We start from the raw sequence: 229,626 nt of genomic DNA, 5'->3' as shown, positions 1-229,626 counted from the left end.
TTCACACAAACCAGTCTTTCTTGAGAGGAGCAGGTTTTACCAATAACCACCCTGTATGCATTTATTTATAGGGATGGGTACCTCTTCAGCCCACACTTCCAGTCTCATCTCATTGATTGGAGCACCTCAAGAGGTAGTTTTTAGACCACAGAGGTTCACATAGGTTTACTTCCAGCCTAGACTGTGAAAGTTTAATCAAAGTGTTCAATGAAAGGCATAGAAAGTACAATTTATTTCTCCATTATTAGTTTAGTGAGACTGTGTCTGACTGTCATTGTGATTCAGATGACGCTCACTAGTTTCACCTCACTACTGTGACAATACTGCAAATTGCAAATGGATCTGAACACCAGACAGAATGATCTTGATCAACTCCGTTTCGATTCCCATTTCCTCCTGATTCAGCTGCTGATTACAGTTTCAGCAGTTTCATTTTTAAGACGTTTAAATGGCGCAGCAGACAGAGGAATTACAAACCGAAGGTGTGAGAATAAGACATAGTAAGCCAAGGCAGAAGAGTCCATTTTTCCCCCCGACTTCTCACATTTTGTAATAACTCTCAGACGATATAATATCTTATTTCAATATACTGCTACTTGTCAAACCTGAGGAGCTCTTGGTGAAGATATACAAGATCATTAATAACAGCATGTGAAGACCAGTGTGAGAAATCCTGAATATAAAAGTTCAGCAAAAGGGTAATGATGTCTTTACTCAAGACAAATAGGGCGGATTCACTGATCCCCAAAATATATGGTCTTCATTAAAAGGGTCTAAAATTCAGATTAGATAATTGTCTGCCTCTTGTCATTGTCTACAGCTCTCTGAGCCTGCATGGAGAGGCTGGAAGTGCTCCCCGAGATCATGAAAACCATTAATAAATAATAATGGTGAGATCAGGGAGACATCACTGGAGGGCTAAATCTATTCCTTAGAGCAAATTTAACCTTGACCTTATCCCAGTGACCAAGCTTCCCTTCCTTAAGCCAAAGGTCAAGAATCATATTTTCAGCCTAATGTGTCCCTTCAAAGCAGACTCGGATCTAAAATATTGAAATGCTACCATTTCTACTGTTATAGGCAGGGAAAGGCCTTATTGTCAGACTCTTTTTGTGCTCCTTCAGAAATAATATTATCTACTCCAACAACGCACCGCAGACACATGCAAGGAACACAGACACTCCTTGATGTTTATCATGTGTGCCAGTAAAGGCATCTAGTTTTCAGTATTTATACCATATTATATCTCACATGGCTTTGGGGAGGGCACAGATGCTCTGAGAGCATCGTGAGAAACCACATCATCCTTTGGACAACTACAGGAAGACTGGGAGCTTGTATATGCCGTGCGTGCCTGTGTGCACATGTGTGCCTGCACAGGTGTGCAGAGGGAGTGAAGCAGGCAGGCGAGCGGACAGGCGCACTGGGTGCCTGTGAGGTCAGGGGCTAGGTGGAGTGTTAGCGGGAACGACACCTGACAGCAACTCGGTGGATGTGCCCTGGCAGTTCTGTACATTCATGTCACTACTGATAAAAGTCAGCACCTGCTGAGCAGGAGAAACTACAGTGGTGGTGCCACCGGGTCCTCCATACAGGACAAGGAGAGGAGGATGAGAACACTTCCTTCCGCCTGTCCTTCCCTGTCCCTCCAGCGCTCACTGAGCAGACGAGTTGCGACAGCTGTGATAGGTATTGGTTGGGCAGGGGTGAAGATGCCAACCTTGTCAGTGCCAGAGGTTGGGAGCAAAGCTACATGCACCACCTGATTCGGACTGGGAAAATGAAACCTGGATGCTTCTCTTGTTGTTGTGTAACAGCCAAGGGCAAAAGGAAGTCTACAGAACTTTCTCTGTTACTAGAAATGTTGCTGGATGGCTGCGTGTGTGTTACCGCCTAAAGTACAGTTATCAACTTAATGAGCTCGTTTTTTTTAAGGGTCTGTGAGAAGAAGTTCAAATAAAAACGGGCCCAAAAAAGTCAAAGCAGTGAAGGTGGTAAACGTAAGTGGGATATAATGATGTTAATTGTTTTCCTGGAGTCAGGGGATTTTTTTAAGGTTCTCTGGAATCCTCTCACTGTCCAAAATTGCTCACATAGAAGGTTCCAAATTGCCCATATTTAGCAATATAAATATCAGCTAAAACTTTATAATACCCACTGTAAATAACCAGGTAGGTGAATAGTTGATTACATTTTAATCTTTCTTATTTAACAGTGCAATAGTAATTATTCTGTAATGCACATGTGATGACCACAGTGAGACCGACTCTCAAATGGTCATATTTATGATGCCTAAACCTAACTGCTAGAAAAAGCAATCAAAGTAAACAAAGGGAACAGGGCACAAACCACAGTCTCTAGGTTCACAGTCTTTAGTGACACCTGCCAGCAATCAGAACTTTATAGGAGCCTGCTACATCTAATATCCAAAGAATGTTTACAGATGCACTACCCAGCATTAAGCAGCATTATGCAGTCATACAGCACTTTCGTTCCACTTTGGGTGGAAAAAAGTAGTTAATTTAACAAAAAGTGCATGTCTTTGGGAGGAATTAGGGTAGGTGGAGGAAACTGCCACAGACGCGGCGAGCATTCACACACTCCAACAACAGACAGGCCTTAGCTGACCAACCAGGTGTTTTGAATCAGGAACCTTTTCGCTGTGAGGTGACAGTGCTAACCGCTGCACCACTGTGCTCTCAGTCGGTTATTTAGTGCTTGTTAACAGTGCTGGGAAAACTCACAGTTTAATGCAAAGTCAGTTAAACTTCAAGGGATACCAGTGGGCCAAGTTAGGATAATCTACACCTATGACAATCCTGCCTTAGTGCAAATCAAATCGACAACAGGTGCACAAAAGAGGTGACAAGAAGACCATCCTCAACAGGGAATGGTTTTGCCCATGGTGGCCACTGCGCTCTCCTTATCACTCCACTACTGATTTTTCTCTACTTTTGCTTTTTTGTCAGTGTCCTTGTCACTGCTGGTAGCTTGAGATGGTACATTAAGCCTATTGAGGTTTCAGAGGTAAACGAGTTTCTCCACAATGGCACATCTGTGCGTGCTGTCACAGGAATGTTTGCTGTATCTTCCAGCAGTATCACAACTATGGAAGAAAACACCAGGAGATGAGCCATTATATAGGAGAGACTACTTAAGTTTACCTAGTTCTCCATTAATTAATGGTTATTACCATTCCAGTTTTAACATGACAACCTGCAACATAGATGCAATATAACAAATGCTAACCTTAACCTTTGAAGGAAATAATGGTTGCTGCAACAGAGCAGTAAGTGAGTGGCTCAAGAGTGCGTAAGTAGAGATATTGCTTACCTCTTTAAACTTGAATGAAACAAGTAAGCAAGTTTAAAAGAAACATAACTTTTTCTCTCATTATTTCAGTATGTAGAATATATACACACCTATATAAAACCAGGCAAATGGGCATTTGGGCATCGTGCGTAGAAATGTGCAGCTCTTCTGAAATCGTAGGAAATGAAATGCAGTTTTAGCAAATGTTTGACTTTTGGTTCAAATGCATGGCCATTCCTGAGCCCTGTGTTTGTAGTTCAATTCAACTGAATGTTATAGCACCAAATCACAACAGTCAGATCGAGATGCTTTATATCGTAAAGATCCTACAATAATATGCTGTGCCCAGGGCTAAGTTTTTAATGTTTGTTCATGTTTGTAACATTAAATGCTGGTTTGCACTGTATTGTTCATTATTTAATTCAAACACTCTGCAGTTGATAAAAAGCCACATTCTGCCACCTAGTGTTCACATTCAGGGGGACAGGGGGAAAGACCCCTTTACATTCATCTGCTGCCACATTTGTCATATTCACATTACAACGTTTAAATTCACAATTTTAGAACTTGGCAGCAGTGAATAAACAAGTCGTTTTCTCTCTATATGACTTTTGTGCGTGCGTGCTGACCGCAGAGCAGCCCCCACGCACTCCTCCTTACTTCAGAAAGAGCTGATCTGCAACTTCTCTGTAACCCAGAACAAAACGGAAGCAATTGTCCAGTGGGCGGGTTGTTTTCTACATTTTTCTTCTCCAAATGACTGAAAATGAGGGGCCGGCTATAGAGCAATTGGTGCCGTAAGCAAAAACAAACTTTGCAAGTCAAAGTAGTAATAGCTTGTGGAAAAATATCACCTTCAGCAGAGGGGTGTTGAAGAGAGGAGGTTAGGTTGCAGAGTGTGTGTGTGTGTGTGTGTGTGTGAGTGAGTGTGAGGGGGTTGGTGAGGCACTGGAGGAAGAGTGGGGGAGGCTAACTTGGATGCATGTGCTGCAAATTAGGCAGGCAGCCCCTCATGTTGGTAGCAGCGGAGGAGGCAAGAGCGCGGGAGTTTCTGCATGGCTGCAGACTGCTGCTTGCACCTTGGGGGATGACTGACCCGGGTGCGAAAAGAGGGAAGCCAACACAGAAGGCTATGACGAACACTTGCTTGCCAGTGGCCCCCCCACCCCCTCTCTCTTTAGCCCTATACGCAGCCCCTGGGGAACCCTTGCACGCAGTTAAGCAGCCTCTGCATATCCACTCCCCATGTGAGTCTTCAGTCGCTCTTTTCTTTAAACAAGACCTCCTTTCCCCTCTACATGTGTTTGAGGCCTGCCGTCCCCTCCTCCCCTCCCTCGGCCACCGGGAAAAGACTGTGCTTCATTTCGTTCTGGATGGGAGTCTACATTTGTTCTGAAAATAAGCAGGCAGCCTCATTTTGCAGGAATATGCACAAACGTCTTCAAGGTTTCACGCCTGATAAACACAGAAGCAGAGTTCTATTTCACTGCAACACTTGAATACACACTTCCACAAGAAGTACAAACAATACTATCCAGGTAATCTCTCTCCAGTCACACTCACACGCAGATAAATAAAATTTCTGCACCACGGTTTGACACAGATTTGGAGTTTATTCACACATAACATACTACAGTGGGTAATGTATTCAAGAAACATTGAACAGCGCTGTCATATGACACAGGAAAAACAAAAAACAAAAACAACGAAAAAGACACCGAACCCTTTCTTTGCCATTATATAAAAATAGTGTTGCTACAAAAGTATAAATTAGGTTTACTAATAAGACAACTCAGATCTGACTCTACACAGGAAAATGCTGCCAAAGTGCGATAAAAAGACAAAATGAAGAGAATCAAAACATACTTTTTTTTGCGTTTTAGCAGAGTATAAAAAGGAAGAAATACCTGTAAAATAGGATGAAAGCAACACTAATTTCTTAACCTGAATTGATAATACAGACTATAATCCATAGTTAAAACAGAACAGATCTCCATGTTAGCATTCTTATACCACATTTTAACAACCAAACTTTTATTATCTGAATAAGTTAAAATCCTGAAACAAAATAAAACTTACAGCTGATTTCAGTTTTCTAGTAACAGTATCTAAGTTGAGTTTTCTATTATATCAAAACCTTCTGAAATGCTACTGTAGAAAAAGAGGTATAATGTTATTGGTGCTCCCTACTTTATCTCTGAAATGAAGGTGCCCCCTTGTGGCATAAAAACAGCAGTTCTCTTGTATTTACATACTACATCCTCTGAAAATGGATGATGTCAACCCATTAACACCAGTCCACAATCAGCACAGCTACTCCCACCTTGAAAGGTTAGAATTCAGTCCGGGGTGTCTTAAACATCAACTGAGAGCCAATATGATTCATTTCCATCTGATGACAGACACTGGCTTATAATGTTATATATCAGAACTCTTATTAAAAGCATGCATATCTTAGATATACTCGTTTAATCAACAAAAGAACGCTATTTCTACAGAAAATTAAGTTGACATCATTACGTCAACAATGGCATTTTGTCCCAGAGCATATCCTATTGAAAATACTTATTTAAAAACTCTAAGAAAAAAATCCCTTCATCATTCAGTTGAGGATAACTTGAAACCACAAATCATTGTACAGTATTTTGACTATGTCTTTGACGAGCCTAAATTTTTGTATGAACATCTGATTCCCAATCTTTAAATTACAACACTACCTTCTGAGTACTGAGGTAAAACATTGGATTGGTAATTAAAAAATTAAATACAATTTACAGCAATTTTTCTTCTTCTTCCTCTTCTTTTTTTGATTTTTTTTTTACCAAAATATATAAATATATATATTTAAAAAAACACATTAGATATATTAAGAAAACCATTATGGGGAAAAAAAGCATTTATGAAATACTAAATCAAAGCTTGGAGGTAAGGAGGGCTACAGTCTATTAAAAAACATCTTGTGTAGTTATGAACAGTTTGTAATGCAGAGCCTTTGACCTTTAATTGACATAAGGGTTTTAAAGTTTTAATGCCACTAAAACAAAGATGACAAATGTTATGACATAAGTAAAAAGGGCATTCTGGTGTAATAAAAGAATCTGATGTCCAACCATAATCTGATAATTGCTCCCTCTCTTTTCTTGCGTGTCGTTTTCTGTCATTCTTCACAAACTAAAAGGTTACAGTCACATTAACCTTATATTTAACTGTAAACTGTCCTTCACCAACCCTCGAAAAAAGGACGTGATCTTTAGGTTCAAATGCGGATGATTAGCATCGATCGCTACGAGGATGACGGGGCAGCCTTTCAGTCAATAAGCACGATATGCAGAAGCATCAGAGTAGTGACATCAGTTCCAAATACAGTGTGTCAGTGTTTCTATTGGCCGGAAAAATGAACCGATTCAAGGTCAAAAGTGACACTGAAACAGGAAATGAATGTTTGAATGGACCTGTCGTACACAAGCAGCAGCTGAAATGAACGAGACAATACTGAGAGGGAACACATGTATGTCTGTACCTGAAGTTGCCCGAGGGCTTAAAGTTGGGCAAAGTTTGTTTTTTACTCTTAATCGTGTAATAAAGTGATATTTAGGTTGGCTGTTAGCATTTAAGGGGCAGGTGATGTAGCCCGAGGCCCTAAAACAATATAAAAACAGCCAAATGACAATTTTCAAAACGAGTCTCTGATATCTACCACTGAGTCATTGCAGTGTACGTTTATACAGTGGATACTTGTTACATGTGGATACTGTGCTACTGTAAAGATTATTACTGACCTCGTGGGAATGAAAAAGATGAAAGCATACATGCTCAGTTAATCTGACATTTTGACAACAAGCACTTTAAAAGTACAGTGGTTGTCCATGAGTCGTCTGAGCACTGGGACACTGCTTTGTTTCCCTTTCTATGCAAATAAAAGAAAAAGTAAATACAATGTCTACAAGCCATTGAAAGGATGAGTGAAAAGAAGGCCATTAAACAGTAATATAAAGGCATGATGTTGGCTCTGACTGTAGGGTTTAAGGTGATTGCATGAAAGAGACTTAAGGCCCAAAAAACAGAGATAACAAACCAGTACTCGACTAATTAGTACCAGAAGCAACAAACAAGATTTACAGTATAGCTTCCATTCATCCAAGTCATTTTAGGAGGTAAAAGCTCAAGTGTATGTATACTAGGATCCATAAAAAAATAAATAACTTGACATATGCATGCGTTGACTTTAGTAAATGCACAAGCAGAATGTGTCCTGTAAAAAATAAACCCTCAGTGTTTCTTCTCTTGTTTGTTGCGATTGGCACTAACTGTATTTGGGGTGGAACGTTTCACAAAAGTCACGGTTCAGTACATACCTCGGCATTGAGGTCACAGTTTGGTTTCTTTTCGGTACAGTGAGGAAAAGTGGCGGTGCCTTCTTGGATATGGTCATTCCTGAGAAAATCCCATTGATTTTACAAACAAATAACTGAAAGAGTTTATCCTTGATAATTAACTGTAGGAGTGTGATGAGAACAGTCGGAAAAACTATGGCCTGTGGATAAAGCTTATTGCCTTAAAACGGGAAACGTGTAGCTCACAAAAGGAAGACAGCATGTATATACGAAATTATAAATGCGAAGCGCATAAGTCCCTACTGACAAGTCTTTTCAGACTGAGCTTAAAAAAAAAATAGATTTATAGGCGCAAACAAAGATTTATGCAAGTATCAATTAGCATTTTGCCTCCAAGCGACAGCCTTTCATCTGAGGGAAATGCAAAGGTAAAATGTCTTCAGTGTAAAAACAACTTACGCAATTCTTAATCGGCTACAGAGCTGAGTGATGTAGCCGTACTGGAAACTAACAATGAGATAGTCAAAAGGGTCACATAATGCTGTCACTGCTCGATATAATGTACGGATTAATCACGTTTTTGTAACTGCCTGTTAGGATATGGTACAGCTGATTGAAATCGAACCACAAACAGATTCTAATGTGATGTTTTCCTCTGTGTAGATGTATGAAAATCACTTGTAAAGAAATGTCCACCAAAGATAACGTTTATCATTTCGTCTCTTCTGTGCAAGTCAGTGAGTTTGACTTTTATATCTAGCAGCATAAGACTTGTATCTAGAATGAAAACGTTGGATCACTTTTCTTTACCATTGGTAACATAAAAAAAGAAAAGCATCACACTTGTTTTGTCTGTGTTTTTCTGCTACTTTTTACTTTTTTAAATGAAAAAGTTGCATGCACTGCATGCGAATCATCTGCAGCTACATTTTAGGACACTGATGCAACCATCAAAGTCAACTGCAATGATTAAGCTCTCAGTTACCTGCCCGTGGCTGAATGTGCTGAAAAATAAACATTTCTATGACTTGTGATAATAAATGATAAACCTAGTACACCTATTTGTCAGAGGTGCAATGGCAGTGAAGATCCACCGCTTGATTTTTTTTGTCATACACCAATGAATATTACTTTAGAGATTGTAAATACCTGGTCAACTTTGACAGTCAATTTTCAGAGGTCTATGACAGGAGCTTCAAGCAATGAATTCTTTACCTGAAAATGTTGTCATCCAGTGAGAATAACAGCATTGTAGCCTTGTAGTAGTTTAGTTAATAGGCTGGAGTAAATCAAATCACTGGCTGTGACAAGACTAAACTCATCCTGCTTATGTGTGCATCCCAAACCGAGGGCAGAGTACCAAACAGGACAATCTTTTGAGAGTTACTGTTCCACCCCTACATTTTGGCCACAGTACTTAACAACTCCATAAAAAATATGTAATACACCGTATTGTTTTATGGGTGTTTGCAACCTTAACAATGTGACTTTATCTTTAAATATTTGTCTCGAGAAGTATTTAATGTCCATACACATTTATGTTTACAGTTAGGCTAAACCTAAAATATATAAATAATAGTCTTGAGTCATTGGTTGGAGGTGAAGGTTTGGTTGATTAGGTTAGTTAGGTTTTCTTCTAGCCCATGTTAGAGTGAAGGAAAATTAGTTTGTTCATTTCCTCAGCAGTTACCTGCTGCCTCCTCTTCATAGCCAAGCTCTGCTCACACACAGTCACGCACTCTCTGCGTATGCCCACAGCAGGCACTGCAAGTAGCCACAGTGCCAGGCGAGCGAGCCTGGGGAACTTCTCGCCCACTGTTGAGCTCCAATACTGGAAGAGATCAGGTGCACCTTGGAGGAGAGGCTCAGCCAGGTATTGAAAAATCTCTTGTCTAACTTGGCTTTGGCTGTCATCATTACCAGACACGGTGCAAGATGAGGAGGACCCGCGTGAGGGGCCACCATTGTTTCCACTTCCCTCTACTCGGCTTATTTTAGGAGTGGGGGGGCCATCGGCGTCCCGCTCGTCACCACCTGAACCTCCACCACCAGTGATACCACCATCCCTAGTTTCAGCAGCCATTTCGCACGCACGAGAGATTATGTCTTCATGCTGGTAGGCTGGCACTGAACGCAGCTTGAGCTGTGGGTCCAGGACCATAGCAACCTGGTGAGCTCGTTCAACCTGGCAAAAAGGTAAAATGATACTGTCAGTACTTACTCATAGAAAATACTCCCTTTATCTTATTGTTGTTAAACACTGTGTATTGTACAACCGTGGTCCCCAACCCCCGGGCCTCGGACCAGTACCGGTCCGTGAGAGTTGAGGTTGTGGCGCAAAAAAGGTTGGGGACCGCTGTTGTACAATCGAGATGCAAATATCAGGTGAAATGAATTTTATAAAATAAAAACTTGAATTGCTACACAGAACAAGCCAGTTCTAATGTAACTTATTTAAATTAAGATAAAAGAAACATTCATTTAGCAATACAGAAGTTATTAAGTGTAAGGAATACCAGTTTAATACCTTGAAGTTTTCCTTGAGTGCTTCTAGGAAATAGTGGCAGAGTTTGCTAGCTGTGCCGGTTCCAGCCTCTCCAGCTTTGGATGTGAAGAACTTCTCCAAGCGCAGGTAGACGGGCAGCACCTGCTGTAAAGTTGGTCTCCTCTGGCTGCTCAGCTCCAGAGCTGCCAGGCGCAGAGGTGCCAGCAGACAAGCCAGGGTGCCTAGCAGATGCTTGTTGAGACCTTGGAGGAGCGGGGCTGTGGCCTTACTGCGGCCATAAGCCTCACAAATCTGTTCAAAGTGGGCATGGACCTGCAGGAGAGCTTCGGCCATACGATCCCAACAAGGAGGGGTGGGGCATTGTGCAGGGTTGCCCTGTGGACCTTCCTCAGTTGTGCTTGTGGATGTGTTGGTACACTGTTCATCACGGAGAATGAGTGTGGTAGAGGAGGAGATATCTCTGCATGTGGAGAGAAGCTCAGCCAGCTCATGAAGCCCTCGAGCCTGGAGGCTTCGCTTCCCAAGAACGGCCTGAACAACCGCACCGAGTGAGCATCCTGCGCAGCGCAAACATATCCGCCCCCGGCCCCCGCCTCCCAGTGGTGACCCTCCAAATCCTGCCGCCCACACTCTGGGCTCAGAGACATACACAGTGCGGATGTCTGACATCACAAACTCAGAAAGCACGTTCTGCACCCAGTGATGAACCTGTTCTGGCCCTTCCCTCAGCTCAGCCTCCCTTACACCAAGCACGTAACGCTTTAGTCTCGAGCCCTCCACCTGGTAGGCTGTTAGAACGTAGCAAGCGTCTGGGCCAGATGTCTGGGAGTGGCAGGTGACGGCGATGCCAAGCGAAGCATTTGAGCCTAGAGCACACGTGACCTTGACTTTTACTTGGTTGTACATGCGGGGCAGCTGCCGCAGTGCCAAGGCACTCATGTTGCCAAGAGCATCACGGGTTGAGTAGGCACCATGACGAGCACCCGTATCCACTAGGGTCTGTGCCAACTTCAGGAAGTCCTTGCTGTTGAGCACATTTAGCATGCTCAGATCTGAACACATTACCCGTAATAGGCGTTCAGCCACCTGCTGGCGCTCCTTCTCAGGTAGTCCATTATTCTCTGCCAGGACAGACAGCAGATGGATGGTTAGGAAAGCAGAACAAATGATAAGAAAGACAATTAGTGTTTATGTTTCTTTGGATATTCTGGCAGAAACATTAAAATAAGAAAAAGGATATAAAAACAATCAGAGAGGGATTATGACATAGTGTGAAGTCATTGCAATCAAAGGGGAAAGCTACACAGAGCAGACACCACTGCTGCCTTTATTAATCAGAGACATAGATGGCTTCTATGTTAATGTTCCTAGTAGGCTTATTTAATAAACCAATGACATGATGAGAGCTACAGCACGAATGCAACATTACTGTACTTTCAAAGAGCTGTTGGCATAGTGCTTTAGTGCTACACAGAAAACAATCCAAATGTCCAAAATGTTTTATTTCTGTTTATTTTTACTTATTCAGTAGCGATAAAGGCAGAAAATGTTGTGAAAGAGACAGGTATGCAAGAAAATTGCCCAGTGGGATATTACATATGGGAAGCCTCTTAACCACCAGGCTTAATGAAGGTGCGGTACTTACGGGTGAGAGCATGGTTTCTCTGGGAGATACTTTGAGGCTGGATTTGTAGTTTAACTGAGGAATGGGCCTGAGCCTGAGAGCCTCTCCACAGCTGCTCCTGAGGACCCGATACTGAAGAGGTTTTGGGAGAGTCCCCTTTGGTGTGGTTCTCATTATCAGCTGTTGACAGAGAGATGGAAGAGCTGGCTGAGTTGTTAATGGAAAAAAGCACAAGTTAATTGTATTGAGTGGAAGAAAATGTAAAGATTAAAACCATGACACAAAACAACTGTCTTTAAAAGAACCAATAACTTGGCCTCCCTGTGGTTGACAAATTGCACCTTAAAAATAAATACCACAAGTTAAAGAATTATTTTCCTAGTTGTTTCTCATTATAAGATCACACAGCGTTCCATCTATGGTAATTAATTTGCCAAAGTCAATCTCGGCAATATTAAAAAAAAAACCTCAAATCCAACTGATATATAATTTGTTTCACAGCTGAATCTGACTAATAATCATACAATTCCAGCTGAAGACAGGGAACATGATTCATACTTAACAGGATAACTACTTACAGTTGAACACTTTCAACATTAAATATTAAATAAAAAGGCTCAAAGACAGATACTTTCTTGCTTTCCTGGTTTGCATCTTTATTTATTTTTGTGTTAGTAAGTTTTGCAAGAATATTTGGCTTAATTGCTTAAAAACTGATTTTCTTCAGAACTGTAAAAAAAAAATCAGCATTGACATTTTATGATTAACTGACAACATAAAAGCAGAGCAGAGAATGCAACTTTATTCTGTGCAGTCCTGGGACACGAAGCACACCCCATGATTCAGTAGCTTACAGAACCACTTTTAGCAGAAAGAACTTGAAGTCATCCTTTTCTGCATGACTTTATGTCTCTCACATCGCTGTGAAGAACCTCTGGCCCACTCTTTTTTGCAATATTGCTTTACTTCATTGAGGTTTGCAGGCATTTATCTTAAGGTCCCCCTACAACATTTCAGTTGGGTTAAGGTCTGGACTTTTTTTCAGCCGATCTGTTGCTGCTCTGATTGGTCTGTCAGTATACTGTTCTGCTGCATCATGTTGCAGTTCACAGTTAACTTTATCACACCACAAGCACACGCACAAGTCCTGTAGCTGCAAAACAAGCCAAAATGATACAGGTATATCTGTATCTACCACAGTGTTCGATTGAGGTGTTTGTGCAGATAAGGCGTGTCTGTTTTTTTTGCCAAATGTGGTTCACTTGTGCATTACGGCCAAACATCTCTTTCTTCTCATCTGTCCCAAGGACATTGTGTTTTTGTGGCTTGTTTAGATGCAAATGTCTCGACCTAAGCTGTGCTGTCATGCTCTTCTTAGAGAGAAGAGGCTGTTTTCTGGCAAACCTTCCAAACAAGCCCTACTTATTCAGTCCTTTTCGAATTGTCCTGTCATAAACTTTAACATTTAACATGATAACTGAGGCCTTTATGTAAAGTCTGAGATGTAGCTTTTGGGTTAAACCTTTTCGGATTTACCCCTGGAAAGTTTGTAGATGCAGTAAAGGTGTTTCTTGCAGGACTGCACAGAGTCTAGAGAAAACTCTCTTTTCACATGGACAGACAGACAGACACACACACACACACACACACAGTGACAAATGATGCATCAAATCTTTGCAACACTATTTCCAGCAAACTCAGATCCAGATCTGCAACAACCCTCATTATTGGCAGATATAGAAATATTATGTACAGTAACACGGAATACTAATTAAACAGTGGTGATATGTGATGAATGGCAGTTTTGAATGTATTGCAGCCACTGACACTGCGTTCACGTTACGTACTTTTTCTGCTGTCGTGCTTTACATGCATTTGTAGTCGTGGACTCACCAGCATGGGACTGCATGTGCTCCAGCAGGTTGTTGTAGAACTGGAACTGGATGCCACAGGCACCACAAGTGTACGGTTCTAAAAAAATCACAAGGCCCAGAAGAGTGTTGACTCTTTGTCAGAGGCAAAAATTAAAATATGGTCTGTCCCTGACGTGCACTGGATTTCTGCAAAATACAGCAGCTCCGAAACTCAGGCACGCCAGTATGTGGTAAAAGTGACTCCTTTTGAAAAAGCATTTATGAAATCTATGATTTTTTTATAGAGATATTTAATACTTAACAATAACAGTGAGCCTAATACGGTAAAATGTTGCTGCCCATAGGAGGCAATGCTAAGTTGTCAGATGTCAGTAAGACTAACAATGGGCATCTTGGTCAGACACTTTCTTGTTATAGTCAAGCCAAAAAGAAGAAAAATATATCACCACAATTACATAAAGAAAAATTTTCACTAAATAACAACAGATTTTTAAAAAAAATCAAGGAAAACAGAGAAAATGGCAAAATAAGCAAGGTGCGTGCTTACATGCATATATTTGTTTAAGGCAGAGAGGTGTGGTTAGACTTACTCTGTGCTGTAGAGAAAGAGGTGGCCACCAGAGGGCTTGGCGTTCCTGTTAACAGGAGGACAGGAGGGGGAGGAATTTAAAACTACAGAGACAGTGGACCACCATCACTCATTTCCCTTCCTCATTTTATCACCGCATTAATATAACTTCATTTATTGTTTATTTTATTTTTATGCATTCATATTGTGTTTACTTTGAATATAATGGAACACAACAGAAAAATAAAGCAATTTACTAAACCTTGGAAAGATAGATAATATTGTATTGATTCTTTAAAAAGCAACTAAAGTGCTCCATGTCCACACCTAAACATTAAAAACATACCAGATTTACATATAGCCCTTATGTTCTTTGACATAATCTTCTTGTTTATGGATATACCACTCAAAATGCTCCTCCCACACTTATGGTACATGTCAATTGAGTGTTTTTATAAGTGAGGAATTGCTTTGCAAGCCACCAGACTGAGACAAAATAGAATAGACTGACAGGTGCCGTCCCTCTTTTCCAGCCTCGTCCAGCTGTGCAAACACTGAGCAAATGCCTGATTGGATGAAACTAACATGGCAGCTTGTTTGCCATGAAGTATTCTCTTCATAAATAAAAAAAGTCCAACATATAGGAAAAAGATGTAAGGTGAGAAAGAAACTGATTGCTTAAACTGATTTTAGATTGACAATGGCTACTTTAATGCTTCTCAAGAGTTTTTAGAGCTGCTGTCTCTCACTGGAACGCTTGTATTTGCATAAAGTAGCTTAATTTAACTTAAGCAAATCATGAGTAAGCAACTCAATTTCCTGTCACTCAACACGCAACTCTGCACTGTCAGACAGCACTGCTTTCCTGTGGACATTAAGAGCATCAAGCACCACTTTTGATAACCACTGAAACTCATCCACAGTATCAAAATAACAGCCCTTCTTTTTATCTTAGAGAAGAAAAAGAAGTTTAAGGGTCCCAAATCTGAAACAGGATCAGTGAAGGATAACAATTACATTGGTAAATAATGAAAAATGTCTGCATTTTCACTGAGTTGGTACATGTTGACATGTGCCACGGTTCAGGTCATTTGTGCTTTATGTTCTTCTGACTTCTCAAGATTTTACAGGGTTATTCCATCTCAAATTAAGGTGGGCCTACTGCTCAACCATCCCCAATTTGCAGTGATTGCTGTGAAATTTTAGCTATACTTTTCAAGATCCATCTGCCTACCTATCTATCTTTTCTATCTGTCAACCACTTTCAGGCGATTTTTTCACAAATTGAAATCTGAGGCAATGTTTGAACATGATTAACTCAAAAACTATTACAGATAAAAGCCCAAAATCTGTCCCAAATTATAAATCTTGATTCATTTCTTTGGTGAGAAGTACCAGGGAAAATTTCTCCTTTTATCTTCAAGAGTTTTTGACGTGTACATATTCAAGCATTGCCTCAGATTTCAACGTGTGAAAAAAAAAAAAAAAAAAAAAAAAAAAAAAAAAGTCTAAAAATATGTTGAGGGACCATTTTGCAAAAAGAAGAAGAAAAAAAATCTTGGGAGATTATTTGTTATATGAATCTATATGTGTTTATGTGTTACATAAAATATGTGTTTCCAAACTTTGGACCATAAAGTTTGTAGGAAAACAGAAGGTCGAGCAGAAAATGTTTTAAAACTTAGCTGCTCTGAGTTGGAACGACCCTTCAGTCTGCCCCTGGGGGATGAATTCACAGTGCACAATTCAGTGAATGTTGTAGGAAACAACAGGCTGTTTCTTGGAGGCACAGTTGACGTGATGCATCTTATTTGTGCTTGAATCATAAAGGCTCATTCACTAAAGATTTCTGTTACGGCTCTAATCCAAATATAAAGTTAACACAGTTTAACACAAAAACCTGTATTTCTTTTTCTTCACAAGACCTTGATGTGGTCACCAATATAAGTGTAATCCAGGACCCAAAAATATTTATCATGATATTTTTGAAAATTTGCAATAACGATGTAACCGACAATATAATTGACAAAATACTTTACAACTCCACAACTTTATTAGTGCAAAAAACCCCATCAATGTATTTTCACTTAAACAAGCAGCTTTTTTTAAGTGCATTAAAGTTATATAAAAATTTAACAGTGTAAATACAAATTCCTTGCTGACAGTTTAACTAAAAAGGCATTTCCAGTGGAAATTGGCCGACATATCCTCAGCATAACCATGTATAATATCCACAAAACTTAAAAAGAGGTTATACATACGCATACGCTAATATTACGTTGAAGCACAGTACGTATCACTCCGCGAAGCTCCTGACTACGGTAGCTAAAATGCTCCGACACTCCATCAAGTGGTGCGGCTTCGTAGCTTAGCAAAGTCGTACTAAAACATTTTTGAGCGGTTTGGTAATAACAACGGCTCGCTTGCATGCTCTACCAAAAAATGTGCTTTGGTGTGTATCTGATGGACGAAAGCCAAACCAGTTCCACACCACTGATGTTGCAGCATTTTTACAAACCAGTTCTGGTTCATCTGTTTCATTCAACGACCCGCCTTCTCATTCTCCGTCGCCACCGTGCTTTTTCCGCCAAGTGCGTATGTAAACAAAGGCACTACGCATGCGCGTTTTACCCATATTCTATCGTGATATTTCATTTTCTTATCATTGCCTAACATTATAACGGTATTACCGTGAAGGGTATGATATGGCCCAGCCCTAGTTGATAAACATGACATCACATGGAATTTTGTGTCAGGAATGTGACCACTTGTACTTTTTGTATTCGCATTACCATGCATTGCTCCTTTTGTGCACAACAAAACAGTGTAAGAACATTTTGATAACACCTCATATGAACCCAAACACAACAGGATGAAGTTAATGCTCTACAATTTAAGCTAGTATATGCAGTTAGATGAAACAAACCTCTCCATCTACATCTTCAGCCCAGGCATGGGTAGCAAAGCAATGTTTGCAGAAATGGTTTCTATTCTTCCATTAATTCATATACCTGAACTGTAGCATTACTAAAAATATTGTTTTTATTGTTTGAACAAAAATAATACATTTCCACCCCCCAAAAAAACCCACCAACAACAACAAAAAAAACCCAGTGACTTGTGCTCACCGCTCGAGTTCTGTGAACTGTTTGTGTCAACCAGACTGGACTGAATTGCACTTTCCAATTTCCGCCTGAATGGGCTGTCTGTATGTGAGAAAACAGGAAAAACGATGAGTGACATGGTCAGGCCAACGACTGTGGATAACATTTTTAATTTAAACTGAATCCGCACAACAGTTAGAGAGGGGAAGCAAAGTTAATGACGTGCAATTTACACTTGATTTTAGTTTGCAGCATGCAAATCAATCACGCTAACAGCCTTGAAAATGATCCAAACGTTCAAATGATATTTAAATATGGGTTTAATTCCTCCTCTTCATTCCATCTTTTTGACCCACTTTTAAGCTCTGTGTGTGTGTGTGTGTGCCATGCTTTAAATAGTTCTTTATGGCACACTGCTTCTTAGCAGAATTACTTTTTTTTTTGTTAGGGGAGGAGATTTGGGGGGGCCTTTAGAAAATAAAAATTAATGTGTAATTTCTTGTGTTCAGCAGCTAATATTTAGGTGCTTTAGGCAATTAAAAAAAAAAGATGACATCAAATTTATCATTTAAATTGTTCACCCAACCATTCAGCAAAGATTCATTTCCTGCAAAGATATCACATATGCAACAGTAACCTTACACACAATTAGCAGAAACTAACAATTCCAACAATAGTGCAGTTTTTTTTTTAAAATCCTCAGCCAATCACAGAGCACTTAGGTTCTACATTGCCAAATCTAGAAATTATGTGTAAATGTGAATGTCCACTGGTGAACAAAAACATTATTACTTCCCAGCCTAATATGCTCCTTGTGTTTTTTGTGCAGTCAACATAGCATCAAGCACCCAGAGCATGACCTCCTCAAGCTCTGAAGGTTCCCTGTGGTATCTGGCACTGATTTGTCAGCAGCAGTCTTGAAAGTTGTAAACCAGAGATGCCAAGCATCACACCCAAACAGCCTCTTCATGGTTTCTTCCTCCTCAGTGATCAGTGACTAGGTTCTTATCACTGCTGACATGAGACGTATTTTTTCAGAGGCAATTTAGACGAGTCTTTGGGTCATCAAAATTATGGAGGACCACAAGAGCCACACGCATCAAAATAAAGAATTCTGTGCTTAAATAATGAATTGTAGAATAAATTCAGCATTTGTAAATTCATTTTTGCATTCCACATTAAAAAACCTGTTTTTCAAAATGTTTTTTAAAAACCTCATTTCAAAATAATTTTTTAAAATTCCACATTAAATTAGCATGAGTACTGCAAAGTTTTGTAGTACTAAAAAATAAATAAATTAATTAAAAAAAAAAAAAAAAAAAAAAAAATCACACAAGCATCACACATCTGACATATTCCAGTTCCATTTTGTGCAGTACACTGTTGAAATTATAAACTATACATTCTAGTTATTCACTTATCAGTGATTCTTGAGTAAATGGATGTCACTGATAAATCTGTGGTGATTCACCTGCAAGTGTTTTTAACAAACTTTGTTTTTTGTAGAATTCATCAGCAGCTGTGGAGAGATGCATTCAAATATCTTCTGGTTCCACTTTTCCTAACCTGGAAGCTGAGGATGGCTTAATCCTGACAAGGACACAAACCTCAGCGCTTATCATAGATGTTCCTCCGTGCAGCCATTCCGGAGAGAGAGCAACGACCACTGATTAAGATCAGCAAGAAATCTGTTCCTTTCTGGCAACTTGGGAAACTTCTAATAAGAAAGTTTGCATTCTTAGAACAATGCTGGGTCATGTGTGATGTGTTATCATATGAGGACATTACATTTGTCTTAATTCTGCTCTATTAAGTGTTTTGATCATTGATCAAATATGGCAGCTTTGTGTTGTGCTGCAAGTTAAAACCGACTGTCCTCATGAGCACAGCATCTAACAACTCTCCTTAAAGTCAATTGAATTCAACTGGGCACAATGGTTTTCAGTGGGTGAAACATTCATCACTCATCTGTTACACCGGAGAAGTCACTTGGATGAGTGATAAAACAATTTTCCACAGAAACATCCAGAGCAAGTAACCTTTTGGGCATATGCTTGCCTGTAATTCATTCATCAAGAGATTTTTTTTTAAATGTATACATTTGTTTTCAGTTGTTGTTTCTCTTGGCTTAATTTCAGCCTTAGAAGCATCTCTCAGAAGAAACCCACTGTAAACTTTTTGCCAATAATTTGACAAAAAGATTGTTGAGCCAGGTGGTGGTTTAAGACCAAAACTGAACTCAAACAGTAAATTCACACAGTGAAGTAAAGTTACTAAAGTTTTGTACCCCCCCCCTCCATTTTATTTCTTGCAGATTTTTATTTTATTTATTAATTTTTTTTTATATTCATACAAATGTGTACAAGTTACAGACTTCCTCAGTAAATTTGCACTCTTTCAGAGTCATTTGAATTGTGTGTTAAAGGAGAAAGAGATTAGCAGGTAAAGTAGAGGATGCAGAGTCCATTTTAATTACCGTTTCAAATTATGTTTTAAAAAACATTTTGAAAATCAGCTTTTTAATGTGGAATTCGAAAATTAATTTACAAATGCAGAATTAATTCTACAATTCATTATTTAAGCACAAAAATGTTCAACATATGACAGTTATTATGAACATTATCAGCTTCAAATGTTACAGTGTGGCCCACTAGTGTATGTGATCTGTAAATAGTACTTCGACAAAAAAGGCAGATTTGATGGTCAAATTTCAGTATGTGTGTTTGTGTCCAAGGTAAAAAAAAAAGGTTCAAGGGTTATAAGGCATGCGACTTTTCCTATATAAATGAAAAAAGTAAAAAAAAAAAACAAATTTATGCTTACTTTTTATCTTTCCAGTTTGGCTGTGGCCAAATTTACTCATATCCATGCTACCACATTCCTGTATCCGTGATGTCTTCAAATCAAATGAACCTACATGAAAAAGGAGCATCTTGGATTGCATTCATTGCACAACTTTAGAAACAAAATACATGACACTGTCCATACAACAAGGTTTAGAGCTGCATATGAGATTTCATACTGTACAAAAATAAAATGAAGAAATGACTCATTATCATAATAAATAAAGCACAGAAAACAAATGAACTCACCCATTGGCGTGTGAAGAGCAACATGTTCCTGGTACGGGTTGAAATACTTGTACTGCTTCCCACAGAATTCACAAACATAGCTCCCAGTTTCTGGAAACAAGAAAACACATAAACAAACCTTTGTCCTCTTCTGTATCCACGATGGTTATAATAAGAAGGAGTAAAGATTAAATCTGTTGGATTAGTTGTCTTCAGTTAAGATGAAGAATAGCGTTTTTGCACATGCCTTACTTCACTAGAGAGAAGCAGAAAACAAGAAGTCGATATCGAGTGGAAAGAGGAAGAAGCAGTGACTCTGACTGGATGTTGTTTGTTTTGTTTTTTTTACAGTTTACATTTAGCAGTACATAATAGTGATTAGAAACACAGGGGTTTCCCTGTTTTGTGCATGGAGGTTCACACTATCACCCATAAAAGTCATTAATGCAGTGATAAGTGCAGGATTCCCACCTGCAAACACTGCCAATAGTGTTTTAAGGGGCACGTGCTGCTGTCTGCTGAACCCGCTGTCTCTGTAGAGGTGGGTGAGTGCTTTTTCCCCTGCGAAAAAGGACTTATGGACTTATGTTTGGAAACCTTACCAGTCTTTACTTAACGTATATCCTTGGTGTTATTTACACTGAGTATCACAATGTCTTAACGCCTTTTCACTATACGGTGTTCAATACTTTTAACTGGACAGAAGACTGAAACTGTAAGGCCCTAAAACATCACCGAATTTTAACTTAAAGAAAACTTTCTGGAAAATCTTTCTATATACTTCTTCTGCAGGGAAACACAAAAGCCAAGCTACCTTAAAATGAATTTTGTAATCTCATTCTGCTGTGGTATGTCTTCATTTTGAAATCATACTCTGTACAGACATCTGCAGCGATATTATTGCATTTGTCCTGATGGTTCAGTACACAACCCTCAGCTCAGTATTAAAATTCCCTGGTTTAATGCGATTCCTCCGTGTTGAAGTAATCAAAGAAATAAAATATTTTTCAAAATTTTCAGATTTTGAAAAGTTAACTGTGCACAACTTCCACTTATTTTAAAATATAATTTTTATTTACTTTATGCTTGTGAACAAGGAGTTTAAAGCCTTTTTTTGACTGACTGCAGCATTTTATTATCCCAACTCTAACAATAAGAATAACTGCCTATCAGGCACTTTTTTGTCTGCTAAACTTAAATCAAACTAAACCAATCAATGAATATACCAAACTGTGAATTTTGTGTACAGATATCTGTGTACCTCAAGTACACCAAACAGTCTTACTTGGTCCAATTTTCTGATAGGGTTCAACTGGCTCCTCTTCTTTAAGGCCATCCACAGGTAGCACCACCTGTTCGTATGGATCTGAGAGAAGAAAAGGAAGATGACCAAGCCGATTATCTTCTCACAATACTCGTCACAAAACTTGAGCTCTTTCAGATATGTAATACTACAATAATCACATGAGTTCAATTCCTGCCTGCATCTCATCTTTTACCCAGTATATCCACTATCCCTCCTCGGTACATGGTCGAACCATCTCAGCCTCACCTCTCTAACTTTGTTTCAACTGCTCAACCTAAACCGTTCTTAAACTCTGCTATTTCTTGGCCTCCTCTCTTCTTGTCAGGTTCACAGTATCCGAACCATACATCATAACAGGTCTCACTACCATCTTGTAAATCATTCCTTTCACTCTTGCTGCTATCCTTCTGTCACAAATCTGACACACTGACACTCGTCTCTCACTCAGGTCCCTGAGGTCATGTGATCAGGGCTTGCTGGTTGTCCATCCAGGCTGAAAACGAAAGGTGACAGAGCTTTTGTAACTTTGGCCCCCAGACTCTGGAATTCTCCCTTTGAGCTTGAGATCCGTGGACTCCGTGGTCTCTTTTGAAAAAAACTAAAAAGTCATATTTTTAAACTTGCTTTTGGTTAATTTTTGTTTTTATGATTTAGCTTCTGTGAAGATCTTTGTGATTTTTATCTTGAAAGGTGCTATACAAGTAAAATTTTACTTAGGTAACTCTTTCCACAGAGTTCACCCAGCCTGCACTCTCCTCTTCACCTCTGCTCCTTGTATCCTCACCTTTCCTCCTGCCTTGCGCTCATTTACACACATGTATTCTGCCATGCCTCTGCTGACTTTCATTCTTCTAAAAGTTTAAGGGCCCTTAATTCCCTTGACTTGCAGACCACATTTAGACACTGGCCATCCCTTCTGTTTTTTGGAGTCCTTGAATAAAATGCTTAATTTTATTTTATTTTTTTCCTCCATATAAACAATCTAGCCCCCTTTGTTTAGATTTTGCAGTTGCTGCAGAAAGTACAGATTTTTCCACGAGGAATGATTGAAAATTGTGCAAAACTTACCATCAACTGCATGCAGATCACGATGCTCCTGAAAGCAGCTATAGTATTTATACTTCTTTCCACAGATGTCACAGGAGTAACGGAAGCTACCTGTAGATAAAAGGAACAAGCCAACAATGAACAACACTGACAGTACAAACAGTGTTTAATTTATTACCAAATTCAGGTAACGCTAGCTAGACAAAAAAAAAAAAAAAAAAAAAAAAAAAAACGCTCGGGAAAACTAAATAATATCAACACACGTATGGACTGTGTAAAGTTCTGAGATCAAGAGAGAGAAATGGCTTAAACTGAACATTGGACCAAGCACGTACACGGCATATATTTTAGCCAACTGAAATGCACCGCACAGCGATTTAACACACATGTAATTCCAAAGTGTGTTGTTGCTTTCAACTGAAGGTCAGGGGTCCTATTTTTCTGTTTTCTTTCTTTTTTTTTGTCTATTTGCACCACAAACAAGGTTAAATTAACAAAAATGTTTAAAGTACAAAGGATAAGATAGGACTCCAGTGCATCCAAACAGGGAGGGAAGAATTCCAGGTATAAAGCTCTGAGAAAAGGGGTCATCCCATGCCCACAACAATTCACAAGTTTTCTCAGTTCATGTCATTGATAACCTTAGAAAAATGTTATTTCATTGAGGCTTTAAAAAACAAACAAACACACAAAAAAAAAACAACCTTGACCTTTAAGTGGAACGATCAGAGGTTAATAATGAGCTTAATATTTTTATGACAACATTAATATCAAAAGCTAAAAATAAAAGCAAAATAACCCCACAAAGAAAATAGAAAGCTGCATTTAAATTAAAGTAACATATATATTGTTAGTTAACAGCAAGTTCACACAATTAAAAGAAGATCTCTTTTTAATCGAAATGTACGCGTCTGTGACTATGTACATACTATTATGTATTGTTCAAAAGTGTTTAAATGTGCAATATAATGTTACTTTAGTCTTACTTTGTTATTTTTACTTTTGTTGATGTAGGATTCACTGACATTTCTTTCCAAGTGTATAAAGGGCGTGAAAGGGCATCAGAGATGAAGATTGCTTCTTCTGCTCTTGTTAATTTTGTTGTGGGGTAAAACATTGTTCAGCCAGGTGGCTGTTGACAAGTGAGAACTGAAGTGCCTCTACACACTGCAGTCAACTGCTGTCTGAAGGCAATCTGTTGCATAAAAAGCACAGCACAAAGACTTGTAAGACAAAAATCAATTTTCCAGTTCTTTCAGGTTTAGTCTCTCTCTGTAATAACATGTCTGACGTTGTCCCTGCAAAAGGCCCCTCATCACACACCCATGTGAAATGTTTTATTATTTAGCAGCAGAGTGACAACTTCTAAATTTTCTCCAGCCTGTTCTCAAGGGGCACTTAATCCAATCAGCTGCATTCTTAGCTGAATTCCTGAGGCACTTCAAGGATGTAATAGACAGAAGGGCTGTTAATAAATTCTGAATTTCACTATATAATCAAGTTTAAAAAGAAAAAAAGGGGGGGGAACCACATTCAAATGTGGAAAAAAATAAAGCTGCAGTACTGGCAGGTGTCTCACAAACTACATAAAACACAAAGTTGAATTTCCGAAAAGGTGTGCAGCGTCTGCGACTCTTAATATAGCACTATGGCACATAGTGAGTGTTTGTGGGGGTACAAAATGAGAAAAGTAGACCGGTGTAGGACCTTCTGCTTCCGATTTCAGACACATAGCTGGCAGTGCAAGTAGAGAGAAGATTTAACCTACATAAATTAGTGAATATACATGGATGAATAATCGGCTGAACTGAAGGTAAACCGCAAGGCGTACCATTTACCTTTTGCATTTTGCTTGTTCTTTTCTTTAAGCTAAAGTAAGTAAGCTAAATAAAAGCAGGCTGATTCATGTTTGATGTCACACCTACACCTTAAAAAAAAAAAAAAAAATTCCAAAGGTTGAGGCTCAGCACGCACTATACCCTGAAGGAAACCCTGAAAGCATCACGGATCAATTTTCATTGATTAAATTCAATTAAAACTACTACTAATACTAATGATAATAAGAATATTAGTGACAATAATAAAAACCACAGGCTCAAACCATTTTAAGTAAAACCTGAAAATGACTTTTGGCATTGTTTGACAGCTCAGGTACATACTGTGCAAAATATGTTAAAAGTAAGCGTTATGTAAGCAAAGCAAATGGCCATTTAAAAGTGGACAAAGAATAGCTAACAGGTGATTAAAAAGATTTTTTTATTTTACAGTAATAACAGTAATTATTAGCATGAGTAATTGCATTTATAATACTGCCTGGCTGCAGTGCTGTGTATATTACATCAATTCTCCCACTAATTAAAATAAATTTCCATAAATCAGTGAATTCCTGGTGTTTGTCAGTATAATCAAAGCTTCTGTTAAATCAGTGGTCCATGCACACTGGACTGAATCAACAACATTATGGACACAAGTCTAGTTAGAAAACAACCCCAAAATAAGACTAGACTTTACTAAAAATGTCAAACCAAATGTTTAGCTTTTTAAATCTACCAAAACTTTGCAGTGCAAGGCCCATTTTACATATCAAGCAAAAACAAACAAACAAGCATTCTAAATATACTGTAAAAAATAAAATTACAATTTTCACAGTGGTATAACATGGTTAGAAGTTTGTGTACTGCTTACTGTATTTTAGTCTTTTAGCTTTTGGACCAATTGAAATTGTGAATAGAATCTAAAATGTTTGAAAAACATGAATCTTAATGCACCAATTAATGTGCAAAATGTTTAATTCTATGTTATATTTCACAGGACCTTTGGTGATTTAGCTATGACCCTTCTTCGTGGATTAGCATACTCTTAAATAAACTACATCAGTCTGTTGATGCAGTGGTGATGCTTTAAAAATAATAATAATAATAATAATAATAATAATAATAATAATCTGGCTCAACTTTTTCCATATCCTAAATGAATTGTAAACTCTTAAGACACTGTACTGACAAAATAAATGCATACAAGCAAACATTTAGAGGTAATTAAGTGGAAATATTTACAAACAAACTGCTTTGCAAAAGTCTTGAGCCACCACTCACTCCTTAATATATTGCTTGGAAAATAATAGAAATAGGTGTAGCAGGTTACTGAAACATGTAAAAATACATGGAAATACAGGAGGGCAAAAATAGAGTTTGTACTCTATTCGTTTTCCTCTATAAACACGCTTGAAAGTCTCTATATGGTATTATTCCCCAACACAATCTGAACTTCACTTAGGGAAACCTTGTCATTTCTTTAAGTAGTCTCAAGGAATATATCTTCAGGCTTCGTGAAAGACATTGAAAGCTTTTCTTTGGACATTGGCTGCTTTTTGTTCCATTCTCTGTCAAGATGATCCCAAATTGCTTCAATAATGTTGTGTTCTGGGCACTGAGGAGGCCAATCTATGACTGATAGAGTTCTTCTGTGTGTTTTTCCATCTAGGTATGCTTTTATTGCACTGGCATTATTGTGAGGTGATGAATGAAACCACGGCCAATCAGATGCTTTCCAGATCGTATTGCATGGTGGATCAAAATCTGATGCTGTGTACAAAATCCTATTAATTGACAAGAGCCCAACACCACTGGCTGAAATGGCCCTCCTTTATATAATTAGCGGAGCATTTATAGCCTTTGTTTTTCATAGGACAGTACACCGTGACAGGAAGATAAGAGAGACTGAAGGGGAATGATAGGAAAGGGTATGGGCCAGACCTGAACCTGGACCCCTGCCACCGATTTTCAGTTCTGATTTCCAGTTCTTGTGTAATTTGGCAAACTTCAGCCTTTTCTTGCTATTTCCCATCCTTAGGACTGACCTCTTGATTTTTTGAACAAAGATTATAAGATTTTTAACATACATCATGGCCAAAAGAACCAAAAATCTCCTTTCTCAAATAATAAGTTTCTTGCAGAACGGCTTTATCTGGCAAAGGCAGAAGCAGGATAACGTCCACCATACTCTGCATGAGCACAACAAACTGCAAGCAGTACGAGAGAGCATTTAAGTGAACTGGAAATTTTTATAGAAAGCAATACAAAAATACCTTCACTAAAAAGTATCCATCTCTGCTAAACAATCCAAAGGCAAAATTAATAATAAATGGAGACATAACAAAAGTTTTCAGCTTTCAGTTTTCAGCCTGCAGAGGGACTAGACAAAGTTGTGCAATAGGCCCTTTACAGTCTGTCTGCTGGTTTTGAAATCACTTGGAAAGATTTCAGGAAACAACTTTGGGATCATTCACAAGTCTTTAACAACATCATATCCATTTAGGAACTAAGTCAGGGATTGACCCACGATAGTAATATTCGATCCTGTAATAATAAAATTAACAGAATAATAAAGTAATACTTCAATCAAGGACACTAACTTTCTTGATTTACAGATGACATCTTAATCTTTTTGCCAAATCCAGAAATATCAACTCCAAACTTGTTGGTGTTTTTGGATACCTTTAGTTCCATCTCAGGCTACAAGCTGAATACTCCAAAAACCTATAAAACTAGCTGGAGCATAAGTTGGAGTCCACTCAAGAAACTGAATTTCATACCTCGTGACATATTTATGAGTTAATATTAACTGTAAAAGAACAATTGGTATGCCATAATGTTGAGCCTCTTGAGCAAAACAATTGGGAATGACAATAGGAGGTGGAATTTAATCCCATTATTAAGTTTTAAATCCCAAGCTGAGGCAGGAACATGAACATCTTGACCAGGTTATTCTTCCTATCACAAACACTCAAACAAATTGAAATTCAATAAATGGGACAAATTAGGATCACAGTACATCTGGCAGGGGAGGAAAAGATTTTCAACCCTTATCCTGGCAAAGAACAAGGGATGCTTTACATTATCCTGCTTACGATACTATTACACTTTGATACAATTCAGGAATTTATTTTACTACAAAACGATGGAAGGAAAATGAAGAGCACGTTTCTGAGTATATTCTAATTCAATGATGACTGGATGATAAAAGATTCATCCAAAACCTAATGGACCTGGGTAATAAATGGACAAATTTATCTCTGAAAACAGCTAAATATTATCACCAAGTGTAGTTTGCTTGAAGGGATAAATATTGTGTTTAAACAATATTGATTTTGCCTATTAAGTTAGATGCACACTATTATCAGTGGGCTGTTAAGGCCCCCCTCTTCATATTACACCTTTAAAAAAATGAATTAAAAAGAGATTTGGCTCCTATAAAGCTCCTTAAAAGCAAAATATAAAGAAATGAGAGGTGATTCGAGACTTTGCACAGTATATTAGATTATAAAATCTATTTTGAAAATACAGGTGCGAGTGAACATTTGTTTGTTTGTTTTTACTGGAATTAATGGGTTGTGTCTATCTGAAAATTTGTCCCATGGCTCCAGTAAAGACAAGCAAAAAAAAGATGCAGGATGACTGATGCTCAAAACAAATCTGTGAAACCACAGTTCTAGCATTAAAAGGTACAGAATCAGTACAGTATCACTAATAATCAGAGCTGCAACAGCCTTCCTCTATGTTAAAGACCATGAAAAAATGAGAAGCACATTGCTAGTGATCAACCATGGGCTTTTTTTCTTAGACATTAACTGCTGAGGTCATTACTTTAAAAAGATTAATCTTGCTATTTTATGACAAAGAACATGAAAAAAAGCCTGAAGAATATTTAGAGCATACTTTTCAGCTGAAACCGAGATAAATTTGTTCAGCTCAGATGGGGTCCAGCACGTCTGCTGTGAAAACAGGAGAATGCAAAGTCTCAACAGTGAAGCACAGTGCTGGAAGTGTGAAGGTGTTGGGCACATGACATTTATAAATGGCAACATCAGTGCTTATAGACATATTAAAATACTGACTGACTAACTGACTCCTGGCCAGAGGTTACATCAGCGGAATATTTTCTATCACTGACCGTGACATTCGCCTTAGAAGCAAAAGATCACCGGTTCGATCTCATGAGGAGACACAAATTCCTTTGAGATTGCATCAGGAAAGGCAACCAGTGTAAATTGTTAAATGAAACATGCAGAGCTACCTGTTGTAGCAATCCCTTGCTACAACAGGTATAGCCATAGGGGATAACTGAAAGTAAACTTGTTAATTGGCACTATATTAATAAAACTGAACTGAGTTTTAATGATGACAAAGATGAAAATATCTGATGGCTGTATGTCCTTTTGATAAATTAGAACACTGATAGTGGATCCACCACAAAATAAGTAAGCAATGTTAAGAACTGGTCTATTTTTTTTCATAATATTGAATACACAGAATCCCCCATCAACATGTTGGACTGCATCTGCAACCATTAGAGAATTACAGCTGCTCCATGTTGCACAGTGTCCATGCTACTGGTTTTCCTCTCAATGAGGTGAGTGCTCATAGGACTTTTTATGACTTCTGGTCATTTCCCAAGAGAAAGGTTCCCCTAACTATCAAACCTTTGAGATAATAGTGGTTAATTCCAGTGTCCAGTGCAGCAGCAGAGTACAGTACAGAACACTTCTGGGGTGGGAAAAGTAGAACAGCACAAACCCTCAAGCAGCTGGATCCAAGGTCTCTGGTGGTATACCTCTCAAAAACTCTGTTCAACACTGGTATCCTTCATGCCAAGGAGGATAAAGTTTCATCAAAAATTAAAGGTTAATGAACACTCACTACTCCATTAGCTATACCTTTTCAACTGCTCATTAGCACAAAACTCTGTTCAGCTATTTAGATAGGTAAACATAGTCTGTTGAAGTTCAAACTATCAGAATGGGGAAGAAAGGTAATTTAAATCATTTTGATGTGGTACAGTTATTGGTGCTAGAATGGCTGATTTGACTTTTCAGAAACTGCTGATCTGTTAGGATTTTCCCGCTCAACCATCAAGAGTTTACAGAGGGAAACAATCCAGAAAGCAGCAGTTCTCTCAGTGAATTTGCGGGGGAAAGGTTAGAGGTCAAATGTCATGTTCATATAATATTTTCTATATGTTGACAATACACACCAAACTTGTAAGTATCATAGTTTCTAAGATAAGGCTTTTTGTCAATTTTCAATCAGTTGATGTAGAAGAACTTGGGTGAAGAAAGACAAATTTTAAAATTTAATGTTAACATGAGCCCACTCCACACTCAATTTTTATCAGAATCAATTCATGTTTACAGACAGAATCACACTCTCACTCTCACACACACACACGCTACCAATAACATATCTCATATTTCACATATCTCAAACTGGTTTCTTGAACATGAGTCCACTGTACTCAATGGCCTTCACAGTCACCAGATCTAAATCTAATAGAGGTCCTCTGATGTGGTGGAACGTTAGTTTCTTATCTTGGATCTGTAGCTCTAGAAATCTGCAGCAACTGTGTGATGCTATAATGACAATGTCGCTGAATCTGTGTCAAGAATTAAGGTACTTCTGTAAAAGGGTGTCCGAACCTGTACAAGCAATGTGTACCTAATGAAATGGCTGCGGAACGTATGAAGTATTGGGGGGAAGAAAATAACAGATGCAAATCTCGCTTGCTACTGTGGATTGCATATTTTTAATATAGTAAATCCCAGCGGTTTTTCTAACAGTAAATACATTTCTGTTGAAATTAGAAGTAATGCAGTTATGAAAAAGTGATATGGAATCATGTGGAATTTAAGACATGTTGTACAAGGAGAACTCGGTTATATTCAAGAGTATTCACACTTTGAATTTATTGCAAGCAATGTGTTGTGCAAGCAATGGCAACAAAAGATAGTTGTGTAACCATAACACGGTGAAGAATTTACTAGGAATTTATTGTTATTTGTTACATGACTGGGTATAGAAATAGCACCACACCAATATAAGCAGAAGACTCCCTTTCCTTATTTCTACTCTTTGAAATAGTGTTGTCAAACCAGCAAGTTAAGAAAGTCTCTTTATGTTAAATTGAAAATAATTTGGGAATTTCTCCAGTTATGGTACATAATGTCAATAAAATATTTAGAGAATCTTAAAAAAAAAAAAAAAAAAGGGAAAGAAATAGCAAAACACACATTCTGCAGTGCAATTTACTACATGGGTTCATGGGTTTGCACTCTAATCACTGTTGGTTTTTGCATTCACAAATCCACTGAGAAGGCAACAGTATTTCTGGATCTTGTTAATCCAGAAATACTGTTGCCTTCTCTTTTTTAGAAGTAGGCAATGCACACCAACAGCAAAAAGGCCACCCTATCATTATTTTTCACATAGTGCTTGAATCAAAATGACCCCATTTAAAAATAGAGTATATTATTATTTTTTGATTACGATGCTAAAGTTATAGTTATTATAGTCATGTACTTATATTCATGAGCAGAAAAAAAAATTGTGGTTGAGCGTTATGCTTGATTAATTCCTGACTTCTCAGAGAATTCCAGTGTGCCAGCTTAAATTTAGGGAGTAAAAACATGAATTCAGTTTGAAATTCCTCACTGCTGCTCAAAATAGTACAAACATCAAGAATTCACTGAAAAAGGAAAGAGTCCGCATTTAAGCACTGTGATGCTGGATGGTCTTTAAGACAAACAGGGCGAGACAAAGTGTTCTCACAGTGCAGTCAAGTATTCTTTGGAGTTGATTACAGAGACTGATACTTACAAAATGTTCCAAGGAAGAGGCAGAAAATGAAAGCTGACTGAAGCAGATCTCAGGGCTCTCTAGATTTAAAGTACTACAAACAGAAGGACGGACACTGATGATCTTTAGCCAGAGATAAATGCTTCTAGACCAGAGTCTGAGAAGGTCTCAAGAATGAACACTGGTAGAGTACTGAACGAATAAGTGTTAAAGCAGGGGTGTCAAACTCGTTATACATTGCAGGCCACATACAGCCCACTTTAATCTTAAGTGGGCCAGACCAGTGAAACTCTACTTTCTGTCAGTGTAAATAAGTTAAATATGTAACTGTTTTTCTACACAACGAAAAAAAAAGCTGCTGTGACAAAGAAAGAAACCTGTCAGCACAACTGTTCTACCTGTATTGTCCAGACTTTGTAGTTTTTTGTTTATTTGTTTGTTTGTTTTGTTTTGTTTTTTGGGGGGGGGGGGGGGGGGGTGAGAGGGGGTTTAAACTGTAGTCATAAAAAAAAAAAAAAAAAAAAAAAAAAAAAAAAAAAGAACAACAACAGAAAAATCTATTGAAAGTGAAAGATAGAAACTTCTGGGGGGGGGGTTTCTGTGTAATAAGTAAGTGAATAAGGCAGAAAATGTAGATTTTTGATGGGAAACTGGTTTCCAAGTACACAGAGCAAGAGAACTATACAGGAAGTGTGATTTCATCATGCAAGCAAGACAGTGAAGTTAATTCTAAATGTGTTTTTGTGCTGCTGGCTCGCTGAATTTTGGTCACAGTGACAAAAGTGACTGCAGTTTTGGAATCTGTGAGACACTGTCTCCGTGTTGTCGGATGAACAGAGGGATCCGTGCTTTGTGTTAACATCTTTTTGCAGAATCTGTTTACCTGCTCTTTAATCGTTTACCGTTTTATCTGTTGGACATTGTTGAAATGGTTTTGGAGGCTTCCAGCTGAGATTTCAACGTTTCTGTGGACACCACACGTGCCTACATTTAAATAACAGATCTGACAGTAGATCCTATAAAACCAGATGTTCTTGCTTGCCTCCAGTACCAGGGGCATTGGGGTTCAACAGGTTAATTGTTTATTTCTTAATTACTTTGTCTAGTATAAATGGCCATAGGGGAGGTTTCTATCAGTAGAATAAGCTGTTAAAGTTGTGAAAATACAGTTAAAAGTCCAAAAACTATGCTTGTGCTTGTTTGTGGTAAGCAGTGAATCAAACAAGTTAATGATTATAAATGGCTTCAAGCACACATTCAGGTATCAATGTGTATCAGTGAAATGAGGCCAGATGGTGCTCAGTTTACATTTTTGCTCATTTCTTCACCTTTTCTCCAACATGCTTGCATTTAAATCCAGCTCCCCCATCTCTCTGTGTACCTGGCCTGTACCAGTTTACTTGCTGTCTTCGGAACATCTGCCTCTCATTCTTCTTTCACATAATGGTATGATCTCAATCTGTGTTTGCACATGATTGGCTGCATGGTGTGCCCATTAAAATAAAGTCCCACCCCTCCCTGCCTGAAGACTCAGCTCACACATATCGACAGGCCATTAATTGACATATATAATGATCTTGCGGGCCAGATATAATTGTATCGTGGGCTGGATGTGGCTCGCAGGCCGTACATTTGACACCCCTGTCTTAAAGGGAAGAATACCTTCTAAGAAACCATTATGTGAAATCTGCAAATACTCAGAAACATCTGCCAGAGAGCACAAACACCGGACTCTAAATGACTGGAGGACAGAAGGTATTCTGGACCGGCGAGTCCAAATTTGACTCTCTACAGACTGTTAATGTCTGCACAGAGTCTGAGAACTTTATCATGCTAGATGCATAGCACCCGCAGTGAGATTCCATTATAATATGTGGCTCCATCTTGATATTTCTGGCAAATTACTGCAAGTCAGCAGCCATGAATTACAAGGTCTACACAAAATCTTGATGCATCATGGAATCCCATCTGGACTAAAAGTTATTTGTCATAGGTTCATTTCATTAACAAAAAAAACCTCCAGCATAGGTCAAAACTGTGCAAAGACTATCTGACCAATTAAAGGGAATTTGAAGTTCTCGACGACCAGACTAAAATCTATAGAACAGATTTGGAATTTAGTAAATTCTAAGAGATTTCACAAGCATTTCATCCAAAGCAAATATCTGGGAAAAGCTAGAAACTATTTGGAAGTCAATAAAATAAAATAAAAAAAGAGAATGAACATAAAAACAATACCAAGATGCAATGCAAGAATTCAACAAGGCCAAAGGAGGCATTATATTTTATATTAAGCATAATAAAGTTTTTTTCATTATGTGAACATGGACTGTTTAGTTGTTTTAATTTATTGTTTGTCTAATACATAAAAATATAATTTTTAGCTTAACACAATTTTTTTACACTGATTTCTAAAATATTTCCATTTCCTGTCTGTATGATTTTTTTTTGATCACTTATCGGTCCCCAATTTTGGAAATAAAGATAATATTTTAATTATTTCCAAATCATCATCAATCTTTTTTTTTTTTAATTTATTTACAAATTTTTGGAAATTGGATTTTATTTTTATGATTCATAGCACAAGCCTGCATTTTTGGGAATTAGAGTATTTAAAACCATCTTATTAAAACTAGACCTTGTAAGTTATTTTAGGGTCTCTTCAGTATCTGAGGCAACACCCCCCCCCCCCCCAACCACCAAACTCTGCATGTTGTTGTTTTTTAAGCACAGGGTGGCTTTTGGCTGAACACCATTTAATCAGAACTATGCAAAGTTTGTTCTAGCAATTTTCCTGAAATACTCTTAAACATCAACAACTCCTCCACAGTCCTACAGCCTGTGTTGTCTTTTGCTTATTAAAATACTCTTGTGCAAACATTTGTTCAATACAGGGCATTTTTGCAAAGTACACTTACAGGAAATCCAGACTTCTAAGCTGGCCTGGTTTTGTTTTCCACAAACTGCTGTGAATTTGTTGTTAAATAGACTTTAAGTCATATTCACATAATATGTGAATCTATTTTCCTATTCTAAGGGAACCACTCTGTATGTATCATTAAACATAATTTATTTTTACCATCGGCTCCTGCCAATTTCTTTTGGGGCCACCAACACTGCTCATAGAAAGAAATCTATATTTAAAAATACACTTTTAAATTGATATGCCAGTCATTATCAAGTATAAAAGTCTAAATCTGCGGCATCAACCAAAATGCTTTACAGCATGTTTCATCCTCTTAAGAATTTAATCTAATAGCAACTCCTTTGCCTAGCAGCCTCACTGGCCTACTTATTAACAGTGTCACAGACCTTGTAGTTCCACTGTGTTCATACTCTTCATACAGCTTTAAAAAAAAAAAAACTTATGATCTATGTGCATAAAGACTGTTCTCTTTTTTCCTCTCTGCCATATTTATACCTTACCTCTAAAGTGATGTGCACGTTCATGTAATGAATGCCGAGTGTGTGTAGGAAGATTTATAAATAACTCAAGTATTACTCTGAGGTATGAGTATTTTTAGCCCTAATCAAACTTTTTCTGTGATGTTGGAACGCCTAGTAAACGCAGGTCCCGGTGGCTGTTATATACCACCACTCGAAGAGTAAAACCATACTGCCTTCAGGCTAGTCCTCAGTTTTACATTTTCATGTTTCTCTGCTAAATGGAAGTGGTGGTGTCAGAAAATGAGGGTCAAAAACATCTTAGGCAGCCCTATCGAGAAAAAAAAAAGTGTGGCAAGCAGGTGGTGCAGAAGTATACTCACTGTTGGGTGTTTGGGGTAGACCATCGCCAACCATGGCCTCTGATTCTACAAACAGACAAACACATCAATTAAAATAAATAAATAAAATAAAATAAATAAATTAAAAAAATAAAATTGCAGCTCTATGAAAAAAATGCTGCTAATGTGTGCTCTGTGCTTCCAACCTGGGCTCCAATTTATATATCTACAGCCTCAAAGACATGGAAATCTCAAGACTGACGCCAATATTTGGTGATTGAAAAGCTGCATATATCAGAGTTTAAAAATAATCTTGTTTTATTGTCAGAACAAGTTGTGAATTACTTGCACACCCTCTGCCCAACTCTGCTCAGATTAGCCTGGTTGTTGTGCTGATTTGTGTGCCAACAGCGTAAAATACAGAATTTTTTGAAATCGATACCAAAACCAAAAAATTTAATATATTGGAGAATTTTTTAGACAAATTTTAGACCCTTAAATTTGTTATTTGCAGTTAGTTGAGTCCTTAATAACACAAAAATGGAGTTTAAAAAAAATAATTGTAATTTAGTATCTCGCGGCTTAGATGAGCTGACTGGAACATCAGAAACAAGAACAAACACGTTTTCCCAACAAGGAAGTTGAAGAGTACCTTCTGGTGGACAAACTATGCAACATCAACAGTCATATCATAGCTGAGGGACATTTCTTCCATCTTTTCTTTACTGACTTCATTTTCATTTATTGGGCAATATAATATATCACCATATTAGCCCCGCCAATATGCTGGTCAGGCTCTAAAAATAACTGACTTGCACAATCAGATTTAAAACAATTCCCAGTCAAAGCAGGGCATGCACGCCTCTTTGAATACTTTTCAGACTATATTCTTAAAAGCAAAAGTGCAGCAATCAGTTATTTGTTTTTACATAAAGGACCAAATACATTTTTTAATAAATAGCAGCTTCTTACCTCTGTGCGCCCTGACATGTGTCTGAAAGCAGTTGTAATACTTGTACTTTTTCCCACATACCCCACATACATATGAACCTGCAGGAAAATTCAGAACAGAGTGTCAGAAAAAAATAACATGATTCCTATCAGGGTCACATATATAGGCTTACAAGAAAAAAAGGTCAGAACCACATGGGATTTTCCCAGGATTTCTGAATTGAAATACAGTCTGGCCCTCATCCAAGTAATATTTATAGAATAACTAATAACACATTAACAATTGTAGTTTTCATGTCTGTATTAAAACACATTGAAAATGACCTACAGTCCAAGTAGGACAAAATTAATCCCCCTTTCCTGTACCAATAACCTCTGTAGAAGCTACTTACAATTGGGTTTTCTACAAATGGAGGGAGTGGAGTAGAAAGAGGTTTAAAAAAAAAAAAAAAGAAAAAGAAAAGAAAAATGAGGAAGACACCTAGAGATATAGCTACACGTTACTAAAATCTTTGTTCACATGTCACTGGACTTATGAATATTACTAGTGGAAGGACAACCTCAAAGGGAAACACTGCGTCACATCTCAACCTACCAAAAGGACTCAGAAAGTCCACAACACTTTTGAGACATGTGCTGTAAACAGATGAGCCAGAAGTTTCATTTGTGTGTTTCAAGGTTTGTGGCTGCTCCAAAACCTCTAGGTCTGGAAGCCCTGAAGTCATTAGGGGAACAATAAATTTAAGATTCAAGAAAGAGAAAAGTAGTTCATAATCCCCTGTTTGAAAAGGCTGAGCAACAAAACAAGACAACGAACAGGTAAATCTAGGAGTGAATAGCCAAAAAGGACAAAAATGACTTGGCTAGTCCAAAGTCCTGACCTTGATTTATGGGATGACCTATAGAGGACAGTTCAATTAGGGCACTTCAGAAATACCAATGTAGTGAAACCATTTTGCAAGGCAGACTGTCCAAAAACCCTCTGAACTCTGCAACTCTGATAAGCACCAGCAACTAAAGGGGGTTATACAGGGAGTGCAGAATTATTAGGCAAATGAGTATTTTGTCCACATCATCCTCTTCATGCATGTTGTCTTACTCCAAGCTGTATAGGCTCGAAAGCCTACTACCAATTAAGCATATTAGGTGATGTGCATCTCTGTAATGAGAAGGGGTGTGGTCTAATGACATCAACACCCTATATCAGGTGTGCATAATTATTAGGCAACTTCCTTTTCTTTGGCAAAATGGGTCAAAAGAAGGACTTGACAGGCTCAGAAAAGTCAAAAATAGTGAGATATCTTGCAGAGGGATGCAGCAGTCTCAAAATTGCAAAGCTTCTGAAGCGTGATCATCGAACAATCAAGCGTTTCATTCAAAATAGTCAACAGGGTCGCAAGAAGCGTGTGGAAAAACCAAGGCGCAAAATAACTGCCCATGAACTGAGAAAAGTCAAGCGTGCAGCTGCCAAGATGCCACTTGCCACCAGTTTGGCCATATTTCAGAGCTGCAACATCACTGGAGTGCCCAAAAGCACAAGGTGTGCAATACTCAGAGACATGGCCAAGGTAAGAAAGGCTGAAAGACGACCACCACTGAACAAGACACACAAGCTGAAACGTCAAGACTGGGCCAAGAAATATCTCAAGACTGGTTTTTCTAAGGTTTTATGGACTGATGAAATGAGAGTGAGTCTTGATGGGCCAGATGGATGGGCCCGTGGCTGGATTGGTAAAGGGCAGAGAGCTCCAGTCCGACTCAGACGCCAGCAAGGTGGAGGTAGAGTACTGGTTTGGGCTGGTATCATCAAAGATGAGCTTGTGGGGCCTTTTCAGGTTGAGGATGGAGTCAAGCTCAACTCCCAGTCCTACTGCCAGTTTCTGGAAGACACCTTCTTCAAGCAGTGGTACAGGAAGAAGTCTGCATCCTTCAAGAAAAACATGATTTTCATGCAGGACAATGCTCCATCACACGTGTCCAAGTACTCCACAGCGTGGCTGGCAAGAAAGGGTATAAAAGAAGAAAAACTAATGACATGGCCTCCTTGTTCACCTGATCTGAACCCCATTGAGAACCTGTGGTCCATCATCAAACGTGAGATTTACAAGGAGGGAAAACAGTACACCTCTCTGAACAGTGTCTGGGAGGCTGTGGTTGCTGCTGCATGCAATGTTGATGGTGAACAGATCAAAACACTGACAGAATCCATGGATGGCAGGCTTTTGAGTGTCCTTGCAAAGAAAGGTGGCTATATTGGTCGCTGATTTGTTTTTGTTTTGTTTTTGAATGTCAGAAATGTATATTTGTGAATGTGGAGATGTTATATTGGTTTCACTGGTAAAAATAAATAATTGAAATGGGTATATATTTGTTTTTTGTTAAGTTGCCTAATAATTATGCACAGTAATAGTCACCTGCACACACAGATATCCCCCTAAAATAGCTAAAAGTAAAAACAAACTAAAAACTACTTCCAGAAACATTCAGCTTTGATATTAATGAGTTTTTTGGGTTCATTGAGAACATGGTTGTTGTTCAATAATAACATTATTCCTCAAAAATACTACTTGCCTAATAATTCTGCACTCCCTGTATGAGTTACTAAATTCATTCATTTCCAGCTTGTGAATGATCACCAATGTGTTTAATAAACACATATGAAAATACAACTGTGTGTGTTACGTGTTTAGTCAGATTGTCTTGTCTAATAACTGATTTAAATAAAGATCGGATCAAATTTTATAAGTAATCAATGTGGAAATCTTTTTCTTGTAATTCTACGTGACCCTGTAGTTACACAAACACAGTGACTAGTTCGGGACCCCTCTGCCCACCACTGGTAGACCAATCAGCAAGTGGTTGCTGTCTTTTGATGTGAAATCAACTACATAAGCCTCTAGTTCCACTGGTCTAGAAACTGGTAGGTGGTTGGGAAGTCTTAAAACACCTGGCAAGTGGTTGCTAGAGTTTTGCGGGCAGTCTCTAGATAAAATTGGCCACAGAGTAGTACATGGTGCTGCACTGAAAACCTAACAATTGGTCGCTAGCAGATTATTGGGGTTGCATGGGAGTGGCCGTGGAAAGCAATGACTTACTTGCATAAACATGCCAACTACTCGTGGACTTGTTATGAAACTGTGAAAAGCATGACGCAAACCAGAAACAGAATGTCCACCTCTCAAGTACAAATTGTGCCTTATAACTGTAACAAACTGTAACAAATACATTTCAAAAAGTACAAATATACATTTTCCCTAGCAACCACAAGTTGCCAGGGAGTTCCTGATAGGATGGCCTGTGTGACTGAGGTCTAACGTATGGTAGTCTTCTCCACCACCTAATATTTTCTTTTGCCTCCTTTTTTCCTTCTTAAATATTACCCTAAAACTCCAAACTAATTTTAACATTCTCTGAATTTAGATTTATCATACATAACATTTAGTGTGGTCTTTTACCTCTTTCTGCTGCCTATATAGGAATACAAATTTCAGCAAAGACTGATATTAGGGCTAGCCATCTTTAATTTCTACCCATTTATTTGCTTTATCAAAAATTCTCCATCATGCTCAGGTGCACCCTGAAAGTGTGATTATGTTTCAATTAAATGTTTGACAGTCACAACATCTGTACATGCCAACCAACCATGCATTTTATCCCTCGGCTAAAGGTGGAGATTTATTTTCAGTGCCATTTGTCTGTTAGCAAGAATACACAAAAACATCAGGATGAAGAGAAAAAAAAAAAACTTTAACTCAAAAGTGAATTTATACATCTCTAGTTTGTTGTGTCACTGAATTCTAACGTCTTATTTTGAAATCCTTAATATTCTTCTAAAGAAGTTGCCAGTTGTTGTAATAATCACAACCATCATCATGTGATTATTTCCAGTTTACAAATGTTTACAAAAGAATGAAGGGCAAACCTAAACAAAACTCAGACTACCTCTTTTTGTTGTCTTGTAGAATTTCCCTTGTACATGTATAGCTGTTGTACTTCCCTTGTACAATAGGTATGCATTTAAAGTGGTGTTATCAGAGCAGTTATGGCACTTGCTACCTTTACCACCTCAATATATGGAGGTCAAAGAAATTTGACTTACTTATATGAACATCTACAACACCAGTCAATGTTTTCTTAGGGGCCATTCGTGAATAACCTTGACTAACCAGTAAAGGGTTTATAAAATGTCAGACAGATGTTGATTTTTTTTTTTTTTAAGAATGTCATTTTTTGCTGTTTTCAACAGCCACGAAGTAACGTCAGGGTCATGAGACACCAGATATGACTGCTGTCACCAAATGCACAGACATGTCCATATGTACATTCACACACCTATGCACGAGTCTGTGCTCTTCGTTGGAGGAGGAGTACCAAGGGCAAACATACCCTCGGACTGAGCTCGACGGGATCCACCGCCACTTGCTCCCCCATTTCCTCCAATGACAACACAGATCTCAGCAGGATTGGGATCACTGACTTTCCCGTTGCTCGTCTCTGACGTCCCAGGCTCCTTCTTTACGGTGACAGGTGGTGAACTAGTAGTCTTCTTCGCTGGGGCATCTGTGGCTGCGCTCCCACCCTCTGCCTGCTCCTTTCCAGGATTGGGTGACTCTTGTGCACTCATGACTCCACCTCCTCTGAGCCTGTTTTCCTGTATGAGGAACAGAAACAGAGAGACAAAGAATTTACTGCCCCAAAGGAATATACACGCCTTATTGTGGTATGACCTTAAGCCCAATATATAGTATCAAAGCGTGGCACCAGCTCAGCCAGGTTCAGCTTAAATGTGTTGTTTTCAAGAAACCATGGCAACATACTCAATATAAAACAAAAGCTGACTGGATGTCAGATTTTATTTGATTAAGCGTAGAAGAAAAATCTGCCCAAAATAAATCACATTTGGCAAATACACAACTCAAAAAAAGACCCGAACTATGAAAACCACTCATCTTCTAAAAACAGTCAAGAGCTGCATTAACTCCAGGGTATAGGAGACATTACAGATAATATTTCAGTGGCAGTGAAATTTTAAGAATGGAAAACACAGTCCATTTTAACACAAAGTGGCTTAACTGATCATAAGTGACCTTTGAAGGCATAAATTCTGCAGCCTTGTGGCACTGAAATGCTCTAATTTCAAAAATATCTAAATTGCACAACTTGCCACTTCAGCACATCGCCATAAAAGGCCTTGTCAAGAGAATGTGCTCCAAATGCAACCAAGCAAAACAGAGTTATGCCAGGATGAGTGATATTATGGAAAGAGGGAAAATTGGTCTTCTAATAATAGCACACCGATGCAGCAACAACAAGCCTTTTCATAGATGAAATACACCTTTCTTTGGAAATGACACACTACTGACAAGCTTCAGCAAACAGACCTATGAACTGGCAAGAAAACATCTGAGGTTTGCAGTTCAGATAGTAAACCATCAACCATCATTTAATTAATAAATGAGTAAATAATCAGTCCCATTATCAAACTATAAGATTACCCTTGAGCTTACTTGTTCTATCAATATCCTACAATCCTTTTATAAAACAAGCTGTATTTGTAAATATAGCTTTTTGGTTTAACTATTTAAAGGCTTGTTAGGGGCCGATAATACAGGTCAACAACAAAGAATTTTATTATATTATGGTTAGTTTTCATTTTTGTCAGCGGTGAGGTTCTGCAACTTTCAGGAATCGTAGTAAACCCATTTTACACATTTCTTTCAGATTTTTCCAAGTCTTACTATTAAACTGGGAAGATTGCTGTCACTCAGTTGGGAATAGTTCAGTTTCTTGTAAAGTGGGGCTCTATAGGGCTCTGATCTACAGTACAGTTAATATGTTACCTACAATAGACAGCAATAGGAACGCCCCCACGACGACAGGAGCACCCACTGACACAGAAAGTAAAGCCATGTAATGCCGTGGACAAAATCAGCAGCAAAACGCACATTAGCCAAGTGTAAGCCATATATAGAGCATTTGTAGACTAAATACTGGTTAATTTACCACTTCATTAATTTATTCTGTATGTTAAAATTCAAAAGTCTACACCAAAAATACATTAATTCACAATAAGCAAGAGTTTTAAAAAAATGATATATGCCTATCGGTACAGACTAGCAGCATTGAAAAGAACAATTTCTGTCTTTGCAAGTTGTTGCCTATACTGTACACAGACTGCATATAAAACAAGGACGTGATCTAACAAGCCAGGTCATTAGAGCTGGTGACTCACAGCAAATTATTAGAACCTCTATAGGAAGCCGAAAGGCTGACCTTATGGGATCTGGTGTTATCTTTGCTACTTAAGTGTGTCGTGTCATCCCATCAAAAAATTTAAGCTTTCAAAAAACAGCTGTGGACACACTATATGAAAGGAATTTATTTGTCAACACTCCCAACTGCTAAAGGGACTGTGGCAATAAACAACAAAAACCAAGAGCCACATGAAAGTCAATGTGTAGAGGAAGTCACAATGGGACCTTCCAAAGTCTGGTGGTCCTCTTTGTTAGTGAACCGTGTGGTGTGATGTCAAGAGCTACAGAACTTTCTAAGGCATTTATACAAAGCAAATTCGTGGGTGCATTCAAATCTGCCAAAGGATTTAATTTACTAATGCCTCTGTGAGAAACTTCAAACAACTCAAATTTTTCCAAGACTGGCCAGTAAAATGTATTCAGTCCACCAGCACATATATTAATGTCTATATTAATTCTACAAGCATAAGAAACTCAGAACATTCAGAAGAGCCAAGCTGTGTGTGAATTTCTAAAGTGGCTGACCACTGTAGTTTCATTCAAAATATGAGATACAACAGCAGAAGCTGCTAAAAATATTGTTCTGACTCAAAGGTTTCAGAAGGTGTTGCATATAGGACTGCATAGCTAAAGAGCAGTCGGGAGACATCATGTGAACCACAAAAAGCACCTATAAGAGGCATGCGATTCCAAGAACTGGTCCCCATGTGATTCCCAGAACTGATCCCCAGAGCATTGAAAGAAGGTGGCCGAATCAGACGAATTACATTTTCACCATTTAGACATTTTGGTGTTTGAGTGACATTAATCTGAGGAACTACAGGAAGAAGGTAAACCAGGAGAGGTAGTGTCATGTCAATGTTACTTTGACACATACCGTCTGAATTCAGAACAGCCTAATTGCTCAGGCCTCGCTTATCATGACTATGATCATTCTCACACAGCAAAACACGTCCAGGAACTATTCTAGGATGACAAAGAGTGGTGGTTTTTGACTTTGACCCAAAGTTCCCAGATCTCAAAGGGACTGACTCTCAAAGTGAAATGTGAGGTATGCTAATTTATGGAAAACCCAACTAACAAATAGAGGAAATAAGATCTGCTGTTCTACAGAACACCTTCAGAGGTCTGGGTAAAATCTATGCATCGAAAGCACAGAAATCAGAGCAGCTTAGGTGGGAAACCTACGGATTATTAGGAAGGATGATTTGTTTAGAAGTAATGTACAGACAGACGAATCAAACACAGTTTTACAATAACACGAAACATGTTTGGGACAGACAAAAAACAGCTGGTTCTGTACAGCGACTGTACAGCATAATAGTGAAAATATTATGGTTTGGAAATGCTTTCCTGTTTTGGGACAGGGCAACATGCAGTCATTAATTCAAGTATGGACTACACCTTAAAAGAAAAGTGAGGCCATCTGTGCAAGGGTTAAAGATGAAACAGAAGTGAACCTAACAAGAGGATAATGATCCATAGCATACTAGAAAAGCACAGAGGAAGAGGTCAGAAAGAAAAAAAAAAGGACATGCTATGGTATGACCAAATCAAAGCAATCGCTCTTTACATTGCATGGAAATTTGAAATGGGCAGTAACTAAAATATTTTTAGCAAGTGGATGTCAGGGACCAGTGGAAAGTCAGGACAATTACTTACATTGAGGGCACAATAGTAGCTTCTTAAGCCACAGAAGCATGACACTGACATCTATATTTTCGTTAACTATAAGTTTATTTCCCTGACATGATGTTTTGTCGGTGGGCAGATTGCAGGGATGCTAATGACAGGGCACTGGGTATTTAGCTGTCTTGTATCTTCCCTGCTGTACTGTTGGCATCACATTTGATACATGAGCTTTAGAACTTCCTACATCATCAGTACAGTGTCTTTCCCCCGGAAAAATCAAAATAAATTGCACAACGCATCTTTATGCAATAAATTGGAAAAACAAAATGCAAATATGACACTCATATATGCAAATTAATATTTAATTAATGTAACAAATATATGCCAGAAGGTTCAACAAACACTCCATTTTCAAAGAAATATAATTTTCTGGCAATTATTTAATGAATTTGTCTTTAAAGGGAAATAAGTTCTTTATTTTAAGTAATAAGAGAAAAATGTTTAGCCTTTCTTTGAAAAACTTCATTGGCTGGATAAAGTTAAAACCTACACAAATGGTGGTGACAGAATTTATTTTCTGTTCAGTTTATATTCTTCCAAGTCACAACATATGTATTTAACATCAACTGCCTTTCACCATGTGCTTGGCCACAGTGGAGAGGAAAAATACCCTTTTAACATGAAGGTCCCACATTTTACACTATCAGGACAAAAACCAAGCCTTCAAATCCACAAAGTCCAGAAAACAGTACAGTAGAGTTACAGTAGCATCTGAAATGGAAGATGTGGAGAATCACAAGGACTCCTCCTAAAGCTGAAGACCAGTCAAAGTGATAGCTAGAAAAGGTCATTTTTACACAGCTTCAAACATCATCTGCAGAGATGGGATAACCTTCAGGAAGGACGACCATGTCAGCAGCACATCAATCACAGCTATACGGTGAGGTAAAGCCACCCAGAAATAAAATGGTCTATGACAGCCCAGTTTGCCAAATGGCATTTAAAAGAAGCACGAGAGGAAGATACAATTACTGCCTGGTGGTTGTATCCCTCTGACAACAAGTCAAAGTGTGTTTTCCAACCATGTCCAGACTTGACAACTGACCTTTTAGATATAAAGATTTATCTCATTATTTTATCGCATTAGGCATTAATGTGAAATTTTGTCGGCACTAATGTATGAATTCTTCACTTCTGTTCTAAGATCAGTGATACTGATCTTTTTTGGCCATTAAATTGTAAATCAGTCATTCCTTGAGTCCAAGTAGGCATTTGGACCAGATGAAATGAAATTCCTTTTAGACATTATTTCTACTGTCTATTCACAAGAATGGAATGGATGTGACACGAAAGTAACCTTGACCTCTAGCTACCAAAATTTCATCAAGTCATCCTTTAGTTCAAGTGACTGTTTCTGCCCAGTTTGAAGAAACTGATCCTCAAGATTGTGTGTCCACAAGAATGAGACGGACAGAAAACCTAAAAACTAAATGATTCTGGTGAGCACAAAAATAAATGTTGGGAAAGAAATTCAAACTCTTGGATGAATTCAGAATAGGTCTCTTTCAAGTAACCCTATCAAAGGCCAGATTCACACAAACTTCTCTCCTCCGACTGTGTGAAAATGGAGAGACGCAGTGAAGAAAACTAAATGCTGCCAGACAGGCTACTGACATAACGCTATGATTTCTTCTCAGAAATATTTCAGTTTAGCTTCTATTAAATAAATCATTTTAACTTATTAAAATTCATTTTACAACACAATCAAATAGGCAACAGATGAAGAGGTTTGAAAACTACTAAATTCATTATATGAATGGAATTGTTGATTCGTCTATCCAAAGAGAGAGAGAGAAAAAACTCCCAAAATAGTCAAAATTAAGCACAAGTTAATGTACAAGTTCACATACTATCCAAACATTGGTTATGTATTTACAGCTGCAGGCCTTTCTAACAGTGGGTGGCCACATAAAATCATAGAGCTAATAGTTAACTGGCATTTAATAAAATCTCAATTGTTATTAGTTCAACCAGCTACTATTTCTGTTGCTTACTCGAGAGGGGAGCCATATTTATCATCTAGTAAACTAACTGGATACATCCCTAACTAATTACTTTTTAGATTGAGTTAGGCGGCTTTTAGGAACCCCATAACCCCTAAGCTTGATACCTACATGACTGTATCTAAAAACGAATGCCATTACAACCAGCTAAGAGGGCTGCATTTGTAGCTTTATTGTCAGGGACTTGTGGAAAACACACTTTCAAGGGAAGTCTGTTGGCACAGTTTGTTCAAAGTAAATAAACGGCTAACAACAACAAAAATCAAGTCTTGCTGATTGACATCATTTTTAATTTTATAACAAAAGTGTATTTTTTTTTCTTTATTGAGTTGAATACTGACTGATAATGACTGCCTCTTGACTGAGATTGGTTTACCTTGCTGTGGTGGAAATTAAGATGTGATCAGCTAAAATAAAGATTGTGAAATTAAATGTAACCGACTTTTGTCATCTGCAATTAAATGAATCGATGGCAAGTACACATCTATTATTAGATCAATCCCTCAGTCATGCATGTAATATTTATGTGCAGCATTTTTAATGCAAACCCTGAATATATAAAATGCCTGTTGTGGCATGTTTTCTTCTAATTAAAAGTCAATATGCAAAATTAGCCATCTGGCCTTATGTTTCTGAGTTTCATCGTCTGAGGCTTCTGATATACTGTAACCTACATGGGCAGGACAAAATCTAAACCAGATGCACATCTCGTTGATGTTTCACACAGACAAAGCACCAACTAAACCAACTGAACTGAAAGGCAAATAGATCAGTTGCAGAAATGATCAAAATGCCATCTGGATGTCAAAAAATATAAAATAAAACTAAAGCACTGGTCCAACAGACAGGTTAAGTAAAAATTGATGTACTGTTTTGTGATTCAGCTTTAGCATTATGATTTGCCTCAGATTTCTTTTTAAAATGTCAATGAATAGAGATTAACCATACTACATTCATCTAGGCTACAAAAAACAAGGTTAGGCACAGAAGGAAAACATCTCTAGGACATACCTCTGTTCAGAATTCACTACTTAGATGAGGTACTTAAAATAATTGGCCTATATTTGGGCAGTACAGTATCTGCCTCTGCACAGCAATGTAGCAAATCAATCACTGTGCTTGGTTAAAGCAAACAAATCTTGTGCTTCAAAACTGGGGAGATTTTCTTTGAAATATACCTTGCCTTTTTTTTGGCAAAAATCATTCTGCTCTGCATGTTAAGCAGACTGGAAGAGAGATTCCAAATATAAAATACAAATTTGTTTAAGGCCTATGAAAATGTTTCCACTCTGCAGGGATTAAAAATAGGAATCAGCTAAAATGGGGAATGGAGGGGGGGGGTCACTACAATCACTGCTTTGACTGCCATGTTTGCATTATCCAGAGTAGACTCAGTGACCAAGAGCAAGGGTTGACCAAAAACCTGTTTCACACTAAAGGCTTTGCTTCCCTCGATTCTTTAATCAAAAGCAGAGTTTTCTGTCCTCTGTAATAAATGTCTTCCAAGATGGTGTATGACCAATGTTTTGAAAAAGCAATAATGCAGAGAAATGGATAACTCCCCCCCCCCCCCCTTACACATACACACACAGGATGCTCTGGAAAAAGAAACTGTGTCGTCTAGTAAAATTCCATCAGCATACACTAAAGAAAGAAAAAAAACCCATAAAAACCTTTTCAATCTATATGTTAATGCCACGAATTAAAATTTAATAACATGAGATATTGAAAAGCAGACTTGAATTATACAAAAATAAATCCTGAAAGATCAGGCCCCTAAAATTAGAAATTCAGGGCTGCATCCGGACTGCTGCTAAACCCTTGTAGGCTGGCAGATTAAATTTTTGATGAAAATCAAAATTACACTGCACACTGACGCAGGCGCAGCAAACCTGGCACTATTGTGATTTATGGATTCATTAAACCCACCAGAGTTTCACCCCTCCCCTTTTCACTCAAAGAAATGAGATTTGCTGTGCTGAAAATTTGTATTTTGAGAAAAGCTACTCAGGCTCGGCTCTACCTTCAGAAATGGTCAAGGAAGGAAGAAAAAAAGAGAGCGAGAGAGAGAGAGAGAGCTTCTGTGTATATAACCACTGCACGTAAACAGGCCTAATTTTCATTGCTGCAGCAATTGAACATCCCTATGCATTATTCATGAAACCAATAAGGTTCATTTTTACAAAGGAAGAGGCAGGAAAAATATGTGCAGAATGCACAGAATTTTTTTAATGCAGCACTCCAACCCCTGAAAAGCCAATCCCTGGAGACTAATTTAACTGAAGCCATTTTCAGACATTTTCAACATGCCACTAAGAAAACAGGAGAACATAAGGTGTTCTTAAAAATAGACGTGTGGCTTTGTTTGGTTTTTTAGATGCATCTGCAAGGAAAGAAATGGACATCAAAGAGAGACTCAGAGTAGCACTGCTTGCCCTTTGAATGGATAGTGAAACCTCTGTACCAAGTTAATGACAATCAGAGCAGCAAGTATACTTCAAACCCTGTAACCCACAGGCTGCGATATGATCCCTCACCATCTTGTGTTCATCAGAGCCTGAAGAGACAAGTTTCACCCCTCCATCCAAACTATTCGGCCTCAATGAAACGAAGCTTTTGTTCATCAAAAGTACTGACAGACCTGCATTCCTCCTACCTTAAAATGAGAACACTCCTAGAATCCAATCCTCAAAACATTTTTTCCCCTTTTTTGCAACAGTGCACCATTATTCTTGAGTATTTTATAGCTTATTACTTGGTCCTTTAGGTATTCTGCAAATAAAACATTGGCATCACTGAAGAAAGACAGCGATCCAACCCTATTAAACTCATGACACTGGTTGCCCCTCTTCAATTCTGTGCCTTAACTGGAACTCCTGCATTTTGATTAGACTTTTGCAGCAAAAGGTCAGAATTTACACCCAGATTTTGCATACCACCCATACAATTTCCGCCAGCTCGCTGAATCGAATGAATGCAGATTTGAAGGTCAGCATTAAAATTACCCACAGCAAAATGGCCTCTGCAGTTTCCCTTACATTAAAAGGAAAAAAAAAAGCAAGCCACGCAGGATGGGAAACTGTTTGGCGTCTGCAGGATTAATATAAACAGTAGAGGCATTGGTTGTGATTGTTTTTCCTGCCCTCAAATTATGCTGACATGCTCTTTTCTTCTTCCAGTGCTGTTCAGTTCACTATGGATAGCTATTTTTCCCCTCACTCACACATTTCTAGTCTTTAGAAATAGTAGTACAAATTGTACCTCATTATTAAATCACACTTGCAAGGAACTAAAAAACACAAATAAAAATAAACCAAAGGAAATAGCAGAAGTAGAGTTGGTGGGTACTTGTGTGCAAAATTTCTTAAATGGCAACTTGAATGCAAGAAAAGACAGCACAGCAGGGAAAAAAAGTATTTAAAAAGGACTGTTTTGCAGAAATTAAACACTAAACGCGTTGCCCGTTTCATCTTAATGTGACTCAATCACACACTAATCCCTTCTGTTGATTTCAAGAGCGTGTAATCGCTCGCCTCCGTTTGGATAAACTAACACACAATTCAATAAACAACACTCACATCTAGTCTCGTTACAATTTCTAATTTCCCAAAATGACTGCCTACAGGTGGCGCCAACAGCACCCGGTTTCCAACCCCCCTCCTCCTCCCATCTTCCAAAAAAATAGGAATAAAAAAAAAAGTCGAAATGTATTTTGACATGACGACACTTTGGCGTTTTATCTTCATTATCTAACGGCGAACAGCGAGACGTCAAATGCGACACAAAAGTAGCGCCGGCGTTAAGCAGTGCCAGGGAAGCAACTCTGAAGCTCTGCTCAAATTTGCAGGAAAAAATTCACAAAACATGGCTGCAGGAGGTTTTTGTGTTTCAGATTGTTCCTCCCCTCATCGTCCTTCATGTTGCCACTATCGCCCGGTTCCCCCCCTTCGCTCTACCCGAATAAACTGTGTTTTAAACATGGGTGGCGTACACATATATGCGAGCGAACTGGGTGTACACACGGCTAAGCAGCAGTTCAACAGAAACTTCATTGCTAAAATTTAGTCCTCCCCCCCAAAAAGGGGGAAAAAAAGAAAAAAAAAACATCAACAGATTAGGTCTATTTCTGATGGCTTCACAGCTTGCACCCGGTTTAATGCCAGGCAGCTATCGTTTGCTAATGTGGAGGGAGCCGAAACTTAACACTCGCTACTGAAATTTCTAAAAAAAAAAAAAGAAAAAAAATTACATTTCTGAATTAACTGAGGATTTAAAAAAAATAGAAAACAGCGGTTTGACATACCTCCAAAAACGATGTAGCTCATGCGAAACAGGCTGGCGCTCCAGAAATCTTCCCTCCCCGACCAGAGGTGACTGCACAACTGCTTCCTCAAAAAAAAAATTGTGAATTAGTTATGAGAAATTCAAAATGATAAAAAAAAAATCACCTCCGCGTTTTTCTCCCCCCTCCGCGATTCGCTGCGTTACATTTTAGTAAAGTGTAATGGCGTAATGAGTCGTGAATTTGCCGAGCTTTGGTCGGTCCGTGCAAGCTCTCGGTTTCTGCCTTGCACAGGGGGGTTTGTGTTGCGGTTCCTCCTGTGGAAATTTTCGTCCGCCATATACAAGGGCAGATTCCGAAATTGCAGTACCGGCCTGTATATTAGCCCACATGAAAAAAAAGTGAAAAAAAAGAAAAGAAAAAAAAGTCTGGGAAGAAGACAGAAAAAAAATGTTGGTCGACTGTGAAGTTACACGGGGAAAAGCGACTGGAAATTACGCAGAGGAAAATATTCTCACTTCAGAATAAGTTTTATAACAGCAGACGCCTTGTGATGTTGAACTGTGTAATAATTGCTTTACTTGCAGAATTATCTTACAATTATTTATGTGTCTATAACCTAACTTAACTTAACTATAACTCACATAAATGATCCAATTTCCAGATGCTTGAATTAATATTAATCGATAGAAAAGTTGGAGCTATTCATTGCACGTCTTTCCCCCTCCCTTTTCTTAAAGCTATAAAGATGCTGATTGTTTAACGCACGCAGTTAAGCAAAAAAATAAATAAAAAATCAAAGTCAGTATTGACAAACAATCACAGCAAGGGTCAGTAATTTTCACCAAATCCTCCACGTTTGCTGCAGTGTCTCAGCAAGGTTTGTTTAGAGTATTTGTAAAGAGAAAGCTTTTGGTTGGCCAACATTTTTTTGTTCTCAAAACCTTGCTCTGAGAATTATTCTTTTTTTTTTCCTTTTTAAATTGTTTAGTTTTGTTTCCAGAAACAAAGTATTTGGCCCAAGAACCGGTCTATGCTGTCAACTCATGGTAGTTTAATACATTTGTCATGTAGATATGTGCTGTAAACGTGGGGTTGAGTTTTTAGAACTAGATAAGAATTCAAAATACACAGTACTAGCCTCGGTGTTATACTACTGCTACTACTACTACTACAACAACTAATAATAATAATAATAATAATAATAATAATAATAATAATAACACGTTCAAACCATTTTAAGGAATAACTGAATGTTTCTTTTTGGTCAAGTTTGACAGAAGATAAATACTATACAAAATATGTTATCTATTATTATCCATTATTAATGAATCTGCCTATGTGGGGTTGTTTGTTTTCTACAGTGATATAATTGATCAAGAAGGTGACTTATTATTTAAATGTAAACCCAAAAGTCAGATTCTAAAAGAGATAATTAAACATATGATGAAAAAAGTTGTTGTTGTTTTTTAAAGAAAATAAACCTGCTGATATTACAAATCCACTTGCAAAGAAGGAGATGAAAAACATCTCCCAGACAACAGTGAGGGATCAACCAGAAATATAAAGTTACTGCATTTATGTTATAAAAATCTGAAAATCTGTGTAAAAGGGGTGCAGAACTTTGCAGGAGGTTTGCAGGTGTCTGAACACCTGCCCAGGCATTCTCTTTTACAGCAATGTGGCAAACAAAAAGCAAGAGTGCTTCGGAAGTTCCAAAAGATTCATGATGGATGGATTGAAAGTGGGTTGCTGGGGCTGTGGGGGGGGTGGGGGGGGGGGGGGGGGGTGTTAAATTCTAACCATTTTGCATGTCAGCAGAAAAATCGTTTCCCTATGACTCTTGATGCAAGCGGCATCATGCTGATGCTTCTCTGCTGCAGCAGGATGCAGAAGATCAAGTGAATACACAACACAGAAAAATCCTGCAGGATGCTGGGGTCTGCAAAAGAGTTGCAACCTGAGAGAAGCTAACAGCCCTAAACATGGAGCTGCATGGTAACAGCTTCATTCAAACAAGAAATGGAGGGAAATAAATGTCAGCTTATGCCCCATGTGCAAGGTGGTGGAAGATGTGAAAAGCAGATATACAACAAAGGCTGTCAGCGCTCTCCAAAAGAGACGCCTTTCCTAAGCATCGACTTGAAGTATGTGAGTGATTATGCACCACTTACTTTGTGTTGTGTTACTGTGGTACATTTGTACTAAATCAATTTGTAGAGCCTTTTCCCTAATTACCCTAACTCTAATTATGTTCACTGATTTTATGATTTATTACTGTAAAACAACACAAGAAACTGTGAGAGTGGGTGGGGTGAGCGGGGTCCAATATGACAATTCATTTTCCTGTCCTCATGGGTGTATAGCATAATGTAATATCAATTAAAATCAGATTTGTTTTTTCAGCATGAAGATTAGACTATGTTTTCATTGCTCAACAGAGAAATTAATACCCCTTTGTATTCACAAAGTAATTACATGATGTAAGTTCATGAATCCTTCCCGGTATTTTGCTTTTCTGTCATTATTGAGATGCTGTTTTCATCATGTGCCGAGGTGTTTTGGATGCTTATTTTCTCCAGCATGTACATGGGAATGAGGGGTGTATGTGTGTGCGTGTTTTCACCAGTGATATTATTAATTATTTACAATCTACATTAAAAGCTTTGAATTTTGCCTTTCAAGAACGTTTCCCCGCTTTCTTGCAATTACTGCATTTATCATCTCTGTCCAGCAGAGGGCACCAGCATACCGACAATAGCCCCTTCCACTGCTACAATGCAGTGCCCTGTGAGTACAACATGTATGTGCACACAGTACCTGCTCACACTTTTTTTGCTCACTGTCTCCATCTGCTGATGACAGATGTTTGCTCTTTAGCATTCTGAGGATGGACATGTTTTTGTGGGCTTTCAGTCACATTTAAAGCTCATCCAAATGTAATGCATTCACATGTATATTGTGTTTTTCTTCTTAGACTACAAGCCACATTTTAAACATAAAATGCAGCGCTTTATTGTTCGAGCACAAATTTAAAATCACCACTTTAACTAACATGCTTGTCTTGCCACAGCAATGCAAAGCCTCCACAGAACAGTCTCAGAGAGGGTTTGAACTCAGTACTGTGTTACTGTGAGGCAACAGCAATAACCAAACAACCACAGTGCCACCCATAAATGTGGTGCCTAGTGCACTAATTCTTGTCTGTCATTGGTCTGAAGATATTTACACTCAGCGATGCTGAAACTTCAAATATAGCAAATATCAATTTTTGTGAGTTTTCAGTTTATTTAAGAAGAAAATCTCATACCAAAAAAAACCAAAACAACAATGTGCTTCACTTTTGAAAACAATTGTGCACTGTACAGTGAATCAAAAGCTACCTGATGTTGTCACAAGAGGTTTCTCTGTTTCTAATGCTACGATGACATCATGGGCACTTGGTGAGGTCAAATGTGCAAGTCTGCCAAGACCGAGTGGTGTTTCGAGAAATGGAAAACGAATGAGAGAGTTGTTCATGGAAGGAGAGGGGGGAAAAACTCTTCTATTTGCTGAAAAAACATTACAGCTCAGAAATGTGGGATAAAACCTACTATAGCAACCACTGTGTCCCAAATATTACAACACACGCTGCCATTTTTTGAGCACTCAAGGTTGGCCTGACCTCCTCCCAACCTAGTTTTTAAGGAAAAACATTCTTTGAAGTTACAGAGGAACCAACAGGTGAGAGGAGCCGACAACAACGATGCTATTTTTTCCCAGTGACCTACTTGGGTTTGAGAGCCACCAGACCTTTTGCTGCATGCTCAGGAGCTTTGCATAAATTAAGAGACAGTTCCCACAACTCTGGATACAACAATCTAGGCCTTACAAAAATTTGACAAAAATAACATGCACAGGGAGAACAACTTAGAGAAAATGTGCTTTGGTGCCACAGAAAGGACCGGAGAGATACGCAGAAGCTCAGAAAACTGCTGCTGTTTTGGTGCAGAACACAAACAGAATTTAAGAAAATACCTTTTAATTAACGGTTCCCTACCACAGTCATGGTCACTTTTCTCTTATGATTATATTTACATACACAATATACCAAACCTAAGAAGCAAACATTTAATTTGTAAAAATCAGTTGCCCAAACAACATCATCCATATATCTTCATGACTGCTTACCCATTCAGAGGTAAAGAGATGCTGGAGCCTCTCCCAGCTGTAACCAGGTGAAAGGTGTGGTATACCCTAGACATGTGTCTATTACAAACACATACCTGTCTAGACATTTAACTTTCCTATTCATTTCTCCAACTTGAACAGTCAGTAGCACCTTAAGTTGGACTGAAAAACGCCCAAATTGATGAAAAAACTGGAAAAACACACCTACCCATTTGGTTTTGGGGGGGTTTCAACCTCATGTTCTGAATTATTGACCTTTGAGATATGTTTGACATTTATTATTTTCTATCAATCACTGGTTTGTTTGTTGTTATGTGTTGTTATGTGTTGGCAGTTTCGTCCCATCTTATTTACCGTATATAGTTTAGTTTCAATTCCTGAGTTTCAGTTTAGTCTCTCGTTTGTGCTTCCGCCATGATTAATTCTTGGTCTCTGTGTCCGGTGTTGTCACGTTTTTGGTATTTCCTGTTTTATTTTGTTGCTCTCTTGTCTTGTGCGCTTGGTATTTAGTTTTCCTTCCCCTGTCTCATTGTCTTTGTTAATGTCAGGTATGTTTCCCAGGTGTCTCCTCTCTGCCCCAGTCACCTTCTCTGTCTATTTATAGTTGCTGTCTTCCCTTTAGTCTTCATCAGAGAGTCTCTGTGTGATTCTTTGGTCTGGTTGTTCTAGTTTGTGGCGCCATTTTGGACTCTGTGTGTAGTTTCTTCCTTTGGACTTATGCTTTGCCTTTTGGAGCAGCTAACCTCAGCCTGTGTTCTATATCAGTCTGCAAATTTAGATCAAACTGTAACACTTTTATATCAAAAATAAGTCACCCTTTGTAGTTCATGTCCCATTTCAGTGAAAGTTCAGGGTTTAAATTCCTTTCAAGTCAATGAAGCATTATTTTAAACAATAATAAAATACATGTTCTCATCATCAGTGGTTGATCATTCAGTGATCGGATTCTTACCTGCATTGTTTTCAGCTGCTAAAAGCACGTTAGGTACCGTTTTGATCTCGAACGCCTGTGTGCCTGTGTCATCATGGCGAAATTGGATCGCAGTGGCCTTTGTTATTATTTAGACGATTAAAAGGTGTTTCTATAGTATGTTTGTGTGTCTGTGGACAGATGTTGTCAGCTAGACAACGAACATGAAATTTTACAAGTGTAATTGGATTAATATAAAGGTTTCATTTTAAAAGGATGGAATCCGGTTGTTCAGTCTGACGTCACTAGCCGTGTCTGGACCTAAACTCTGCTGCAGGTCCATATATCAAACGATCACTATGGCGTTACTGAGAGTTGAAAAACTGTCTAAAGTCTTTCATCTTTAATAAAATGATCAGCGTTCTGCTCTACCAGGTGTAACAATTGAGTTTAACATCCAGGCATCCGTGAAAACGGAATTTATGACATTTAACGGAGTTAGAAGTTAGCAGGAAGTTAGCTCGCTAGCTTCTATCTAAATACAATATAGCATGTCCTGACTGCGGGGTTTTGGAAACAAATTCAAACGTACAGCTCTGCTATCACTTCCAGCATAAATGAAGACAGAAAACTAAAAAGCAGTGACGTTTGTAGGGTTACTGAAGTTTGGCTAGCTGGTATTTAACGATGTGCTACGTGACCGCTAGCGACACAGCTATGTTAGCATAACATAAACAAGCTAACTTTTTTTTCCACTCGATAAAAGTTAACGTGAGTGTTCTCGGTGGTCAGGAACAAATGTAATCGCATGGCAGGATGCTGTAAAAGGAACAAACTTCAGCCAGGAGAACAACTGAGATAATCCATCCACAATACGAGGTTAGTCATTCATATACTGCTGCATGGGCTGGGCTGTAGTTACATCCTAAGGTTTTAAAAACTGAGCTTAAATAAATGATTAGCGGTAATAAAAGCCGAGGGAGGTCAACAGTGATCACTGACTGTTTTAGGAGCTTTTTGAGATTAAATAGAAGAAAATACATAACATTAAACATGTTAACAACACAAAAGCCATATTAAACGCAGACTACTTTAGGCCCGGAAGTAGGATTCGTCACGTCATCACTGAACAACCAGATAGTCATAGCAACAGGTGTCAAGGGGCTGCCTGTGGACTATTAACTATTTCTTAATGAGGATATCATTATGTAGTTTATGAACAAATTAATATAATATTTTCCATAACTTGTGTGGTGTCACAACAAACCTGGTTTGGTCCATTTCACTGCTTTTTACAGTTTGAATTTTAAAAGCGCTGTTGGTTTGAGCATCATCAATGGACACACTTCATCATATCAAGAAAAGCGCAAGTGTCCGAATAACACTACTGACAGTCTCGCTAACAGCGTCATGGTTGCACCATGTGCAGTACCAGGGCCATGACAATGATGTAGTCAGACACCAATAACTTTATTCCTTAAAATATTATTTACACCTTTGTGTATTTGAAGATTGAAGGAATAGTTTCTTTTACAGCTGATGTACAAACTGTGCAAACAGACAAATAAAAGCACAAAAGGAGGCCGGAGTGTAGAGCAAGCGCAGTACTTAGCATAAGTGATGTACACAATGTGAAACTATTATTTTGTACATCACAATCATTTCTGTTTTGGAGCTATTTTCATCCATGAATAAATATAGGAGATGACCTTATTTAATGCAAACTACTGAATGACAATAGTATTCATTTAGACAACAGCTGTTATGCTGCAGCATGATCAGTAAACACAATGATGTAACCTCACCCCTATTGTCAATTAAAATATCAAATGCCTCAGTGCGAACACTTATTACGGTGTAAAAGTTCATGCTTCATATAATATGTATTGTCGGTTCAAGAAAACAGTAGTTGTTGGTTGACCACAGGCAAAAGCAGGTGGGAATCCTTACTGCAGTTCCTTACCTTGCCACAGGTAATTGTAGGTTTTTCTCAAGGGCACTCTGTGTCCAGCGTTGGTTATGATCATGCAGTCTGGTTGAGCCTAATGTGTGCCCATCATCAAAAATAGGATATTTTTGTTTGTCTTCAGGAGATGATAGAAAAACAAGCTTGTATGGGCTTTAGTCCCACACATTTAAAGAAGCACTCAGCTGTTTTTTGTTTTTGTTGTTTGGTCATTAATGCATTATTTGATCAAAATTAATTTATTATATAACTTTATGCAGTCAGCTGAGCTTGCTATTAAACAAAAAATATAAAAATATATAATATTTTTTTATAAAAAATAGAAAATACATATAATATAAATAAGAGAAAACACACACCTTCATTACTGTTTCATACTGCTGCTAATAAGTACAGTATGTCTACAAGCACCTGTTTTTTTCAGTCTGTTTAATTTCGCAGCCGTTTCAGTACTTCTAGATAATGAGACAAGTAAATAAGTAAATCTAGTAAATACGTCACTGCAATCAAGCCAGAGAAATAAATATGGAATGAAAAAATAACATGAAAGTAAATGTACATCATGCCCCTACAGACTCTTTTCATTGCCTTGCAAGCCTAGAAGAATCATGTGATTATTAACAATGACGTCTTAATATTTACTGACTTGTAGGTAAGCATACTTACGAAGAAATTAAAAATCTCTCATTTTTATGGTAATTTCATTTTATTGGAAAGGGAAACAATATCAGTCAATACATAAAAGTTATAAATTACATCTCACTGAATGAAATAAGTATTTGATCCCCAAGCAAAACATGAATTGGTACTTTTGTGAAGAAACAGCTGTTGTTACCCACAGTATTGCGATGTTTCAACTCTCAGATTATATCCTTTCTTTATGCCATATGCTCTAAATAATGCTGATTTCATGACTCAAGTCATATTTTGGATGGAAAAGCTATGCTTCAGCTGCATAGGTGCAACATTTAACTTATTATACTCTAACAAAATCATTACACAATAGCATAAGCACTGCTTTAAAGATATTTTGGTCACTTTCTATTCAGCGTCAGCCTGCAGATAATCAGAGGCTATTCATTGTTTTGCTTTTTACATGATTGCAAACTCTGAGGAGAACACAAAAGAAACACAAAAAAGCCCATTATAGCCTTAACTGGATCTCTTCACTTGCAGTGTAAGCACCTGATGAGGGAGGAGAAGTAAGTATTGTAATTATAGTTATGACAGGGTAGTCACTGACTGAAATCGCCTACGCGTTCATATCCAGGACAAGCCAAAAAAAAGGCTGAGGAAGAAACTAAAAATAAAACACAGAATCATTGTGCAGTAAACCTCTGTGGCCTAAAGTATATCTAATTACACTATTGCCCTTTCCAAAGATAATTACAGTAAATCTTGTATGTACTTCTATGATGTTTTTATGCTTGGTCATTACAGTGTAAAGGCCTCCACTTTAAATCATCAGGATCACTAGGAAATCAAAATATAGCTCTACTTTAGTGAATATCATCAAAAAGAACATTTTGAGCCAAGCATCCAAACCTAAATAATCAATAAATACATATATATAAAATGACAGCACAGTGGGCAGTGGTTAGCAGTTACAGCAAGAAAGCCCTGGGTTTGAATTCACCAGCTGGAGCCCTTCTTTTACTAAATAGCCCCCTGCTTAAGCTTTTTAATTGGAAACACTGGTTTCAATTTGAGTAAACTCAAATAGTTATATGATAAAGTTTGATTCTGAAAGTTGAAAAGTGCACAAAACACGACTCACTCTGCCAACAAAACTGATCTAATCTCTCCGAGTCTTCATCACTGGCATGAACTTCCTATTTGGCTGAAAAAGTCTCGTCCAAAAATAAAATGACCATGTGAATGAAAGAAAGCATTATAGCAAAGTTGCAGTTTCTGCATGGTTACTCTTACCATGTCCGGAGCTTAATTTAGTCTGTCAGTGTGCCAACATTTTCTAATTATCACTACACACCAAATATAGCTGAGTCTGATGGGAAATAATGGATCTTTAAAAAAAAATAAAGTATGCAGTATAACATTGCAAGACTTGACCACAGCAGTTACAATTCACCCTGTAGGCGACATGAATGTCTCCCAACCCATATAAAAGAGGTTGAGATATTTTTGCTACAAACCACTGTGATGTCATGTTTTGTCTTAGGTCATGTCTTTTTGTTCCACTTCCTGTTTTATTTTGTCTAGTAGACCACTAGTCTGACTTCTCACCCACCTCTTACTGTTGGTGTATTTAGTCTGAATCCTACCCTCTCTAGCTGCCAGATCATCTTACCACATGTGAAGCATTAAAGCCCTTTGTTTTTCCTTCTCCACATGAATCTGTATCTATTCTTGGTTTCCGCCTTACTTTTTGCTACTGAATTTATTTGCCCGAGTTGACCAATCTGCTGTGTGAGCAGTCAGTCTTTGCTCAGAAGAAAGACTGTCTTTTTGGACTTTGAATCTTGTGTTAGGGTAATTGAGTCCTTGAGGGCAGTGAATGTCATCAAAGGCAGCATTATACATTGAATGTCTGTGCAAAATGTGTTCCTTCTCAAAATTTTGGGATATTTCTTTATCCTCCCGAGATCTGAGCTCTTGTTTACATTGCATTTTTGTTTTTCTACTTTTTATATACGATTAGTTGGGCCTTATGCCGAAACTTCACATTTGAACAGGAAGTCATTACTGCATTACTTAATCTTGAACACTATTTTCATTTCTTCTTTATTAAAGTATGTCCTCATATGTGGGTGACACTGGGTTTATTTTACAGTATAACACAATATATTCAACATTGCTTAACAAAGCTGTCATGGTCCCTGTTTTGGACCCAGAGCTTTGAGTTTCTGGGATATTTGTATTATTGTGTTAGTAAACTTTATCCAGTTATGATTACTGGGATGATTTAGAACACTATTTCTACTTCAGTATATTTTAATATCAATTTTTATTACATGTTGCAACACTTAACCGAGCTGGAGCGTCCGATGCTAGGATCTACACATTCCAAATGGCCTTGCTAAATGTAAGATCATTAGCAAACAAGACGTTTGTATTAAACGACTTCATAAAGTCACAACAGTTGGACTTTCTATTTCTGACGGAAACATGGCTCCAACCCGGTGAGTCTGTAGCGTTTTCGGAACTGGTCCCTCCCAATTTCTCATTCTTCAGCCTCCCTCGGTCCTCTGGCAGGGGGGGAGGCCTAGCCACTGTGTTCAATCCTCGATTTCATTGCCATCAAATATTACAGCATGACTCATTTTCTAGTTTTGAACTCCAGCTGTTTGAGTTACACCTTAATCCTGCTGCGCCTCTGCTGTGTGCCCTTATATATCGCCCTCCCAAGTTTAATAAGGATTTTATCAAAGAGTTTTCTGATTTTATGGCTGGAATCGCTCTTAAATACGACAGCTTTTTGATCCTTGGCGATTTTAATATTCATGTCTGTTGTGATTCGAAATTTTTGGTCAAGGACTTTTTAAATATTATTGATTCCTTTAACTTGACCCAGTGGGTTTCTGGTCCCACGCACGAAAAAGGTCACACACTGGACTTGGTGCTTTCCCACGGGTTGGAAGTGTGCATCACGGATATATCCGAATTACGCATTTCCGATCATCTTCCTGTGTTGTTCACTCTAACACTGCGCTGCTCGATGGACAAGTCGAACGCCCCACTGCGCAAAAAGCGAGCGCTTAATGTACTAACAGCACCTGCCTTTTCTGCTGCCTTTATGGACTCTGGAATATTGAACTCCAATTGTAAAAATGTTGAGGACCTTTCGGCTATTCTTCATTCTACTTGCACTTATATCTTGGACTCTATTGCACCATTCAGAACTGTGCGCGCTAAGAATTCATCAGAACCGTGGTTGAACGATTACACCCGCTCCCTCAGACGCGACTACAGACGCGCTGAAAGGAGATGGAAAAAGGACAGATTGTATGTTTCCTTACAGATTTTAAGGACTTGTCTCTCTGCTTATCAAGAAGCTGTAAAAACTGCAAAAACACAATTTGTCTCAAACTTAGTATCAGCAAACGGTCATAGGCCTCAGGTACTTTTTAACATTCTTAATCGCTTTTTTAGTTTATGTGATAATCCTGGAGTTACTTCTTCACCAAGTATGTGCGATGATTTTTTAGCATTTTTCAATAACAAGATCTTATCGATTAGGGCCCTTGTTTCGTTGTCTGTTGTCTCAGTTCAAAGCCCTCCACCTGTGTGTTCAGCTGTCTTAGAGCAGTTTGATCCCGTCTCCCTTAAGGGCCTGACCGCGATAGTTAGTGGCCTAAGATCATCACACTGCCCCTCTGATTCTCTTCCCCCGAGTCTGCTCAAAAACACTTTTAATATTGTTGGCCCTTTTATTCTGAAATTGATTAATACGTCCCTTACTACAGGCTGCGTCCCACTATGCTTCAAACAAGCTGTAGTTCAGCCTCTTCTTAAAAAACAAAACCTGGACCCAACTGTTCTGTCTAATTACAGGCCCATCTCAAAGCTTCCTTTTCTATCTAAAGTTTTGGAGAAAGTGGTCTATCTACAGTTGCAGGCACACCTCGATTCTAATATGATCTCAGAAAAATTTCAATCTGGTTTTAAATCATTACATAGCACTGAGACAGCACTTTTAAGGATTTTTAACGATATTCTCTTAACTATGGATTCTGGCAGCCCTGCTGCCCTTTTACTGTTGGACTTGTCAGCAGCTTTCGACACGGTTGACCATGACATCCTGTTATCACGGCTAGAATCGCATGCTGGCCTAAAAGGATCTGCCCTTCAGTGGTTTCGCTCCTACTTGACAGAAAGGTTCTTTTATGTCAATATGGGCCCCCACAACTCCAAATTAGCTCCTCTTAAATACGGCGTTCCTCAAGGCTCTATTTTGGGTCCCGCCCTCTTCGCACTCTATTTGCTGCCATTGGGCTCCATCTTCTCGCGGTACAGCATTTCATTTCATTGCTTTGCGGATGATCTACAGATTTATCTACCTTTAAAATCAGGATCAGATCAACCGCAGCTCTTATTACGCTGCCTTGACGACGTTAAACAGTGGTTATCATTAAATTTTTTACAGCTAAACGAAAACAAAACTGAGGTTGTCATTTTTGGCAATTTCAATCATATCGACAGCACGTTGGGTACCCTCTCCTCGTATTGTAAAACACATGTAAAAAACCTTGGAGTTTACATTGATGGTTCTTTTAAATTGAATAAGCAGGTGAGTGCAGTAGTTCAGTTCTGTTTTTTTCAGCTAAGACAGCTAGCCAGGATAAAGCCATACCTTCCGGCTGACGTCTTCGAGCGTATCATCCACCTTTTTCTTACTTGCAGATTGGACTACTGCAATTCATTGTATTATGGCCTAGATCATGCCACCATCCATCGCCTTCAGATGGTTCAAAATGCTGCTGCTCGCCTGCTAACTGGTACCAAACGGAGAGAGCATATAACCCCAATTTTAGCCTCTTTACACTGGCTCCCTGTCCCCTACAGGATCCAATTTAAACTCTTACTTTTTGTTTTTAAGTCACTCAACGCCCGAGCCCCCCCCTACTTGTCAGAGCTCCTCTCTGCCTATGCTCCAGGAAAACCCACGAGATCTAGTTCAAAACTATTGTTGTCCATTCCACGGACTAACCTCAAATCTCGTGGTGATAGATCCTTCTCTGTGGCAGGTCCCAGACTTTGGAATAGTCTCCCCTTTAATATTAGATCTGCTCAAACTCTTGAGCAATTTAAATCTTTACTAAAGACACACTTTTACGCTCTGGCTTTTAACACATTATGACCCAAGCATTTTGGATTTATCTGAATTAGTTAGTATTGTTTCAATTCTTCTATTTTATTGTTTCTATTGTTATTATTGTATTACACTGTAGTTTTTAATTTTATTGTTATTGTTAAGCACTTTGTGCAGCATCGGCTGTTGGAAATGTGCTATATAAATAAATCTGACCTTGACCTTGACCTTGACTAGTATATTTTAACAGACATTGAAAATACAACGCATTTCATGCTACAGTCAAGGTTAATATCACATTTAATGCCTCCTTAAGTTAGCAATAATAAAATAATAAAACTTATTGTTTTATAATACTAATAAAATGTGTCATTTTCATAGATTTTTGATGTTTTATCTGTTCTGGTGTGTAACATTCTCATTTACTGAGAAGTCTTATTAGAAACTAAAATTATTAATGTTTTGTATTTAATAGTTTTCCTTAATGTTCCTTTATACCTGCGAGTGTTCTTTTCAGATTACTTTAAATGAGGACATGCATATTATGGAAAGTTGGAAGGATAGCTGACCTTTTTCGCACTTTTGAGGTATTTGGAGCCATAATTAACTTTTCCTACCACTGGATAAGTGAGCCTATACTGGAACACTTAACAGCGCCTTATCAGAATACATTTCTGTCAGAAAGAGCACGTCATCTTAAAATCAGACCCATTTTTGGTCCTATGGGAGAAAGACAAAAAGGGCAAATGAAAATTTCAAAATCAACATATGTGATCTCTAATAGTTGTTATTTTTAAAGATTAAACCGTTTGAGCCTGTGAGGGTTGTTTTTTTTAAATAAAGGGGTACATAGTTAATTTCCAAATAAAATGAAAGCCTGATAGATCAGTTGATTTTAGTGTTATTGAAAACAGTGACAGTGACCTAAATACACCATCTGTCATGACTTGTGGGAGAACAAAACCAGGAAAACAGCCAAGTTAGAATACCATATGATTACAATGCGCCCCAAGTATGAAGAAAAACAACATTTTTCCATCTGCACAGAGAGTACTATACTTGCCAGAAATTGCAGATGGTGACAAAGTTTCATAGAAAAAAACACATAGATGGCTTCTTTTCAACATGTGGAATGTATCTGCACAATGAATGACCCTCTGTTAAAGTGGTAACAAGTGAACATTACAGCAGATGATTCAAGTTGCAATATGTTTGTGCAAGTGTGTGAGTGCGTGCTTGTGTGCTTGTGTGAGTTTTACTGCAAATAGAATTATATATTTGTCAGTATAATATAATAAAAGATAATAGTGCTTATTTATACCTTCTTTATAGCTCCTACAAAGGTTAATGATTACAGCGTACTATTATCATGTCACGAAAAAATGTTTTAATTGGGTCTATGTAAGGGCCATGAAATGGTTTGTAAACAATTGCTGTACTATAGGTAAATGATTATTAGAATTATTTGTTAATGGTTTAACAGTGAAACATGTAAACTTGCTGTTCTGGTGGTTTTTTAATAACCTTAACAGCCAGTTGTTGTTAATAAAAGTCAAACTTTAAGATCTGAATACAGTAAAAAAGTAGCCAGGTAAATCTCTGAGTACTGATCTGGGCTGAAAAGAACCGCTCCCATAAACCACAAAAGGCTTGGAATAGCAAGTGGTTCTAAAAAGAAACAGCTGCAGGAACATTTTGCAGCTAATTAGGTTAACTGGCAACCGATTAGTAAGGTGGCCAGAATTTTTCAGAAGTAAAGAGCAGCAGAGGTTCACCAATCTGCAAACGAGTGTATCGACAAATTGTTGAAAAAAGAAAATTCAGAATCATGTTCATGAACATAAATTTGCAAAGACTGTAACAATTCTTAGAATATGAAGAAATATTTAAGTGTAAAATGAACATTGAATGCTCAGGATCTTCCAACGGCACTGCATTAAAAGCAGGCATGATTCATGGAAATCACTGCATGGGCTCAGGAACACTTCTAGGAACCATGGTCTGTGACCGCAACTCCCTAATCCATTGAATTTGAAATTGTATTGGAAAGCATGGACTCTGCATCCTCTGCACTAAAAAGTTAAGGGGACCATTTGGATTGTTATCAGTGCTCAGTTCAAAAGCCTGCATCTCTGACTAGTGCATTATTGCCTTATTAGCTTGCACATCTGGAAAGGCACTATCAATCCTGAGGTAAGGTATATGCAGATTTTAGAGCAACATATTCTCCTGTTCAAACGACATCTTTTTCAATAAGACAATGCTAAACCACATACTGCATCTTCTAAGGTAAAATGGCTTCATAGTAGAAGAGTCAGGCTGCTGAACTGGGCTTCCTGCAGTCCAGATTGTTCTCTAATGAAATCATTTAGACAAAACAGGACAATATTCCTCTCCCAGAAATCCAGCTGGTGGTTTCCTTGGTAGTTTGCTATAGTTAGCACACTGTTGTTAAAAGAAGAGGGGATCATCTGAATTGTAGACATGGTCCTGTCCCAACGTTTTTATTGCTGAGATCAAATTTAAAGTAATCAAATATATTTGTTAAAATGGTACTTTTTCACACTTCAAACACTTCAAACACTTCAATTGTTAATATGTTTTCATTGTTCTGTTGTGAAAAAGACATGATATTATAGGATTTGCAGATCATTGCATTATATTTTTATTTAATGCCAATGTTTTGGGGACTGTGGGTTGTAAATTAGAAAAGGACTTAAGGTATTCGTACATTTACCCACTAGGATGAGTTCCTCTGAGATACAGAAAAGTGTGTGTGTGTGTGTGTGTGTGTGTGTGTGTGCGCGTGTGTGTGTGTGTGTGTGTGTGTGTGTGTGTGTGTTGGCTTGACCTGAGCACTGACATCATATAAATTAACTGTCTATAAATGGAAACTCATTAGTGAGCTTTTATAATAGCGACTGAGCATCTCAAGAATCCAGCGAGGTTTCAATTCATAGAGTGATGCAACAGTTATGAGCCACCAGAGTTCATGTTAGACTTCTTACGTCCTGTCTGTCTGTCTTCTTGGTGAGCATGGATGTCCTTTAAAGCAGTCTTTTATCATCATATGATTTCTGATGCATTGCATCTTATGTGGGTAAAACTGGTTTGTCTACTTGTAACTTCTCCAATATTTCAGTGTAAATATATTTAAATGCTATTTGCAATTTTTTAATTATGATATAGTAGCAATTACAAAGTCCCTTCCTACCATTTCCACAGACTAGCTACACTGGTGATGGGCTAAAACAAGGCTTCCTTTCTTTCTTTTTTCTACAAATTCTAAAAAAGCTGGTTTTGTTTTCTGCTTGATCCACACAACCGACTCCTGCCACGCAGGACAAATGCACTCTTTGTGCTTAAGCTAGTGGACAGATTGTAAACACTGCAGGAGCTATTTTTGTGGGCAGTGTGAGAAACGGAAACGGAGAAAAGACATCTTATTCAATCCCGGGAAGCTAAAAGACAACCAAGTAATTTATGTGCCCTTGAGTCGACCAAACTTTTTCATTGTGTTAACTCAAACCAAATCAAATCAGTTCTGTTTGCTGTATGATTTAAATGAACCTGAAAGCATGACTCCACTTCACCTTATCGGTATTGTAAAGATTTCAGTAAAGCCTTGTATTTAAAACAATGCAAGTAATGTTTGATGTGCAATCTGATTTTTAAAATAGAAAGATTTTATATTTTGAGCATGTAAATGATTAAATGAGGAGAAAGGGAAAAGAAGAAGGGGAGAAATGATGCAACACCAGAAAATGAAAGGAAGAAGATAAAAGAGCAAAAGGCAGAAAGCCCAGGAGGCATGCTATAAAAGGACATGTAGACTACAAAGTCGAGAGACGCCATAAAACTCTTTAATTTGCTATTTTGTTAATAATATAAATCTCTTTGATCTTTACATACAGAAGCTAGCACTGTAATAGCCTTTCACTCTATTTATATTTGCAAGATTGGACACAGCAGCATCACATAATTCTGATTTAAATCTAATCAGAGTCTGTTATTTGTGGAGTTCAGACTAATGAACTCCACATCCATCACCTAGCTTGTTTCACTGGTGGCTAATTCCATCTCTTAGTTATCTCTTCCCTCCTGTTGATACACCACTCTGTACTTAATCATTATTTTTAATCTCTGGCTGTCTTCCACAGCGTGTCTTTGTCCTGTCTTTCTCCCCTCACCCCCAACCAGTAGCCGCAGATGGCCACCTCGCCCTGAGCCTGGTTCTGCCAGAGTATTCTTCCTGTTAAAAGGGAGTTTTTCCTTCCCACTGTCATCAAAGCACTAGCTCATAGGTGGGGTCATATGAATGTTGGAGTTTTCTCTGTTTTCTCTGTATTATTGTAGGGGCTTCACCTTACAACACAAAGTACCACGAGGCAACTGTTCTTGTGATCTGGCGCTGTATAAATAATTTGAATTTAATTGAACTAAATTATTCATATTCGTTGGTAACTTACTCTGTTTTCCAGAGTCCTGGTTATAAGTTACGTTGGAATCTATCCTCTACATTCCAGGGTGACATATTGCAATTTTTCTTTACCATGCCCATCCATCTATTGTCTTTCGCTTATCCAGTTCATGATTGCTGGGAGGTCACTGGAGCCTTTCCAAGCTGTCATAGGACGAGAGGTAGGATGCGCCCAGAACAGGTCACCAAGCTCTCAGAGGACTAAGAGAAAGAGATGGACTGCCATTCAAACCTATGGTCACTTTAGAATCATTAATTAACCATCTCCATCCATGTCTTTGGACTATGGGAAGGAGGAGTAGTACCCGGAGAGAACACGCACAGACACAGAGAGAGTGGTGATAATCACTGCACCACTCAGAGCCTGTGGTTTTTTCCACAGGTTATAAAATGCAGTTTCCCTCCTCATTGCTACCAAGTGTGTGTTCACAAACACGCATTAAGATTTTATTAAAATTGAAATAGCAGCTTTTTAAACCAATAGTGTTTTGTTTTTTAACACCATTAGTTCTGTGTTGTGTACATCACCTCATCTGTCCTTCCCTTTTTGTAACCCTCTAACATTGTGACAGATTGAATAACAACATGCTTGCTTGACCATTCACTGCTCAGAGGAGTATATTGCTCTTTGAAGCCGCTTCTATTATGCTTCATTTTCCATATTCATCAGCCTCTGTGTAACCAGCACTCATGATCCTCTTGTGCAGCTTGGTTTTGTCTTTTGTGTTTTGAATGGAAGATGACAAACAACTAAAGATATATGTGTCCAGAGGGAGCCCTAAAAAAAAGATGCTTAGCTGCTCGTGATTTGTAGGTGGACGCCATATTAGTTGCAGCGGTGACCTGTAAGAGAAAAACAGACTTTTTTTGTTGTTGTTATTTGTGTTGCTTTCTTGTGATTCCCGTTTAAGAATTGTTTAATGACTTTATTTGATACTCTCATCATCTGACCTATCTGCTGCTATTCTGGGCATGTTCTTCATCTTGCTCTCCTTTGTGAGTGGGTGACCTTTATGTTGTCCTCGGTCCTCTTCAGTCTCTCTCAGATCTTTTTTTGTCTCGTTTCCACTTTAATCATATCTCCCTCCCACTGTCAGTCTGTCTGGCTGTTTCTCTTGTGAATGGAGAGACAGAGATTGAGTCTTAGAATGGGAGTCAGCAGCCTACACAGTTATGTTACAAAACACTGCAGCATTCACGGCGCTGACCTGTTTTTGTCCTTATTTCAGTAGCTGCCTACATAGAATGGCTTGATTCACAAACAGTTTGTCGATGACTGTTCTAAATGAATGATTTACCAATGTAGAGTTTCTAACGCAACTCATTTGAGATCATTGTAATAAATACAACCACTGATGCATTGGGCTGTGACCCCCTTGAGCTGCGCTGATGTCTTCTGGGGCTCTTTTTCCTTTTTTTCCTTTTTTCCTTTATCTTCTGTCTGGTTTAGTTTTCTTCCTTTCCAAGAATGTCACAGCAACTGCCATCTGTTCTTTAGTGGAATTTGCGTCTAATTACTTGAATATTTTCTGTATTCTGGCTGAGGAAAGGAGGTTCTTGTCCAAGATTTTAGGGTACACAGTCCCAGTCATTGGCCAATTACAGTTTTTCTCAGTTGCTTTGATGCATTTCTCACAACAGAATTGATCTCTGCACCACTACTAAGGCTCTTCTCAAAACAATTAGTGCAAACTGCAAAACATGGTGGATAACTTGCAAAAGTGAGTCACTTCATCAAAAAGAAAAGTCAGTTGTTCAAAATAAGTAGTCAATGCTTCAAAAGCAAATCCCTTAATCAAAACAGATAATATATTCATCGAAAGCAAGTACTTATATCGATCAAAGTGTCAGGGCTGTCACAATTACAAGTCATTACACCAGCACCTTTGGTCACAAAATCAAATGGTTTGAACATGTTCTCATTGTGACGGATTTCTTTGTAGGTGCTTCCCATGACAGCATGCATGGCATGTTGAAAACCATAAATTGTAAAGGAAAATCAAGACACTTCATATGCACTCTTGATAATATTTAATTGAAACTGTTCACAGCATTGTGCAACTGGGGAAATACAGTAAATCAAACATTTTACAGCAAACATAAACTCACTTAGACAGTAAACCTTACTGCAGTAGTTATGAAACAAAACCCCCCCTGAAAAACAGACACTGCTGCATATCAATCATTGATATCTAGACGCTCCCGTCTGTCTGCCCACATATTTGCATCAACATCACAGCGAATGTCAGCTCTATCGATGCATCGGGGAAAGTATCTTCGTCCAAAGTCAATGAACGTGAAACCGCCACAAGGTTGTGCCAAAACGACTACATGTTGTGGAGGTTGAACTAACTATTGTGCAAAGTTGAATTCTGTTGTGAGAAATGCACCAAAGCAACTGAGAAAAACTGATAAATACAGACAGACAGACAGACAGACAGACAGACAGACAGACAGATAGATAGATAGATAGATAGATAGATAGATGACACAGTTTGCTTTCTTTGCTGCTTCTGCTTACACCATAAAAACAAAAACAATCCAGGACAAAGTATAAAATAAATGTACATTTGATCCTGAATTGGATTTGATGTTGGTAACTCCTCCACTCTGAGTACAGTCCTGTGCGTCATAAATTTATTTATGCGTGTAAAGTATGAGTGCTCCATTACTTAACTCTAGTTTTAGGTGTGTACTGTGCCCAGTGGTGGTGGCTTACTTGGAAAGCGTAGGCCACTGTGAAGATAGACATGAAGTAACTGGCCCATCTACAGCCCACATACTGCATGATACATAAGGTTAGAGTAATCAAGCCAGCTCCAGAGAGCTATCCTTCCTGATATCAGCCTTCAAAACGAGACTCTTGAAGCATACTTCACATTTGTCTGCATACCGTGTGTCTTGAAATACTTTTTTTTCAATTACTACCTCAGTAGTGACATTTCTGTCCTCTCACCTTCTCACTTGTCGCTTACAGGCAGGCTGTTGGCAGGTTACTCAAAACAATACACTAGTTTATTTAATTATTTATATATAACTTCTATTGCTAAATAATGTATGCTCTTACAAGCACACACGGGTGTGACTGACTGAACAGTCAGGCCGGTGCCTGTGCTGTCATTCAAGAGTGAGTCATGACACTGCCAAATCACACTTAGCATCAGCTAAAGTGTGAATGTCCCACAAAGGGTCTTCCTATGTTAATATATAAAATACAACTTTCATAATAAAGTCATGTTATCCAAGTACTGTAAGGAAAAAAAACTGCATAATGTGGGAAACGCTGCAGTTCCTGTATTTTCAGCATGTGCGTGAGCAGCAACAGGAGTGATATAATGTGGCAAAGCAACAGAACAGGTGCTCGGGCTGAGCATTCACGAGGCAGCCTTTTGTAAAATAAACAAAATCATTCTCCCTGAAAAGGCTCATTGATGGTTTTTATCTATTTGTGAAAGAGAAGTCTTTTTGTCATAAACACAAAGGGGAATTTTAAATGATGCTCATAGAAACATTTGGCATCTGGTGGATAAGAACGTGCAGAGAGCAGAGCAGAGGGAGGAAAAAGTGACACAAGATGGCAGTGGCAGAACTGACTCTAAGACACAGCAGATAAAGCCTTATTTAAATATACTTCACTTTTACTCATAGTGATAGAGTTTCAATAAAAGGCATTTAAGCAACCAGCAACAATTCACTTAACAGAAGCACAGTTTACATCTACATATCCAATCCACAAGTGCAAGGGGCTGGAGCCTATCCCACCTCTGAGAAACCAGGAGGAAGAGTGCCAGTCTGTCAGGACTAACACAGAAGGACAGTCGTCCATTAACCAATTTAGAATATCCAGTCAACCTAGCATGCATGTTAGTGTTTCCCACACTAGGCAACATGTGACAGGAAGCCCCAGGCAGGCACAAGGGCAACACATAAACTCCACCCATGCAAACTCCTTCAGGAGGTTTGAACCCCGGACCCTCTTGCTATGAGGTAACAACGCTAAGGTTTCAGTAAGAAAACATAAATTATGTGCAGTTTAGACAATTGGCATTCAACATTTAACAAGAGTTGTTTTATGTCTTGGTTCAGCAGTTGCACTAATTTTCAATATAGGTGCTGATGAAAGAGAGCACAAGATGTGAAACGCACCTACAGACTGCAACAAACAAGGCCAGAGATTTTGTGTTTGTGTGGGTGCAGTTGTCTAAATTTATTCCTCTTGAAAGCTATTTCAAAAACATGTGGTGTGCAAATGTTACACAATCCTGGTGGAGAAAATTATCTATCCCATGCACCGCCCTTTCTAATGTCCTTCCTTCCTTTTGGGGATTGTATCAGTCCCTTTTCTGTCATTACATCGTTTAGAAACGGAGCCACTCAAGCACATGTTCTAATTGTGCGAAATTACATAACTGACCTACAGGTATAACCGACTTGGAGAGCAGGGGAATAGACTGTTCTTTGCCTTTATTTTGTCATTGTACAGGAGATGGGTTTTCATGCACATTACAGCTCTCATGTATTTCATGTCCTTAAAAGCTCCACACTTTCACTACTAGAACTAGTGGTATAACATAGAGTACAGTGAGAAAATACAGATATTTCTTCTTTTTCCTATTTATTTGCTTCTTTAAATTTCAGCTATCAGAAAGTTTGAAATCAAACATTTAAAAGACCACGCGATGCTCATAATGTCACATCCTAATAACACAGGTGAGTTCCTCGACAGACCTTTCATTTCCTATAATAATAATAACCATCACAACATGAGCCACATGTTTATCACAGTGTACTTGGGAGTATTAACGTGATGTCATCCACCCATGTGTTTTGTTTTGGTGCACGTGGCTAAAAATAGACATCAAATAATCTTAATGGATGAATCCTCTTCATGTGATGTTGAGAGGTACAAATCCAGTTGTGTACACACGCTCGTGCAAATGTGAGCTTTCATTTGTGCATCGACCCTTATCATAGCGCTTGCTGATGATGCCAGAGTAGAGGATTTTGTGAAACCAAACGTGATCTCTAATCTGGATGACTTTCCAGCAGCTTCTATCTCTCTGTTTTTTTTAAGGTATGAATGACCTAGATGCTTTATTTCAGCCTACAAGTTGTGGCTTTGCTCATGAATGAATGAGGTCCAATTAGGACTATTTTTAGACAGCTCCCACCTTTTGTTTCATAAGCCAGTGACTTACAGTGCATTCATATGATCTGAACAAAAACAAAGTATTTATCTCCTTAACTACATACATTGGTGTACACAGTATTTCACTGTTTAGTTAAAATGAAATATCCCTTTTTACAGTTTTTAAGGGGATATTAATTATCGCATTCAGAATCGAGATGTGGTGCACCCCTCCTCCTATCCATCCTTCGCAGATCCTTGAGATGCTTGGGAGTGCCTAATTGAATTCAGCATTGCTGCAAGAATCAATATTGTCTGGAGACTAGATTGTATCAAGCACGTATCTAGGGAAGGATACAAAAGAACCTGTGGAGTATTCAAAGCACCCAACAGCATCGTAGCTTCAATCATTACCAAGTGAAAAAAAGCTTGTAAACTCCAGCAGTTTACCTTGATCTCTGTAATCAGGATGGAAAGGCCTTGCTCAAACAGGTAACAAAGAGGCAGGGGTTCTCAAATAAATAGAGAAAAGCCAATACTCACTAAAAGCCATATATAAAATACCCCTTTCATAATAATGTCATCCAAGTGCTATGAAAAACAAACTACATAGTGTCAGAAATGCTGCATCAATTTTACAATACTTTCAAGATGTGTTTGAGCAGTGATACAAAGAGCCAAAGCAACAGAACAGATCTTCAGTCACTGATGGTTTCATCTATTTGTCAAAGAGATAGCTTTTTATCATTTAGACAAAGGGGGCTTTTATATCAGTGTTTGCTCAAAAGAAAAAAAAAAGAAATGGAATCTGTTTGGATGAGAAGGGAAGGAGTAAATAAAGAAAAATGGGTAGGAAAGAAAAATTGTTGTGAGTTAAAAGGTTATTTTGGGAGCGGAACTGATTGTTAAACCTTGCAGCTGGAGCCGTATTTCACGCCGGCTGTCACGAGGACGTGGGCCGCCTCCATCTCTCGGTTAATCTACCGACACATTTTTGCATCACTTCAGCGCTTGTACACGATTTGAAAACTAAGCCGGAGAACGTAACGGCACCGAACAACAGGAGGTTAAGATCTGGCACATTTCATTTCACTTGGCACGAAGGAACATTGAAATAAAGAAATGGAGTATTGGGCTGATCATTACTGGGAGTGGTACGACCCTGCTTTTGGTTTTGTGAATGGAAAATTGTTTTGTTTTTTTAATAGAATTTGATCTTTCAGATTTTATTTAAGTATAGGGCTGTTATTTTCTTTTTTCCTACGAGATAAGAGTTGAGACATTTCAGTGACGCCAGGAAGTGGTGTAAAACACGAATTTCACTCTCAGCATGCTTAACCTTTGCAACTGCAACAATAATCTGTTGACATTTAGTTTCAGCGTGTTCTGTGGTGGAAATGAAAATTATATTAGCTGTTATTAGGCAAGAGCAGCATCATGACTTTTACATAAAAGATGATCTGGTCCTTTCTCAAACATGAGACCGAAATGTTGATTTACCATCGGAATAATTGAGACAAGCAATAAATGTTTTGGTAAATCGACTGGTGGTGATATAGTGTCTTCTACTCTACTGAAGTACTCAAAGCACCTATACCAATATACATATACTGATACTTTTAACCTTTAAAGGCAGCTTATGCAAGGGAGAGCAGTGTGTCATGATTTATGAGATGAATCGTAATCAATTTACAAATTCCGGATGCATTTTAATGACCACTAAATCCCTGTGATTTTCCATAATAATTAGTTAATAGAACAGCAAAAGACTCATTTGAGCTTTTTTGAAATATTTGCATTTGAAATAATGACTGAAACCAGTCATTATGCAAATGTACTGTTTATAAGATTGGGGAAACCTGCAGTCAGCTGAGACTGAAGAAGTCACTTGGATGAGTGACGAAACGTTTCTCCCACAAAACGCTACGTCCAGATGAACAGAATCAACTTTTGGAGAGCTACAGGAGGCTATTTATGGCCAGCGTCACTGTCCCTTCACCGCAAGTTTGTCAACTTACCTGTGTTGGTAACAGGCTTATTCTTCTCGCTCTGTGACCAAGTTTTATGTGCGATTACCTTGATCTCTTTTTGCTACAGTTTACTCGTCATGCCACAGCTCCACTCTACAGCTGAACTTGACTTTCCGATACTGGTCAAGCTCTCACTGGACTCACGCCACGCTCCAACCCCCTGGAAGGAAACCCTCACCACACTCACCTGCCTGCCCTTCTGCCATTGTTGTTCACAAGGAATTCTGGAATTCAGGTCAGCCCTTCATCTTTGCACCTGACTTGCCACTCGGACCTTCACCTCCCCCTCCAAGTCTAAATATTTTACCTGCCAAGTAAGCCACACGGTGTCTCTTCTCCCCAGACAAGTTTCCTGAACTTGCTAACTCCCTTCTGCTGTTCTCAGTGTGCCTCAACAGGTCACCGAACCACCAGCCATGCCCTGAACTCGCCACTCTTAGCCCACGCAACGTTAGGTGTAAAATGTAAAATTTGAGAATTTTACTCTGCTGTCTCCACACCTGGTTCTGCACTTGACTCCAGTTCTGTACGGGCATTTGACACTAACTGCCACCTTGAATGCTGAAATCTCCTCATACCTCATCATATTCCAGCTTACCGTGCTGCCACATTTTTCAGATCTTTAAAAAACCCCAAGCAATAAAAGATTTTTGCAGAAATAGTTCAATAATTTACAATATGAAAATCATATTGTTTTACTGGTTTTTGTTTTATGGGGGTACACTTTTTATTCAGCACATTATGATTTTACTTAAAATTACAAGGGCACTAGAATGCCAAAAAGCACCATACTAGCCTTTTTACAGGGAAATAAGCTTTTTAAATTGGTACTCTTGCCAGTAAATATGCAGAGTTATCTACCATAACAAAAACGATATGTATGTGTGTGCGTGTTCTTTTCCTGTGTCTCATTTCTCTTCCAACCAGCAAGAGTAGCGTCATTCTGATGTTTGGTTACACTCCCTTGAAGCATTTCCCGTAGGGGTAGAGGACGCAATAAACAGTTTAACATTTTACCTTCCCTCCAGAAGCATATCTTTTTTATTCCCAAAGCTTCATGCAAACACTTAAGCCTGTTAGTCACAATGTGATGTAAAGCATGCGTCATTAGTGAGTTGACAGCGTTATGGGCATTCACTTGGTATAAATACTGAAATGTGGCGCCTCTGTTTACGTGAGCACTGAACTCAACAAGACTAACTTCCTATGTTGATTCCATCATTTCCATGCTGACTGAATCTCTGCTTAATTTTATACTCCGGTGAATTATCTGTTTATTTATGCTCTGCTGATCTACTCATCCACACCACCCATCCAGTTGTCCAATGCTTGTAAGTGGGAGTTGATTCAAGTGTCACACTCGAAGTCAACGAGCAACACAGGGGAAAAAAAATCTCCAAAGATATGTGAAGTTTTTCATAGTAGTTTTTCTGTCCTGACAAACCCGTCTGGTATACTGTTTATAAAGAAAAAACAACACAAAGTGTGTGCGTATAAGATGTAAGTAGAATAACTTGGCTGCCTGTGACGTGAGTTTCTGTAGGAAGATTACGCACTTTAAGTCAATACATATTTTGCATTTTGGAAGTAAAAACACGAATGAGTAATGGGTGGATCAAAGTTACTGTGTTAAGAAATTACAGCCTTGTTCGAAGAATAATGGCCTTCCTGGTAAAAGATAAAAAACAAAAAACCTCCACTTTAATTTTGTTTGGTTTATTTTTGGTCTCAGAAAGTTCAGCAAAATGTGTTTTATCATCCAGCCCATCCTGAGGAGGAAAAGGAAGCAAGCCAGTTAAAATATTGTTGTTGTCATGATGAGGGGAGGAATAATAATTTATAGCTCTAACTGGAAAACTGGTTACGTTAAAAATCAGCATGTGGCATGTTACTGAAATGAAACTGATGATATTAGAACCATCCCACGTCCTAGGGTGCAGGCACTGACAAGCAGTGGCTTGTGTTTTTACTGCTTTAAAACTAGGATATTAGAGAAGGTATTTGATTTGAAAGGCATCTTGGATAGCAGATGTTTCTGTTCTTAAACATGTGGTTTCCATTAAAAATCTTTTGCCACTAAGAAGGTTTTGAAATTCCTCAGTCCTTGGATGTTTTTCCTCATTCCAGAAATGTCTCTGAACTTCCAATTATGATAACATCTTTTGCTTTAAGTCTATAAATGATGAATTAGATTCATTTTAAATAACTTGCCCTTTTTCCTCTTTTTAAATAGCATCACCATGTTGTCTCTTCGTTACCATTTGGCAGCTTTTATTTGCACAGTTTTACAATCTGTTGACACATGCTAGCTGTTGATTCAGTAGGGAAAACAATAAGGGTTTTTTTTTTCCTTTTCTTTCTCCAGGCTCTGGTTCCTGTTTGCTAATTTTACATCAGACAAAAAAAGAGATGAAGAATTTCCTGACTGCTTCCTGAGGGATCAATCCTTGGTTGCTAAGAGACTAATGGAAAGTCTCGGGCTTAAGGAATGGCAGGAGTGAGTCACCGACCAAGGAAACCTGAGGGTATGAGTTAATGAAAGAGCGAATAAAATAGAAGAAAGGATCGTTGGGGTGGAAAAAACAATAGCTGCAATCATTACTCCTTTGGTCTCATATTTTATCCAAACATTTTAGTGTCTCTGTGTGTATGGATGTAACACATTACTCCATTATTCCATTTATTTTGTCTGTTTTTGTTGAGTAACATTTGACATTTGACTGACCGCTATTCTGCCATAAAATAGCAAAATTCCACAAAATTAAAAAAAAAATAACTCCAGCTTGTGGACAACCATGAAACAAGGCGTTCCACCTATGAGCACCAGTTAAGGAGCCTTTTTTGAATTGCATTACGCAGTTCTTCCACCACATCTGTGCACCATATCTTCAGTCTAAGCACAATAATGTGATGTGGGATACACAGGTTAGCAGTGTTTGGCCCTCCCAGTGCTATTAATGACCTATCAATACCGCAAATTGATAGCATGAAGAAAGATAAAACAAAGATACTGCAGCGCTATGAGGTTTTAGTACTTATTTGGTTTAGTTTATTAGTAATCTCATGTTGGCATGCTAACGATGTCCTGCTGTAGTAGGCGTCATCCTCTGGGGACTGTCAATGTACCTTTATGGTTCAAACATGGTTCTTATCATGGTGCATCAGCTGACACACCGATACTGAAATCTGTGTAGCGAGGTGTCAGAGAAACCCCTGGTTTTACAAGATTTTCTGACGTGTTACCATTACTACTGGTGGAATAGTTTCAAATATACACTCTGCAGCCACTTAATTAGGTACCTTCCTAGGACTGGGTTTGACTCCCTTTTGCCTTCAGAACTGCCGTAATTCTTCATGGCATAGATTAAACAAGGTGCTGGAAACATTCCTCAGAGATTTCGGTCCATGTTGACATGACAGCATCACAGTCACACAATCTCCTGTTCCACCACATGCTAAAGGTGCTCCACTGGCCTGGGATCTGGTAACTATGGAGCTCATTTGAATACAGTGAACTCACTGTCATGTTCATCGACCCAGTTTAAAATGATCTGAGCTTTGTGACATGGTGTGCTATCCATGTTGTGTGGAAGCAGCCATCCAAAGGTGGGTACACTGTGGTTTTGGACATGGTCAGCAACAATACTCAGGTAGTCTCCAAAAGTTGATTCTGTTCATCTGGACGTAGCTTTGGTGGGAGAAACGTTTTGTCACTCATCCAAGTGACTTCTTCAGTCTCAGCTGACTGCAGGTTTCCCAGATCTAAAATACTCAGGTAGGCTTTGGCATTTAAACAACACTGAGCTGGTGTAAAAAAGCCATCAGTGTTCCAAGTTCCAAATATCCAACAGACCATTGCACCACCAACAGCCAGAAACACTGATATTCTGACTCTACCTCCCTAACGTCACAGCAGAAAGCAAGAGTCATCATACCAAGCAGCATTTTTCCAATCTTCTATTGTACAATTTTGGTGAGCCTATGCAAATGGTAGCCTTCTGGCTCTCCTCTCTCCTATCTTGTCTCTTTTTGTCTCTATCACCTTTTCTATCCCTTTGAAGAAGTGAGGCTCCTTAAATATTAAAGAGGTAAGTATTAATTCGCAGATCTCTAAACCTAACCAAGCAAGGTAAAAAGAAACTAAAAAATGGTAGAGTAGCTTGTGATAAAAGACCGAAACACCCTGTGAAGTTGAGGCAAACAACGATGTGTCCCACTGGTAACGATTCTAGGCTGCCTTTCCTCATAGCAGCAATTCCTCAAGACTTTCTCCATTTGAAGCAATGCATTACCAGGCATTGTAACATCTAGTCCTTTTACTCTACCATCCTAATGTCACAGCAGAAAGCAAGAGTCATCACACCAAGCAGCATTTTTTCCAATCTTCTATTGTGCAATTTTGGTGAGCTTATGCAAATTGTAGCCTCAGTTTCCTGTTAGCAGCTGACAGGAGTGGACCCAGTGTGGTCTTGCTGGTCTGTTGTTCCTGGCATGACACAAAAGTGTAAAGACTGTTCTTGTTACATGGTTGCTATGTGAAAAAAATAAGATAAATAATCATTTCACTTATTTGTGTCACAAATACTATATGTTACAACTTTATTCTTTACCTTACCTCAGTGCTGATTAACCTTTACTTATTGCTTTTATTTCCTTCCAGAGTTGCTCAGTTTGGGTGACAAATTTAAAACACAGCCAGTACACACTGACATTGTCCACTGTGTTACTGGATAACAAAGGCACGAAGAGGACGCGTTACTGTCACTGAGCGAGGTCTTTCCTTAACATTTTCATTGCAGGAGAATGAGGGAGATATTGTGTTATGGATGAACAGTTTGTGAAATAACAGTTTATGTAGCTGGCGCCTAATATATCAGTGCTGCAGATCAATAAAATATGTCTGTGCAGTGGCACAAAAAAAGACAAAGACAAAAGATGATGATATGATTACATACTGTTGAGGGGATTCAGTCAGCAAACAATGAAATGTATTAACTGCCAAAAGGTTTTGATAGAAGATATTTATAAACCTTTGTACGAGGTGGAGGAGCTGTGGCAGGCCGATTTATGTGTATGCTGTATATACACCAGCTTTTAATGAGGCGTTTCAGCAAACACGCCAGTACTGTGCTAGCTGCAGAACAGTTTCACTGTGCAGCTGCAACAGAAGCAAACCGTCCTTAAACATATGACATGTACGTGAATGGTTCAGCGAAATGTTTACATCATTCAAATTTTAACTCAATTTAAGATGATATTTTTCACACAAAAGCACATAGATACTCGTGCCCCCACCATATGTGGGACACAATGTCTTAGACAGGAATAGATCCAAAAGTAAGTGAAAGCAGTCACACGGTGGAAAATGCTAATTTGTCATCAGCAAGGTTGTTGCTAAGCCTTTGTGGTTACTACGGCAGACCCAAATCCAGTTATTCTATCCTTGTCTAACCGCCAGCCGAATAAACTATTTAAAGTCCTTTTAACAAGACTTACTTTTAAAGACAAGACAACCTCAGTGTGGAAAGAAAAACTGCACCACCATCCAAAATCACAGCACAGCCTCACCCTCCACATGTGTTTGCTTCCAGTAAATAAAATACAGCAAATACAGCATTATAGATTTCCCCCCGAAGGAGCCGTAATCAACCAAGAATACACAAACGGATCAAAAAAATAAACAATCAGAGATTTTCTGTGTATGCGCGAGTGAATAAGTATCAGGTGTGCTCTATAACAGATTAGATAATCCTCACATGAGTATGATAATGACTACCAAATTGAATGTCATTGGATGCAGGTGACTTGCAGGCCTTTGGATGTGCTGAGGGTAGTCCTGGAACCAAGGCATGGAAATACTTCCTTCTGGAAATTACTGCCTCTGACAGTTGTCTTCCTTCTTGCGTTAATTTCCTGTAACGATGATTTGCTTTGTTTACCGAGTTGCATTTTCCAAAACAACATAATAAGGAACTGCAGGGCAGGGATAACCCCACCACCCTCAGTATATTCCTGCACAGGCTAAGGCTTGTCTGCTTGTTTACATATAGCCAAAATGTGACACTTTCTTTGTTATTAGGCATGGAAGTGTTGGTACTAGGAAAAGCTCTTCCTCCTCTTTATTCACTTCCTTGTAAACGCAACATTTGGTTAAAATATCAGCGAATGGCATCTACTGTAACCAGCTGCTCCCACAAGGAAACGAGGCTGTTGTGTAAGTGTTGCGTTGATAGTCACCCACATGATCACACTGAACAGATGCAGAGTAATTGATTTATTAGAGTTTTGGTAGTGACAAGCAGAAAATTAAGATCTTTCACTGAGTTCTGAAATGTTGTCTTCATTGGCAATAAACTCCAGCACCATCACAACCATTTACAGGCATGAGAAAAAGAAGGTTTTCACATGGTTGTATGGAGTACTGAGTACACCTTTAAGCATCCATAGGAATTAGGCGCCAGGTGCTAATAAAATGCACTTGATTATTGATTATTAGTGACTGAGAGCACTTCTATAGCACCAGTTTTGGCACTTTACAGGTATGTGTGTTGCCACAATCTTAAGAGGAGAAAATTCATCCCAAGAAACAAGAGCTACCCGTATACTCTCAGTTAGATTGTGTTAAAGTTAACAACAAATTATAAAAAGACTAAACTACTGTGGCTTTGGAAGGGTTGCTAGGATAAAGTTTTTTAAATCTATGTCATGGCATGTCTCAGGTTTCCAAAGCTGAAAAACCTTGAGATGAGATCAAAATGGAGATGCTTTGACCTAATGCACAGTATCACATTTGGTGGAAACCCAACACAGCATATCAGGACAAAAATCTCATACTGATTGTTAAGCACGGTAGTGGAGGGGTGATGATTTGGGCCCCATTAAGTCATCGAGTCAACCATGAGCTTCTCTGTATACCAAAATATTCTAGAGTCAAATGTGAGGCCATTTGTCCAGGAGTTAAAACTTTGTTCAAACAGATCCCAAGCCGGGCAGCAAATCTACAACAGAATAGCTCAAATAGAAAAGAATTGAGGTGTTTAAGTGATTGAAATCCTGCGACAGGATTAAGAGGGCTGTGCATGAATGAATGTCCACAAACCTCAATGAACTGAATCATGTTATAAAGAAAAATGGGACAAAATTCCTCCACAACAGTCTCAGATGCTGATGAAGTCATACAGGAAATGATTACATCAAGTTACTGCTGCTAAAGGATCTACAAGCTACTGAATCATGGGGTCTACTCGCTTTTTCACAGGAGTCTATTCAGTCTTTTCACATGACTGCAGGGAAAAAGACAAGCAGCAACAGGCATCTCAGTGAGCACAGTAGGCCCAAGTTTAAAGTGTTTTAGCAGATCAGCCATAGGCACAGTGAAGCTCCGTAATACAGAACAGCAGATAATGCTGCTCATTATGTTGCACTAGCAACTTTACTTGCAAATCACCTCATTTTATTCTGATTTTTTTGTATTTAAAATGTTGAGTTTCACTCTTCGATGTGAGCCATTTGCTACTTGTGATGAATGGACTATTGCTACCATCAGGTTATTGCTATACGCATCATTTGGAATGGTAAACTGTAGATTATACAGTCCAACATGAGAGTTTATCATGAGAACAAGCTCATTAATGCAATATCATGTTTATGTTACTTCCTTGCACGCTGAACAGTTACATACGCTACACTGTGATTGTCCGACCCTCGACCTTGAGCTCTTATTTTCTATTTCATAATTTGCACCGTCCCTCCTTTCATGTCCCCAGCCCCTCCTCTGTTATATTTTTACCTCATGTTTACAATCCACTTTTATAGGGGGCTATAAATGTACAGCCATCAAAGAATTAATGGTCTACAATCACCGAATGCGGCCTGAAGCCAACAGAGAACAGCTGTTGACGTGTCAGCCTGTATGACAGTGCCACTCCCCAAAACTGACACCCCCTTTTACTTCACACTAAGTAATCAGACTTTGACAGACAGGAGAGGAAGCTAGTCACTCTAATGTCAGACAGTAACCTGCCCCAACAAATCCACACAGCAAATTCAAAAGTGTTAAATGTTTTGGTGTTAATAGTCTTCTTGCAAAAGTAGAGTTAATTTTACTCTAAGTAGAGTCACATTCTTTTAATGTAACTCTGAGGTGTAAAATGATAGTAGTTAAAATCGAGTGTTAAAAATGAGTGTTTCTCTGTCAAATCTGGAGGTGTTACAATGGAAACATTAACTCTTGACCTCTTAACTCTGAACTCCGACAGGGGCTATGACACCAACAGAGTAAATTCACAGACTCCGCCCCCAGCACGGCTCCAATCGAAGCTGAAGTGAAGCAGTTTCAGAACATTTTGCTCTACATATTTGAGTTGTTTGCCATGCTTGGTAAGTCATTTTTCAAAGATTGTTTCAATTGTTATTATTAGCTTTTACTTCTGTGGCTCTTTGGAGTTGAGACAAAGCTGTGTGAAAGGCATTAGCCATGTTGCTCGCTGATAGCATAATATTCTGTTTTAGCTAGCTGAAAGGTATTGTTTGCGGGCAAATACCACAGCCTTGAAAAAAAGCTTGCATGTGAATTTTCAGTCAAACTTTTGGTCAAATACACCTAAAACAATGTGTAGAATGTGAAATGTTGGTATAATGGTGCTACTTGAAGCCTGAAAACGATCGCCCATAAAAAAGCGAGCAAACAGCAGTAGCAGACGTCCTGACTGGGTTCTACGTTAGCATAGATCGCTCCAGAGTTTTGTGCACACGGTTTAGGTAAAAATGAAAAAGGTTGAGGTTTTACATTTAGTTCAGTATTACCTGTTGCCTGTGTCCTTGTCTTTTGGGAAAATACTTTACACAAGTAATGGCTCAAAGAGGATTCCTTTTTTTTTTTTTTTACTGTGCTGCAATTGTTTACTGGATTATTTGTGCCATTAATTAGTGTCAACTAATTTTTATTCAATCTCCGCACAGGATATGCTTGTGAAGATGGAATATGGGGGAGAGCAGAAGTCCGTTGAAGTTCCACAAAGGGATGAATGAAGGACATGCATATTGTATTGAAGAAATAAGTGATGAGATGCTGTTATTTGCATTTACCATGTCAGACCTTTTGATAAACAAAATTCTAATGAAAGTGAGAACATGTACACTGTTACATCTTTCAGAAAATGTTTTGAAATTGTGGTGCACAGTTCAGAATAAATGTTTTTCAAAAACCATTGCATCTTTTTAGTAAATGTTTATTTCCAAAAGAAATGTCTAGAAGTTCAGAACAGTAAAATTCCCGCTTTTTAGAATGAATTAGAAGATAACTCTTACGTAGTTAAACTAAAATACTCTTTGAGAGTTAATATATAAACTCTTAACACCAAGTGTTAAATTATCAACTCCAGACAGATTTGGTGTTTAACACTAAATCAGAGTTAACGTACCAACTCTCCAAAAAGAGTTAAATTAACACTCTCTGGTGTGGACCCATATAGACACTTTAATAGTGTTGAAATCAAATCCGACAGTGTTAATTTGGACATGCTGGATTTGCTGTGCAGGGCTGCTCTAAATGGATGTTATCACTCAGAGGTTTGACTTCTCCCTCTTGTTTTTGGCTCTTGAAGATATGGAGGCGTCTGATGGAAATACTTGCTAATACCTAAGCTGTTGTTGAGGGTTGCACAAACCTAAAACTGTGATCGACTATTTTTACTGTGATGGTTTTTTTTTTGATCCAATCTGTAAAAAATTACTTGGAGAGCATCGAGCTGTGGTTAAGCTCATAGTTAATGTTTTCCATTCTGCAGCCATACACACACACACACACACACACGGTATAATGACTTTTCAATAGATTTTTGTCCTTCTAGGAAATATGTAAGTGCATTCGACTGTGAGCACAGCATGAAATTTGTAAACAAGCATTTGCATCAATGCATAACAGTTAAATATGTGGATGTAGAAATGCAGAGAAACAGAACATTGTAAAGAGAACTTAATTAGAGGGGAAAGAGTTCATCGTCATTCAGATCCCTAATCCTCTTAATGCCTGTTTGCTTATTTATTCTTATCACCATGCCTTTTCTTACTTTTCTATTAATATAATTTTAAAAATACAATGTAAACTTTTATTCGTTATGTTTTTATTATCATAAATATTCTGATTTGTTCTGAAAACCCGGCAATCATATCTCTGTTCATCTGCCATTATGATTATACTTACTCATTCTGCCCTCTCTTTGTGGCTTTCCTGCATTAACTTGCACAGACTTGGCTGACATAAATCTCAAGGAGATCCAGTTTGCAGATGTATGACTCACAGCCAAGATGGAAACTACTGTAAACCCCCTTTAGCTCATCATTCTTGCTGATGGAGGACAAACTTTATACAACTGAGCTCAGAGTCATACGTGCTGCCAACATATTTCTATTTCTGCAAATGGGGCCTTATAAGTAGGGGAGATCTTTTCGAAATGTATCTTGGATGCTTGTTACTGTATGTTATAGCTGATTGCAATCAGGTATCCTCCATACAGGCAGTGGTCATGATTTTGTTTTGCTTCCCACATGCCCACCCAGGCCATTTTCTGTTATTTCTGAAATCTGTTATTTGTGTTGTTTCTATAAGGAGGAGCAAAAATGCTTCTTGGCTGCAGCTGAGATTTGCCTTAATACTGCATTGTATGAACAAACACAGCAAACTGGAAACATAAAATAAGGTAGGACAGAGAAGATAAGTCAAGAACTGGAAAGCAAGAAAAGCTGAAAGGCTGTCTGGTTAGTGTTAAATTGTTGCATAACCAAGGGTCTGTGACAGAGAAGTGGAAAGTGGATAAATCATTCAGCTGTGGCAACCACCTGCAGATACAGCTCAGTACACTTAATCCATGTGTAAACTTTGTATTGATTGGTACGTGTGGGCCAGGTTTATATGTGTGCCAAGGAGTTTCTAATGTGTGTCTTTGTGTTTTGGTTTGTTAGGCAGGAAATGTAGGGGATCAAATTTGTGTCATCACACACAATCGCCAAGGAAACAAACAAGAAAAAAACCCTGAAAATGAATAAGAAATCAATTTGAATAAAAGAAGGTTAAATGAAGTGCTATGATTGATAATGATATGTTTTCTTTTACTGATTTCATTTCTTTGTTTTTCTTAGGTTGCATTAAGACTTTTTTTCAAAGTTCCATAAAACATTTGAAAAAATAACAACTTTGAAGCTGGATTTAAACCTTTTGTGATCAATCTGAAGGTATAGTAGACACATCTCACTGGAAACCTTTCTTTTTTGGAACATCTTGCCAGTACCAGGTTGGGCATCCATGTGTTACTGCAGAGGCCATTTGAGTACACTGACATCATTGTCATGTCAACAAATTACTCTGAGATGATTTCAGCTTTGTGACATAGTGTGTTATCCTGTGAGAGGCAGTCATGAGAAGATGGGTGCACTGTGGTCATAAAGGGTTGGACAGCAACAATACTTGAGTAGACTGAGATGTTTAAACAACTCTTAGGTGGTACTAAGGGACCTAAAGTGTGCCGAGGAAATATCACCAATGGCATTATACCTGAACTGTCAATACAAGGAAGGATGGCTCCATGATTTCAAGTTGTTTAGACCAAATTCTCTCTCTGCCATCCTATCGTATCAGGCTAACGCTTGTCTGCTTGTTTACATATAGCCAAATTATAACACTTTCCTTCTTAGGTGTGGAAGTGTTGATACTAGGAAAAGCTCTTCTTCCTTGTTATACACTACACTGTAAACACAACATTTGGTTAAGAGATTAGTGGAGATGGGTCTTTGCTCAGTAGTCCTAGATGGCACCTACTGAAAGCAGCTGCTCTCATTTTCTCCTATCGTGTCATGGCAGAAGTCGAGACTCATCAGATCAGGCAACATTTTCTGATCTTTTCTGTGTTGCAGTTAGAGTGCAGTCGCTTTACCAGACAGTTTGATAAATACTAATAACCAGTCTAAATCGACATTCTGAAATTCATCAGTTAACTTTGTGAATGTTGTCTGTGATCAAATCAGATTACATGAGTTGTATTATGTGAGTGAATGCAGAATGTTAAATGGTTTGACTTCTGCTCGCTATAAATAGCAGCTACAAATCAAATAATATGATTTCCAAAATACCCCTCTAAAGTGAATCTGTCTATTCAGAGAAGTCAGCTGATGATCAGCTGATACAAGCTGGCTAAATGAATTTACATTATGCCTGAAAATGCACTTTGATCTCCATTTAAGGGGAACTATTTTACAGGGCTACTAAACGGACTTTTGTTACCCATAGTAACAGTGCAGTGTTAGTTTCCATGTCCTCAATTTCCACCTCTGTCGGATCATAAATTAAATCAGCAGTTAAATATACTCCACATTTAGAAAAATTACTGGAAACCCCATTCATTGAGTCTGTGTATTAGTGCACACTGCCACAGCCCCAATCCTTTTGCTTCCAGCTTCCCTCAATTCTGTCCCAGCTTCTCCTTATGTTCCAAGCCGTGGCCTTAAGATAATCCAAAACCACATGGCAGCAGCGGACAGATGAGTAGTTCGACCTTATCTGGCAAGGTCAGGAGGAGTGGAGGATCTGAGTGTACTATACAGTGGTAAACAAAGCTGGGTGAAAAGTACAGCACTAAAAGCGATGACAAGCGATTGAATTGTGTGTCTGGTGAAAAGAGAGGTACAGTTCGGATTGTTGCCCAAGACTGAGTTGTTATGGGTATTTCATCAATGCATGAAACGTGTTTTCGGTCATTTTCTGAGCTGAGGTCCTCAAATATGGAAGACAGATAGCAATCAGCTCAAAGAAAGTTTATGATCCCATGGTACCATTTCCCCATTATGGGTCATCATTCAGTTTTCGCTAGTTTTTCAGTTTTTTAAATGCCTGCTAAACTTCAAGTATCACGTTCTTTTCAGATTAAAAGTGAAGCTGTCTCAAAAGCTTTCAGTCCACTTTTTGTTTTTTTATGTATAGTATTTTCTTGTCACATGAATAGCACAAGTTTTGCAGCTACAGCAACTATGTAAATCCCCATTTTTATGAAGACCCGCGATTAAAACCTCGCTCCCTCTAGAAATCTGCTTCTTCTTAGAGTGTAGTCAAGTGGAGTCAATTTCTTTTATACAGCACATTTTAAAAACAACAGAAGTTGACCTACATTGCTTTACAGGTACAATCCAGATCTTCGAGAACCCACAGAACTCACATAAAAGACAGCGTGACAAAGCTAATAACCAAGATCTAATGACGGGGGAAAAATGCATCCCCCATGCAGATTTACTCCAACAGTAATTGGTGATGAAACATTTTAATCTACCCATGAGTCAAACTAGATTTAGGGGCAGTGAGTTCGGCGTGACGCGCCCCCGGTGATTTCACAAGCTTGATGCATTTCCCCTGTATCACATAACGACTTTGGATGACACACACAGACTAATGCCAGCTCCACACAGTAGGCTCATTAATCTGAATTAAGGTGCACAGGGGAAGGAAATAAGTTGTGTAACTGTTGGTGAGGTTGCCACCAGCAGTCTAGTAAGTAGGATATGCAGAGATGGGGGGGAATCAAAGAGGTGACCAGATTTGATAAGAATAAAAGAACACAAAAAAAGAATTTGAGGAGCTCTGATACACTGCTCAACACCAGTTGGCTTATAAAGATGCTTTAAAAGCAACTGTGATTGTGATTAGATTTTTTCTTAAATTGAATCTAGATTGGGCTTTTGTTTTATTTAAACATTAGGGGTGCAACAATACACAAAATTCACGGTTCGGTTCGGTTCGATACTTTGGTGTCACGGTTCGATATTTTTTCGATACAAAAAAATGTTCATGCCTTTTTAATTTGTCATTTATTAAAATTATAAATATATATTTTAACTCAAAAGTACAGTTTTTAAATTTAATGTTGCTGAAACAACAAAGTAATAAAAAAAATAAATATATTTGATCGAGAAATCACTCATCTTTGGAAAAGAGAGTTTATTACAGAGAAATGGCTCTTTCCAAAATAAAAGCTATACTATACGCTTCTTCTGGGCTATATTCTCAGCAGCATATTAAACATATCAGGTCCCCATAATGAGAATCATGTGCTAACGGCTGTCTAAATGACTCGGGTAAAGTTTGTAGCATGCGTGCTTGTTGTTTTTGACTGCTTCCACTTGTCTTTGCACTAGGATGATGTCCGGGTAAATGTGCAGTCATATTCATTGTGTTCACACTAGTGCTGTCAGCGTTCATCTGAAATGACGTTAACGCCACAACATGGTAAATCTCCGTTAACGAGCTACCGCGGATCGCCCCATGCGTGGGGCTGGACGGCCAACACGTTAACGAGCTAACTGCGCTAACGCACTAGTTCCCACCCATGTAATTGAGCATTGCATGGCACATCCAACATAGTGTTTTACTTTTGTCCATGACGCGCTTACCTTCAGGGTCATACGTCACATGAAGACCAAAATAGTTCCAAAGGCCAGATCTGAATGAGGGTGGGGGAGGTTCAATTTGCCATGTTGCAAGGAGAGCTTAACTTCTGTCTGACTAGCTTGCCCTGCGCTCAGTGAATCTGCGTTCGACTACTCCGCCTAGGCTGCACTGTCGAGCGCAGATCCACTGAGCGCTCAACACAGACAGCATCGTCAGAAGGAAAGTTGATAAAATAAATAAAAAATTTTGTATTGTTCAATACATATGCATACCGAACCGAAAGCACTGTATCGAACGGTTCAACGAATATCGTTGCACCCCTAATAAACATACACTTTTACTTTTCCTCCAATGACTCAACATTTTTGCTGGTGAAGGACCTGCGTATGGGATTTTTTGTTGTTGTTGCATTTCCTCGTGATCCACGCACTCACTGTGACCTTTATGAAGAACAGCATGCCCAAATAAGGCAGGCCCTTCTTTCCTTCTAACAGGTATCAGTCCATGGTGTTTGAAATGTGGGGAAACCTCTCTGATCCGTGCTTTGACCGCTGCGCATTCGTGCTATTCAACCACAACCCAAAGGTGTTACGTCAGACTCAGAGCTAGTGATTATGCCGCTCAAAGTATTCCAAGCATCAGCAATTTGAGAAATAGCCTGTTGACGTAATAGCTTATTTTTTTCTGATTTTTGGATGTGAACATTAACTGAAGCATCCACGGTACTTACAGTGCAGAGCTAAAGTCGTAAGCTACTCCTCATTTCTTTATCTTTTGCTTCCAAGGAGCCAGACTTCCTTGTAATTTTTTAAAAGGTGTTCTTGAACAGTGGTTCTCCAGAGTTTTTCTTTGGACCTCGGCTGCTTTTTCACTGATTGTCAGTCCAGTCTTTGTACCTAAACATTTTCAAAGAAATTATTTTTGTTTGTTAGGCCACTTGACACCGACCTATGAATCATTCAAGCATAAAAAAGGCACAAAGCTCAGCAGGGAAACAACTTAGCAAAGAACTAGCTTTAAATTGTATCTCTGGGAACTTTGTTATTAACAGACTGTTTGCAAAAAGTTCAAGAATTTTTGGACTTTGATTCCCAAAGGGTTCTCCAAAAATTTGCATATCCTCAGCAATGGTGTGGAGTTGTTCCTTACAAAGTTAAGGAAACTGGATAACTGGTAAGATGGTAAAGACTTGTTCATGGTTTGGTGTTGGAATTCAGCCAGCACTGTTGGGGATCTGGTCAAAACTGATGGAAATATGAATGCAGAAATATACCCTCTGAATCTGATTCACTATGCAATACCGTCAGAGAGAATCTAACTGTACCGAGCTTCATTTTTCAGCATGATATTGATCTCACGCTGCCAATGCAGAAATAATCATACCTGGATAGAAGAGCACATAGATCGTGCCGGCATAGTATACAGAAACATCTGTGCCGAATATGGCCTGGAAGTCCCGAGGTCAAAATGGGAGATGCCCCCTAGGGTGGTGGAAAATGACCGAGCTAAGATTCTGAGGGACTTTCAGATACAGATGGACAAAATCGTGGTGGCTAACCAACCGGACATAGTGGTGGTAGACAAACAGAAGAAGACGGCCGTAGTGATCGATGTAGTGGGTTCCCAATGACAGCAACATCAGAAAGAAGGAACATGAGAAGCTCGAGAAATAGCAAGGGCTCAGAGAAGAGCTTGGAGGACAGACCGCCCGCGGGGGCGAGCGGGGAATTTTTTTTAAATATATATGTGTATATATATATCAAAGAAAATTTGTATTTGCATAAATACAAGGTAATGTCACTACAGACTATCGCTACAGTGATGCTAAGCAGGTAGCAACCCTCTGCATGCTTGTAAAAGCCACAAACTTTAAATAGCAGCACACATTAGCTCCACTGCTATAGTTCTTATCTAAGATTCAAATACCCACACTGTTTTCATCCTGCTTCCACCAAACAAATATCGACATTAGAAAGTGCACTGCTAACTTTAGTTTGCCGGCTCTTTTGCCAATGACATAATCCACTGCATCACATTAACCAGATGCTAGTATGGTGTCTTCTCTCGTCAATAGAGCTTGCAAAGAAAAGCGTCTGGACTTCTTTAAGTTGCTTGAAGACGTTTCACCTCTCATCCGAGAAGCTTCTTCAGTTCTAAGGTCAAATGGTGGAGAGTCCCAGATATAAACCTAGTGGGAGTATCCCCCCACAGAGGGACAAAAGGACCCCTGATTATCCTCTAATCGCCTGAGCCAAGGTGTGAAACTGGGCGTGGGTTCCAATCAGCCTGTCACGAATCGCTGTGCGGCAGGCAGGAGTAGGACCCAAAATGCAGGACTCACAGGCACGAGGGAATAAACTCAAAAGGCAGCTTTATTGCGTAACAGAAGATGATAGGCGATACAAAACCAGACTGGGAAAAACTAACATAAAGCTCACCAGGAAACACGGGGGAATCACACACAGCATGAGGGTACGACGCGACACTGACACAGAGAAACACAGGGCTTAAATACACAGACGGCAGTAATCAAGGGATGAGAGACAGGAGGGGAACACACCTGGGAGAAATCACAGCTGACGAGACTGAGCACACTCACATATGACACAAACCTTCACAATAAAACAGGAAACTCAGACACATGGAACCAGACAAGACATTGAACTAAACAGACAGATTCACAAACAGATGGGGTGACACCATAGACAGAGACAGACTCAAAGGCAGACCAAATATAACACACAGAACTAAAACAATAATAATCATCATCATCATAAACTAGAAAATGATAACTAAAAGCGCTGGGTCACCGACCCAGGACCATGACAGTACCCCCCCCTCAAGGGCGGGCTCCAGACCGCCCAACAGAAGCACAAAAAACAGCCAAAAACAGAAAACAACCCCACCAGGGCGGGCGGCGGGGGACCAGGAAGGAGGGACAGAGCCCAGAAAGACCCAGAAGGTCAAGTTCAGGGGGCCGACCCGGAGGCCGACAGCGCAGGAGGCCAAAACGGTTCAGTTCCGGGGGCCGACCGTGTGGACGGCAACTGCGACAACGGGCAAACAGTTCTGGGGGCCGGCCGTGCGCAAGGCAACGGCGGCGGCGAAGGAGGCGACGTGGAAACAGTTCAGGAGGCCGGCCGTGCGCAAGGCAACGGCGGCGGCGACGGAGACGACGGAGCAGTTCAGGAGGCCGACCGCGCGGAAGGCAGCGGCGGCCCTCCAGTCCAGGCGTGCTGGCCATGGCCTGGTGGGCACAGGACCAGACGAGGCAGGACCAGACGAGGCCGGACCAGACGGGGATGACGAGGATGCAGAGGCCGGACCAGGCAAAGCAGCTGATGAGGATGCCGAAGCTGGACCAGGCAAAGCAGCTGATGAGGATGCCGAAGCTGGACCAGGCAAAGCAGCTGATGAGGATGCCGAAGCTGGACCAGGCAAAGCAGCTGATGAGGAAGCCGAAGCTGGACCAGGCAAAGCAGCTGATGAGGAAGCTGAAGAGGAGGCCACTGCAGGTGATGCGGAGGCTGGACCAGGCGAGGATAAAGACACGGAGGCTGGACCAGGTGAAGCGGATGAAGCCGAAGCATGCGCTGGACCAGGCGACGCTGAGGATGCTGAATCCGGACCAGGCGACGGCGTGGAGGATGCAGCAGAGGCCGGGCCAGGCAACGGCGTGGAGGATGCAGACGGAGGCGCTGCAGCAGGTGGCGGCATGGATGAAACCGCTGCTGCAAGCGCGGATGAGGCTGCTGGTGGAGCAGCTGGAGGCTGGACGGGCTCCTCGGGCCCCCCAGCAAAAACAGTCTCAGAACCAGTGGGCACTGGAGCCCCTGGCACACACAGAACAGAACCAGCAGGTGCGGAGACCTCTGGCAGGAACGCAACAGAACCAGCAGGCGCGGGGGCCTCTGGCAGGAACGCAACAGAACCAGCAGGCGCGGGGGCCTCTGGCAGGAACGCAACAGAACCAGCAGGCGCGGGGGCCTCTGGCAAACACATGGCAGACTGCAGCTGCACAGAGCATTGAGTCTGCTCAGGCAGCAGCGGCCGGGTGCGGTCCTCAGCTGGCTTCTTAACCGCCAGGGGTCCAGAGTCTGCTGGGGGCTGAAACCCAGCCTCTGGGGAGGCCCTGGAGTGAATCTCAGAGCTGGCCAGCTTTTGAGGACTGATAACAATATTGTTTGGTTTGTCTCTCTGATTAGAATTCAAGGTTGTGGAACAGTTCTGTAAGGGTTGGATAGACATAGCTTGCTGTACCGGAGGTGTAGGTGAAGATGATGGCTGTATAGGTGGCTGAGCTGAGGGCAACTGAGGAAAAGGTCGGGAAAATGATGGTTGTGAAGTTTGAAACCGAGCTGACGATAAGGCTGATGATTCCTCTACCAACTGAGCTATTGACTGGGCTAAGGATTGAAATAAGGTTTGTAGTAAGTCAGGCTGTGGATGTGACTGTGCTATGGGAAGCGAGGCTGAATGTGGTGGAGGTGGCGACTGAGCTTCGGGCCGGGCGGCTAACAGAGCTTCGGGCCGGGCGGCTAACAGAGCTTCGGGCCGGGCGGCTAACAGAGCTTGGGGCGAAAATGGTGGTGGTGGAGTTGGTGTCTGGACTACAGGCGGCTTCTGAGCAGGGAACACAGGACACTGAGCTACAGGTGGCTGCTGAGCAGGTCACACTGGAGACTGAGCTACAGACGGCTGCTGAGCAGGGGACTGAGCTGAAAGCGGACGGGCAGCTGACTGAATAAACATAGCTCCAGAATAAACAGTTCCAGATGAAACAGTCTTAACTCCTGGGTCCGAAGGAGCATCAGAAGCACAGTCTTTTGAACCAAAGTGGAAACGATCGCTCTCAAAATGAATACTGTCATTTTCTGGAACAGGAGGAATAGAGGATCTAGAGTTCATGAAGCTGACGTTAGCGGCCTTGGGGGAAACGGTACGTTTATCCCTCAACACAGAAGGCGAATGTAGGGGGACTTTGTCACTCACCCTAGGCGGTTGGTCGAGAAGAGTCCCAGGCTCCTGCCGGAGCCATGAGTGCTGGCGGCACGTTCGCCGCTTCCAAGTTGAGGAGGGAGAAGGGCTGGCTGAAGGTGATGTGGGAAAACTCGGCTGCAGTTGCTCCTGCTGCGGTGTGGAAATGTTGGGTGCACTGGGGGGAACAATGATAATCCCCAGCATTTTATAAAATGCCTGTGCTGGCGTGAGCTGATTGCTTGCAGGCTCGTAGTAATCCTCCCGGGGCCGGCTGGAGCGTTTTCTGCGAGACCTGGGCGTCCGCGGAGAGGAAGCAGGTGAGTGGACCGAAGGGTAAGCAGCTAGTGAGGAACGGCAGCACGGAGGCCCTCCAAGCGCTAGCCGAGTCCCGTCAAAACGGGAGCTGCGCTTCCACGGTGAGTCCGCTGGATCCATTACTGGTCGCGTCGTTCTGTCACGAATCGCTGTGCGGCAGGCAGGAGTAGGACCCAAAATGCAGGACTCACAGGCACGAGGGAATAAACTCAAAAGGCAGCTTTATTGCGTAACAGAAGATGATAGGCGATACAAAACCAGACTGGGAAAAACTAACATAAAGCTCACCAGGAAACACGGGGGAATCACACACAGCATGAGGGTACGACGCGACACTGACACAGAGAAACACAGGGCTTAAATACACAGACGGCAGTAATCAAGGGATGAGAGACAGGAGGGGAACACACCTGGGAGAAATCACAGCTGACGAGACTGAGCACACTCACATATGACACAAACCTTCACAATAAAACAGGAAACTCAGACACATGGAACCAGACAAGACATTGAACTAAACAGACAGATTCACAAACAGATGGGGTGACACCATAGACAGAGACAGACTCAAAGGCAGACCAAATATAACACACAGAACTAAAACAATAATAATCATCATCATCATAAACTAGAAAATGATAACTAAAAGCGCTGGGTCACCGACCCAGGACCATGACAGTACCCCCCCCTCAAGGGCGGGCTCCAGACCGCCCAACAGAAGCACAAAAAACAGCCAAAAACAGAAAACAACCCCACCAGGGCGGGCGGCGGGGGACCAGGAAGGAGGGACAGAGCCCAGAAAGACCCAGAAGGTCAAGTTCAGGGGGCCGACCCGGAGGCCGACAGCGCAGGAGGCCAAAACGGTTCAGTTCCGGGGGCCGACCGTGTGGACGGCAACTGCGACAACGGGCAAACAGTTCTGGGGGCCGGCCGTGCGCAAGGCAACGGCGGCGGCGAAGGAGGCGACGTGGAAACAGTTCAGGAGGCCGGCCGTGCGCAAGGCAACGGCGGCGGCGACGGAGACGACGGAGCAGTTCAGGAGGCCGACCGCGCGGAAGGCAGCGGCGGCCCTCCAGTCCAGGCGTGCTGGCCATGGCCTGGTGGGCACAGGACCAGACGAGGCAGGACCAGACGAGGCAGGACCAGACGAGGATGACGAGGATGCAGAGGCCGGACCAGACGGGGATGACGAGGATGCAGAGGCCGGACCAGGCAAAGCAGCTGATGAGGATGCCGAAGCTGGACCAGGCAAAGCAGCTGATGAGGATGCCGAAGCTGGACCAGGCAAAGCAGCTGATGAGGAAGCCGAAGCTGGACCAGGCAAAGCAGCTGATGAGGAAGCTGAAGAGGAGGCCACTGCAGGTGATGCGGAGGCTGGACCAGGCGAGGATAAAGACACGGAGGCTGGACCAGGTGAAGCGGATGAAGCCGAAGCATGCGCTGGACCAGGCGACGCTGAGGATGCTGAATCCGGACCAGGCGACGGCGTGGAGGATGCAGCAGAGGCCGGGCCAGGCAACGGCGTGGAGGATGCAGACGGAGGCGCTGCAGCAGGTGGCGGCATGGATGAAACCGCTGCTGCAAGCGCGGATGAGGCTGCTGGTGGAGCAGCTGGAGGCTGGACGGGCTCCTCGGGCCCCCCAGCAAAAACAGTCTCAGAACCAGTGGGCACTGGAGCCCCTGGCACACACAGAACAGAACCAGCAGGTGCGGAGACCTCTGGCAGGAACGCAACAGAACCAGCAGGCGCGGGGGCCTCTGGCAGGAACGCAACAGAACCAGCAGGCGCGGGGGCCTCTGGCAAACACATGGCAGACTGCAGCTGCACAGAGCATTGAGTCTGCTCAGGCAGCAGCGGCCGGGTGCGGTCCTCAGCTGGCTTCTTAACCGCCAGGGGTCCAGAGTCTGCTGGGGGCTGAAACCCAGCCTCTGGGGAGGCCCTGGAGTGAATCTCAGAGCTGGCCAGCTTTTGAGGACTGATAACAATATTGTTTGGTTTGTCTCTCTGATTAGAATTCAAGGTTGTGGAACAGTTCTGTAAGGGTTGGATAGACATAGCTTGCTGTACCGGAGGTGTAGGTGAAGATGATGGCTGTATAGGTGGCTGAGCTGAGGGCAACTGAGGAAAAGGTCGGGAAAATGATGGTTGTGAAGTTTGAAACCGAGCTGACGATAAGGCTGATGATTCCTCTACCAACTGAGCTATTGACTGGGCTAAGGATTGAAATAAGGTTTGTAGTAAGTCAGGCTGTGGATGTGACTGTGCTATGGGAAGCGAGGCTGAATGTGGTGGAGGTGGCGACTGAGCTTCGGGCCGGGCGGCTAACAGAGCTTCGGGCCGGGCGGCTAACAGAGCTTCGGGCCGGGCGGCTAACAGAGCTTGGGGCGAAAATGGTGGTGGTGGAGTTGGTGTCTGGACTACAGGCGGCTTCTGAGCAGGGAACACAGGACACTGAGCTACAGGTGGCTGCTGAGCAGGTGACACTGGAGACTGAGCTACAGACGGCTGCTGAGCAGGGGACTGAGCTGAAAGCGGACGGGCAGCTGACTGAATAAACATAGCTCCAGAATAAACAGTTCCAGATGAAACAGTCTTAACTCCTGGGTCCGAAGGAGCATCAGAAGCACAGTCTTTTGAACCAAAGTGGAAACGATCGCTCTCAAAATGAATACTGTCATTTTCTGGAACAGGAGGAATAGAGGATCTAGAGTTCATGAAGCTGACGTTAGCGGCCTTGGGGGAAACGGTACGTTTATCCCTCAACACAGAAGGCGAATGTAGGGGGACTTTGTCACTCACCCTAGGCGGTTGGTCGAGAAGAGTCCCAGGCTCCTGCCGGAGCCATGAGTGCTGGCGGCACGTTCGCCGCTTCCAAGTTGAGGAGGGAGAAGGGCTGGCTGAAGGTGATGTGGGAAAACTCGGCTGCAGTTGCTCCTGCTGCGGTGTGGAAATGTTGGGTGCACTGGGGGGAACAATGATAATCCCCAGCATTTTATAAAATGCCTGTGCTGGCGTGAGCTGATTGCTTGCAGGCTCGTAGTAATCCTCCCGGGGCCGGCTGGAGCGTTTTCTGCGAGACCTGGGCGTCCGCGGAGAGGAAGCAGGTGAGTGGACCGAAGGGTAAGCAGCTAGTGAGGAACGGCAGCACGGAGGCCCTCCAAGCGCTAGCCGAGTCCCGTCAAAACGGGAGCTGCGCTTCCACGGTGAGTCCGCTGGATCCATTACTGGTCGCGTCGTTCTGTCACGAATCGCTGTGCGGCAGGCAGGAGTAGGACCCAAAATGCAGGACTCACAGGCACGAGGGAATAAACTCAAAAGGCAGCTTTATTGCGTAACAGAAGATGATAGGCGATACAAAACCAGACTGGGAAAAACTAACATAAAGCTCACCAGGAAACACGGGGGAATCACACACAGCATGAGGGTACGACGCGACACTGACACAGAGAAACACAGGGCTTAAATACACAGACGGCAGTAATCAAGGGATGAGAGACAGGAGGGGAACACACCTGGGAGAAATCACAGCTGACGAGACTGAGCACACTCACATATGACACAAACCTTCACAATAAAACAGGAAACTCAGACACATGGAACCAGACAAGACATTGAACTAAACAGACAGATTCACAAACAGATGGGGTGACACCATAGACAGAGACAGACTCAAAGGCAGACCAAATATAACACACAGAACTCAAACAATAATAATCATCATCATCATAAACTAGAAAATGATAACTAAAAGCGCTGGGTCACCGACCCAGGACCATGACACAGCCAGAGTTTCGGGTGTGTTCATTGTGAAACCTGGCCCCACCTTATCATGCGAATTCCTGAGGTCAGATGGCCCAGGATGTGAGTGGGCGTTAAGGCGTCTGGGGAGGGATCTCAAAACTGGATTATAGATGGCAGAGAGTTGGTGTCGTAAACCCCCGCCTCTGTTCAAAGATGGTCGCTCACAGTGGACATAGATGGCTTCTTTCACTCCTCTTTCAAACCATCTGTCCTGTCTGTCCAAAATGTGAACATTGGCATCCTCGAAAGAGTGTCCTTTATCCTTAAGATGCAGATGGACTGCTGAGTCTTGTCCTGTGGAGGTGGCTCTTCTGTGTTGTGCCATGCGCTTGTGAAGTGGCTGTTTGGTCTCTCCAATGTAGAGGTCCCTCTGTCTCAATCTGTGTTTATGTAAAGGTCCCTTTGTGTTTCGTTGTTCTCTCTATTTTGCCAAATGGAAGTATTAAAATTAATTTTAGTTTGACTATCTCTGTTTGTTGCTCCTGTGTTTATTTTTATTTATTTATTTATATATATATTTTTTTGGAGGGGGGGGGGGGTTGTGTGTGTTTTTTGTTTTTAATTATTGTTATCTGTAAAGATTAAAGCCCCACCTTACTGAGAACAGCCCACACAGGCAGACACCAGCTGGCAGAATCAAATCTGGGACCAGAAACGTTTTTCTAAACGTAATTTTTTCCTCTTCCATTTATAAAAAAGGGACTTCATCAATATTTTAGTCATGATAATGCTGAGCAGGAAAAGAGGGGAATGGGAATTTTTTCCCTGTTGGTTTAAGCAGTTTTTGGGGAGACAGAAATCCATCCGTGTTTTTCCACTTAGTTCAACTTAGCAGGGGACAAGGAGCCTATCCCAGATGAGCAAATTAATAAAACCAACAGAACAAAGCATTTCATGGCACTGACGTAATTACGGATGTATCTAAATGTAGACATCTTATGTTCTATTCAAGAAGCAGGTTCAGGTAACAACACTGACTGTATGGTTTTCCTGGCTTGTAATCTGATGAAGTCAGTGGGTTTTCAGTTGATTACAATCCTATTAGTGAAGTGTATTTAGGATTAGCGTTACTTCACTCACAGCATTCATCATTTAAAGTGTTTTGTTGTGGAACACCTGCCTTTTCTCCTCTTTACCTCCAGGGGTTACCTTAAATCTTTGTTTTTGTCTGGTTCACTTGTGGACATCGCTGCTCTCCATCTCATTAGCTTTGTTAGGACAATGAATCGGGTTCACGTGAAAACAGCTCGATAAGGATAAAATCTCAGAAGATAATTGTATATCTTTCTGAGGAAATTAAATAAGACACAAGGGAAAATGCACTGACACTTTTTTTTATGTAGTTTAATGATATAAAAGACAAAAAGAAAGTTTATTCTCTTTCTACTCCCATCCACATGTGCAAAGGGGTTCCAGAGTCATTGACTCTCATGAATTTGGTCAGGAAATGCAGTGAATGTAGCAGGATGAATACCTCTTTTGTATCTGCATCATTGTTCTAAAATAACTGCTGGGACTTGGGCTAATAGTGTTAACATAACAGGCTTGTTTATTGAAGTATGCACACATTGGAGTAAGGAACAAATAAACGCATATTAAAGTCCCTCAACAGCATCCAGGATTGAGGGGTTTGCTGAGTCATCGAGTGCAGAAGGGAAGATATGATGTTTCTTTTGCAAACGTGCCAGAGCTGAAAGGATAGGCTGATCTGAGAATTAAGGATTAAGTGAGGCTTAAGCCCCTGTGACTGCTGCACAGATACATGGGATACAAGCAGGGAACCGCCGCTGAATCCAGCAAGACAGTGTGTCATGATTCTGTTTAGTTCACATGCTTTCTCTTCACTATGCAAAATATCCAACATATATTATATATATCACCCAGTGATTGCCCAGTGATGATGTTAAACATATGTTTTAATATTTCTGACATAAATTGTATGAACTTGAAACACTCTTGGAAATGCTGTTATGAATGGTGTATAAAGCTATTTGAAGCGGCATTGGCAATCCAAGTTTAAACCAAGTCACATAAACTTCCTTGAGTGGCTGAAGCAACCAAATTAAACAGAGATTCCCAACTTTTTCCAGCAGCAATATGCAGTACTGTGCAAAACTAGCTAGAATGTGTCATGCTTCTATGGAATAAGCAACAGAAAGCTAGCTGTGTGTCTTATCTGAACTAGCCTCACTCTAGATTAGCTTGACACAAATTTACTTGCTGGATAGCTAGAAAGTCATTTGGGTTGTCATTGCATAGGTAGTTAGAGCTTGCTATAGTCTTTTTCTGTGTGGAGGGTGAATTATACAGAGTGTCCTCCTCTTGCTCGCCTCTCAGTTGGTGTGAGATCCCCCTGTAGCTGCGAGGTCAGCCCCAGAAAAACCAAAAGTAGAACCTGTGAGTACTCAAATCATAAATGGATACGTCTGATGTGCTTCACGTCTTTTGTCACTTACTGTGTGATGCTGTGCTGTGAACAAGTATTGAGTCACCCCTCATTTCTTAGTATTTTGTTTACAAGAATACAGGCTAAAAATTTCATAAAGTAATCTTGAGCAATAATTCTCAAGGTTGTTTTTTTTTTAAGAAAGTCTTTCAAAACTTTTTCTTGGACAGTGGCTGCTTTTTCACTTAGTGTCAGTCTGGTCTTGTACTTGACTATTTTCAGGTTCAAGGACTGGACTGGTGGAGGCTCTGTCATGGTTTGGGATGTTGCCAAAACAGATGGAACTATGAAGGCAGGAAAGCACCATGTGATTTGGATCCACCATCCCAGCAATTGATTGGGAGTGGCTGCATCCATGGTAGCAATATAGTAAAAGCATATTTAGATAGAAAAACACACAATATAACACTATCAGCCTCCCAGGAGTCCAATCCATCATTCATTATCGACGCAGTGGGGGATCATCTGACAGAGAATGGAACAAATGGCAGCCAGCATCCAAAGAAGAGCTTTAAATAGCCATCAACAAATTCTTTGTTAGTTTTACACCAGATGTAACAAAAGTCTAATTGTTGTCTTGTCAGTCCACAGAATATTTTCCCCAAAGTCTTGTGGATCATTAAGATGTTTTTTGTTTATGCGAGACAAGCCTTTTGTGAGTCATGAACACTGACCTTAACTGAGGGAAGTGAGACCTGCAGTTCTTAAAATTAGTTTGATGATCTGAAACATGCAAGTATGACAAATATATGCAAAAAACTAAGAAATCAAGAAGCGGGAAAGTTAAAGTCAGAAACTGGAATTTTATATATCATTCTTTTTCTAGTTTTTTTTATGTGTGCCTGTGCATGCTGGTAAACTGAAAAACAAAGTACAGTAAAAAATGATATAAAAAAAATGAAACTAACTGTACTAGCTGTCATGCAATATCCTGGTAGCAAGTTATCACTTGACGGGAATGGTGCGATAAGAGGCTGTCGCAGAGGAGGAAAGACTGAGAGACATGGTTGCGGGACATGAGGGATCTGGGCAGGAAATGTGAGATGGATGTGTTTTGGAGTTGACAGCTGAATTTAAAAACAGTGACACAAATGACATTAAGGAAGGAAAAAGAATTGGCAAAGTAGCTCATGCGTATGAACTTTGTTTGGTAGAAAGGATGAGCAAAAAAAAAAGAAAATGAACAAAAGTATATGTTTTCAATACATAGAGACGGCCAAGGGGAAGCACTTCAGAGAGGAAGCACTTTTGGAAAAAAGAAGCTGTGTCTGTCAAAACAGATGGCAACTGGTAAAGAGGATTAGGTGCTGTTACTACTGTCTCCAACGCCTCTTCAGACTGATCAACCCCCCTCCAAAAAACACAGACAAACACACACACACGACTCTCATAGACCTCCAACTGTTTCTCTCATCCCAACCCAAAAACCCAGCCAGCCATCGACCCTGTGTCACATTTACACCGTCCTTTATTAAGAAAACAAGACAGCTGGGATCAGGGCAAGTCTCAATGTTCACAATCATTGTTCCAAGTTGTTTTCTAAAGCCACACTTTTTGAGCGTTTGCAAGGTTTGAAAACAACTGTCTATTTTAATTGTTTTATATTTGGCAGTTTAAATATTTATTATAAAACTAAAAAATTAATAAAAAGGATCTTTTTTTAAAGGCGTTAAACAAGGTGTGGGTCATTATGGCCACAGTGGCCGAGGAGTGAATTCTTTCCCACCCTGCCGTCATGTGAGTTATTAAGGTCACACGGGTCGAGGGGTGAGTGGGGGTTGAATCGCCTGAGAAGTCTGAGTTGTAGGTAGCTGACAGCTGGTGTCAAAAGCCACCACCTCTGTTCAACAATGGTCGTTCACAATGGACGTAGATGACCTCTTTCACTCCTCTCCAGATAGTTTGATCTTCTCAGTCCATAATGTTCACATCGGAAATTTCCCACCTCTTTTTTCACAGTTCAGTCACGTTTTTAATAGTGACTGAACCCTCAGGACCACCAAGTGGACAGCCCCACTCTGGGTTAAATACTTCCATCAGTAGCATCGCCTCTTGGATGAGCCTTCAGTTCAAACACTCAAGACTTGTTACATATCAAAAACTGAAGTTGCGACTTGATAGGTGTGTGGAACTCAAAAAACTGCCCAAAATTACAACTTCCTTTCAAAAGACGTCTGGTGTGTGCTTGGACTAAGCCAGACTAAATGTCATCCAGTTTTTATGCTCACCTAATATAATTATGTGCCGAGGCTAGCTTCAAAAAGGCAAATGAATGCATTTTCCAAAATGTCAACACTTCCTTCGAGAAACTTCAGGCTTAATGCATGTGTTTTGTTTCTCTGGGAGTGCGCGGGAGCTCACGGACCACCTGAAGAGCACATCACATTACATCTCAGCATGTTTGTGACCAGCACAGATAGGCATTAAAAACAAAATAACATAAAAAAGAAAAAGAATGCACAGACAAGAGACATCTTATGTCATCGGTTGGTTGGTTTATTTATCATTAGCAATGACACCACATGTACTCTACTGTTTTCACTTGCTATTACCGGAGATGCATTTTGAATTGTAAACAGTGATAATGATACTCCTTACAAGCAGTGTATGACCAGGGAAAAGAGCAGACTGTACCTGCTCTCGCTCACCTAATGTTTTATTTTTATTTTTTAAACAATACATGTCATCTTATAGTTTTGAGTCTCTCATATTTACATAGATACAGCCGGGTCCCACGTTCATCACCAGCAGGGACTTGTTTGGCTTTTTTGGGGTTTTTTTGTTTCGTTTTTTTTTTTTTAATGTGCTATCACATATTTTTCTTAAAGAATTATATTTACAACCATATTGCCCCCTTCCCCCAGCTGCCTGCTGCCGGGGGGGAGGGGAGAGTTAACACAGTTAGAATCACTTGCTTAAACTACTTATGCTTCTTGAAAGTTTACGCTGTAAGTCAACCTTATAGCTCTAAGTATTTTTTTTTCTCTTAACAAATAAAGTTAATACAGAGCTCAAACTGTTCCGTCTTCCCCATTAAAAAAAACGACCAAAGAAACAAACCAAATATCATATTAAAATAAAATAAAAAATAAAAAGAAACAATAAAATATTGCACTTAAAAGTTCAGGACAGCACTGGACCTGTTTGGTGGTTAAATTGAACAGTGAGAGCTTTCAGCTGAGTGCCTTGGAGGACGTGAGGAAGTCTGCAGAAGCATCCAGCAAGTTAATCTAAATAAATAGCAAACCTTTGTACATGTGAAGCTTTTTTTTTTTCTCTGTGAAACGAGCAACCTCTCGTGTATTGCTCAGTAAGAGCGGGGAGTGCATGTTGGAACCCTAAAGCATGTAAAAAAAACAACTGTGTATAAAAACAGAAACAGAAAAGCACATAAACTAAGCAGTAACCTGTCATAGCAATGTCCTGAGAATGGTTCCTTGATTAGTCCATGAGCTACAATGTTAAAGGAGATGTTTTTAATCTTCTTCCTCTTGGATTTTCCTTCCTTGTCGTAAACAGTCTATGGAGACGGGAAGCAAGTCGTCTTGGTTTTTTTTGTGTGTTTGTAGATTTTAATGTCTTTTAATGTGAGACACATATTTGCGTTTTGTCACAGCTCCAGTCCATCTACTACTTATACGTCTGTGTTCTTTGCCCGTCTTTGTCTTTGTGCTGAACACTCACGTCGTCTTTCCACAGTCTTATGAACAAACTAAGGTGAAAGCCATTTATAGAAGCTTCGAGCGGAAGCAGGGTTTAAACGGATGCGCGTGAAACCAGAGCCACGCCGGTGGCTTTTCATTCAGACATCAGCTTGATTTTTCCTCCTCTGTCACAGAGTCTGATGAGAGAACGTGAAGGAAGAGGACGTCGCGTCGTACCGACAGCTTTGAAGTTGCTTCGCAGAGAGAGACGTGATGGAGCAAAGCAGGGAATTCTCAAAAGAAATAAAGGAAGGGGGCGGAAAAGTGATAAAACAGTACCGGACTGTCTTCGTGTCGCAGGGATTTCTTTTTTTTTTATGATGCAACTCCTCCTTTACTCCAGTACAACTGGACAAAAACAAAAACAAATTGATATTTTTTTTGCTGACAATATGAATGAAAAAAGGAGAACAAAAATCAGTGATGAGACAAGCGTCCAGCTCCTGCTCCAGCCCTTGCTCATGGGCGTCTGCATCCATCCATCCATCCACTCATCAGTCGAGCCATTCACCCATAACTATGTAAACTACATTCCTTTGCAGTGCCATATGTTTGCCGTGACCTCTCACACCACAACAGAAAATAATGAACAGACTGAAAGACAAAAATAAAAAATAAAGGCAGACAAAGAAGCGCACATCCCACCCACTCTACGTATAACTTTTCAAGTCTGGCCTCTTTTTTACTCTCATCATCTTTCTCTTCTCTTCATCTTCTTTTTTTTCTAGTCTCTTATGACGAAGATGAAGTTGAAGTGGAGCTAGGCTTTTTTTGGTTGATTAAGTCCAAGTAGAGTTCAGAGCGCAGGAATCGGGGGTATGAGTCCTTCTCCATCAGCCCGTATATCCGCCTCTGAGCTAGGTCAAAGCAGGAGCGTGTCACATTCTGCAGGTTGTCCTTAGTGTGATCTCTAGTGTATGAATCCAGATTTACCTGCAGAACCAAAATAAGTGAGAATAAGTCCAGGAATAAATGCATATTTCCTTTACCATTTTCAAGCCCTTTTTTTACAGGCTGCGTTTATTCGCACTCACCTCTTTACAAGACTGGATAGCGATGTATTCTGCAAATATTTTCTTGGCTTTTGAGGCCATCTTGGACTGTGACTTGATCTTCTTGTATTCCTCGCATGCTAGCCAGAATTCCAGATTCTCCTCGCTGAACTCTGTGCGCAGGAAAGCTCTGAATGCTGCCAGACCATCTGAGGGGAAAGCAGAGGGGTGGGAGGGGAAGGAGGAGAATAAACAAGGAGAGAGTTGACTAAAGTGCCATGGCAACCTCAAAGCTGAAGCCCTCCTCAGAGTTTCAGTGTCTAAAAATAACTCGGTGACGGCCTTTTGAGTCATGTGGTTGGAATAAAGTGAATCGTGAAAAAAAAAAAAAAAGAGAACCTGAATACAGCAGCGCACATTCAACTGTTCAACAGCCTTTTAAGTGACATCACCCCTGTGACTCTGTAATTCCTTAATATTTGGGGCATGATGGCAATGCTGCTCCTGTGCACAAGCTGCGAATGAACAAAGAAGTGACTGTTTCAGTGTAAAGGGGGGGGGGGGCTATGAGGCACTTTGGTCTGATTTTTTTTTAAAGTTTTGGTCCTGTTAATGATTTAAGGAAGAAGGCATCCAGGAGAGAGAATAGCAGGAAACCTTGTCCTCCCACAGCTCCTGTCTGCACCTTTCCGTTCCCATGAATCACCCACGCTGATAAGCAGAGCCAATGCACGCAGTCATCTCTTACCTCATTCTGGTAAGCAGGAATGAGGTAAGGAAATTAAAAGAGAGCAAATAAAGAGGCCAGCAAAACCGAATGACTAGCAGATGTAGCGCTGGCGTCATGTCAGCTTTTGTAAAAGAATCGGGAGCAGATTGTGGGTGATGAATTGTGGAAAACCTCAGAATAGCAGCACAAGAGCGAGATGCCTGTGTTGGTCTCACTTTGTCATTCTGTCTCAATTATGAATAGTGTCTTTTAGGTTATGGAAACTTGCTGAAAGCTGCACATTTACATAAACAACGTGTATGTGTGTGCATGTATATGTCAGTAAGTGCATAGTTTCGGTGCTCATCTACTTCCTTCTCTACCTTAAGCATGCACTCTGAGTCTAAAACCATGCTGCACTAAACAGCAATGTAAAACACAAGAATGTAAAACACATGAGGCAAAAGTCGAGAGAAGAAAGGAAAAGAATCCAGCCACTTACATTTGTGAGACAGCAGCTTATCAAGCGAGTCCCCCCATTTGAGCGCTTCCTCTGGGGTGGGCCTGCAGATGAAAGCAGAGCGATTCTTTAACAAGCCCATTTCAGCCAGGTTTCTCATTGTGTGACCCATCCGCAGAACTTTGCTGGGCAGGTGAGAGGAAATGCAGATGCAGACACGTCCTCTATCTCTCTATCTCTCACTGCTTCCTTCCACTCTGTGTCTAGTCTCTCACATTCGGTTCTACCTTATGAATGGTCACAACAGCGAGAGCCATGAGTCTGCTCCACTGTAGTGGTGGGGGGAGGCTTTTATAGTTGCATTCAATGCAACTTGGAAGGCAGTGGAGAGGGGGAGTGGCTTCAGACAGCCAATGAGGATGCGCAGCCTGGTTTAAGACCTCCTACTCATATGGGTATCTGTCTGCCCCCTGCTGCCTCTTTTTTTGTATCCTGCAATGAAGTATGCCTTTTTAACGGCCAATCTTAGCCCGCTGCAATCCACGTGTCAGGCCTTATTTGGGACAATATTTTAGTTTCATAGTATATTCTATTACCTCACCTGACTCGCCAACAAACGTTGTTGCATATTACACTTTTTCCTTGTTCTTACATCTTCTAAGTAATGACATAAAGACAGATTAACTTCCTTTTTAAATCGAGCAGACCAGATAAGATGCACTGCCACAAAAACTATGATTATTATGGTTATATTAGCTATACCTTGAATACATTGGGGATGGATATTTACTCTGCCTACTTGATGCCAAATGATCCACACAAATAAATATGAATCTACTCAACCGATGAATATAGTTCACAGAGAAGTTAAAGGGCTGCATCCAAGCATTATGCCTTCCTTCCTTCTGGCATGCCAGCCTTACTCACACACTCTCCCATTCATTTAATTGATGCCAAACTGCAAGCACACTCCCATCTCTGCCCACATATCTGTCTTCCAAGAGCCAGGTCATCACCAGTTGTGGTGAGATCCAGAAAACCGTCTGACACGCACCCACAAGCACACGCTGTCAGGAAGTGGCCACTTACTTGACTGACTTCATAGATTTGTCTAACTTCCCGGCTGGGTTGCTTCCTGGGGACTCATTCCTCCTCCGCAGGAAAGCCAGCCGATTCTTCATGTCTTTGGCCCTGAGTGAAAGAAAGGTAGAAGAGAGGAGGAAGTGATGTGAAGGAAGGAAGGGTAAGAAAATGAAATAAAGTGGATAGAGAAGGAAGACAAAAAAAAGGAGACATGGGAAGAAAGTTTGTTGAGTTTCCAAGTCCAAAATCCATAACTGAAACAATCCAACGCATGGAATCAGCAATTAAGCTCCACGGTGCTGTAAATCCAATCCATACAAAAGCAAACCAATCAAAAGCCAGAAAAACAAGGAGATAAGCATTATGTACATTCTAGTTGTCAGCCGGATATGTTGGTGTGATGGCACAGAATTCTCCAGCAGCAGATGTCAATTTCCTTTTTTCGCCGCTTCTTGTCAGCGCCTCTCGTGTCAATCTAATTTCTCTAACAGCCTTTCCTGTAGATGTGTCCCTGGCAGGTTCCTCGGCAGGGACTAAACGAATGTGGCAGAGAAGGAGGAGAGAGACTCAGTCCTCACTCCTCTGTTTCATCACGCCATTCTCCGTGTGCCTTGAGGGGTTTCTGAGAGAAAACTGACCTAGGCCAAAGGCGCACGGTGACATCCCCAAGTGCTCTGCTGCTTTCATCCAGAAGCAGCACCCAACACCCTCCTGACCGCCCACCTCACCTGTTTCACCTTTCTCCAACCATCTTACACACAGAGACGCCCTGCTGCGCATGCGCCACATCGAGTCTCAGATAAGGTAGCACACCAGTCCTCTGTACCCATGGGCCCCCCCAGCAGGATTCTGCGTATTCCCATAATCCCATGGTGCGTGTCCTGGCTTTTCCTGACCTGGAGCACGTGCTGCCTCATTGGGATGTGACCTCACTCAACACCCATTTCCTGAGTCCCTGCTTTTGATTTCCACTGTGGATTGACTGGCCTGCTAATAATGCAGCACAACGTTGTGCGCTGGGCTGGCTCTAATCACTGCAAACTCTCCCCCTGCCAACTGACAACCCCCCCCAGGAGAGCATGCACACCCCAAATTAAGAAACAGGGCTTCCAGTTATAGACAGCTATCATTCAAACATGCACACACAGGAGGACGGAAGAGCCCGGCACTTGCGGATTAGCACAAATATAGCACGTGAATATTCATGGAGAGTAATAAAAGAACAGACATACAACCATTTCAAAGAACCCCTCTGCACCTGTGCCAGCTCGTGCCCACTTCACTGGAGCTTTCATGCCAGACAGGTGTTGGAAAACTCAAAGTCTCTACCAGTGTGTTTGCATATATTTTTGCAATTTTTGCAATGCTTAAAAGTAGCGTCGCAGCTACAGAGAACAAAGTTCGCTGCTGATTTGCGTTTTTCCAAAGGCTGCAGGACAGGTGAAGTAGAAACATGCCTGTACACATGTAACCACACAAGTGCACGAACGGTTGGCAAAATGCTAATCGCTCCTTTAAAATCAGGATCGTGTGACCACAAAAAAGGAGTATTTGCACTTTTCAGACTTATGGTTTCACATGGGGTGCTTGTGGGATAGTCCAGAAAGAAGGAAACTGTAAAGAGCTGTAACCTGAAAAAGAAAGTGCTGATGAGATCTTTTACCTATTTATGTTTTTCTTTCTTTCATTATCTTTCTGGAAGATGTTTAGAGATAGTAATATTCCTGTTTTAGATTTTTTTAAATTTTATTTTAGTTTGCAGCTGGGATGGTCTCTAGTCTCCCATGACCCAGGACTGGATCAGCAGAAGGAAATAAATGGATCACAAGCTGCTTCAAATCACACGGCATGCTGATTTCATGCAAACAAGCAGCAGCAGAGAATTTCTTGTGGAAAAACTGGCTTCCTTGTTAGAAAAACTAATAGCATTAGTATACCGGTACCCTATATTTTTTGAAAATATAAGCACCTGCCCTTCTTGTCTAAAATCAGATGCAAATTAAAATTCTGGCTGCTTTGTTACATTCCCTCCCATTAATTTAGAACTACACAATAAGTGCCCTGATGGAGAAATGCAGCCAGTCTTTGGTACAGTGAAATTAACAGGAACTAAAAGGGCCTGTGTTTATCACTCTTGTGCTCCTTTGTACTTCCTTTAATGCTAAAATGGTGAAAAATGCAAATGTTCTATGAAAAAAGCCCTGTAGCTGAGATATAGATCTAGAAAAATCCATGTAAGAGCCTTTTTTTCAGGCCAGGTAACCGGGGAAATGGAAATATCTTTAAGAGAAGATGACTCATCCATTGATTGCTATAGCACAAGCGCTCTGCGTGAAACAGACTCAAATCCAGATGTTTAACTGCTGTACAGGGCTCTTACACGGCATCCTCGTGAACCGCTCGAGTCTGAAGGATATTACTGCTGGGAAAGAAAAAGAAAAACCTTGTGCTGTTAAATAAACTCGTAACATCAGGGCTGGGTTTATTAGACGGTTCTATATTTAGTTTGTACCCGAGGCAATTTACGTTTAAGCTGGGCATGTGTTAACATAAAGGAAAGCTCTGTCTTGCAAGTGCATGTGAGTTTAAAAAAAAAAGAAAGGAGCGTTTTATAAGAGCTGAAAAGTTCACTCTTCCCATCACAAAGCTGCTTTATGTATTTCTGTCTGGTTTTATACAAGCTGAGCCCATGTGTCAATAATGTGACAATGATGTCACAACAGCTAAAGGAAATGTATGTTTCTCTTCTGCCACCAAGTGGATGCCACTGGATACTGCACACCCAAGCAGCTTACATCATCTTCTTAAATGATCTTTCCATCCATTTAAAAACAACAACAAACAAACTCAAACACAATGCCAGCTGTGGAATAAGTGACACATGTTACCATTCTCTATTTAAATCAACACAGCCTGGAGTGCATTAACGCTTTGTTTCTGTGTATGCCTTTCAGTAATTGCAGGAACTCTGCTGCTGCAGCCATGAAATAAATTGCCTGTGTGATTATTTGGTCAACGGAAGTAAACACCACTTCCACCAATTCAAGAAAGGCTTTCATAGTCCTGGTTTTCACTATCTTACAGAGCTAGATTAAGTGATTTGTGCGGACGACTCTTCACAATCACATTAATGTAAATAATCACCCAAACAAAGGAAGAACATCCTGGTTAAAGCCCCTTTGAACCATTAGCACACATATAAAAATAATAAAAGAGCAACATAAAAACATGAAGCAGTTGTAATACTGGCAAAGCCTGCTGCTTCTCACATAAAAAGGCAGAAGAAAGTGCAGTTACATAATTTTACGTATCATTTTGTTCAGTCCTGGAGATGGAAAGTCTTCTTGTACTTGACAAAAGTCACTTAACCATAATACTGTGCTGAACAGTTATCTATCCGGTGCTCTTTGTACCTCTGCTCTTTATGTGTTAATGGTACATACACAGTCGCAGTCCTCACAGCCTCTGACCTTGAGTACCTCTCTATTTAAAGTTCCTCTTTACTGCCTCTCTTGAGCTCTAAATCGGCCCCTAGTCCTTTTCCATATCTATGCTGCTGTTTTTGCTTTATTAAACACAGTGACCACTGCAAAAAGTGAGGCGCAGGTATAATGTGTACGCACGTTATGCGCCTGCTTGCTTCTCTGCGAGAGAGAACACTTTTACGTGCTTGAGTGAAGGAGCAAGAGGTCTTTTGCGCTGCAATTATCTGCAGGTTTCCATGCTCTTTATTCCCTCTTTGCTTGGCTCACATTAGTCGTACTAATAGCACCCCCCTGGCTATTCCTGGTGTTCTTGAAAGTAGGCCGCACTCTCTGGGAAAGGCTCTTGTAGCACATGGGGAGACAGCTGTAGACAGACATATTGCAGAGCACAGTGTACCATATAAGCACAAGACAAATCCAATCCTCCACTTCATTGCAGTATACCGCTCACTACATTTATCATAATAACTGTGCTTAAACTTTTGTTAAGCCCATATTTGCACAGTCTTGTGTCCAGCAGATCTTGTTTACTCAAGGCCGTTTGCCTGTGAACTAGATGCTGGACATGACACACAAATAACGCTGTGCTGGCACATGTGCCTGTTTGTGTATTTGTGTGTGTGTCGCTATAACGGGTCAAGGGTTGTGTCAAAATAACTGTGAGATTTATGTGGGGAAATTGTAAGCACTTGCATTGTAGATTCTTCACTCACGAAACAGTGGTGTCCAGAAACACAAGCCACATTCATCAAGATAATAATCATGGGAATCGTAACCAACAGGAAGTAGCCCTTGAATATTCCTGGAAGAACAATGAAAAAGGGAATTGTCCTAAATTTTGTCTATAAATATAACACCATCACGTCCACCATCTCCCTCAATCAAGGCTAAAAAAAGAGCTCTATTTCAGAGAAACTCACCTTCCTAGCCACAAAGACCACATGAGCAATCCTATTCCTGAAATCCAGGCTGCGTATATTAAGAAAAAGGGACAGCCTCAAGTTAGAAGTAAAAGCTGTTTCCTCCAAAATAGTCTCAGTCCTTCAGCCTCGTGGGGGACTCTTTTCCCTCATTGTGACTGTCAAATGAGATCCATGTAGAGGTCAGATAGCTTCCTACCAGCCTAAGAGCAATAATCCATGTGGGACTCAAACCAGCCCCTGCTCACACTTTTCTCAATCTCCCTGCTGATGTTTCTAATTCTCGTTAACAACATTCAAACCGCAGTTAAATCCACACACGCCCAACACAGTTGCTCTTACCTTTCCAGGTATTTCTCTGAGAAATCAACCATCGTGTGAAGCATGGGTGCCAGCATGAAGGCAGTATGTACTGCATGTGAGTGTGTGTCAAAAGTCCAGGGCTCTGTTTGGCAATCACATTCCTCTAACCCCTGAGAGGCTCTGGTGGAGCTTTATATAGCCCTGAGGGTCTGGAGAAGGCGGACCCTGGGCTCACTCAATCCACATGGACTGTTTAAAGGCAGATTCCCTCAATTGGGGTTTGAGAGGCTTGGACTACAATGGGAGAGGGTCTTCTGTCCAAGGTGACGAGCTGCATCAGAACAATTTGCTTAAAGACCTTTTTTCTCTTAGCATGGAGCTACAGTGGCCTCTGAGACTGTGTCGCTTGGACCTAAAAACCGTGATAGTAGAAAACAGTTGCACACTAGCTGTCCTGTGTACTGGCTAATATAGAATAAATGTGGACAAGAAAGAAGAATTTGTGTAATCCCACAATGCTGTATGGAGCGCTATAACAGTAGCAGGACTCATACAGCATAGCATTGACTGATCATGTAGAACTAACAAGTATTCAGCATTGCAGTAGAGCTATCACTGCATGAACCTATAAACTGTAAATAGTTTCAAGGGCAATGGAAAATTGAGGTTTCATCACTTTAATGTACGATGAAAGAGCCCCAGACATCTAAATGCCTTTTTTTGTGGTTTTTAGTGTGATTTATTAAGCTGAAATATATAGTTTAGTGTAATAATATATATCATCTGCATAACTTGGACTTTTCTTCAAAAATAGGAACTTTAAGTAGTTAATCTCAGCAGTAAATTTGCAAGCATTTCAGTGGACACTTGGCCAATTCTCACACCACAAAAAATGACTTAGTTCTTGTACCTTGGCACCAATTACAGGGATACTAATCATTTTGCAGGAAACCGCTTTATCTGTATTATATTTCAATGACGGCCAATCTCTATCCAGCAATACTAATGAGAACACTGCATATATTCAGTGTAAAATCTATACATGAGTCAGACAGAATGGCAGAAATGAACAGATGCTCATTTGCGTTGTGTTTCCAATAACAGTTGTTGAGTATCTTTCTTCATTTTTGTGCCTTTTCCATGTGTGTGCATTTAGCATCTCTTTGAAGTGAAGTTGGATTACCAATTTAACGCTTTAGTATTCTGATCCTGAACCTATCAACATGTATCAGATTTATGGATTTTATTGCTGCTGGTTTGAAAGTGCTGTCACCATGCAGTGATCCATTGTCTGTGGAATAAAGATGCTAGAAAGAATGCTTATTTGAAGAAAGACCATATTTGTGTCTTTTTTGCTATAAATGATGATCAAGATAAAGTTGTATAGATACATAAGCCATATGTAGACATAAGTATTAGGAACACCTTTACCTAATATGCTTTGGTATTGCTGCAAAAACAGCACTGACCAGCCAGGCATGGACTCTGTAAGACCTCTAAAGGTCCCCTGTGGTATCTGGCACCTAGATGTTAGTAGCAGAAGTCCTGTGAATTGCGAGGCAGAGTCGCTGCAAGACCTCTTGCTGCACATCACTCCCAACCGTCTCTCCTCTGGTTCCTTGCCCAAAGAGACCCTTCTTAAAGTTTTAAATGGCTAATTCTTGGCATGATTTGGCCATGTCAGATGTAATTTTTCCGCTTTACACTAATCTACATCTACTCGCTCAAGCGGCTCCCATGTTATTAATCAGTCTCCTACTTTCAAGCGAAGTAATTTGATATTTAATTTCTTTCGAGCATGCTTGTGCATCATATTTTAATCTATAGCACAGAGAATTTTGGTGAATTCTTCTTAATGAGTAGATATTTCCCTTGCTACTGGTCTGCAGTGTGGCATATTGGTAAATGACTGGAAGTGGGTGAAAACTGTATATTCAAAAAGAGTCATCCTTATTTTACTGACTGATGGTGACAGAAGAGAGTTTCATGACTGACTGACATACAGTTTAAGAACAAAAAACTCTTTTGTTTTCATGCAACCTTCAACAGTGTCAGAACCATGTAGTAGAAATGCTACTTGCTTAGCCTCTAACACACACAGCATGAACCCACTTAAGCTGAAGGCCATGGCACCCAAGAAGCACAACATCCTTTTATTAGAGCAAGGACAAAAGCAGAGACTGGTGCAAGATTAATCTCCGCATTTTGACAATTTGACTAATGTTGTTTACTTCATGTGGCCCTAACGTCCCACCTTACAGCTGAGAAAAATCAAGTACAAATCTTATGGTTCAATAGCAGCAGTTTGAGAATTAGTATTTTTTTTACCTGTAATCTTTTTTTCTTTTCTTTTTTTTTAACTTTCCTTATATACTTTCCTTGACGCTCTAATATGTCAGTGTGATTGTTGGCCAGTGTAGAAGAGTTCAAACTTAAGAGAAATGCTGCATGGATGTAGTCCTATGTGTCGTTGCAATATTGCAGTATAATATGAACTGCAAATAAATGAAGAGCGCTGCATTACATATTGATTAAAAAAAATTACAGTACTTTATCACTGGCCTGTAGACCATGCTTCAAACTTGCACTTGCCTTGGCTGTGCCAGAAGACAGCATGTGTAGTATTAGATGACAAAGGTTTTTTCTACCTACTGCAGTCAATCAAGCTGTCACATTTTTTTCTAACCAATCTATTTAGGCACACATTGCTCAGTATTATCAGTTTGCTCTGTGTTTGGGGTCTTGAATTGTAAAATAGGCACACCCGATATATTCACATTAAAAGTATATTGTATTCCATATTGTATTCTTTTTATGCCTGTTTTATTCAAACATTGAAGACAAGCTGAATAGGTTTGCAACAGCTGACAAACAGGCTACATACTCCAGACCACTGGGAAAAAAATAGCTGAGGAATTTTAATCACTTAATCTGCTCTTTAACTAAACACTGCAAAAAAGTAACAGGCTCAAGGACAGCTACTGTTTTATTGTATGCAATGTAAGAAATGTGCTTTCATCTTTTCAAAGAAGAGAACGAGCAGCCGATGAATTGCTGAGCCCATGTGCATCCCCAACATGTACACCTTACTTCTCACCTCAAAGAGAATATGAAACGCGCATATGGTTCCATACACCTCATTTACCGCTTCATTAAGCAGTTGATGAGCAGCATTACACTATGAGCTTTAACTTTCACATTTGTCTTTCAAAGTCTATAGCACATCTCTGCATTTGCAGGTCCGTGAACATGTAGATATTATGCGTGCAACATTAATTAGTCACATTTACACCCGAGAAGCACATCCACAGTTTTCCTATCTGCCTTAATTCATCTAAATTAAATTTTAAAATGACACTCGACATCTACTGGGTATTTGTCCTAACACTCTCAGTCGTCAATCCATCAATCCAGCCACACAAAGGGTGTGACTGGATTGATGGATTGTTTAATACATTCCACGCTACAGAGGGGTGTGAAATTGTACACTCTGTTGATTACATTAGCATTAAAAGGCTGGTGAATGAACAGGAGGGCTGCCATACTTGCTGTTTTTCTGCTGAGTTGGGAAACGTGTCGCCATGTGCTGATTTTTTTTTTTATTCTTGGCAAAAGAAAAACATACATGGAAGTACAATATATTAGGTAAAAACAGAGTTATACAGTTCTACTGAGCTTGAGCTCAATTATTCTTCAACGTAGCATAAACTCTTCTGCAAGCTTTCTTGTCATTTCTTTAAGCAGTCTTTAGGAAAAGTTCTCCAGGCTTCTTCAAAAACATTCAAAGCTCTTCTTTGTATGTTGGCTGCCTTTGGTTCAATTCTCTCACAAGATTATCCCACACTGCTTCAGTAATGTTGAAGTCTGGGCTCTGGGGAGACCAATCCATGACTCATATCTGTTTTTTCCAGGTACATTTTTACTCCATTAGCAATACGTTTGAGATGATTTCCATGCTGAAAAACTAAGCTGTTGGCATCCAAATTTTTTCCATAAGGTATTGCATGGCAGATAAAAATCTGACTTTCCTTTTGTGGATTCATTATTCCATCAGTTTTGACAAGATCTCCAGCACCACTGGGTGAAATGCAGCCCCAAACCAAACCATGACAGAGCTTCCACCGTGTTTCCCAGATGGCTTTAGACACCTACTCTCCTGACCTCCTTTGTATACAATGATGACAATTTGAATTAAAAATGATCAATGTGGGTTCATCATTCCATAAAACCTATTGTCACTGATTTTTCAGCCCAGTTCTTAAAAGTTGGCAGCCTTTTCTCCCTGTTTTGCTTCCTTAAGAATGGCTTCTTGATGGCCAACTTCTGATGAGTTCTGATGAGGCTTTAATGCTAAGATATGCCAAGATTTTGGCTAGTAGCTATTTGAAAATCACCTTGTTGCTGAAAAAATATGAATTTATGCCTGTCAGTCTTTGGCATTTTCTATAACTTCAACTAAAGAATTGGAAACAATTCAAGTGTCTTTGCAACAGGTTACTTTGGTTCTTTCTAAAGATGTCTTTTGTGAGTAGATGCAACACTGGTTCATCCCTTGAATTAGGTGCCTTGTTTATCCTGATCGTTCATAAGTCAACATTAGGTGGTTTAATAAACAGAAAAACATTCCTCTGAAAATATGTCACGTTATTGAAAGGACTGGACTGAAGGTGAGTGAAAATGCAGCCGACATCTAAGGAAAAACCTCAAAAGACCTTCAGAAAGCCTGAAGAACTAATGCTCAAGATTATTTTAAAAAATAACAAGAAGGTCTGGCTCCTTGGAAGAAAAATATAAAGAAATAAAGGTTGGCTCAAGCCTTTAATCTTGATTATGTACCAAAATGTCCACTGCATCCTACCAACTTTGAGTACTGGGTAAGCTTTAGAGCTACTATTGATTGGACATTTCTTTTGACACATCCAAGTGGAAACTCTGAATTTAATATAATTGTCAGATCTGTGTTGTCATGTCATTTAATTACCACTCAAATCGCTTCTCCTTCTCATACACAAATAAAGTCTGCATTTAAAATCTAAATAGCAATGCTCTGTTTTTCGTGTATTGTCTTAATGTTGCACCAGGGTAATTGATAAGAAAATCCTTACAAATTCCTAAATGAGCAAACACACAAAGGGACAAAATAAATGGAACACGATAGACATATCCATATATGATTTGAATACTCACAGGTTCTTGGATTTCTTCTTCTTGGTTCCTCCGGGGCCGACCTCGCAGCTACAGGGGGATCCGGCACTCAACTGAGGGAAGAGGAAGGAGAGGACACACTGCATCATCCACCCTCCACACAGAAAGAGGGCCCTGCAGGCTCCTGCAAAGACTGTAGCAAGCTCTGACTACCTCCAATTGGCTATGACTACCCAATTGGCTAGGAAGCAAGTAAGTCCGTGGAGTGTCCTTATCAAAAGCAAGGCTAGTCCAGGTAACACATACAGCCAGCCTCCAAAATGGTTATTCCATAGCAGCAGTCCACATTGTAAATCACACAGTGCTCTCTGAGGTGTGTGCCTGTATCTCACGGGTACACTTGGTGTTTGTCTGGGCATAACAAAGTAAGGAAATCTGTGAGAGTGGGAGAGTGTAAAAGACTACAGCTGTTGTTTCTGTTGGCCTCCAACTGTGCCCTAGGTTTGAAGTGTTGAGCCAAGACTCCGGGTTTCACATGACACATTCTGCCAACCCACCATTTTGATTGGTTAAGGGAAAAGGGAAGTTGCTTCAGGGTGGAGAAGGGGTCAATCTCCACTAATCTGATGGTCTGAAACTGCCCCCATTGTATGTGTGAGTGAGGCTCTAAATAATGAGCCATTGTATTACAGCAATACACATCCGAGCTAGATACTGGCCAGCTGGTAACAGATGGCGTGTGTTTTCTATCTTTGAAGACCCCCAGCTTGCGTTTCAACCTTGAGAGTGAGGGCTTTTTTCTCTTTTCCTTTGTTTTTTCTTTACAAATGTTGGCAGTGCCACAGTTCTTAAAGGTCTTGTGAAGCTTTTACTTTGGTGAAATAAAGAAATTCTTCTAGAAATGCAGCAACAAAACTAAAGACATACCATTTGTATTTTTTCTTTTCCTACCATGAATTCTTTTGAGCCCTTATAAGCTGTCAGACCTCAAGCCTACCACAGCAGCTGTTTCCTATCAATCGAGGAAGCTACACATTTTTTTGTCTCCTTCAAGCCTGTGCTAAATCAAAGTTGCAATTTAAACGAAATAGCTTTCCATATCCGTAGACACTTCTGTCAAGGTTACTTAAAGGTTAAAAATGTAATAAACCAGTTGGGTTCCTCGGTGGTATGACAGAAACATACTGGTGGTAGTGTTATTAAATGATTAGTTTCAAACTGTCTGTCCAGTTGCGTGCATACAGCTAGAATGGCTACATTGTGCTTGTACCGTTATTATTGTATTTAACAATAATGCATAGTCTCAAGGGCAAACACTTCCTGCTTTATGCATCCTTCCACACTGAACCACCCTACATATACCAGCTGCCAAACTATATCCTGTCGTGCTTTTGCATTATTGTTTCTGCTCAAAGTGGAATAATCTATTGATCTACTGAAGTGACTGACAACTCTAAACACTGCCAAAAAAAGGCGGAGAAATACGCTCAATTTAACTTAACTGCGTTTGTACATCATTTTTCTAGCTGGTAGCTTATTCTGACAACCTCAGCTTTCAGCAGGACAACGCAGAAACTGCTGAAGCTGATGTGAGTGAGCACAACGTGTCAGTGCCTCCTTCCCTCAGAGCAGATTTGATACTACAGATTGCATAGCTTTTTTTTAAATCACCTTTAGTACCTGTGAGTGGATTTGTCTCCTCAAAGTTCCAGTTACAGATGGAACATGTCTCCTACACTCTTTTAATAACTCCTTCCTTTAACAAAGATTAAGGTTGTCACTGTGTGCAGTGCAGAGTGATGCACTCCAAGCATTCAGATTAAAGTCATAGTCGAATGTGAAAGGTGAGTGAGAATATGTTGTAGGAGATATCTAAAAATAAGCACAATCCAAGAGCACAGACAAAATTGTGATGTGCGTCTGTTTAAGGCTTCATTTTATGGGCAAAATAAGAATATTGTATTTGGTTATGTAGACTGGGGCACTGATCGATTTCAACATCACGCAAACATGTTTTTACATATTAAACTGACACTTAGTCAGTGTCTGTCTTGATTGTTACTTCATGTCCATTTTGTTCAATGTCATTCAACATCTAATACCAGTAAACACCCGTGATGTTTACTCTGTGATAAGCAAAACTTACACAACAGAATCAAACTACAAACATAGTCCATGTATTATGTATTTATTTATTTAGTCTGGAAAGAGACTATGTCACTGAGGTTCATGGGAGAAACCAGAATCTAATCATTAATCTCAGAGTAAGAGAACAACAGGGCAGCCCCAGTCTCCACAGAGCCATCAATGATGCTTCCCCCTGAAAGTACAGGACACAACTGGAAAAAGACTTTGCCCTCTTCAAAGAAACTTGTCCTCATGCCAGGTGATGTTTAACTAGACTACTGTTTCACCTAAATGAGTGCAGAGGGGTGTATATGTGAGCTTTTGCTACAATCTGGATGTTTCATCCAAATACATGCCAACCCTTTAAATTAATTAGCACCTGCTGCTGAACATATCTGGAGAGGTAGTCTGCCTTAAACATTAATGTGGATGGCATCCAAGCTCAAACAGGGAAAAAAGGCCATGAGCACAGATAGATCATAAAATAAAATATATTCTGACACCTGAAAATGATAAGTATTTTTCACCTCTTACCTCCCCTCTACACACACACACACACAAACACACACACGGAGTGCCAAACCTCCTGTCTACACCCAACAGCAGCACTGCAAATCAAGAAATATGGCTCTGTGATGTCAGTGGAAAGTTAGTCAAAAGGGAGGAGTGTCTTCAGTTGCAACACCATAATTTCACAAAGGATAAAAATGCCCTTCTACCTTCCACTTAATTTCTATTCATGAGGGTGAGGGTGCAATCTACAGGAACACACTGATTAAACTCTACATAAGAGGAAGTCATTATGGGTTTCAACAAATTACCACTGGTCTACCTGAATATAAGCCTTTCATAGGAAACAGCGTCAGAGCAACAGGGACGTTTATGACACCTATGTTTTAAATAAATGAAACGGAAATATTTTTTATGAGGCCATGGTCCTGTCGTCCAGTGAAAAATATTATTACAGTTTGTTGATATAAGCTACTTGCAAACCTGTGGAATATTAGCACCAAACACCATCTGACTTTATGTGTAACTCCCAAAGAGCCTCAAAACTTGAGTTTCAGCAAACTGTATAGCACTGTTAATACAAAGAATTTAGTTTTGAGTAGTAAAAAATATAATATAAAAGCATTAAAAATGTATTCTTAGGTATTAGTTCTACTTTTCTTCTGTTTTGCTCCTTTTCCTCTTTGTTCCTTCTGATAGCCCAAGCCCAGCTTCACGCCCGCACACGGTACACACACACATGTACACACAACTGTGTGCCTGGCAATGGTCAGTAGAGGATAACAAAAGTATGAGGCTTTTCTAAAAATAGCCTTGGTGCACGAGTCTCTGTGAGAACAAACTTAACTGAAGACAGCAAGAAAACACAGCATTAGCCAAAGACCACATGGCGACATAGCCCCCTGACGCACGGGATGCACATGTTGGCACGCTGTTACGGATTGCGGGACAGCTGTGTAGATACAAAGTTTAACAGACTTCGTGACACATGTGCCTTTGGAGGCCATTGTGTGTACTTATATATGTATGCATGTGTGAATAACATAGGCAAACGTGTTCTGGAGAGTTCTACATAAAGTTTCAAATGTTTATAAAAAGACACCCATGCTCGTGGCATGTCTGTTCAGTAAACATCAAAGGAGAATATGTGTGTGCCACACTGGGATAGGACACAAACTATTTGCCTTCAGTTCAATAAATTGTTCATTCTTTAACTCCACACCACCGACAAACACACTGTAAGAACAATATTATGAACACAGCTCAGAAGGATTCCTGACCCAGACTCAGGTCAGACTCCAAATCCGCCCCCAACCTAAAACCGTAGAGGTGAATAAATGTATTTTGCTCTTTGTGTATTCAAACTACTTTTTGGCTTTTCATGCCCTGCTGCCTTTTCGTCATCAGGCCTCCTTCAGACTGCTTCCATCCATTTCAGCCCCCTGTTTCTTTGTCTGTTTGACCACAAACTCACAAGCCAGTGTCTGAGCAATCCACTCCAACTAGTAAAGCATTAGATTGGTGCTGCGTGTCAGAGCCCCGCTTCCTGGCATTGTGTGGCAGTGTTTATGTGGCATACCCCATTCACAGTGATCTAATGATGCTGTTAAAACCTTGCATCACTGCCCTGCTCTGAACCTGGTTTTCCAGAAGCTCTGATGCGAGCCAGCTTTGATAAGTAAACACAGTTTTACCGATACTAAAATATTAACGGTTTAGATAGCTGGGCTGGTGTAGGCTTTAGGCTATAACAGCAACAACAAAAAGATTCCCTGAAGATTAAAGTGTTATTTTTAAGCACACGAAAGCCACAGAATTCAGAAAAAAGAGGACTTTTTTTCACATGACTGCCTGCCTGATTTCAGACCAGTCTGCACAGTTTTCAATCTGGGTTGACTTTTATTGGTATAATCCTACTTGTGCATTCAAAAGTTGTTATCTGAACACCAAAATGCAATCATGCAATGAATATAACATAAAGCTCAGAATGTATTTCTATCTTCAAGCCCTCACCTAAAATCACTCTATAAGCTGTTTTTGATTTCACTGTGATAACGTAGCAATGAGCACAAAGCAGACAAAAGGAAAGGGTCAGACATCAATAGCGTGAGCTGCAAAATGCAAAATTACAGCATGCTTCTTTATATTACAAATTCATTCATTCATTAGCCTTCCTCATCTGGCAAGCAAAACGCTTGCTTCAGGGAACTGGAAAACTGGAAAAACGGTTTATGTAGTTCATGCAACTGGATAAAATTGCATATTAGGCATTTGGTTTTGTGGTTTTTGGTCTCCTGTTTCTTTGTTAAATGTGAGCTTTTGCCTTTTTCCCTTTGTATACTGTTGTATTTTCTGGCTGATATAAACAATCCATTGTTCCTTCAGTGGTCCTTGGAGAGAGCAGAGTTTGCTGTTTTTTGTCTCTAGTCACCTATGTTTTTTCCAAGTCTCTGGCATAAATCTGTGCAGATACTTTCAAGGGCAAGAAAAATGGCCAAGATAATCATCAAACAAGCAGCCTGTGTCTGGTGATTTTCCTGGGTTATGAAAGCCTGTTATGCAAATGGCCTATTATTACTTTTCAAAATAGAACGAGTGACGCACAGTTATATTCATGCAAGTATATAAAAAAAACATGTATTGAAGATAGTTTCACATAAAGGTCCCTACTTTGCGTAAAGATGTATTTTCTAACTCCAGGACCTCCACAGGAAAGTACTACTCGACAATTAGCTTTGCTTAATTTGAGGCAGATGACCGCATTTTATCACTCCGAATCGTAATTATTTTTTTTAATTATCTCTCGTAGGTTTTCTCAGTAATTGTAGTGTAATATCAACACACACTGAAAACAAATAATCTAAAACTAATCTAAATTCAATTAAAGAAATCATACTTGATAATTAGAGGTCAAAAATTATAATGAACACGCTTTGATTAAAATAATCATTTGGAATGTGCTCTGGCACTGCTGTTAGACTGTTTTTATCATTCCTTCATGTGCAACACAGGCTATTTGGCGAAAAGATATTATAAGGTAATCGTACGTGTTCAATTTTATTTTACTTTTTTTTTCATCTCTGGAAAGGAAATCAGTGATTAGACGCTGCATTAGACTTAAGGTATAATAAAAGACAACTGGTTATGCTCCAAAACAATTATCGCTGTTGAAGGTGTATTTTTGTTGTTTCTGCAAAAATTGTTGAAAAGTGTTTAAGTGGAAGAACTCAAAGTGACAACAGAGATGACATTGTATAGAGGGATGATTCAGATCGTGTTCCGTGTCAACGTTTCATTACGTGAACATCCACTGCCTTTTCAGAGTGAAAACTACCCTAAACTAAATAAAAGAGAAATGAACTGAATTCAGAGCATAAGGAAAATAGAGATCATTTCAGATTAAACACTAAAGTTAAATGTTACAACTGACAACATAGTGCTAAAAAAGATGGAGTCTTTAATTCTGGCATGTTAAACCATTTATATAGTTAAGTTTGATTGGGTGACCTGTGTCTGAAGAGAAAAACAAGATAGGGAGAATATTGTAAACAATTATTCATATTCATACACACGATGCTTTCAGTGCTTCTTTTGGTATGACATTTTCTTTCCACAGTTCTTTTATGGCTTTGTATTAAAAGCTCTGAGAAAACATTTTTAGATGCCTCTATAATTCTTTATGCGTTATTATATAACTGCTTCAGTTATTGTTTTTCCAGCTTCCTTTATAAATGATAGGAAATAATCTTGTGGTCTTCCCAGTGGCTGCATGATGTTTATCTGCATTCATCGGTCAGAATGTGTACAGTTGTTGGTGTAACCGAACGGTAACATACACTCTAACACACACGCACCCAAACAGTACAATGAGACAACTACAATTATCAGAAATATCTCTGAACAAACTCAGTGACCAGCAGCCAGGATACTGACTCATTCCTACTCTAACTACATTATGAAAGTGGTTACAATAGGTGCATTGTCTGAGTGTGTGCTTGTGCTTGTGTGTGTGTGTGAGGATGTCTGGGTATATTGAATGCTTGATCTGATTCTTCCCTGCCTCCTGTTATTCAGCACCTCTCCGGAGATGGCTGCTTTCCTGCATTAGTACTTCCCATGTCATGGTATGTTAATGAACAATGCTAGGACAACGTCACTCTTTTGAACCGCTCTGACAAGATGTCAGGTTACTAAGACATTTTCTGACCAGCAGATGACCTTTCTGCATGTAATTCTAAATGGCTGCAGCTACAGAGTTCTCCCCAAAACTGGCTGTTATACACAGACTGAAAAAGTAGGTCACTGATTCCTAATCAGAAGCAGCTACATTAGGAAGATGTCAAAAAAACAAACACATACTGAGCTAATTTTAAATAAGTATATAAGATATATATGTATATATACAGTAACCAAAGAGCTTCTCAGGTCAGAGTAATGGGATATTGTTCAACGCTAAAGTCAGTCAACAATTCAATTATTAATTACAAAATTGAATTGAGAATTCAGACCTACAAGCAAGCAGCAACTAAAGGGGGCTGCAGTAATGGCCTAGCAGTCATTGACTCGAAAGGCTTTTCATCCAAGTATTTAAAAAAATCCTTATATTTAAAATTATGTTAGTTTGTCCAAATAACTTTAACCCTCTGAATGTATGTTTAAAATGGTCTATAATTCCTAAATACTTAAAGCATTGTTTTTGTTAAGTCCATTGACGTAAAGTTGAAAGTCTTAAAAACCCACTGTGGTGGTATACAGAGGCAAAACTACAAAACTGTGTCTTTACTGAAGTGTATATTTTGTAAAATAATAAGCCTTTAGCCTTCAAGGCTACTGCAGCTGCAGATAAAATCCACATTCGTCCATCTAGATTTTTCAACATATTATTTCAGGATATCTAATGAACAACGTGTCTCATAAAATCTCAGCTTCTCTTGTAATTACTTTAATAGCCAAAGCAAGGAAAACTAAAAAGTCATCATGCTGACCTTGTTCAGTCTGATGACTTTTTTTCATGTTCCATGTTTGATGAACATCCTGACATCTTTATTACTACTGCTACTAAAGCTTCACAGCTAGGATTCAATATAGCAGTTACAGTCCTCAGCAATACAGACTGTTCAGATCATACTAAAGTGCGTTTGCACAGATAAGCTGCACTTTTTATAACTAGAACGTTACATCCCTGATAAAGGGAGGTTATTTAAATCCTAAATAATTACCACTGTCTTGGTGCAAATAAATTATTTGCCTTTAGTTTCAGTATAATGTTTCCACATCAATATGAGGGAGCCAGATAACACTGTCCTATTGGCTTTATGTTGCATCACCAGTCATCAACGAGTGGTCAGTCTCGTTGATCATTACAGTCCTGAGGTCAGAGTGGTAACACATAGAGCAAGAGTGTTAGTGCTGTGAGTAGCAGGTGCTGCCTTGAATCTGTTATTAGCATTTTGTATTTTTATCACAGCCAAGCAGAAGGGCTGGTTGCCACCAACTAAAGTGATTACTAGGAAAGTAGCAGGTCAGGAAGAGATGTATGGCATTCAAGAGGGAAGGAAGGAATGCTGCAAATGAGATTCCAAACACAGAAGCAGGGGAATGATGTGGGTCACACATCCATTTGTGTAAATGTCATGCTTCCTCCGTCCCAAGGGAAGTAAACAACACACAACAGTCATGGAATATCTGGCATTACCATTGGTCTCAATGTGTAGAGTGACTGAGAACTTAAAGCATCTGCTCCCAGTCATTTTTAAGTCGCCATGTCCAAACTCTTTTACTTTGATGTGTTCTGAAAATCAGCAGCTTTAAAAAAGTATGTTTTATTTTTATTTATTATTTATTATTATTTTCTGTGCAAATAGTCCCTTAAAAAGTAACCTGTCCACAAAAAAGAAAACTGAAAGCAAAAGTAGAACATCAGTGCTTCTTGTGCGTCGGCTGTTTTAAAGCTATAAAATGCCTGCTAAAGACAAATGTCATTCTCCAATCTGGACTAAAAGAAATGGTTGGCTTTGTAAAAAGGTTTTATCAACTAAAAATAAACAAAAGCTATAGCAGTGTATTTAATACATTTTGTGAAATTAATAATTGTTCTCTCTCTATAGCAAACTAAATGTACTTTACGTTAAAAAAAAAAGGATAAACATTATTTATACTGTGTCCAAGCTGAGTCAACTTTACGTTAATTAGTACCACTGCTGCACGATTAAATGTGAGGCATTCAACAGATTATTGTAGTCATAACAGAAAATAGCAAGCAAAAGAACTCCATGGAAAATACATAAAAGGGTTAGGAATAAAAAGATTATTCATTAGCTAAATTACATCTTTTATTCCATAATGAACAAGCAAAGAGTGAACTGTGATTTTCCTGTCTTTACCCTTCAGGGCTGATTGCTCCATTGACTCTGTTCCCATCCTGTGAGGACAGCATGTGTGTTCCTATCCTCCCACCAGCATTGTTCTCCCTGACTTCTGCTGCCCAGGGAGTACAACAGAGTGTACGACTTTGTCCTGTTTCTGTGCGTGCTGGGACACACTTACATGCTTCTACAATGCAAAGCAAGGCAGATTTATGTGCTGATAGCACAAATTGCACATGTACGTCTGTCTCCATGTATGTCCCTCTTTTACTTCAGTCAGAACACACAGTTCATTCAAAGTCTATCCAAGACAACCGACTGTGCAGATGAATGCTCAGATTTGGTATTAACAGTATTACCAACTGCAATAATAGCGACCTTGAAGAGTATTGACAGAGTACAGTCTGTTAGCACTACACAGCAAGTTTCATGTACTGAATGATTTGCCATTTATAATCTGTGAAATAATTTGCAAAGGACTTAGATGAAAATTTTGAAGTATTTGGAAGTATTTTACTGAGTGGAGATCATCCAGCAAAATGTGAATGTGACTGATATTGCGGCCAAAATTCAACTGAGCTCATAGAGAGATGGAGGATGAAAATCACCACTGAGCACACTTTCTTGAGACTAATGCTAGCTAATGCTAGCTTGCCAGCTAATCTACAAGCTATCTAGGCAAAATACTGTCTTGAGTGGATAAGATCAGCTAATTCATCCAAATTTCTGAGGCTGATATGGCAACTTAGCTTGCTATTTTCCAATGATTTGTTGGTTTTTATCCAGCAAAATGAAATATGTATAACTGATGTTTGCGCTTCACAACACTAGCTAAAAGAAAAACCAAAGTTAGCTAAAGGACAGAAAGAAGTTACACGTGTCCTGCACTGGTGGCCAAAATCTGTTTTGTTGCTATTATATTTATACCCAGCTACAAGGTATATATGCTGGTCTCTCAGTCAGTTTACAACATCGGGTATGATAGAGGGTAGCGGAGGATTTCCCCTCTCTCTGGTCTACATATCTCCCCCCTGCTAATTTTTTTTAATATCCCCAGTGGGGATATAAAAATGCACCCTACCCCCTCTGATTCTTACTGCTTCATTTCAGAACGATCTACAGCATGAACAACAACACAGCGAGAAAGTGAGTTTTCCTTTCAGCACTTCAACACAGATGACACTGCCTGTTAAGTGGGGCTATAATCTAATTCTTTCCACTACAACCTCTTATTAAGCCACTAAATAAATATGCTTTAGAGTACAAACCTAACCAAATAAATGAGAAATGAACCAAATTCACCCCCCCAAAAGAAAAAAAGCCTAGATGTATTCCTGGACATCATTGGCATCAGAATTCCTTACACAGATGAGTTATCCAGCTTCTTATCACTTTTTACAGCTATGCAACAGGGCTGCTGTCATCATGCAGTTCTAAAGGGAATCTTCAAATAAATTATGTGCAGGGTTTGTTGGCTTTGCAACTGATGGTGCCTCTGCTGTGATGCACTAATAGAGAGGAAAAGCCACAAAAGAGCAAAGCGATCAGTCATACACTTTATAATGAACCTGATCGTCATTTACTGCATATTGAATACGGTCCATGATGCTGCAAAACACTTTAAAGAGCCAAGTCATTTTCACATATTCATTAACTCTCAAACTCAGAAAGTCTACTATTGATCTCAATAAATATAACATAGTTAGAGTTGCCTCCTTTGCCTCTTTAGAGATTTGAATGTGTGGTTAAAAGAGGAGCAGTGTGCTGCAGATGATGCTCTGCAGGATAGTAGAATATATGCCAACATGCAAGCAAGCTATTAAATATAGAGGAATATTTGTTTTATTAAATATTTTATTAAATACCCAGTCGGCCAAACATTGCTAGGTGGAAGAAGGATCTGATTTAGTTTTGGTATGTTTAACCATTTGTATTGTTTCACTGAGCCAAATGCATTTGGAGACAAAAACAGGAGATGGAGAAAATTGCTCTTTTTAAGTGAATTTGATTAATTAAAAAAAAAAAACTTCACTACATTACTTTAAATGCTGAGATTAGATGTATACGTTCAGAGCTTTTTTTTCTGAAGCTCATAATTATTTTAATAAGACAAACAGTACCAACTAGAGCAATGTCCCGTAAGCTTCACTGTGCAAAACTGGTGGGTGACGCACACATATGTGAACAACAGTTCCGTTAAAGGCCACAGGTATCATTAATAACAACAGCTGTACACGGGTTACTTATGGAACCATCTATAAACATTTATTTATCTAAATATTTTGCCATAGCAGTATTTTTTGGCTGACTCACCCAAAACACTGCTATGGCAACGAGCGCTGTAAACACCTCAGTTCAAACACACAGAGGACACAACTATGAAACAGGAGGCCTTCTGGAGTCTGTCTTGTCTTGAGTCATCTGAATGTCAGGAGAATGCCAGTGATAGCATCCAAAGTCCCAACATTTACCGACCAAAGAGAATACACTATAGGAGACAGTGCGGGTCTGCTGAACTGAGCTCTTCTAGTAAGTGCTCTGACATCAGGGCAACGTGTCTGACGAAAGAAAAGCATCATCAAACACTCTGCGCAGTAATTAGTTTATAGGTCACTGAGCAAATGCTGATGGTCATTCCTGTATACTGCTCAAAGTCTTGCATATTCCCGAGATGCAAGTGATAACGCGATATTGTATTAGTCATCAAGCTGATGACAACTGAAACAATACTCTCCAGTGATTTCCTAGCTCTCAGTCAGTTAGGTCTGTTAGGTCTCCCGTGTTGGTTCTTCATACTGTAGAAAGTCACTAACTTTGTTAAGTGTTGGTACTGGAAGCAGGTGTCAGGCAGTCTGTTACAATTACTGAGACAGGGTCCTCTACAGTCATTGGTATTGACATGTGTAGAGCACTCCTTCATGCACAGTTCAGAAGAGTAACTATTCACGAACCCCATTAAAATTCAGGCACAGTCACAAACAGGCAAACAACTGATAACAAATAAACAAGGATAATGCAAGCATAATTACTCAGGATTAGCTAGCCTTTGTTGTGGGGGTTTTGTAAAAATGCACAACTCCATGAATGAGTGGTTAAGTAGTAGCACTGGAGTATGAACGTTGAGATCTTTAACAAAGATTACATTTTTAAATCAGACACACTTTTTATGTGTCTGTATTCTACTACTTTACTTTTGTATGAATTAGTTAAAGTACACTTATCAAGCCTGGAATTTCTCCACATGTTAAAATGGTGTTCGTAGAGCTACGAGAAACAGCTTCTAACAAACGTTTAAGGAGTGGATGTAAGCAATAACATCATTCTCAAAGCCAATAAGAATATTATGAACTTCTACTGAACTTAGTTTAACTTAGTTAAAATGCACATTGCAACAGGAAAGCCTCTACTCAGCACTGAAACATCCACAGCATACATGTTTGGTTCTGGATGCTCTAAGCTGGCCTAGCACAAGTTTAATCAAGTTTATCTATACTGTGCTTTTAGAGAGGATTATGTTAGACAGATAAATTTTTACATATTACAACATTTAATCATATGTCAGTAATCTACAATTATTAATATCTGTCAGCTCTTTTGAGATGCCAGCACAGAACACTGCATGCCTCATTCACTAAGCATGAAAAGCCAGTGCTGAAGGGAAAGTGGTTTGCAAAGTGGCTTGCAGATGTGAAGTCATTTTAGGCAGGCTAACTTGGATAAGTAGATAGCATTATATTATCTGGGCTAATGGACTCTGCACGACAACATAAACTTAATTTTCATCTCTCCAAAGCACTTTATCTGCTGGTGTGGATAGAGACATTTTGTATGGGACCTGCAGCTTCAACCTGAATATTTTATTCTTCATTAGGCAATTAAGTTACCACATGGTTTCTTGCTTTATAAGATGTTAAAAGTCAGTTGAGAAAGTGACTCCATGAAAATCACAGCATTAAAACAGTGCGCCGTAGGAAAACCACTGGCACTGTGTGTGGGTGCATGTGTGTGTGTGATTTACAAGTGCCATAACTTCTCGTGATATGCCAAAACAGTTCAGGCCAATGTTGTAAATAAAACAAATGGAAACTGTTATGTGGAAAAATTGAAGGAGAATGCAAGAGGACCTCTTGGCTGTGTGTTGTTCTGTAATGTAGCTACAATATGGCTGGGAGTGAAGATGAATCATTAAAAAAGAATAAGAAAGAATGAAATAAAGCTCTCTGTTTGCATACAGAGTGACTAAGGGATTGTTTGATGCAGAAATATGTATATAGACTTAGACGTATATATGTGCCACCTCGGGTTTGTGGGTATGTGCGGTTACTTTCTCCCCAACTGTGCATTCCTCTTCCTGCTTAAGTCAAAATTTAAAAAACAAATGAACAATCAAACATACAGAGACAGGGATAGGGGAGAATGACATAACATCTCTCTGGAACTTTCCAGACAGCACAGAAGACTTCACCGAAAGACAAAGGGAGATGTCCCTGATTTCACAACAAGAGATAATAAATTGTTCCCAAATTTAAAAAAAAAGAAAAAGTCCTGTTCAGACTTACATAACTCCTTTTTCCCTTTATTGGAAACGTACATGGACACTCACATTACATTTACATTATGGACTCTCCACCATTAAAGTTTGCTGTAAACTGTGGAGTAACACAGCACAACCTAAAAAAAACATTGCATTCAGTTCATTCACATTTTTTTTGTCAATAAGTAGGAGGTGACAGGATGCTGTGTTGACTGCTCTGAAAGTTTGCTCAGTCTCAGTAAATATTTACATGTTACTCATTTAGCATTGCAGTGGACTGGCTGTGCCCTGCGTGCATTTGAACTGTGGCCTTTTGTCCCATCCAGGCCAACTACTGTACAACAAAATCAAGAAAACCCACGCTTTTGTCCACAACGCCATCTGTGTTCAGTGGGTCGTAGTGCTCACAGACGATACGTGCCGATTGTGATGTGCGCCTTGGCACCTGGCAAATTACCTGTGGCGCCTGTTTTGTCTTATGCTGAAACAAAACACTTGAGATGAGCCTGGTACTCATCAATACACTATATTTTTAAACAGTTTCCGTGAATAACTTATTTAGTTCATTCAGTAAAAAAAACCAAACAACCAACCCTATTCTTAGGCCCGGTCATGCGCTGAGCCATATGAGATAAACACAAAAATCTTGATATGGAGTCCTATAACCTTTGAGCTAAAATTAACAAATATGCAACTTAGGGCCTGAGGAATAATGAGAGACAAGGATTAATAGAATAGTTTTTCTAGTGGAAAATTGCTGGGGCTTTACTCATATTTTTCTGTGTCACCCTAAAATAGAATATTTAAGTTCCTGTAAATGTTTTTCTTGCTTATTATTACAGCACAGAAAGTATTATGTAAAGGCGAGAAAAACAGAAGCCAATCTTTTCTCTGAAGGTACGTCACTCCAAACACACAGCTGTGTGTTCTATTGTTTTAACCTCTTTAATGTGTGCTTAACCCTAACTATCTTTTCTACTCAATGAGTGTTTTTCTAGCGTTCAACCTGTTTAACATAATACATATGCTTTACTCTCCCAATTATATTTTAGACATTAGTTATAAAAATATATATATTTTTATAACATTAAATTAGTTGTGCGGGAGCCAACACAACAGAACTGGACGGCCTGATTATGTGCACAGTGCACAAACATTACTGGAAAACATCTGCATACGTACTGAATTTTTAAGTTATGTTCAAGCCAACAATATGTTTTTTTCTCTCTTTAAATAATGCTAAATAATGTTAAACAACTGTTTTTATTATTTCATGTAAAAGTAAGAGGGGGGGAGTTAATGTTATATAATGCTGGACAGCTACAGAAACTGCCTTGCATGAGAGAAAACTGCAAGTCGGCCTCAGTGATTGGGCTGGAAGTACGCTGAGACCATTTTTACGACTGTCAGAGGTGTCCATAACATCATGCCAAACTACACCGATGTTAAATGTTAAATACATACTAATTTGTTTTCATCAGTGTTCATTTTATACTATCTGCCTGGGGCCATCCTTATGTCAACGCAAGAATGTAAGCATCACACACATTCAGTAAACACACTGAAATAGTTTCCCCACCCAACATCTGTAAAGAGAGGCGATATTTATTCAAAATCCAAACAAACATTTAAGCCCCGTAAACAGATTTTTTCTTTCTTTCTTTGGGTTGCTTGGGTTAGATCCTCACATGTCAGCGACATCTGCGAGGGGGTGGGTGTCTGTGCAGCGAGAGGAGAGTCAATGTAATGACCTCACTGGAAATACAATTTATTGGTTTTAGCTCCTTCTGTAAAAACTATTGTAAAAAAAAAAAGGATAATTTGATCATCTCTGGTTTCCATTTGTTTTGGTTGTTTACATAGAACAATTTTAGCTTTTTTAAATTAAACTTTAAAAAAACTAATTAAAAATATTGTTTACCACATTCATGGTAAAAAAAATAAATAAAATTATTTATGACTAACAATTATTTGAAATCAAATTTGACTTTCTGTCTCATAAAGTATTTTGTTCGTGCGGTGACATAAAACAAGCACCAAGCACCTTGAAAGAGCACTACTACTGGCTACTTGGTTAAGACACAAATTTAAGTATTACTGGTTTAAACTTTTTAAAATGTTTATTGCTATAATTTTGCTTTCTGTTGTCTTTGATTGAAATGCCTTATAAAGTTTATGTAATACCATAAAATACCACAGGAACTACTGGAATGTGAAAAGACACCAAAGAACTTTTACATTTATAAACAGTTGAGCTAGATCAGGTTCATTGCATGGATAAAACATGAACAGTTGAAAAGTCGAGAGGCAAAAATGCGAGGATTAAAAAGAAACAGACAAAAGTATATTCAAATTTTTCACCGGTCCGGTCCTTGCTTACCGTTTCACTGAAGCAGTAAGCAAGAAAAATCTCACAGTCAAACAAACTGACATTATTTTTCTTGACCTGCTCTCTGTCCGTCCCTGGCTCTCTTTGCACTGATGATAGGCCACTAAAAACATCAAGTGAGAAGAAAAGGTGCAGAACGGAAAGAAAGACAGGAGGACGCCTGGTGCTTGTTAAAGGCCAGACACGTCTGTCACACTTTCTAACGCGCACACACCAACCTGCAGCGCACTGAGTTGTGTGCAAAGTATCTTATAGTGTATGATAACTGATGTGGCACGTCAAATATTCAAATAGTAATAAAACAATGTAATCAGTGAAGCTAAGGTTTCACTGCAAGTTTAAAACAAACACGATCAGACAACATTGTATACACTGTTTCTGTTTGTTTCTTTGTTTTACCTCCAAAAACAATGTCAAGGTTAATGATTCTAAATTAATTAAAGTCCCCACCACGTGTGGCTAAATGGTTCTGATAAGTGGTTCTGATTTCATCCTACTGTAACAGCATAACACTGCAAACCAAATAGAGATAGCTTTAACTAAAACACACACACACACACACACACACACACACACACACACACACACTGCGCCTGAAGATGTCATTTTAAATAATGGAAACAAAAGCCTCAAAGGAACTGTATCCATGACGGCAAGAGGTAGTAAAATTACCCTTGAATCTGCCAAGACCAATAGCCTGCAGCTCCGTCTGCTGCATTCCTTCCCTGCGCAGTGTACACACCTTGCCATTTAAGGCTGCCGAGTGTGCTGACAGACTTGTGGAGGGAGAGGCAGATAAAGAGGAGAAGTATTTTTGATAAAGCAAGCACTTAATCAGCTCTGTTAGAGCCTACTGAGTTCTGCTATCACTGACTTATTTTCCTTCCATTTAATACATTTTTCTGATCCTTCTTTTCTTTCTTTCTCATTTTTTCCAAACTATTTCTTCTGAAACATGTGTACAGGTGTGCAGACCAGCACTATAAATAGTTTTGGAAGAAACGGTGGCACAGATGATTAATCGTCCGTGTGCACCGTCAGTGTGATAATTCTAAGGACAAATAAAAAACCTATTACTTCATAGTGAACAGGAACATGAGACAGAATAATTTCTCAGTTAGCACTACTCAACACTGGCATGAGCAAAGTGAGAAAAAGCACAACTGTTTCTGTTACTGAGTGTGAGCTGCATAAGGCAAGACAATACGATGCATGCTACCCTCTGCTGGACAAGTGAAACAACATTTACCGGCACTTAATCTCAAACTGCAGAAATCCTTCTCAAATAGGAGCCCATAAATTATTTCATTATTGCACTATTCTATTTTTGTTTGTTACCTTTACAATTTTCTACAATTCTTGACTCTTAAAACTTACACAGATTGGTATGAGATGTGGGAAACACACTGCTATTATAGATAATGCTATAATTTCACAGTATTCTTGGATCTTTTACAGATTTTTACATAACAACATTAGAGAGCCAATGAGACAGTCATTTGAAATTTATGAAAATTTAACAATCAGCATTAAAGTGTTTTGTATGTAAATGTGAGCAATCTGTGAATAATTATAAGTGTTAATTACAAGCTGATGTAATTATAACACCAGGTAGAGCATGCATTTGCTCTGCTTTACCACTTGATGTCACCCTTTTCACTAAAACCACTGGAAAGTAACTGGGCTATTCAGGAGGAGTAGCTGAAACACCACTGGTCAATATCGCAGTGCTTGTTTGTGTGTGTTTCTTGTTGCTTGTACTTCGTGACCTGTTCTCTCTGTGCCTCACTGGTATTTCACAGTGACGTTGCTTACCTTCCTCCCAGAAAATAGCATACACAGCTGATGCATGGAGCCTCCATTCTTGGTCAGCTCTTTCTTCAAGGTTTTAGGTGACGGGAGTGTCCAGCCGCCCTTGTGGGATCCCCCTCCAGTTTCTAGGCAGTTGATGGCGTTGTCAGAAGTGAAGCAAGGTGTGCGGGGGTCCTGCAGGAGGCTGCCCTCGCTGTGTGTGCGCCTGCGGAGGGAATTTTGCACACTCAGCCCCCCTCCTCCGTGTTTCTCACACGTGGCACCCTCTACCATGCTTCGGCGCTTGCTGTCACTGCGTTGCAGGTAGGCATCGTCGCTGTCGTCTTCATCATCTTCTTCTTCAGACTCCTCGTCTTCATCTTCATCGTACTCTTCTTCGTCAGTGTTGGGTGAAGAAAGGGCATCGGCGCTAAAGGAGCGGTCAAGGCGGAGCTCCGGGATAACAAACGAAGATGAGGAGGAGGAAGGGGGAGCGTTGGTGTCAGGCGGCTCTGAGACATTGTCCTCATCTGTGTTTGACACCACCAGGTTTAAGTTCACCTCCTCCTCGTTCCTCTCTCCTTCCTCGTCTCCTTCATCTTCTTTCTCGCAGCCTTCGCTCCCAACACTCTTTCTGCCGGCCTCCTCTTCCTCTTCATCCTCCTCTTCCTCTGGCTTGTTCTCCTCATCCTTCCTGTCCTTCCAGAGTTCCATCTCATGCCCCTCTATGCTCTTGGAATCCTCACCCTCAGTGGAAGGCGGTGGTGTTGGAGGTACCTTAAGTCCCTCGTCAGATCCCACCAGACTTCTAAGGGGCATGTAGACCTCATCCAGAGGGGTGAGTGGCTCTGAGGGGTGAGGACTACCCAGCGTTGGGGGCTCAGAGGGACTGGAGGGATACAGGCTGCTTTCCTCCCCTTCTGAGCTACGTGTCGGCAGATGGAGGCATACACCTCCTCGATCTCCTCCTACTCCACCCAGTTCACATGAAGGGGCATCCACCTTAGGCTCCAACATCTGGAAAGAGAGGAAAAGACAAAAAGAAAGACACAGAGAATGAATAGTCAGCCTCAGGCTGTTTGGATAAACCCACTTAACACTTTTTGGTTTGAAATACTCCTATAATGATGTTGAGTTATACTGGCAGGATGAGACAAGACAAAACAGTGTCTTTTGGGATGATCACAGTGCCATTTAAAGCAATAATGCTCCTGCAAATTCTTGCATAGAGACTATCATGACCTGGCTGCGCCACCTGGAGGAGACGGAGGAACGCATCCCACATCTGGAATGCTTACAACCATGTCATGAGAGAGAGCACACCGTGGACCAAGGTAAAGCAAAGGAAATCTCAGATACTCCTCTGGGGCTTCCAAGGTATGAAAAGAGACATACAAAACAACTTCACTGGTAATTTTTGTCCCCAACATTGCATCAAATGATAAAATGCCAGACACTATACTGTAATATTAGTGCAAGTGAGTTCATATTGTGATATACTACTATTCAGTTCACCAGTGCTGCTGGCTGCTGCACTACACTCGAGCTTGCTGCAGTGACTCAGTCAAATTAAACTGGTACTGTGCCCTCGAGGCAGTGGAATAGAAAACAAACCAAACCTCTTGCAGAAACGAATGAGATTACTCCTACATTAAAAAACAAACAAACAGCCACCCATCTTTTCATCCATCTATCTCCCCTGCGATGTTTCAAAACATTTGAAAGTATAGCTGTAGTCCACATGACCACTGCCGTCACCCATTTCCCAAGGCCTAACATAATAACCCTGTCACACACTAATGTGAATGTGTGTGTAACAGCACAATGCTTGTCCTCCTCCCATGCACTTGGCAATCCATCCCTTTTAACATCCTTCCAAAATCATTTTTGAGTTGGCCCACATCATTCATGCCCGCATATTTTAATTTGCATTTTATAAAAAGGCCACAGAGTAGTCGGTGATGCTGAACATATCAGTCTGAGTATAGGAAACATTTACAAAGTTGAAACTTTTTAGTGGGATGTGTTGATGCTGCATTTTAATTCTGTTTTCTGTTCTTCTTATCAGGAACACCTAACATGTGTTAGGTGTTCACCACTAAATATGGTTCAGAGACACCTTCCTGAAACCAGAAGACTTTATACAGAGGGGCCCTTGACCCAAGATAGAATAATTTACCATAGGACAATGACAGTGGTCCAAGAAAAAGTACCAAAAATAAAATCTACCTGTTAAATCCCAGATCTCCAAGTTTACAGAATCACTTTTAACTTGTTTAAGTCTCCATCAAGTCTTGTGAAGGGCCTCATTGTACTGGCCAAGTTAAACTATGATGACAAGCTGCAGTCACAAGATGCAGTGCTCTAACTGGAGATAATATTGCCTCCTCTCAGGCAGTTCTCATGATATTTCACAAGACGTTTGTGTACTTACACAGCTCAAATTAGTTTCTGCGGAAACAATTGGCCTGGTTGTATTTTTGTCTAAACTTTTGGCCCATATTTACAGAAAAAGGTGCTCTTTCATTCAGCACCAAACATAAACAAAATCCCAAAATGTTTTAACATTAACGGCTTCCATTGCTGCCCTTGTGCAGAAGATAAGATAAGAATATGGATACTAAGTACATAAATCAGCCATTATTGTTTTTTGTTTCTTAGTGGATGATGTGCCTGGCCTCTACAGTTATTTTAAAAAGAAAATAACCGCTCTTTTAATTTTAGCGTTTTTACATATCATGACATAATAAAAAATAATCTGAATATGAAACAAAAACTAATACAAAATACGCAGAAGCAGTGTTGAAAATTAAAGAGAGTCTTACTGCTTCTTTGGGAATTAACAGGGTAATTAGCAGCCAGGTGCTGTTAATCAAATGCACTTGATTAATTGATCATCAGCAAGTTCACTGCAAGCGCTTCAGTAAAGGCTGATGCTTTGGCACTTTGCCTATTTGAAGCATTCAGGCGTGTATTAACACAACGATTTATAGAGAAGGAACTATTGCTAATCATCAATCTGGGAAGGGTTATATGATCATTTCCAAGCAATTTGAAGTTCATAATAAGTAGAAATCATTCGAGACAGTAGCCATTATTCCCAAGACGTCTCAGGAAATTCACCCCAAGGTCAGATTACACTGCTCGGAGAAATTGAAGAAAAAAAAGAGCTACATCTCAGACTCTACAGCCCCCAGTTAGCATGGTAAATGTCAAACTCCATGACAGCATGATTAGAAAAAGACTGAACAAGTATCGCCTGTTTGGAACGGCTGCTAAGAGAAAGCACCTTCCCTCTAAAAAGAAAGTCGTGACACAGCTTAGGTTTGCAAAGATGCATCAAGTAAGCTACAAGACTTCTGGAACAATGTCCTCTGCACATATGAGACCAAAGTGAAGATGTTAGTGTTTAGCGCCCTCCAACGCAGCATATCAATGACAACACCTCATACCACCTGGGTATGAAACTTGGCTTTGTTTTGCAGCCACGGGATCTGGGCACCTTGCAGTCAGTGAGTTGAGCATAAACTACTCTGTATACCAAAGTGTGTTATGTGTGTGAAGCAATGAGGCTCAAATTGGGTCATGCAACAGGCCAATGATCCAGAGCACACTAGCCGAAAAAGAATGAATGAAAAGGAAAAGAATCAATGATCCAATCAAAATCCAGACCTCAACCTTATTGAAATGTTGTGGTAGGACTGAAGAGAGCTAAGAGAGCTGTGTGTAAATGAATACCTGTAAACATTCAATGAACTGAAGCGACGCTGTAAAGAAGGGCGGGCCAAAATCCTTTCAGAACAATGTGAAAGAATCATGAAATTACATGAAAACAATTACTTCAAGTTACTGGTGCTAAAGGCGATTCAAAACATACTGAATCACAGGACTTATTTAATTTCTCACACATGGCTTCTGCATTTTGGCTTCGTGTCTGCTGAATAAATATTGACACTGTATAATAAATCATGTTTTGTAGTTCCCTGAAGGTTGTATACACCCAAGTTTAGACCTACTAAAGATGATTTATGTCCTGATATGTAAAACCTTAAAACTGAAAGACTGTACTTTTTTGAGCATGCAACAATTAATGCTACTCTTTATACATTTTGACTTGTTCACCTTCCATTTCTAAATGGTCCACTGTAGCCTAGAGATAAAATCAAGACCCCATTACCTCCAATATAAGCTCTGGTGAGATAGAGGGTATATAGGAGGTATTTTTAGAATGAAATGCACTTTCATAAAAGCCAAAGAGGAAACTGGAAGTAAAGCTTATCACTTTATCCTTTCTTCTCCTTACTTTGCCTCTGTTCATTTATTCTTCATGTTGTGCAAGTCATAGCAGTGAGTCACTGACAGTAATGGATGACTTTTAATCATGTTACAAGGCTTGTCACAGGATAAACATGATGATTTCAAAGGAATCTAAGATGTTTGGGGATATATATAATTTTTTTCCTTCTGTGTTTCTTCACATATTTAGATCTGAGATTTATATGGAGTCTATTTTTGCACCTTGCCTACCCCATCTCTCTCTGTCTTATGCACACGAACCCCTGGCCATTGAAGATATGGCTAGAGACACAATGGAGCCACCTGTCCTGTCAGATACACTTGTTCCTTCTCACATTCTCCACAGCGAGCACACACATACACGCACAAAAATCATTAACCCCTTTTAAGCAACATGTCCTCGTGTCTTAAGCCGAAGACCAAGAACAAACATATCAATAAATTTTGAGATACCTTCCAAATATGACATTGACTTCACTGCAGACTTTTTAACATTGTCTGTTCCCTGAATCTGCCTTGAAAGATGAATGAAACACGCAGGCTAATGGGCCATGAGACATCTGCGGCGTGCAAGCCCTTTGTGTCTATGTTTGCGTCTGTGTGCGGTGTGTGCATATAGCGCATGTACACGTGTTCCAAAAGTGTTTCACAGTCATCAATGTTTCAACAGAATATAATCTCCACCATTGCTTCATTAAGGAAGGAAACAAAACCAGCCCTAAAAGGCAGAGAGAGTGAGATGCAGGGTGGGAGAGTGAATAGATGGAGGAGACAAAGTGGATAACAGAAACAGAAGGAGGAAAGGAGGAGGGGAGTCAGTGAATGGCAACAGCACAGAAAGGAGAGGAGAGGAGTCTGAATCTTACATCTTATCTTTGTATGAAGCTTATAGTTGAGGCTAAATCACACGACCCTGTACCATCCCTTGGTTATGTTGAGATAGGCTCAGACTGCTTCATATGATGCTCTGTGATGCACTGAGCATTTTGTTTCCACACACCTCTTCTCAATCCCCATGTGTTTCTTTTCTCTCCCTTATTCCCAATTTATGCTTCAGTGGAAAATGTATGCTGTATCTTATGACGTCACCTGACATGCACCTCCCGAAAAATGTAACTACACGTTGGGGAGAATCAGCCCACATCTACTGTGATTGGCCTGTTCATTGCATCCTATAACATCCTGCAGCACTGAATTTATCCATGAGATGATAACAATCATTGCCTCAGTATAAAGAACAATAATCACAGCGTCAATATAAGGACTCACAAATGTCAGCAGATTCCTGGAGGAAATTTGCTGAAACTCCCGAAATGGATGTGAGCGAATGTACAAAGTAGAGAAAAAAACCTGAGGCAAACATATATCAGGAAAAAAAAAACGAAAAGCGAGGAGCCAGGACGAATAAAAAGGTCCCGGCAGTTTTTAAAAAAAAAAATCGTCTGGCACGACGTCACAGTAATTAACAAATAAGCATAAATGTGGGCAATGACATCAACTACTTACGTAGGTTACGTACAAAGGTTCCCCACAGGAATCTAAATCAGGCATAAGTCTGTGTTTTGTCCTGTTTCCCTACGGTCACTCCCCTCATCCCCCAGCAGCAGCAGCATTTGGCTGCCCCTCCCTGTTCCTGGTTCTGCTGGTGGTGTCTTCATGTTAAAAGGAAGTGGTTTTTCCTTCCCCTCACTGCAAAGTTCCTGCTGTGATTGTTGGCGTCTTCTCCCAGGTAGGGTCTGCAGGTTCTTTACCTTACAGTAAGGGTCCTTGAGGCGACTGTTATGATTTGTTGCTATATAAATAAGCCTGAATTGAATTGAACTGGATCTCATAAATCTCACTGGTGTCATGTGTATGGCCCTTCAAAGTAACGATTCATTCTGAAGAGAAATGGCATATTCAAATGAGTCGCCAACAGCAATACTGATCTGAATTTGTAAACAGCAAAAATCTGAACTTAGAAAAAATATGATTTAATGCTTTGATAACCAGACGAAGCCAGCAGGTGTTTTCATTCATTAATGAATAAAAAAAGAAATTTTACATGTTTTATACATTTTTTTCCTGCGTCTAAAATTAACAATGTAAAAATTTAATAAAACTAAATAAATAATTGACAGTCCCAACAGCTGATGAATGGATCTGAACACACTTTGAAGCAGACATCAACAGGTTTATATCTCTATTATTATTAAGACGAACTTTCAATTTATTTTCTAATTTGTCATTTGACCAGATAACTTCAAAATGAATGGCATTCCCATTAGAGCTAACTGTACTTGCTCGTCGCTTTTTTCCGCTGACAGAAAAGACAAACCTTGTTTAAACTGTTCAGCGTGATGACCACAACCGTGCTAATGGCTAAATGTCCAGGCAAATGAAAAACAGCATATCACCATCTCTAATTTTTCACATATTTGTTCCACCAATCATGCATGATTGGTGGAACAAATATGTGAACAAATATGCATTTTTATGCAAATATGTGAAAGAATATGCATTTTTTCAATTGGTTTACACCTCCTCCACAGAGTTAAACATCAAACTCAAGCACAGAGTTTGGGTTTCTCTAGAGCAGGGGTCTCCAACTCCAGTCCTCGGGAGCTACTGTCCTGCAGCTTTTAGATGCATCCTTGTTCCAACACACCTCAATCAAATGAATGGCTTGTTAGCAGGCCTTTGCCAAACTTGCTGAAGACGTAATTCAACCATTTGATTCAGCTGCGTTGGAGTAGGGATGCATCTAAAAGTTGCAGGACAGTAGCTCTCGAAGACTGCAGTTGGAGTGAACATTACAGCCTCCAGAGCAGCTAACTGAATTTAAGAACAGGCTTAAGGACTCTACGTGGGCCTTAAGCAAAGAGGGGGGAATGGACCAGCAGATGATGACATTTATAATGTAATATAATTTATAAAGTTTTTACTTCCATTTTCTAAGAATCCATTTTAATTTGGGAAATAGCCCATAATTTTCAGATTAAGAGAAGAAAAAGATATTAATCAATCATCAAATTCAAACTAAAAGAAATTTGGGATAAGGCTAGATTATCCTTAACTATAAAACCAAGCAGTTGAAAACTATAACAAAAAAACGGTATTTGGACTGATCTTCGCAATAGTGAAGACACAACAATTTCAGAGACTCTACTTTACCTGAGTAAATAAAGGCAACTCCCTTTGAATGAAAGAATGCTACCAAAGATATGCTTAACTGCAACCTTTACATTATTGTCTCTTACTGGATTGGTATGATGTGAGATTGATTCATTCATTTTTTTTTACCATGTTGATGCAGACATACAACATTGCCATACTTGTAATTTTTTGCTGAAATTTGGAAAAGCCTACAGCTACCAATTCTGCCAAATTTCCCCACCTTTACATATTGTGCCATAAATACTTACAGTCAGTACATGGATTGTATGTTCCACCAAACTGTCCAATGATGATCTAAATGTTGTGCTTTACAAAACTCTATCTGTGATCCACACCATCAGCTGAGTCTAACGCTGCAGACCAGGTGGGACAGTATGAACCAGGTGAGAGCAGTGAATACCGTGGTTCTATATTCACATTTCCATGATGGCAAATATGATCAGAGTAAATATTCTTGTGCTGATGGTCTGCATGTCTCGAGGTCATTATGTTCTCATACTGATACTACAGAAAACTGCACGCAATCGTGAATGGTCACCCGCAAACAATTATGTGACCTCTGTCCTACAGTTACCATAACAACAGGAGACCTATCCCAGGGGAGCAGCTGTGCTGTGCATTTTCCAAAAGCTTCCCCAAACCCCTCCCGCTTATCAATTACAAAGTGCCATCTTTCATCTTCATCGCTTTCCTTCCTTTTCCCCCTTTCCTTTAATTTCCTGTCTCCTGTTTATTTCTAAGTAAGGCATTACATTAAAGAGCATCACTTCACTCCACTTAGTGTGATACTGGTGGCTAATGGTCTAAAGTGTCCAACATCACACTTGCCAAATCCAACTGCAGCCTCAATAAATCCAGCTAATCTCAATTAGCACTGCTGTTGGACATGTTTTGTACCATCCAATAACAGAACGTGACTTCTCCTCTCTTGCCTTCGTCTTTGCCACTCCCTCCATCTCTGTTAACTTATTCATACATACTCACTGCTGGATCACTATAACAGCAATTTGGGTGGCTGTCTAAGTGATGCAAGCCCACCCAACAAGCCTGCATGATGCTATTTATCTCTATTCAAAAGTCTCCTTTATTCACTGGCTTATCTGATATTGATTTCTTCAAAGGATGTGTAAGGTCTGAGGAGTCAAGAGAAGACATCCTGTTTATAGCCCGGAGGGAACACATCAAATGAATACGGTGATAACAGAGAATAACAACAAAGTTAACCTTATTCCAAACTGACTCGAAGCATCATCCTCGTCCAACTCTTTATTAAATCTGCATGGTGATCACGTTGAGACAACTACTCAGGCACAAGCTTGTGACTGAGCGCCACCTTTGTCCTCACTGATGACGATAATGACTTGTTTTTGAATTACAGTTTTGTAACTCATGACTACTTTCTTAATCAGGAATTCATAAGCATAATCGTGGTCTCATTGCATCACTCGTTAAAGGGAAATCAGCTCCGGGGTATTGACGTGTACTCTTGAGCAAGGAGTTCATTTGAAAGGTTAAACCTCACACAAAGGGCATCCCCAGGTCTTACCTTTGTCCACAGATTCAAACCAAATGCTCCCCACTTGTAAACACACTTGTGCTTGTGTGAGAACCAACCACAGCTCTTGAATTAACATTTGTTTGACTTGCATTTTTGGTATTTCCTGTTTTATTTAGAACACAGCCTTGCTTTTTATTGAGAATCTTTATATTCCTGCCCATTTGTGCTGCACCTATATTTAACTGTATTCACCTAAAAGCTGTGTGTTACCATCTTCCTCTCTCAGATCATCTTTTTCTTATGTGTCAAGCATTAAGCACTCTTCCTTGTGTAAGACGTCCCATATGTCCAGTCCTATTTAGTCTCCCTTTTTAGTTTGTTTGTCTCAACAGACAACAGACTGACACATTGTTTACTGAATATAAAATTCCACAACTGAAAAACTGAGCTTGTGAGTCTTTGCTTGGTCTCCAGAATGCTACCAAGTCCTCTTTCTGTAGCCTGTACTGTAGTTCTTTCCAATTCTTTTCCATATGGGGCGATTGCAAACCTCCTCGGGGATGTGATGCCATTAAAGCTTGCTCTCTCGCTCTCAAGAGTGATAGCAAACTTGTTTTTCTACCGTACTTGTAAACCACATTACTTTCCACTAAATTTAGCCGTATACACACACACACAGCCCAAACTGTTTACTTGCATGAAGTGAAAACATTTGCTCAAACCACGTCACAGGTTGTTGCATAAAAACACAAGTAAATCATAGCATGAGTCGAGACTTTTACAAGACTTATATGTACATTAATTATTAAGACTGTTTTTTCAATGTCTTTTCTATGTATGTCATCACAGCTCATACCTTACAAGAGACATGTCTCTGTCTCTATGTGTGAGAAGCTCATTCTCCATACAATTGGATAGCTATATTATGTTTGCTGCTGATCGGATGTTTGTGTCCATGTCTGCGCCAACCGAACGTATATTAAGCAAGCTTTGACATGCATTGTCCAGGACAAGCTGCGGTCGAAAGATTTAAGAGCCGTTATTGGATCATGTAATATGAATACCTCACTGAGGGGACCTAACCATATAGATGATCAATCTCTGAATGGCCTCATTACATGCACCACAATGCTCTGCCCTCTTTTGCTCTCGATTTCACTGAGAGAAGACAGATGAGACAGTAATAGTCGTTTGTCTGTCAGAGCCCTCTGCTGTAGTCAGGCCGAAAAGGGGACAGAAAACAGAGAACATACACAAAGGAACATGGAGCAAAGGAGCAAGAGAACCAGAGCCCGATCAATATAGGATTTTTTTGGACCAGTACCAATATGTCAGTGATTAAACATCCAATTTTTTTCAGACACACGAAACCTAACAGATTTCTCTAACATTTTATAAGGTAAAAAAAAAAAAAGGAAATTTTATTTTATTGTCACAACAAGTTGTGGATTAACTCTGCTCGACTCTACTTGAGTCATCCGATTGTTGCTGTTTGTGGCTTTCCAAACACCTGTTGCTAACAGGAAAACTGCAGAGTGGCATGTGGTGGACAAATTATGCGGCATCAACCCTCACATCATAGCTGAAGAGTGTTTCTTCCGTGTCTTCGCTGCTTTCTTAATTTTCATTTATCAGCGATTGTGAATGCTGATACCAGCAGATTCATATGTAGACCGGCCTTTAAAGGGAACAACTGAAAAGTGTCTGTAGATCAAAGATGTGCCATACAACCTCCAACAAAACACAATACTACTACTACAACACAATAAATATACAAAAAAACTGTTCTTACTAAAGGTAGAATCTGTGTGTTTCACCACTTGAGGCAAAAAAAAACACCATCGAGTGTAACCAGGCTATGAAGGAAGAGATGCTAGTAGGTAGAACATCCCAGGTAGAACATATTAAGTGACATTATTGGGCAGCTCCTAAAGTGTTACAAGGCTACCTACTATTACAACTATAGTGCTGCTACTGCTGCCTGCAACCATCAATAAAATGTTCCGAATTTTTATTTCCATATTTCTGCAAGGCTGCAGAAATATTGTGCACATTAACAACACACGAAGGAGGACGGCATAATAAAAGCAATCTCACAGGATTACTTGACAGCCAGTTCAACCTTGGAGATGCAGGTTGTGGGCATGTTTATGTTTAAGAAATGATATTCAGTCATTAGTAGAGATGGAAGTGCTTTAAATATTTTAGCACCAGAACTTATTGTTACAGTGAAATAACATATGGCAAAGGTTTCAACTCATTATTTTTTAAATGACTGCTCTGCTGAAGCATCTGCTGAAGGCATTCAGCACATATTTCGCCACTGCTTTCATGCATTATTTGCAGTTGCAGAGCTAATGTCAAAACAACACTGTCATGATTTTACTGACTTTACATCGTCATTCACCAAATTCATAATTTGTGCATATTTGTGCATGTTCACAATGCATCCTGTGTTAGTTGGAGGTGAACCTGAGTAATCACAGACTGTATATAAATGATGGATACCCACTATAACATCATCTAGTGTTTTGTGAAGCTTTGTCTTTAGTATTTTGTCGTTATGATTTCTGAAAACAAAGATTGAATAGAAGAAGCAAATGACTGAGAAATTCAAAAAGTAGCAAGAAGCGCACACTAGAAATCGACTTTAATAAACAGAACGTGCAGGTCAGGTTACTTTTTGGGGAATTTTGTAGCTACGACGTAGGTACAGCGTAGATTTCTTGATAAACCATAAATCCTCTGTAACACCAAACCCCAACCTTAACCCCAACCCTAATCCCATTGAAACTTATACAATAATTTAACTAACTTTGAAAATAAATAAAAAAGTTTGAAGTGTTTCTTGTAAATGGTTAAGGCACTACTGCATTGCCTTGATTTGTCAGATCCAGAATCTACAGCTATCGTTAAAATACAGTCTTTGAGTCCAATGTGACAGGTCCCAGAATATGAAATCAGCAGTACACTGTGGCTGACGTGTGGTTTAAATATTCATACAAAGAACAGGTTTCTTTTAGAAATATTACAGTTTGCATTATTTCTGTGACTTCCACTTTCGTTTTGTTTGTTTTATTTTTCTTTTATTTATTTCTTATACATTGTTATTCTCCTTTTATTTGCTTTGACGGTGCCTGTGATATAAAGAAAAAGCAAAACAGTGTCAGCAGAGAACATGAACAAAACCTCTGAGGAGGGATAATTTCTTGGGTGTGAAAACTGAATGAATACAGTATTTCACCAACTTGGAAGCGGATAACAAAACCCAGCCCTATTACCCTCCAATCGAGTTAACTTAAAAATAGCACCGCACATAGCCGCTCCTGCACAACCTTTAGAAGAATCACACAAACCAGCCAGCGGGCAGAAATGTGAGGGTTTTTTTAAATTTTTTTGTAAAGACATTATTGTTAGAATCCAAGGGTTCAGAGAGAAAATGCCATTGACGTAACTTGCCCCATGACGCCAGGCAGCTGAAGACAATGTGACCAGTGAGAAAGACTGGAAAGGGCCTCGGCAGAAAGAAAGGCCAGAGATGTTTATGTCAGTGTGTGTGTGTATGCACAATTACTCATGCTGTAGGGACATAAATTAGTTTAAACAGTCACATTGTATGGCGCTGCCTCCCGTTTGGGGACAAAAACCAAGTGCCCAAAGAGTAAATCATTAAATATGACTAGACCTAAGTGCGAAGAAAGGCACGGTTTTGGTTTGGGTGAAAGTTACAGTTAAATTAAGCTAGCATTCCTTTAGAAAAGCTCATCCACAATTATGTATCAATTTCTATCAGTATCAAAGGATCCAGGCTTAAATCTAGTTAAATAAAGTTCAGCACAAGCGAGATTGTTTGTTCAGATTTCATATTCACTTAACCTAGTTCCACTCTATATTTGCCCCCTGGGTGTGACCGTAGGTGTATATGGTTGTGTGAAGGATTTACACGCATGTGTGCATAAATTTGGGGTTTGTCTTTCAGTTTCCTGCTCGCCTGTGTGACAAAATGTTGCAATGCATGTTCCCAGGTTATAACAACCATCTCATTTGTTCAAGCTGGGAGTGTAAGACCAGCTGATAAATCACATTCATCGTTTGTGTGTCTGTGTGTGTCTGCATGTGTACGCAGCGGAGGGATGCACCACTGACACTGTCTACTATTGATCAAAGACAAAGGAGAAATTGAGGACTGGTGGAGAGATTTTCTTCTCCTGGTGCTTAAAACTTTTAGATTCAAAGCCTTAACACCACTGTAATGAAATCACTCATATCCCTGTTTATCAACAGGCACCAACAAAACCACACACCCACCATCTAATACTCTCTCTGTCTTTTTTTTCCTCTAAGAAGAGTATAACCCCTCAGTTCTCCTAATGAGGGAAAGAGGAAAGCAATTTTCCCCAGTGTGCTTCCTGTTGTTTTCCCCTGTGGTCCCTCGGTTTGCTCTCTCTCCTCTTGTTGCTATCACTTTCAGCTTTGCTCTAACATGATTTAGAGTATGTCTCCTTAATGGCCATCTTCCTAGCCTTCTTTTCTCTGTATCCCTCTGTTTCTCACCCTTCCACTCCCCAGCCATGTGACAGGTTAAAATATGTCACTGGCACATAACCGAAGCCAAAATCACTCACATTAAAGCACCAAATAGGGGACGTAAACAGGGTGTTACTCGTAAAACAGAGCCCACAACTCTTGCTTATTTAGGATGAGATGATATTTCAGAGACAATAATTTAAGGGAGCTATTAAAGCTGCCAAAGGAAAGGAGGATAAATGGATGCAGTGACAGTAGGGACAAATAACGCACAAGCATTAAAACAAAGAAGGAAGCAGGGAAAGAAAACGAAAACCTCAGCAAATCAAAGGTGGAGGTAAAAGTTAAGTGAATCAAAACAGCACACAGCAGTGGCAAACTCTCTTCATATATGCCTGTCATAAAGATGCCCGATGTGATGAATAGGCCTTTATTACTTTTACTATCTTTCCTCACATCTTTTCGTCTAGTTTCTTTTATATGACCAAACGCCTCCCAGCAGTGCTAACATCTCAGCTTTTCAAACACTGCATGAATACTCTCAAATCTCTTTTTGTCCCTCTGGAGCAAAAGAAAAGACCCATAAAATCCATTTGCATGAAACCACTCTGCTGATTGCTCAGAAAAGATGTACTCCTCATATGGAAAATAAAGTAACAGTGCGAGATATAAACCCTACCTGGCAAGAGGAAGCAGTTCCAGGTTATAATCCACTAAAGGCAGATGTAGGCACTCCACACATCCCCATTAAAGTGGCCTACTTCCTCTGTCAAGCTGGTGTGTGAGTGTTTGTGGCTGGCTAGCTGGGCTGGTGTGTGTGATGCTGTCAGTGTGGGCTAGGCCAACTGAACTGTGCAGAGATACAGAAGAAGAGAGAGAGAGAGAGCACGCGCAAGAGAGAGAGAGAGAAAAGAGAGAATGCCCAAGAGGCTAAGAAGGTAGACTCCCGAGCTGCACAAACAAGTGAGAAGGAAACGGGGGAGAGGGAATGAAGGAGAGGGAGGAGACAGCGATAATGAGAAGAGACGAATGAGCAGCGTGAGCTCAGACAGAAACACGCGGTGTGTATGTCCAACAATCACACTGACTCATCTCTACTGTCCTCCATAATTGGACATGTGTGTGACAGACATGAATGTACATATTGTGTCCATTTGTGGCTCCACCACACCCCCCGCCCAAACTCCATTTCTTGGTGAAGCCATTACAGCCAGGTCCCACAGGGTGCACAAAGGACACAATGGACACATAACCACTGTAAACACACACAAGCACAAGCAGCAGAAAACATATCCATCTATCTTACACACACGATGCGGCCACAAAGTCACAGAGCAACCATACATGAAATGGGAAAGATGTCATTTTGGAAAAGCTTCCTATCTCAGAGGGACAGATGGTGCTACAATATCTATAACGTTGTACGATAGCAGAAATAGCAGCTAAATTTGACTTTTAAAGCCTAAATCTGGCATTTCTTTGGACACTAAACAGATAATATTTACAACATGTGCACGGGATAGCAGGACATAATATCGCTCTAATAAATGGAGGGATTTCTGTATGTTTATGTGTGCTGACTGTTTTCTTTTCCTATTTCAGTCAACTTTCTTCCAACTCACTTGTAACTTCACAGGTATATTGCTGACAGCCAAACAAAGAGCACATTTAATCTATTGCTGTTTGGATTCATATTGCTAATTCTAAATAGAGGCAAAGAACACATAAACACACAGATACATTATTAGAAACAATAAATAAATAACCTTCTACTTTATATTTAAACAGATAAATTGAGGAGTTCTCAGCTGCTATGTACAGTACTATGTACTAACATACTGTGGCATACCCCTGGAAATAATATTTGCATACTATTAGGGTCATAGACATAAGCTTATGCTTAATCTGACTCCACAGATGATTCACACTCTTCTGTGACCTCATATTTGTGTCACCAATTCAGATAACATAACTTAAAAATAAACCTGCACTCGCTGAGACGTCTACCTTTGGTGACGCAAACACGTCTGACACATGCTCAGATCAGGATTAAGACCTTATACACATGTGAAGACCTCACCTTAACACAGTGTCTGTTGTACTTCCACAACGCATGTACGATGATGTGCAACCTGACTTGATCAATCAGCAATTATATTGACATCATTTTCTACACTTCTTGTCAAGGTCACTGTAGATATGTGCCGTGTGGCTATTTATAGATGTGTTTGCACTCCATAAACGCACTGAGTCACAGCTTGCCTCAACATCCTAGACTTGATGACATGAATGCACTTTTTTTTTTCTATTGAAACAAACCCTGAGTGAGCTTGAGGTTAGGAGGGATTTTACTGTACAAGCGTTGTAAGAGAGCTAAAACAGAATGTTAGTCTACTTTCACCTAAGACACGCTTATGTTGCAAATAAGACAATAAAATGAAACTGTGGTCAACCTGCAATAGTACACAAAGCATCACTGCTTGACTTAACTAGCTAATAATAAGAAACAAGCTAGTTATATCAATTATGCTAAAGTTCAAAAACTAAACTTAATCTTATATTTAAAAAAATTAAAATTAAATTTATTTTTTTTAAAAATAGACTGAACAAATATGACCAACCATTCAAAGACAACTTTGGCTGTTTGACAAATTTTAATACTGAGGTTGTATAATGAGTAACACAACAACCGTAATACAATGTGATAATGGTGCTAAGTGCCTCTGATAAAAGCTTTAAAACTGAATGGCAAACATGAGAAGTGTTAAAGGAACCTTTAATAATGAGACATAACGGATCCACATGACACTCTCTTTGCCCCTCGCACCAGTTCACACATTCCTTCCCTCTCTCTTTTCGCTCTTCTTCTGTCACTGTTATCACAAGAGCCTCTCTGCACTACCCAGGAGAAAGGTTGTGTTTTTTTCTTCTTTTGTCGCCTTAGTGGCAAGGAACATTTGACATTGGAAGGTAAGAGACACACCTGCTGTCTCTCTCCACATAAATGCTTGAGTCAATACTTATCCCTCACCAACAAAAGTCCAAGATGCTTGGCTTCATATGCTGAGGTAACAGTTCAACAGTGGTTAATGTGAGAAAAAGAACTCCAACAGATCACAATAACATTAAAGAAAAAACTGTTTAAAGTTTCTCCAGTCGCAGCAAATTTCATCGATTTCATGTGCAGAAGGTGAGAAGAAGGTCAAGTGTTTTCCACTCGGTAAACAAAAGAGGTAAATCACACCTGAGCCATTTGTCAGGTTCCACCCACACACTCATCTCAGGACTCGGCTTTTCCATTGTGAACGTGGCATCAAAAACTTTATAAAGGCCAAAATTTGAATACGGTACTTGGCAAGTAAGTTCATTTTTCATTCTCGCAGTAAAAAAAACGGGGGGGGGGGGGGGGGGGGGGAACAAAAGGGAGATTTCACAAGAAACAACCACAGTCTAAATAAAATGTTTATCAAAGTCCCTGCTTTCACCTAACATGGTATTTACAAAACTAAACACACTCCCGCAGTCAAATCACACACACTCAGGCATTGGGACCATATTTAACAAGCATGCAGACACAATATAGAGAGCAAAAAGAGTGTGACCTCTGCAGCAGTATTACATAAACATGACATACAGTACCTTAGACACCGGCATCGGGACACGCAGTGTGCTTGCTTGTTTCAATGAGTGTTAATATTGTTGTTGTGTGTCCTAGAGTACTCCGAAGAAGAGCACAGTTCATCCACACATACACACAGCACATGTGCAGTGCAAATACTAGATGCAGGCTGCTAATCCACAGTGACCATATGTCTTTTTTTCTCCTGTCTGTTATTCAGATATTGTGATAGTGCCTTTTTCTCCTAGTTGTGTTTCTTGTCTCTGCTCTTTCTGCAGCGGTCCCAGCTTCTACCCCAGCTCGGTGATAACGTGCGCGCCAACGTGTGTGCGAAAGACAGGGAAGAGAGGGAAGAGGGGGTGGGAGGGGTTGAGAGAAGAGAGGGGGTGGGTGGGGGTGGGATTGGGTGAAGGAGGGGGACGATGCAAAAGAAAGACAGATGGAATCGGGGAGAGACAGAGGTGTGAGAGTGACAGCAGGAAATGTAAAAATGTGATGTGTTAAAAATCACGGAGGGAGCGCTGGTTAGGAAAAGATCAAATGCGGCGAAACTCTGGAGATCGAAGCAGCAAGAGTCCCTCATTCCTCACCCTCTCTCTCTTTTCCACTACGTGCTATTTTTAGAAGTTGATCTGCCGCAAATCAAAGCCCCGAATCAAAACCTATCAAAAGAGCAGGATGTTAAGGGCCATGACTTTCACAAGTAATGGGACGCACACACCAAACTGGTCCGTTACAATGACCATGCGTCTGCATCAGACCTGAAGAGTGGCATGTAAGCTATTCATCAGGCCTTATCTAATCATATCATGTGCTAATACATAATAGGCTTCACAAATAGCTATTTTAAACACTTGTCAATTACACTGCACAGACGCACAGCTGCCTCTCACAGTTTCTAGCCAAAATTATTCCTGAGAAAATGTATCCAGACGTAACGTTTAAAAAGCAGGATATAAACTAAATGGAAATTAGATTTCAGTGATTGTTTTTTTTTCTTTGTTTTGTTTTTGTAAACCTGCTTCAAAGACTCTTTTTAGGCTGTGGCTAAAAGCATAAAGTTCTCAGTCTCTTAATTGTCGTATTAATCAGAAATGTCCTTGTGTCAAAACCATCCTTGTAATTTACACATTAGAATATTATCGCAGCTCCATTACATGCTCGGTGGAGCACACGTCATTTTTCAGAGTAAAGAATGTGCGTAATTAAAACCCAGAGTGGATGGATTTCATGCTCTGCATTACCTTCTTAGGTCTGAGTCTGCGAGGCTCTTATCTATACTTCCTTCTGTGCTGATGCATTACCATTACATAACACAGTTATGAATAGTTAAAGGTGAGCTAAAATAAACCCAAACATCACTCCGTCAGAAGGAAATCATTAATTTTTAAAGAAAGCCAAGGGAATTAATCTAACACCACAGACCATAATCATTAACATCACTCAGCCATTTGTGTGTGTCTGCGTGTGTGTGAGCGACTGACAGAAAGACAGTTAGCGAGGTCAAGTGCAGGGAAAACAAACACAGTGACACATGGAAAGGAAGTGAAGTGAACAGGATTGACCTGTGATACCAGAGAAAAGGCCTTTACACATCGTAGAAAAAAGTAGACGATATTCAGAGGTGTTCAGATGTGAACTTGTTGTGTAATGTTTCTACACGTGCCAAATATGTTGCATTTTTGTGAAAAAACTAGCTCAAAAAAATGTAAACACTGTAAAAAGAACTGATAAAAGTAGACATCAGATGACAATGAGCTGGTCCTGATGTTTCTAAACAACAAAAGGAAGAATTTGAGAATCTGAGTTCATCCATTTCTCGCAAGAAGGAAGAATTTCATGCTTAATCCCGGAGTCGAAGCTGTATCACGATCAGTTGTTGGCAGAATTAGGACCACATCTGAAGAGCTGTACGCATAATTTCAGACAGTGTGAGATAAAATACAATTCATTTACTATTTCCATATCATTTTATATTCAGTATCGGCGCACATTTGTACTTGTTACAGGATGGAATGGTCCAAACTGTTTATTCACATGGTAGCTGAAAAAAAAAAAAACAAATGCCACAAATTAAGCAAATGGCTACATTAAGAATAGCTGGGCCGGAAAAATATTTTTAGTGCGTGACATATTCATACAAATTTTATGCGTCCGGTGCATAATGGTGTTAAGAAGATTATATTTGAAGAGGGAACACACAACAAAACAAGCCCGAAAAACAGGGTTGAGTTAAAGTTGAACTTTTGTCAACCACTGAATGTATTCTTATTTTCCTAATATGAATACAGTAGCACATTACTGACATCTCACCTATGTCTTAATTTCTCACAGTCCAGCTTTGATGAAGAACTCTGCAAAACTAAGGAAAGTTTAAGATTGCGGCATTGCTTGCACACAAAGTGGATAGTCGTCCTGGTGATTATAAGACAATAAAATCTCTATAAATAATTTTTTTACAGTATTTAGTCCAAATCAGAATCAGAATACTTTATCAATCCCTGAGGAAATTATGTGGTAAAATCTAAAGGAAATAGCGCGAACCACTTATAGCCGGCGCAGCAAAGCATAGTGCATTCTAAGCCTCTTAAAAGATGACTACTGAGCAGCAGCAATGCCATTAATTTATTATGGAAAAATCTTTTTGGATGATGAAATCTAATTAAAAATTATGATCCACTATGACGTTCCTCACATCTGCACCATTTGGAGCTGTAAATCTGGATGTCATGACACCACATCCCAGAAATAGCATGCAATGTGCCTCGTGTGAGTGTGTGCATGTGTGCGATGGAGAGCAAGCAGCAACAAGAAGACAAATGGAATTCATCCATGTCTAATTAGAGACAGCGAGGGGGAAAGTATGCATCTGTTGCAGACAGAGAATAAGAGCAGGAGAAATGTCAATCATATTAACATGTGCTGGTGCAGATGTTTACCATAATTCACTTTCTGTTTGGATACTTTAAATTTTCTATCTGAAATTGTAAAGTCGGCAGTGATCTTGGAAGAAGCGCGCAGAGGTCCGCAAAAAAAGTGCCTTTTATCCGACGTGTAAATATTAGTATTTAAAGTGTTTAGAATGGCTCACTGAAATGACACATGCGCGGCCACCCCTCACGGCTAACTGCTATCCTCATTGTGTACCCAGTGAAAATAAACTGTCAAAAAAACTACACACTCCTTCAGCAACTTGTTAACTTTCCCCTCGCTCTCTCTGATGTCACTCCCGGCCTCCTGAAGATGACTATCTACTAAAACTCACTCTATGTCAGCTTGGAGACCTACTTCTCCACTTGGACTAGTGTCACTCATGTCTGCTAACATAATTGTCTCCCTGACAAGCTTCACTCCTTGTGAGAGTTCAACTGAGACAATGTTTTGTGCACAGTGATAAGCCTTTGTTGTTGTGTGACAAAAACAAACTTCACTCAGGTCTAGGACAAATCTGCTCCATTAGCTCACTGGAGCAATAAGCGTTAAGATGAGGACTACTGATCTCCTTCCGAAAAGGCTACATATGCATGACTCTTAACTGTGAATAAATGTACCGGATGTTTAATAGTTTAATACTTAACCAGACTAATAAACAATCATCTAAAATATATGTTTAGTGCACTCATGCTGCATTCCATTTATCTCTGAATCTGGATGTTGGAGCTAGGCGTGGCGACATGCTGGAGTTGACCTAATTCCATAGTATTTTTCAGAAAAGCAAGGAAAAAAGAATTTGTTTTGCTACTCAGTAAGGCACTCAAAAACACCCTGCGTAACATTCACAGACAAAGCCTGGTCAATGCTTTGCCCATGGCTTATTTTGTGAGTCTCAAATACACAACAAGGGTAGTATAGATTACAAGTTTTACAGTTTTAATAACGTTTCTGTGGACAGCTGCTGTCCTGGATTGTGAGGTTGGAGTAAATAGAACGAGATATTTACCAGTGTGTGCTGTGTCAGAAAATTTTGAATGACTAAAGTGCTAAAAACAAAGCAAATATTTTGCTAAGCCACTGAATCCTAAACCAAACTGGAGCCATCAGCCTATTTTTACTTTGTGTTCCTGCTTAAAATGCAGTGTGTGAAATATGCTACTTAATAGCTGCAGATTCACCGACAGCTCTTATCTGTCCCTGAACTTCATGTTTCTTTGATAGCATGCATGACAGTGCGCCTGAGCTGGAGAGACATGGCAGATTAGGAAAACAATGAACAGGAAAGGATCGCCACATTTTTATAATTCATCATGAACAGCCTGACAAGTTGAGAGAAAGTGAGCAACAGAGGAAGAATTAGAGCGGGTCCTCGTCGCCCTACGTCACTGCTTCTCCCAACATGAATGCTGCATTATAACCCCTTCAGCGCTAAAACAGATTCTCATAAATGTGAAATGAGACAGGATGAGAACAGAACAAGCTGCCTCCAAACTTCAACACACACACACACATTTTGTTCATTAGCAGAAACCATCTTTTTTTTCCACTGTTCACGGTGCTGATGTAGAAAATTTGTGCAACTTTTACTGCAGATAGTTTCTGACTCAGAGAAGGAGCGCCAGTATTGCTCATCAAATGCAATGTCATGGTCTACGGTGGGTGGCTGGAGTTTCCATTAGGCTCCTGAACTGACCTGGGATCCGCCCCTGGGCAGGGCCAACTCCAGCTCCTGCACACCTGGAGCCTATTGCAGGCTATCAAGCCAGAGGGATTTAAACCACACATCGATGTTCACTCACTGCCAGTTCGTCATCAACCCATGTTGGTAACAGGTCTTGTGTTTCAAATTCTCGCTGTGATTCATCTTACTAACAAAGACTCTTTTGTGCTACAGTTGCTGTACCCACCCTGGCTCACTCCACCTCCGGACTCGGAATACCTAGTGATCATTTTGGAAATCCCTCTGTGCCTCACCTGCCTGCCCTCCTGCCATCACACTCCATCTGGAGCCCCGGATCTCAGGTCAGCCTTTCCACGCCACTCAGCCTCCCCTGGATCTTCATCATCCCCCTCTCAAACACTCCAGGTCCCTAACTGCAAGTAAGAATTGCTGCTCTTATACTGGCCACTTCTGAGCTGCCTTCACTACCTGCCTAACTCCTATATCCTCTCCCCTCAGTGTGACTGTTCCCCACTCAGCTCCGTTCCACTTCTCAGGCCTCGTTCCCTCGCCCTAGCCACGTTCCCCTGGGCACGCCACACCAAGGCTCCACGTCTCGTCATTTTCTGTCTTTGCCACGTTTCCCTTTTTTTGTTCCCCTTGCACTTAACCGTAATAAACTATTAAATCATCTACTGTCTCCGCTCTGGGTTTCTGCACCTGAGTCCTATTCAGTACCGGCCATCCGTCGCCGTGACATGCAAACTGTGTGTGAGCTCTGTTGTCATTTTCAAAATGGGCAGCCCTATTTAAATTCCCATCGTGTGTGTGTGTGTATGCAGCTGTGCAAATGTATTTTTTTTTCTTGAAGAATGTACCGGAAGCTCTCCAGTGAAGGAGATAACACACTTTTAATGGCTCTGGCTGAGTTTAATGTTTTTTGTGTGCATGAGGAAAAAAGAAAACCTACCTTTTTAACCTATACAGTAAATCATTAGTGTACACTGCTTAGGGATCATGATTACTTATATTAGTTATTCAAGACTGCACATTTAAAACCTAAAAAGCTCGCCAATTTAAGTTGTAACTGTGGCGTTTTTAAGTGCTTTTATTTTGAAGACCTAAAGCAAAGCAAAGTGCATTGCTTTCAATGAGCTTGCCATTCGCTGAGTCCCTTAAAATGACTTGATGTCACATTGTAACATGATGTAATGTGGAATAGATATGAAGGGATTTCAGACTGTAAACAAATTAGGAGAGCAAAGCTCTTGTGTGTCAGCAGGCTATCAAAACACATTAGTATCTAAGGGGCCCAGACCTCCAAGAATACCTTATAGGAGTTCTTTGAAACTACTTTTGAAATAAAAAGTGCACCAGAGTTGATGTTTAAGTCATGAGAAGCACTTGTTTGATTTGTCAGAATCAGAAAAGGCTTATTTCTGAATGAATTTAGAATTTAAATGAACTGAAACGAAAACCTAAAGCGAATCTAATGCAAAAAGATTATTCCTTTGAGCATTTAAATTATGAACCGACCATGTTTGGCCTCTAACTGGCACATTCTGGTATGTCAGGTTATTAAATTTCACCAGCCTTTGTGCAGGTTTCTGCCTGGGATCATCCTCTGTTGTTCCACCTTTTGACAACATCTGCTGTATGATATCATGTCATCCCGCTCTATGATTATTTTAACCTCCTCTCTAACCTCAATCTAACTCGTGGCCCACTTTCCTTGACATTTTCTTGATCTGCAATTTCGCGACAGATTCGACAGCAGAGGGCTGACAGAGTGAGCATGCATCATATTTGCAAGTTAATGATAAATGTTTGCTGTGAGCCGTCTGTTCAATATGCTGACAGCAAATGGAGCTCTGCACAAAACAGACATGAAAGTCATCATCGTGCCCCACTCTCATTAGGACTCGGAGATTAGAGACTCCTCAATAGAAAAGAGGCTTGTGTCCAAATTTTTCCAAAGGGAAGCATTGAAAAGTGTTAAGGGACTGAAGGAACTAGGGCAGCTGCTGACATCAACACTGTGACGAAATAATCCCATTTTACGGTTAAACATGAATGAAAAACCTAACGCGAGTAGATAGTGGCTTCTGAAGAACGCGTGTTCTCCCTCTGGAGAGGATTCTGCTCTCGCTGCACATTTGAACACAACTCTTGAGGAAGGTGCGTGCTTCAGCTAAGTGCAGATTTACTCGGCTTTGTGCATGAGAGGAGAAATACACTTTCTGACACAAAGAAAACGGTTGAATCAATGGATCATTTTCTAAAGCGCCTTTACTGCTCTTCCTGCTCACTGGCAGCAATACACACTGCGGATCAAATACATAGTCTATTCGCTTTTGAAAATAGGTTCTGGTGTTGATTCAACAGTAACAATAAAGCAGAAATGAAGTTACTGAAGTGTCACCAAAAGAAATACTATCTTACTCCCACATCCTGAAACATGAGAGGGTGTGTACTTGTGGTAATCAAGGAAAGCTTGTTGAAGCTGTGTGAAGTTTTCCTTTGAGCATATTTTTACACTGTGAAAAGAAAAGTAAAACGAAAATGTAAAACAAAAGAGGACAAGAATAGAACTTGTTTCTCCTGGATGGAGGTTGTGTCTTTGTGCTGTCCACCACCCCACTTCCCTTCTAACATGGACTTTTATAGGTTTTTGGTTTCCTTTACATCCAAAATGACACTAAAAGGGTATCCCAGTGTGTCGGAAATTGAATCTAAAATATAATTTTCTGATGATTTGAAAGTGAAAGTGTGTTAAAATGTTCAATTATTCGGAGAAATTTGTAATTTTCTGAATAATTTTCTGCACGTTAGGTCTGATTGACATTTGAAACTACCTTTTGATACGCGTTCTCTCCTTTGTGGTAACGTGAAGCAACCCAAGAACACTTCCCAAGATACACAGTAAAGTGACCTGGATATATATCTTTTAAAAGCTTCCATGCAACACTGCTGATACTACTTTTCCTCATATATGCCATATTTGACAAAGCTAATTTGCATATTATTAAATACATTTGGAGGTGACTGAATACAAACTATTTGCCTCTAAGGGACTCTAGAGAAATGCAATCAAAAGTGAACTAATTTGGCTAGATGTACAATGTTATGATTAAGCATGTATTCCCTTGCCTTCGGGACTGCGTTTCCATTTAATAAGGGATTACAATAAAATGTTCTAATAAGTGTGCACGGAACAGGAATAACAGGAGTGATCGCACTGGGCAGCGCATGTACGAAACTGCACTATCAGGTTTTTCCAGGATTTGTGATGAATTTTAAAAACTTTGTTTTGGCAAGAACTGCCTCGAGCATTTTAGCATGTTTTGTAAATATGTTTTTCTTCAAAGAAATCTTCCTCTGCCTCCTGGTCTGAAAACACTGCAGGTTTAAAATGAGTGACCATAGAGTGTTAGAGGTCACTAAAAGTTGTTCTGTCTGTACTTCAGTTGCACCGCCACCGTGTCCGAGCTGCCTTACGCCACCTTATGTTTCTCAGATGTTTACTCTGTGATATGTGCAACATTTTCAGATCCATCTTTCCTGGAAAATGAGTTCACGCAGCTCATGTTTCAGCTGTGTACTGACTTAGTTTGGATGAAAGGCCAAATCTGAGGAAAACAATGAGTACAACTGAGCCTCTTTCGGGCATGGGGGAACTTAAAGACTTCACAATTGAAAAAGTGATAAACCTGGCAGGTTTCTGGGTCACATCTGCGCTAAGACACTGTTTTGTCAATAGAGTTTGCATAAACAGCATCGACTTACGTGACTTAGCATGCTCGCAAAGTTGTTTTGCCATTGAGCACATTGAACACTGTCGTGTGTGTAAATGTGTTCATTTACTCAGCAGGGAGCGCCTAATTGGCACTGACCCTGGGAGGACACAAGCAAGGAATCCAACTTTCCACGTAGTGTTGATGTGGAAAGATTCAATAGATCAGAACATTGTCCTGCAAGAAAAACACTGTAGCAGTGCAAATATTATTAGAAAGATATCTTAAGTTAAAAACAGCTTTTATATGTGCTGAAGTTGATAACACTCATGGGGAAATAGTAAAAAACAAAACAAAAAAACAGAGGATAGTCTGACTGAAACTTCTGAAAAAGGGGAAACACATATGTACATATGTACACGTGCAATGAATACACATGCATGCAGACAGAAGAGAATGAAAGATGAAAGATTGCCGGCTTGTCAGTCTTTCTTGCTCTCTTTCATGCACTGATGAAATGAACCCTTAATGTGCAACAGGTGTGCCATCCACACACAAGGCTATTTATCCCTTTTAATCACCTTTCAGCTAAACTCAAATGAACTGGGTAGCACTCCTTTTAAACTGATGAAGTGAATGAGCTGTCTCTTTTGTTTATCAAAAATGAAGGAGGAAGGGAGAAAAAAAAGTGTTGGAAATTAAAGAGGAAGGAAATGTGAGTGGTGCTCACAGAAACGCTACATCAAATAATCAGTCCGAGAAAATCTAAACAAACGAATGCACATTACAGACAGATGTGCATTCATCTTTCTTAATAATAAAAAGTGCTTCGTATGATGTCATATTTATGTCAGACTAGACCTCTTTTTTCACACAAAAAAACCCCAAATAGCAATTAAGAAAACTGTTTGAGTAGATTTCCCTGGGTAGAAGCTTGAAATGACCAAACTGGGCCATGGTAATCTCAGTCACAGCATCCCCAGCAGCCACCCTGTTAATCAGGGCAGCAGAAGCCCCATGAGCTCTTAAAGATCAGTTCCAGTGCATCCTTAAGCGTGACGCATTGTGCTACATTAAGACAAGGATAGTTGACTAAGGTGCATTTAATTCATTTTTGAAATAGACCAGTGAAGACAAACAAGCACCTCTAATCAATTTTTGAACATTTTAATAACAAGAATGGTTAACTGAAACGTGAAAGAGAGGCCTTGACAAGCAGAATCAGTAGCTCACCGCAGCTGGGTGGATTTTAGCATCGTACAGTTTTCCTTCTTTTATTCCAGCCTACAAGTTTCCTGTTTTACTATCTGCCTAAAGTAACTAAGTAGTATGTAGCAACTGTTTCTTACAAAATTTCGTGGAAAAAACTGAAACAAATCTAAAAGGTTAATGCAGGTAGAAACAAAAGCTCAAATAATTTATGCACAAGCCTTTGCAGTGTATTATTATTATTAGTCCTTTATTTATCCAGGTAAAAAATCTCATTCCCAAGGTCATTATCTTTGATTATGCCATGGCATTGATTTTGAATAAAGTATGTCAGTGAGAAAACAAAGCACAGCCTCACACAGAAGGCAGAGTTTCTTCTCAAACTCTTTACCTCAATGAAAAAAGCACCTGATGCTAACAGCATTCAGTTAAACCTGCTGGTTACGGTTTATAATAATCATACTGGTTTATAAAAGAAACTACAGGAACAAACACTGGCTTTTGCTAGGAGGATGTGGCCTAAATTTCCTTGAGGACAGTCAAGGAACTTTTAAACTTTGAAATTTACGTCAGACAAAGGCAGCATTGAACTTCCCCAGAGAAATGTAAGAGTTTCTGTGAGTGGAAAATCAGAATTATGGCAATAAGAACTACAGACGAGGCTTTTACATGCGTGACGTTACTGTGCACAAAGTGTGTGCAATTCACGGGGCATCTGTGATGGGGGTTTGCACAAATATATGCATTCCCATGTGTTCATGTGTTTACTGATTCATCTCTGGCCTCAAATGAAATTGGAAATGCTCCTAGATATGTGTGTCCATGTGTCATACCTGTTCAAAATGCGGAACGGGAGGCTCCCTCCTGTGTAGTTGGAGCTGCTTGTCAATGTTGTCCTTCAGGCACTGACACACACGGCGCTTCTGGTCTGCTGAATAGGCTTCCAGGCTGAGCAGGCAGTCACACTTCTGGAGAGAGAGAGAGAGTGAGGGGAGAGAGGAGGAAAAGGGGTGGAGGAAAAGACAGCGGGCAGTTACGCATCTACTGTCAACTAAATGAAAAAGCAGTGTCTCCTGATGCTTGGATAGTGAAAGACTGTCACAGCACAAGAAAATAAACATAATATAATATATAAAACACAAAAGTATAATAAAAATGAAAAAAAAGTGGCAAAAACAAGTTTTTCCCCATCTTACTGGCCCTTTTCAAGAAAACTAGAGAATACTAGAATGCTAGAGTTAACCGTGTGCCTGTTTGAGTGCCTCTTTCTGTGAGACCTTTAAGAGAGATAATGAATGACTATAGAATGACTATAGTATCTATATAGCATTTGACCTTGACTTAACATTCAGGTATTATGTGAGCCTTGTTTTTAGAACAGAGTTTAAGGTGGCACGCACCCACGCTGGGAAGCAAAATGCTTGCTTTAGTGAAATTGAATAAAGGCCAGCATCCACATTAGGCAGAATTTGATATGCTGACAAAATGATTATGTAGCCAGTGTCAAGCTGGTGCTCTTGAAAAAGTACCAATCAATGCATCCCCAGGAAATACATGAGAAAGAATCTGACGAGTGCTTAATTGGCTAAGAGTTGGCAAACAGCAATCCAGTAACTTTTCACTCAAGAGGACATAAATACTCCTCGTACATTAGAATCTGCAATCGAAGACCTATGACCATTCTCAGTAATGAACACATTAAACACTTAATGGATTAATGGGCCCATTTGTTTGTTGGCCGTGATTCAAGGAATGCATTTTTGATCAAAGATGGACTGTATCAAAAATAAATAAAGGAAAGGAAGAAGAGTTTACATGATAAAATATTTATGGTGAGGTCAGCGTCTGCCTTTCATAATGTTTGGTTCTGGTTAGTCACTTCCTGCTTTATTTTGAAATCTCTGTTCCTGCCTTTTTTCCCTTCTGTGTCTGCTTTATCGGTCTTGAGTGAGCTAATCGTCCTTCTCAGTTTATATACCTCGTGCCTAGAACCCTCCAGCTGTCTGAATGTCTTTGTTTAAAGTAGCTTTTATGCCTTCAATTCATACTCTTGTGTTTTCCTAGTATGTCTTCATTTTCCTGTTTATTTATTCCTTGTGTGTTCTTGACTTGTGATGGACGTCTTGCCTATTTTTCGACCTTGTCCTTTTACCTTCCTCTGTTTGCCTTCACTGCCTGCCTATGATTAAAGAGTGGATTTGGATTTTACCCTGCCTCTGTGCGTGCCTCCTGCATTTGTTTTTCCTCCTGTGTAATTATCACATTGCCACATAGTGCTGTTTGAAGTGGAGGTCTTAAAATACCAACTTTTACTACTGTATAGGAATTTCTTTTACTTATGTATTAATCACATTATGTTATTGTATAATGCCTTGGTGCCACTGGATTTTAACATGTCTCACACTCATACTGTAAGACAAATGGTGGGGGTCTAGTAAGGAAGTTGGGGGAAGCAGACAGCTCCACAGGAAGAGTCTTTTGTCTCTTCGAGGACTCTGGGAGGTAGCAACAGAGTGTGAACCTTAAGGTGTGAAACAGCTGTGTACTGCCTTTTGTTCCTGGAGAAGGTATTTAACTGAGAGCCATGCTAGGCTCAGAGAGACTCTGCTGACCGTCTGCCCCACGGTCATGCAGGCTCTCCACCAACTTGGTTGTCTGTTCTTTGTGTTTTGATTAAAGAATGTTAGCTACTGCTCACCACTCGTCTGCAGGCTTTATTTAAATGGAAAACTTCCACAACACTACACACGCTTTTGTTTTAAAATAATTTTTCTGGATCCAGCAAAATAAGGAATTCCTTTATGATCAAGTTCCCTCATATTATTGAGATTTCTCTGTTTCCTTTTAACCCCTTAAATGTAGGAAGTATGATACAAATTAAAACTCATATATGCCAATTTATATGTCTTTTTTTGTGGTCAGAAGATTCAATAAACATTAAATTTTTTCTAATTTTCTGGCAAGTTGCAACAGAACTTGGACTTGGTTTCTGGCCATTTGCAAGTTGAAATGGTCATGGTTCTCTTTGTGTTGGTCCTGTGATGGACCTGTCCAGGGTGGGGCAGGCTCGAGCCCCATTGTGACCCTGAACTGGATCAAAGGTTAAGAACAGGTGGATGGATGTCTGGAATCGTCTAAAATGCATTTTCTATGCAAAAACAGTCTGGTTTTCTACCATCTACCAAATCCCTGTTTGTGCACATGTGCTCAACCTTTGCTGATAAATCACTGAGTCACATTTTTAGAGAAGTAACAAAGTCAAATTCTTTTTTTTCTGATGAATATTAAAGGAACCTTTTGTTCTCAGACACACTGGTTTTCTATTTCTCCTCCTTTTTATTCTTTGATAAATTCCATTTATCTCGGCTGCTCCGTTTCCAGCAATGTCAGGGAAAAACATTTGTGTCCTGACATTTCTGAACACGACTCGGGCTATAAATAGGATTTTTTCCATTTTGTACAAGTCTTCAGAGATTGACTGAAGTCCTCGGGGTTTTCTTGATGCTCACTGCCCTGGTCAGTGGTGAATGAAGATGCTAGCTTATTTGCTTCTCTACTGGTTGCATGGTTGTTGGGTTTATTGTGCATCCTCTACTGTGTTTCTGCCATTTGAACTGTTTGAATGTTACTCAGAGTCCTGCTGAAGATGAGGATAGTGCTGCTGAAAGGTCCAGTGGTGAAAAGTGCTTGATGTGGTTAAAGTTTTCTCATTTTTGGCATTACTAATGGCAGTTAAATGGTACTTATGGTGTCGCTGTCAAGGGAGGCCACTGTTAGTCTCTACTCCTGCTTATAACCCCTTCAGTCTTAAGGGTGGTCGGGTAAATATCTTTTGCGTGCAATTTTTTAAAGTGGTATTAAGAAAAAGTTCTCCAGACTTTATGACGGTATTTCAAAGTTTTTCTTTGGACATTGTCTGCTTTTTCACTCATTTTCATTCCAGTCCTTTTAACTCACCACTTAACCACGATTTCTTTTCTTGTTTGTTTTTTTGCTAAACCATGTAACATTAGCCTGAATATTTTAAGCACAGATAACAATGCCTACTGCTGTGTTTTTAAATTGTCTCGTTCCAGCGGTGGGCCTGTGCTAGACAGACCCAACACCTACCTCAAGGGATAAACCACTGTTATGTCTACACATAAACCAAATTATAAGTTGTATCTTTAGGCACCTGGTTGTGTGTTTGAGACAAAAATCCCACACACACTGCCAATGCAGTAAAATCATATGTGGACAGAAAAACAGACATCAGTCATGGATTGGCCTCCCCAGAGCCTGAACCTAAACATTACAGTTATGTTCTCTAGAAAGAAAACACAAGTAAAAACAACCAATGTCTAAAGAAGAGCTTTGAGAAATTGAGCATCTAATATTAAGTTTTCATTTAAAAAACATAAAGTAAAATAAAAAAACATAAGTCGCAGTAAGAGAAAAAATAGGTAGGTGGGATAGCAAAAGAATTTATGATATTGGGCCTGACGTTTTTCAGTTGCACCACAGCATGATGAAATAGGGGCTTATTCAGAGCAGACAGAAATCAATGTTAATGTTCTTTGATATCCATCATTTGGACTGAATCTGAGTCTATGAGGCTGCAACAAGAGCCACAAGGCTGGGAACACAAGCACACATGGACACACACACAGAGGGACAGACATACAATGAGTTAAATGTAAACAACTAGCCTCTGGGCAAACTAATACAGCTCCCAGTGAAAAAAAAACTGACATTTCTATTTAAGGTCTAAGGTTGAGCTCTCGTGCAAAGCATTGCATGATCTTCCTCATGCCAGGAAAGGTCAGAAAATGCTGTTCAACAACCTCTCTGAAGAGAAGCATGTACGGCATTCAAGCTGGAAATAATCCCGCATTCTCTGCTTCCTGAAAAGCAAACATTTAGGATATGGCTTATTTACGACAGATGCTGTCCCAGAGGCAGACATGCAACTGCATCCGCACACATCAACCACAGCTTTACACTCTGTATGTAGCACCAGTCTGAATTCATTTTATAAATATAATCTTACTGTAGGGACATATTTAGAAGACATAATGGTTCAAAAAAAAGAACAAAAAGGCTTCCAGCTGGGACAGTGAGTCATTGCGATGCACACATCTCAGAGCTGCAGGAAGGCTTACATCCGTAATCTGTCAAAGAGAGGAAGTGTGTATGTTTACACAGTTTTAGTTGTGTACATATTACACTGCAAGCCACTTATTGACACCATGCACATTTTGTTTTGGCCATAACATGAAGTCACTCTTACTGCGAGGAATAGAGCATGTAGGGAAGTGCATTTTCTTTCCCATCTTAAAAATGCACCATGCTCTGTTGGGCGACTACTAATGATGATTTGTTTGTCTCCAGCTAACAATTTCTGCAATCCATTTCCATTTTTCCTGCTTATATTTGGTGTGCCATTATTACAGATATATGAGCTGTACTGTTAAACTGTGTATTAGTACATCTATCTGGGTCTACTTTCCCTGACAGTGACTTGTGCATCATTGCATTACGTCAGCTGAAACGATCCGTCACGCCAGTAAACTGTTGACAGTTCACAGATTGCATGTTTTGGGCGGGAATCGTCAGGACCCTGCAGGGGGTTTCTGTACTGTTGCCACCACAATCTATTCGGCAGGGCAATCTTTTAAACACATTCAAGTGCCATTTCACTTTTCCAGTGCATACACTAGGCCTACATGTCTTTTGGGGATGCAAAGAACTAATTTAAGGCACAGCTAAACAAATTAGCTTCAAAATCGGGACCGTTTTCAACTTCAAGACCTTAAAGTCACGCTGACTATATGGAAGCAGCTTTTTATGGTCATTTTGTTTTTTAAACAGGATTCATCAGTGGCCCAGGCTGCAATGTTAGAAAGAACAAGCCACTCAATGCTAAGCCAACTGAACCCCTTATTGTAATAATTAGCATTAATTGAGTTACCGTCTATGATGATCATAGAATTATTTGCTAAAATAAGTAAATTCCCTTTACTTGGGTCTCTGCATTAGTTCACCCTGTTTATAAATCCACCCTTCCAAGAGATAAACATAAGAGCTAATGAAACAAAATTCAATGAATGGTCACTGGCCTGCCATGGAGTGGCTAAAAATACAGGCAGCATTTCCCCTTAATCAGATTGATTAAAGTGCTCCCTGGTTGAAGCCCTCCCCCTGAGCCATCTGGCAGATGAGTTTTCAGTGCACTGGACCGCTGTCAACACAGCTCACCTAAACTGCTTTGGCACAGGTTAGCATGGTTTCAATGACAGCTAATGCCCATGTTTTTTTTTCCTTCTTTCTGTTTTTCACATGACCTGCTAACGATGATTCTGCTGCCTTGTGTTAACGATCACAGACTAAATACGAGAGCTCGAAGGTACAGTTTGACATTTTGGCAGCAATATTATTTTGTTGTCATTCTATAACTTGGATGAGACGAGCGACAGTAATATAGTGATTCTGAAAAATAAAAATGCTAGAGGCAGTAGTCAGTAAAGGTAGCAGGCAGGTTTTCCTTGTGCTTTCCAGTTGTTTTTTATCACCTAAGGAGAGCATGGCTTCCTTTTGAGCAGAGTTATGAAAGCTGAACCTTTATTGTCCTGAACAGTCATGTGAAAGATAAAGTTTTCAAAGGACTGAAACCCTGTACTTTCCATAGTAAGTAAGAGGGTAAGAAGCAACAAAGTGCATGATAATTAAATCTGCCTGACTGAGTAAGGGTCACACGAACCAAGGTGTGAATGCTTTGTAAGATACTGCTCCGCCATGCCAACCTATTTGTTATTAAGGTCACACGGAGGTGTGAGCGAGGCTTGAAATGCCTGGGAATGGGTCTCAAGATGACGTTACAGGTGGCACATAGTTGTTCACAGTGGAAATAGATGGCCTCCTTTTACACCATCTGTCTCAAACCATTTGTGTCCTCGATCTAAAAATCTGAAGATTAGTATCCTCAAAAGAGTGTCATTTTTCCTTTAAATATACTTATAGAAGAAAGGGAACTTTCTCCAGAGGACTGTTATCACTGAGCGTCAAATATTGCTGCAGCTTGTAAAAATCACTGGTAAAAATTAACATGGATCCTCCTTTATTGTTAACGACGTAATGTTTGCGGCGCTGGTCTGCGTATTGGCATGCCAAAGCCCAAGACCCATAACTGTAAGCCAACTATCGTTTGATTTGCTGCCCAAACAAAAGATCTGAACAGCAGTTGGATGGGGTTGCCGTGTTTAGAGCCAGAGAGGCGTGTATGAACTGATCATATAAAGGATGTCCCCTCAAGTACACAATAAAAAGTCTGAAACCTATTAAAACCTACTGCTTTCTCAGTAGTCTGATGCCTGAGCATCTGCTCATCAGACTTTCTCATATAGACACTCACTGCAATATCATCATCCATCAACTAACATTCACTGGTAAGTAAGCATTTTCTAAATCCCAAAATATGACACAAAAATGGGAAATTCCGAGGTTATTTAGGCCATATGGAAACACGGTGTGACTTAAGATGTGTGCTCATGGAGATTTATAACATTCTCCACGCACTTACCTCCATTAAAATCATTAAAATCAGTACATATTTCTTCAGTAAGGCAAAGCTCTCTACAAGGCAGATAAACACATAATGCCACCAGCGGCACTTGCTGTAGCAGAATAATGATAATAAAAGCATAAATGCTGTTATGTATTTTCAGTTCATCTGTAACAGCCATAATAGAGGAATTGTTCCGGATATATCAAGTGTGACATCAAGCCAGTTTTTTTTTCCAGAGTAAATCTTTGTACATCATCACACGAGCAGCGTCATACCGTATTAGTCATGTCCAACGCACTTGTGCTGAACATGTGACTCACTGTGTCACAAATGAGTGAGTTACAGTGAGTTACGTCACTGTCCTTAAATCCTTTCTGGCTGGCTTTATGTCTTTCCTGGCATTACTCTCAATTACTCTGGGCTAAGGGATCTCGCTTGTGGACCACTGAGGCTTTGCAATCTTAGTATTTAATGCATTTATAGATACAGCATAGGTGACATGTGAACACGAGCTAATGATACTTAAGCAGCTAGCTGACTCTTGGTTCAGAATGCCCTCACTAATGTCACTGGATGTGGAAGGAGCATGGCTCTTGGGATAGTAACTTGATTATTTTGCTACCAGGTGGAAATATCTCAACATCTACCGCACTGATTGACACATAATTTTGTACAGACGTTGGTTCATCAGAGAACGAATCCAAGAATGAAATGACTTTGGTGATCTTGTGACTCTTTATAATCACTACCCTGACCTATGAATTTAATATCATCAAGTTAGCATCATATTTATACCAAAGCACATATACATGCGAGAGTCACTAATTTAACCAGTTTTCACTTATCACATTATAAATGTGCAAGAGAATGGTGCAGAAAAAATGATCTGTGTAGTGTCAGAAAGGGTTTTGGGTTTGTTTGGTTTTTTTGCCTCTTCATTGAGTTTCCTAAATGGGAAATGGGGAAATTAATGACTGCATTCTTCTTCTTTCTCTACAGCAATGCACTATTTTTAGTATGAAGCAGCAGATAGTATCTCATGCAATGAAAAGGTCAGGAAAAATAGTCAAGTCTCGGTTTCACGTATCACTGTCTCATGATGGCACTATTCTGAAAAAATATTTATAGTCTTCCCAGTTAAATCCATTGAGCCAATGTGTGTTTTTCAAGCTGAAAACCAGGTTCGTTGCATCTCTCATCTCTCTCTTTCACGGGCTAGCAGGTAATGGTGTGATTAACTGTCAATAAATTGCACAAAGAAATTCACAAATCAAGTTCCACATGAAATGTGCAGGATGTCATTTCCTCATGACTCCGTGTTTTTCCCACACTCTTTAATCTATTTCTCATTTGTTTGTCTGCTTTTGAGCTCAGGGCTCTTCTGTGGGTTGCATCGGCAGAGCTGCTACGAATAGAGCATGTAAATTGGAGTTCTTGGCCTGAGGCCCTTCCTAAAGCCACCAGGGAAGATGGTAAGCACATGACAGGACCCACAGATGTCAAGTACTGTTTCAAAAGTTTTTTCTCTCAGTTTGTGCCTTTTTTTAGCAGAAGTTTTGCATTCTTTCCATCACTATCCAGTGAGGGAGTTCATTGATAATTTAACTTATTTGCTCTTTTCATATGACTGTGTGCTGTGCTTTTATTGCATAAGCATAATTGTCCATAGACAAAGATGCTTTTTTTAATAAACTTTTCCAGTCGATAGCAAAGTGTCTGCAAGTTGTTGTGAAAGCCTGTTGTAGTTAATTACTCTAAGTATGTCATACAGGGGAAACATATATTATTGATCTGGAAATTACTTCATGATTCTTCACCCTTAAAGGTTTATGAATAATTTAGATGCTGAAGACGATTTGCTCTACACCTGATGAAATAGGGAGATAAACCACAGTTTAGTGCAGCTCAAGAGAGTACTTTGTCTTTGTCATAGATCTCAGTGCAATCATTTTATTAAGATGGACGTCTTTAAGTGATTAAATTTAGATGTATGCACAGCCCAATCTGCGCTGGCATATCAAATCAGACAAAAAGCCAAGCACACTTTAAGTTGTGACTCAGCTTGAGGGAAGAGGGTACATCTCAGTTCAATTAGACCCCTGAGAGACTGGACCCAACCTTGCCCTGTAATGGATAGCCATCATAAAGTAGGCATTTTGCTGACAAGAGCCCCTGGTTGCGTATCAGTCGTGCCCTGCCTTCAGACTGCAAGTGACAGCCAGTGTATCATGCAGCCAATGATGCAACTTAAAGCAAAGGGAAATTCGGATGTGTGTGGAACCTCAGACAAAGGCATACTGCAAAAACACAGAAGCACCTCTGAGACATCTTCTTAATCTTGGACTCAAACAGTGAGTCTTCAACTTTTATTTACTCTATGAAAAAACCACACACTGCATCGCCCTGTGCGTAATAAAATGAGAACACTTTACATTTATTCTACAGGCAGTTTGCATAAATTTCATCTGAGTTCAAAACACTGTCCTATGTTAGCCTGACGACAGCGCTCCCTTGCTGTTCTCCAGCCTCGAAATCACACTGTGATTTCACCTAGTTTGGCAGAGTCTCCGCTTATCTGATCTCTTCTTCGTTATTCTGTGGCATCTCCACAGAGCTACTTACTCTGTGGAGATGCCACAGAATAACTACCGATGTACAAAAGGCAATTATTTCTAAACCAACAACTGGAAGATACTTATTAACAGGATTTCTCTACTGTATGTTAAAGGTAAGCACTATTTTCAGCCAGGGCTTTGAGAAGATGGAAGTTATAATTTTATTGTTTTTTGGTGCTCCACTGCGCTGCAGTCAGACACTAATGGCAATTTCTTGGAAACGGTGGTAAATGAGAGACCATGCACTTCACTTAATGGAATTCTCATCTTTCATTTGTTGAATAATCCACACACTTTAGCAACTATTAGAAGAGCTATACTCAGACAGGAAGTTTTGGTACGCCATAAAGCACCAGATTATTACATTCCATTAAATACTCACAGGTAACCTCTAAATTTACACACATGCAGGTAACTTTTGTCCAAATGAATGTTTATATTCATGTTCAGACTATGATAAATTAACTTCCATGAGGAAAAAACAACCAGAAAATCTTTTTTTTAACAGATAGAATAATTTTCCTCTGTTATCTATCACTCTAGAAAATGCCACTTTGAGTTCGGCTCTTGCTGTCCTGACACAGAAGTCAGTTAGCAGCAGAAGTCTCTGTTTTTAAGAGTGCTCTCGACACTTACATCTCCACTGTCAGATAGCAGGTGCTGCTGAAGAGAGCTCGCCTCCCTGACGAACCTTTTCTTAGGCCCAACTCGGTCAGCCAGGTTGCCCATGATCAGTCTACGATTTTAGCCCACCGGTAAATAATCTCATTCAACTGTCTCTCCTTTCTCTGTCTGTCTTTTTTTCTTTTCATTTACCTACTCAACTCTTCCTTACTTTCTCTCCTCTCCTGCGTCACTGACACACTTACAGACGCACACTCACACTTGAATTTCCAGTTGCACCCTCCTGTCCCTCTACACACACACACACACACACACACACACTTTTTTTCACGTATAAATCTGGGTTAGATCAGTCCTGTTTTGAGCGAGATCTAAAATAGGATGACCTCCAGTTACGGAGGAGAAGGGCAGGAGTAGACAAAAGGAAGGAAGAGGACTGTAACAGTGTCACAGGCAGACAGATTAAGAGAGAGGATTTTATAACTGTTTACAATTTCATGAGAAACGGGAGCTTTTCTCACATCTGCAGAACGAAAGTCTCTGCTGTTTCTCTTAAGGAGGTCCAGAAGAGAATCATAGTAAAAAGAAACCTTATTAAATCTTACTTAAAAATGAAAATTAAGCGTGACGTGTCAGAAAATGGTAAATAAAATCAGATCTGACGCTGTATTTGCATTGACATTAATATTTTTGATTAAACCCGATAAGGGCGCCAGTTAAGAAATGCTAAAGGAGTCTTCATTTTTTGTGGATGCGTACAAATGCAGGTTTCTTTTCTTCTTTTAGTCCGATAACTGAATTACTAATATTTGTGCACAATGTATATCAAGCCAAAGGTAATGACGGTACATCAATGAACAGGGTCGCTTTAACATGTTAGTGCAATTCAATTAGGCATTCTGCTACATTCTCTATTGTGCTAACTGTTGCTACTCAACACATCGTTGCCCTCTGGTGGTCAGGAGGTACGATCCCCTATTACTACTCCTTTAATATCTTTTCCCTATCTGTGCTTTTATCTGTGTCTTTTACTCTTCACTTTACAAACCAATGCACCCTATTAAAGGGAACATAACCACTCAGTTGAGACTAATCAAGACTCTGATGTGTTAACACACAATGGAGGGCAGATAACTTTACTCCCACATACACACACGAGCCAACTGTTGTGTTGATAACACTACGGCCTCTCTGCATAAGACACTCAGTACAGATGCCTCTAATAAAGAAACAAAGAATCAGGGAAGATCATCTCGACACTGTGAATGCTGGGAAAGCAGTGGAATTCCACTCATTTCACTCTGATAAATTTCACATCTTAGAGTAAGTCGTGTATAAAAAGCCCTTTTTTTTAATACAATACAGCTGTTTTAAATGAGCACTTCTATTTTTTTCTAATCAACCTGTCCTTAATATCAAGCTAGGTTACTGCATTTAATCCAGCTAATATGTATCCAAATTGTAATTATATATTCACATACAATTAGCTACAACACCTGGGTTTCATCATTTATTTCTAACACGTCCAAATTTATAGGAAGGGTTTTGTTTAATGGCCAGAATTGCACAGAAACAGCGCTGGTGAAGTCTCCACCGATCCTGTCATAGTCTCGGACTGTCGACTTGTCTCCATTACTGTCATCCAAGGTCTCACTGCTGCATTTGTCATCCCTCATCACAACTTTTACAGACACAGAACAAGTCAGCATGCCTAAAAGGATCATCACAGAGGCTCTGTTCTTGGACTGATACATTTTCCCGGATAAATGCTCCCTTTAAGCAATATCAGGAAGCTTAGGGAACTGTATAAATTTCTTTTCTCTTTTTTTTTACAGAGATGACGAGTTCAAGGTGTTGGCTTGGCTTCAAATTCCCCACATGACCACCCCCACCTAACAAGTTGCAGGAATTAAGCTTTTCTGCCTACATCTCCATGCCTGATACCAGAGAATACCTTCAAAGATCGTATGGAGTCCATGACTGTATAAGCTACAGCTTTCTGGCAGCACAGTGAGGACCTACACTGTATTAGCCAGTTTGGATGGATGTGTCGGATAAACAGGAAGCTAAGCCAAGAAAATCTTGTCTGGAAACAACAACTCACTGGCTTCTTGTATGATACCTGCCATATATGCTGCATTAGATTTGGGAGGATTGTTGCAGCTGTCTTAGCTGACAAGCTGTATATATGTAACAAGAGCCCTGCAGATATACAGATATATCAGCAGCACAACACTGACAAATGACAATAAGAGTTATTTACAGCTGATATATAATCACTAAAACATGTTTTTTAATGTTTTGTACTGCACCCAAAACCTGCCATTAACTTATTCAAACTCTGTCTCTTTCTTTTCCATGCTGCTTTATGTAAGAGTTTCTATATGTGTGTTGTCTAATTGGACAGAGTGAATAACATGGGAGCCTTTTCCTTTTTCTTTTCCAACCAGTGGGGCAGATTTTAGGCCCTTCTCATTATGTCTGGAATGTCAGAAACAAAAATAGACCCTTTTAAAGATTCATAAGCTGCTAATGAGGTTACGCAGTACATTTCAAAGCAAAAACAGTGTGACGAGGTGTGTGTGTCTGTGTGTGTGCACAGCTCACAAAAAGAAGATGGGGGTTATGCAATACTGTTGCTCAGTGAAAAGATTAACCAGATGAGCAGACACTGTCAGCTAAAACAAACGGCAGACGTCTGACTGGATTGTGAAAAAGGAAACTGGTTCATGTTTTCAGTTTATATTCTAAACCACTTCTGACAACTTCAGTCTGTAGTGTAAGAAAGGGGTCTTAAAAATTATCATGTGCATTTATATAATGCCAAATGACAACAACGGTTGCCTCAAGGTGATTTATATTGTAAGGTAAAGATAATAATGCCTAATACCTCCTATGTGTTTCCTTGCTTAACTAAAAGTAGCTTCCAAAACAGTAACTTTGTTTTATCTTTATGGGACACTAGTTGTACATCTCATATATTCAAATAGCATAAAGCCACTAGTGCTCACCTCAGTCTCCCAGTACATTCACCTATGAAATAAGTTTGAACATCCTAGGTGACTCCCGTCTTGAGTCATCCCATTCACAAGATTTTCCAAAAACTTGACCTCTGACCTTGAGGTTGAGGTCACTGAGACTGGAACTTATGTGAAATTCTTAACAGGTGCATTTATTATATCAATTGCAAAATCATAGATCACGTCTCTTTCACGTTATTATGTTCACAAGATTTTCAGAAAACTTGACCTTGATCGTGAGATCAAGATTTCAGCTGGTCTGAGATTTTTTTGGTAGATGCACCAATGGCATGAATTTGAAAATCCTACATCGTGTCATTTTCAAGTTGTTTTATTCACAAAGTTGGGTGTCCATCCCAACTGCCCCCCCTTTTTACACCTGAAAGGTAACACACAATAGTATTTTACACTAACAAAGACATTGCCAAAGCACTTGGGATGAGGAAACTGGACAAATGGAGGACAAAACAAGAAGCAGCAGGCTTAAAAAAAACACCATCTACAATAGTAGAGGACAGGCCACAAATACTTGGTGGCCTGTCTACATTTTTGATGATGGCTTTCTTTTAATCTTCAGTAACCATACAGCATACAGGAATGTGTACAGACATGTCTGTGTTCCTGACTGCTGACCTGGTAATTGTCAGATATTTCTTACAGTATCCTGTATTTGACATCTAACAAACAACTCCACTAGGGTGTGGTTTCCTTTTGGAAGTAGTTTCTTATTAAATAAAACAGAAATGCACTTTTAAAGTGTTCTTTTTCTCTCATTATTGATTTCTAAACAATGCCGAAAATAAATGTTTAAGTTGAACGCTCATTTTAACTACTGCTGATCACCGCTTCTGTTGATAAATAGCAAACAGTGACACACCTTTTGGCTGTTGTTTGTTGAACATTAATCATTCAACTTTGCAATGCATGTTCCTGCTCGGGAAACAAAATAAAATTTTTTTAAATGATAAAATGGTTTCAAAGCACAAACCTAACCTTTGCTGTTGTGCTATCGAGCGACACCTCCATAAATCTCTATGAGTAACGCTTCAGCATGCTAATGTTAATAGCTTAAGCATTTTGAGGCATACTTTTATGCTCTGCCAGATGACTTGCTGAAAAATCTGGATTAATCTGCAGTAAGGTTTCCAACGCTGAACATGTTTTTATATAAGTCTTCGAAACATTTGCATAGTAATGGAGCTGCATCATATTATTACGCTTAAGGGCTTCTTACAGTTGAATGCAAACAACAGCATAAGAGATGTGTGCACGTTGTGGAAGGGGAGGAGGTGAAACGGCGGATGATAGCAATTTGTAAAAGGTGATGAAAATATAATGTATGGCAACATTAAAAGCATAATGAACCTGCTTTTTCATTTCCTTTCCGTGCACCTTGCAGCGTTAAAAAAAATGCAATCAAGTTAGCAAGAAGTGCGAGCAGGAGGGGCAGCTCAAGAAGAGGAAAGCAAATGACTGGCTACTTATTGTTCTTATTGCCCCTTGGGGATAAAAACGTCTTCTGATTTTGATTCTGATGGTAAGGTCATGTATAATAAAACTGAAAATTTGACTAATTATTGCTGTTAATTAGCAGCACTGATTAAAAAGTTCTAATTTTAAGCTCAGTAAGAGAAAAAAAACTGATTGTGATTCACTAAATGAAATCTCACACAGGTATTCATGAATGTGATTTACATTATAAATATATATGAGCTCATTTCAGACCTCTGGGATTTTGTTATGGCCATGTTTTGTTTGTTTTTTAAACACTGGAAAACATTTAGCCTTTAGAGAGCCATTTTCATTTCAATGATAATGGCACCTTTCCTTTTATCTCAAAATGCCAGCCTGAGAGGTCTCACAGCAGATGCATGAAGTTATTATTATTTTTCTTTATAAGCGCACCCACACGAAGCAACAAAACAAATCACGATGTAAACAGAGAGACGCATCACGTTTGACGCATTAACGTGTTCGATGACGATTATGTTTATTTCTTAATATCTCAATAAAAAGCTATTTTCTACTGCTAACTTATTCATGAGGGGTCACCACAGGGGTAGCTTCGCATATATGATTTGGCAGATTTTCATCTAAGTAAACAATTTCAGTGTTTCCAGTAAGGGAACATATGTGAAAAATCACGTGTGAAGGAGTGAGGCCTGTGATGGAGTCAGAACTAAGGAAAACACAGGGAGAAAAAACTCTTTCATTAAAGTTATCTGCTAATCCTTCTTGCCTGAAATGTGATTTCCAGCGGAGCCAATAGCCCCTTCTGGCTCACAGACCAAATGGGCCGCTCTAGTTAAACCCTCCTTGGCGCTCTGCGTCTTTGCTAATTTTTCTTTCTCAAACACGCACATAAACACACTTTCTCTTACCTCCGTCATGTGAATAAGGTAGAATCTCAGTTCTTCAGCGTAATCTGCAAGACAAATTAAGGAAGACGATGATGTTAACAAGACTTTTTTTTTTGCTCGCTCGTGTCCTTCTTGTACACAAAGCAGCATTCCTGATTTCCGATTACGATACTGACAAAATGCTTTTTATTGATGGAAAGCTTTTACTGTACGTCAGCTTCATAGACATCCTCCCATATTTCACTGAGAAAGCCCTCTGTGAGACAGGCCTGTGTGTCTGGAGTCAAGATAAATGGTTGTAATCGAGTGAACGCACGCAGTCGAACTCAGACCCCCAGAATTTATACGTCGTGGTTTAATGTTGTGTTTTGTTTCGCATAAGCAGACACACAGATCAACAAATCTATCCATCCACAGATTTATCTCTGTCTGTCTTACGAAGCCAAATAAGGTAATAAAGTCAAATTATTAAAAGATATTAATTGTTTATTAAGACATTAAAAATGAGTTTCACTTACTGGAATGTGTGTGTGATTTTATTTGATATGATTTTCATTTGATTGTTGTTGAGAATGACCAAATAACACTTTTATTCAAATGTCTCTGATGTTCACTGGCGCACTTTTTTTTATTAATTGAGCATGACCCATTGGAAATTAGTGGAAAATTGCTTGGATTAAAAAAAGAAAAAGAACCCAACCTTTCAGAGGAAATGTTCTAACTTCGACAGAAAGAAGATTAATACATAACAGTTTGTAACTGCACTGTCACAAACACTGATTTAAGTTTAACCCAACCAGCATATTTAATACTCCCCCGTGTCTGTTCATAAACTTACAAACAAGAGCAAGAAAGAGGAAAGAAATGTGTAATGCGCTGGTTGAAGACCAATCCCCTCTGGCTGCAGCAGTGTTAGAGTTGCCAGAATGTTCCATCATAATTGCTTTTTGGATGGTCAAATCACGCTTTGGGACTATGTGGGTTTGTGTCTGATGATTTCTGTTACTCTGTTTAACAAAACCAAATGAGACAGCTGTCAGCTGAGAAGAAGTGAGCAAGAAGCCAAAGTAGCAACCTCTCTTCACTTTCCGTTGAAAGAATTTACAATCAAAATGCTGTTTAAACGGGGATTTTCCTCCTCTTTATGATCATCTTTTCAGTTTTAACCCCCATTTAAGTTTAGTAGCTCAGATTACCTTTAAATACATTTAGAGGAGCACACCCTAACCAGAAAAACTGCAAAATACCGTAGGGCGATTGCTTGAGGAGGTAAAAGCCAATGTTTGTTTAGGCGACCCCTTGTGGCTTTAAAATCTCTAGTCATTTTTGGCTTTTTTTCAGGCAAACCACTATTCAAGCAGATGATGTAACAAAGGACATACAGGAGAAGGTTTTAGCATGTGATCTGCATCTGTTATGCCCCAAGCCATAGTCTTTCCCCAAACCTAATCAAGTGGTTCTGAACTAAATCTCACCAGGACGTGACAACAACCAAAAATGATGAGCCAGCTACGGTCAAATATACACAGGAAGAAACCCCTGCTTATGTGCAGTCCGGTAATCTAAGAAATACAAAATGCCAGGTCCATAACCTACAACCTTCCTAAATGCTCTGTAGCAGAAAAACGTCTTATCATCTGTGTGAAAGCCGTATTTGCCAACCTGAGAAGACTGTATGGTGTTTTATGGTGTCATTGTGATGCAACAGTTTCTGTGAGGAAGTGTCATTTTTCAGTCCAACAACACTGAGAAACAGTATTCAAAACTTTATCTCTTCTCTGAAGCACAAATTGACACATGTTTTCTATACTTACAAGGCCATGTATGAATCCAGATTCTGAATAGTGACAGTAGGAAACAACAACGGAGGCCCAAAACTCTTCCTGCTGCTTTTTTGTGTGTGTTTTGTTCTGTTTTTGGCTCTAATTTTTCTCCACATTATAATGAACCACTACAGTGTATAACCAAAGCCCGTGTGATGTGCAGAAGCATCAGCAGAGGTCACTGTTGGATATATTTCTGATGTCAAAAAGCAGAGTGCTGTCATACTGCACAGGATTGTAAAAAGCTAATAATATGAGTAAGGTTTAAGTTTTAAATTAGAGAATAATACCGATGGAGACATCCTGTAACAATTTAAAGATTTCTTAAAAGATAGAATTTTTTTAAACTTGTACTTAATTTCCAAAAAGTTATCATTTGAAATGGAAGTGGATCAAGAAAACCATGATACAATGCTGTCTGAGGTATAATACTTGCAGTTCTTTACAGTCACTCAAGTTTTCTCGTTAATCGACTGAAGAAAAAGATGAGATTACCTGGTACCAAGAAAATAAAAGATAAAGAATTTTGGTTCAAGAGTCAGAAGGTTTCACATCATGGTGAGCGTTAGTCTTGTTAGCTTGTTTAGTGTAATAACAATATTTAGACTGACACAGTGTAATTTTGGCTTTACATGTGTTTTTTACTCTCTCATTGTTTCCCACGCTCCTCTGCCTAGTATTGGGGTGGCAGGAACACAGGAAAGCCCCTTTACTGAACGTGTACTGTGTACTTACACGCACACACACACAAATGCATAAAACACACCCTCACTGAAACAAACACAATCCCCCGGCGCCTCTTTCCTGAGTGACGCTGCTGAAGCAAAATAACAATGACAGGGTTCAGGGTGGAGATTTGTGTGTGTGTGTGTGTGTCCTCTCATGAAGAACACACAGACACGCAAACTCAATTGAATCCCCACCCTGCTGATCACTGATTGTTTGGGTGCAGGATGGAGGTCAGAACTGGACCAGAGGAGGAGCAGTGTCTACAGAGAAGAACAGCTCAGAAGTGCTACTAGTTTCAGTCAAATCCTATGACAATGCATTTCCAATGTAATGCTGCAATTAATAAAACTAGTTAATATGTCCTATTTCCGTTCATCCCTGTCAAAAAATGTGTCACAAATATTTCTGACTTAACAGCTTGTTAAAATGAAAGAATGATTTCAAAGTTTTTACCAAAACTTGTCAATAAAGGAGTGTAAAAGATGGAAGGACCTATATTAGTTCTAACAGTCAGAAATCCACAAATGCTCTGGCTTCAAAAAGAGATCTGGTTGTCCAGAAAACAATCCTGCTTCCCTCATAAATTATGACCTCAGTTAGCGCTTTTCTGAAGATTTGAGATATTTTTATAACAACGCATTGATCGAATTGATTGCAAAAAATACACAACAAAGCTGGCAAATGAATGTCAATGATGCTAAACTTCAAAAAACTATGGTCCACAAATCAGTGGATGACTTCATGAGCAAGTCCATTATTCAGTCCATTGTTACAACATGAAAAATAATTGACACAAACTCCATCGTAAAATCTCCTCCATAGTAGGCCTGATATCAGCCAATGACGAAACTGCCTACAAACTGCCAACAAAAACCAAGGAAACAATAGAGGCCGTCAGGAAACACACTCTGCATACACAGTGAGGACGTAGATTGTTGGTATTCACATGTCAGCTGACCTCACCTGGACCACGTGTATCTCCCATCAGGTGGGGACAGCCAAACAGAGGTTTTACTTCTAGAGGAAGTTAAAGCATGTTCGCCCCCCCCCCCCCCTAGCTGAACAGGAGAGAACAGAAAGGACCTACAACTGGTGGTGAAGGCAGCAGAGCACATCATCGGGATGACTCTCTACCCTCCCTCAGTGGCCAAAACCAAAAGACAGCCAGCTGTATCACATTGGACCACACCCACTCTAAACATCACCTATTCTTAACCCCGGCGTTCTGGGAAGAAAGTCAGATCAATCAAGTCCAAAACCAAAAGATTATAAAACATCTTTTTTCACTGGCAGTAAAAAGCACTGCCCCTCCTCCCCTCCTTACAGCTGTGGAGTAATAAATCTTTACCCAAAGAGCAGGAAGTGCAATTTTTAAAAACATGTCACTGTTATTCTGTATACACTACCTCACTGTGCTTACCTTTTGTCATGTTCACGCTATTGCATGTTTTTGTATTTTCATTGTTTTCATGAATAATGATGATGAAGACCTATTATATTTTAGATAACAAGTTTAAAAGGTTTTTAAATATTCGGTTTGATTTTACTCCATGTCCTATTATCTATGGTTATCTTTTTAATCTTCTTGTCTTAGGGGAATAAAACTCTAAAAATGAAAAAGTACAAGTAGTCCAAACTAAAAACTACAAAACTACAAAAACAAAGCAGTTAGGACTCAGAAATGATTAGATCCAATATACAGTTACTGTGAAAATACTGAAAGTGAGCTCTGATTTCTCTATAGAAAACAAAACTGTAAAAAATAATAAATAAATGAATAATTTAAAAAAGCTGGGTAGCCTTTTCAAGTTTATTCAACTAAAGGTCTTAAGATATGTATTGAAATCAACTCTTAGTGTGCTGTTTTACTAACATAAAACCATCTCTTTTGTCTTACTACAGCAGCCAAACAGATATGGCTTGTTGTGCCGGGAGAATTCAAACTTCAAATTCTGGAAGAAAGGAATCTGCTTCATTACTCTTTTATTAGTTTAGCTTTATTCTACTTAATTCTACTTAAGAAACAGCAACATTTCTTGTACTTTGTATACATGTACAATGCTGGTTCACACCTGCTTTAGTTACCGAGTGAAAACCAAGATTTTTGCACCCTGTTTTTACCTTCATGTTACTTTTCTTTTATTATAACTGTAATCATATTAGAAAGCGAGAACTCGTAATCCTCATTCTCTACATAATCATAGCAGTGCTTCTGTGGTTCTCTCAAGCCACCCTAAAACCTACATGGTGATTCCCCCACACTGATCTGGTACAGAACACACACTCTCCTTCTGACAGCCTTTCCCTTATTTTTTGTTATCACATTAACAGATCACAAAGCATAAAGCTTGCGTTTTGGTTTAAACCCACTTCCAGAGCAGTCAGCTTGTCAGTACAGTTTCTTGCCCATGCACATGTCTAAGCAGCCCCCCCCCCCCCCCCCCCCCCCCCCCCCCTCTCACCCGGCCCTGTCCCAGTAATGCCTCCTGACCCCATCCCTGTCCTCACCCGCTGCTCTAAACACAGATATTTACGCTGGGCCGTATTTATTTGATTTGTCTGTACTCTGCGTGGCCATGCTGGCCAAACTATTCTCTCCATAACAGCAGAGGAGATGATTGTTTACACCAAGGTGAAATAAAAAGACAAAGCAACAGGAAATTGGACCGTCTTTCCCTAAATATCCTTTGGTTAAACTCAGCTGAAAGTATTACTGCAGTCATAGCTCCCCGTGTTTATTTCTGGTTGCACAGCCTCTGTGTGCTACACTTCCTTTCTTACTCTGTGGTGAATTGTAAAGGTTTAGCTTTATAACATACACACACAGATTGCACACAGATTTTGGCTGTTATGGGACTGTTGAGAAATCTGTTAGTGCACAAAAGAAGAATTTTTTTCATCTATATAACCACCTCAACGTCTCAGACATCTATGAATCACGGTTCCCGTGTTTAGGCTTACATACCCTCCTGGAGTCGCAGCTGACGGAGGTACAGAGGACTCTGAAGTACATTACATCGGCCTGGCTCGCTTTCTCTCGTCACCAGCATTAGGTCGTTGTAGACAAACACAGTAACCTAAAAGACATGGAGGGGGGATATTAAAAAGAGAAGAATAGGACGTTGAAAAGAAGGGGATGGAGGGCAGAAGGTGGTGAAGGGGAACAGGATGTGAGAACTGGGGGTGGGGGCGCATTACATCTCAGATGATCTCACTTTGGCTTTCCACCTTACAAAATCAGCCTGCAACCCAGTTAACTACACGTACAGCACTGAATATTTGGCAGGTTTCACCCCCTGCAGTTTCCCCCCGAATCATGTCCTAGCACAGGAAATGCAGTTCACACATACAGAGCCCTGGTCACATGTATACATCCTCCCACACGGTGGTTTGGTGTCTGAATATCAACCATGCGTCTACACTGACGTAGTCCTAAATGTATCTTTTATTAACTGAATGAGGCATTTAATGACTATAAGAAACAATGAACACCTCTGTAGTTGTTTAAAACACACATACAGTTTCAAAAAGTCAAACGAACAGAGAATGAAAGAATGAAACCGAGGAAGAAATCAAGATAAACAAGTAGAAGATAAAAGAAAAAGAAAGAGAACACCTAAATTAAGGTAAAAAGACCTCTTACGTAAGCAGGTGCAAACATGCAGCTCAACACACATAAGCTGTAATCCGTGCAGATGGGCAACATTTGAAGACAATGCTTTTGCTTTGGTGGCCTCCTCTGAGGGATAAGATAGCAGAGGGTATTTCAGATGTAGCCAGCATGTGGTTAATGTGTGTGTGTGCGTGCGTGCGTGTGTGTGTCTGTGTGTGTCTGTGTGTAAATCTGAGTGGGTGGAAGAGAATGCTAGTAAGAGTGAAAAGTAAAGGACAAAGTGCATGAAAGCAGCAGTTTTCACACAGAGAAGCACACATGTTTAGTATGTATAACATTTGCGCAAACTTGTGCACAAAATCAAATATCCACTTCAAATATTTACATTTTCCACACATACTTGCTGTCCCAAAAAGCTCAATAATTCATGCAACAATTTTGTCTGATTAAGACTTCCATCCATTTTCTTAATCTCTTATCCTTGAGCACTTATGCATTAATATCCCAGCCCACACAAACGGAGAAGCGGGCGCACCCTTTACACTTCTATGTTAAGCAGAGCGAAGCATAACGTGGAGAAAAGCCAAATGTAATGTACCTATACTGAAACGCAGGGTCTCAAACAAAAACATAACTCGCAATATACTCTTTACAGTTAAGTAAAGAATCTCATAAAACATAAATGTTCCATATAATGTTCAAGAATATACAGAACTAGCATGCTTTGTAAATCGAATAAGTTACATTTATTGATAATATATCTATCTATAATACAATACATCCTGAAAATCTGGTGATTTAATCAACTTGCATCTCTTATGTAAACGATTACAGTGAAATCCTGTTGTTTCACTTTGCACTAAATATAATGGTCCGCTTAGTCTTTGTGTTTGTCTATAGATGTTAAAGTGCTGCATGTTAGTTTGCCTCCCAGACTAAAAGAGCAAAAGCTGGAACAACACAGAGAGATCATTAAAAAAAAACAGCCTGTATAAAGTGGCAGAGTGGAGAGAAACTCCCTCTCGACAAACACTGCCTGCTAAATATTTGTTTTATCCATGACCCCAGAGAGAGTCCATTATTATACTTTGATGCAAGCAGTGGCTCCGCTTTACCGCGTATAGCTGAGATTATGTGACAGGGCCAAAGCTGAATTCAGCAGTGAAATAAGCTTTTCTTTTAGAGCCCACACAGACCTGTTTCACGTGCTTCTTTCAAATAAAACATTTGAAACACCAACTTAACACCTTAAATTTCCGAGGCATATCCACCTGTTTTTGGTGAACTAGTTTAAGGTTATTGCAGTGATGTCATCATCATCTCATCTGCGGAAACATTCAAAGCTTTTCCTTCCATGAATCTGCACTCTAATTGGGGTCATGCAAATGTGAGCCTTTTATAAGATTACATTACCAGATCAGCGATGAATATTTGGCATTTAATACGATCTTTACAGAATAACATTTCATACATATTACACAACAACATTTACAGACTATTTCTGAGACTTTACATACTTGTCACAGGGATAGGAATACTTTGAATTGATAGTATTTATAACATTTTTCAATAATGTACATTGAAAGCAACGTTTGATGCATAAAACACAATTTATCTGTCAGTCTGATCCTTGCTGCTCTCTTTCTTCATCTAGTATTGATTTTCTTGACTCATGTGGACAGCTCCAGTTCAGACAGCTCCTGCACTTCATTCCTCTCCTGAGATGTCGCTTTACACTTGTACTTGCATGCTTTCACACACACATATATATATCTATATATAGATACATATACATATATAGCTATATATATATAAATATATACGAATATATATTTCGCTTAAATTCTGAATCAAGGCAGTGAGACGGCACTTTCACTTTGGCCAAATTAAAAAAACCACAAAGGAGGATGCACCAAACCAACTGAATGCTTGCCACTGGTCGGAGAGATCTTATTGTATCAGTGAAACGAAAGAGTTCTTTGAAATAGCGGCTTATGCATCTCAGAGACACCTTTAATGAAATCCTGCATAATGTTTTAGATGTTTTAATCAATAACTACATCCTTGGTCAGAACATTAAATTAAAATAAAAGCTTCAAGCGGGTGTTTTTAGGTTTGCAGACATAGACAGATTTTAATATGCATGAAAAATAATTAAATGCATTCATATGAGCACGGGCAAAAACAGACACTCTGTTTGATTGGCCCTTACCTTAAGAGAGTGGTGCTTGCTCTCATGTAGTATCATCTCTTCAGATATGATGAGTGTCCGGCTGCAGAGGTCAAGAGGCTGTAACAACAGAAAACAACAGGCTTCATGAAAAAATGAGGACGCAACATTACCGAATCGAGTTCTCATCCTGTTATTCATAACCAGCCGCTTTAGGGACATTAATGCTTGTAATATTGAGGTAAATAGTACTTGTAAAGTATTTTCCTTCTGCTTAGTATTAACCTAACCTCTTAAACATATGTTGAGCATTTTTCAACATAAAATCCAAAAATATAATATTGCATCTGTCATTTGTAAGCTGAAAAGCTGCAGTACCAAATCCATTTTGGCTCCCAAATCCAATCGATCTGCTTAAAAGCAAAAGCAGGTCTTTTCTATGGAGGGAAACGCCGCTGAAACTGATTCTGTCGAGACAGAAAGCAAGTTGCAACTGAGAGGCGGTATGTGCGGTTGAGCACGACAAGACAGTGACACTTAAAATGAAATAGAATGGCAACGTGGGAGGAGGGGACTTCCTCTCAAGTCCAGGGTGTGACAGAGGCCCAATTCAACATGTGCAACATTTGAATACCGTGTGAAACAGGGTCAGGGCTGCACATTTGTATACATGACTCTATATGAAGAAAGTAACAGCACAGTCAGTGTTTTTCAGAGTGTGAAAGTTTATCGCAGCTCAAGCTAGCTAAGCCAGTTGACATGTCAGTGCAGGCGCAAGAGTTATCTCACTGCGGTCAACACACTATAACGCACATGTGAAAAACTAAGCAGTTATTAAGTGATGATGCTTCATTTGACAGAAGCTGCCTCTTTGGAGTAGCCCCACTTAGATTTGCCGTTTTATTCTGAAGAAAGTGGATTTTGGAAGTAAGTGTTGAATTGGTTGCACAGAACTTTGACACTCTTTGATCCAAAATGTGTACAGAAAACATCTGCCTGACATCTCATACGGTAACACTACCGCTGTTAGTGCTATTGCCTAAAGACAGAAAAAAATATGTAGATCGAGTCTGTGTTACGTGTGAAAAGCTCACGGATGACTTGCAAAACACGAGAACCTCAGACATGAAGGTCAACATATTTCCTAACTGCAAACCTGAAATGTCTTGTTTCCTTTTGACACAAATGCGGAAGGGGAAATAAATCATATTCATCATACTTGGACAGCTTGTGAAAACTGTTTTTCAGAGTATCTCAGTGGCCTGTTTCGTTTGATACCACAGAACAGGTGCATCCACAGCTCAAGTCCAGACTGGGGCCTCTGCATATCATTCTCTGCCCAGTCCCTGCATATCTGGTCTTATACTCTCTACTGAAACAATGATAGCAGCAGATCATTCAAAAATTAGATCTATTCACTCTTTTGCCTTGGGTTCAAACGACTATAGATTGGTTCAGTAAAATCTCACTCTCGGCAGTAAGTATAAGTAGAACAGCAGGACTTCAGTGTATATAATACAGTGTCCAGTAAAACGTAGACAAAGAATAACAAACGATACGACCAAATCAAGATGTACAGGCACATAAAAAATGGTGTACCTGAACAAAGATGGGGAAGATAAGGATCTTGGGCGCCACTTTAACATATCCATAATTTGCGTGCGGAGCATGTGATCGGACAATGGTACAGTTCTGGTAGTTGGCGAAATTGGCATTCTGCTGTTGGTAGCTGGCTGCATTAGAGGAGGCAGGAGGCGCCTTTGATGTCTTCGAATTGTTAGATCGACGTAGGAAGCCGGTACGGCTGGAGAGACCAACACCGCCACCGCCGCCGCTGCCTCCGCCACCACCAACTCCACCCATACCTCCAGAAAAAGCACCACTCTGCGGCTGAGGAACAGGAGCCTGTCGGGTGGGGATTAACCTCGCAGCTGTGGGGCAAAAAAGAAAGTGAAGACACAGATTATGAACAGTACTTAAGATCGATACTGTTCCAAATATGATCCTATCTATGAAGGGTAAGATGGCGCTGGCAAGGCTGGCAGCCTTAATCCAATTTCACTCAGGATGAATAAAGTATTATCAATCAGTCAATCAATCCTCAATATGAAGATTGACGATGAAGGGAGTGCAAGAATGGAGACAGCAAGATTGTTCTGTTCGAAACAAACAAAATCCAACAAGAAGCACAAGAATATAATGCAAAGAAATAAGTAATGTAGAAAACATATTTTGGAGCAATTGTCCTTTAATACTTTAGTTTGAGGCTGTTAGGTTGCCTTCTACAATAGAAGCTGATCTACAAACTCAGTAGACCACTTAACAAAACAGTCATTTAATTTAAACAGGTATTAATATTATATACAGTACGCGACTTACCTAATGTACCCTGCTTGTCTGAGTAAACGGGCCTCAAGATCTGAAAGCAGAATAATATGAGATTAACATAAAATTACAATCTAAATAAAACAAAAATGAAAATGTTAACATTCTAAACATGAATCTAGACATGCAAGAGCAATGACAAAGGTTAATGTATTAAATCTGATCTTAACTTTCTACCGACACTGATACTGATGATGATGATGATGATGATGATGATGATGATGATGATGCAACAAGACATATTTATAAAAAGATCAACTGTCATTTTAAAAAAAAATTCTGTATACTTCACTATGAAATGCGGTTCTTTACCATATTTATTCCATACTCTTTGTCTTTGCTGTTTTGTGTGTGTGTGTGTGTGTGTGTGTGTGTGTGTGTGTGTGTGTGTGTGTGCCTTGGGTTTTCGTCTCTTTTTCTTTGACTATCCAGTCTCTGCATCTCTGCATTTTCATTTTTTTTGTTTGTTTCTTGCATGGCATTCGGTTTAGTTTCTAGGACACTTTTGAGCCCATTTGAATTTTAGGCTGGACCCACCGAGGCAGTAATGGTTTCTGCTTGTCATAACATATCACAATCTAGTGAGGGTGCAGGGCTAGGAATCTGCAGGTGGAGAGGGATTTGGAAAGTCCCAAAATGTTCATATAATATATATATATATATATATATATATATATATATATATATATATATATATATATATGCCATTATTGCACTTTTCTGCCTGTTTATTTGGATAACTATTTCATTTTCTTTAGTGCTGGTTTTCAAAGCGCCTTCTTTGTATCTGTGTGGTATGCCACTAACATGACCCATTTCCACAGGGCTTTTAGTATATTTAGCAAGGCCAAAACAGAATCCCCTCAGTCTCTGCCTCCTTTGTTTGAGATACAAGTTGCAGCTATTTGTAAGGGAGGCCAGCTTCACTGTGCTGGCATGTTCCTGTTTTGCCTGAAGCTGAAGTCTCTTCCTTCAATATGCCTATAATTTTTCTGAATTTGCCTGCCTTCCCTCCCTTATAATTTGGTAATTTGGTACCACTGCCATTAACTGAACCTAGATCTGAAAAAGACAAAGGTGCATACCTCATGACGTAGCCACACACAGATTACTCACTCACACACACACACACACACACACACAGAGCTTTGTGTTGGCAGACTCACAAACAAGGACACACAGAGACTCTACGTGTTTGCACCAGTTGCATACAGTTAGTTAGTTTTGTGTAAGCTGAGCAACCATTAAGATACTTAGATTCATATCAGGAAAAGAAAGTCTCAAACCCATTCTGAATCTAGTTAGTGGGTTAGTATTGTACGGTTAGCTTAGGAATTCAGATCAGTCTTTTTGATTTGTTGACTTGCTTTATTTTGTTTTCATGATGAAAGCTTTTACCTCATATACAAGATCACTGAATGCAAAAAAAAGCATGCTTAACAAATGTATTAGACCACCTGTCATAAAAACAAGGAAACTTTCAACAAAATTTTGTTTGAAACTGTTATTTGTAATCAGATAACAAAATGCCAGCGCACTGGACTTCTCTCAGAAGTCAGAAATGAAGCATAACTTTTGACCACTAAAACTAATTTTTCTGCGCAGAAATCCAAGTAGATATCTATAATTTGACATCTTAATCAAAAAATAATCATGAGCTTTACAATTTTTTCTGTTCTTTGAAAAATGCTAATTTTGAAAATGTATGGATAACTATTGGATAAATATTGAACTGTTATTATAAACATTAAAAATGTACATTTTATATAAAGAGTTTGTGCATACTGGTGAATTAGCATTACAGAAATCAAAACAATTTTGGTCAATTTCATCACTGTTAACACAGCACAGCTGTGGCATAAATGTTATTATTGGGTGGTGGTCTAATAAATCTGTTAAGCACTATAAAGTGCATGCTGTATAAAATGTCATATACATGTCCTAATGTTCATGTACATGCATGTTATACAGACACTGGATATTATGTTGAAATATGTGTTTCCTTCTTCTTTCTTTCTCCTTCCTAAATGCAAGCACTATTTGATTTTAAAGAACTGCTTTGAAATTCTTGTGTCTAGAGAAAATCTGCTAGATAAATTAATTGAGGCATATATATGCATAGTTTCTCTAATATGAACCATGTCTGGCACAATGTAAGAAAGAAATACAGCAAAAGTTTCCCCATAATACAGGCATATAATGTTATTACCAGCTCTATTTTTATATGCTGTTTTATCCTCTTGGTTTTCAGTCTATTGCTCCATATTTACATGACAGTGAACTATATGCACAGTATGTAGTGTTCACGACATGTTATAAAGCACAAATCAGTGAGACAGCAGTAACCCAAATGGCCCAGACATACTGTACATACAGTCCATCTATCTATCAGCACCAGGGATGTAAGGTAAGGAGACATATCTAGGATGAGCCACCATATGACCATGGTGAGGATGAGGAGGACGGAGAAGATGATGAAGATGCAGCCCACCACCACTCTGCGGTACCTGGCTTCCAGGGTTGATGGGTGCCAGGATGATATAGTTATCCCCGTTGGATGCCTTCACTCTAGTTCCTTTCAGAGTGGCAGTGTGAGGATGGTGGAGGTGCCGCGGCTTCCCGTCCAGCTCCTCGGCCGACCCTCCCTGGGCCCCCCACGCCAGGGTCCCCATGCCTACACCGCCGCTATTTCCAGCTTCAGAGCCGTTCACCAGTAGCCTGCGTGCGGCAGTGGCACGGTGGTGGGCTGGGAGTGGCGGCACAGCTGGGGGGGTTTTACTTGTGCTGACATCTGGTACACGTCTACGGGTGGGCGGTGACGGGGCATCATAGTTTGAGGTGGAGGGTTTGTAGGAGGGTCGGTGGATGAGACCCTCAAAACTAGGTTTAGCTGAAGGACCAGTTCGCCATACTACCACTGTGATTTCATTGGCGCTGTTCCTGAAACAAAGCAAAGTAACGATGGTTAAGAAAAGCCAGACAAGTGGAATTTACATGCCTCAATTTGCACGGCAAAATGAATTATATCTATAATATACATTAAAAGTCAAAAACAAAAACATCTGGATGAAAAGCAACCCTGAAACCACACATTTAATACGCATTAAAACCAGACTCTTTGATACTTACTGCATGTCTGTAAAAAATAGATTCCAATACAGAAATAAACCTACTTTAATTCATTCTGTTTTTAAACTGCATCACTGTAGGAATGAGACAGCTCATCGAAAAGCAAACAGAGGATCAAACCCTTAAAAGTTTAACTAAGATTATGCTGTTGAGTGCTGATAAATCACTGACTTCATAACGTGTAATTGCAGAGCTATTCCCACATCGCTTCAGTGTAAATGGATTTCCTTTTGGTTTCTGACAATCTCAGCTTCTGAAATGAAAGCCCTGTAAACACCACAGGCTTAGCTTAGGGGGCCGCTTAAACTGATCTGTAACTCAATTTGGATACAACAATTATCTCTGAAAACCTCTAAACCTCTCTAATAACTTCCCTAATTTTCATCCTAGAGATGTGGATATGCACATGAAAAGTTATTCTGCAACATTTAGTTGCCAATAAGCCTGTTTTTGTTTGTGTTGTTTTTACCTTATAGCATGGGCTAAGTCCACACACTTCCACTGCTCCACTGGCTGACCATTTAGCTGCAGGAGAGTGTCCAGCTGCTGCAGACCAGCCTGATCTGCTGGACCCCCTGTCAAAGTAAAAAGATGGAAACAAAAAGTTTGCATCATTGCACACTCTCAAGAACCATTAACACACACCAGAGCTGTAGCTTGTATTTTATGTGCAAGTTTGTTTCTTTAGCCTTCGAGATTCATAATGGCAAATCCCTGCAGGGCATAAGCAATAAAATCATGACCACACGTCAAAATGCTTGTTTTGAAAACTTTTCACACATTATTAGCTTGGGACACAGCATCTTAATTAAAGACATGACAACTGGGAAGAGACTTCCCAACATGGGGGCTTAACTCAATGGTATCTATCTGACAGACAGCCTTGCTCTCAACTGCCGCACTCTACCAACTGAGCTGAACATGTTATAAATCACAAATCAGTGAGACAGCAGTAACCCAAATGGCCCAGACATACTGTACATACAGTCCATCTATCTATCAGCACCAGGGATGTAAGGTAAGGAGACATGTCTAGGATGAGCCACCATATGACCATGGTGAGGATGAGGAGGACGGAGAAGATGATGAAGATGCAGCCCACCACCACTCTGCGGTACCTGGCTTCCAGGGTTGATGGGTGCCAGGATGATATAGTTATCCCCGTTGGATGCCTTCACTCTAGTTCCTTTCAGAGTGGCAGTGTGAGGATGGTGGAAGTTTATCTACTGCCACACTCAACCGACTGAGCTGGTAATAGTGGTCATTTTACGAGCCCCCCCACCCCACACACTGATGATGTAACTTCAAATGCATCACGTAATTATGACATACCAAATTAAAAGGGCAATCTGATATCTTAAGGGGGCATACTAATAGAAAATGTCAATAGCAGTTGAGTCATTAGCTGACCAGACCTTTGCTTCCCTGCCCTCTTTCCCCACATTTCTCTTCTCTCTCCACGGCGCTATTGAATAAAGGCAACATGCCAGAAAAGGGGGAGAGATGTCAAACTCAGGTCAATCAATGGGACACAAAGGCAAACAGAGTATTTATACAGCAAATGTAAAATGGAACAGAGGAAAACACCAAGCCATTTCTGACTCAAGAAGGCCCCTGTCTTGACATATACAATTTATAGTATGTTGTTTAGCACTACACTGTTTTGGCATATCCTCATGTTATACAAATACTATTAAAAACAGAAATCTGTCATTGGCAGTCAGCGAGAAAAACATGGAAAAACCTCAGATTCTGATGTTGAATCAAACCCGTCCATCAAAAATATAAAAGGCAGGCTCAAAGAAAAGTGCAGCGCTGTTTTGTCATGTTTCCGAGTATTTAAAGACCCACAGTTTGAACAATGGATCCTTTAGGAACAGTTGGGTTTCATGTATCTAACAACGTGCGTGTAAAACTTGCCTGGATCAACAGCCTGTACCCTCACAGGAGAATCCGAGCAGATGGTGAATCCGTATCCATCCTTTCCTCGAAGGATGGTCACCTGCAGAAAACACGCACACACACCATGAGCATTTTGTGATACGGTGATAGGAAATCACTCTCTCCCCTGCTACCTGAGAAACGAAAAGTAGCACGTAAGCAAAATGATCAACTTCCTTCCTCGCTACGGGACAATTGGATTTATGATTTGTATTCTGCTTCTACTTCCTGCTAAAACTGTCTTGACAGCAGATTCCCATTGAAGCCAATTAGCTGAGTTAGTGGGAAAAACAACTGTTGAGATAAAAATATTCTTTGTCCATTAGCTGAGGGAAAGGGGAAAAAACAGTCAGACTGCCAATTAACTTAACATTTAGCCAGATTTTATATACGCAGTGTACAGAGGCAGCTGATAAAGACTTTAATTTCCCCCCCATTAATGTAAAAAGTTAGTTTTATATTGCAAAAAATAGGTCCAAAAAAGTCAATACAACAGGAAGTTCATGAATAATCACTACAACCTATTTCATATCGAGTTCGATTTAACCTTTGATCCTTTGATGGTGCTGGTAAGAACTGTGTTGTGCTCTATAGCTATTTGTAGGGTTTTAATTCTGCAAATGAATAAATAAACATGAACATTTCAAATAATCGATACGAAGTGATTTTACTGGAATATGTTGTCCAATCAGGTTTGCAGAGTAGAGTAGAGAGGACCAATATTTGTCCATTGAAAAGTATCACATACGCACACAGGCACAAATGCTGATGGATCTTTCACATTGTCTGTCTGTCTCTTGTGTTGCCAAACATTCAAATACCTGCACCCGAAAGCCTGAGCCAAAGTCAACAAAGTTCCATCCAAAACATCTCACTTTCCATGTCATCTGCTGAAAACCGGGGGGCCCAAAACACACAGACATCCCCGCTCGCTCGCCCTTTCTTTCTTTTTTTTATTCCTACAGCAGAGCAAACATGTACATGCTCCTAAATTACAAAGTCTGCCCATGAGCGAGATGCAGCAACTTGTAGAAATACACTGATTATTCAGGGGCCCGAAGCTCGGCACGACCCTGAAATGTCGACTACCATTGCGGTTTCTTATAGTCCACCGATTTTATGCCTCGTGTCACCATATTCCTTGAACCTTGAGTCACTTTAATCTGTCCCCTCCAAAAATACACTGCTACAAAAAAGACTTTCATGCCATGGACAAATACGGCAGACTTTGTCGCTGCCCTAAAAAGAAAAAAAAGCAAATGTGACTGATGCACAGTTTTGTACACGTTTCACTAATGTGCCAAACATTCAATCTTTTAGTTGTTGTCCTTCCTCAGTAACTGAAAAATACAAAACACTCGCCTTTGGAGCATCCATAAACTATGTAATTGGGATTAGGAGAAGGAGAATATGTCAGTGCAACCTACAAAAAACACTGACACGTTTAAACTGGTAGACTAATGACTGCATATCTTCACTGGCGACTGTGACAACGGTTAAGATAAGTTCTTAAACTAAACTTAATTCAGTGCTTTGTGTGTGTAGGTCTATATTTTTGTAGGAAGACAGCAATCAAATTCAATCAAAATCAGTTAAAAACTGAAAAAGAAACCATCTCTCTTCACCTAAACCAGGATTTGTTTTGTTTTTTACAAAAACACTATGAAAGGGGATAAAACGGATCACAAACTAAGCAACAAAAAGAGGAACAGCTGGTCTGAAGTAAAGCATTTCCCTGGAATTTAAGACAAACAACAAACCACCAATAAACACTTTGAAAGAGCAGAAACCGAATACGTGACAGAAATCTGAGAAAAGCAAAGAATGGGACTGACAATGGAGAGAAGTGCGGCACAGACTGCCAGTCTGCTGTCTCATCTATCCCTTTCTATCTCTTCCTTGTTCAGATACTTGTCCTTTTTAAGCGAGCTCTCAGAGCTGCCTAATTTGGATTGATTCATCCAGAATCCATAGCCTTTACAGCGTTAATTAAATTTGTAAGCATAGCCGAGTCCAATCACTTGGACTACCTCTGGTCTGTTTTAGAAAGCCGTCTGATGTCCTTTTTTTTCCACTTCTAAATGAAATCAGGAGGATTATTTTTAGAAAAGAGGAGCCTGGAAATAATCCATCAATGATTTTTCATATTTTGCTCCATCAATCACGAGACGTATTAGTGAGATAAATGAAGAAAAATGAATGGGACATGCTGCCAGCATGCATTAAATATTTAAATTGTATAAGCAGGGCTTTACTGATGAATTAATAACAATCATAATGAGTAAGGACTAGAATAAAAAGTAGGATTTTAAGTTAGTTGTAACAAACTTAAATGAACCCAGCAGAAGAGTGCTCATGCATGTGCTTTTCTTTTTTTTCACTCATCCTTGCGTGACCCACAATCACCATCAATATAGATCTGATGATAGCACAACTTTTGTTTCTCATTTCATTATTTTTAATGAAAATGAATATCAACTTTGTCCTTTCAAAAGCCTTTTTTCCCAACTTCTTGTCTTTTTATTGTTTTCAAACAGGTGTGAATGATTCAAATCATTTGCAAAGTTTTATTACTAACGCCTTTATTTTACAGCCCTAACATTTAGTTGGAAACAGTTTTGTCTTGTTTACTTCCAACAGTGCAGGAGAAGAGTTAAGTAAATAAAACTTACCAATCACATACGGCTGGACACTGTTATCTGGGTCAGTATGTTCACTGACTAAAGAAAGCAAAACGCACCCACACCCTTATCTGACTAACGTCTCGCTGAATTTTCATCATGTAAGTTCGGACTCAAAATTAACTTCCAGTCGTTATTCTTTTAGTCTCGTTAGACACTAAATGCAGAAATCTGATTAATCTTTATTCGGAGTCATTAACATTATATTCTTATATTTTCACATCTGATTGACTAATTTTGATCTGTATGTTAAATGTGTACCAAAAGTGTCAGTTCATATCGTTCTAAATATGTGTCTCCTGGGTCTCTTACCTCAAGAAAAACACCCCCGCCCACCCCCACACCACCATACCGCCTGCATTTGCTCGCAGGCAGTTATTCTTCTGCTGGCATGTAGCTGGAAGTGCATTTTCTTTTTTTATCACCGTGCAAACAAGGATGTTTCCACTTCAATATTTTATATTCTGCTTCTGTGTTAGAAAGATCAAAAACTATCTACGCTGCTGGAGTGTTATAATTCTGGGAACTTTATTCATCTGTTGCAGATAAATTATGAAAGCGCTGTTCCAAGATCAGAACTATTAAAACTGTTAACTCGGGTTTCACTCACACACACAGGTTGCAACCGTGCAGCTAAAGCACTCCCCATTCCCACTCCCTCTTCCACCACCGCCTTCCCTTTCTCTCACTTCTGTAACTTGAACTCAGACACACCTGAGGCAGCCTACATCCGATGCACAGGTGACACAGCCCATGGATGGTGTGTATTACACCACCTCCTCTTCCTCCTCCCTCTCCTGTGTTCAAGTCCGCAGCCAATACACACACACTACGACGGTGACTCTCCACCTGGCCAGCACTCCTGCAGCCCGAGTATCGCCAAAGTTTCCTTTGTGCCGCTGAGCTTGTTCTCCTGGGGCTTTGCTCCGATGGCTGGGTGGACTTTAGGGTGTTATGGATCATCTTGGTGGTGACAGCTGCCCAGGCAGAGGCTGTAGGGAATTTAGTATTGAAGTGTGCCCAGGTGACAGTCCAGTTGAGGTGGCTTTAGGTGGCAAGAGTGTCCCTCACCTCGCTGGGTAACAAACAGGAATCTGTGGAAGAGAAATGCTCCTTGGATACTTCGGGCGTTCACGCTGCACCAGCTTTTCCGTAAATGAGTCTCAGTTTCCCCGTCCTCTTTGCAAAAACACTGCCACTGACCTCCAAACTCAAAATGTATTATTATTCTGACTCCAGTCATCTGTGCAGAATCATCTTTTTTTGCCTCTCTTTGTACCTACAATTTCATGCCAACCTCAGCTTCATGTGTTTGACTTCCCTTTCTCACTCAAAACCTTCCTCTTTTCATCTCTCTTCTTTCTTCTTCCATCTGTTGTATCCTGCACCACGCGGCCCAGCTCCTCGCCCTGTGGCCTGAACAGCAGAAGTTGCAGCAGTGCCTGAGATCAGCTGTGTGAGTGTGTGACGGCGTCATGTAGGCGAGACTGGCGCTGGCTCAGCCCGCTCAGGCCACACTGTAGCTCCTGGCAGGGGCGCTCATGGGAACTCTTCAACAGCAGAAGAATAGGAGGAAGTGCCTCCCACCGCCACCCCCCTCCGCACACATACACACATGCACTTATGCATACCTCGCCACCCTGCTGCTTGAACAGCTTTGTGTGTCTGCCCCCGATAAGGCCAGTTTGTTTCCTGAGTCGACACTGTGAGGTTGTGAAAGGTGCTATAGAACTGTCCCTTGTAAATACTGTATATACTCTGCAGTGACTAATGCAGGCAGCGCGAGTGAGACATGTATGAATAAGACCGTGAAAGGCAGGACTTTTAATAGGCCGGGCCTGAGCCTGCAGTTGTCGCAGAGTTAAACTCGGACCACATGTGGACTGTAAACGGAAACGTGTCTGATTGCTCTCCACTTTTGCGTGTTACCAATTTTAATGACCTCATTTCCCGGCAAAACACACAAAATACAACGACAGCACTGTTGTTTAGGGACAAGCTTCACTCTCGCGCCTCAATCAAACTTCGCACCTCATCGGACTCTTTCCACCGTACTTTTTTTTCCCCATACTCCCCAACCTCCGTCCAGACATTCTGCTTGTTTGTTATGTTTTCGACTTCCACATTTCCTCTGCTTTTCCTTTCAGTCGCTCCCCACTCGGCTCCAAGCACACGGTACGGAAATTCGCAGGTCTGAGAATTCCGAACAATCTCCCCTCCTGCTCCAGCTATCCAAGCTTTGCTTCTGTTTTTGTTTTAAATATCCGTATATCTGAGAGAGAGGTGGTCAGCTGCAAAATAACAACAAAAAACGCCTGAATAGCAGCGGAGGGAAAAAACCTGTTAAATCACGACTGCGACAAAGGCTGTCTAACCCTTTACAGCCCCTTTAATTCCCAGCTTGCTGCTTTTTCTTTTTAATCGTCTGAATATCTGGCTCGAGGAAAGAAACACGGACAGAAAACGAGCGGGGTGAAAGAGGAGTGCTGCTGCATTAGTCTGTACAGTGTTAATAAAGTGGCAGAAAAGGCCATTGTTTTAAGATCCCTTCATGCCAATAGTGATGGCAGCTTTTCCCTGTTTGCCTTTTGAAAAGGGCGAGGGTTACCCGTCAAGCACACAAAAACACTTTCTCTTTCTTTCACGCTGCGCTGTTCACCTCTAAATAGGCAGAAGGACGGATTAGAGGGACAGAAGAAAAGGAGAGAAGAAAGCCGGTCTTAGCGAGAAAAGTGAAAGAAAAGTTTGAAAAGCTTGTCTCGGAGCCAGACAAGGCCAATCTGTTTTTTTAGTAGTGTGGGATCTCTCTCCCTCCTTCTGCCTCTCTCTTTCTGACCTGAATAAACAGCTATCAAAGGAAGAGACGTCTTCTGAGCCAGTGAACACACGATGGGTCTAAGACCGAGTTCAAGGTCACAGCTCGAGTTGCATTTAAAATTCAAACAGTGGAAGTTTGGCATGCAGAGTCATAGGTGCAACTATAGTTACAACATTTTGAGGGTGACACTGTGCATAATATGAGAGATAAAGAGCAAGTCAACCCTGAATGCAGCAGGCCAATGAACTTCAAATTGTTTATTTACTGTATGTTTAGGGGAGAAACTACACAGGAACAAGGTAAAAACTTTCAAGTAGCTAGTGCAGATGCCATCATGAAACTTCCCCAGCAGATTATTTATGTTATGACAACGCATTTTTTAAAATAAAGCACATACAGTATATTTATGCAGTAAATGCGCAGTGCATTATGGATGTTTTCTTTCCACTAGTCTGAAAACCAGATCTCAAAACTAACAAAAACACGTTTTTCTCTGCAGTGCACCACCTTAAATCGATCAGTTACTCACATCATCTGTTTGAACTGTAAAGTCAAAGAACAAGTGGCGAATTGCAGATATATATGTCTCACACGTTTAAGTGATGGGACTACATGAAATCTAAGGGGATCAGCAAAGTGATCACAGTTCTTACTTTTAATGTCACTACACTTGAATTGAAGTGGAAGACTGCTCTGCTCATCAGAAGCAATTTTAGGGGTTGAGGCACAGACAGTTTGCTCTTCCCCCTGAAACATAGCAGGACAGGGTTGCTTCTTTCAGATTAACAAAAGTTGGAAAGTATAGGAAAGAACAACGATAAGCTTTTGTACGCTCAGCACCTTGCGGAGAAGAGAGGAAGGTTAAGAGCAGCCAAGTCCCAAAATACTCACAAAAGAATATTTCCTGGCAATGAATCCAGCCATTCTTCTTTTTTTTTTCAAAGACACAATCCAAAAGAAGAAAAAAATAAACTCTTTCTCATCTATTCAGCTCACCTCACCCTTCCTGTCCATCCTTTGCAACAGACAAAAGTGTCAGACCCATTTGCACAGAGACGGTTTAAAAGCTAATGGTAGCTGACAAGCAAATTGATGTGAGGGGACATGTTGTCCAGGGCTCAACTATTGTTAATATTCATGAACTGTGCTCACTGTCATTGCCATGAGCCGATAGCCTTTTTTTAAAAACCAGTAAACATAACTGGTAAATGCTGACATGGCATCTCTGTTTCATGTCAAGTCTTAAATCTGTGCTTCAGATGATCATTTTTAGAAAGTGAGAAAACAAAGAAAACTCCAGAAAGTTTGAGTTTGCAGCAGCTGCTTCACAGATCCAGCATTATAAGTCCAATCATGAACTCTACAACCTACAACCCAGGCTTAGCTCAGCACTGAGATTGTTCTCATCAAGATCACTAACAAATTCCTCAGTGCAAAAGATGCTGGCCTTTTCAACCCATCCACTGCCTTTGATATTGTATGCTGCAGTGTTCTGCTCACCCACTTTACCCAATGCATGTTTGTGGCACTGCCCTCTCCTGGTTCCAATCATACCTCTCAAAGGAAAGCAGTTAATTACTATCAGTAAGCCCCACTAGCTTCTCTGTCCCAAGGCGTTCTCCACTGCTCAGATCAACACATCAATCTGAATGTCTCCACCTGCACAACACCTCTTGTCTCTGGGTTTCATTTTCTAATCCTCTTGCTAAAAACGCTCAAGCATGCATTTCTCTTTCCACCCCTGAACTTCTGTAATAAAGTGCTGTTTCCTACTGAGTTCTTGAGAGGCACATGTCTATCACACTCCTCTACAAGACTCTCCACCTCACCTGCAAGCCCTTCTACCGTCTTGTGCCTCAGCATCGCTCTTGCCTCCTAACCCTCCTATCCTCAGACACAGGAGAGGTGCCCGTTTCTCTCCACAGACTGCAGCCTGTGAGAGACAAAGCCTTCTGTAGCCACACTCCAAAACTCTGCAAACTAACATCCAAAACATGAAATCCTGGACAATTTAAGACGTTACTCAAACCCCACCTTGCATCCTCAGTGGGTTTTGTTCTAGCTCATTAGGCTTGATTATTTTCCTGTTTTTTTTTTTTCCACAAACCAGCACATTTGTTTCTAATGTGCTGGTTTGTGTTTTATATAACAGCTTTTACTCTACATTATTGTCAGTAAGTGCCCACAAAATCTTGAAAGGCATCTTTATAAAGGAACCATATAAAGGAACCATTACATTTATTATGTGACCATTATTATTATGGTGGCAGTCCTTGCTTTCTAACAAGCTATAGTTTAATTTTACTTCAGTACAATCTGACAGGTAAACTAATCCTTCACCCTAAATTGGTAACTCAAAATGTCAGATTTCAAAAGATCAATTGCTTTAGTTTTCCATTTAAGGCATTGCAAGAGAATTTTCTGATTTTGTTTTTAAGAGGACATCAACATTTTCTCTAAATATCACACAAATCAAATGCTGCAGTCACCACAACATGCCCTTCTTATGATTATTAATCCTAAATGCCAACAACACTTTCTTAAAAAGCAGCACCAGCATTTCGGAATAAATTACAGGGACATTCGGCTCGCACACTGCAACACACACTACGAAACACAGTTTATCTTCCAAACATGTTAACTAACTTAATTTATTAATTAACTAAATGCACAAGAACCACAATACGTGAGAAGAAGTTGTGAAAGCGTATTCAGTGGATGGAAAATAGCCATGTGCTTTTTCATTGCTGTGGTACATTCCTTTGTGTATATCAAGTATTATCTTCACCAACATCTCTATCAACATTGCCAAAGCCTTTTAATGAGTCCTGTGTGAATCGCTGAAGGTATTCATGTGCAAGGCCATTACCAAACACTGAAAAATGTTTGAGTTGGTGAAGAGAAGGCAGTTAATGATACCACAGACCTCTTTGTTTAGTAGGGGACAGGGGGGAAAGAGAGGAGAAGGATGCAGAGGAGGATACCACAGTGAGGGAGGAAATTAGCGGTGGTCTGGAACGGAGCAGGGACATGGCAACAGAAAGAGAGTACAAAAAAAATAAAAAAGGAGAAACTCTAAAAGGGTTTTCCATTCTCCCCTAATTTAGTCTGTGAATGTGCTTCCCCCCCTCCCTTAAGTCTCCCCTGAGACTGTCCCACACAAACCGCACAATCATATGTTACTCTGATTCACCCGGAGATAAAGAGGAAGAGGGAAAACAAGAATGAAGGAGGGAGGAGATGAGAAGGGAAGACGAAAGGACCTTTTACACATGCAGATGCCACAATGCCCTCAATGACCTTAAAAGCGACTCTTCCAGCAGTGTAGGAAATGTAATGTATTTGTAAGTTTTGTTTGCATATGTGGAAAACATGAAGATATAGAGAAGTACTTTTTAACCTAAACGATAGAAGGAAAGCATGTGAAAGGTGAAACTAAAGTTACCTCCTCTGTCTAATCCTGTGCAATCACTCTGATTCTCTACATAAGCGCCATATGACCACTGCTTTTCACAAAGCTGGCATCCCAGAGTGTTTCTAAAGCAACACGGATACATTTTAAGTGTCATACTGATCTGCTGAATAGGTCTGAGGGGCTTTGTCCACTAAAGCATTTTTTGCCAAGTGAAAACGCCAGACGTTCTTCTGAAAACATCCAGCTGGGAGCGCTTGAGAGCGCTTTAGGGGGACAGCGTTTTTTGTGGGGGTGGGGATTCAGGTTAGCGCTTTAGTTGCCACGAAACGGAATATTCACAAAAGTAATGTGAAGCAAGTACCTGACTCCAGCTGACTGTTGGTTAACTCATAGATCCCGGATCAACAAAACGTGACTCCAAGAACTGTTTCCCTCTGAGCAAGGTGTTCATTTGGGGATGTCAGGTAAAGACAGGGCGACCGTAAAAGTCCTCCAGTGTTTTTAAGTAGCCAGTGAGATATTAGTCCCGCACCTTCTCTACTGTGGCCTGATGGCTAAGTAAATAACAACTGAGCGTTTTACCCAAAGTTTAATTTGTGGCAAACTGAAAAAGCGTCCAGTTTGGAAGACGACGCTGTGGAATTTAGGGTCCTGTAAAAAAACACAGGCCTCAGCCATTGCAAAGTGCGGTGGGGGGAGAATTTGTTGGACGCAGCCTCAAACTGTTATTGATTATTTTTTATTCACTCCATGCAGTTTCTTGATACCATGAAGATCAACCAATAGGAGTCCGCTTTTACCTGATGTAATTTAATAAAGCTCAGAGAAATTAACTTTATAAAATGATTTGGTCTAAAAGATTGATTGTGGTTTGAGAAACTGTCTTAACAAGCACAGGGGGAACTTCCACTCAGGATATTCAGGGTGTCTGGAAAGTGGAAAAACATCCCACTTTTATGCCAAGTGTAGGGTTTAAAATCTGCATATTAACATGTAAAATCTGATTTTTGTTAGCAGCACATGGTTTCTGGTTGGGCTTTCAGTACAACTGGTCAATTGCATTTAAGCAGGCTTACAGGTTGTATGCAGACAAACAGTGTGTTTATAGAGCAAATGATGGAATGTATTTTGGGCCAGGGTTGAATGATAGCTTAGCTTTCTTCTTTTTTATCTGCATCCACACAATGACCCCTACAGAAAACCAGAAGTCTTGGCCTTTGAGTCGAAGCCAACGGCAGCTAAAGACAGAAGCAGACTCAAGTGAAAAATCTGAGATAAGATCAGGTGAACAAACAAAACAACAAAATATTGAATTTCAACTTGTCACGATCCTGGGTCTTATGACCCAGTGTTTTGAGTTTTAGTTCTTTTGATGTTTATAGTGTATGTTTAAGCTTATTAGGTTTCCTATGTTCATTTGCTTATTAGCTCCCCCTTGTGTTTTCAACCCCTGCGAAGTCTCCCTTGCCCTTCGTGTGTTTCATGTCTGTTGTCTTATGTTGTCATGTCTGCCTCTCATGTTTCCTGTTTTATTTTATCTCGTGTTTTTATATTATGGATTATGTTTTGAGTCCTTTGTTGTACTGTTTCTTGTTTCCCTAGATTTCAGTTATGGTTATCATAGGTTTAGTTCTTTGGCTTTGTAATATGGCTTCCCTGTGTTCAATGTTGTGTCTACTGTGACCTCTTTGTACCATGTTTCTGGTCCCTGTAGTCTGTCTTCTCAGTTGCTGTTAAGTTTGCATGTTTAGAGTTCAGTCAGTGTGTTTCCTGTTTTACTTTGAAGGTCCATGTCTCATGTGAGTGTTTCTAGTTTTGCTTCCCTTGTCTCGTCCAGCCTGATTACTCCTAGCTGTGCTCTCCTTCTGTGTCTCATTCCCTCGTTATCCCTCTGTGTATTTAAGCCCTGTGTTTCTCTTTGTCAGTGTTGTAGTCTCCCTCATGCTGTGTGTGATTCTCCCTGTGGCTTCTGGTGTGCATTTTAATTGGCTTGTCCCAGTTTAGTTTTGTATTGCTTGTGTTCTATTTTCCAGCAATAAAGCTGTGCTTTTGAGTTCAAGTTCTGTCCCTGTGAGTTTGCGTTTGGGTCCAATCCCTGCCTGCCACATAGCCGAAACATGACACAACTTAACAGTTTGTTTACTTTGTCCAACCACAAATTAACACTGACATTTATTAATCTTGACCAATCCTCCCTAAACCACGAACAAGCACTTTTTATTGTAGCCGAACAAAATAACTCATCTAACAACCGAAAATTATTTAACGCAAATCAGTGTTTCCCTAAAACTAACCTGCCTGCCTACTTAATTATTTACCGCAATCAATGAGTCATAAAAGTAATTAATACTATTTCTCATTCATTCCACTGCCAAAATAGTCACTATTAATTGTTTTATTTTTTCAAAGTTTGTCTGCTAAACAGTCTGTGACCAGCTAAGGACTTTCTTTCTTACAATAGGCTTCTGAGCCTCGTATGCATGTTTTGTTACTCTACTACTTAGACTGAGGTACTGTGGGGTTTTCTGATGACATGCAGCGTATTGTACATTTGTACTAAAAGACTGATAATATCCGTTCTTCAGTCTTGTTTTTTTTTTGTTTTGTTTTTTTGTTTTTTTTTCGTGTAATCTGCTCCATACATTGGAGGGGGGGGAAAAATACAAGTAACTATCTCGAACAAGCACCTGTTTTACCATTACAGGATGCATTCTGGAAGATGCTTGTAGCAAAGCAATTTTATGTCTTATTTATTTGCTGCATAATTGCTGTAATTTGGGATAAAACAACACCAGCACCATCTCTGATGTGACACAGGACGGTCAAATGAGTCACAGCATAAACGAAGAGCCAACCAGGGGCTTCCACTGGCAGCAGTAAAGTAAGATTATTTATATATTTATTTTTAAATATAATAACCACTTTTCACATTTATTGAGCAAATTTTAAAAGCAGACTTTTTGGGGGGGTCAGCATTGATTCATCAGAGATCTAAATTTTAATCTATAAGCTAATGTAAAAATTACACACTGGATGCAGTGTAAACCAGTTTTAACATGATAAATATGTTCCATTGCTTTCTGACATTGTGAGGATAAAAAATAAGCTTATTGTAATGGACTGTGATAGACATTGTTTGATCAAGATGCCTTTCAGAAAATGGACGGATGGAAACTTAACTTGTATTCAAAAAGCTCTTAGGTTTCAGTTTCTTAGGAGCAGAGTTCTTTGGGTGGCCGTGTGTCGGTGCTAGCTTAGGGTGTCCATTAACCACACGGTTGGAGGTTTAATACCTTGGCTGTCCATGTGTGAAAGTACCCATGGGCAAGACACTGAATGCTTCTAGTGGTAACCAAGATGCTTGTTGTGTAGCTCTACCACCAATCATGCATGTGAATGAGTAACTGAGGAACTTTTTACACATAGTTAGGTTTGCAGAATTTAACTAAGGTTTAAAACTGTAGCACTAAAAAGTGCTACATACAGTTAAGTGCTGACAGGTGTATTATTTTTCTTTGACAAACACCTGATAATGAGAGTTACATTATCTGACAGCAGCTTTAAAGCCAAGGACTATGCATATGCCATGTCTTAATGACACTGATGTAATGATAGCTTAAATAAAAGCATCCCTTCTAATAGCTACAATGTTAGTAACTCTTTTGTGCTATCTTGCTCAGGTCAAGGAGCACGTAGCATAGGTTGCAGCCAAGCAGTGAAAATATTCATTCAAAAAAGTTCCCAGTAGAGCTGGCACGAGACCAGGAACATCTTACATTATTATACCTCCCTACTGAAGGTTACCACTGGACAGTGCAAAGAAGCTTCTGCCAAAACCACATGCTACATGCAAAACCATCAGGGAGGCAGCTCATGGAGCACAAGGCCAAGAACAAAGCAGTTAGCGTTCCAAATAGGGTAAAAACAGGAAATACTCAATAGATTGAAAATGCCATTTGTGTGTCCCTTAGGAGTCCCAACTGTGCTTTAATCAAATAAACCCCTCAGGTCTTAGCGTGTAGGTTTTTCTTTTCATGTTGCTTTTCTTCTTCCTTGTTGCCACTTCAAATGGATAAAAGCATCCTCACTCCCTCTCCAGCAACTTTGAGGACGCTTGAACTCATTCATTTTTAATACTACTTGGCAAGAATGTGGAAATAGAGAAAACTAACTACAAAAAAAAGACGTAGAACTGGAAATGCACAACGTGAAGGTCAAGAGAGGCAATGTAGAAAGGATTTGTGCTCTCCAAGAACAGTTAAGAAAAAGTGACTTCTCATCTGACTGCACGATTCCTTCTTTTGCCTTTGTAATGACAAACAATCGCACCGCTCCACAAGTGAGTCACATGGAAGCGAGCCTTTTGACAAACATTGTCTTTCAAGAAATGACATCTCGCTTCACTCACCCCTCAAAGCTTAAGCGAATGATTCAATTAGTTGCTATGGTTTCTCAGAATGTGCAACGTGGAATTTCATGCAGTAAATTTCCCTTACTGCAGGCATATTTATGCATGATGACTTCAGTGGATGTGGTGTAATGTCACGGGTCAACTACTTTGTGTACATTTAACAGGCCTATCCGTTCATTGCACACAGACGTGGAAAGCCAGTAAATAAAGCACACAAGGACACACGCAGCTGCTGAAAACGAAGGACCACAAAAGTTGTGCACCTGTATGGAGAAACTTCCAACATAAAGTGACAGCAACGGCATCATCAAACATGTATATGGACACACATGTATATGCACTGCAAATGCTATTAAAGTTCCAGAGTGTTTCTGATGCAGTTCACTCACACCCAAACACAGAGCAGAAACAAATGTAAGCACAAGTAAGCTTTACACACACACACACACACAAAAAAAAAAAAAGTGAGAAAGGTTTTATCACACTTACTGTTAAGCATTGCATATTCTCAGGCCGATTGGTCTCAGGGGCAGCACCATGGTTTGACAGCACAGCCTCTGAAATGTAGACAAAGGAATCACGGGCTGAGACAGTGCCTTTGGAGCACATTTCTCCCTGTGCCAATGCAAAATGCCCCGCTGGATGTACAAAAATAAAGTCCTCAAACAGTTCTGAGAGTCCATAAAAGTCGCTCACATAGATAACAAGCAATTATGGCAACAGTTGTCTGGAGCAGCCTTTGCTGGGCTGGGAAACTTCAGAGCGCACATAAAAGGCAAAAGAAAAAAAAAAGAGAGCAGAAGAAGAAGAAGACAGGGCAGCCGCGAGAAGGAAAATCCCGTAAGATGCGAGGATCCAACAAACTGCCCAAGAGAGGAATGGAAGTGAGAACAAGTGAGAGGGAGGGAAGAATAGAGGGAGGGAAGGAGGGAGGGGTGAAGAAGAGAAAAGCAACTCCTCTCTCACTCTATTATCCGTCTGTCACAGGGCTCCTGGGAAGTTGCTATGGTTACAGGGACTCACGCCTCAGTGTCCTTTTAACTATAGCTCATAAAGGCAGCATTCAGCTTTAGGCCATGATGCAGATCTCCCTCACTCGCTCTGTCTTTTTCTCTTTCTGTCTGTGCTTTTACTTCCGTTTACATCTCTCGCTTAATATGTACACCTTTCCTCACTCTCTTTCTTTGCCTCCCAAACTTCAGACAGAGCCACCCATTCGTCACCCTCCAACCACTACCATCATCCCTTTGTTTGATGTGTCAATCCCCCTCCCCTTACCCCTCTCTTTATACTCTTGAGTCACACCCCTACCTCTCGCACCGTAGGAGAGGCGCGATCCTGTCTCAGACTGAAATGTTCAAAGTTTCAGCAAGCTCAGTCCAAACAGTCCCAGCGTAAATCAAAGAAAATAGCTGAGTAACCACTGATTTGCATTTTCTCCCCACTTACACATTTCACTCTTGCTATAGTGGCATATTAGTAACTAAGCAAAGGTTTGTGTCACCCCTAATTTCTTTATGTTTTCCTATAAAATGGGAAATAGATGCAGTAAATTGTTGAAATATGTAACATACATGGAAGTGCAGTATGTAAGGCAAAAACAAAGTTTGTACAATTCTGACGAGTATGAAAGTCAATATTCTGTATGATCACCTTTATTCTTTAACACAGTCTGAACACTTTTAGTCAAACTAAGCAGTCTTCAGGAATAGTTCTCCAGGATTCTCTGAGGACAATCAAAGCGCTTCTGTGGATTCTGGCTGCCTTTTGTTATGTTCTTTGTCATGATGATCCCACACTACTTCAATAACGTTGCAGATCTGGGGAGGCCAATCCACAACTGACATTTTCATTGTGTATTTTTCTTTCCAGGTATGCTTTTAATGCATTGTAGTGATTTTTTTATGAACGTACTATATGATGCTGACGCCAATCAGAGACTTTCCACTTCTTGATGGTATTGCACAGTGGAGCAAAATTTAACTGTATTTCCCTGCATTCATAATTCAGTTAATTTTGACGAGATGACCAACACCACTGGCTGAAATCGACCTCCAAACCATGACAGAGCCTCCACTGTTATAAAGATGTATTATCAAGACAAAAATTTTGAATGCTACTATAAAGTGGGGGTTTTTTAAAGCCCGCCCGCTACTTCTTCTTTTCAGACACACTGCACATTATCCCAACATATGCAACTAATTTTTAATATTAAAATATGAAAAATTCTGCTCTTTGGGAATCACCTTGTTGATGCAAAAATACTGTTTTATGCTGTCAGACTGTGTCATCTGTGGCATTTTTCACAGATTCAACAAAAGAAATGGTGCATGAAAACACAATTTAGTAGTTTAGTTCCTTTTTATGCTTGAATGGTTCATATGTCAGTGTTAGGTGGCTTAACAAAAAAACATTCCTCTAAAAATGGTTTAGTATAAAGACTGGAATGATAATGACTGAACTTCAGAAAACCAAGAGAACTGTAGCTTAAGACCACATTAAAAATTATCAGGAAATCTGCCTCCTTGGAAGCAAAATATAAAGTAATGAGAGGTGTCTAGGAATTTTTGCATGGTACTGTATTATTTATCTGTCATACAGGGTTATGAGTGAAACATTATTTTTCTTTTTTGACTTCATTTCATTTGTTTTTTGGGGGTAGGGGTTGTTTGTTTGTTTTTTAATGAAATGTAACTTTATTATACATGCATGAAAAACAAAATTAAGCACTTCTCAACATTCTGGACACCGTTTCCTGTGTAACCCTGTTGTAGTTTTTAAGTAAATCTATTAGCTGTGAGTCTGAAAGTTCCTGGGGAAGGCAAAAAAGAGGGGCTAACCTGGCTGGCTTTAAGCCCAGAAGAGAAGCCTTTTGTCTGGGTAAGACATAAGTAGCACAGGCCATATGAGGGTAGAGGCATGCGGCAGCTAGCAGTGAGAAATATCCAACATGATTGAAGGGAAAGAAAGTGGTGCAATGCCACATGGAAACAGTGGACAGTGGGAAAAGTACACACTAGACAAATTCAAGAAAATGTGGGGAAAGGTAGCAGAAGGGAGAAGTTGAATATTTGAGAAAGACAGGCAATGACAAGAGGGAGAAAAAACAGAAAGAAACAGAAGGCAAGAGTGAAAAAAGGAAAAAGAGAATTCAAAAGGTGCTGGCAGTGCATCGCCGTTGAGTCAGCCAGTGTCAGATCTGCCAGAACACTGAAGCCTTTGACTTTGCTTAAGTCCCTCATTGCAACACTCAATCACTTGACATCCAGGCCCTTTTTATTCACCTGCTGTCACCCACAAACAAACACTTGATGAAGAGAGCAGAAAGGCCAAGAAAAGAGGCGAATGTCTCCACTTCACTTTGGAAGTATCTCGAGATCAACTCAAGCAGCAGCAAACACTGTGTAAAATGCATTCATTAGCACAGCTAACTGACAACAGAATAGGAGTAGCAAAAGTATGTTTTAAAGATATTTAAACACACATCAGGTTTTGTGAGCAGCAGGTTATGATTTTTGCTCACTATTCAAGATGTTTAAGTCTGATATCCTGAATAACTTTGTGGGAAATTTGATATGGTGAGTTTATGGACTAAATGAAAACAGTTATGTTCAATGCATATTTTTAAGGGTGTAATCATCTTTCAATATCAAATAGCTGAAAACAAATAATAAAACGTAAAATACATTTTTTGAAAAAGCACACCATTGAAAAAAAATTATTTAATTAATTATTTAGTTAATTTGAGCTGAAATAATCATTGGTAAATAAAAACAAAAACAAAATCAGTTTTTGAATTTCACTAAAATAAAGAGCGATTTTTTTTAAAGGTAACATAAATTATGGTATAATTGAAAACAGTACAATTAAAGCTCTACTCATTTACAAAAACAAATCGAGGGAGTGTAATATATTCTGTAATTGTATTAGTTTAAAAACATCAATTTCAAGATGATTTTGACATTTCCGTCATAATACATTTGAAGGAAATACTGTGTATGTTGAGATTAGGCTAATCTCAGATTTTAAAAAAATAATCTAAATAAATGAAGGAGTTTAAATGCAGTCAGGATTATTTAAATGTTACTGACTTTGTAATCTTCTAAAATAAAAATGATCATTTTAGATGTGAGAATTGACAGTATTCCAACTCTCACTTTTATTGTTGTCAAAACCGATTTTATGTACACACTGCTTGATGTAGGAAGTGACTTTTGCCATGGCTGAACAAAGGTTTCAATTTATTGAACAACTAGAGTGGAATGTTTTAAAGCTGGGATCAGTGAACAAGCAGCCCTTATTCTGTGCTTGTCGTTATCTACACAACAAAGATTGAAGAGTAAAATAAATTTGCACGCGCGCACACGCACACACACGCACACACACACACGCACACACACACACACACACACACACACACGCACACACACGCACACACACGCACACACGCACACACACACACACACACACACACACACAGAGGTCTTTATAATGCAGTATGATTTACGTTTGATAGGATACCTTCTGGTACATAAAGCTGCACAGCTGTCGGGGAATGACAGTCTCAGTGATTCAAGATTCAAACATTTCTTAAGCGTGATGACATCAAGATGACCTCTACCACAGTCAGTGTAAAAAAAAAAAAAAATGAAACAAATCCCTCAGGCAGAGATGTTGTTTGTAGGTTAGATGAAATGTGCATGTCTGTCTGAGTAATGCTGCTTTAGTTTACCCAGTTTTGGGTTTTGTATTTTGCATTTGTTGTACAAACAGGATATTTTGGGTTTAAATTGGATGTCACTTCAATCTGAGTTTATGGGTGGTTCTGGTAAATAGTTGTGTGACTCACCGCAGAGCTGAATGCAGTGTGGTGCTCAAGGGAGTCTTTATTGGTCAGTGGACAAATTGATTCTCAAGGAAAGACAAGACACAAAGAGGTAGGGCAGCAAAAGTTGGATCCGGCTTAGTTTTTCCGTATTATATAAATAACAGTATTATAGTTGCTGTCATAATTATTGTGTTGGGTAAACATATATAACATATCCATGATGCATATCTGTCTAACTACTTGACTGCATGCTGTTCTGTCGTCCTGTCATTGGTGTTTAACTGAAAGCACTTTCTGTGTCATTATTTCATCCATCCTTTCATCAGTCTACGTATAATTGCCACCAGACCTTTTCCAGGACATAAGTAACATCCAAGCAGCAAGCTCCAGATCTTAAAAATTAAGCTAATGTGAAAGTGTATTCAAATTAGTCCCATTAGACTTTGTTAAAATGCCAAGCTTTACATCAGAAATAAACAAAAACAGCCTGACACAACAACGGTTAGTATCTGTAACTAGTTTCCTACTTTTTAACCGTAAAAAGCTGTGAATTATTTCCATGACTTACTCACTTAAATTGTATTAAAGCTTAAAGTTATACATTATTAGGGTACCACATGTCACTTCGAGCGACAGGTGGGTGTTAACACAGGCAGCTGTACTGTTCGGTCAACTGAACTGGACTCAACCATGTTTGTACTTTTCTATTTTGTGCTCCTTCCTCCTGATGTTGCTGTCCACTGGGATTGCCACATCTATTACAACTGCAGGCTTCTGCTCCTTGTCAACAAGCACTATGTCTGTTTGGTTTGCCAGCAGCTGCTGGTCTGTCTGGAACTTTAAGTCCCACAGGACCTTAGCACTGTTGTTTTAAACGACCTTCAGTGGTGTCTCCCATTGGGAGTTGGGTACTTCTATGTTGTTCCTATACACTATCTCAGACAGGATATGCCTCTCCGAGTACAGCCTGCAGCCTGGGTCCTGTCGACTCTGGATCTGATGCTTAGGGCCTGTTCTTGTGTTGCCATGATCAGAGCTTCTGTCCTTTCCTTTATGTCAGCCTTTTCCTGATAGCCATCTACCTGTATTCGTGAACACTTCACATTTCTTCCTAGATTATTCCTGGATTGAGGTTCTGGCACTCACTAATGCTCATTCTTCCTATTTCCATAGTTTTTCGAGCCTAAGAATCCTGGATGTTGGGTGTAGACCTCCATGCATTGTGAGGAGTTTAGGGGTCTTGACATTGGTGGCATCTACTTCCTCTTATGGTCAGCTTATTATTCCAGCTGGGTACCAAATGGTCAATAGGGTGCATGCACTGATGGCTTGGAGTTTACTCCCCCTGCTGAACTCTCCTCCTGCTGAACTGGTTTCCCAGTACCTGTCATATCTTCTGGAGGTATTTGGCTTCTGTTGACCTTTGTGCTTCTTTATCCTGGTCCCCGTTAGCCTGTAGGATACCCAGGTACTTGTAGCTGTCCTGCATCTCCACTATTCTGCCCTCTTAGTTTATTTCAAACATTTAAAAGAACAAAGTATTGCTATTGACATATATCAATATTCAGCAAGCCAATACAACCCAAAACTAAATACCTGATATATCAATTTTCTGTATATAAAGTAACTCATATATTATGCTAAGGGATACTAGTGTACTTGTGTGTCCAGATCTGGTCACTTCTGGCTCCAAAAAACAAAAACTCAAAACCTAAGGTTTGAAACTGTCCCTATGGCAGTTTTTCACTTTTCTGAGAAACTGGACATTGAGGGTCATTATCTATTCAGAGCCATTCCTGTCATCACACTGAAAGAAAGCACAGTGACATTTCTGCCACAGATTTCAACAGATAATAACATCTTTATTTTTAAGAATAATCTCTACAGACGGTGGATGAGATTTCTATATAACAAAACTTTCTGTTGAAAACGAAGGCTAACTTTATGATAGTGTCATTATAATAAGACAAATGTGCCATATATTATATTATGTATATATTTTGTTTACAAACCTAAAACCTTTGTTTCTGTTGAGCTGACATAAGCCTTGAGATGCAAAAAAAAAAAAAACATTTCTACTCAATCAGAGTGAGAGGTTCAAAAACATCTACAACCACTAAATGAGAGGACTTTCAAAAGTCAGAAGATTATTACCTATTATAATGCACAATTTCACACCGTATTCATTTACTAACTGGTGCTTGAAGATGCTTTTCTTTCTCTATTATCTTGTAAAGGGGTAAAAGTGCACATAAGTAACTAGAGGTCAGCAAAATAATATGAAAAAATATAAACCATACAATTCAAACAACATCATCCTTGCTGTTAGACAGAGGTTATAAACACCTTGTACAGTGACTGTACTGTACAGCGACTACAGTGAGTGTACAGTCTTATCCACTTTTGTTCTTCACACCCTCCCTCTCCTGTTTCCTATATAAAGACGCTGCCTAGCTGTCACTCCTACTGAGGCTGGCCAACAAAGAAACGTTTCAGCTTAAGTCCTGCCCACAATATTGAGCTTAACAGAAAACAAAACTTTTTATTCATGTTTTAATCACATTTCCATTGCATTGGGGGCAATGTTAATGATCTATCACCGTCTGTTTTAACTCTTTAGCTATTCTGTTTGATTGCATGACAAAATTACATTAAAAAGTAACATGAAGCCTTAGGTAGACTACAGCAATACATCTGTAAGAACATAAAGGCTATATTCCTTTTTGCAAATACACTTACTGGACACTTTATTAGTTACACAGTGATAGTACTATGTTGAACCTCTTTTTGTCTTCAGAACTGTTTTAACTATTTGTGCTTTAATTATTTGTGGCGCAGATTCAACAAGGTGCTGGAAATATTACACCACATACCACAGGCGCTCTACTGGACTGAGATCTGATGACTGTCATTTGAGTACAGTGTACATTGTAATTTTCAAGAAACCAGTTTTTGTGACATAGCATGTTGCCGTGCTCAATGCAGCCATCAGAAGATGGCTAAGGAAAGGCAACATCAATCTTGAAAGGCACATCCCATCCAGATGTTGTCTTTTTCAGTCTTTTGCATATTTCATCAAGACAATGTTAAACTACATACTGCATCTATTACAAGGCATGGTTGTCCAGATCTTTCACCAACTGGTGCGTCAATAAATGAAGAAAAGAGAGAACATCCTCGCCCAAAAGTCCAGCAGCTGGTCTCCTCCATTTCCAGACATTTATGCACTGTTGTTAAAAAAAGAGGGGATACTACACAACAGTAAACACTGGCCCAGCTTTTATGTGACATGTTGCCAAAATCAAAATCAATATGCGGCAATACTTTTCTTAAAATGACACATTTTGTCATTTTCACATTCTATTGTGAATAAAATATCAATTTATGGGATTTAGATTTTACACAGCATCCTAACTTTTTTAGAAATAGTCTTCTAAATAGATGTGCAGCAAATGAATTGTGTGTTTGCTCAGAAACGATAAATACCAGAAAAAACAGAAAAAGACACATTTTAAAAATCACACAAGAATAATACATATTTCTAAAACAGAAGGTGAGTGTTGACCTAATTCTTCTTGACCTTCTTGATTATTGCACGATGCCAGATTGAATAAGACAATATGATTATTTCTGGGCCCTCTGGTCAGCCGGACAGTAATGACAGACACATTTCATTTCCTGTTTCTGTCCTGAGCAAGGGAAGAAAGCCAGAAAGGATTATGTCAGATGGCTGTTGATTCAGTGTTGCCTGATTGTCCCTGATTCAGATTGGGGGGAGAAAGGATTTAAGGAGAAAAAACATAGAAATGTTTAGAGCTTGGGATTTTTAAAAAGTCCCTAGAAATCTCCAGTTTGAATAGTGCCTACAAATTCAAGAAATTCAACAGCATCTTCATCATCTTCAGCAGTAATAGTGTTACACTTTTTTACAGCACTGGATACTTTGATGATATTTGGAGTTATTTTATGTTTATTCTATACTGCATTTGGTGTATTAATTCCTGTTATTGGCTTTTTGGTTTAATGCACATTGCTGGCATAATACATTATTGCATTTTTTTTAAAGGTTTCCTTGCAATCGTCTACATCGATTTTATAATCTGTCTACATTTGTTTAACTTGACAAGCGCTATAATGTGACTTTTAAAAACGACTGCTATAAATGAGCAATAATGTTATTATAAAGTAAAATAGTTAAACCAAAAAGATCATCAACAGTACTAATGAACACGTGAATCAGAAAAGTCTTTCTGTGACAGATCTACTTCTCCTGTCACCTCCTGTGCACAAGCTGCTTCCTCCATATAAACTAAAATGGGAATTGGTGGAGAGGAATTTAGTTAATATGTGTTTAAAGTAGTTTTATTGTTAAGATGAAACAAAAAGTTCAAATTCACAACTCTGACCCAACTACAGCGTCTGTGTACACTAGGGTGACCAGGTGTCCCACTTTATAGAGGGAGTGCACATCATTTTTATTCCTTGTCCCCCCGTTCCACATATTGAGACAGTGGCCCACATTCTGATTGGCTGTAGCCTGCAATACACTTTTCCAAAGTCAGGCTTTTAGCCAATGTACGTAAAGAAAGCAGGGAAAGCTTTCATCATAGTCAAGAGCAGGTTATCCTGTGTTTTGCTGCCAGTAGGGAAAACTTAACAAAGTCACAAGTGATGTGCATTTTGGCCGAACATGATGGAAACAGAATGAAAATAAAAGAACAAAAAATCCCTGAAAACTACATATAATTGGGTGAAGCTGTTGGAAGGCACTTCCTTTGCTTTTTTGCCAGGGTTATTTTTCAATTTTGTGTGAGGGGAAACATGGTATAAAGTGACATGGAAGGTGTGAGTCATAAATGGCTCAGAATCTTTTAAAGAAGTCAGGTGTGCCCATAAGAGACGTACAGATATGTAGCTGCAGTCCTACTGAACCCCAAAGACAATTACAAGACAATTACAGTATTGCTTAGAACCAGCTTAAGCTTCCTTTTACGCCTGTTATACTTAGTTGGTGAGAGAGCTGGAAAATTGGCTACCTCTTAGCACTACTGTGTTTTAACACTGTGCCCCCAAAACACTACTACTCCCTTTTCCTTTTTTTGGGATGTGCTTGTCTTAGTACAAGTTTGAAAAGGTTTCCTTTCTTATTTTGTTTTTTCTTTATTTGATTCCAGAATGTGTGTACCCATCAGCTCTCCTAGAGTAACCGCCTGTCTCCTGGAATCTCCCCCATGCTCTTGAGACTGTGCAGGGAGACACAGCAAACCTTCTGGCGATGGCATGTGTTGATGTGCCATCCCGGAGGAGTTCCGCATATCGCCTCATGCCACCAATAGTGACACTGACCTGAGTCTAATGCAAAACTGGTGAAAATGAGGAGGGAGAAAGTGTCAAAAATGTCTTCCAACTCTAAACCCATTGTCTCATTGTCTCCCCTCTAGTGCACATGTTGTTAATTTTATTACCACCAACACAGCTGATACTGATCAACAACCCCCTCTGCTACTTAACTGGCTGGATCAATATCCCGGACGTTTAACTGACTTTTGACCAGGACATGTCCTTCAATGCACATATTAAACAAATATGTAAGACTGCGTTCTTCCATTTGCGCAACATCTCTAAAATTAGAAATATCCTGTCTCAGAGTGACGCTGAAAAACTAGTTCATGCATTTATTACTTCCAGGCTGGACTACTGTAATTCATTATTATCAGGATGTCCAAAAAACTCACTGAAAAGCCTTCAGCTAATCCAAAATGCTGCAGCAAGAGTCCTGACAGGGACAGAGAGAGCATATTTCTCCTGTTTTGGCTTCCCTTCATTGGCTTCCTGTTAAATCCAGAATTGAATTCAAAATCCTGCTACTCACATACAAGGTCTTAAATAATCAGGCCCCATCTTATCTTAATGACCTTGTAGTACTGTCACACAGCGGAAATTTGTGTTTTTATGTTTTATCAATCTGTGTATTGGTACATAGTGTTGATTTTATTTGCATGATTTTATAGTGATATTTATATTGCATGTTTGTTTATTGATATTTATACTGCATGGTTTTATCCTCATATTTATATTTGTGTTAATGTTGTACCATGTTCCTTTAACCCACTGTGGACTAAACAGATAATTGTAGGCACCTGTGAGGTGGGGGCGTTCCCCAAGGTGGCCTATCAGCCGCCAGGTTGACCTGTTAAAGGGGATGGTGAGTGCAGAGACAAAAGGAGAGAGGAGTGACGCACGAAGGGTGAGGAGGCGAAAAAGGAACGCGTGCAACCCCGCACGTGTGTGGAACGAACTGCTGCCTGACTGTGGGGCGCCGCGAGTTGTTCGGCGATCCAGTCCTAACGGCAGGAACGGCAACAGTGGGTGGCGATGGCTGCAATGCACGACAGGGCAGGGATGCCCCTCTGCCTGCATCTGACGGTGAGACGAGGGAGGCCGTGTTCAGGTGTGGAGTGGGGCGGGACTGTGCGGCGACGCGCTGTCAGAAGGAGACAGGTCTGCGATAGGAGCCCCCTCCCTGGTCTGTTGCTGACGAGTTTTACCATACTGGACGAGAAGTTCCTCTCCTGTCTCCTTCATATAAGGACCATTCGCCCAGGTGTGGCTGGACTGTGGGATTATGGGACTATGGGAGAGTAATTTTAGTATATGGAAAACATGTTTTAGCCTTGTTTTAATATTGTATAGTTATTTCTGCCGGCAGGGTTTTTAGCGGGTTGCAACACTATTTTTATTGTATACGGGGAATTTTATCTTGTATTTGTGACTCTGGCTGTGTTTGTTTTATGGAAATAAATGGTGTTTGAAGCCAGCTTAGTTTCTGTGCCCTGTGCGCTGACCCACCCACTCCCCTTTTTCGCTTGTATGTATACCAGACGTGGTGGTGGTGAAGATTTAGGTCCACCAGTCTTAGCGGCTACAGTACCATATCACCCTATTAGAGCACTTCGCTCTCACACTGCAGGCCTACTTGTTGTTCCTAGAGTATTTAAAAGTAGAATGGGAGGGAGAGCCTTCAGTTTTCAGGCCTCTCTTCTGTGGAACCAGCTTCCAGTTTGGATTCGGGAGACAGACACTATCTCTACTTTTAAGATTAGGCTTAAAACTTTCCTTTTTGCTAAAGCATATAGTTAGGGCTGGACCAGGTGACCCTGAATCCTCCCTTAGTTATGCTGCAATAGACGTAGGCTGCCGGGGGATTCCCATGATGCATTGAGTTTTTCCTTTCCAGTCACCTTTCTCACTCACTATGTATTAATAGACCTCTCTGCATTGAATCATATCTGTTATTAACCTCTGTCTCTCTTCCACAGCATGTCTTTTATCCTGTCTTCCTTCTCTCACCCCAACCGGTCGCAGCAGATGGCCCCGCCCCTCCCTGAGCCTGGTTCTGCCGGAGGTTTCTTCCTGTTAAAAGGGAGTTTTTCCTTCCCACTGTTGCCAAAGTGCTTGCTCATAGGGGGTCATATGATTGTTGGGTTTTTCTCTGTATCTATGAAGCACCTTGAGGCGACTTATGTTGTGATTTGGTGCTATATAAATAAAATTGAATTGAATTGAATTGAATTGAACTTGATGCTTTACTTTAAAAAGTGTTGCTTTCCTTTTTTTGAGCACTGTCAGACCTGTCAGTATGCTGATATGAGACAATCCACAGAGCTTGTCGGCTTCCTCCCATCTCGTTCACTTACTTCTGCCTACTTTCTGCAGACCCGACATGCCTGCCTATCAAATTAATTCAGATTTACTTCATGTACATGTGCCATCACAGTTTCTTGCCTCTGACCCCAGCAGTGTCCGCCCACTTTAGATTGAACTCCATGCTATTAGTAGGCTGCAGAGATTCATGGTTGGGATGCAACTAAATGCCAAACACACCCACGGTCAGACTGTGCATGCATCTGTCTGCACCTCTTATTAGTGTCATTATGTGACAAGTTAGGTGGGAGAGACTACACTTTTATTACAGGCCTTTTCCCTCAGTGGATATATTGACTTGTGTGACATACTGTTAGTGATACCTCTGTTGTGCTCAAAGCTCTCAATACCAGGACCGCAAAACTAAATTAGCTCAGTGGAATTAATTTTATTCACGATAGCTTTGCTCTTTCACGTCAGGTCAGTCAGTTTTCTGAGAAACATTCTTGCAGTCAGGTCAAAAAGTTTGGTAACCTCACTTCATCCAATTCAAACCTGAGCAGGGATTTAAATAAGCAGTGATTTTATGATGGCAGCTTTCATCCATCAAATGTGACTTTCATTTCACCTTTGTCTTATTGTGTGGGTTAAATAACAGCCAACAGTGTCAACACAGCACAATGTGTAGCGCCGATTGGAGCCTTTGGGGTCAAGTGCTTCATTCAAGCTCAAGCAGCTGTAAGCCTAGGGTCAGGTTGAATGAATATTCTTTATTGTCATTGTCACAGGTACAATGAAATTGAAAGATGTCTCTGGTCAGTGCAACATCACAAAAGATAAATACTTAAAAACTATAATTAAATACTTAAAAACTATAATGATAGGATATAAAAGATAGAAATACATATAAAATACAGTATTCTCATACCGTAGATACACCCAAGCAATCCAGGCCTAAGGCCCCATACAGACACTCAACATACGACCTAGTTGATATATCACTCAAACAATCAATCACTCAATCAATTTGTTAGCGCATCCAACAAAACATGTCTGAAAGCATTCCAACATCAAGGGCACAAATGACAACAGGGGCAATGAAAGTCATCTACTTTTAGTAGCATTGAGACATGATATTGCAATTGGGTAGAAACTGTGTTTGAGTCTGTTAGTCCTTGTGTATGTTGTTCTATACCGTTTACCTGAAGGCAGCAGTTCGAACATGGGGTGTCCAGGGTGTGAGGTGTCCTTTATGATGTTATGGGCTCTTTTGAGGCAGCGGGAACTGTGTAGGTCTTTCAGGTTGAGGAGAGGGCAGCCGATTGTCCTTTGGGCAGCGTTGATTACTCCCTGGAGTGCTTTCCTCTGAGCCACTGTGCAGCTAGCGTACCATATGCCTATGCAGTACGTTAGTATGCTTTCGATGGAGGCTCTGTAGAAAGACACCAGCAGTCTCTGTGTGATGTTGTTCTTCCTAAGCACTCTCAGAAAGTACAGTCTCTGTTGTGTCTTTTTCAGTAGCTCAGAGGTATTCACACTCCAGGATAGGTTTCCCTCTATGCTGACTCCCAAGAAGCGGAAGTCTGCCACCCTCTCCACACAGTCGTCGCTGATGATTAGTGGTTGGATTTCTGTCTTGTGTCTTCTGTAGTCAATTATGAGTTCTTAAGGAAGGTTCACCCTTCAAAGCGCGCGGCAGATGTATGGCCCGTCAAACATCCAGTACACAACCTTGCAAAGATCGTGCACACACGCAAACTCCTCGCCAGTGTTGACCAGAACAAATATACAGCAAACACACTTCCCCCTCCCCCACACTCATGCCCACCCCCCTCCAATATACGTTTATAATCACACAGTGTCCGTTTTAATCTGCTGATCTAAAGGCGCGGCGTGCCATCTGGGAAAGCTTGGCAGTGTTTATGTACGCTTGTGCACTTTGTCTGGGTCCCCGTTCGTCTATCCTAAAACAGTGAAACAAATGTGAGTATGATGCAGATGACACACTTATTAAGCACAAACCCAGAGGGTGCTCCGCTATTTTTTGCTTTCACGGACATACAGACCACCTGACCCACATCGTAAGCTTGTTGGAGGCAAGTGCATTACCCATGGTCAAAAGCACACACACATACATGTCACTCTGGGTCAGCTGTCTCTATTGACACACTGCGCTCAAGCTAAAAAAAAAAAAAAGCAGAAGTATGAGATTTTTTTGCTTCTTTCTTAATATTAATCAATAAATGCAGAGGTATGGTTTAAAGCACCAAAGTAACACATTCCTTATTTTGTGTTTTTGTGTTTCATCTCACATAAATGTATCAACCACGTATTTAGAGGATAAGCTCTGGATACATCAGGTATCACGCCTCATCTCACAAAAAGTTGTTTAGCTGCCATTCATGCACAGCTTCTCAACTCATCTTAACCGAAGTTAAGATGGCAGTCTTTTTGTTGAAGCCCTACAGTGTAATTAGCTGTCAACGCAAAGCGATGGATAGATTTTGTTGTGGAAGCATTCATGAGAAAATTCTGTCCCTGCCAACAAAGTAAAGGAAGCAAAAATTCGGACAATCTGATACTTAGATTGTCAAACTATGATTCCAAATAGTCTCTCTACTGTGGCCGTTTTTTAATACCTTTTTGATTCGTGTAAATATGTTTTTAAAAAAAGTGAATGGATGGATGGACGGACGGACGGACGGACGGATGGATGTTTTTAAAAGCACCGTTATCATGTTTTGACCACATATCAGATTTTGAAAATGTCCATTAAAAGTATTTATTCATTGTTGGTTTTTATTTTTTGGTCTTCTGGTCAATAATTTATCTGAAGAAGCACATAAAGTTTTCTTCCTCATCAGGTCAGCTTGATGGTGCTTCATGCGCACATGGCTGCCAGTCTCATAAATGCAGTTTAGCATATTTCTGCATCCACGGATTTGGCCTGGCACAGCCAAGGCTCTGCGATGGCACAGGTCTCTGAGCGAGGGATTAGTCAGACACACTGATCCAAACTGTGCACCTCTGGTGAGAGTCTGTGGACCAGTAAAATGCTTGTTTCAACAGAAGAAGTTTGTTAATAAACTGCGACATTCTTTCAAAGTGAATTTGGTATTGTGGCATTATTGGAGCGTAGCTGTTAACATGCACTGCCTTTGAAGTCAAGAGCAGCTTCTGATCTCAGCTTCTGATCAGCTCAGTCTTCAAACTGTTTAGACTGGTTTGACAAAATTACCTAAAAAGGAAATTTTGCATTACTATGCAAATATACAACAAGTTTGTCAGACTAAGCACATTTTCCACAACACAAAAGTCAGATAAGAGACTTTTTCTTAAATGGAGTTAAACAGCAAAGCAAGTAAGCATAGAGTTTGGGTGCTATTAACTTTTCTTTTGTAGCTAAAGTTGAATTCTTAAGTTTAACCAAAATATTTGCTTGGTTTTTGGGTTGTTGTTTTTTTTACATACAACAATGAATAACGTCATAAACCCTGAAAAAACCAACATCTGGATGCGAGCATACATTGCTCTACAGCATTTATATACTTTTCAGCATTGCTGGTGGGTTTCCAGATGTGTAAGCTACCAATTTCATAGGCTCTAATTCACCCTCATACCATCAGAGGTGCAGCCTTTGAATTCAGCACTCAAAACAAGTCGGGTGTGCCCTCTCACTTTTATTCTAGAGGACACAGCGTTCACAGAACGGTTTTCCACTTTGCCTCAGTCCATATTAAATGAGCTGTCAACAGAAGGCGCTGTGTTTCTGGATCACGTTCACATAAGGCTTCTTCTTTGCATGATGGAGCTTTAACCTGGATTTGTGGATGGCACGGTAAACTGTGTTCACAGAAGATTATTTCTGGAAGTGTTCCTGATCCCATGCAGTGATTTCCATAACAGCATCATGCCTGTTTTTGATGAAGTGCTAGCTGAGGGCCCAAAGATAACATGCATCCAACACTAATCTTTGGCCTTGTAACTTTCACTCTCTCCAGATTCTCTGAATCTGTTGATGACATTATCCACTGTACATAATGAAATTTTCAAGGTCTTCATAATTTTACATTGAACAACATTACACTTTTTGTACCACTTACATTTCCAGCCTTTTGTTGCCCCCCATCTCAAACTTTGCTGCATCGAAATCAAAATGAGTTCATATTTTTCAAAAAGTCGTGCAATTTCTCAGTTAAAACATTTGATCTTTCCTATTTTCTCTCTATTTTGTTTACCTTTTATACTGTATCAGTAGGAATAAAATATTTACACTGCACGGTTTGACTCACCCTTGTATAACGCCCACTGCCCTGCCTGTTGAAAGAGTGCACGCAGGCGGCCATAACATGATGACCGATTTCATCAACCAACGACAACTCACAAACAACTACAGCTGGCACCCAGTTACAACAAAAACATTACTCTGACTTTGAAATAAATATGCAAAAACAATCGTCAACCTCAAGGTTGTCTTTTAACTCAGCTTTCACTTTGAGAACGACAGAAACTTTTCAACACGAACAGACAGTAACAATCTGCTCCCGGAAAATAATCAAATACAGTGAAGGATGTTGTTTCTACATTGTTAGGCTTCTAAGACACCAGCAGACAGAGAGACTTAGAGAGTAAGAAAAGAAACATGATGACATGCAGTAAAATGACAAATTGGCCTTGAGTCCAAAGCTTTACAAGAATAGGGTGAGCCTGCCAAAACTCTCTGTATGCCCCACCCCAATCCTATTATTTCAGGGTCTTCATTAAGGATACGCTGTACTGTATAAAATTCAAAGCAGTGATACAAACAAGTTATTTAGTAAAAGCCTTATAATGATTTGCCTCCGAATGAGGTAAAAGACAAAACAGAAGACAAATGGCAGAGACGTCATAGTGAATAACAAACAGGGAAATCAGAGAAAACACGGGGACAAGTGTACAAAATACAAGTGTGACAGAGATGTGTGAAATGAAACTGACAGAGAAAATGAGGCGAAAGGATATTCAAAAAACACATGAATAATCAGTGTGAAAGGCACAAAATAAAAATGGCCGAGAACAGAGGGGGGAGAGAAATAGGGAGAAGATGGAAGCACGCTGAGTGATATTGTAATGAATGAGGCTGGGGTCATTCCCATGTTAGTGTATGTCACGCTGCAGCAGTGCCTCCATGGCCTACATTCTGCCAGCTGGCAATGCATGAGTGCATTCATGAGTGTGCACTTCCACTCACACAAACACACAAACACAGATCAGTTGAGACAGGAGCGGGGCAATATTGCCAGTGGAAAAGACGAAAACGGTCTACACTCACTCATGCAAACATGCAGTTTTTACTTCGTTCTCTCTTTCTTTCTTTTTTCCTTTCTCGTTTTTGAAGTAATGTGCTGTGAAATAAAGATGTTGAAACTTCCTAAATAGCTCTTTCTCAACATCTATTTCTGGTTTGGCTAAATTTTAAAAAAAAACCTCCCAGTTTGCAAACCCCAAAAAGAACAATTTGCCTATGAGCACAAGTCAGGATTCCCTCATGCAAGGTTGGTAATGGTTTCCTGATGCCTGAGTATTACCCAATCTGATGCCCCAGTTCCATCTACAGCAGCATAAAACTAATTTTAAAGTTGCATGAGGCAGATTAGCCTAGTTCAGCCAAGTGGTATAAATTGCGATAGGTTAGCTAACGTCTCACGATATCACCGTCATTCTCATAACCCAGAACGTGAATATGAAAAAGGAAAGTTGGCAGCATCACTGAGAGAGGAGAAGGCGAGTGTTGTTGGGGGTGAACAAGAGTATGTGTAGCTCTGTGTGCTGATGTGAAAGGTTTGTGCAAGTGTGTACAAAAGAGATGGGGTCACAATGATACTGGGGACTCCATCCCAGTATTACTAATCCACTGAAAGGGAAAACTAAGCTCCTTAAAGGTTCCCCAGTGGAGCGACCACTTTAGCCCAGCACGAGAAAATTAGATGAGAATTGACAGATTATGATCACACGCACAGTAACAAAGAGAGATTAAAAGTAATATGAGCAACCAAAGAAGCACACAGAAGAGGAACAAGGGCACAAAAGAAGGTATAAAAGAAAAAAATGTCTAAAAATGTGGGAAGTATATTTAAGAAGGAGAAAGAAGTTAGGGGAGATCGCACACATCTCTGCAGCATCCTCAAAACAAGCCACGCTGGTCCACGCAGCAAATGCAGTGCTGTTTCCAACATAACGTGCAACTTCAGAATACATGTAAAGTGAGTACAGTCAAGTATGACAACACGGACTACTCACCTATTCTAGGCTGCTCTCATGGCTGGCACAGAGAAGCATCACTCCAACATGCACACACCACCAGCAGCACCAACTACGAGTGAGTGCAAACATAAGTAGGAAGAGAAGGAGCACTCAAAGGTGGTGAGAAGAGAAAAAATAGATTTCCAAACAAATGTGTCTGTGAGCGGGGTGTGCGAGTGTCTGTGTGTATGTGTGTGTGTGTTGGATGTGTAAGGGGGGGATCCACTCCAGCAGCGAATGGTATCGGAGCGCCCTGTCTCTCTCCCCCTCTCTCTCTCTCTCTCACTCTGGCAACTGTGACACGTCAGGGTTTCATCCAGACCCCTCCCTCCTTCCCACTCTCTCCCTGTCTTTCCCTCGTTCGCTCTTCCAATCCCTCTCTTTGACTCTCTTAATCCCTCGCATCCCCAGCCTCCCAATCTGAAGACAGATAAAGACCCCGAGCTGTGAGACTAGCACACACGTACGTATAAGAATAAGTGGCCCTGTTTAACCATCAAACTGAAAAAAAAACATATTTCAAACATATTTTTGTTTTTCTGTTGGTTTAAAATTCTGATTTTGGAGTGAAAAAACTAGTTTTAATTCTAATATAATAATAATAATGCTTCTTAAAAGTCTAACCAAATTCTGAGTTCAGAATTCCAGCAATCAGTCAGGATGACATTAATCTCAGATGTTTGATTTGTTTGTTGTTCTCAAAAAAAAATCATTTTTATTAAAGTCGTAATTTGGATTTTAATCTCAGAATTTGGGGGAAAAAAATCATTTTAAGTGGCCTTAATTAATCTTCTTCTCTATATTTATATCTGACAGCATGGCCTAAATTACTGAGGTCAACATTTGATTTCATGCACACAGGGCCTGTTTGCTGGATAATCAAGTAAAGAACTAAAGTAAACATAAAACAAACATAGGTTTGCTGACTGCCCACATATAAGTAATCACTGTACTCATCAGTGTCCTGACCTCATAAATGACAACTTACCAGTGTTGCGTTGTGTGGGTACTTTAAGATGCTGCTTCCTCCCCTGCTCCTCTCCGAGTAGGTAGTACCAACCTTGAACTTCCTAGAGCACACACACGCAATGATTGACTGTGTGTATATATGTTTGTGAGTGCATGTCTCATCATCAATGTGACAACATCAAAATGTTGTACATAAAATCAAAAACAGACAAAAACCAAAACGAGTGCAAACCAGTTTGGTTGTTCCTCCAGGGCTAAATGTGCATAAACTCACCGCTTGTAATGTTTACACTAACAGCTGATGCCCCTACGTCTTCACTAGTGCCCTGTGAACCAGATGGCATGGGAGTGTACGCATGTGTGTGTGTGCTCATATGTGTTACATATTTTCTACTGCTGCATGCACGTTAAATAAAACCTGTTTTGTAATCCCGATGATGTGGGCGCTGTCTTACAAACAAAGCAACACTACTGTAGTCTATAATCATTTTACTGTGTCGCACATATATTACAACACACACACACTCACATACACTGCCAGCCTTCTCTTTTTGTACAAAATAATGTGACGCAATGAACAGTGACAATAATCTCCATTTTGAAAGCATCTTATCTGAGTGGACAGATTTCTGCAGGCTGCGGGACGAGGGGGAGGACGGGGAGGGACTCGTATGAAAGAAGGGGGAGGGCATATGTCCTCAAAGTCAGAGAGGGATTTGTGCCGTCATTCAATATTCCCCTGTACATGTGAGAAAGGTGAAAGAGTGGGAGCAACAGAGCTGTTAGTCAAGAGGGAGATGAAAAGAGAAGGTAGGAAACGTAAGAGATGTAAAAAAAAGCACGATGTGGCAAAAGGGTGCAAACAAATGACAAGATGTGACAGGCAAGTTAAGCAGCCAACGCTCGTAAGGCCCCAAACACTTCTGAAATAAACCAAGAGGAGAGAAACGGAAAGGCTTGTAGGAAAGGATGAATGAAAAACAACTGATGAGAATAACGGATGTGTCAGGGAGGATGAAGAGACATAACTCCCTATGATTCAAAGCTAAATCTCCCTCATTAGCATATTAAGCCAATTAAATATTCATTGGGATAAATGTTAGAGGAAGGAAGATGTTCGCTTGACTAAAGCACAATTTCTTTCTGTTGTTTCATTCGTCAAACTACAAAAAAAGACTTGCTGGGGTTCTAATGCTTGTTCTCCTAATCTTATTTCTCAGCTAGCTTCTTTTAAAAGTTTGAATTTAACAGTCTGAAGTAAAGACGCAAGATGGTTTTTAGCCTCAAGTTGGTGCTGAACTGCTTCCTCATTGTCACCTTATGCACCTTATGCATATGTACCTTTAAGCAAAGCTATAATAAATACACATCTGCCTTAAACAATTAAGGAGGCTTAATTAAGGAGGCTTAATTGTGTAATAACATACAAGTAAAGAAGTATTACATAACAACTGTTTGTTACTGTACTACCCGCTAAAGCATGGCTTTTTATGTAAATATGTGGTTTGCTTCAAGAAAAAAAAGACACATCTACAAAGGCAGAGGAGAGACAGAAGGATAAATTGGGGCTGAATAATTGAACAGTGAAGCAAAGAGCTAAGAAAAGCAGTTATAGGGATATGCTGCTCGGTGGAGGAAAACCAACTTAGCCAAAGAACACCACTGAACTTTTGGACCTCACATTTATCTGCTAACACTTGGGACAGCTCTGGGAGAAAGACTGAGGCCCAGTGCTTTTCTCTGTTAGCATGTAGGTGTGTGGATGAAGTGTCATACTTTGTCTGTACAGTACAGTGTCCTTGGGTGCTTTGAAAGGCGCTATTTAAATAAAATGTATTTGCTGTGCATTTGTGACCATTTGTTTTCTCCCTTTCGCCTGGCAAGTAGTAGTTAGTTAGCATCTGAAATCTGAAACACTTAATCCCACCAAGAATAACGGTGGTACAGATATTAACAGTACGTCAGCAGAACAGATCGCACTGAGGTTGGTGATTCCCCGACTTTGCCTCAAGGGCTAGGAGGCCTGTTATTTTTGGGCTTATGATTAAATGCTTGCCGAACTAATGGCGTCACAGCAGCCTTAGAATTATTATACTTAATCCATTATCAAAGCACAGCTTCAGCAATTTAGCTTTGCCATTCTGAGCGTGCTAGCACAGCCCAACTGCACCACCGGAATATACGCTTAATCATGTTTTAGTATCTGTGAGACTGCGCAGTCCTCACACCAGCAAAGCTCAGCACACAGGGAAGAGCAGCAGCAGCTGAGCAGCGTATGTGCGATGAGAACAGGATGTGCCGTTTTTGACAGCTCAGACACAAACCAATGAGAGAATCCAACTTTGTCCCTTTTTATCTTGTGGCTGAAAAGTCACAGACTTCTTGTCATCAAAGCCAGTGAGTCTAAAGGTCACCTAAGACACACTGCTTGTTTATATTTGCCCGTATGGGTCGCTGTCTTTAAAAAAAGAAGAAGTTCCATCACAGAAATCTCAACATGCAACATCATATTTTGTTTGGCCATACTCTACTATGTCCTCTTGGAATTTGCAGGTGGATGTGGGTTTGTTTGGGGAGGGGGTTTAAAACTCTGATTCACTGAATGACAGACATTAATTTTCATGAGACTTAAATAAGCAGTGCATGTGTGCTTGTTTGAGTATGACCCATAAAATTCAGAAGAGAGAAGGACTCAAACTGTGTTTCACTCGAGTATCTGCAGGCTAGTCTGCTGTGCTTTAACACTGGTAACCCTAAAGTGTTTC

The 229,626-nt window shown here is 39.9% G+C and overlaps 2 protein-coding genes and 1 long non-coding RNA gene across 7 annotated transcripts; 1 reads left to right on the top strand and 2 right to left on the bottom strand.

Moving 5' to 3' along the window:
* Positions 1-4,905: 4,905 nt before the first annotated feature.
* Positions 4,906-50,677, bottom strand: znf618 (zinc finger protein 618). Of its 3 annotated transcripts, none has more exons than XM_085463835.1 (15): positions 50,305-50,677; positions 40,385-40,703; positions 36,074-36,151; positions 35,144-35,188; positions 22,768-22,857; positions 21,679-21,759; positions 20,865-20,954; positions 20,415-20,504; positions 20,146-20,235; positions 17,347-17,424; positions 14,241-14,285; positions 13,670-13,747; positions 11,798-11,956; positions 10,174-11,273; positions 4,906-9,831 (listed from the first exon to the last, which is right to left on the bottom strand). In XM_085463835.1, exons 2-15 carry the CDS (start codon positions 40,674-40,676, stop codon positions 9,283-9,285), a joined length of 2,865 nt encoding a protein of 954 aa, XP_085319961.1. In that variant the 5' UTR covers positions 40,677-40,703; positions 50,305-50,677; the 3' UTR covers positions 4,906-9,282. The 3 variants fall into 3 exon arrangements, with proteins under 3 accessions (XP_085319961.1, XP_085319962.1, XP_085319963.1); XM_085463836.1 differs by having other exon boundaries at positions 40,439-40,703; XM_085463837.1 differs by lacking the exon at positions 20,865-20,954.
* Positions 50,678-103,184: 52,507 nt separating this feature from the next.
* Positions 103,185-226,154, bottom strand: rgs3a (regulator of G protein signaling 3a). Of its 3 annotated transcripts, XM_085463834.1 has the most exons (17): positions 225,890-226,154; positions 207,628-207,695; positions 193,793-193,874; positions 192,342-192,447; positions 191,251-191,683; positions 188,738-188,777; positions 187,958-188,289; positions 186,401-186,478; positions 183,541-183,652; positions 178,045-178,088; positions 162,695-162,829; positions 135,253-136,245; positions 117,555-117,625; positions 107,666-107,767; positions 106,619-106,680; positions 105,450-105,616; positions 103,185-105,348 (listed from the first exon to the last, which is right to left on the bottom strand). In XM_085463834.1, the coding sequence occupies exons 2-17, from the start codon at positions 207,640-207,642 to the stop codon at positions 105,148-105,150; spliced, it is 2,973 nt and encodes a 990-aa protein (XP_085319960.1). In that variant the 5' UTR covers positions 207,643-207,695; positions 225,890-226,154; the 3' UTR covers positions 103,185-105,147. The 3 variants fall into 3 exon arrangements, with proteins under 3 accessions (XP_085319960.1, XP_085319959.1, XP_085319958.1); XM_085463833.1 differs by lacking the exon at positions 225,890-226,154 and having other exon boundaries at positions 207,628-207,969; XM_085463832.1 differs by lacking the exons at positions 207,628-207,695; positions 225,890-226,154 and adding an exon at positions 197,209-198,000.
* Positions 156,895-157,611, top strand: LOC146705933 (uncharacterized). Its single transcript, XR_014921429.1, has 3 exons — positions 156,895-157,079; positions 157,153-157,358; positions 157,438-157,611. It is a non-coding gene; the product is annotated as an uncharacterized LOC146705933 (long non-coding RNA).
* Positions 226,155-229,626: the final 3,472 nt, after the last annotated feature.

Source organism: Copadichromis virginalis, linkage group LG7, assembly GCF_057382275.1.
Source record: "Copadichromis virginalis isolate Kocher_CV1m ecotype Utaka linkage group LG7, C_Virginalis_male_GT1.1, whole genome shotgun sequence".
Taxonomy (NCBI): domain Eukaryota; kingdom Metazoa; phylum Chordata; class Actinopteri; order Cichliformes; family Cichlidae; genus Copadichromis; species Copadichromis virginalis.
The sequence above is the reverse complement of the archived record's forward strand: the minus strand, read 5'-3'. Positions and strand labels throughout refer to the sequence as shown.

Bases quoted from the DNA above. Each gene is read 5' to 3' on its own strand.
- znf618 (XM_085463835.1), bottom strand. From the start codon at position 40,676: ATGAGTGCACAAGAGTCACCCAATCCTGGAAAGGAGCAGGCAGAGGGT. The intron at 35,189-36,073 runs GTAAGAAGCTGC...GTCTGTTTGTAG, and splicing joins ACATGTCAGGGCGCACAGAG to AATCAGAGGCCATGGTTGGC. The intron at 13,748-14,240 runs GTAAGTCTAACC...TGATTTTTTTAG, and splicing joins CTCTTTCTCTACAGCACAGA to AACCGTACACTTGTGGTGCC.
- rgs3a (XM_085463832.1), bottom strand. From the start codon at position 197,457: ATGATCCATAACACCCTAAAGTCCACCCAGCCATCGGAGCAAAGCCCC. The intron at 191,684-192,341 runs GTAAAAACAACA...GCTTTGTTTCAG, and splicing joins GACTTAGCCCATGCTATAAG to GAACAGCGCCAATGAAATCA. The intron at 106,681-107,665 runs GTAAGTGGCCAC...TTTCATCTGCAG, and splicing joins AAATCTATGAAGTCAGTCAA to GCCCACCCCAGAGGAAGCGC.